Source organism: Sciurus carolinensis, chromosome 10 (genome assembly GCF_902686445.1).
Source record: "Sciurus carolinensis chromosome 10, mSciCar1.2, whole genome shotgun sequence".
Lineage (NCBI taxonomy): Eukaryota > Metazoa > Chordata > Mammalia > Rodentia > Sciuridae > Sciurus > Sciurus carolinensis.
In genome coordinates this window covers 19,936,657-20,155,247 of record NC_062222.1, presented here as the reverse complement: position 1 = coordinate 20,155,247, position 218,591 = coordinate 19,936,657, and the positions used below count along the sequence as shown (strand labels likewise).

The 218,591-nt window shown below is 40.3% G+C and overlaps 1 protein-coding gene and 1 non-coding gene across 6 annotated transcripts; one reads left to right on the top strand and one right to left on the bottom strand.

The window, feature by feature from the left end:
* Positions 1-42,291: 42,291 nt before the first annotated feature.
* Positions 42,292-160,107, bottom strand: Gab1 (GRB2 associated binding protein 1). 5 transcript variants are annotated; one of them, XM_047566213.1, is made up of 12 exons: positions 159,081-160,107; positions 85,824-86,118; positions 75,948-76,173; positions 75,495-75,575; positions 71,184-71,785; positions 69,926-70,011; positions 69,435-69,738; positions 57,192-57,281; positions 55,473-55,566; positions 54,243-54,366; positions 49,337-49,459; positions 42,292-46,677 (listed from the first exon to the last, which is right to left on the bottom strand). In XM_047566213.1, exons 1-12 carry the CDS (start codon positions 159,150-159,152, stop codon positions 46,519-46,521), a joined length of 2,256 nt encoding a protein of 751 aa, XP_047422169.1. In that variant the 5' UTR covers positions 159,153-160,107; the 3' UTR covers positions 42,292-46,518. The 5 variants fall into 5 exon arrangements, with proteins under 5 accessions (XP_047422169.1, XP_047422174.1, XP_047422172.1 ...); XM_047566218.1 differs by lacking the exon at positions 159,081-160,107 and adding an exon at positions 117,916-117,985; XM_047566216.1 differs by lacking the exon at positions 57,192-57,281 and having other exon boundaries at positions 159,081-160,105.
* On the top strand, positions 143,279-143,351 carry Trnav-uac (transfer RNA valine (anticodon UAC)). Its single transcript has one exon. It is a non-coding gene; the product is annotated as a tRNA-Val (tRNA).
* Positions 160,108-218,591: the final 58,484 nt, after the last annotated feature.

The window sequence follows — 218,591 nt, the reverse complement described above, 5'->3', positions numbered from 1 at the left end:
TACCGAGAGTTTCATGGAAATCCAGTCGTGCATTTGCTCAGAAAACGCTCTTCAGTAACATCCTAACTCTGCGGAAAAAAAAAAAAAAAGAAGTTAAAGTTTATCATAGGCAAGTATACACAGAACACATGCTCGCGTGCACGTGCGTGTGTGTGTGCGCGTGCACACACACACACACACACACACACAGAGTTTGATTCTATCTGCAGTCATCTATCAGGGGTCTTAGAATGTATTCCCCAATGGATAAGGAGGGACCACTGTAAATCCACTCTGAAATTGGATCTTCCCCACCTAATCTGCTTAGATTCACATGTTTATTGCTGCTAGAAAATACAGACACACCCCAAAATAATGATTTCTAGGTATCCTTTAATCCAATCAAATTAAATTATTATACTTCCATTTCACCAAAACCTGGAGGGTAGATATTGTGAACTGTATATCCTACACTGGCATTTCAGCAGAAGTAGAGCTCATGAATACATATGACAATTTTACAGCCACACACATACCACTTCTCAAAGTGAAGCACATTCACTCACAGACCCAAAGAAATAGCAAAAACATATAAACTGAAAATTGTACTTAGCAACAAATGTGTCCATGTTGTATCTTACTTAGAAATAACCCAGGATTAAAATGAATACCTAAAAATTAATTTAGTATAAATTCAAGGTCTTAAGTTCCCTACAGAAATTATCTTCAAGGTGACTTCCATAAAGTAAAAATACCATTGAAAATCAGAATAATGATTCAGTTCGACTAAATACAAATTTTTTTTTACAGTCTTAAACATAAACTAGTAGTAAAAGTAAAAGTAGAAGTAAAGCTAGTTTATCAATCAACCAACATAAATTTAGGAAAAACATTCCCCATCAGAATTAATGCAGGATCAAATTGTACTTAACACGGATAAATCAGAGAAAACATAGCTGGTTTAAGTAAATATTAAATTAGTCTTCTTTGTCAAAGATATACTTTTGTGAGCTTGACTTCTTAAAATGTTTCTTGCTAGTTTCAGTAAGAATAATTTTCTTTCCTTTTTGATTCTGCCACATTTAAAGTCTTACAAACTGGGCAGGGTGGCACATGACTGTGGCCAGGAGGACTGAAGAGGAGGCTCAAGTTCAAGGACAGTTCAGACAACCTATTAAGGAAGGTCCTAGGCAACTTAGAAAGACCCTGTCTCAAAATTAAAAAATAAATTAAAAGAACTGGGGATGAGAGTCAGTGGTTAAGTACCTGGGAAAGAAAGAAAGGAAAGTTTACTATTTTCTGGGAGTTTTAGGGTCATTTAATCCACTTAGGTTCGAGGAGGAGGACGAGGAGGGGGAGGAGAGGGGGAGGGGAGGGGGAGGAGAGGGGGAGGGGAGGGGGAGGGGGAGGAGGAGGGAGAATGGCGGGGGAGTTATTCTTAAGTAGTGGAATTTCCTGGGCTAGTAGCAATTGGACCAATGATTGCTGAGGAGGTTCCCGGCTAACAATCTGGACCAATGACGACTGACTAGGAAGTTCCCTGGCTAGCAATCTAGGTTGTAAAATGGTGCGGCAGGGGTAGAATACTGGCTGCAACAAAATAGCAGATCTGATGCCAATAATATCACTCTGCTCTCCAGTCCAGATACTAAAGAGCTGCTCTCCTTCCTGGGGGACAGTAATTGATTTGAGTTCTAAACAGATAAACAAATAGACTAACAAATCTAATACTTTGTTGCCTCTCAGCCAGTAGAGAAGAGACCTCTGTAAATCATGAATTCTTCAGTAGAGGTCACCAAATGGTCAGATCATAAAACCAAATTGCTTATCATCACTGCCACCAGCAGAAAATAGTTTATCACCTGTAAAAGAACCCAAAACAAAAGATCTAAAAATTAGTAGAGAAGAAAATTAAAAATAGAAAGACAGCATCAGCAAATTTCTATTGCTACTGAGGATTCACCTATAGGAGCAAAGATTACCTAATGGGTATAAATCACACAAGTGCACTTTTCTGGTGACCAAGTCTACCTGGTCCCGTTAAATGGAATCTGTTGGAAATCTTGCTGGAAGACCTCCAAAACTGTTAAAAGGAAATTTTTGAAAAGATAAAATCATGATTCTTATGTATATATATAAAAATAATATGTATTTGAGGTTTTATTTAAGTGTTGTATTGATAAGAAAATTAACTAGATTTTACAACCAGCTTAAAGGGGAAAAAAATTAAAAACAAATCTATAAGGAGTAGAGGAATGTGGAAATGAATGTGCACATTGAAGTAAGATTAGCTTCTTCCACAGTGGGAGAAGGAAGTTGCTTTACTTGCTTCTGAACAGAACAGCATTTGGATATCTATAGACAAGGATTATTTTGCACAAGAATCAGTTATTTACAATTTACAGAGTTCTGAAACAACTCCCACAGAGTCAGAAATGTCAGAAGGTTTTTCTCTAGAGTCAAGATAACTCATGGATTTCTACTAGATGTGAGCAGAGATTGGGACTGGATACAACATTACTACCTAGGTCCACTTCTCCAGCACAAGCTGGGAACCCAGGCAGGTTTTCTTAGAACAGTGGGTGGTTGCAAACCATTGACAGGAATCTCCAACATATGTTTATGGTCTATTTATGCCACAGAAAATAAATTATCTTTTACAGGAGAAACCTATTAATGCTGCCATTCAAACATTATGATCTTTTTAATTTTCACTCAAATTTTCATCAAAGGTGCCAATTCTAAGCTCAATTGCACTTGAAATTTAGTTATTCAGTTAAATTATTTGAACTATGTTTCTGTGAGAGCAGGAAATTAATTTGAGTCATTTGAAATTTTGATTCTTACACTTATGTGTGTAGTTATTCTATAATAATTTATCATAAAAGATATGTAATTGTGTCTTATAAATTAAAATTTTTTTTTTCAATTTCTGATTTATTGCTAAGTAGATGTTCTTCACAAGTGTTGAATTCAATCTTCTGTATATGGTAAATGTCCCAGACAATGAGGAATCTATTACAGGTCAGGAGATGCACTGAGTTGTATTCTATGAAAAGAGGATAACTTTTGGTTCAGCTGTACAAAATCAGGCAACATTCAGGTCTAGCTAGGAAGGAAGTAGAGATTTTTGTAAGTCTCATGTTCAGATATAAAAGGGAAGAACAGAAATATTAAAAGGTTGTCTTAGTCCATTTTGTATTGCTATAACAAAATACCTGAAGCTGGGTTATTTATAAGGTAAAAAGGTTTATTTAACTAATAGTTTTGAAGGCTGAAAGTCCATATCAGGCAGCCTAATCTGGTCTATCTCTCGTGAGGGCCTACTAGCTATACTGTAAATTAGAGATGGTATCACATGGCAGGAATGTGTGCATGAAGGACAGATCACATGGTCAGAGGGGAAGCAAGAGAGTAGGACGTGGCAAGCTTACTTTTATAAAGACTTACTCTAGTGGGAACTAATTCACTTGTATGAGACCCAGCCCACTCCATGCCATCAGCATTAATCCCTTCGAAAGGGCAGTCATGACCCAATCACTACTAGTCCATTTTTCTTTCTTTTTATGTGTGTATATATACATACATTTGCTTTTTTTTTTTTTTAATTAAGCTGGGGATCAAACCTAGAGCCTGTGAATGCTAGACAAGTCAAGTGCTCCACCACTGAAGTATACCCAAGCACCTAATACTACGTTTCTCTCTCTCTCTCTCTCTCTCTCTTTTTTTTTTTTTTTTTTTTGGTACTGAGAATTGAACCCAGGGGTGCTTAACCACTAAGCAACATCCCCAGTCATTTTTTATATTTTATTTTTGAGACAGAGTCTCCCCAAGTTGCTTAAGGTCTCACTAAGTTGCCCAGGCTAGCCTTGAACTTGCGATCCTCGATCCTCCGCATTCAACCTCCTGAGTCCCTGTGATTACAGGCATGCACCCCAAGACCAGCTAGTCCACATCTCTTAAAGGTCCCACCCCAGCTCAACACCTCTGCATTTGGAACTAAGCTTTCCATACATGAACCTTTGGTTGATGAACTATATCTAAACCATAGAAGAGGCTTCCATATACAATTTCTATAAGGAAATCAGGAATTATAGAATAGAGACCTTGAAAACTACAATTTTGTAGTCACAACTAGAGCAACAGCTTGTTCTTGCCTATTACTTTTGTAACTCCTTGGGTTGAGTATGTCAAACCAAAATTTTTCTATTATCCAATTTTCTTCTTTTACAGTACTTTCAAGAATAAGAAGTGGTGAACTATGATATTTGAAAGTAGATTGAATTTTAATTTGGATTGATAGTTAAACTTGGGTTGAAGTAGTTATTTATGAAGCTATAATTTCCTTTTTAAAACTAGCACATCTGAAGCATTTTGATTCCCAATCACAACCCTAAGATGGGAATTGAACTGACGGGTGTGTTATAGACATGTTGTGCTTATGTTCTCACAGAAGCAGACACTAAAACAGGGACAGGCATGCAGAAGATTTACTGGGAGCGATGCATGTTAAGGATAAAGAGAGAAAGTAGAGAGCGCTTTCACAAAAGGACTCAGGTCCAACACTCGTAAAGAAGAGGGAAAGATGGAGGACCAGGAAGGAACATTTCAGTTTACAGCAGAGCTCTCAGAAAGTTGTGATCAGGTTGCTGGGAACTCTCCAGTCAAGACTCCTATTAGATGAGTCCCAAGTCCCATAAGAATGTTCCTGCACTTGCCACGGCCTCCTGGAGCAGCCCAGATGTGTGCCCTGAACACAGCTGTGGAGAGAATCAGGGGTGGGGAGAAGGGAAAGCAGAGAAGCAGAGTAGAATCCAGAGCTGCAGCTCAGACTGCCACAGAAGACCTGAGGCTCATAGTGTCATGGTCACCACAAGCATACACAAGACTATCACAACAGAAAAGAAGGGTACATTTGGGGCTGGGGTTGTGGCTCATTAGTAGAGCACTTGCCTAGCACATGTGAGACACTGGGTTTGATTCTCAGTATCACATATAAATAAATGAATAAAATAAAGGTCTATCAACATCTAAAAACATTCTTTAAAAAAATATTATGTGGGCTGGGGAGGTAGCTCAGTTGGTAGAGTGCTTGTCTTGTATGCACAAGGCCCTGGGTTCAATCCCCAGCACCGCAAAAAAAAAAAAAAAAAAAAAATTATGTGATGTTCTTTAAAAAAAAAGATTTACTAAGTTTGTCTTATAATTTTGATTAACAAGTTTTTAGCTAATTTTACATCCATATGCATGCATGGTACACAATCCTTGAGGAAAAACAAGGTCCGCCCTATCACTGAACCCTGATTTTGGACTCACGACGACCCAAGGTGCAGGGTTAGAATGTAGATGAGAGAAGATTTTGACTTTGACGACGACAGTCATGATGATGACGACGATGACTAAGGTCTCTTAGTTGCACATAGTGTATCAAGTGCTGGTCCTGGTGTTGCACATATGTTGCATGTTTGTCCTTCCCTTTAGTCCTCGTGTGGTGGTGACATTTGTCCCCGGGAGGTGGTTTAACTAGAAGCTGGATGTCTTGGAGCATTTGTGGCTTTTTCCGGTTTGTCCTTAGTTGCAAGTCTGAGCAAAACATGGGAAGGAGGCAGGCATTGACCAAGTCCTGATCATTCTGGGCCAGTTGCTACAGAGTTGTGACTTAGCTTCTGCTAGGTTCTGAATCTTTTTGTCCCTCCCATCCCATCCATTGTGGGTGAAATGCTCACCGGCAAGGTGATAGTATTAGGAGCTGGGGGTCTTTTGAGAGCTGATTAGGTCATAACAGCTCTGCAGAATGGGATTAATGCCCTTATAAAATAGGTCCAAGGGAGCGCATTTGTCACATCTACCACATGAGGACGTAATGAGAAGACGTTATTTTTGAACAAGAAAGTGGGTCCTCGGGGGACTGCTGGCACCTTGACCTTGGACTTCCCAGCCTCCAAAACCATGAATGATACATTTCTGTTGCCTATGATCTACTTGGTTTACAGTATTTTGCCATAGCAGCCCAAAAGAACAGCTGCTTAGACTGGTTGCTACAGAGATGTGGGTCAGTTCTGTTGTCATATATGGTGGTTTGTCTATTTAGTCCCTCAAAAGGAAAAAAGAAATCACCCAATGTATCCTAATAATTCTACTAATCTTAGTTAAATTTAATCACATTGTCAATGACTAAGTTATCTTGCTGTGCTATGTGCAAATGCCACCAAGGTCTTTGTAGTAGAAAGTTGAACAAATACTGCAAGTGCACCTATGTGTGTGCATTTGGCCCTCCATAACCTCAGAGGATTGGTTCCAGGACTCCTGCAAGTACCAAAATCTGCAAATGCTCAAGTCTCTATATAAAATGACATAGTCCTTATACATAATCTATGCACATTCAACAGATACCTTAAATCATCTCTAGATTACTTTATAATACCTAATATAAACACTGTGCAAATAGTTCTTATACCATATTGTTTAGGAAATAAAGGAAAATAGGTCTGTACAGATTCAATACAGATGCAGTCATCACAATGTAACTTTTATGGAATATTTTCAATTTGAGGTTGGCTGGATCCTGGGATGTGGAACCCATGGATACAGAGAACTGATTATGTATGTACACACACACACACACACACACACACACACTCACACATGAAATTGTGAAACTAGGTGAAATCAAGAACACTCAAATGTTAATACCTCTGCTCATTCCTATTTTTTTTTAACCTGAGAAAAATCTAATTCAACATATGCAGTGACAGACAAGAGTAGTGTTCCAGCACTCCTTCAGTATGCTATCTCTTCAGCCCAGCATGTGGTCATCCTAGATAAAGACTTTATTTCCCATCTTCCCTTGTAGCCAGGTGTGGCCATGCAGGTAGAGGATGAGTGGGATTTTTCATGCTTCGCTTACATGAGAATAAACTTTTATCTTGTATAAGCCATAGTTAATCTGAGCCCCTGCTACACACCACTACACTACATTCAGTAATATGTTTCATTCTTGTACTTTGCACAATGCTGGACTAGAGATTGTGATTTTTCAAAACTAATCAAGAACAAGAAGGGAAACTCTTTAGAAACAGAGACTCAAAAATGTTTTCTAACCAGGCATGGTGGTGCATGCCTGTAATCCCAGCAGCTCAGGAGACTGAGGCAGGAGGATCACAAGTTCAAAGCCAGCCTCAGCAACTTAGTGAGACCTATCTTAACATAAAAAATAAAAAGGGCTGGGTTGTGGCTCAGTGGTTAAGTGCCCCTGGGTTCAGTCAGCAGTACCAACAAATGTTTTCTACATAGAGTAGGTGCCCTTCCATGGAAATCAAAAGCCAGCATGAGGCACAAAAATGAGTACTTCTCAAGTGTCCAAAAATCAATTTCTGCTGTATAGATAAATGTGTGCAGGTCCAGGCAAAATGGTAAATGTTTAAAATACACTCAATACATTCATAATGATAAGTTTTATCAGTTCCCAGGTGAGCCATAGTTGTTACACATACTAAAATATATCAAAATACTACATAACTTACTTTCTATTGTCTAAAGACAAAATCATAACAAATTTAGTTTAAAGATCTTAATTGGGCTTTATTTGTGATTCCAGAATTTTGCAACAACATCATTTGATAAAATAGAAGGAGTATTCCAATGAACCAGTCGGAGCAGGTTGATTTTACAGAGATGAGGACTGAGGAAATCAGTAACAGAAAACAGAAAGTGGATGGGCTATTTCAAAGTTACTTTACTTGTAAAGGTTAAAGCAGAGGGAACTTCCTTATCATGCCAGTTAAGGAAGCCCGTTCAGGGACTTGGCTATTATCTCTTTCTCCTGATTTCTTAAGAGATGAAATACAGAACTTGATGTGGGCTTGGTGAAGTGGAACCTCAGCACGAGTGACTCCATCTTGGTCTGGTCCACTGGGCTGGTGTAGGAGCTCAGTCCAAACCAAGGGCTTCTTCAGGTTTTATGTGCACTCTTCCTTACTTAGTCTTGTTTAAGTAAAGATTGCTTTGCTAGACCAAGGTGGGTAGAAGCTAAGCACATGGCTGGAAATCACCAACTTTTAAAGTCTGGGAACAGAAAAGTAAATAGCATGTGGCTAATTTTAGCTTGAGAACTTGCCCTGTGCTTAGTTTGTTTTGCTTCTGTGATTTTAGAGATGGAGAAGAGAAGGGATTAGAATTAGAGACTTTCCCCAGATGGAAGATGGAAGGATGTTAAATGACCAGTGGTAAGGACAGGGGAAGCTTCTTTTCCATTTGTTAAGAAGGTATCATTAGAGACTGGAGCTCGGCTGCCAGGGGCCTGAGGAGAACTGGGCTCTGGAGCACGTTTGTGCCTTCCCACTGAGGGCCGGAGCTCCAAGCAGGCTGAGGCTATGGTCCCAAGCTTAACGCCACATAATTAGAAAGGCCATTCAAGGGCTGGAGATATAGTTCAGTTGGTAGAGTGCTTGCCTCGTAAACACAAGGCCCTGGGTTCGAATCCCCTTTGCCCCCCCCCAAAAAAAGGACATTTAATTCCAACTATGTGCAGAGCTCTGTAGTAAGGTAGACATTCAAGCTGAGATGGGGTGGAAAATACAGATTCAGAAGAGAAATTACTGAAAATTAAGCACATCCATGGGGACATGTTAACTCTACTCCAAGGCAGAGTGAAGAGAAGACTCAGGCATCCAGACCTCACCCTGGAAGAAAGGCAGCCCCTTATGGAATGCCTGTTCAAAAGCAAGAAATGCAGAGATTCCAGGCGTGGAGTCTCCTTGGCCGAATGGGGCATGTTAATTGAGTGTACACCAAGGAATCTTCTAGTACTGCCATCCCTGAATTCTGGGGCATCCCCTGGGCCAGACACCCCACCAACCCAAGACAGTTAAGAATATCAATAACCCATTCAGTGCCAGAAGATAAGTCAAATGCCTAATGGTTCTAAATTTTGATTGATTGACTCCCCACAGTTGGAGATACTATTGAATGCTATGCACCTTGGCATAGAGAAGAACGTGACTTTGGGTTTCTTCTTTGTAATGACCTTACAATTATCACAGGATTAAAAATCTAGTGTGCTGATTTTAATCCCTTACAACCATGCAAATATTTTGGCTAAACATGATCATAGCTATAACTTGTTAACTTCTCATTGACTGTTTGATGGAGAAATGTAAAAAAAATAACTATGAGGATTTGAGGTACAACTCAATAAATATAATTGCAACTGAATTATGTTATAATAAGTGTGATTGACATATTATAGGTTAATCCTTATGGAACCTAAACAATGTTCCAAAATAGATCTAACCAATTTGTTCTACTTAGTTATTTTAGGTCAGTTTTTTTTTTTTTTTTTTGATGTCTTAATACTTATTTAGTTATATATAGTAATTAACTTCATTGGCTTTTAATAATTGAGTTAGTTGAATAATAAGATAATAAATATCTGGATTTAATAAAGATCTTTTTAAAATTCCGTGATTCAACAACAGTGCCAGTTGTAATAAAAGGTGAATAAGTTTACTATGTCCAATAAAAAGAGTTAAATGACAATTCAAGGTCTTGTGTTTGTTTTTTTGACTATTCCATTGCTGTCTTAGGTTATTTTATGGAATTCTAGCTTAAGTGTTGCTATCTGATTGTGCTACCCACCATCCCTCTTCACATGTTGAAACTTAATCCCCAGTGTAGTGATGCTGGGAGGTGTGTCATTTGGGAGTTGACCAGATCCTGAATGCTCCACCCTCATCAATGGGATTAATGGTCTTATAAACGACCTATCTACAGAGAGATCCCGTTTGCTCCTTCTTTCATCAAGGACACACAGAAGGTGCCAGGAGAAATAAGGTCAGACCTCCAATTTTCTGGCATCTTAATCTTGGAGGTCCCTACTTCAAGAACTGAGAGCAATAAATTTCTGTTGTTTACGAATTGCCCAGTATTGTGGTTTATATACTAGGTGTTCCCCAAAAGCTCATGTGTGAGACAATGCTAGAAATTTAGAGGTGAAATGATTGGTTTATGAGAGCCTTAACTTAATCAGTACATTATTCCACTGACAGGGATTAACTGGGTGGTAACCGTAGGCAGGTGGGTTGTGGGTTGAGGAGGTGGGACCCTGGGACCATGACTTTGGGGTACCTATTTTGTCTCTGGTGAAAGGAGCTCTCTGCTTCCTGATTGTCACGTCCTAAACTACTTTTCTTCCCCACACCCTTCTGCAATGTTCTGTAGGCACAGAGCAATGGAGTTGCCATCTGTGGACTGAAACTTTTCCTCCTCTAAAATTGTTCTTGTTAAGTCTTTTAGTCACAGCAGTGAAAAAGCTGACTAAAACACAAAACCTAAGGTATTTTGTTATAGAAGCCTGAACAGACCAAGACATTTTTTGTTTTTGAATTTTCCAGCATGTCCTGTGGGGGGATAAGATAAAAATATATTTCCTATTTTAAGATATAAGATATTGCCTTTAAATGTTAGAGGAATCTATACCTAATATGCCCTGGGCACAGTGGCACATGCCTGTAATCACAGTGACTCAGGAGACTGAGGCAGGAGGATCACAACTTCAAAGCCAGCCTCAGCAATTTAGCGAGGGTCCAAGACCCTGTCTCTAAATAAAATACAAAAGAGGGCTGGGGATGTGGCTCAGTGGTTAAGGGCCCCTGGATTCAATCCCTGGTACCAAAAAAAAAAAAAACAAAAAAAAAAACCACAAACAAATAAAAAAACGAATATGCTATAATTCCAGGATAATTTATTTTAAAAATAAGAAATGATGTACAAGACCTTGTTTGATTCGGAAGTTGAGGCAACAGCTCTTTCTTCCTATCTTCCAATTCCATTCCTTATTAAAAATCATAGCTCAAAAATAGGCGGTTGAGGGGCTGGGATCGTGATTCAGTGGTTAGAGCACTTGCCTAGCACAAATGAAGTACTGGGTTCCATCCTCAGCACCACATAAAAATAGATAAATAAAATAAAGGTACTGTGTCCATCTACAACTAAAAAATATTTTTAAAAGATTATTATTTTTTTAAAGGTGGTTGAAATAGTGGGACTGCATAGCAGGAAGGCCAAATATAGACTGGGCGTGGGAAGGGCTGGGAGACAGAGCCATTGATCTTGTTGATAGCCTTCTAAATTCCCTTGATTACATTTGCCTGTAAATATTTTTCTCTTCCCATGTCTCCCTAGATACAGAAGCTCCCAGCCAAGTGGTGTTGCTCTGACTGCAAACAACCCTGGGTCTTAAATATAGTACCACATCCCTTCTTGCTGCAAACAGAGCAAGTTCCTAACAAGTATTATTTTACACTCCATGTCTCCAGAGCTGGTTACTGCCTGGAAAATGTGCTACCCACCCTGTCATTAGAAGCCTTATTTTCTCTTATTTTCCTCTAGAGTGGGTGCCCCATTGCCTTATGAGGTGATCTTTCACAAGATAGACAACTCAGTTCTCTATGGGAAACAAATACTGCTTTGAACTAATAAGGTTGAATTTCACATCACAGATCATTTTGATCAAAATAGGTAAAACTCCAAACAGGAAATACACTGAAAGATAGAACTGCAACTGAATCATGACTTCATGTTAGTTTTCATGTTTTCTCTAACTCTGCTTTCAGCTCAAGGGACATGTGAAACAATTCTCAAATTTAAAAAAAAAAAATTCAAATCTAGCCACCATAACCTCAAAAAACTGAAGGAAATTTTGGGATTGTGCCCAGTGCATATCCCATATGGATCAACACTTGTTTCTTACCAAAATACTAGCCAGGTTTAAGTCTGGGCCCTAACTGACTGGATTTTCTAAGAGTTTGGGTTTGTACTAAGCCACCCTTCCCTAAACAGTTTAATGTGACTTATCATGGAAGATTCACTTTATAATATAAGCCCCTGAAAGATTTTTGTCTCTCAATTGTTTATATTGTAAATGGAATAAAAGGAAGGATGTAAGAGAATCCCACGAAAACCACGCTGGACATGGGAAATCACATAAGGGAGTTTATTAAGCAAACAGAGTGTCTCCCTGCAGGGTAAAAGAGAAAATGAGAGGAAAAGAAAGGGAAAAGAGAAAGGCGCATAAGAAAGAGTGGAAAAGCGAGGAGGAGAGAGAAAGCAAGTCAGGGGGAGAGAAAAGCACGAGAAAAGATGGTGGGGCAGCTACCGTGAAGCAGTTAAATTCCACCAAGCTAACAGGGGACCAATAACCGAGAAGGATACTTGCAAGCTGACTGATGAACCAATAGTTAGCTAGGATGTTCACGAACCGACAGCAGTTGGGAGGCGGGGAAATGGCTGCACCGGAAAGGGTGGGGAGAGCAGCTTTCAGACTGACAAGCTAGGTTGTGATGCAATGGAAAGGGCAGGGAGCAGCTTTGTACATTACAAAGGACACCATAGGAATATTCGGATTGCTCTTTAGCCAGACACAACAATGTTAGAACATGTAAGCTGACCCACTGGGTAAGGCACTGAGGCCTTCTGCCATCAACCTTGAGGGACAGCAGCCCTGGAAGCAGATCTCCAGTCCCAAGCAAGCCTTCAGAGGACTGCAGTCCAGGCTCTGCTGTGGCTGCAGTCTCAGGAGACTTCATGGGTCAATCACATCCCCTCCAAATTCCTCATCCCTACCAACTGCGACAGGGACTGATGGAGACCATGGCTTAAAATTGCTACGTTTTCAGATAATTTGATAGACAGTTAGATAAATAGCAAGAGATAACTCATACAGACATTCTTCATTATTTCAGGCAATTTGTCTAATTGTAGTGATAATTTTTTAACAGATGGTATTAATGCATCTCATTCCCACAAAATCGGTATAATTTTCTAGCACATTGCAGCAAGGATCAGTTTCTAACTTGATTGACATTTCTCATTCCATTTTGTGAATGAGGTGCAAATTTGATAATGGAAAGATTTCAATGATTTAATAGCAAAGATAATCTGTTTTTATAAACAAAGAGCTGTGTCTTCTGGTTGATGCAATAATTATCAAATGTTTTAAAAATTTTAAAAAGAAAGAAAATTTCTATTGGAATCAGTTCTCTTGGTTAAATTTGACATTTTATTTTGTAATTCAGATCTTCCACTTGTTTACTATACCAAAATGTTATTGCTGAGTCAGTGAGTATTAAAATACATAAGCATTAAACCCATAAGTATTTCCATTATAAAACAGGTCATCATTAATTAATTTTAAAGTACTATTATAAAATATTTACTTGTAATATAAATATTTAATTATAGTGAAATATTATATATCATATGTATGGATAATACATTTGTGTATAAACATGTATATAGCATGTATTTCTTCATAAATATAGACATATAAATATAAAATACATTATAAAGTATCTTAACATATTATATGTATTATATATATGGTTATGACAGATGTATGTCCTATAGTTTACATTAATCTATAAATATGTTTGTAAAATACATTACATTTCTTTACAACATAACTAACATTGTAAAAACATATTTCTAAATATACAATATTAATGTTTACTTTATATAAATATTTATAACTTAATTACTAACATAATAAGATATTCTTATAAATTTATTATACATAAATAGCCCTTACTATAAATCATAAGTGAGAAAAATATAAAGAACCCATTCAATAAATGGGTTAAGGAACTGGGCAGACACTTCACAGAAGAAGATACACAGGTGATCAACAAATATATGAAAAAGTGCTCATCATCTCTAGTAATTAGAGAAATGCAAATTAAAACCACCCTAAGATTTCATCCTACTCCAATTAGAATGGCTATTATCAAGAACACAAGCAATAATAAGTATTGGCGTGGATGTGGGGGAAAAGGTACACTCATGCATTGCTGGTGGAGTTGCAAATTGGTGCAGCCACTCTGGAAAGCAGTATGAAGATTCCTCAAAAAACTTGGAATGGACCTGCCATTTGACCCAGCTATCCCACTCCTTGGCCTATTCCCAAAGAACTTAAAATCAGCATATTACAGAGATACAGCCACATCAATGTTCATAGCTGCTCAGTTCACAATAACTAGATTGTGGAACCAACCTAGATGCCCTTCAACAGATGAATGGATAAATAAACTGGTATATATCTACTGTCCTGGCCTGCGGGACATCAATGCAGGACGGTGAACCTAAGAGAGAAGGAATGAAGGGACAAGAGACACAGGGAGTGACAGCAAGACAGGAATTCTGATCAAGCTGCAAATTTTTATTGTTCTCACGGGTATTTATGCTGAGGGAATGGGGGTATGACGAGGTGCAGGCTGGTTGGCTGTGTTCTTCTATTGGGCTCCTGATAGGCTGCAAGTTCGCGCTGGCGGGAAGGTGAAGTTCGCGCCAGCAGGAAGGTGAGGTTCGCGCCGGCGGGAAGGTGAAGTCCCGGAAGAGAAGCTGTGGGCACCATAGGCGCCATACTGTCAGAATTATCAGCCAGGTGTGGGGGAGGGGCGCTGCTGCTTATTGTAAAGGTCAGAATGTTCTCAGAATGAGAACTTCTTGGTCCCTGACATTTCCCCCTTTCTTATATAAAATTATTGACCATTTTTCGATAGCCATATTTTAAGGGGGTGATAGAGGCTATGTGGCGAGGCGGGGGCACGGCTTGCCCGAACAGGTACAGAGCTGGAGTGACAATCCCTCAGGAACTGCGCCTGTCTTAGGTTGTCTGTGGCAGAGCAACATCCTTACCCGTCATTGGATAATGAGGCTCTAGCCCTCATTTCCTGTCTTAGGTTGGTATGAGCTCTCACGAATCTTACCCGTCATTTGTTGTCCAGTTCAGCTCACAGGGGTGATGGTCTATTAAGATCACCATCGCGATCCATCATCTCCAGTCGATGGTAATGAACCTGAATAGGTTTCGCCTGTATAGCCTCAATTTGAGCTCTAAGAAAAGCCATGATCTTGTTGAATATCAAAGGACCTATAGATACGATAAGCAGCAAGCAAAGGAGGGGACCTAGGAAGGGAAGGAGACAGGGAAGGAGTCCACTGAATCCAGTCCATAGTGGATTATCAGCCAGTGCTCGTCGGTGTTTTTCTAAGTCTTCCTGCAGCTGTTTGATCTTGTCCTTAACAATTCCTGACTTGTTGGCATAGAAACAGCATTTTTCCTGCAAAGCCAGACAAATGCCTCCCTGTTCGGCAGTTAGAAGGTCTAAACCTCTCCTATTTTGTAGGACCACTTCCGCTAAGGAATCCACCTGATCTTGAAGATCTTGTATGGTGCTTGAGAGTATCTGTACATCAGAGATCAATTGTCTGGATATGATAGAAGCTACCTGAGCAGGATAGACAGCAATAACTTTAGAGGATGTGGCGGGTAAATGAACCCAAAGCAAGGGGCAACCTTTATTTTTAAAATATGGATCCCGCTGCCAGAATGGTCCCATGGGTGTATGAGGGGTGTGTAATATAACCAAAACCAAAGGAAGGTTATAAGATATTTGTGTAACAAATTGTTGAGCAATGGCTTCTGTGACTTGAATTAATGCTTGCCGCGCCTCAGGAGTAAGCTCTCGAGGAGAAGAAGGGTCAGAATCTCCCCTTAAAATATCATTAAGAGGCAAAAGCACATAGGTGGGTAGTTTTAAATATGGTCTTAGCCATTGGATATCCCCTAGTAATTTTTGGAAATCGTTGAGTGTGGGGATGGTCCACACGCAATTGTATATTAGGGATTTGAATTTGATTAGTTTGAAGTTTGAGGCCCAAGTAGGTGTAGGGGTCCTGTGTCTGAACCTTATCAGGGGCTATCTGAAGTCCCAAGGCAGTAAGGGCTTTATAGAGATCCAAATAACAATTGTTAAGATCATAGGTATTAGGTGCAGCAATTAACAAATCATCCATATAATGTAATATATAAACTTGTGGCCACCGCTCTCTCACAGGGTCTACTGCTTGAGCAAAATATTTTTGGCAAAGACTAGGGCTGCTAGCCATACTCTGGGGAAGGACCTTCCATTGAAATCTTTGCATAAGGCCCTGAAAATTGATGCGGGGGAGGCTGAAAGCAAAATAGGGTCTTTCCTCAGGATGTAAAGGAATAGTAAAAAAGCAATCTTTTAAGTCGATGATCATTTTATAATAGTCCCTAGGAATAGCTACCGGTGTAGGGATGCCTGGCTGTAGTGCCCCCATCGGGCGTATAACCTTATTGATAGCGCGCAAATCCTGTAAAAGGCGCCATTTGCCTGATTTCTTCTTAATAACAAAAATAGGAGTATTCCAGGGTGAGGTGGAGGGTTCCACATGGCCGGCTGTCAACTGTTCCTGTACTAACATGGAGGCAGCCTCTAATTTTTCTTGGGTAAGGGGCCACTGATCCACCCACACAGGAGTTTGAGTTTCCCAAATAATTTTGTCTGCATGGGGTACAGGAGGGTCAGGGACCGACACTAAAAATCCAAATACCCAAGTCCAAATTTGTCTGTTTTTTGTATGGGCTGTACAGGCTCAATCTGTCCTTGTCCTAGCCTCCCAAGGCCTGTACCAGGGATAAAGCCCATACGAAGCATTTGATGAGTGACTAAAGAGTTGGGACTAGCAAGAATAACTTTCATTTGGCTTAGAATGTCTCATCCCCAAAGGTTGACAGGGAGATCAGGAACAACGAAGGGGATTACAGTTCCTTTATTTCCCGTGTTATCTTTTGTGTCAGTCCAATTGAGCGCCCTGGAGCTAACTAAGGGGTTTTTTGATTGCCCTATTCCTTTAAGGTCAGTTAGTGATGAGGTGAGGGGCCATTCTGATGGCCAATATTTTTGAGAAATAACTGTGGTATCCGCACCAGTATCTAGGATCCCTTGGAATTTCTTCCCTTCAATAAATAAGGTAAGAGTGGGTCTTTTGTGGGAGATAGGTTGGACCCAATACACATCAGAGGAACCTAAAGAGACTGCGTTTCGTGGTGAATTTTGGGTGGCAGGAGTGTTTCCTGAATTGAGGGGAAGGAGTATTAATTGTGCAATTCTTGTTCCTGCAGGGATGGCTGCTATTCCGTTAATAGCTGTGGCCAGTATTTTAATTTCTCCAGTGTAATCATTATCAATGACGCCAGGGAAGACCTGAACACCTTGTAAGGTGGTAGAAGCTCTCCCAAGACTAAGAGCACACATATGAGGTGGAGGGGGGCCTACAACCCCAGTGGGTATTATTTTGGGTCCTAGCATAGAGTCTAATATTGTATCAGTGGAGGCCCAGAGGTCCAATCCTGCGCTGCCTGGGGTAGTGCGTTGGAGGGAGGTGGTTGTGGAGAAGGACAGGGGGCCTGGATTGGGTTGGGAGTCTGAGAGGGAACAAACCTTATTGCCCCTGGGTTTGTTCTGGGGGCGGTCGGGGCCAGGGGCTGGCCCTGAGAGGAGTTTCCCGAGAAGTTAGAGGGAATAGGCTGTCCAAGGGCATTGGTCTTGGATCTACACTCCTTGGCCCAGTGGCGACCTTTACCACATTTAGGGCAAAGGGTGAGCGGAGGTGGTTTAGCCCCTGTTTGAGGAGATATGGGTCCTTGACCCAGTCTCTCTGTTGGGCAGTCTCACGCAAAATGGCCAGGTTGTTTGCAAGTAAAGCAAGTACGTGGGCCAGGGTGGTGAAGGGCCTTGGTGAAGGCGGCACCAATGGCGAGACCCATGGCATGGGCTGTTCCTACCCCGGCACACAGCCTAATGAAGTCAGAAAGGTCCCCTTTATCTTTGTGGGGCCGAAGAACATCTTGACATATCGGGTTGGCATTTTCAAAGGCAAGATATTTTACAAAGGAGCTCTCGCTTTCACTTGGTCCAAGTAAGCGCTCCGCAGTTAGATTAAGCTGGGCAAAAAAGTCACTGTAAGGCTCGTCAGGACCCTGATGAATTTTTGCTAGGGAGGTGGTGGCCGAGCCCTTTTGAGGGAGCCGTCTCCAAGCGTGCAAACCAGCAGTTTGAACCTGTGCTAGGAGCCCAGTAGGAAAGCGTGCCTGTTTAGGGTTAGTATCAAGTGGCGCATTACCCACTAGTTTAACATAGGTCCAGGATTTAGAGGAAGCCTTGGTTGAATTTTTTTGAGCAGTTTCCCGATAGTATTCCCTAAAGTCTGCGTTCCACAACAGGAAGTCACCCGCACTGAGGGTGGCTCCGGCCAAAAATTTCCAATCATTAGGGGTGAGCCACTGAGTACTATGGTTCTCTAGCAAGGCCAGTGTCTAAGGTGCAGTGGGGCCATACTGAGCACAAACCTTTTTAAGTCTTTCAAGAAAGCGGAGGCTCAGCCTTTTATAAGAACCAAGGGCTCCACTCTGTCCAGAGGTGGGCTCCTCCTCATCCCCTGATTCCTGGTCCTCCTCTTGTTCTCCCTCTGGTTCTACCTCTTGTTCCTCCCCTGATTCCTTTTCCTGACCTCCTTCTAGACCCTCTGCCTCAGTCTGTGCGGGCTGATCTGCTTGACTGCAAGTGACTGGAAAGGCAAGAACAGGCTGACCACGTGGCTTCACCTTACGAGTATTAAGGGGTTTTGGGCCAGTTTGTGTTAACTCCGTGCCCAAGGCCAGTGAGCGAAGTTAGGCATCAAGGGCTTTTAGTTCTTTTAAAAGTTGAATTTGTTCCCACCTATGTTGAAGAGACTCGCGTAAAGGGGTTAGATTAGGCAAGGGAGGTGGGGAAAAATGTCTGGGGGGGCAGTAGGTCCCTGAAAGGCCAGAACACAAAAGGCAGGAGATATATAAGAGGGAGGTGGATTTTTAAGAGGTGGCAGGTCTGGAGAATGGTATCGAGTTGATGCCTCCTCCAGGGTAGCCTCATCCTCTGGGGTCAACTCATCATGGGGATTTAAAACCGGATAAATCTTAGGAGGATTTTTAGGGGACTCCTTTGGTAAGGTGGGGTCTGGGAGGTTCCCAGGGTCTGGGAGGGCCCCAGGGTCCTGAGAAGGCTGAGTAGGGGGCATTTGAATACTAACCGAAGGGCATGCCGAGGGGGGGAGTGAGAGGTGGATTGCATTGCCTGCTCCCCAATTTTTACAAGTCTTAAAGTACCACTGTCAAAGGGTGAACTTTTAAGAATCTCATTAATTAAATTCCAATAAGAAAAGGCAGTGACGGGCACTTTTGAGGACCAAGTCTCATAATAATCTTTGAGGCAGTCTCCTACTCTGAGCCACCTTTTACCATCAGTTGACCCCTCGAGGGGAAACCAAGGACACAAATCCTCTATGTATGAAAAGAATGATCTTAAATCCTTTTTCTTAACACGCGCTCCCCGAGTCTTGAGGGCCTCCTTGAGACCCGTCAGAAACAAATCATGTGACAAAACTGCTTGTCCCGTGGTGTGTCACTCACCTTGCGCCGGCCTCACTCTCCTCCTGGATCTGACTCCCAGTCGCGTTTACCGAGGCGATCCCGAATCCCGCTTGGCCAAGGCTTCCCCGGAGGGCGGTGTTCGCTTCTCAGACAAAGGCTCGAGTCAACCACGTTGGGCGCCAACTGTCTCGGCCTGTGGGACATCAACGCAGGACGGCGAACCTAAGAGAGAAGGAATGAAGGGACAAGAGACACAGGGAGTGACAGCAAGGCAGGAATTCTGATCAAGCTGCAAATTTTTATTGTTCTCACGGGTATTTATGCTGAGGGAATGGGGGTATGACGAGGTGCAGGCTGGTTGGCTGTGTTCTTCTATTGGGCTCCTGATAGGGTGCAAGTTCGCACTGGGGGGAAGGTGAGGTTCGCAACGGCGGGAAGGTGAAGTCCCGGAAGAGAAGCTGTGGGCGCCATAGGCACCATACTGTCAGAATTATCAGCCAGGAGTGGGGGAGGGGCGCTGCTGCTTATTGTAAAGGTCAGAATGTTCTCAGAATGAGAACTTCTTGGTCCCTGACAATCTACAATGGACTATTACTCAGTCGTAAAAAAGAATAAAATTTTGGCATCTGCTGGTAAATGGATGGAGTTGGAGAATATCATACTAAGTGAAGTAGGTCAAGCCCAAAACACCAAAGGCAGAATGTTTTCTCTGATAAGTGGATGAGAATACTTAATGAGGGGGGATGGCGTTGGGGGTGGGAGAAGAATGAAGGAACTTTGGATGATGTAGAGGAAAATGAGGTGGGAGGGGATGGGGGGAGAAAAGATAGCAGAATGAGACAGTATTACCCTATGTATATGTATGATTACACGAATGGTGTGAATCTATATTGTGTACAACCATAGAAATGAAAAGTTGTACCCCATTTGTATCAAAATGCAGTCTGTAAAAATAAAAATTTAAATTAAAAAAATGTTATAAGTGAGAGATTACTCTATAATTTCAGGAATTGTTTGTTTTTATAAGCATATCTTAGTACAAAATTTAATTGTTATTAAAATTTCACCTGCACATTATTTACATATTATATTAAAATGCTATAAATTCTAAATTATAATGCTTGGTTATCCATCAGTGAGTCTAAGATTGATGAACTATAATATTGGCATCATTTAATAAGCTTTCAGGAAAAGATGTGAAATGCTTTATAACAAGATTAATCTCAGTGGAATATATCACTGATACCTCACCAATGAGACAGGTTCAGTTTTTATCTTCTACCTGTATGTCATCTATAACTGAAGAACACCAAGAAAAACTCCAAGAGAGGGGAAAAACTCGGACAGATCTTTCTAGGTAATGTCCAACTAATTTGAATATTGAACAATGGTGTATTCTTGAAAATTATCCACCTTGTGTAAGAAATTTTAGCTTTTCAAAATGTAGTTCAGAATGGGATTTTTTTTTAGAAATGTCTTGTAGATCAATTCTCCTTAATGTTGAAGGAACTGAGCAAGGAAAAATCTGATCCTTATTAATTTATTTCACCTGTTATCGTTATTGCAACATTTTTGGGAAAGGGGGAAAAACACTTGAAGAGCAAAAATGGAGATAAAGATTAGTAGATTTTATATCACATTCCTAGAAACATGAAGTAAAGCAAACATTGCAATCAAAATTGCTACAAAATCCAGCGTCTGCAGCAGTAGCGAGATTCTTCTGGTGTGATATTGTCAAGGGCATAAGATGCAGGATGAAATTTTTGACAAGGCTGTTCAACATTCAAAGGATCAGGTAATAAGCCTTTGAGTGAGATAATGAGAGTTTTCTTCACATCACAGAAACCACGGCAAAAACTGTGCATGTCATGGCCTATATTATATAGACTACAAACACTGGCATCAAGTAATGTAGCACAATATAAAGGGAGAGAAATACAAAATTAATTTAAATTATAGTAACTGTGATTAATAAAATCATTTAAATAAAGTAAACCATTAAATACTATCCAATTAGTTTTCAGATTCAACCCTAAATGTAAATAACTAAAAATTGTTAGTATTGGTATCAGATCTGCCATTTTGCTGCCTCCAATGTTCTGTGCCCCAACCCCACCACCATTTTACAACTCAGAGTGACAATCTGCGAACTTCCTAGTCAGTCATTGGTCCAGACTGAGTTAGCCCAGGAACCTCCTCGCCAGCCATTGGTCTGTAGTTACTAGCCCGCGAAATTCCACTACTTAAGAATAGCTCCCCCGCCATTCTCTCTCTGTCTTCTCTCTCTCACTCTCTCTCATTTTCTCTCTCTGTCTCTCACCCTGTGGGCAGACACTCTGCCTGTCCTCTTAATAAAATCTCTTGGGTGAGTTCCCATATCCAGACTGGTTTTTCTGGGCCTTTTCACTTTTCAGTTACATTTATAAATTTTTTTAAAAATGCAGATATTTCTACATTGAATAGTTTGCACCAAAATAGAAGTCACCACTGAGGAAGGATTATACACAATTTTGGTAGACTAAACAAATTTGAATCTTGTCCAAAATATGCTGAGGGATCAAAATTACGACAATGTCATATAATTTGTAGCAAACAGATTGCAAATGAAGCCCTCAGAAAACATTCTAGAGCATTCTGTATTCTTTGTTCTATTTATTCTTTAAACTTAATCATGGTGAAGCAGCAAAAGAATCTCTTAACATACTGAATTTCTTTATAATACCCAATAATTACATATCTACCTTTTGGTTTCAACAGGTTGAAATGTATTAAAACTACATATGTTAAATACACATTGGAAACTACTATTAATATATCATTATAAAATTGAGATAATATTACCATGACATTACCAACTCAATTATAGGTAGTATGCAATCCTTCTTTAGAAAAAAAAAATTTTATTGGAGATTGAATTCAGTGGTGTTCTACCTCTGAGCTATATCCCCAGTCCTTTTTTTTTTTTCCCGTTCCATTTTTTTTTATTATTATTGTATACAAATGGGATACATGTTGTTTCTCTATTTGTACATGGAGTCAAGGCATACCATTTGTGTAATTATTTTTAAATTAAAAAGTACTTTTTTTTATTGTAAACAAATGGGATACATGTTGTTTCTCTGTCTGTACATGGCGTAAAGGCATACCATTTGTGTAATCATAAATTTACATAGGGTAATGTTGTTTCATTCATTCTGCCATTTTTTCCCTTCCCCCCCACCCCTCCCACCCCTCCCCTCCATCTATACAGTCCTTCCTTCCTCCATTCCTGCCCCCCTCCCTAAACCCAACTCCAACCCCAACACTAACCCTTCCCACCCCCCATTATTGTCATCATCCACTTATAAGCGATATCATTCTTCCTTTGGTTTTTTGAGATTGGCTTATCTCATTTAGCATGATATTCTCCAGTTTCATCCATTTGCCTGTAAATGCCATAATTTTATCATTCTTTATGGCTGAGTAATATTCCATTGTGTATATATATATATATATATATATATATATATATACCACATTTTCTTTATCCATTCATCAATTGAAGGACATCTAGGTTGGTTCCACAATCTGGCTATTGTGAACTGAGCAGCTGTGAACATTGATGTGGCTGTATCTCTGTAACATGCTGATTTTAAGTCCTTTGGGTATAGGCCAAGGAGTGGGATAGCTGGGTCAAATGGTGGTTCCATTCCAAGTTTTCTAAGGAATCTCCACACTGCTTTCCAGAGTGGCTGCACTAATTTGCAACCCCACCAGCAATGTAAGAGTGTACTTTTCTCCCCACATCCTCGCCAACACCTGTTGTTGCTTGTACTCTTGATAATTGCCATTCTAATTGGGGTGAGATGGAATCTTAGGGTGGTTTTGATTTGCATTTCTCTTATTACTAGAGATGTTGAACATTTTTCCATATGTTTGTTGATTGCTTGTATATCTTCTTCTGTGAAGTGTCTATTCATTTCTTTAGCCCATTTGTCAACTGGATTATTTACATTCTTGGTGTAGACTTTTTTGAGTTCTTTATAGATTCTGGAGATTAGTGCTCTATCTGAAGTATGATTGGCAAAGATTTTCTCCCACTCTGTAGGCTCTTTCTTCGCATTGCTGATAGTTTCCTTTGCTGAGAGAAAGCTTTTTAGTTTGAATCTATCCCAGTTATTAATTCTTGCTTTTATTTCTTGTGCTATGGGAGTCCTGTTGAGGAAGTCTGGTCCTAAGCCGACATGTTGAAGCTCTGGACCTACTTTTTCTTCTATAAGATGCAAGGTCTCTGGTCTGATTCCGAGATCCTTAATCCATTTTGAGTTTAGTTTCGTGCATGGTGAGAGATATGGGTTTAGTTTCATTCTATTGCATATGGTTTTCCAATTCTCCCAGCACCATTTGTTGAAGAGGCTATCTTTTCTCCATTGCATATTTTTGGCCCCTTTGTCTAGTATGAGAAAATTGTACTTATTTTAGTTTGTGTCCGTGTCCTCTATTCTGTACCATTGATCCACCTTTCTATTTTGGTACCAATACCATGCCGTTTTTGTTACTATTGCTTTGTAGTAGAGTTGAAGATCTGGTATTGCGATACCCCCTGCTTCACTCTTTCTGCCAAGGATTGCTTTAGCTATTCTGGGTTTTTTATTCTTCCAGATGAATTTCATAATTGCTTGCTCTATTTCTGTAAGGTACATCATTGGGATTTTAATTGGAATTGCATTGAATCTGTATAGCACTTTTGGTAGTATGGCCATTTTGACAATATTAATTCTTCCTATCCAAGAACATGGGAGATCTTTCCATCTTCTAAGGTTTTCTTTAATTTCTTTATTTAGTGTTCTGTAGTTCTCATTGTAGAGGTCTTTCACCTCTTTTGTGAGATTGATTCCCAAATACTTTTTTTTTGAAGGTATTGTGAATGGGGTAGTTTTCCTAATTTCTCTTTCTGAAGATTCATCGCTTATGTATAAAAATGCTTTAGATTTATGTGCATTGATCTTATATCCCGCTACTTTACTGAATTCACTTATGAGATCTAAAAGTTTTCTGGTGGAATTTCCTGGTTCCTCTAAGTATACAATCATATCATAAGCAAATAGGGATAGTTTGAGTTCTTCTTTTCCTATTTGTATCCCTTTAATTTCTTTGGTCTGTCTAATTGCTCTGGCTAGAGTTTCAAGGATGATGTTGAATAGAAGTGGTGACAGAAGGCATCCCTGCCTTGTTCCAGTTTTTAGAGGGAATGCTTTCAGTTTTTCACCATTTAGAATGATATTGGCCATGGGTTTAGCGTAGATGGCCTTTACAATGTTAAGGAATGTTCCCACTATCTCTATTTTTTCTAATGTTTTGAGCATGAAGGGGTGCTGTATTTTATCAAATGCTTTTTCTGCATCTATCGAAATAATCATGTGATTCTTGACTTTAAGTCTGTTGATATGGTGAATGACATTTATTGATTTCCTGATGTTGAACTAACCTTGCATCCCTGGGATGAAACCCACTTGATCATGGTGCACTATCTTTTTAATGTGTTTTTGTATGCGATTTGCTAAAATTTTGTTGAGAATTTTTGCGTCGATGTTCATTAAGGATATTGGTCTGAAATTTTCTTTCCTTGATGTGTCTCTGTCTGGTTTAGGAATCAGGGTAATATTGGCTTCATAGAATGAGTTTGGGAGAGTTCCCTCCTCTTCTATTTTCTGGAATACTTTGAGAAGTATTGGAATGAGCTCTTCTTTAAAAGTTTTGTAGAACTCGGCTGAGAACCCATCTGGTCCTGGACTTTTCTTTGTTGGAAGGCTTTTGATGACTTCTTCTATTTCATTACATGAAATTGGTCTATTTAAATTGTGTATGTCCTCCTCGTTCAGTTTAGGCAATTCATATGTCTCTAGAAACCTGTTGATGTCTTTGAAATTTTCTATTTTGTTGGAGTATAGATTTTCAAAATAGCTTCTAATTATGTTTTGTATTTCAGTCGTGTCTGTTGTGATATTTCCTTGTTCATTCCGAATTTTAGTGATTTGGGTTTTCTCTCGTCTTCTCTTTGTTAGTGTGGCTAAAGGTTTATCAATTTTGTTTATTTTTTCGAAGAACCAACTATTTATTTTGTCAATTTTTTGTATTGTTTCTTTCGTTTCAATTTCGTTGATTTCAGCTCTCAGTTTAACTATTTCCTGTCTTCTACTACTTTTGGTGTTGGTCTGTTCTTCTTTTTCTAGGGCTTTGAGCTGTAGTGTTAGGTCATTTATTTTTTGAGTTTTACTTTTTTTATTAAATGTGCTCCATGAAATAAATCTTCCTCTAAGTACTGCTTTCATAGTGTCCCAGAGATTTTGATATGATGTTTCTTTGTCCTCGTTTACCTCTAAGAATTTTTTAATTTCCTTCCTAATATCTTCTGTTATCCATTCATCATATAGTAGCATATTGTTTAATCTCCAGGTTTTGGAGTAGTTTCTGTTTTTTACTCTTTCATTAATTTGTAACTTCAATCCATTATGATCTGATAGAATACAAGTTAGTGTCTCTATCTTCTTGTATTTGCTGACATTAGCTTTGTGGCATAATATATGGTCTATTTTAGAGAAGGATCCATGTGCTGCTGAGAAGAAAGTGTATTCGCTCTTGGTTGGATGGTATATTCTATAAATGTCTGTTAAGTCTAAATTATTGATCGTGTTATTGAGATCTATGGTTTCTTTGTTCAATTTTTGTTTGGAAGATCTGTCTACTGGTGAAAGAGGCGTGTTAAAATCACCTAGTATTATTGTGTTATGGTCTATTTGGTTTCTAAAATTGAGAAGGATTTGTTTAACATACATGGATGAGCCACTGTTTGGGGCATAGATGTTTATGATTGTTATATCTTGCTGATTTATGCTTCCCTTAAGCAGTATGAAATGTCCTTCTTTATCCCTTCTGACTAACATTGGCTTGAAGTCCACATTATCTGAAATGAGGATGGATACTCCAGCTTTTTTGCTGAGTCCATGTGCATGGTATGTTTTTCCCCATCCTTTCACCTTTAGTCTATGGGTATCTCTTTCTATGAGGTGAGTCTCTTGCAGGCAACATATTGTTGGATCTTTCTTTTTAATCCAATCTGCCAGTCTATGTCTTTTGATTGATGAATTCAGGCCATTAACATTCAGGGTTATTATTGAGATATGACTTGTATTCCCCGTCATTTGGTTCATATTTAAAATTTTTGACACATCTTGGTTCCTCCTTTATTTGACAGTTCCTTTAGGATAATTCCTCCCTTTGCTGATTTGCTTCTTTGTTTTTTATCTCTTCCTCATGAAATATTTTGCTGAGAATGTTCTGTAATGCTGAATTTCTTTTTGTAAATTCTTTTAGCTTTTGTTTATCATGGAATGATTTTATTTCATCGTCAAATTTGAAGGTAAGTTTTGCTGGGTATAAGATTCTTGGTTGGCATCCATTTTCTTTCAGAGCTTGAAAAATGTTGTTCCAGGCCCTTCTAGCTTTTAGGGTCTGGATTGAAAAATCTGCTGATATCCGTATTGGCTTCCCCCTGAATGTAATTTGGTTCTTTTCTCTCACAGCCTTTAAGATTCTGTCTTTATTTTGTATGTTAGGTATTTTCATTATAATGTGCCTTGGTGTGGGTCTGTTTTAATTTTGTGTATTTGGAGTCCTATAAGCCTTTTGGACTTGATTTTCCATTTCATTCTTCAGATTTGGGAAATTTTCTGACGTTATTTCTTCAAATAGATGGTTCATTCCTTTGGTTTGTTTCTCTAAGCCTTCCTCAATCCCAATAATTCTCAAATTTGGCCTTTTCATGATATTCCATAGTTCTTAGAGATTCTGTTCATGATTTCTCACCATCTTCTCTGTTTGTTCAACTTTGTTTTCGAGGTTAAATATTTTGTCTTCAATATCTGAAGTTCTGTCTTCCAGCTGTTCTATCCTATTGGTTATGCTTTCTATGGAGTTCTTAATTTGGTTTATTGTTTCCTTCATTTCAAGGATTTCTGTTTGGTTTTTTTTCAATATCTCTAACTCTTTATTGAAATGATCTTTTGCTTCCTGAATTTGCTCTGTTAACTGTCGATTGGTGCGATCGTTCAATGCCTGCATTTGCTCTTTCATCTCATCGTTTGCTTCCCTAATCATTTTAATTATGTACATTCTGAACTCCCTTTCTGTCATTTCTTCTGCCATGCTGTCGTTGGATTTTATTGATGTAACATCTAGATTTGTTTGGGGCATTTTCTTCCCTTGTTTTCTCATATTGTTCAGGAATCAGTGGGTCATTAAGATATTGCAGATTTCCTCTATCAACTTATAATGTCCCTGAAGATTGCTAGTATATCCCCTCTTATCCTTCAGTAGCCTGAAGTCTTGGAGGAGGTTGATAATGCAGAGCTCCACGAAGAAGCTGCCTCTCTAGGGGTGGTGACCCTCAGGTGGCGTATATTCCTTGCTAGTGGGCAGAAGTGCCTCCACTTGTTGACCAATGGTCATCCAATGGGGAACTAGACTGCGGGCTGAGGCAAGGCCTGTTTGTGCCTGTGTCTCTGGTTTTACTGTCACTGTGGGAAACCTCTCCCGGCCGGGAAGACTCACTCGGTGGGGACGTCTCGCTGGTCAGTTCCCCTCCTAGAGGTTCCCCTCAATCTACAACTACCGCCTGGGCTGGGCTGTCTTCCTCTGCAACGTTCCCAGGGGCCCGGACCTACCTCCTGGGCCTGGGAGCCTCACCCTTCGCAGGCGAGTCTCCTTAGGCTGCCTCTCCCAGAGAATCTTCCTGCCACACTGGAAACTTCGATCCCCCCCTAGGCGTGTCTCTGTGCGGCTCTTCCAGCAAGAAGCCACCTAGCTCCTGGGACCCTGCTCTGCACCAATTGCCTGGCTATGCAGCCCCTCCCCTGAGCCACCACCTGGAGCCCCGTACAATAGCTCCGAGACCCAGAGACCCACCACACACCTCCTCCGGACAGCCGCCCAGTTTCTGACGCAGTCACTAGGAGTCCAAGCAACTCACTTCGGGTCTCCTCCTCCCGCCAACCACCCGTAGCCCTAGGCAGTCACTCCAAGTCCAAGTGACCCGCCCTGTTCCTCCTCCTCCTCCTTGGGGTAGCCCCCCGGGTATTCAGGAGCGGTGGCTCCGAGACCAGGTGACTCACCACGCTCCTCCTCCAGGCAGGCCACCGGTGTTCAGGAGCGGTCGCTTTTAGTCCAATCAACTCACCACTCGCCTCCTCCTCTGGCAACTGCCTGTGGTTCTGATGCAGTCACTCCTAGACCAAGCTTCCCACCGCTCTCCTCCTCCAGGCAGGCCACCAGTGTTCTGGAGCAGTTGTTCTGAGATCAAACAGCTCGTCACGCAGCTCCTCCTCAGGCAACTGCCTGTGGCTCTGATGCAGTCACTCCCAGACCAAGCGTCCCACCGCGCTCCTCCTCTTCCTCCGGGCAGTCCCCCGGTGTTCAGGAGCGCTCGCTCTGAGTTCAAACAGCTCGCAATGCAGCTCCTCCTCTGGCAACCACCTGTGGCTGTGATGTAGTCACTCCTAGACCAAGCGACCCGCCGGGCTTCTCCTCTTCCTCCGGGCAACCCCCCGGTGTTCAGAAGTGATTACTCTGAGTCTAAACAGCTCGCCATGCAGCTCCTCCCCAGGCAGCCACCCGGAGCCCCAGTGGTTGCTCCGAGTCCAAGCGCTGTGCTGAGCCGCCTCCTCTACAATGCTCCCAGTTGTCCGTGTTTACCGCTCCAGCGGGGGGAGGGGCGTCTCGCCGAGCAACTCCACTTCACAAATTCCCTGCATTCCGGGGCTACTGCCCCATCCGGGACGCCTCCCCAACAGGAGAGACTCACCCGGCGGCTTTGAGTTGGTCCCAAGTCTCTCACTATCTCCTCTTTTGAATCTTGCGTCCTGGAGCAACGTGAAATGCAGCCGCCCTCTAGTTCGCCATCTTGGCCCCCCTCCCCAGTCCTTTTTATGTTTTATTTTGAGACAGGGTCTAGCTAAGTGACTGGGGCCTTGCTAAGTTGCTGAGGCTGTCTTGAATTTGTGATCCTCCTGTCTCAGCCTCCTAAGCCCTTGGGATTACAGGTATTTTCCACTGCATCTAGTTTATTAAGCCCTTTTTGATCCAATTCAAATAACTCATTCATTTTATTTGTTTCTACATTAGATACAATATTATATTTAAAAGGAAGATTGTAATGGTGATTTCCCAGATGAATACATATGTCAAAACTCATCAATTTATACACTTTAAATACATGTAATTTTCTGTACATGAATTACACCTTGGCAAACCTGTTTTATTATTTTCAAAATAAGAGAAGTTTATGATACTGAAGTATTATGACTTTTATAGTTCAGTGCTTGTAAAACTTTGAAGTACACATGAATTTCCTGGGATATCACATTAAAAAGCAGATTCTCATTGTAAGTATGATAGCAATGGTTCATTAATGTATGATTATATGAAAACCTTAACTTCTTTTCTTTCTTTTGGTACCAGGGATTGAACTCAGGGGCACTCAACCACTGAGCCACATCCCCAGCCCTATTTTGTATTTTACTTAGAGACAGGGTCTCACTGAGTAGCTTAGCATCTTGTGGTTGCTGAGGCTGACTTTGAACTCTCCATCCTCCTGGCTCATCCTCCCAAGCTGCTGGAATTACAGGTGTGGGCCATTGTGCCAGGCTTAACTTATTTTCTACAGTCTAGCATGAGTCTTATTGAATTATTATAAGAAGTCAGGTCCCGTGGCATGTGCCTATAATCATAGTGACTCTGGAGGATGAGGCAGGAGGATCATAAGTTGGAGGCCAGCCTCAACAATTTAGCTAGACCCTATCTCAAAATAAAAAATAAAAAGAGACTGGATATCTTCAGAAAAAAAAAAGTTAGTGTAATATATTTAAGGAAATACTTAACTGAGCACATTTCCAAATATTTTTTGGAGCTCTTAAAGTTATTTACTTTTTCAGTATCATTTATTTGCCAATGAAAATGTAGCCTTTTAAAACTAAAAAAAAAAAAAAAAAAAATTAAAAATATTTTAAAGTCTAAAATTTTATAAGAAAGACACAACTCTTTCTGAAGAAAACAAGATATCAGAACGATTAAACACAGAAATAGTCCTAAAGAATTTTATTTATGAAAAAGAAAAAAGAATTCTATTTCTATAACTTTGGAAAGTGTATCAGTTAAAAGATTGACTACTTCACAGTGACTTTGCGTTTCTGATTATTATGATTAATTTTTAAAACTGCTCACGATGAGTTTGAGTTCCCATTATTTTAATTACAATGTTAAATTTTTATAATTTCATGTTGCCATTTGATATATATATATATATATATATAAAATTTGGAAGATTTTATATTGACTTTACATGACCCTTTTTTGTAATTTTATTATTGAGAAGTTACATCAACTTAAATTCCAATTTTCTCTGTGTCCAAGGGCAAGAGCTGCTCTTAGTGTAAGGTGGGCGGGGAAAGGTGGTGAGCGTATTGGATTTTACGCTGGAGGCTGTGGGAGCCTCACAGCCTATTAGGCAGTGAGACGTATGTTTGGTTTGTGATGGAGAAAGATTCACCTGGCAGCACTGGGGGTGAACAGAGATGGTGGGTCCAGAGAGCAGAGAGAGACTAGAAGTGGAACTGACAGGAGCCAGGGTGGCCAGGGGGCTCCTGGCAGTGGTCCAGGTGAGCAAAGTCCCAGAAGCAAACTAAGGTAGCGGCAGAAGAAAAGAGAGTGGATTTCAACACTGGTGGAGTATTCATTATCTGGGCAGAGAGAAAAGACAGAGGTCATGCACATCTATTAATAAGGATCCCTCCCAGTCGACATAGATGACAGAACACGCATTCCTAAGTAGAAGGGGCCATGAGTGTCAGAACAGGCCCGACTTACTGGGGGAAGACCTACAGTTTTTTGACTTTGCAATGGAATGGCAAGTGATATGCATTTAGTAGAAACTATACTTTGAATTTGGATCTTTGCCTGGGTTAGCAAAATGCTGATGACACTCTCCTGCAACACTAGGTAGGGGAAGCTGCTGCAGTTGGCAGTCAGCCATGCCACCATGAAGGTAAAGAACCCATACTCCATGTCGGGCCTGGTGGCTTGTGCCTGTCATCCCAGTGGCTCGGAGGCTGAGGCAGGGGTTTTGCAGGTTCGAAGCTAACCTCAGACTTAGCAAAGCCCTGTCTCAAAATAAAAATAAATAAGTATACAGGGCTGGGAGTGTGGCTCAGTGGTTAAGTGCCCTTGGGTTCAATCCCTAATACCCAAACAAAACAAAACCCATCTCTACACTGACACTGGCAGGCGCTGCCCTCCATAAATTGAATGAAATAATCACCATTTTACTATAAAATAGGCTTTGTGTAAAATGGTTTGCCAGTAGCAGCTAATGTGTTTTGAGCATGTGCAAGGCAGGGTAGGCTAAGTTATGACTGACACTTTGGGTGCATTAAATGAATCTTGACTCATATTTTCAACTTACAGTGTGTGTATTGGATGTGGCCCAATCGTAAGTCGAGGCGCACCTGTTTCTGTTCCTGAATGCGTTCCCTGTCTTCGCCCCTCCCTGCCACAGCCTGACCTCTCTCTGGAATCAGGAGCCGTGGTTGCTGTGAGCGGCACCCTTCTCCTCACTGACTTTTGACCGTTTTCTGCTTCTGCCAGCTTCCTTGAATTTCCAAACCAGAGAGTCAGATCAGAAGTGAAGCAAGCATTCCTGAAAAGCTCTGGTGAAGATGAAGTCAAATTATTCCTCTAAAATGTCACAGGAAATCATTACACACTGATAAATCTGTCCCATCCAATGTGGGCTACGGTTGGAGACTTTACTAGTAGGAATAAGAATGAAGTGAGTTCTCCAAATGTTCACTTGTCCAAGTGGCCTGATTCCACAGGCCCAGGGGAAACTCAAGGCTGAAGGTGGAAGAAAAGCTCATGGGAGATCAAGAAGCGCATGGTGAGAGGCTGGTGTGCTGTTTCATATCCCTGGGTGGATATTAAAGTTCCCCGACCCTGACGGTTGAAAGGAACATAGGAGTGGGAGGCACTGGGCCTGGGGCAGGAGAGTGGGTGACCTGAGGCCGTGCCTGGGGTAGGGCCGCAGGAGGGTGGGGTCTTAAGCTCCTCCAGCCTGGGTTTGGGAGGGGGAGGGGAACCTGCCTGAAGCAGTCTGGGAAGAGGAAGCAGGGGCCTCACAGGCCTGCTCTTCCCCAGGGTGTGACTGCAAGAGTTCCACCTGGAAGAGCTGGGAAGTGCCACCCTCAGGAGCCTTCCTGCAGTCAAGGCTGTTTGAGAGTAAAGTCGAGACAAAGCTTTTCAGGGAAGAAGAGGAAAGGCCTGAGGGAGGGAAGAGACGGGCATCTGTGGAAGCTGATGGCCTGATGGTTTAGGGGTGAAGATGGGGAGCCCATAGACGACAGGGCTCCGGGCAGATTTCAGATGGAGCCCTCAGGTGGTGATGGAGCCCTCAGGTGGTGATGGAGCGTTGGGTGGTGGCGTTGGCGGTGGAGCTGTGGAGGCTTCGTACGTTGTCAGCCTTTGATTATTTGAGCTCAGATTTCCATCTCCGCGGTCCGAGAAGGAGGACACTTGATTGTCCACAGCCTGGCAGCACTGACGCAGGTTTGGGGTGGAGGGTCTCCTGCCCCCCTGTTCGGTGAAAGCTCTTACCGGAGCCAGGCCATGCGTCGCATGATTCCATCTGTTAATTTTAGAAAAGGAACAGGGATAGTGCCAGAAAGTCGATTTTTAGTTGCTAGGACTGGGGGCAGGTGGGGGAAAGGATAGTGACTGCAGAGTTTCTTTCTGTGGTGACAATGACTAATTTTGGAGATGGTTGCACAACTCTGCAAATATATCAAAAACAAGTCCTGTATTTATTTATTTGTTTATTGATACTGGGGGTTGAACTCCACCACATCTCCAGTTCCTTTTATTTTTTATTTTGCGGCAGGGTCTCACTAGTTGCTTAGGGTCTCGCTAAGTTGCCGAGGCTGGTTTTGAGCTGTCACAGGTGTGTGCCACCACGCCGGCTCGGCTGTGCATTTTAAATGGGTGGATTGAATGGTATTTGAATTACATCTGTATAGAAAATGGACACAGTAACTCCAGTTCTCATAAAACAAAATATTATGGATGTGCATGAGAATGCTTTAGAAACCAAAAAGCACCAAACACATAAACCATTGCCAAGGCAAATGTGGGGACATATCCATTTGAGGGCTTAAAGAAAGGGACGAATACTTTCAAGCTGGTCATAGCTGACTTACTAAAAGCTCAGAGACAAAGCATTTGACTTCAAAAAACTTTGACAATTATATTTCCATGAAAGTATAGTCATACACATTTATTCCACTGGTCCGGCTTCCCGAAGATTCTGTTTCATGCACAAGAGGGCGCTGTCCACCCAGTAACGACCTGCTCATAGCAGCTGGAAACACACAAAATAACATTCTCAGGGAAAACCAAAAGCTTGTCCTTGGGTTATAATATCAAGTACAACCTAATCTCGAAAATATCATTAATATGTATGAATTTGCTTATTCGTGCAAAAGCTATCTTTAGCAGTACATATATGGGCATGGGGAAGACTTTTTGCTGTACAATGTTTTTTGTTTTGAATCATACAACTTTATTATTTATTCCAACCATGAGGTAGGAAAAAAATACCTTAAAAGGAAAATTATTCCGTGATCCTATTTAGATTAATATGTGAAATTTAGAACATGAATGTGAAAAATGTATGCAAAATATAAACTGATTTAAAATATCTTTTCAACAACAGTTGTCAATTCACATTAGCTTGCTTTTGTTTTGTTTTTATGGGCAGTTTGTTCCTTTGTTTTGACACTAGGAACTGAACCCTGTAGTGCTGTATCACTGAACTATGTACATCCCTAGTCCTTTTTATATTTTAGTTTGAGGCAGGGTCCTACTAAATTACTGAGGCTAGCCTTGAACCTGAGATCCTCCTGCCTCAGCCTCTCAAGTCGCTGGGATTACAGGCATACACCACAATACCCTGCATCAGTTTTTATGTTTTTAGTCATTCTGGTGGATATGCAGTAGCATATCATTATGGTTTTAATTTACCAGGAAGATCAAATCATTTCATGTTTATATGAGTCTTTGTATGTTTTTGTGAAAATTTTCCTTCATTTCTCTTTGGATTACTGTAATTCTCTTATTTATCTGTAGTTCTAAATATAATCGAGTTATGAATACTTTGTCAGCCATCTGGATTGCAAATATATCCCACAGTGTGTTTTGTCCTTGATTTTCTTAACACTATCTATTGGTAAACAGGTGTTCTTAATTTTTATATAATCCACTTTATCAGTCTATTATTTTTTGATTAATCTTTTTTTGTCCTTTTCAATAAACCTTTTAATTCCAAATCATAAAATAATCCTATATAACATTTCTTTTTCTCTTGCCTTTTGCAGTCATACCTACAGTTAGTGGGAATTGATACTTGTTTAGATGTAAGATAAAGTCAATTTTCTTCTTTCATTCATGTGACTATCCATTTGGTTCACCCCATTTATTGTAAAAAACATTTGTCCCCTGCTCTGCAGAACCACATTGTCATGAATTAAGTTCCATGTATTTGTGGTTCTATTTTTGTGCTCACAGGAGTTCTACTGATGTATTTTCCTTTCCTTGTGATGATATCACGCTGCATTAATTTTAATGTCTTTACAATACATTTTATGGAGTATCTTTCATATTGCTCCTTTTCAAGTGTTTTGACTATTCTTTGTCCTTTGAACTTGTATAAATATTTAAGAATCAACTTCTCAGGACCATTTTAAAGCAACAGAAATCTTCTGGGATTGTAAATGAGATTGCAATGAATTTAAAGATCAATTTTGGGTAAAAGTGATATCGTCCCAGCATTGCATCACCCTATCCAGGCACACTGTATGCTGTAGCTTGACTTGGAGTGTCACCCTCAGGCCCATGTCTTAAAGGCTATGGCACTATTATTGGAAGATTGAGGAAGCTTTGGGAAGTGTGGCCGGGTGGGAGAGGTTGGTTTGTGGAGGATGTCCTTCGAAGGGGATATTAGAACCCCAGCTCCCACTCTGCCACCAGCTCCCACAGGTTCAAAGCAACAGGGCCTAGGGACCATGGATGGAAACCTCTAGAACTGGGAGCCAAAATAAAAACTTTCTTCTTTTAAAATTTTTTTTGATTTTATTTTTAAATTATTTTCTTTAGTTGTCAGTGGACCTTATTTTATTCATTTATTTATATGCAGTGCTGAGAATCAACCCAGGGCCCTGCACATGCTAGCGAGTGCTCTACCTCTGAGACACAACCCCAGCCCTACTTTCCTCTTCTTAAGTTGTTTTTCTCAGGTATTTGTCACAGTGATGGGAATCTGACCACCACACTGTCCATATCCCTTCTTTATTGCTTTATTTTGTTTTTCTTGATTCTTCATAATGTTTTATAGAGGTATGCACATCCTATTTTAAATGTATTCCTAAGTACACGATTTTTTGATTCGATTATAATCTTTTTCAAAATTTCATATTCAAGTAGTGAATATATGAAAATGCAATCCATTTTTGCATCTCAACTTGTTCCCAACAATCTTTTGTCTGAAGATTCATTTTGCACATCATGTCGTCTGTGAACATTAGAAGTTTTATTTTGTCTAGTTCTTAACACTTTTCACTAGCAGGTTCCTTCAGTACAAAACTGAATGGAAATGGCAATGGTGGGAATACTTGTCCTGTTTCTGGTCTTCAAGATAAAGTTGTTATATAAGTTTTGCTGATAGAGTTTTAAGAATATGTATTATTTTCTTCATTTCATGATGTTGTTTTGTTTTTTCAATCATGAACAGATGTTGACGTTTTCTTCATTAATTGGGGTGTGCTGGGAGTTTTTGCATCAGGTGGGATAATTGTATAATTCCCATTTGTTTTATTGATATGGGCCTTATATTCCTGATATATTTATCAGGACTTACTCTCTCTGTTTGCATAAATATTTGATATTAAGACTGAGTACTTAAGATACTTGAATAACGACCATGTAGAAGATGATCATTCAGATATTTAACACCTAGGAAAATATTTATGACTGCAGTTAATGCAAAAAACAGAATAAAACTGCACATTCAAGTAAAGATAGGGAAGTAATATAGTTTGCATCTTACCCAATTTTCTTTAAATACACAGTTTTACAATGTGAGAGCAGAAAGTTTCAGAATGCAAATGGTTTGGTCTGTGTCAGTTTTCAATAAGCTTAAGACACACTAGTGATTTGAAACAAAGGAATTTAATAAAGAGAATTAAGAGTTTACACTGACTGGCAACCATGAAGCGTCTTTAGGAATGATCGTTAGAACAATGTCACAGGACTGCCAGACGTGGGAACCATCAGGAGTCTGGATGAGACGACCTCTGGACTGACCATTGAATCCATAGCAACATCAGGGTGCAGGGGCAGTCACTGTACCTCTTGGCACCAAGCATATGACCACCTAAACTGTGGACCAAAGATCAGGAATCCATTGCCCCATCTACAAAATGCAAACTGCTACATTTAGCACCATTGTCGCCTCACAGAGTTCTGCTCTCTCTCTCCACTGAACTCTTCTTCTGAGTTCAAGTGAGTCCAACTGGTAGAAAGTTGGACATGCAGAGCCCTGGCTGCAGGGAAATCTAGGAAATGTAGCTTTTACCTTTACAGCTTTTTAAGTATGAGAGGGCATTCTAAAAAGAGGTTGGACCAGCTGTTAAGCAGGTCAGTCTTCCACAGATCCTTTATTTCCTTGATGATGGTTAATAAGCATTCATTGATTTTTTAGTTTGACATGACGATCAATATGATGATCAATCTGATTTTCTGCTTTCCCTGTCCAATCTGTCCCTTGCCCCTCTGCCTTGTCATGTGCTCTGGCGGCTGAGCTCTATGTCTGATGCCTCCTGGGTTTCCAGTTCTCTGGCTGCTGGGTGGTTTTAGGCAATGGTAAGCCACAACAGGAACCTGGTCTCCTCCCTGGTGGGCACATGGGAGTGGCTGTGTCCTCCTACTGAAGACCAAAGTGTCTCTTGGACCTTCTCCCCCAGATACAGCCCTTGCTGGGTTTCAGTGACAGCTCCCCCTGCACCAGCCCTCTTAGGTCTAGAAGTGGTAATGGCTTCTTACGTTGCTCGCTATTTCCTATTGCTCAGGGTTTTTAACTGCTCCTTGCTGGTTCCTTGACTCTAACTATGTAATAGTCCACTTAACTCTCTTCAATGACCCTTTTGAGTGGCCACCTTTTCCTGCCAGGAATGTGAGTGTTATGCTTCTGGGTAAGACAGTTCTAATCTTAAGGCACATACAATACATCCTGGTAGAAGAAATACAGTCATCTGTTATGGGCTTGCATTGTAACCCCTCCCTGTTCATGTAGAGGTCGTAACTGCCAGCATCTCAGAATCTGACTGTCTTTGGATGTAGAATTTTAAGAGCTAATTAAGGTTAATTGAGTCATATGGGTGGACCCTGATCTAACCTGACTGGTGCCCTTAAAAGAGCAGAGATACTAGGGCTGCACCCAGAGAGAGAAAAAGACCGCGTGAAGATACAGTGAGAGGACAGCATCTGTAATCAAGACTCCAGGCCTCAGAAGCCAGACCTGCTGCCCAACACCTGGACCTTGGACCTGTAGCCTCCAGAACTGGGAGAACCAAAGTCTGCTGTGTGAGTCGCCCTGTCTGTACTGCTTCGTGTTGCTAGCCCTCGAGGATGATTGCCACAAAAGCCAAATGTGAAATACGTGGTAAGTTACCAATTCTGTGACTTTCAGAGAAAGGAGTTATTGTCTCTGCTTCATGGAACTGAGTTCTCTCCTGGTGGTTTTTAAAATTTGAAAGTTGAAGAAAACTATTCCTACCTTACTGTATTAGGAGGATTAAGAATCTCTGTGCGTCTCTAGAACTGTTGAAAGCTTCGTAATGTACAAGGACACACAGCTGAACTCATAGACCTGGTGTAGAACTGTCTCCTGACTTCTTGTGGGCTACTCTTTCCAAGCTTTGGATTATTTTATGACATTCTGAAGTTCTTTTGGGGGGGGCTGGGGGGACTGGGGATTGAACTTAGGGACACTCGACCACTGAGCCACATCCCCAGCCCTATTTTATATTTTATTCAGGGACAGAGTCTCACTGAGGTGCTCAGCACCTCACTTTTGCTAAGGCTGGCTTTGAACTCGAGATCCTCCTGCCTCAGCCTCCCGAGCTGCTGGGATTACAGGCGTGCGCCGACGCAACTGGCTCATTCTGAAGTTCTTAATGCTCAATCCACTTGAGTTACACTTGGTTGTCAAGGTCCTCCACCTTTGGTCTCATCTCTTGGCTCTTAACTCTGATGACATGATAGTTAGCCTCTGAGATGGCTCCTAGGGATCCTTACTTCCTGGTATTTATGACCTTGTAAGTCTCCTCCCACAATAAATCTACAACCCATTAAAGTACAGCAGAGATGATGGCCTATGACCTCCAAGGCTAGGTCATAAAAGGTTATTACTGTCTCTGCTTGGTTTCTTGGATCACTACCTTTGGGGGAAGCTAGTCACCATGTCATGAGGATACTGAGGCAGCTCTGTGAAGAAGCCCACAGGATGAAAAATGGGAGCAGCTACCAATGGGAAGTACCAACTTACCAGTCATGTGAGAACTGGAGCTGATCCTTCAACCCAGATAACAGTCTCAAGACAGTCTCAGCTGATTTGACTGCAGTTTCAATAGAGACTGAGCCAGAACTGTCCAGCCAAGATACTTCTGAATTTCTGATCATAGAAGCTGTGAGAATAGCTGGTGTTTTTAAAGTCACTACATTTTGGTTTGTTACACAGCATTAGATAATACAACCTTCTAACCCTCCACCAGCATACAATGCCAACACACAGTTCTCCATATTGTCTTTTTACTTCTGTCTTCTCTCAAAACAACTAGACAAACAGCAAACTAATAAATAAATTGTTGACCTTGTTTCCTCCTGGGATGCCCTCCATTGCATCTTAAAATCATCCATTTAGCTCAGTGTTCATGTCATGAAACTTGTCTTCATTACAACATTTTGACTTGTCTTCCTTTGGTACTTCAGGATTGGAAACAGAATTATTTACTTTCCGTACTGTATCATTTCATTTTAAATGTATTAATTTGTAAACATAAAGATGATGTAGATTTCTTGTGTATTCCATAGCACCTGGCTTATGCCACACAGAGAGCAGTACCTTAGCAAAATGATTGGGACTTTTAATAGGCCACTGTCCAGTAGGAAAAAAAAAATGGGACAAAGGTTATTTTCTTCTTCCTAGAAAACCAATATTATGGAATCTAGGAGTTAATCACCCAAAACAACCATGAGTAATAACATCCTCTCTGATATAGAAATACATCTCAGACACTTAAATTTTCCATAGTTGATCATTTATCTTACTAAAAAATTTTGTGTAGCTGGGCACAGTGGTGCACACCTGTAATCCCAGCTAGGAGATACAGGAAGATTGCAAGTTTGAGGCTAGCGTGGGCAACGTACCAGGATCCCATCTCAAATTTTAAAAAGAAGGAAAAAGAGAGGGCTAGAGATGCAGATCAGTGGTGGAATGCTTGCCTGGTATGCATGAGGTGCAGGGTTCAATCACCAAAACTGCCAAAAAAAGAAAATAAAGAATAAAAGAAAAAGAAAGCCAAAATTACTCCTTTGTCTAAGGATTGGAATAAACAACTTTCAGGCTCAATGTTTTTGCAAAGTTGACTAAAAATAGTTTTAGAGGTATGTAGGGCATTGTGTTTTATGTACAAAAGGAAAATTTAATGCAGAATAACTAAATATATATGCATTAGGGTCATAGTACATGACAAGTGTGGTCAAAACACGACCCTGAACTCCCAATGAACTTTTGTTCTTAATTGGATCCTGGACCCTGCTCAGCAAGAATCCAACGATCTTTGTGTTCTTAGCTTTCTGGTGTTCCTCACTGGAGTTGACAAGTTAGCAATTCCTGGAAGACAGTAGGCCAGAGTGGAAACATAGCTCAATGTCAGCATATGATTTTGGAAATTAATTCATGGAGACTTTAAGTTTAGGGAAGACATCTTGAAGCAAAGACTGCCAACATATTTCCAATTAAACTTCAAAATCATTGCTGGGTATTAAGAGGCACTCAGTTTAATTCATTGTCATGTGTAGCTCATTGCTAGAAACGGAATCATTTATTTGCTGTCCTGTATCACTTGTTATTATTTCACACATTAAACAGAATATGTATCTATTATATATGCATGGAAAGAGAGAGAGAAGGAAGAAAGGAAAGAAAGGAAAAAAAAGAGAAAGGGAGAGGTAGAGACAGGTGAGTTTCATGTTAAGCAAGGCTTCAAGGTGATGAGCACTGGCAAGTCTGAAATTTAGAGTAGGCCAGAGACCAGAAACTCAGGCAGGATTAATGTTAGAGTTGTTTAGTTTAATTCTGACCCCAGGGCCTTGCACATGCCAGGCAAGGGCTCTACCAATGAGTTTACATCCCCTATCCTAATGTTGTAGTCTTAAGGCAGAACTCCTTTGGGAAGCACCAGCTTCTGCTCTGAAGACCTTCAACTGACTAGATGAGGCCCACCCATGTTAGGGAGGGCGATCTGCTTTCCTTAAAATCAGTTGATTATAAACATGAATCACATCTACAAATATCTTTATGGCAACATCCTAGACTAGTTTTTGATCAAACACATGGGTGCCATAGCCCAGTTAGGTTGGCACAAAATTAACCACCACTATCCATATTTGACAAAATAAACTTATGCTTTTAAAAATTTCCATACTCCATTATGTCCTATACATAGAGTACTCCAGATGTTCTGGGCACCACATAGATTACAAAATCAAGAGAAGACACATTGATCTAAGAGTTAATCACCAAAAATAACTAGAGTAATAACAACCTCTCTAATGAGATATAGAAATACATCTCAGAGACTTAATTTTCTATGGATGATCATTTGTTTTATTAAAAAATTTGATGTAGCATGATATAGTGGCACACACCTGTAATCCTAGCTACTTGAGAGGCTAAGGCAGGAGGATCCCAAGTTCTAGGCCAAACTCAACAACTTGTTGAGACCCTGTTTCAAAATAAGAAATAGGTGCTAGGGATGTAGCTCCATGGTACAGTGCCCCTGGGTTCAATCCCCAGAACTGGGGAAAAAAATTAACATAACACTAAAGTGGGGGATCTAACCAATCACAAAATAATCAAATGCCTCCTTCTGCTGACTCAGCTTTGAAAGGTATAACAACATTCAGAGTTGCCAAGTTATTCTGTACAAAACTCGTAACAAAACTGAAATTCAAAAAGCATTTCTCTATCAGAGCATATACCTTTTTTCATAAAGAAGTTCCATGCTGATGTCAAGGTGACAGAAAAACAGACGAGGTGAGAATGACCTCAAAGACAGCCTCACCTCCCCAAGTATGATTTTAATGAGAAAGTTGCAAAATGCTGGGCTGAGCAGACAGAAGGCCTGACTTACCCCAATTCCTGGGGTTTTATAAAGTACTAGGGATGTTTGGAGACTCTCATAGAAATAAAATAAACATTATCACTGCCCAAGTCATATTTTATGTATAAGATGCAGTTTCTCATGGTTAAGTTTGCATACAGGCCCTTATATTTATTTGGTCTTTTACTCTATAAAACACTAACAGCACTGGCTAGATGGAGGGATCATGGCATATTAATGTGGCGACAGTCTTAGAAGCATTTCCTGTTTAGGGCAGGTCATGACACTTTAGCATGACTTAGTGAAATCTCTGTTGTAGAAAATGAGTGACCCTAAAGAAGTGGGTCTGGGAAGTATAATTAACAGCAGAACTGGGGTTCTGATCTGGGCACACTCTATGGAAGGGTGGGAAATAAACATTTATCCGTCCTAACATATTTATATATCCACATGTATAGTATGTCCTTAGTTCACAATCTCAGTATCCAAATCATCTATTTAAAGGTCCTGAAACCAAAATGTTTGAAAATTTTTATTTGGGTAGCAGAAAATGTCTACAATTGGATCTTTACAAAATAAGGGGAGAAGTAAATTTATACATAAGATTTGCTGCTGAAATGTGGGAAGACATCAACAATGAATTTAGGTTCCAGAGTTCACGCAGACTGCGTCTGAGAAGCAGCTCTGTTATGAGTTAAGTTCATAGAAACTTGGAGATTATACTGAAACTAAAGAAAAATAAATCTATGGGAAGAGCAGACAGACTGAATTATTTCAAATCCTAGTAGTACATAAACATATTTAGAAAGACTGAAAACAATTATCTCAATAATATGACATTGGCTTTCAAGTCCACGATGACACCAGTACTCATGGCGTTTCATCTCATGGCTTGGTATTTAAAATCACATAAAAAGTTACGTAGAACATCAAGTGTGACTGCAAGAAACTGTTGTCCTTGGATATACGTCTCTTTCTTGCTCTGTAAACCCAGCTGATTTGGCCACATGTACAGCCCTGTCACTGACCTGAACACCCAACAGCAGAGGGCAAGACCTACCAGAAAGACCCACAGACAGGGGCAGAAAGATCAGTCCACCTCACTGTAAAGCCTCAAAAGGTTTGCAGTCATTCATACTTGGAATGGGCCAAATGAAGGAGGCACTGCTGTTCGAGAACAGCAGAGAATCAGAGTCTATGGCACGGTACACAAGCATAATGTAGTTAACATTTTAACAAAATAGAAAATATACTGTTTTCTCTATAGGGGGGAAGAAAGCAGACAACTGTCCACTAGTATTAAAAACAACAACAAAAAAAAAAAACAACACTGGTATTCAGTTTCCAATTTGTGAATAGGTAGATGGTGAAGGTCCAGAAGAACTTATGACCTTAATGTACAAGAGTATTTCTATATCAAACTAAACTTAGTATCTGATTAAACATAATGCTAAGTATGTGTGTACACACACACAAAGACACACCCATAGTACCTTTATGAAATTCTCTAAAATGCTCACAGTAAAAATGTATAAAGTCTAGATTAAAACAGCTTGTATAGCTCGAGTGATACCTGCTGTGGGTTAAATAGCTCCAATTTTTAAAATATGAATTTTGAGTTTTGAAAGCAGAACTGTGCTTTGGCATTCAAACCTACAGAAGATCTTACAATCTTGTGCTGGGTGTGGTGTGCACGCCTGAAATCCCAGCAACTAGAAACTTGGTAAGTCCCTGTCTGGGGATGTGGTCCAGTGGTAAAGCACCTCTGGGTTCAATCTCCAGTACCAAAAAAATAAATAAAAATTTAAAAACAGTGACAAATAAGGAATACAAGACAGGGAACATCAAATGTGGGGGAAAAAGATTTCCGATCTCTAACATCACATGGGTAACCAGCAGTTTTCATTCCATGCCTGCCTGAAATCGAGCTTCTTGGAGTTGATTTAGGGGTGAGTTAAAAGGATGTCATTAAATTTAGTTTAAATATGTATTTTAAAACTTACTAAAAACACACATCCTAACACATACCTCATTTTACCACACTGGAGACTGCTTATTTATTAACTTCTACTACCAAGATAATTTATATCTTCATATAGTCTTTGAAAGATAATTTCAGCTACCTCTAATTAAAGACTCCTCCAGAGATGTGTTTTTAGACCGTTATTACATGCACTTACATTTGTGTTTTATTGGTAGCATGCAAACTGCTAAGATTTCCTTCATTATAACTCCACATTTGTGTTATTCAAAAATAATTCAGAAGTCTTGTTTTTCATAGTAATGAATTAAGAGAAGTTACTTGAAATACATTTATACAGATAAAATCAACTTTTGTAGGTATTTGAGTAATATATTAAACATTTTAAAATATTCTAGTCCTGAAAAATGTTTGGAAAACACTGATCTCTAAGAAACTATCTTTTAATTGAATTTGTTAATACAATGTTTAATGTGATTTAGTTTTGCAAAGCAACTTTTATAATATTTCAATTCTGTGTGTGTGTGTGCTGCAGATTGAACCCAGAGCCTCATTCATGCTAATAAGCATGTGATCTACCATTGAGCTACATACCCACCCCCTCAATTCTTCAGTGTAATGGTAAGAGTTCTAAAAAGCAGCGTGCTGTGAATCTACAAACATGGTAACCTGTAAAAAGTTAAGGAGAAACTACACTAAAAAACATTCATAATTACTTTGGGCCCTCCAGTTAGGGAGCTTTAAAAAAAGACTTTTATTTCTGAATTAATCACATATTTGTTATCGTGTTTTAAACCTCAAAACACATTCATCCTCCAGGTAACATATCAATAGTATACTGTTACACATCATCTGTGTTGTGTGTTTTGACAGTTTAGGCTAGGCACATTTTAATGATTTTAGATTTTTATTTTGTGGTTTTATTATAAAACAGCTTGTACACCAAACTCAAACAATCTTTTTTATTTAAAAATCCACCTCAAAATTCAGTTCTGGGTTTTAGTTTTAGTTTAAAATGAAGCAAACATTTAAAAGCATCAAATGTTACTAGTCTACATTTCATCTTGCAATGAGCACATAGTTTGTGGGCTGGGGAAGTAAACCCAGCACATGAATCAGGCACAGTACTAGGGCCAATGGGCCAGAAGGGCACATCTGTGTACTCAGGCAACAGTGAGAGGTCTGAACGGAGTGGGTTGGGTCTCAGTGGCAGGCACCCCATCATCTCTATGTCCCCCAAAAGCTGTTAGTAAGTCTGAAATCAATAGAGACTGTACGCGACTTAGGTAAATAGAAAAACAACCCAAACAACTATATTTGTTTTCTAAAGTATGTGGCAAAGCCAAGAAAGATGAATATAACTGTAGTCTCATTACAGTTGGTGGTCTTGGCACCCATGTCACAGGACCATGTTACAGGTGAGACAGAATTACACCATCCCTCTGGTGGTTTTAGAAATCTGGTTGGAAGGGATCCATGGGTATAAGATTTCACATTACAGCAAGGCTCTGATATTTCATGAACTGGGGCAGTGAAGACAAATCACAGTACAAAATCCTTAATTCTTTCACTGGAAAAACAATAGGTGCTACATATAAGAATCACTTATATAACATCTATTTTTTAAAATGAAGATATAAAACGTTAATTGCATAGGAATTTAAATATAAGGCCAAGAAGAATATTAAGTAAAATAAAATCATAGAAAGGGCACTATGGTGTCAAAAGATAGCATTTCATTCTCAAGAGTAATAAATCTCAATTACTGTCTAATTAAGAATCACAGTATGTTGCTATTACCAACAGTGAATGTCAACTGTTTCCTTAACTCCACACTGGAAACCATTATTAGGATGAAGAAAAACACAACTAAAGCTCATTGTCTAAACCTGATCAGTGTATTAGCACTTCAGTGCTGGTACGTACCTGATTTAATTATATTATCTACCTTCTGCAAGTAATGCTTAATACACGTTAACAAGCATAAGAGCATGTCATTACTGCACGCTGTCAATGATTTTCAGAGTTACTTGAGAGTGTAATTTATATTTAGTCTTTCAAAGGTGCAAGATCCCACCCGGCAGAATCTTCACACAATGAACCAAAAACACTGTAATTAACAAAATAGAGCAAAATCCCACCATTAAAAACTAAATGTACATGAACCAGAGAACTAGGTCCTGACACCAATATATACATTATCCTCAGCATATTGAAAGGCAATGGAGGGCGAGTCCAACTCCACTTGGTAGTTTGAGCTAATGGTTACTACCCTGTAACGTCAGGTAGAAGGCTAATTTGGGATTCTACTTTTCATTTTAATGTTGTTAGACTGTAGTTTCAACAGCGATTTCCAGATCTAAAAGTAGCTTAGTTAACTTAGTATTGTTATTGAGAGTAGTGTGAGGGAAAACCGAGAACTCCCAATGGAATTCCATTAAAGTTCACTGGGAATATACCCAAAGTAATGTTCTAAATGAAAAAGTGCATAAATACAGTAATACTACAAATGTGTTAACTACAGGACCAATGTCTCTCTGGGAGCTAAATGATACTATTTTTCCACATTATTTACATGTTACAAATTGTTCAGACACCACGAAGCACCGTTTATAGTCCTAATTGCTTGATGACATGTGACAGGTCCCTTGACTTCAAACTCTGCTCATTTGAGATCTAGCTAGCATAGAAGCGTCTCATCTTCAAACAGGATTTCTCTCTATATATTGGGTTCTCTTTTGTTCAGAAATGGCGAGGTGGTCTTTTCATTTCACACCCTTGGTTGGTGTTTCCGATTCTGTGGACTGTCTTCCGTCTGTCCAGGCTTCCCGGGTGCTCTTCAGAGCCAGGGTCTTCTGCTGGTCAACCACCACGTAATCCACTCTCTCGTCAGCCACACTGCTGCCTGAGCCGCTGCTCTTTTGCTAAAATGCGAAGAAAAAAAAAAAACAAAAATTCTACATCAAAAAGTAAAGCGGGACTGAGTGAAATTCAGTCTTAAAATAGACATATAGGCACTGCAGATATTCTTAAAATTCTATTGGGTCCCAATGAGTTAACATTAACTACCTCAATTTAACATTGCCATCCCTCCCCTAACTATGTATCATTTTCTCTTTGATTTAAAATTATGGAAGAATTCAGATTAACACTCCCACCAGAGATGTTATTCATAGGAAACAGCAAATACCTGGTTCATCTTTTATTTTATTTATTTTTTAATTATTTTTTATTTTTACAGACTGCATTTTGATCCATTGTACACAAATGGGGTACATCATTTCGTTTCTGTGGTTGTGCACAATGTAGATTCACACCATTCGTGTAGTTGTATGTGTACGTAGGGTAATGATGTCTGCCTCTTTCCTTCATTTTTTCTTTCTAGTTATACATGACAGTAGAATGTATTTTGACATATCCTGATTCATCTTAACATATGCAGTTTGACTGTCCCTTTAGCTTAAGCTTGACTTTTTTTCAAGTCTAGAGAACATGAATCAGTGTTTATGTTCAGAGCTAAGGAAATGTGTGGGTTTTTTGTCTGTTTGTTTTGTTTTTTGTTGATTTTTGCAAAATAATAGTTCAAGAACAGTCAACTACATGGGCTGATGCTCTTTGACTCCCAAATGCAACCTGATAGTAGATAACTTAAATATAATTCTGAATGCATTGGTGGGCTCACTAGAAAGAAAAGAGCTAAATGTAAGAAAAATGGAGGGACAGGTAAAGGCACTGAAAGGGAGCACTGTCTTCAGGATGGATGTCAATCTAGCAGGGCAACCAGGAGGCCGGGGGAAGGAGGTGATGCTGAAGCTGAGGCTATCCTGTTAAGCTGAGGCCCCTGAAGGGAACTGAACTATCATAGTAGGAGCTTCTGGTTCCTTGCAAAAGGAGATACAAATCTTTTCCGGAGGAAATTTAGATCCTCAGGATTCACTAATGAATTTGCAATAAGACAGTGTACAAACATGCAATCCATAAAGAATGTGAATTAGCAGAAAGAACAAATACAAATTTAGACCTCCAAGGGCTTCAGACTATCAAAATTACTATATCAACAGCATAAAACATGTATGCATAAAATGTCAAAAGGAACCAAAGCACAAAACTAAAAGGAATAAAACAAGTAAGAAATCAGAAGCTATTAAAATCAGTAAACTTAATTTTAGAAATGAAGTATAAACTAATTGAAAATAAAAACTCAACAAATAGGAAGAATCAAGAATTAGTGAACTTGGATGTAAAGAAACTATCCAATTTAGGCATGGAGAGATGACAAGAGATGTAAGAGATACAGAAAACAATGAGACATTCTAACATGTCTCATCAGAAATGTCAAAGGAGAGAATAAATAATATTTAGACAGATAATGACTGACAGTTTTCCAGAGTTGAGAAAAAGTGCAAATCCAGAAAAAGAAAAAGCAGCACTTCTACCGAGCAGTAGAAATAAAAAGCAATTCATGTGTAGACACTGTTGAGAAGCTGCAAAATGACAACAGCAAAGAGCTTAAAATCACCCAGATGGAAAGGACAGGGGACCCACACAGGAGCTACCATCCGACTACAGCACACTTTTCAACAGGAGCGACAGAAGCCAGGTGAAGGTGGAAGTATCTTCTATGTGGTGAGAAAGTTACTGTCAGTCAAGAGCTGACAGCTCGATACCACATGGTTTCCAAGATTGGGCAAAATCAAGACATCACATTGAACAAAAAAATGGAAAGAATTTACCACCCACAGAGCTCCTCTAAAGCAACTTCTAAAGGTTGCATTTGAGAGGGAAGGAAAATAATTACAAGGTCAGAGATACAAAAAGGAATGACAGACAAGTTGGTAAGCAGGGAGAAAAATGTAAGTAGATATTGTTACAGCATGTACTCCTCCTAATACTACTAACAAATTGGCGGGTTTAACAGAAGGAAAAAATTAAAATTTTGGACAGAAAGAGCAAATAATTTGAGATAACTTTCTAAAGAGAGTGAAAACATTGTTTAACTTATGAGACAGACATCATTACCCTATGTTCATGTATGATTACATGAATGGTATGAATCTACATGGTGCACAACCATAGAAACGAAATGACGTACCCCATTTGTGTACAATGAATCAAAATGCAGTCTGTAAAAAATAAAAAAAAAAAAGGATCTCTTAAGCAATCCTTTCAGTGGTAAGAACAGAAAATGTATAACTGCCATATCATCAGAAAGAAAAACGTGACTTTATTAGTCTCCATAATTTTTTTTCCTTTTTCTTTCTTTTTTTTTTTTGGTACTGGGGATTGAACCCAAGGGTGCTCTACCACTGAGCCACATCCCCAACCCCTTTTTACTCTTTGAGACAAGGTCTCACTAAGTTTCTGAGCTGGTCTTGAACATGTGATCCTCCTGGCCCAGCCTCCCAGGTCTCTGGGTTATAGGCATGCCTGGCTCAGACTCCATCATTTTGTTGCAGTTTTCAAAAGTGCATTAAATAACAGACTTTGCTAAATTTAAATTAAACATACTAAAGGCTTCCCCAAGGAGACAACTCTCATTTAAAGTGTACGCCAAATGCATTTGTGGAACAAGGTCTCACTCACCTTCCGCGGTGGTGTGGACTTCCCGGAATCTAAATCGAGATCGAGGTATTCCACCTGCTTGTCTCCTTTGGGCTTGATCATCGGACTACTTCCTCCATCGAGGCTATTACTGCCAAAAAGATTCTGAAAGCAAAACCCACCACCAGTGGTCAAACACTCGTGAGACATGCTACCTACCCTTTTTCATTTGAGTTGGGGGGGTCTCAAAGCTCCTGGGCTCAAGAGATCCTCCTGCCTCAGCCTCTTGAGTAGCTAGGACTACACGTGCACACCACCCCAGTTGGCACTTCAAAAGAACATTGCTAGAAAAATATCTGCTTAGAAAATTAGATAAACTTAGGCTTGAAAGAAAGTAATATTTTAAAACGTTTTTCAACTTAGAGCAAGCTAAAAGTAGTTTAAATTTGGTTAAACTAAGACTGGGACATCAAATAACAGCTGGTCATAAAAGTTCATTCTGAACCTTATTAAAATTATATTGTAACTGAATTACATTTTTATAGCATAAGGTCCTTATACTCATTGCTTTCAAATTACATTTAAAAAAACCTTCTACACTTAATTTAAAGACTTGCACACAAAAAATTAGTTTTGAGTTAAGTATGTTATCTCAAGGTTATAGATAATGACTTCAAAGTCTGTTTTATTTTAATCATCTGGATTTTTTTTTAAACCAATTCATTTCCTCTGTCTCTTCTTAGCTTGATCCCTTCCTTCCTAAAAGGAAGTGTATGATAGGACTACTCTCTCAAATAAAGAAAATGGGAAGGCACAAGATAGCAAGAAACAAAACCTAAAAGTTAGAGGCTTGAGAAAAATAAAAATGGAGCAAGTTAGCAGGTACTGCAACCCAGTGCTGAATAGGAGGGTGGCAGGCACTTACGCTTACGTCCCTACGTTCACCCTCTCCTTTCCTTACGGCAGTTTCTAAGTGCACAACACTGTTCCCCCATCTAGAAATGCTGCCTCCCATGCTCATTAGGGACTCGCACCCACACCCGCTACCATGTTGACACCAACGTCCCACTACAGAAGGGAAATAGAAACAAGGTAACAAACGTCAGGATTTTTTCCCACAACCTGAAAACTGCACCAATCTGGTTCTGTTGATCCTTTGATGTTGCTACTTGACCCCTGTCTCCTGCGACCCCCCAGTTCAAGTAGACAAAGTTGTGTTGAAAGGAAAGAATCTTTGCTAGAAAAATACTCAGTTTATTCCCTCGTGTGGGAGCAGGGATGCTGACAGGTGGTAAGATCCTTTTATAAATGAGAAAGAGGTGCTTCTTTCTCTGGGGTGACACACTCCGTGCCTGGGCCCACGTGAGGGGCACCACTTGGCCTAGATTTCAGGCAGCGGGGTGTACCCTGTGAGTGGAGTAAGAAACTGCACAGGTGAATGTAATGGCCTTGTTTGGAGAAAAAGAATATTAAATCAAATTTATGAATAACTACAAACAAAATATTGAAAAACATTGAAATTAACAAGTAGAGCTGAAAAATATAAGAAAATTTTGGTCAAGCTGAATTCCTAACGACAGTACCCCCTATTTTACTAATTCATGAAGAAGCTGAAATCAGTGACTTTCTTCTCTGAATAAGGCCATATTTCACTCTCAGGACAAGTCAGCTGTGAAAGTGAGCTATATTCCATGCTCAAAGGTGACGGATAACAACCCACACCCCGTGTTCCCCAGCCTGGAAACGCCTAGATGTGCTCACAGAGTTATAAAGCCATAAAGGGAATCCATAAAGCCATATGACCTGCTCACTTAAGCCCAGTGAGTTGTCCCCAAAGAGAACTTCTCAGAACTGCTAGTTAAGCTTTGTGCCTAATGACTACTGGAACTGGGAAAGTCTGAGTACTGTTAAAATCTGTGCCCACGAGGAAGTCTATTTGCTCTTGATCCAGTTTCAACAGGGAACAGTCTCCCTCTGTGTTCTAGCCTTTGACCCAGTGCGTTTCCAAGAGTGTTTAGAGAAACTCTGAAGACTCTTGAGGGAGTTATCCTAAGTGTTCTGTGGGTTAAATAACAGAACGGTAGTGCTAGATTTTCCTAAATCTTTAAAAAAATACATAGAATCATTTAGGAGAGACACGTTATTCTGTAACGATGTGTGCCTTTAGTAATAGTGCACCATCACTTAAATTTCAGGTGTTAAATTAAGGGTTCAAATGCAGGACATTGGCCTTCATACAAACTAGAGGACAGCATCACCAATTTAGTGTTTCATTATATATTGCCTATGACATGATTTCCTACGAAATAAGCTGGAAAACGTCAATTTATAGCATTTGGTCTTCACTGTATGTGTGAACCAGATGTGTCTGATCCTGTCTCAACTTAGAACTTCAAGATTATTTTATTACTGACTTCGTCAGCACACATTAGATCCCGTGGACTTCCATGGTGTTTGGTCTGTAGATTAAGTTCCTAATACTGCTACGATGATCCCATAATTCTCTAAGGGAGAGCTACAAGGACTACGAGGAGGCCTTACAGCTGGTGGCACGAGGAGATGGAAATGGTCCAGTTGACTTTTCTACTGCACATAGCAGACAGATATTTCCACCTGGATCATTTTTGCTCATTTCTTTGTTTTTTTTTTTCTTTCCATTTTTGCTCATTTCTAACACTTAAGCCCAAAATTCTTCAGAAATCCACCAGTGATTTAGACATCTCTCCTGACAAATAAATGCAGCTTTCGGGTTTAATGTCATAGGTACAAAAATACATATTTTTACTTCCTTTGACTTCTGACTGTAATGGTCTTTTTCTGGTCTTTTACCTTCACTTAAGACAAATCATACTTTCCAAGTTTCCTATTACATGGTCTTTGTAAGATTTTTATGGCTACTTACTATTTGGGGCAAAAGAGTAGTCTCTCCTCTACCTCAGAAAATACTCTAATTATTTTGCAACTAGGAAAAAAAAATTGGTTCAACTACCTAAAGATGAAAGTTGGCCACAACATTTACTTTGATGTAGTATTTAGGATTTATTTATTCTCTTACTTGAGTCTATTCACTATTGTAAGAAAACAAATTAAATTAATAAAAAATGATAGAATGACATAGAAGAACTACTCATCAAATCAAAAAACACTGAATACAAAATCAAGTCAGTAAAAGTTTCTCTGCCTTAAGTAATCTGTAAATCATTATTGGTCTAATTAGTTACAGTCTAATTCAATGTTGACCTAAATATTATAAATTATTTTTGAACACCTAACAAATTTGGTAATTTTTAAAGCTAACCAGTATAGCAGTGATATGAAAAGCTTATACATACATGATCCCTGACATACATGTGTGAGGGACCTATTTTGCTTAAAGTCTATGCAGAATGAAAAACAAATTCATTGATTGAGCTGGGCTTACAAAAAAGAAAGAAAATAAGACCTCCAAAAGGTGACTCAAAATTTTGATAGTCAATATTTGCTTATCCTGGTTGGATCCCAATGGCTCTTTCTCCCACGATGGATCTTTGACTTGAATCCAATGGTCTCTTTGAAAAAAGGTTGTTTCCTAGACCCTTCTGTGTCTGAAAGTGGCCAGACAGGCTAAGTTCTGGTTCCTTATTGGTCTATGGCAGTTTCCAGGAACCTTCTTTATGAGGCTGTTGGGTTGAGCCCTTTGCTCTGCTCCCTCTGCCCAATCCGCAGCTTGCATGTCAATCAGTTGGCTGGAACATTACCTTGCTCCATGAGCCTATGAGCTATGTGCAGAGGGCGGCACCTTGCACAGCTGGAGGAGGCCCGAATCCCAGAAGACTCTAGAGCACAGCTCTCAACTGACTCTGGGGTTTTAAGAAATAAACTTCTTTCTCAAGTCACTGTTATTTATTTTCTATTTCTCAGAGTAAACCTGAAAAACGGGTTAGTAGGTACTAAACGGGTTTAGTGGATACTCTTATTGACTAAAATATAAATAACAGAATAAGCATTAAATCTAAATTAAGAAAAAGCAAAAGCAAAATATTTTTAAAAATTAGAACTGTTTTTTTATTCTAAAACATCTGAAGTACTTTTTAGATTTCTGGGAAATAAAAATTTGCTGCCATTACAAAGTTCTCCTGCCTTGTGGCAATATAGCCAACCTGAAACAAATTATGTTCGTAACAGGTCTTCTTTAAGCTTTAATCGTAAGGGTATGTTCTTAAAGATTATCAAAGACCTCCCATATGAGACCTTCTCACCACGACAGTGCCATGAGATGGGCCTGAAGAACAACATCATCAAATGCTTCCAGTGTATCTTCTTGAAGAGTATCAAAAACCAAATACATCTTAAATGGAGTATTTTTAGAAAACTGCTATAGATGGATCAGGAATGTCCCCCAAAAGCCCACATGTTAAAGGCTCAGTCCTCATTGTGGTGCAACTAGAACGTGGTGGCACTTTTAAGAGGCAGGGCTTAGCAGGTCTTGAGGTCACTGTGGCATGCCTTTGAAGGGGCGGTTGAGATCCTGGTCTCCCTTCTTGTTTTCTTGTTTCCTGGCCATGAGGTGAGAGTTTTGCTCTGCCATGTACTCTTGTCAAGATGTACTACAACAGGCCCAGAGAAACAGGGCCAATTAATCCTGGACTGCAACCTCCAAAACTGTGACCCCAAATGAAGTTTTCCTCTTTGTAAGTTCCTAGTTTAAAACATTTGTTATAGTAACAGAAAGTTGATTTAACAGAAAGCTGATTTAACAGAACATTATTGTTTTTCAGTGGTTTATAGTTATGATGACATTATGATTTTTTTTCACAAAAACAATTAAAAAGTTGTCTTTGGTTGTTTTCCCTTAAGCAAAGGAAGAAAGACATGAGGTTCAAGTCTATAGACTGAGGAAGAATGATAGCTTGAATGATTGCAAAGGACGGCTCAGGAAGGGAGAAGTTAAGGCAAAGACTTTACGTACTGGGTCTTCGCTGGACAGGTTTGGGTTCATGGGCACGTAATTCTCCTCGCTGTCGTGCGAGTCACTGCTTGATGTTGTGCTATGCACTGAGTCCGGCCGTGGGGACATGGGAAACCTAGAGGAGCTGATCACAGAAATCATCATCATATACATAAACCTTGATGAAATTGCTCCCCAAAATAAAAATGATGGTGAGTATTTCTTCTGAAATATTCATTTATGTTGATTATACACATTAATTACAACAGAATTTATTATACACATTAAAACAACTAACACAGATGTATTATAAAAGGAGATTTGGACATCAAATTATGTTGTGCAATACAAACAAAAGATAAGGTATTACCAGTGATGTGTAGAGAAGAAGACTTTCAAATAAACATAAAAAGGTTTAAGAATTCCTATTTTTTAATAAACTTCCTCTGTGTATACATATAACAATAAACGCATGTTCATAAGTTTGTAAAATCATTCTCATTTCCCCACGTATATATTTAAATACATCTCAAGTAAGTAATCCTCCTAAGAAACTACTGTATCTTCCAGATCACTAGTTCTCAGAAATTTTTGGTCCTATGAACCCTTCATACTCTTAAAAATATTAAGAACCCCAAGATGCTTAATATGAATTATTCTATTGATATTTACCTTATTAGAAATGAAAATTGAAATATTTTTAAAATACAAGAGTACAGAAATACACATTCATTGTCGTGATGATATTCTCACATATCATGAAAACTCACATGATCTGGAAAGTTCCACAGAGAGAATAGAAAAGGCAAATGACATCTTAGTATTTTTTTTTTTTTTTTTTTTGTGGTGCTGGGGATTGAACTTAGGGCCTTGTGCATGCAAGGCAAGCACTCTACCAACTGAGCTATATCCCCAGCCCAGACATCTTGGCATCTTAATGAAGTAGTTTTTACTATACAGAATCCCCAAAAGGAGGGCGCCCCAGACCATCCTTTGACAATCATTGTTCTAGGTAAATTTCTTAATAATGAAAATTCTAGATGGTCATGTTATACCGTGCAGTTTTTAATATATTTTTTAGTTACAGATGGACACAGTACCTTCATTCATTCATTCATTTATTTATTTATTTATTTATTTATTTATGTGGGTCTGAGGATTGAACCCAGGACCTCACACATGTAGGCTAGTGCTCTACCATTGAGCTACAAGCCCAACCCCTGCACTATGTGTTTTAAATAAAGTACTTACTCTCGAGCAAAACTCCTGGTGATGGGAGATCTAACTGGAGCTTGTAATTCTTCCCATTCTGGCAAAGGTTTTATTTCTAAAGGTGCAGGTTTAGCTGAAAAGAAAGGGAGAAGAGACGATTTTGGTGTATAGAACTTTGGAAAGCAAACAGGATCCTCTCTCTGTATCTGTTTTTGTTTGATAGAATATACCCGAGACCAGCTAGTTTCACATATGAAACAAAGTTCATGTTACACAGCTAAAAGCTTAGAAAAAAATGTTTCATGATTGCTTAAGCTCTATCATGCAGGCCGTTTCTTAATTTAATATTTTGTGAGTGTAAACTAAATGTCAACAAAAAAAAGTAATGTGACCCAATTCCTTTATAGTTGTCTGATTTATACTTTTCATTATATCATTAACTTATTATTTTACTAATTTCATTTTCAATATGGAAATTAAATCACCTACATAAAAATGTTACTATTCTTCCATATTGAAGCATCAGTTATCCAACTACATAGGTAAGATGATGCATAGGAAGGATTAAAACCAAAACTTTGGTAAAATCCAAAACAAAATTATGCTAAAACCAAAAGGATTAATTATCAAATCTTTTAAAACAATTCACACACAGTCTGGAAACAAAACAAGAAAGTAAATAATATCTTTGGACTCAAATTTTGCTCTAAGAAAAGGTCATAATTATTTTAAACAATCACCCTTAATTTTTAGCTTAATTTAATGAATGAATCTTTTACCAAATTAAGTAAAACTAAGTAATGCTTATTTTTAGTTTTATTTAGAAGAGGACTTTACTTATTTACCTCATTATTGCAGTAGATAGTTATTAGAATGAATATGTACCAGAGTTCTCGGCCCTTTCCTTAAAGTCAAGACTGAGATGTTTTTCAGAAAGATACAGAGTGAGCAGAAAAACTATTTTTAAATATTATATTGTAGAAGACTGCTCAGACACATTGGGTAAATATCTTAGTTATGTTTCATCTTGCCACTCTAATGAAAAACATTCACTTTGCCATGTTTCCTTGGTCTTCAATGATGTATATACAATTTGAATCAACTATGTAACAGTTACCATCAAACTGCAAAACAGGCAGTCATTTCAAGACTACAGCTATTCTCTGGGGCTCACAGGTATTTTTGTCAACCTAAATATAATGCAGATTGATTTATTAAATTTGAGTTAAAACAATTCTGCTTGTCTAAAGTAGACATGTACAGAATGTTATGCTGACTGAAGATATTTCATAATTCTTAGTGTTTCATTTTTTTTGACACCCAAAGGCTAATAGTAATTTAACTGTCAGTTGCTAAGTAAAGGCATAATTAATACATGGAAATGATTTTTTATTCTGTCTCAGAACAGAATACGTATATATGTATATACATATAAAGATAAGAGATCACTGGAACTCACAAGCAGTTCATAAGCTTAACGAAAACAATGTTTCACTGCCTAAAACATAAAAAGAATAATGCCACAAGACAAGACTGAATATCACATATTATCTGATATTGAACATGCTGCTGTTAATGGCATACCAAGTAGAACCAGTGCATTATGGGAAGCATTCACTTTAGAAATAACGTGCTTTGGGAAGCTTATTTACAACAGCAGTAGTATTTAAGGCTCCTCTTTTTTTACTTTTTAAGAAAAAAACATGAAATAATAAAATTCCCAGCGCCCCAGAGAGCATGCGGTGCTAAAGTACATACCCTTTCTTCTTGTAGCAAAGTCACCTATGGTTTGTGAATCAGTTCGCTCTAAACCATGGGGTTTGGGTCTTAAAATTTTAGGACTTTGACCTAATTGGTAGAAAGAAGACTCTCTTAATATAATGTTATTTTTAAATTGGAAAAAAGGATTTGTTAAAAAAAAAAAAAAAAAAAAAAAAGCAGCAGAACCCTGTGCAGAAATGTTATATCTCAAAGGCATAAACAAAAGTTTGTTCGCGGGAAAATATTCCAACCTTGCTACACACCATTCACGATCAGCACAAGGGAAAGGAGGAAGCCACATGCAACAAGGTAAGGGGTCAAGGGTTATAAAGGGTGGCAGGGTTTAAGGGGGAAACCATCTGGGCTGGTTATCACTATTTAAAGGAAGAGAGGGAAAAACGTGTGCCCTGTTAGTTTTTCTTCTTACATGTCTTAGAAAACTGGATCCAATAAAAAATGGTAAAAGTTTGGTGTTCCATGAGAAAGCATGAAGCCTGCTTCCCTACAATACTACTTTTCTCATTTGGTACCGATGGCTTTCAAACTGAAATCTGACTATTCCCACTCCTCCTGACCAAGGCCCTCGTACAGAAGCAGGTGGCCACTATAATATTTGCTAACCTAAGACTAAAACCAAGACCAAGGTTGACTGTGTCCCCTGACTACACAGTAACTGCCCAGTGACTTCATCTTCCAAGAATGAGATATTTGGATTCTGGCACTAGTGACAGTCCAGCTTCAGCATAAGGTACTTGAAAGCAGAAATGCGGCTGCCTCTATTTTCCTGTCATTTTCTCTGTCACCTATAAATACTGCCAAAAAGGTCTGTGAAAAGTACCCAGTTCACAGCTGTTGGTTTCACACCTTTCCCCATTAGAAGCCTGGATGCCAGAGTCGCAAAATCACGGGAATCAGTAATTTAAGTTACCCTATTCTCAGTGGTACCACATTTCCTTTATTCTTGAAATTCACAAAGTTGAGGTGGCATTTACTGGATGGCAAGTTAGAATTTGCTGGCCCAAGGCTGATATCTAGCACCTTATTGGAATCAAAAAGTTTCTTAAGATATGATTCAGGTTATGGCTGGGGACACTTTCCTGGCATGCATAAGGTCCTGGGTTCAATTCCCGGTACCTTGAAAAAAAAAAAAAAAAAGAAAAAGAAAAAAAAAGCTTTAAAGATATGATTCAGGTTAAAAAATGACAATTCTTTAACCAACTTTCTAAGTTAGATAATTAATACATTGAGTTTATTCAGAAATGAGAAAGGTGTGTAGTTTAAAATGTGAGTAATCAAATTTGGGGCAAGAAATATTCCCTAACCCCTTACATTATCCAGGCCTACAAAATGACAGGACATCTTTCTAAAACAAAGGTAGATGTCTGCTCTTTAAAACCCCAACAGTGTACTACCCTTCCAAAAGCAAGAGGCAGAGGGTAAGTTAAGGAAAAAGGTTATTTTTGAGCCAAAAGGTCTTTAGATCCAATCCAGCTTCTTCATTTTATGGATGAGATGTCTCTGGAAAACCAGACGTTAAGCAACCCGCTCAGGACATATTACCCGCAGGCTCCCGCCAGCCTGCACCTCCTGGGGAGGTATTCCCATATGTGACCACAAGGGCCTCCACCTCTGTCCCTTTTAAAGATAGAGAACCCAGGGAAACAGTGTGGAGTTTACCTGTGGACTCTGCAGTTTAGCCCAAGGTCTCCTAGCACTACAGAGTCACAAGCTAGGCAACTCAAGTAGGGAAAAGCAGAACAGAAATGTGCTGATCGCACACTCCTGTGTGAGCTGACGTAACTCTGGATACGTGCTGTGGCTCGCGGTGCTACACGGCCCAAATGCCTCAGTTGACATGGATGATGTGATATTTGATAATTACCAAGTGCCTTCAGAATTACTTTCACTTTGCTGCTGTCTACCCCAGGGCTGTCCTCACTCCTCCTCTTCTGAAAGGCCCATTTTCACTAGTTTTGAAAGGCTGAGGCCTCTTCCTGATTTTCTTCACTGTGGTTCTCTCCCAATGGTCACTGTGCCATTTCTCAACTGAGTACCCTTGGTGTCCTATCTGGGCATGTGGTTAAATAATCAAGGTTGAATGACTGCCGGGTCCACCTAGCTGTGGTTTCTTGCATTTTCTTTAGTCCACACATTAGCTGCCTGTCAGGTCACTACCAACTGTCCTTTCATCTCCAAATCATGCCACTTTTCACCTCTAACAGCACTAGAAAGGGCACTGTTTATTGATCTTTGGATCCTTAGATGTAAAAATCTCAGGGCTGTATTTTAAGAGTTCATCTGCATTTGGTCTTAAAATGCTGATGATTTGCCAATATGTCACAACTTTTATTTTGGTACCAGGGATGGACAGCCACTGAGCCATATCACCTGCTGTTTTTTATTTTGAGACAGGGTCTCACCAAGTTGCTGAGGCTGGTTTTGAACTTGGGATCCTCCTACTTCAGCCTCCTGAGCTACTGAGATTATAGTCGTGCGCCACCATGCCCAGCCAATATATCAACTTTTAAAATAAGAGCCCTGTTAGCCTGGCGGGATTCTAAAAGATAGCATCACCGTCATCTTTAATCTTGCTTTTCTCTCCCCTACTCGATTTCTTTCTCCTCCTAGCTTTCCACTCTCTAGTGTGCGCCCTTTCTCTTTCCCTTTCTTTTCCTCTCATTTTCTCTTACCCTGTAGGGAGACACTGTTTGCTTAATAAACTCCCTTATGTGAAAAAAAAAAAAAAATAAGAAGCACAAAATGGTAGCTCACAGAGGTCAGTGAGAACGTTACCTAAGCTTGGATGAATGCTGTCTGATGACTGTGATTGAGAATGATCAGAGGCATGTGAAAAATAATCAGGAGCCTCTTTTAAAACCTATGCTCGGGGGAGAAAAATAAGGAAGGAAACAAGCTTCCTATTTGTAAAGGAAGAGAAAGTAATGTTCATAGATAAGAGAGAGACACTCAATGCCTATCTTGCATGGGTCTTCTCCTGCAAGGAGAAAGATCTTCAAATGAAGAGAAGAAACAATCAGAGCTACTAGTGGGAAGGGGGCGTGGTGGTACCAGGTATTTTCAAGTTTTATTTAATGAACTACATTTCAAGACACCAAGTGGGTTTAGAGGAAAGAAGACAGAATTCCTATCAGTAATCTCGGGAAATCATGGAGAATGTGGAAGGTGCCATGAGAACAAGTTACAGGTATCTTTAATGTCCTATTCGTCCCCTGAATTGTGTGTTGTTCGGGTTAAACGGTTTTTTTTTTTCTCTTTTTCGCATGGATGACTTAAAAATTTCAGTCCTCTTCCCCACTCTTTCACTGTCCATCTATCATTGTTTTATTTATTTATTTTAATTCTAATTGGTTCATTGCTTTATTAATCCAGTGTCTTTCATTTCTACGCAAAGATCGTATTATAATATGTTCTCTGAGACTGCCTTGAGAAATACCTCTGTACTTAATCATTAATAACAGCCAGTCATCAAGGGTTTCTTATACATTAGTTATTCTAAAAATTACTGAACCCTCCCAAAGACTTGGTAAGGAAGACAGGAGGAGAACAGATTTTCATATCATCTCGGAGAAGCTGGGGCCTACCAAGTCACCCAGACGCTGCCTGGTGGTGCCAGGACAGGATCTTTTGAATCCACATCGAGGGTTGGTGTTCTTATCTGTCTGTCCTTATTCCACCCTGGAACCCTTACTTCAGCTATTCTGTTTGTATTGTTTTGCTCAGGGACAGTGTCTTCTCAACTACATGTTAAGGACTTCACACATTAAACAGAGACATAAAACAATCACATGTCTCTGAAGGCCTTTTTACCTTCATGACTACTACATTCTTGTTGGCCACAAGAAAAACAAAAATATAAGTGACTGAGAGGATGCATGCCATGTGGAATAAGTACTTTACAAAGAAGCTACGTGATCCAAAGAGACGCAGATGAGGCAAAAGCAGACGCAAGGTATCAGAGGTATCAGGGAGCTTCGTCTTTCCTTTTTGCCACAGTACTAAAAAGGCACTCCTTGTCCAGGACATTCCTTCTTTCCTTCTCTCTTTCCTTCTGTGTGTGGGTGGTATGGGGATACTAGGGATTGAACCCACAGTCTTGCACATGCTAGACAAACACTCTACCACTGAGCTGCATCCTTGGCCCTCTTACGTTTTATTTTGAGACAGGATCTTGCTATGGTGCCCAGGTTGAACCCAAATCTGTGATCTCCTGCCTCATCCACCCAAGAAGCCAGGATTATAGGTATGTGCCACCATGCCCAGCTCATTGGTTTGCTCTTTAGAAAAATATAATAATTGTAGTTAGGTTTTAAGAGTGCACGCATTTATAAAACTTACACCTATGCCCTGCTATATAAAAAGCTTAAGTTTGATTTTCAGGTAAAAGTCACAACCCAGGAATGTTGCATGCAATGTCCTGGGTCACTTAGGCATTTTGGCAGCTTTATGTCCTTCCTAACTCAATTTAGCATTTATATTCCAAACAGAAAAGTCAGACCCCAATGGCAGCCTGATATGACTGATGAGGAAAGAAAGGAGAAAAAGAAGTCCAAGTATACATAAGCTGCCTCATCTCCTCTGCCTGTGTGCACATAATCTGAATGTTCTTTCTGATTGTTACAGAAAACCGTGAACACAGATGAGAAGAAATAAGAAGACTAAAGCAAAAGCAAAAATGAGCCAACTCTGGTGATATGTAACAGATTGATTCTCCCATTCTGAGAGTAAACAGAAATTCACTGGAGCCTCAACCTTTAAATCCAAGCCAGTTATGGCTTGGCTTTCACCAGAACAGGCCTAAACTAAGAAGGCAGCACAATCTGGCAAGCAGCACCAACCATGGGTGAGGTTCCTACCCAGGCTTTAACCCTCAGGGAGGCTGCCACTCTCTGGATCCTGCCATCTGACCTGGTAAATCTTACTCTCTGGTCCAGATCTTTTTCCCAAACTCCTCATCTAGGTATCTAAAGTCTACAGAACACCCCTGATGATGTTTCTCAGTCATTCAGACTATTTAAAACTGAATTCATCACTGACCCACCTCAAACCTTCTCTGATTCTTAGATGACCCGCTGCCATAGTAGATGTCTCATGTAGATTCTGGCTTCTCTCTTACCTCCCTGTATCTTTGACTTTGTAAAAATAAATAAATAAATAAATAAATAAATAAAAATTTTTGAAAATTTATATATATAGTAGTTTGTTTTCATTATAAAGGAAATCTCCAGGGAAGCAAATGCATCTTTAATCTTAGTAGTCTCATTATCTAACACCATGGCTCAAATACACAGACCAATACAAATTAAACTAGGCTTGTTTGAAATATTAAGTGAAACTTGGGGAAAAAAGTTCATATTTAAATTAGAGCTTTAGATGAATATTCTGAATCTATTCAACATTTAAAATGACACAAATGCTGAGCACAGTGGTACGTGCCTGTAATCCCAGCTATTCAGGAGGCTAAGGCAGGAAAACAGCAAGTTGGAGGCCAGTCTTAGTGAGAACATGTCTCTAATTAATTAATTAACAAATAAATAGATGAATAAATAGACACAAACAGAACTTGCACTTCATTTGGAAGTAACTAAGAAAAAATTCGAATGTGTGACTTAATAAATATAAGCTAAAGTTAGAATTTGATTTTACCAAATTTTCACTTTACTCTTAAAATAAAAAAGATATTTTACTAGTTCAAATTTTTCTTTTGTCACCTTTATCACCTGAAGGTATATGGTATACAGAATAATTTTGTTCATTTGATAAATTTTCACTAAGTGCATCTTACAGTCAAGGGTCAAGAAGCATCAACGTGAGGCGATCCCCACTGATTATGAAGCATAAATAAATGTTCACTGTGTTGGCCTGGCCAGCTGTTAAACAACACAGCTATCTATAGATTTGGCAATAATTTTATCTCTTTTATGAATTTGTGTTCTTTCTTTTTTTAAATATATATTTTAGTTGTAGATGGATACAATACCTTTATTTTATTTATTTTTATGTGGTGCTGAGGCTTGAACCCAGAGCCTCACATGTGCTAGGCAAGCGCTCTACCACTGAGCCATGAACTTGGGTCCCAATTTGTGTTCTTTCTATGAATCACAGAGTTGCTAAGGAACATCCTGTTTTAGAAATTATTTAATTTTACATTTTAAAATAAGAAAATTAATACACAGGTAAGTTAATTGATGTCTCTATTCCCATTTAATAGGAGGGAGTGGTTGTTAATGGTGGTTCTAGATGTTTGAATTCTTGGTCTTTTTTCTACTGTATTGCTCTTGAACCTTACCACTATAACCTACTTTAGTGACTTATTAAAAAAAATTAAAACACTATATTCCAGAAAATTTGCTATGCAGATGTAAAATTACTTAGTCCATAGTCCCCAAGCCTTCCCTTGATTTGCTCTTGACCATCTGTTTTCTTCTGGAGGAAGTAGGGTACTTTCATACTCCTAAAAGCTACTAGAGCCCATCAAAACAGTGAAGTGATTTTTATTCCAAGGAACTGCCTCCAAGAATGAGGGAACATCCTTGCAAAATCACAAATAACTTTTGCAAACGCTGACCCTGAGGGAGCAAGTCTCAAGGCAGCCCACCACTCTCGCCCCCTATGGGGCGAGCGGCATACTGCAGGGTGCTCTGGTAGAATGCAGGCCCCAGGGAAAAAAAAATCTGTGTGTTTGATGTCTGTTTTCCTTTCTTTCTTTCTTTTTTTTTAAATGACAGTTCACCAACCTGTTTTATTTCTCTAAAAGTGAGGAACTCGCCCCATATGGCTTCGTGGCCTCTACTACAGTCTCAGTGTCCTCAAACTTTCTAGAAAACCACTCTTAAGTCCTGCAAGTTGAGGGTGCCAGAAAGAGACTTGGGGCATGCCTTTCCCTTCTGATCCTGTCCCAACTGAGCTTCAAGAATCTTAGTCTTTGAAAACTGGGCAAAGTACTCTCTGAGGGAGAGGATGAAAGGGGGCGATACCTCTAACCTTTTACATCAAAGAGTACAATCATTTCTTCTATTGCATTCTTAAATCAGAATGAGCTTTCCAGAGCCAGCTTGCTTACCTGCATAAAATCCATTAAGGGTGCACACAGAATAAAGTCGAACCTCATTAGCATGGACATAGCACCCCTGGGACGGGGCACCCGCAAGGCATTTGGCAATAGCTCCTTCTTTTGGTTCTTGCCTATCTCCCTCTTAGCCACTCACCCACCCACAATTCTGAGCCAGTCTCTTCTCCCCTCTGAGGATGGATTGGAGGATGCTACTTATTCTAACCAGAAGCCCCTGTGCTGTCCGCCCTCCTTGACCACCTTCATTGCCACTCAGGCTCGCCAGCTTTGCTTGGGGGAGCATCCCTCAGCGTGCCAAGAGCTTACCTCAGCACAGCCCCTTCCCTGGTAGTTATGATAACATGTTTACTTTCCTGTCTCCTCCACTAGACTGAGTCTCTGCAGAGAGGGAAGCTTTTTGTTCCTTGTGTTTGGAGACATAATGCCCAGAAAAGGGGATCCATAATGGGTAAGCACTTTTTAAAATCTGTCACGAATGACTGTGAATAACTACCTGTGCTTACGCTGGTGGGGGTTCATCTGAGCAATCTCACACATTTTTGCTTGTCCTTTAGAAGGAAAAAGGGAACAACTGAATGTCATTTCAGAAGTGGGTCATCTCTAACATGGTCAAGGCTGTCATGTGAGTTCACATTTCTAACGAGCAGATGTAATCTTTTCCCGAAACTGCACACACCAAGCGTCCTTGGAGGTAATGCTTGCATATATTTGACTCAAGATGGAAATTTTATTTACTTTCTGTATTAGTACAGGTCTGATATAACTACAGTATTTATTTGTCCAAAAGTTTTATAGATTATGCTACTATTTCCAGAGGGCAGTTCCAAAATCAAGAAAGGAGAAGAGTAATTCACAAGATTATTATCCTCTGCTAATTCTAAAAAGTCAAGACACAGTTCTGAAAAATGTTTATACTTGTTTTAATGGTCTCACTGTATAAGGAGGAATATAATGATGTAACGATGGTAATCATACCTGTAGGCCGAGAATACTTAGGAAAAACCCTGCATGATATTAAGTATGGAGTACTTATGGAATAAAAAGGCACTCCATACTTATTCCTTTAAACTGCAATAAGTTTAACTCAAAGCACACACTTTAACACCTATTTATCAAAACCTGGTTACATTTACTGGTAACATTCATTCATCCTCAGAACATTTGTTAATTTTTAATTACAACTGATATCTTCTTTAGAGAACTCTTGGAGGAAAAAAATGTTTAAATACATCACTAGGCCAAAAAAGATGCACAGAAGGAAGGAGCTCCCTGGGATTAGTCTTCTGGATGCTCTCTTCACCAAGGTGAGGACCTAGACCTGAACATACTTTAACCAAACCAGGGTATAAAACACCCTAAGAAATCTTGGACTGCTTTTAAAAAACCAGTACCATAACTAGCATGAATGGACAAAATTGAATAAAACATAAAGACAGCATGTGGTGTTCAAACAGTGCTGTACTGCATTAGAAAGAGGCAGAATGGAGGTGATGGGGCTTAGGTTAATTTAGGGATTAAATATGGTAAACTTACACAATGACTTAATTTTGAAGAAAACATGATAGGTCATCTTACCCCACATTCCCAACCCTTACAAAATTACTTTTCCAGTAGAAAAATAAAGCTTTGAGTTGAAGTAGTCAAAACAATCTTTCCTGTCCTTGTGATGTATCTGCTTTCCCAGCGTTTTACACAATATGCTAAACACGTTCCTCTTCTATTAATATATGCAAAATTTGGTTCATAGCAAATGTTACAGTGACAGAAAGTCTGGTGCAAATGTGGCTGCCATGCACTGGGTGATAGCCAAGGGTCCCTGACAACACGTTAGATATCAGCACTCAGCATCTATGTATTTCTGCAGCTTCAGTTACTCAGAAGTATTTGAAAAACTCATAAGTACTCCAAACTACAGCAGCTGATGTCTAAAACTGGGCTAGTAAACAAGACCAGAATGTCACTCATTTATTGTAGGCCCTTCCTAAGAAGACAGTCACTAAACTCAGTTATCCTGGGTGTCAAACTCATATTACCGGGCTCCGAAACTAATAGAGCCATACTTGACAGAAAGATTTTCTTAGGAGTTTTACTTAAAAAGTCATACTAGAAAACAGATTAAGTCATTCATCTGATGTCACAGAATCTGAAATTAAAACACTCATCTGATGCTATGAATAATGAGAAGGATTTCATAACCAAATTAGAGAGCTGTTTTATAGTTTCTATTCAAGGATAAACTTGGTTCTGAGATCTGAATTTGGGTTTTAACCATGTTTTCTTTAATGGTTATAACTTTCTGAAGTGAGTTGACAAAGCTCTCCCTGTCACATTCACTATCTTCTCAACGCCTCCTTTCTTGTATTGTATTTATTTACAAAGTATAAAGGTATTGAAGAAAAGAAAAAGAACCACATTTTTAAATACTATGATTTTAGTAACCTCTTTACTGTTTTACTGAAACAGTTCCTGATTTTGCCTAAAACTACATGGATGGTTTAGTCTGGGCACACTTTACCAGTTCATTTTTTATCTAAGCAAATATATCAGATAAGTAATCTGACCAATGAGCTCAGGGTGGACTCTGAATGGTTCAGCTAATTTTAATTTAAATCAATTAATCAATCAACTGATTTCTGTGGTGCAGGGATGGAACCTAGGGCCTTGTACACGCTAGGCAAGGGCTCTAACGCTGAGTTACACTGGCAGCCCTTTCTCTTCCCCTCTCATTTCTGTTAAGTTTTAGAAGAATAAACACAATCTCTAGAAGTGACAGAGAACTGTGAATTTGAAGAAGTAGGACAACTGAACTCTTATGTACCAGAGTCATGGGACCTTCACTGCGTGCATCTGGAGATGTGATTGTGAAGCGCACTTAGGACATATCCGTAAAATAACGTGGGACACACAGGCTGTATAGTGCCTCGCACCCTTCCCCAGACGACCACCTCCACATTATGTGGGACCTCAAGATGGCGTTAAATGTCCACATTATGTGGGACCTCGAGATGGGGCTCTGGTGCCATCATGAACCAAGGCAAACATGGAAAGCCCCAAGTTAATGTTTATAAACATATTTCAATATTTCCATACATGTCCAGAAATGCTTTCTGTGTACGATCCGCAAAGAAGACTATGACTAGGGTCTATAATAAGACTTAGAGACAACTGAAGACCAAGAGAAACATAAGCAAACATGACTGAATAAAAAGCCCTGACACTCGCCCCCTAACTGCCCCTCATAGCCTCATGCTGCCTGCACAGCGCTGGGTCCCCAGGTGGACACCTGAGTCATCAGCAGCCAGTCTGCAGGCTGGCCGTAACCTATCATGTCAAAAGTCTGGTGTGAAAAGTCAAATTAGAACAACCCCATCATCTCTAAGCAATCCACGGGGACTAAATAACAAAGGAGGTGATTAGAAGCTGAAGTGGGAGCTATAAGTGTTCCTGAAAAGCCAGGAGGCAGAACAGAGGCCACAGAGGGGCGCTCCAGGCCAGAGCTTTCTGAAAGCCCTCTTCAAGGCAGGTGGAGGATACAGAGCAAGGAAAACAGAGAGAGAAGAAAGCCAGAGAGGACAATGCAGAGGAGGCCAAGACTTCCCATGAGCCTGAGCGCAGAGAGGGCAGGACACAGCAATGATTCCACAGAGCAGCCTCAGTTTCCCCTTACCGCCCTGTTCCAGCACGGTTACGTTCTTACTTCAAAATCAAACCAAAAACTTTTTCTTAAGCTAAGTATGATTGCCAGCCCCCAATTCCTCAACTCAACCAGACCTAGTACTGATAATCTAAGCCCAGGTTAATTGGAAATATACACAAACATCACATATTCTCAAAAAGTTGTGGACAGCACAAGGGACTCTTCAACGTGCCGACAACCCCCGCACTAAGCCAGAAACTGTATCACTCATCACATGTATGCTAATTTCTTGGGCTGTCAAGATTAAGTCACACTGACAGAATGCTGCAACAGAGCAGGTTGTTTGTGTTCAAATGACTTGTGCATAAATTTTTAAAACCTGAGTAGGTATTACCCAATTTGGCTGAAAAGTTTTCCACCAAGAGTTCTTAACAAAACCATGCTACTTTAGAATCTGATGTGACTTACCACATGCAGTAAAACGAGTAGACTAGAGGCATTTATTTATTCCCCAGCCGAAGCAGACTAATTTTTAAAAAGTTGTTACACAGGTAGATGGAAAGCTGATACAGGCATTCTCGTGGTTCTTCAGTAATTATGTCAAGCGTGTTAATAACCCTAAATCTGATTTGATTGTGTACACTCTGGAGAAGAGGTTACAAAACCGCAACGGAAGGCCATACATGCCTTGCAGAAGTGTTGGGTTTGGTCTGATCATCTCCGTATCATCAAGAGATAATACATTCCTAGATTCTTTGGCTTCTCGTGATACACCAGGAGATTTGCCTGTATGAGCCCACAGCTTCAGAAGTCAAAAAAGGACTTCAGGCCATCTTGGGACCTGTCTCCAGGCTCCCTCTCATCTGCTCCGATGGCTCACAAGTCTCTGCCATAGCATCTGTCACTTTGTCACCTGCAGTTGCCAGGAGATCCATGGGGGGGATGGCAGACACCCTGAAGCTAGAAATGATGCTGCCAAATTGACCTGAATCTGTATCAGTCAGAGCTCCCCCCCCAGGATCTGCTAATCAGTCAAGTTAAGAGCTACTTTAGGAAGCATCACAAGAACATGTCGAGATTTAAAACATATGATCTAAAAGATAACATTTTATGTATCAGAATGTTTATATAACATTTTACTTTTTCCCATTAAATGTAGGACATGAAAAAAAAAAAAAAAAAGATTGTAGCTGAGTTGGGGGGGGTTAGTCACCATATAGATGGGGCCAGGAAAATCCAGTTTCTCCTAATCCTCCCCTGTTGCCTGCTAATCCCTCTGGGTATTTTAGTTTGTAACCTCTACTCTAGAGATAAGAGACTAACAAATCTCACCTGGGCATCAACGCAAGTTGCTCATCCATAAACAGCCGTCCTGCTTTACTAAATTGAAGACCATGGTAAGAGGAAACATTTCAGGATTTCTAGTCCCAAGTCAGCCTTTTGCTTAAGGACCGCTAACTGTAGCTCTAACTTAGCACCACCCCAATCCCTTCACTTGGCATCTTCCCCTCACCTTTTCTGTCAGGCTTGAGGTTCCTGTCCACAGGGGGTGGCTCGCAGTCTGCAACAGGAACGGGCCTTCTGGGAGGGGTCTTGGGGCTGGACCTGAAGCCCATATGAGCAGGAGGAGGAACTTGCATTCCAAATGAAGAAAAATCAAACGTCCCTGGAGTCATTGGCACGTAATTCGCTTCCTGGATGGGTTCTGTGAAACTGCTGGAATGCTGTCGTGGAGGCGAGTTGGGATTCATTGGGACGTAGTTTTCATTCAGTTCGTCATTTGAAACACTTCCCACTGTCAACACATTTTTGATTTTCTAAAACACACATACATTTCTTTTAATAAACACAAACCATTGTCAAACATGAAAATACAACTGTCACATCCATTCACATGAATCTGAAGGTACTTTCATTTTGTGATCTCAGTTAGTCTCAGGGTACTGCGTAGAAAGAGTCTGACAATAAAATACACTCGACAATGCCAAGGTCATTTATACTTACAAAGTGATTGTGGAAGCCTTCAAGTGAACTAGATCTATCGCTGGGAAATGTTCGTGGAATATCGTAGCAGTCTTGAGAACTAGCATCTAGAATAAAGAACAACGATCAGCATTCTTTCCATTTTCGCCATGCTCAGGGTCATCAGGAATGATCTAGTCTCTTTCTCTCTCCGCACGCACACACACACACACACACACACACATGCATGCACATGCACACGCCCTGATTTAAAAGGGATGCTCACAGAATGTTATCTTGCACTGGCACATGAAACCACAGCAGAAAATGCAGACACACACTTATAGGATAAGTAATACCCATTTCTGATTATGAGATTGAACCTTGGGCCTAACTTCTATCTCACTAACTTAAAACTAGACTATCCAGTCGCTTTGAAAAGGGAGTTAGAAATGGGTATTGAATGGCTGAGTACTGACACAAATATTTCTTATGATACATTAAATCTTTTTCTTTTTTAAGATAGCCAGAAAAACTCTAACAGAAGATTTTACTACAAAGTTTTTAGAGTATATGCATTAAAAACTTGGGCTTTATATATTTAGGACTTGCAGACTCTCAGAGAATAATCCAGACCCATTTCGCCACCCACTTAAGGTCTTTAATTTCTGACTACAGGATCTTAGAGGAGGTGTAAGAAAAGTACAGCCACGAGCAGCAACTGCAGTGACTAAATGGTAAGAGGGGAGATCAGTGCTGTGGAAACAGATAAACATCAAAGAAACGAGATGCAAAAGGGCTTGATGGGAATAGAAGGATCACCTGCTAGACATGACATGAAAACATAGAGGAAGGAAGGAAACAGAGCCCAGATGTGACACAGAAGTGACCATAATGGCACACAAACACAGGAAAGGGTAAGCCTGGAGAGGCTTTGTGGCTGGCTCATTTCCTGCTCCTGTCTCAGCAAAGGGCCTATGCACCCAGGATGCAGGGAAAGTGGGAGAGAGGCACACACTGCCTTCCTCAGGCAGGAAGACATGGTGAGGGCCATCTTCTCCAGGAGCCAGAGCTCCAGCTTGCTCCTTTCCAGCAGAGCACAGACGCACTCATGCACACTCAGCATCCCCCGCGTCTACTGAGACTCTCACATCTTGGCTACATCAGCTCTTTCTGCAGAGCTGAAGGAAAAAAAACGGGCTTCCATTTAACACCATACTACACTGGGAAGAACAATCATTTGGGAAAACAGATTTTCTGTCATTAACCTCTAACAGAGTAAAAGCTGACTGAAGCTGACCTTTTCGCAGTTTGTTCAAATCCACGGTGGAAATGGTATTACTACGTGATGGCGGCATCCCTGTGGTAGGAACACAGTAACTACCGTCGGCGTCTGAGGCCGTGCGTGGCATGCTACAGGTTTCCACAGGAGATCGGTCATGAGCTGGGTGTGGTTTTGGTGGCCGGGGTGGAGGGGTATCTGGAATAGTGTCTAGCTTGGACGTCTGTCCCAAGGTTCCTTCTGGAAATGTCCGTGGAATCTGGTAAGTATTACCAGGTGTTGGAGGAATGTCATAACTAATAGAAACGTGCCTCATTTGAGTCTCTACACTCGACGTCCCCGATGGGGTATTAAAAACATAGAGTTCTCCATCTGCTTCAGGACTCGAAGGAGACTCCTTTGGCAAAACATCATGAGAGTAACTCCTAGGCAGATTGTAAAGACTGGAGTCCACAGAGACAGACGGAGCACGTGACGGTGGAGAGTCATACATCATTTGTTGCTGGAAAAAGCCATTCACTCCATGTTTGCTCTGGGAGGAAGCAGGATTTTTATGAGAAGGGACGTTATCATTGCAGTCTGTTTCAGAAGAGGTGGACTTTGCAGAATCGGCGTGGGTTCTGAATAAAAATTGTTAATGACAAAATATGACAAGGTCAAGAATAAGAATACAGTTTTGGTAAAACATATTCAGAGCTTAGCAATCAAAATATCTGTTTTTTTTTTTTCCCCATTAGATTGTTTCTGTGTGATCTATAGATTCGAAGCACAAATGTTCTTTAGTTTTTTTTTTTTTTTTTTTTTTTGTTTTTTTTTTTTATGATTACAAGACAAGAAAACCACCACCACAAACCACCAGGAGCATACTAATTCCCATCCTATACCTGCCGAGTCCCCAAGTCCCCCTATGAAATCCACACATAAAAGCCTCAGTCCCTGAAGCCCTGAATCAGACAGACATTAAGAGTGTCTGGGAAAGGGAAATGAAGAAGGCACAGAAACAAGAAGCAGCTTTCCTATGAAGAAGAGGCCAACACCTGGGGCCAGCCAGTTCATCAAGCTGATCCACTGCTCTGGAACCTGCCTGGGGCAAATCTCTGACTCCTCAAAACTGAACACCGAATGCCTGCCTGCTACTGAGGATATGCAGCATGACCCACAAGGAGCTGGCAACTTAATAGGTCTCGTGTACCTCCCCTACTCTTAACGTCCTTTCATAAATACACAGCCAACCCTCTAAGAGGATCAAAATACACAAGGTAGACTTCACCAACTCCAAACAAGCATTAACCTTGAGATTTCTCACTCGAGAATATTTCTGCTTTGGGTACATTTTTCCACCTCTGCATTCTGAGATATCACAAAATTGGTTTAAGCCATGAGCTCACCATACAAGCACGCTATCACCTAATGACAAACAAGACACCTCACTACCTATACATGTTGTCTAAAGTCCTGCAGGAATTTAAAATTTCTTTAGATAACTTGGGATTTTTAAAAAGTGCTTATCTTCCCTAATTTTTTAGTACCACTGGGCATTAGAGAGTGTATTTATTCACTGGAACTCTGGCCCCAGGGTATCAGAGAACCCATATTGTGCTAAACTGATTTTCCTTCTCCCTCGATGATCATTCCCCTTGTTTCAGTGACTGGCCCTTCCCCCATCTTTCCACACAGGCATGGCCAACGGAGTCCAGTCCTTTAGTCCTTTTCCACACATGCTGCCAGAGAAATCCTGTTTTTCAGACATTTATTTTCTTCTCTAAATGCTGACAATGGGGGCCAGGGTTGTGGCTCAGTGGTACAGCATTTGCCTAGCACATGTGAGACACAGGGTTTGATCCTTAGCACCACACACACAAAAAAAAGAATAAATAAAATAAAGATATTGTGTCCATCTACAACTAAAAATATATTTTAAAGAAATAAATAAACGCTGACAATGCCTATATTCTCCCCAAACCCCAAGTCCCATATTTTCAAACTGATATTTCTACTTGGTTATCCTTGGTATGCTCATGGGTCCCAAACCAAACTCAATTTATTTCTCAAATTAACTACCCTTCCTGACCTTACTGAAATAAGTGACTTTATCCAGATTCTCTAGGCTCAGAACCCAAGGAGCCTGATTCCCCTGTGACTCCCTCTAGCACCTGGTCACCGAGTCTTAAGTCCTTCTTCCCAGTCACATTATTTATGCCCTGTGCTGTTTCCGTTGCCACCACCCCACATCTAGGTTCAAATAATTCTGGTGACATCTACAGTACTGAACCTTCCTAACTGGATTTCCCTCTGGTGTCTCCCTCTTCCAATCCACCCATCAGACCATGCTGCTATGAGATCAATATTTTCAAAATATAGTTTTATATTATTCACTTCCTCAGTGGAAAACCTATTAGGTCCCTACAGGCTATGGAACTACAAGGTCACAAACAACTTGACTTCATGCTCTATGTCTTCCTAGTCCCCAAACCAAACCTCTCCCAAGCAGGCTCTCCTTCCATCTTCTTCTTCCCACCACGCTCACATCTCCTTTACCCCAAGAAATTTTTGCACCAATTGCTAATGATATGCTCCTTTTCTCATACCAGCTAGATACAGTTCAAACCCTACTCTTCCTAAGAAGCTTCTGTTTTCTTCATCTTAAAAACACTTGTACCATCCCTTGGTGGAATTTTTAATGCACCTATGCATATTTTGAAATTTGCATAATCTAAAATTTGCATTAATGCAGGAGCTAAGAGAAGTTAGGGGTATAATTAGTGGTAAGCAAAGCTTCCTACTCTGACTTGCTTATTGTTTAGTGGAGAATAAATAAAAGTACCAAGCTATTTCCAATACTATGATAAAACAGAGATAAGGCGAAACCATTTAAGCATTAAAAACTCAGAGAGACATTTAATCTAACCTCCAAGTTTGGGGAAAATACTTCCTGGAGGAGCACTTGTCTGAGCTGGGCACTGCAGGATGAACGTGAGTTTTCGCGTATAAATGCTTAATGCTTGTATTCTTGGATTTCTTTATAAGCCTCACTTGCAAACTCCAAAGGCAACTGTATCTGAGGGGACTGTGTCTTACACAATTGGTTTGCACCTTCACAGCACCTAGCATGATAGTGGGCACTATTGTTATTTAATTGACACTTTTGCAAAATACTGATGGCAAAATATATCTGGGTGATGATTGGAAGCATAATTTCTACTGCAACAGGAAAACCATGAAACCAGAGGAATCAATGAAAGACACTAATATAAGGGAAAAAAAGAGGTTCTGACACCTGTCAATTAGCTGTTGGCTTTAAAAAATGATATTGAAGAGCTGGGATTGGGGCTCAGAGGTGGAGCACGCACCTCGTGCATGTGAGACACTGGGTTTGATCCTCAGCACCACATACAAATAAATAAATAAAGATATATAAAAAAGTGCTATTGGAAAGTAACAGGGAATCTCCGGAAGTAAAATCTTCGTTAGTAACACAGGGAACAAAATCGCAAGTGTGTAATTTTAAATTCTCACAGCAAACAAGCACAATCAAGTTAGAATTTGATATTATTAACTAGTGTTGATTCATAAAATTTTCTTGCTCTTACAAGTAAAATCCCATTACAACAAATATACAGAAAACCATCTTTGGAACGTTTGTGAGAGGCTTACTGTCACCTCGGGAAATAGTTCACAGAAACTATTATGTGGATTTTAACAAATTCTACTTAAATTTTTTTTTGTTAACAAGTGCTTTGGTCCAGTAACAATTGCTTTTTATGTCATAAAAGTAATAAGGCTTAATAACTTACAACTCTGTTTGAAAAACACCTTCGCATTCATTATGCAAGTCACCCCACTTGATGGTGATATCACTAATGGCACATAGATGTTCATGGCAGAAGTCGTTTTCCTGCTTCTTTTTAAATAGTAAAACAATTGCCCTCCAACTCCCTCTTGCACTTCAAGCTTCCAACCACTTGACATCAAAGGTCAAGGAAGATCAAATTAAAATTATCTTATGGCTTGTAAGAGCAAAGGGGTGCAGGAGTAGGGAGGGAGATGGCCAGGTACCTAGGGCTTGGGCAAGAATTTACAGCCCCTTTGGTCAAGATGTGCACCCCATATACTTCTGTCTACTTAAAAATTTGACAGGTCAAGGTTTGGGGTAAGTGCTGCTTCCCTATGAGGTATAAAAATTTGAAAGTTTCGCTGCTTTAAGCAGTACATTTAATCTCATCAATATCTAAACCCCAATTTTTATAATTCCACAGAATCTGCCATATTGGGATTTTACCTGTATGATTAATTTCTCACACGGATCCAAAACAACTACAACACACTCACTGCAATGGAATCGTTTTGCTTTCAAAATCTTCTAGTAGTAGGTATTCCTCTCCTTCTTCAGAAACAAAAGATGACCCTTGGCTGGTTTATAATCACATAAGAAATGGAGCAAGATCACCATTTATAAATCAGTGCACTCTGTTAAGCAAGTAATACTGTGAGTCTCTAAAAAAGACTGAAACAGTAGCCTGATCTCCACAAGAGTCTCAGAGGTACAAGACTCCAAAGATGGCTCAGGTTGTGTCTCTTCAACAAAACCTCCTGAATATCAGAAATCATTAATAGAGGAATATAGGCCTGAAATATAAGGCTACCAGATAAGCCTATGGAGATGGCTTCTTTTAAGCCCTCAAGTCAAGGTTGAAAAGTTTAAAGATAAGATTTTAAAATGTATATATACACACACACACAGACACGCAGCCACGTACACGCACAGAGAAACAAACGACTTACCTGGTGGGTTCGGGCTTCTTGCTTTGACAGTTGATCAGCAAGAGGTAGTCTTGAGGATCCTCCTGGATGCCAAGAGTTTCCGGGTGTGGTGGAAGGCTGATTAGCTGATAGGAAGGAGGTAGAGCTGTGGAAGATGCATCCACTTGGGCGGATGGTGGTGCCGTATTTATAGCGAAAGGTGAATCAGCTGGTGCTTGTAGGGAGCCGCCGGGTGGCTTCACGGGATCTGCAATGCCAAAGTTTAACTCTCACTGTCCATCACATTTTAAGAATTTTTTTCTGCTGTTGTTAAGCAAAGCTACTTTAAAGTTTGGAGTGAAATCGTTTCAACACACCAATACAGAATAAACCGTGACACAGTCAGTTAAAACAAATGACTACTTACTGAATGGAAACATTTAGGAAGTGATTGGTTCACCTCCGAGATCGAAAATGTACCAGGGACTTTAAAAATAGGCACCGTTGACCTGGACTTAGACAATCTTTAGGTTTATGGCTGTTTTACAATCTTAGCAGAAGAGACAGATTACTTATTTATTTGGGGTGCCAGGGAACAAAACCCAGGGCCTTGTGCATGCCAGGTAAGTGTTTGGCACAGCCAAAACCCAGCCTGAGAGACAGGTTTTCCCCCCAATAGCCAACATGGTGCTTCCTAAGCTGGAGACCTGTTTGGTGACACAGCTTTCACAGGCCCCTGCTGCCGAGTACCAGGGCCTCTTCCTCCTACGTTTACTTTATTGCTCATTCTTTTCTTTCTATTGCTCACAAAACTAGGGAGAAGTAGTTTTAATTCTGAGATGGATGATGCTGTTCATGTCCAGGGAAAGGGCTTCTTTAAGGCCTCACCCTGTCCCTCAGCTCGGGGCCTCCTCTGCCAGTTGTGGACACCGGGAGCATTTTCAGGGAAGTGAAGAAGTACTTTATTAAACCCTTAACCATGTTCTGAAAAGACACATGAAAATAGCTAAGTTGTGTAGAAGGAGGTAATTTGAAAACAAGTTGAAAAACTAGAAATAAAATCCCTCTGTAATTACTGACATAACCAAGTATAATTTTAAGGACCCAGAAGGAATATGCTCTGTGAGTTTGGTTAGGAATACAAAGCTATAAATAGCCTTAAAAAAGGCAAATGTTCCAGACATAAATAAACAAATTTGTTTGTTGCCTGTGCATGTTTGAACAGAAAAGACTGAGTTAAAATTGACATTTTTCACAACAAAACATTAAGTACAAGATGCTAAAAGTGGTAAGGGGATAAACGTTCTATCAAATGGGATCAAAAGCAGGTCACTTGACCTGTGCATTCACCAGAGAAGGGCTCAACATCAACTGTCTTCTCTAGATACTTGCTTCTGATAATGTCTTTATGTATTTAACTGTAATATTCACATAAACACCACAGACATGTCTACGTAGCTCATTTTACAACTCTCTCTCTTAGGTGCTGAAGGTCAGATCCTAATTGTGAGGTGTGAAGTAACTGTGTCTCCAGTAGTGACTCCCAACAGCAAACAGAAGAGGTTCAGAAATAGATGCTGGAAAAAAAAATGTTTTCATCTCAGGTAGAAACTCTCTGAGTACCACTCTGTCAAACGGGAAAAGATTAGCACCAGGAGCACTTCCAACTCTGCAAGACCTGTTTGCCTGCACGTCCAGTTTAGAATCTGCTTCTGAAGAACTCTATAAGCCCTTCCGGATGCTCCCAAGATCTGAAAACTTTCAATTAGAGAATACGGCCTGAGTAAACAGGGGTTGAGCTAATTCCCAACTTTTTTTTTTTTTTTTAATCTTTATGATACTCCAGGTAAGATCAAGTCTTCCCACCAGGTTTACCTTACAAACTCTAACACCTTATGTCAGGAGTTAATTAATTCTTTCTTTTTATGAAAGATAAGAACAGAAATGGAAAGAATAAATTTTTGGACTCTTACATAATGACATAACGTCATAATTTCAGTGGGTACTCACAAACTCTTGTTGTCATGCCTGACAACCTAGGCTGATTACCAAGCAACGCATGTGACATACCTCCTGAGAGGTTTCACTCTTCTGATTCAGTTGTGAATACACAGATTTAATTTGAGGAGATTTAAAATGGCAGAGATTAAACAGTGACTCAGAGTAAATCCCCCTGGACTTAAGAGAGTCATGAAAAATACCTACCTTTTAAAGACAAGCTTAAGAAAAGATATACAACACTAGGAAGAAAGAGAGGTGAAGGCACTTAAATGTATCCTACAGGTTGTACCCGCAAGTGTATTTTACATGCTTCTCTTTTCCTGTACAGTAGAGGCATAGTAAAATTGATAAATCTAGCTCCATTTTTAGCTCTCACCAAAACAAAACTAAACACTGACAATACTTCACTCCATAAATATAATCATGTGAATTCTAGTGCCTGTTTTTATAGATACACTTTTCCTTTAATACTTTTTCTAAATTTGATGGCTAAACCCTAAATGAATTGAGTGATTCATCTTAAGTGGGAAAAGAAAATCACCCAGCTAGAAAATCACAATCTGACCTTGTTTTATTAACACAATGGGACCACCTCATTTCCAACCTTCCACGTCTCCTACCTGTGAATGATTAGAGCATTTTAACCTCTTAAGAGGCCTGTGATTCAAAGGTTCCTTTTTCAAAAGTTTCTTGTTTTACAATGCGTGAAGATTAAAAGAGGCAAGAGCTAGAGAAAAATTCCCAAGATGTTCACTAGCAAACTCATGAAACAAAAGATCCTTCAGGATCCATTAAAAGTGCTCTCCCAGGCCCTGGCACACACAGGACTTCAACAGGGCCTGGGGGCCACTCTGCCGCTTGGGCTCAGATAACATACCATCTTCAACATATTGGTCTCTGGGATCTTTTCACTCATGTTCATTGACTGTAGCTCAGCTCTGCATATTTTGATACAAGCAATGCACAGTATCTAAATATTCTCTAACTGAAAATTTCTGCCTGTGATTAATGACTGGTCTGGGAAAAAGAAACTTCTGTTCTCCTTATAAACATGCTGACTTGTACCTACCTCTCCACCACAGAAATGGAACAGGCCATTCTGCTTTCCTCCTTGCTCGCCTTCTGAATCACTGCTCTAAGTAAGGCAAATATCAAGCTTCTAAGAACCAAACATTGGTTTAGGGTTTGCTTAAGCGTGTAAAATAATTTCCCACTTCTTAATTCGGAAGACGTGAAGAGTATAATTAACATTCATTAAAGGCCTAATAAGCTACTGGAGCAAAGTCCTAATGGAAATTTACTTAGAAAGCTAATAAATATTGCTAAGGAAAGTCTTTCACTGAACAGATTTTCAGTGGAGAGAAGCAGACTGTGACCTGATGAGATCCAAAAAATAAGAAACTGGTTCACACAACTCCTCCCTCAGCCTCAGTTTTATCCTACTTGAAGCCATAATGTCTGCTGTTAGTGTCCCTCAAGCAGTTGGGGAACCTAGAGAATGCTTCTAAATATTCCAAAGAATGACTTATTTAACCAAATGAAATGACACAAGTAGGAAATAATTCTCTCTTTCGTGGTAAAGCACAATGTTGCAAAGTTGATGGCATCTGCTAATTTTTTTTAGCCACTAACTTATTGTACCTGAGTATGCAGTGGAGCTGCTAGTGTTCTTGTGAGGAGACCAGAGGAGAGTGTTTTCCCTGAAGGTGGGCTCTCTGCTGATATAATATTTGTTTTATTTCCACTGTAAAAGTTTTACTTTTATGATCACAATTAATAGGTCCAGGTTACTCTGTATCTATGGATTACTGATTGATCTGGTGTGCTGTAAAACTTTTCTGTTAGAAAAGTATTTTGAACAGATCTATATCTCACTTGGCAAATAAGAGTCTATAAAGAGTATTCATTATCACAGGACTAATATAACCATCTTCTCACTTCTGAATACATCGTTTTTATGGAAGAACATTTTATAAAGGTAAATCTGACAAATGGACAGCAAAAAGAAGCAGTAGTAGGAACCGTTGGTGAAGCCGACTGCTGTTTCTTCAGCTTATTTAATCAACTATTAAAGCTTTAGTTATTACACAATATATTTACTATGTCAAGTAGAAAAAAAAGGTCTTATTTGCCATGACTCTCTCTTTAATAGACTGCGAAAACATTCTTTGGGACTTCAAATCCTTAGGAAATGCTGACACGTGCCATAATTCTTATCCAGAGGTATGATGGCAACAGAATCGCTTGGGGGTATTTTAGAGATCTAGGTGCCTGGGCCCCAACACAGGACACCCAATGAACAAAGATCCCAGGGACAGAAGCTTGAAAGTGTGTAATAAAACAGAAAACAAACAAACAAACTCAAAAAAATAAACTCAAACTTTGGTTGAATTAGTCCTCAAGCACATGTGAATTAAAGCCATGGATATCATTGCATACCCACAGAATGGCTGAGATTAATGGCTGACTGAAACAAATGTTGTTGAGAATGTGCAATAATTGAGTTCTCATAGGCTGCTGGTAGGAAAGCAATCAGCACAATAACTTTGAAGAACTAATCTACTGGAGTTAAATATATAGCTATCCTAGGATGTAACATTTCCACTCATGGGCATATACCCAAAGAAATAACTAGATGTCAATGTCTATCAAAAGACATGCAATCTGGGCATGGTGTAACCCCAGTGACTCAAGAGGCAAATTCAAGATCAACTTCAGCAAGTTAGTGAGGCCGTAGGGACTTATTGAGACCCTGTCTCAAAATAAAAAAATTATAAAAGGGGACTGGAGATGTGGTTCAGTGGTTTAGCATCCCTGGGTTTAATTCCCAGGACAAAAAAAAAAAAAGACACATAGAAGAATTTTATCTGCAGCTATATTAATTAGAAACTGAAGATAACCCAAATGTTCTTCAGCATTCAAATAGGTCCATAAAGTGTGGTATTTGCACAACAGAATGCTGCAAGAGATGAAATGCATATATGCTATAACCTGGATGAGTTTCATGGACTTAATACTAGAAAAAAGAAGTCAAACTCAATGGTTCTGTTGCACAAAGTTCAAGAAATCAAAAAAAGGACTGGGGATGTGGTTCAGTGGTTCAGTGCCCCTGGTTCAATTCCTGGTACCAAAGGAAAAAAAGAAAAAAAAATAGGTAATAGTCAAGTATGGTGGTGCATGCAGGAGAATTCCAAGTTTGAGCAAAGTCTCACGACTTAGCAAGATCCTGTCTCAAAATAAAAAATAAGAAAAAGAGTTGGGGCAGTGGCAGGGAGCATGTGTGAGGCCCTGGGTTCAGTGCCCAGGAACACACACACACACACACAAAATGAAAGAATAGGCGAAAAGAATGGATGATGGTCAAAGCAAAAGAAAAAGAAATACATTTGGGTGGGGGCTCTACTGAGAAAAGACAGAAAGAAAACTTTCAGGGGCATGCAAATGTTCTATTTCTTAATACTGGGGCAGCTATACAGATATCTCTATGTGTAGACACAGATATATAAAACTATTTTGAACAGTACATTTAAGATCTATACCTATCATAGTGGTAATTTGAATCTTAATAAAAAGTAAATAAAAAGAAATGTAAAAGTCCCTGAAAACGACTGCTTCATAGGAAAGGAAGTGTATACATATTCTTAAATGTTTATGTCTATTCTATCAGGAAGTGTATCAAAACTGAGAATTGCACTTTAAAAAAAAAATTAAGCCATTATAATCTGGGCATTTTGAAAAAAGCAACTCATAGGCAACTTTCTAATCTTGCATCCTAAAATTAGCCTAGAGGCCTTTAGAGAAGCAAGTGAGCTTCCTATAGCCCTTGGGCTGTGCTTCCCAGGACTTGTTTAGCAGATTTAACAGCTTCCACCTTGGTGGTGTGGAAATAAAAATAAATCAGTACATTTCCAAGAAAAACAAAAGAAATTAGTTTCTACCCTCAAATCTACTGAAGAAAAGCATTCAGAGGCACCACACACAGTTCAATGAGCTAGAATTTAAAAACAGATACAGGCTGCCAGCACTTTGAGTATTCAATAATAGCAAGTGGTCACCTGGGGCAGCGGAAATAACATGGTAACGATATTTTGAGATATTTTGAGAGGTTCCTGGAATCAAAACACAGGTCAGATTTTTCCCCTTTCCTTTTGTTTTCAGGGGAAAACTAGTTATTCTCACAGGGATTGTGGATAGTTATTTTCTCAGACCGATATCCAGGCACAGTCTACTTTTTCCCACATCTGGTCTGAAACAAGCACAGTGAAGAAAATCATCTCATATTATTATCCACTTTTCGAGCCAAAAGTGGAGCACATTCAGCTCTCCAAAATGGGAAGAACACAGGGCTCAGGGGACAGATCAGGGTAAAAACAAAAATACCTACACTGTTCAGTGATGGGCAGAGAGGTCTAGCTGGAAAACAGAGACTATGAACCAGGTAATAAGGTTAATGGAAGAACAAAGGTATTTTTTATTCTTACCTTATACTAAACTGTATGAATACAATTACAAAAGACTATAGCAATTTGTTGCTATTTAGAATTTCAGACAAATATTTAGATCTTATTTTATTGATTAATTTTGTGTATGTGTGGTGTCAGGGATTGAACTCAAGGCCTTCCTCATGGTAGACTAATTTTTTTTTTTCAAAAGGTATTTAGTCTACTGCTACAAATGCATAAGGAAGTACAGTAGTTAATTTTAAAGCCTTTTTTGCAGTTTAGCTACTATGCATAAAAACCCAAGGTGTAGAGAACAATGAAATATACTTGGTTATGATGCTACATAATGAAGAACAGTTCACTTTTCACAGATTTATTCCAAGAAGTTCAACATATACTTCACTATAAAACATAAAGACAGGGGCTGGAGATATAGCTTAGTAGGTAGAGTGCTTGCCTCACAGGCACAAGGCCCTAGGTTCAAATCCCCAGCAACACACACACACACAAAATATATATATATATATATATATATATTCATATTCATATACATGTACATATATGAAGACAGTTCTAATTATGGCTATTTGGGGGAAATGGCCAAAATGAAGCTCAAAAAATTTAAATAATAGAATCTAAAACACAAATGCAGTTATATTTAGATATAGCTCGTGAAATAAATGTAGAAAGTATTGGCAAATTACAGTCCTTAGGGGCTTATCTTAATGAGCAGATAAAAATGATATGTGATTTGCACAGTTGCCCTTGGTAACTAAGTCACAACCACACATATCAAACCTGACTGATTACACCTTCTCACCCTTTATATATATTGTGAAAATAAAAGGTTCACAAATAAAGAGTTTCATTCAACCTAAATATACTTCTAATGTGTTTTGTAAGGACTAGGGAGTTTTGCCACCAAAAAGTTCACTGAAGCTCTTAATTTTAAAACTTCACCCCTCCCTCTACTGGTAGAAGGTTTATAAAGTGAAAACAGACATTGAGACCCAGTGATTCTGACTTTTAAAATCGATGAAATGTTTCACTAAATACAAAAACAAAGTTCTCAGTACATTATCAGTGATATTCACAGAGCAATTTAAAACTACCTCAGCTTCTCCTGACCCTCAGGACTAAATCAGGAGCTGCTACCATCAATGTTTATCTATTTCTTTCTTTGCAGGGCACTTACCAGTAGGTATTACAGTTCCTGGATCATCTACTAGATTGTTCACACACACACACACACACACACACACACACACACACACACACACAAACATGAACTTGCACATATCAATTACAATGCATTATTATGGACATTGCTTATAATGAATCCTTTCCCACTAGATGCTCAGTTTCATGTCAGTGAGGTTTACCATCTGTCCAGCTAACAAGTCACCTAATATGTGTGTGCTGAACAAACGCCTGGAGCCTAGTGGAGTGTTAGCAAACCCAAATAATTTGGTGAACTAATGAATCCATTTTCTAAAGTAAAAAAGTTCTACTTTAGAACTTCAGGAACTAAAGTTCTTCTTCCCAGATCTGGTAGCTTGTTCATTTACCTCCTGGATGGTAAGAAACATTTTAAGTTGGTCAAACAAATCAGACTCGGTGCCTTAAAACTTGCAAAATTAATCCCAGACACAAGCATTTAGAAATTCTTATCTTGGGAGTTCTCCACTCTACCCAATACTGAATAGGCTTCCAAAAACTAGATATTCACCTTCGTTGACAGAATGTACATCCTCTAAGACAGCATCTCCTTTCCTTTGTTAAATATATTTTGGAGGATTATAAAAAGAACAAAGAAACATGGAAGAACACTTCTATTCAGCCTTGCAGATAGCGCAATCTACACAGGCAACAATGGAGATGGAATTCTGCTCTTAGATCCCCCAAATTCCAAATTGAAAAGTAGCAGGGAAAAGGAACAATAGTAACAACGAAATGATTATAAGATGACAAATTATTTAAACAGAAAATCCATCACAATAAAACTAATGTGATGTCTAATGTGATGTAAGTAATGATTATTACTTACTAGCTGTTAAACAACCATTATAAAGAGACCTATCTTGTTTGTGAAATAAACTTTAAAATCCTCCATGCACTCAAATATAGACTCTATCTGTGAACAAGAAGGAAAAGACGCTTAACCAGAGGTAGAACTAACAGCCCATGCCCACTTACTCTTTTTTTTTTTTTTTTTTTTTGATACCAGAGATTGAACTCAGGGCTATTCAACCACTGAACATATTTAGTAACTTTGCAACATAATCAAAGCCTGAAAATTAAACTTCAACATACATATTCATGCACAGGAAGAAAACAATTATATGTAGGGTTGGATAGTATCCTCAGTAGTGTCCTGAACAAGTGCTTCAGGCATCCACTGGGGGATCTTGGAACGCACCCCCAGGGATACAGGGGGACAACTAGATAACCTTGAAGACACTAAGGTTGAAGACCTTAGGACACCTTCATTTCTGATTCTTGGCTTACAAAACTAAATCTGTATTGAAGTCCCCTACACAGGTTCTGAGTGCATGTTTAAAAAGGAAGAGAAGCAGACACGGAATCAGTGGTCAGATAGCTCTTCAAGTTCCTGAACAAGACTTCCACATGAGACCCCTACTCACTCAGCGTGGCTCTTTCCAGGAAAGTCAAGATCTGAAAGCAGCTATCCCTTTGCCTCTTTTACCCATGACCCTTCTGCTCAGTCACGTATGATCCTGTTTCACCTTGGAGTTCTTTCTTTCCCAGGTGCCTGAATCTAGAGGGCTGTGTGCTCCACTTCCACCCATATGGAGACACTACTGACTTCAAAGCCTACAGCTGGCAATTCTTCTCCCCCCGGGAAACTGTTTCTACTCTTGCCTACTCAAACCCTGAGCCCCCTCTTCCTTCCTCTGTGCTCTTAGTACCTGTAATAAGTAAACCCACTTATTTGGTATCTTTTTTCCACTGTGTTTTGTTCTTGATTCTCACTTGTTTTTTATAGGTATTTACAATCGCCTTGGCTATTTCATAACTTTAAAACCGAATATGGTTTTGAAAATAATGCCTAAAGAACTGGGTTGAAACACAAAACTTTTGACATTTTAATAGGACAAACATAGTCAAATATCAACACTGTTAAATGATCAACTTAAGACTCATGTCAAAACTCAAAAAATGCACTTAAGAATGTCCTCTTGACACCTTCTTCCTCAGGACAATTACTTATACACTGCCCCGCAATGATTGTTAAGTCTCTCCCTCTCTCAAACCTGTAAAAAAAAGTTTCTCTCCATATGGATTAAGGAAGAGTTCCATGATTTCCCCAAATGTCAGTTTCCTATGGTAAAATGAAACACTGTAGCACATAAATGAATTAACAAGGAGTTTTATGGCACCTCTAAATATGTAGCGCAAAAAAAAAAAAAAAAAAAAGGAGAACTGAAGTTGGATAATAAAATCTTGGACTTACCTTCTTCTGTAGGATTAAACCCACAGATATCACAAATACAGCGGACCCACTTATTCATCTCCTCCTCGCTGTCGGCTACCAGGTAGAAAATCCGGTCAATAGTGTTGATATCAAAAATGTAGCTGTTTTCAAACTCCTTTTTGTTAAATGTCAATCCAGCATCGACTTGCTGACATAAATTTAAATCAATGATACGGATGGGCTTCTTGGCGTGATCATTTTTGTAATACTCCAAGACATCTGGATCTCCAGTCAAACGGCCACTGCGTAACACAAACCACCTCCTCTTCCATGCCTAGGAAAAATCAAAATAGCCATTTAGTATTAATTGGAGAGAAAAATTTCAAGAAGATACACATTTATTAAACCAATTTTATACATACACCCTCTAAAAAACGTTTTTGGTTATCATAGGATGATCTTCTACTCTGACCAGCAAAGCTTACTGATGCCTCAAATGAACTTTTTGATGTATGCATTTAGTATCTGCTGTTAACTCTCCTATGATGCATCAAGTGAATAAAACAATGAAGGTTTGGTTTTTTACTACATACAAAAAAGTAATGTTTTCAGTAAATGATGCTGGAAAAATGAATATGAATGTGCAGAAGAATAAAGTTGGACACGACGCTCAGCGAAACATCCACCAAGGGACAAATATGGTACAATTCTACTTATATGAGGTACTTAGAGTAGTCAATTTCAGAGACAGAAAGCAGACAGTGGTGGCCAGTGTTCAGCTGGGAGGGAGAATGAAGAGTTTCAGTTGGGAAAGATGAAAAAATCCTGGAGATGGATGGTGGTCATGGTTACACAATAATGTGAATGTTTTTAATACATATGAATGTATTCTTAAAAATAGAATGGTAAATTGTATGTTGTATGTCTTTTACCAAATTTGTTTAAAAAGCAATGTTTTTTCACACCTTAATATGCTGTAAAGTATACACATAAAGGTGCTTCTTCATAAGAACCATACAGTCTCTAAACTATAGGATTCTTTCTTTCCTTTTTTGTAGGTGTAGGGAGGTGGGAAACGGGTTTAGAAGCATTCCGGGTTCTAACCTGGGAAACAAATAGTGGGCTATCTCCCTTTTGACCGGTCTGTCAGAGAAGATCTGTATTCTTGAGTGTGGTTACAACTATTTCTAGTCTGCCTTTCCCACTTCCCAACAGATGTATACTGGGAATCTGGATCATATTCTCTCCATCCTCCCTCCATGAGTTCTCAATTTTTAAAATTTTGAGCTTAGTACGATGCCTAAACAAGGCTAAAATTCTTTTACTTCACCCTCTAAGATTATATATTCATCATATAATAAAAGTAGAATCAAATGGCGGAGTCTTTTTTTTTTTTTTTTTTTTTTAAATCAGTCTTTAACCCCAACATCTGTGTCTAGAAAAAAAAACCCAGCTTGACTCCTCTCAGGCTCATCCTCTGGAGCAGTAGGCTGAACTTTCACAAAGGTAAGCCCCAGCCACCTATTAGGCAGCACTCTGTACTCTATCGACTAAGCATTCGAGGTAAGAACACCTAAAGGGGGCAGTCCGAAAAGTGAAGGACAGAGAACTGTGACATTTTATGACCCCCACTGGGGGCACACGTTCTCACTGTTCTTCCTACTCATGCATTGACTGTGAGCACCTGTTACGATATCTCGATCCTTTAATCTTGGAAAATGAGGACCAGCAAGAGCATGTCTCCTTTCCAGGGACACCTTGGTATGATGACAGTCTTGTGTCTACGGTATTTTCAGAAATTTTATTCATCATAGTATACGAGTTGGATGCTCTACAGTCTGATTAGATCAAGAGTGCTTCCGTTGGGGCCAATTTCCCCCAAACAGCATTTCCATGTCTTCATTAACATATGGGCCTATTTATAAGAAAATAGTGACTAAGTTTAAAATCACCAAAAGCAATAGGGTATGACGCAACAGGTTTTTAAGTTTCAAAAAATCGAGCAAATGTAACACAAAAGGCATTGTAGTGACAATTTCAAAAATAGCTTCGTTTTATTCCGAAAAAAAAATCAAAGGGAAAAAGGGGGATTGATAACTAAAATCTGCATACGCCTCTCAGGCAGATGTTTGGTCTTTGCCTCCATCTTCACTAAATTTTATAATAAATTCTGATACAAACTGATTTTGAGTTGTGGTTCCCTGATTGAGGGGCCAGGAAGCTACGTCAAAGATCCCAGCCAGAGACAGAAAATGAGAAGAAAGGGACCCTGAAAAATTCACAAACCAGTCATGTAAGCCTTCAGTAATGTGGACAACTGACAACCAAAATAATTTGGTGATAACTTTAGGGTTAATATTTTAAGAGGTTCTTGGGCTGCAGTGGTAGAACGCTTGCCTAGCATGTGTGGGGCACTGGTTCCAACCTCAGCCCCACATGAAAATAGAACTAAAAAATAAAAGCAAAAATAAAAATAAAGATTCATTGACAACTAAAAATGTTTTTTTTTTTAATTTAAGCATTATGAATTTTATTTTTTTATTTTTTTTATTCCTTGATTCACAAATGGGGCCAACTTTTTGTTTCTCTGGTTGTACATGAAGTAGAGTCACACTGTGTAATCATACATGTACATAGGGTAATGATTAAAAATGTTTTAAAAAATATCTTAAGAGGTTCTTTAAATTCTATCCATTAAAGAAAACTTAGATGCATTAAAATAAAATCAATGAATTAGTCAGTAAGTTACTGAACATTCTGAAGATACCATATAGTGTACTTGTGGGAAGAAAGACAAGTTTGAAATTCATGATTCCTACCTTCGATTGTGGAGAAAAAAAAAAAAAAAATTTAAAGAAAAGTAAGCCAAAAATAAATAAACAAAAAAATAAATAAAAGTCTTGTGTAAAATTTAAAAAGATGTGAAGAAAATATTTAACATACATGAAAGTAATTTAGAACACAGCAACCCTGGCAAAATATCTACAGAAATATTGCTAAGTGGACAAGCACTCCTTTACAGAAAACTTGTAATCCTTTAATAAGAAACTTACTAAAAAAAAATCACAAAGGCCCCAAAATGTTAAAACATCAATATTTTAAGTTAATTTCTTATTGCAGTTCAAAGGAAAAACTACAGAATTGGAGTCAGAAGAAGAAAACAGAGGTTCTATAGGTGTTTTATATAATGTTGAAAAGTCACATGTTATATTCACACAAATCTGGCACTGGGTTATAAAACTCCATTCATTCAACATACTCCCATTTATTTAAAAATAAACAGAAACCATCTCTGAGTAAAATTGGCTCTGTACAGACACTTCCCTATTGTTATGATTTGGATCTGGAATGTCTCTCAAAGGCTCACGTGTTCAAGGCTGGGTCCCCAGTGCAAAATGCTCAGAGGTGGGGCTTTGGGGAAGTGACTAGACCTTGAGTCCTTGAGGACTCTGACCTCATCAGTGGATTAATCCATTGATAGATTCATAAATGAACGGACCATTGGGAGGTGGTACAAACCGCAGGAGATGGGGTCCAGTTCCAGGAAGTAGGTCACTTGTGACATGCCCTAGAAGGGTATTTCTTGTCCCCCGTCCCTTTCTCTCCCTCTCCATCTCTCTGTCTCTCTTTCTCTCTCTTCCCAGTCACCATGAGGTAAGCAGCTTTGCTCTGCCATGTACTGCCTCACCACAGGCTGAGAAACAATGCAGCACACTGACCTCTGAAGCTGTGAGCAAAATACATCTTTCCTTCTTTCCCTTTTTCTCTCAGGTATTTTGTCACAGTAACAGCTGATTTTTTGACATATATATACTATATATGTATGTGTGTATATATATATATATATATATATATATATATACATATATTTTTTTAAAATGGTACCAGTAATTGAACGCAAGAGTGTTTAATCACTGAACCCCATCCCCAGTCCTTTCTATTTTTTATTTTGAGACAGGGTCTCTCTCGCTAAGCTGCTTCGGCTGGCTTTGAACATGTGATCCTCCTACCTCAGCCTCTTGAGTTGCTGGGATTACAGGTCTGCACCACCATGCCCAGCGGTAACAGCTGATTAACACACCTATTAAGCAGTAAGTTTGAAAGAGTAATGGAGAAATAAATGGAAAGGAAAAGAGAATATGTTATTTATCCAGGTCCATCAAGGAATCCTATCTTTTGGGTAGTGATTTCTCTAGATAATGGAGGTTCTGTCTTTAAATACAGAATTGACTTTTTAAAACTTCAATGTCTTATAAGGAAATCTTCTTAAAATGCCTTACTACATAATTGAGTGTGCATAATTCCTCCATTCCCTGCTGACTCAGGCTAGGTAGCACAGGCATCAGTTTCTATACTGCACTTTATGAGACTCTCAGAGGCTGTCGGGCCTCTCAGTAGTGCCTTCGGCTGTGCTTGTTAGTTCATTCATAGTCTTTTAAATGCAGCTTTCTGTCTTTTCTCTCTTAATTGTCACTTCTTTTTTTTTGCGGGGGGCACCCAAGATTGAACTCAGGGGCACTCTACCACTGAGTCACATCCCCAGCCCTATTCTGTATTTTATTTAGAGACAGGGTCTCGCTGAGTTGCTTAGTGCCTTGCTTTTGCTGAGGCTGGCTTTGAACTCACAATCCTCCTGCCTCAGCCTCAAGAGCTGCTAGGATTATAGGCCTGCGCCACCGCACCCAGTTGTCACTTCTCTTTTCTGATAACGTGAGACTAAAATCTTTTCTCCTTCAGGGATTTTGCACATGGCTGTTTTCTAAATGCACTATGTTCTTTCCCTTGGTCTTTACATAGTCAACTCCTATCTTCAGCCTCTCCTACCCGACCACCCTCAAACCAACCAACCCCAATGTAAAGCAGGGTATAGTTTTGGGGAACCCTATTACTTGCCTATGTTGTGATTTATATATGTCTGCAATTCAGTTTTTCTTTGTATTTATTTGTTTAGCATCTAACCCCCTAGCCAGGTGAGGAGTTACAAGAAGATAATGACCATGGCTGCTTTATGTGCCATTACATACCCCACACAAGGCCCAGGTCCTGGTGCACTGAAATATTTGTACAATAAACAAACAGAATTCCCCTAAGAGAACAAAGTTGTCAAACTTTTGAGAATATTAAATTTGGTGTACAGGCCACAATAAAAAGAAAGGAGTGCTTTCAAAACCTCTTCCACTGGAGAAAAGAAATCCAGAACTTGACAAAGATGTGACAACTAACAAGATAAGTGCATCAAAGCACATCCATGAACACCTCTGGAGAAAAACAAAAGAAGGTGTATGTTTGTTCTTTTGGTTTCTCTTATCCGTTCCTTTGCTTCCTGTTGAAATCCCATTGTTCAAATTCAACAAAGCCCTTAGAAACTAAAATAGCCAAGAAGTGAGTAGCAATGAATTGAGGAGCTGGAGATATAGGGCTAGCTACCGACTGCGGAGGCTGAGCAGACATCCTACTAGACGTGAACCCTTCCAGCAGGAAATGACAGCACTAAAACACAGAATTTCGCCAAGCAGCACCTGCCACTTATTTATTTATTTTTAACATGGTACAAATGTGAATGTTTGTCTCGGTCGCAAAATGAGTCACTCTCATTGAATCTGGCACCGACGAAACTGGAAAACAAAAGCAATTACATAAACTACACACTTAAATAAGGCAGATACAAAGGTTCTCTGGATTATGGTACAAAGCACAATTTAGCTACAGAATAAAGCTTGATGCTTGACAAGAGAACTGACATCAGCACCCTTGCTAATCGCAGCACAAAAGCGTCTCTATGTTTGGTCAGAGCACGAAGCGGGCCTGCATAAATCAGTCTTTGTTATCTGAAAATATCTGGGATTCTTAAAGTTTGTCCTATTTTTATCCTTGCTGCCTTGGTAGCCCCAGAGAAAGCGGTACACTGGCCTCGCCAATCCTGCCGAGCAGTAACGGACAAGAAGGACGAGTTTTCTAGAAGCCTTCAAAATCAAATACTCAAAGCAATTTTAGACAAGATTCACAAGAAAACCCATTTTAACTCTTAAGACATCCATTATGAGCAGGAGGTGAAGGTGAAATCAGCAGCAAGTTTGGCACAGTACAGAACAATGTAAAAACTTATTAAGTTGTCATTTCTTAGATGCAACAGTCACTCCAATTTTAAGTTGAATAAATGATGCTATAACATGACTTTATCGGTAAGTCTGCATTTTGATGTAGCCCCAAAGTACCACATTGTGCTATCAACTTCCTCTGCTTGGTGTCTGCCCAGTGCCTACAGGATCAAGCCCAAACTCTAGTAGGGCACACGGGACCTTCTCATTAATTCCTGTCCTGAACCCAATCTTTCTAGCCTCACTCCTTGCCCCTCTGCCTTCCAACCACACCTCAAGGGCTTGCACTCTCTCGGATGTTCTGCTCTGTCCTGCTGCTGGCCCTGACACATGCTGCCCCTCAGCATCCAACTACCCCCAGACTCAGCTCAGCCCCTCTGGGCACCATCCCTGGGCGGGTCTGAGCTCCCCCTTGCACCTCAGTCACGTGTTGGACATTCCTATGTTTGCATTTCTTGAGGGCTGGAGCCATGTCTTCCCACCTCTCCTCTCACTTCTCCCACTGCCTGGCCCCACGGAGGTGCTCTGTCAATGTCTGTTAAACGTGCAATTAACAACTCTTTGAAGCAAGGATAAAAATACTCATGTTCTCACCCTCTCTGTGCATTACAGGAATGTTGACATGACTACAATCTGGCCAGTCCTTTCAAGAACTGTCAGGCAAGGGTAGGGGTATCACTGAACAGATATTAGAGGTATTTTTGAACTTCACTTTTTAAAGTACTTTCTGTATTTAAGCAAACTGGATACACTAAACGGAAGACAGACCTGTCACACTGAATCTAAAACAGGCTCATCACACGCCACGGAGCACGGTACGTACATATTGACAAGTACAGACTGGAGTCCCCTTATTTAGTGGGATGGAAAAAAAAAAAAACCTAGATTAATCCCAAACCATTAGTTATTACAATATTATGAACAATTTTGTAAAATATGTCTCTTTAGCCTAAATGGTCAACGGGTTCAGTGTTAAAGAGAAACACTGTCTCTGCCGAGCACTGGTTGTCTGAGTTCTCTGTGGTTACGAATGACGGAGGACATGGCTGGACTAACGCTTGCCCAGACCCCTGTAACTTTCCTGGAAGAGCTAATTATTGAGGAATCCAATAACATGAGGACAGGCAAAGAACAGAGCTTCGGTACACACTTGTGCTCAACTCAGAAGACCACATATTAGAAACATCTAGAAAACCTAAAAAACAAAAGTGGAGACGCCTCACCTCAGACGGACTGCATCCTATTGGAGTGGGAGTGAGGGGCAGGGGGTTGTAATCCTGGGCATAGGTAGCTTTAAACCTTCAGCCAGGGATTCTGATGTGCCACCAAGATTAAGAACCACAGTCCTAACCAAAAGACAGAATCATGTTGCTCCTTAAAATAGAATTTTTTAAAAAATGTAATTCTCTTTTGTCACCTTCTGCTGTGCCAATGCTGCTTGGATCTTCCTATTTTCGCTCACAGTATTTATCCTACAGGCAGATATCTCTGTACATCTTTCAAAGTCAGTCCAGTCTTCAAGATGCTGCCTGAACCTCAGGTTCTCCTCCCGACTCCTGACCACCAATCAATCTCCGCCCTGCAATGGATCTTGCACTGCTGCTGGACTCCGTGGGCATGGCCTGGTGTTCTACCTTCTCAAACTTCCCAAATGCTTATGCATTATTTTCCCAGCTAGACATCAAGCTTGGGAAGCTGGGGCTATTCCTTAATCATCCCCTTTTTAAATACTTGAGATAGCATTTTATGCATCGTGAGAGTTCAAAGCCAGAATGACTGCAGAGAGCCAGTGAACTTCAAGGAAGAGATTTCAGGGGAAAAAATATTTAAATCTAAAGCTGTTACTAAGTCCAAACTCCTTTGACAGGATGGCATTCCAGGGTGCTCACCTGCCTCTCAGCCCCACAGATGGCCACTGAGCGCCTGAAGGCCTGTTCCTGCTCCGCAGCCTTACCTTCCATTTTGTCGGTTCTCTGAAGCACCTCATCACCCTCCCCCATGAGCTTCCACTCATCCTTCAAAACCCGTAGCTCGAGACCTCTTCTTTCAAGCTTTCCCTGACTTTCCCTGTGCTCTTGCTCTTCTGGGCTTTTGGCAGGCAGCACCCAGTAGCCTGCTCCCAAGCCGGCTCCCTCACACCTGAGAACAAACTCAGGTGACAGCATGAGGGTCCCTCAGTAGCTGCTGAAGCCTAACCAGGCTTCCCTGGACCTGAGAGCCGCACAACAGCACTTTGTATCTTCTTGAGCCAACTGCCCTTCTGAAGCCTCACCACTGCAATTTACTAACCCTGTAGTATCCTAAGAAGATGCGGAAGAGAAAAGTGCAGCAAAACTTCTCTATTTTGGCATCTCTCTCTTTCTCTTTTTTTGACAGTACCCAGTATCAAACTCAAGGCCTTGCACAAACGAGGCAAGCACTTGACCCCTAAGCTCCATCTCTAGTTCTCTTTGATTTTTATTTTGAGACAACTCTCATTAAGTTGATGAGGTTGGCCTTGAACTTGGGATCCCCCTGGCTCAGTCTTCCAAGTAATTGGGATTATATGTGTGTGCCCCTGAGCCTTGCTATTTAAAAATATCTTGAAAGGAACTTCACAACTAAATATTGAGGGAAGTGAGACCATTAACTGAGAGTTCTTTGGCAGAATTCAAATTTATGTTTAATCTCAGAAGTCTGTAGAATGTCAGGGGTAGAGTTATGTGTCTTACAAGATGAAAATGTCAGAAAGATAGGCAGATATAGATCTATAGATACAGATATAGATATATTTTCAGAGCTGGAATTGAACCCAGGGCCTTCCACACACTGGACAGTGAGCTCCACCCCCAGCCCCACAATGCTATTTTATATAATATAGGTTTTAATGTAAATTTCATCTGAAGGATAATGGGACATCTGTGCAAAAAATCTATGCAAAACACTTAAAAGTGAAATGGATCTCTCTATATAAAATGTCCACAAGGTAATTGTTAAATGAAAAAGGCAAATTGCAGAACTGTACACTGTATAACTCTAGTTGTCTGAAATAATGGTGTTACACACACAACAAACCATATTTAGAGGACAGGTCTGAAGAGATACATGCCAAATTGTTGACTGGGGTAACTCTACTTAAAAGGGATGGGAGGAACATTTTTATTTTACATACTTAGTCTGATAATTTTTCCAAGGAGCTTCCATTTACTACTTCTATAATTCGAAAAAATTTACATGTTTTAAAAGTTTATGTCTAAAAAGGTTCTAAGAAAGAAATTCAAGTAACTTTTTAAAATCTGGGAATGATGTACACAAAAAACTGAAATGCAAACGTTTATGTACGTATGGAAGTGCCATCTTGCTATCACTCTGCAGTTAGTGAATTTAACCTTTCTTTTGAACACAGAATTCCAGGATACGTCTGGAATGAGTCTTAGGAAAGAGCTTAGACAAATAAAATATACTGACTTTGTTTTAAAGATGGGGAGTTAGGGGTCAAAAACAAACAAAGAAGGAAAGCTGGGAACAACTTAAACAGGGGAACACATTTCTTGTTAAGTCCGGTGCTTTGAATATTCACATTGTTTTACTCTTCTTTAAAAGCCATGTCGGTTAATGGTCATATGTTCAGATATTTCAAAATCTAAAATAAGCACCTTGGGAATGACTGTACCTATTAAAAAATATTAAATTTCTATAATAATACCACTAGGGTAAATAAAATAAAGAAAAACAAATTAGCCATGAAGCAGAGACAAAAGAAAACCATGTGCTCGGGTTGTTTTCCAGGAAGCACTATCTTTTTCTACTAGAGCAAAATAAGGAAAAAAACAGGCTGGCTGGAAGTTTCCACTCCACTGGCTCTATCATGATGATCATCTGTCCCAAACACACACAAGCCTAAAATTTCCTGTTTTCCAACTATTGTCACCATTTTTCTAGCCTTGTGCTATCCGTGCTAACTTTAGCTTAGTAATATAAACAAAAGAATGTACTGAAAATAATGTTGAACAATGCCTAGATCCAGACTGCCACAACTCCATCAACTTTTTAAAATATGAAAGTTGACATATATTGCCTGGGCGAAAACAAATTAGCTGGAAACAAAACAATTTCAAAAGAGACCAAAAAAAAAAAAAAAAAAACCAGAAAAACAAAACAAAACAGAATTTAACTGGAATACTACAGCAGCGAGGAGAAAAATTCAAGGAGCTGTAAATTACCAATAATGGTGCGTATAATTCACTTGTCATCTTGCTAAACTGATGCCGACCTCAGGGCCTAGGCAAAAATTCTACATATGACAAACAAAAACAAAGCCATGATAAAAACTCCTGAGTATTTAATATAGTTCTCACATCTTTATTGAGGCAAGAACTGCTCTTATGAAAATCTGAAAAAAACTGCAAAAGTTTTTTCCTAGAAAAAGGATCACAGAAACTGCACGTTTCAGGGGTCCCGAGGACCCTGCAGCACAGGTTAAGAACGCCTGGACAGGACTTCACCTTAATACTCCTTTCTACCAAAACAGTTTGCTATGAGGCTGGTCTGCCTTGGGCCCCAACCAGGGAAATCTAGGTACCAACATTCCACAGGAAAGCGGGTCGCCTGGTGGCGTTAACTCTATACAACACTGTGAGGTAGGACCTGTGGATTTCTGCTTACACTATTTCACTTCTCCCAACAGGGTGCCCCCACTGTTGGGGCTGTGTTCATTCTGGCTGTGGGGTTTTCCAGGTTTCCTTACACTGACCAGGAGGAGGCTGGAGAGAGACAAGAGTCTGGCTGGGAGGTGATCCAAGGTAAGCATGCCACCTTCAGGGCAGGCGGGACAAAACCTGGGGTGACAGGGTGAGCTCAGCATGTACTAGGAAGAAAGCCAGCCTGCCTTGGGTTCATCAGGTCTCACCATGTGTACCAAGAGTTGGCGAGCTCAGGTCAAGACACAGGCATTGGGAAGTGGGGTCAGGGCATCCGCTCCATCTTTAGAGAGGGGCTTCGGACCTCACTCTGGTCTAGACAAAAGGTAGCTGGAGTTTATATATTATCTGGCCAGTTGAGATTTGGAATGAAAGCCACAGCTAGTGAAAAACAAGTATGTACCTGGCCGTACCTTCTGTTTCCCTATGAATCTATGAAGGCCAAGATGGTGCAAAGGTCCAGGAAGAGCCCTCCCAACCTAGCTGAACACAGCAGAAGTCAGGACAGAGCCATGCATCCTCGAGAGCTCCAGACACGCCCAGAGTCACTGAGTCATTAACTGCATTTCCAGGCATCTCTCCTATGGAATAGCATAGAATGAAGCTAAATATCAGGCACCAAAATATTCCACAGAGTGTTGTTTCTATTTGTAAATATGTGAAACAATCTAAATATGCGACTGAGGAGGGCAACCAACTATCCCTGTTTTCCTAGGACTGCCCGGGTTTAGAAGCCCTATTCCAGGGACCACCTCTCCTTCCCCCTCCTGGGTGAGCCAGGATGGCTGACTGCAGTAGGGAACAGAGTAAATAAATTATGACACATGCCCACAAAGGAGTCTTGCACAACCACTCAAGTGACGCTTAGGCATAGCATTTATTTGGAACATCTTTTCTCCCACGGCTTGCAAAATTTCCACAATTCTGAGACACGACAGCAAGGAACTCATTTTTCCACTTGCAATAAGTAGAATCTGGTATGAAGAAATACGGGCAACACCTTCCTTTTTGCATATTCTGGCTCCCGGGTCACCTGTGCCAGGTCAAGCCGCCTACTCCAGTGTGTCCCCAGCACCTTGGGCATATCACCATCACGGTGCTCTCCTCCTGCATTTCAGGTAGTCCTTGGAGAGTCGCTTTCTTCTCGCAAGACCCTGTATTATTCCTCTTAAAGGACCTGGCAGCAAATGGGCATGTGTGATAACTGTTACCTGAATAAAAGAACGAATGAGTGAATGCCCTCTGATACCAGGTCTTCGGGTATAATGGATAATCATTTGTCAAAATGATACAAATGGCCTTCTTATTGTAACAGTTTAGCCACAACCTCTATCAACTCTCTGCCTCCTCAAGGATCAGGAAACAAAAAGTGAAACCCACTTAAGGGACAAGTCAATATGAACTCCAGGGTTGACACCAGACCAATACCGTAATGTTAGAAGACCACAGCTTCCTACAGAATTAGGAGAAGGCCCACAGATTTGGAAGGACTTAACCTAAATGTTGCTATTCTATGTGACAGAAAGTGATACCACATTTCCAGGTCAAGGTCCCATATTTACCTGCACAGATACAAATTCTAAGTGCAGCTTCAGAGCAGTGCTGTCCAGCAGGACTTTCTGTGCTGGTGGCAATGGCTGTGCTGACCATCACAGGAGTCACTGCCAGGTGGCTACAGAGAACTTGAGAAATGACTGGTGCAAGCAAATAACTGGTTTCCAAATTTATTCGCTTCAGTTGAGCCACACGGTGCCAGGAGCTGTAATATGGACAGCACGGTTTTCAGGGACATTTCTTTAACTTAAGGAAGAGGCAACAACAATTGCCGAAGCGGTTGCAGCTCTCAATAAAAGAAACCCACGAGGAGTCCTTCGGTTGTGTAATGCTAGTGTCAGCACCGTGCCTGAGAACCCATTTCCTGACTCTGCTGTGTTCCACAAACTTACTCTATCCCACAGATGCACATCCCCTGTGTCACTGTTGTCATTATTTGGAAAAGAACATCCTTGCTTAAGTAACTTAGTGTTTTTAAAAAACCATGACACCAAGAGTCATCTTGATTTTTTAAAATCAAATTTTATCTTCCATAAAAATCAGCAGATTTCTAAGTTCTTTTACTTGTTTCTCTATCAATCCAAAATACTCATTTCTGAGATACAGCTAGTGTTTTGAATTTCCAGCAAAACACAAAAACATTCCCATTTTCTAAGAGTCTCACTGAACATTCACAAGGTTAAGATTTGGATCACGATTCAAACAACACTTTGACATTAGGAAGCAGAGGGAAAGCACTGCCGCGTCACTAAAACAAATTTCGAACTTCTACAATTACAAGGCTTTATAGTAAGCCAGAATAATGCATAGGATCACTTTCTCCTGAATATTAGAACTTGGTCTAAAGCTTCTAGGACAAAGACATGGCAATGAAAAGTTTCCTTGGGAAGAATTTATCTCCAAAGAGAGCAATTAGGAATCCTGGACTAACTGGCTAAAACACACTGAGTCCAAGATGCAAGATGCATAACCTTATCCAGAGAGGATGCAAACTCAGTATAAAGTTGCTCCATAGCCATGAAGTCAAGATCTCTGCTGTGAATGTGGGAGGTTCAGCCTTGCAGCCTGAGATGACACGGCCTCCACCCCAGCCCCACCCAGGGTTGGGGTATCACCTTTTGGTCAAACATGCTTCTTGGGGAAAATGAGTCTTCATTCATACAACATTCAGACAATGATCTCACTGTAGAAGAAAAGCTGAGGACTGTTTATCTCTTTGTTTGCAAAAGATCCAAGCTTACCCTTTCCATGGTGGGTCAGCCCTAAAACTGGGTCCGGTTTTTTCCCTGTCAACTTTGCATCTCCTTCCACACCCCCCAAGCTTCGTAACCTTTGGCTAGCAGGAAGTAGATACAGTGGACTGAAAATAAAAGCGACTGTAGGGATTTCTGTGCGTGTGAGTGTATGCACGTGTTTGACTTACAGCTTGAGCGCCAGGAGAAAATGTTAGGCGAAGAGAGCAGGGCCAGAGGAGTACCAGTGCCACCCGGCAGGCACAACTCACCTTCCACTCCTGGCAAAAACTGCTGCCCAGTTCATTAAAAAAAAAAAAAAAAAGACCGATATATAGTTACACCATAGGCAGTTGACACAAGATGACCTCTGCCCTCAACTGCTCTGAAGTGTCCGAAACCCTGGGAGACAATCAGGGCCATTCACAAAGTTCTGGCATCTGAGGCACAGATGACAACCAACTATGACTGAGTCGCCAACCTGGAAGTTCACTAAAGTCTGTAAAAGTTAAAAATAACCACATAAACATGTTTACAGCATTTTAAAAAGACAGGATCCACACTGTCTTCTAAATATAACCCTAGAGTTCCGATGGCTGGGATTGGCTCCGCGTGTTCAGGGGTGTCAGAGGACCGTCCCACACTGCACTGCACAAATTCACATTTCGGTATCTCACTTTAAATAGAGAGCTGCTGGTGTTTGACTAGAGCGAAGGAGGGGTGGGTTTGGGACCAGGAAGGCAAACAGGAAAGGAAAACGATGTTGCCTCTCCCCTACTTAATTAGAGGCTTCGGAGGACCACGAACCCTGAACTCTTGGTCACCGGTGGGACCTGACCTTCGTGAAGTTCTGAAGAGGATGTCCCGCCTGTATTTTTCCACTCTCCAAACCAGCACTCCCGTCTCCCTTCCTCACTCCTGAGACTATAGATGCTGCTGCGATAGATGAAGGCAGATAGGAAGTCATCTGGAACGCACCCACGCCAGCCAAGCCCCCATCCCGCCTGGCCCACGAGGGCAGGCATGCTCAACACGACAATTCTAATTCTTGTTCTGTTCCTGAAAAGTGAGATATTCTCATCAAACACAGGAAAATCTTCCAAATAAAAACCATGATGCTTCCATCAACAGGGACAGCCTACCGCAGCTATGTTAAGACCATCAAGGATTCTACAGGAGTATTTTATTAGTGTAGGAAAAAAGACTTGGTCTCTATAAATTAACTTCCATACTAATTTTTAGATAGGATTGGTTTAAATTTTATCCTGCCTTTAGTGTTAGGAAACCCTTTATGTTTAGTAGCTGTTAAAAAAAAATCAGAGAAGAAAAACCTGTACCAACTAGCTTAGCCCTGTGTTTGTATGCAATGAACTTTAAATGTCTGGACCTCTTCAAGTCCTGGGGTAGAATCTATATTTCTGAAGGTTGTCCAATAACTAAGAGAAGTGTGCTCTAGAGAATAAATGTATGAGTAGCATAGTTTATTTTTAATAAATTACTAGCAACAACAAAATCAACTGAAAAGTTAGAGGAAAATTATATATAATCCCATCCCTAACAAAAGGTGTATTTTCTTTTTGGACAAGGTATCACCTAAGCCATCCAGGCTGGTTTCAAACTTGTCATCCTCCTGCCTCAACCTCCAAAGTAGCTAGGATTATAGATGTGGCCACCAAACCCAGCTTCAGCTAGTTTATAAAGATGAATGCATCTTTGGTTTCACGAGTCACACTTCTAACTTTCTGAGGCAGGTTTGTCATTAATTTTTCACTTGTTGCAACTTTTCCCAAGACCTGACAGGAAAGGGAAGGCCCTCACTTAAGTGCTTTCTGAATCCCAATGAACAAAATGTACTTCATGATTGTAAAAACACAACCCAGTTATTTACTATAGTCTTTCTTAGTGGAGCATCCCAGATATATTTTAGCAATTAAGGTGTTTAATTATAACTCTCTTTGAGAGGACATTCTTCAAGTCCTGTTAGGCCTTGCCTAATTTAGTACAGCATGTAGTTGATGGTCTAGGCAAATAATGACTAAAGCAAATTATGCATAATCCTCTTGACTAAAAAGCTGTGACTGTGTTCACTAATTATTGCAATCTCGTACTGTACAGAATGACTTATTAAATCTAACAGATGAATTTATTCCAGAAAAAAGAGCTCTAAAATTTTTTTATTATTAATATCTAGCAAGCGTGCATATTAATGGGCTCCAGTGTAATATTTCCACACATACATACAGCATACACTGATCGAATCCAACCTCCCCAGAAAAAAACCCTCCTTTTTATTTTGGTAACTGGGGTTTGAAACCAGGGTCTCCCCCATGCTAGGCAAGTGCTCTACCACTGAGCTACATTCCCAGCCCTAAAAATGATCTCTGATGTGTCAACCTATGTTAGGTGTAATGAACACTTTCTCAGGATGCCTTTACTTCTCATTTATGTTTATACTTCAAAAATTTAAAAAAAAAAAAAAGAAAACTTAGTTTATCTAGAGTGAAGAAAAAAAGGTTTATTTGGTTTATTCCCCAGAGAAGCTGAAGAGAAACAAAACATTTCTAGTTAAAATTCAACTAAGCTTTAAAAAGAAATAAAAACAACAAAATATCACCGTATTATTTTGTTGAATAATTGACCATGAGAAGGCAAAGCAATGACATTTTCTCTTCAAGATTATGAAACACACGTTGCCTGACAGAAATCATGTTTTAGTAACTGGATTCAATTTTTGGTGGAGTAAAGAAAGAATAAACAACACACACACACACACACATCTTTAGCTAGCTGCCTAGACATATCAGCACAGAAGAAGAGGAAGGGCTTATTTATTCTCTCACAACTGAAGCCCCCAAACCACCTCCATAACGACATTCTAAAACTTATATAAGCATCTGGAAAGGAAGAAGCAGAAATAAAAACTACCCAGCATTGTAGCTGTGGAGAACCCCTTGCTTCCTCTCCGGCCTAGTCTTCTCACCAGGTGGCATCCAGAGCAGACCAGGTAAGTGCACTTGGTCTCCTCACTGCTCCATTCGGCACCAAACAGACAACACGGGACCAAAGGCAGAGACTCAAGCGTGAATGAGCGAATGAGTGAAGGAAGGTCTCCGTGCACTGCACAAAATGAACCCGACAGAGCTGACCGAGACAGTCATCAGTAAAGAACCACCAAGTGTTCTTTACTAAGTAGTGTGATGACAGGAATACCAGAGAGCAAAAGAAATACTATGATAATGAATCGAAGAATCATCACTAAGCTTGTATAAATATGTGTACATTTTAAATGCAGAAGAAAAGCAAACTAGAAACCACTTTGGATGCTTCTATATGAAACACAACTCAGTGGAAAAACTACCCTCCTCCCCAAGTGTCCAAAAGGAGCAGGAAACCTAGCTTAAAGGCAGTGTGCTTACGTGGTTCCCTTTCTTCTCTGTTCTTTTGTCTGCCCCCTAGTGGAAAGTTTATGAGCAGGGAAAGCTTAAAACAGGCAGGCCTTGCAAAAATCTGAAAAAAACAACAACAAAAACGAAAATACAGCAGAACAAAATAAAACAAAGCACAAAGATGTTACTCTCAACTTCCACAAGTCAGTCATTCAAGAATAGAAAGATAACCTGTGAGTTCCTATTCAACACCTTCAATCTAAACACAAAACTTTTTGTATCAACTTAGGTAGGCAGACTATTTCCTCGTGCATCTTTGGACTTTTGATCGCCGTCTTTTAAGGAAAAGCTGACATCTCTAGATTGTATCTAGGTACCATCTGGCTTTCTAACATAAGACAAATAATTCACAGGACCCCTTTATGTTCGGTTTTCTGACGTCCTACACGTGAATAACTATTTCCATAAAGACAGCTCTCTGAGAATCTAAGGATTCACTTCCACAGGACTTCAAGGAACAGGTAAAGCAAAACAGAGACAGCAGTTCGGGGATGCCAGGCGAGGCAGTGTGACTCCTCGAGGAAAGCACGCTTATCTCCACGGGATCTTTCTGTCTAGAGAGGGGCGTGGGTTTTGCTATGATCTCATCATCACAACAGCCAACTCACCTCTAAACTTTTTATACTAGTTTCCCACCAACCTTCACAGTTCCTGTAAGGTAGAGAGGACGGGCACTGCTACAGACTTATGTAAACAACCCGGCAGGGGCTCCGCCCTGTGACTAGTGCTACGTTTGCAAGACAATCAGCCAGGTTTATACAAATGGCACACACATGGGATCAAAACATCAGAAAATGAACCCCCAAGGGGAGACACGAGTACCAAACACAGTTTCTGGCCTTAAGTGATTCACTCGGTGGTTCGGTTTCTTAATTTCTAAAGCAACCAGAATGCATACTTGCTCAGGATTATAATGAAGAAAATGGTCCCTAGACGTGATTCTGGGTTTCCGCTCATGTTTAAGAATACATAACTCTTGCATCGGTAGGAATTCTGCTTCCCGTAACTGTAGAAGAATTACATGAGACAATCCATACAGAAATATCTGGAAGGAATAAAGTCACTAAAATAAACTGCAGTTACTTAATTACCATTTTAACACCCCTTGCAGTGATTCATAATAATCTTGGTGAGTTCTAAACGCGATCGGCTTCCAGGAATTTATGACTGCACCTTACCTGTGTGCAGTGTGGGCTTAAGAAACCCTCACCTGCTTTTCCACAGAGGAAACAGAGGAGGCAAAATGGGGGCAGATGAAGTACATACTCAAAGGTTTATTTTAATAAGCAAATGCCCTGGATATAAGAGGACAAAACCTGAACCCTTCTAATCTGAGACCATCGGGAATGCCATGGAAGATGAGCGGGAACTGAAGACAGCTGAAACCCGTCTTCTGTTGTACAGTTACCTTCTCCCTTTGAACAAAACCCTTCAGCAAAGGGAAATCTCAAAGAAGATGGAGGAAAACGCCCGAGTTGTAATGCATTTCCCAAGTCTCCATCACTGCTCACATCTCTACTAGAAAAGCGAATTTCAACCAAGGACTCCCAAAGGATTTACTCCAGTTACCACAGTTCATGTGTCAGGAGGAAGGAGGTGGGGGCATTTTCCCAGCTCTCTATACTTGGATACAGACCCCTGGGTTAATCTTTATCCCTTGTCTGTTTTACTGCCAAATTATTTATAGAGGGTAAAACAGCTCAAATAATTTAATTTCTTCAAACTTACTATATTTAGACAATGATATCACCACTAAGTTTTAAATATACCAACATTATGATATAATTCTTAAGGCATGCTTATACATCTAATTTAATATTTTGGAGTCTGTTCAAATTATTCATTAAAATGAGTAACAAAGAACCAAACAATGAAGTGGCAGCTGTTCCATCTGCCTAGCTGATTTGCAGCAAGCAGTGTATTCACAGTTAAACAGAGCAAACTGTGCTGTTAGGAAAGAACTGTTCGCATTCCCAAACAACTAATTATATTATCAAAATTAGTGGAGTGTCATTTATTAAAGAACTCAGTTTATACACAGCATTAACTTTTTAGTGTATGCTCTGAAATTAAATTTACAGGGTCAATCATAATCACAACCCATAATCATCCTTCTTGTGTTTTTTGCTAGTTTGTTTAGCATTTTATCTTTCCAAACAGACTATAAGCAACTTGAGGGCAGAGACTCTGAGTACTGTCCATTAGACTCCTATGTAGAACATTGGATGAAATAATAGGCAAATATTTACCTTCACTCATTCTATCAAGTTCATGCCCTACAGGAGGTTAAAACATCAGTTCCCAGAAGAGTTTATCAGGCAACACAGTAACCCCCATCCCCGGCATCCTGCCCCCACTTCTACTCTAAGAAAAGCCTGCCGGGTTTTGGTTTCTCTTGGTGGTCAACCACATCCCTTACTAGTTGTTCCTGGCGGACCTCCTCCCCAAACCACCTTACCCTACCTGTTCCCCGCCCCTCTGTGTGAGGAGGGTGATGTAGGGATCCTCCTCCTTTCCAGCAGTGGCTGCTGCATCCGTGACCACAGCGCCCCCAGGTGGCCACTCTTCCATTGTTCCCCTGCTCACTGGGCTTGTGTGCAGTTATTATTTCTTCCTGTCACTCAACTTCATTAGGAGTCATTATATTAACCTCTTAGAATAAAAGGAGTAACAAGACTTGAAAAGCTCTCCAAGCTCTCGCCTACACCCAGTTCATGGAATCATAGTTCCTTCATTAAAGTCTGTACCTGAGTCATCTGGGTTGGATTCAGTTTATCCTAAGGATTCTAAAAAACGACACCTCGTATTTCCAAATGATATATTTATATATGACCAATCGCTTTCAGACATTATGAAAGTCCTGTCTTGACAGCTGACCCTCCCCCTTTCTCCCAATGTAGTCATACCACCAGTTCCAAGAGTCCTTCAGCCAGAGAGGTTCCAACCACGCACTTAAGCCACTGCTTACTGCATGAACCTTAGCGCTCATCTTCTACCTTCCTTGGAATTTCATTCTCTCCATCTTCCCTCACGACCTTAGGCTGTCTGAGTTCATCTGCTGTATCTACACTTTCACATTGTCAAAGCTGACAACATCTACATTTTGTCCTATAACCAGCTCGATTTCCTATGCTTTTTCATTCTAAAGGTTGAGAGACAGAGTTTAAAATCAATAAACAGCATTTACACTATCATGCCATGGGTGCGTTTCCCCCTCCAGTCCCAAGTAGGGGCTAGGATTACACTGGCTTCTCAGCTTGGTCCAGTGTCAGTATCACTAACCCCATGCCACTCAAAGGAGACTGTTCCCAAGGTCAAGGTCTAACGGAGGCTCCTTTCTTCACCTCCCCAATTGCCTTTATCAGATCTTCCTCTTCTTAGCCTCCCATCATACTTCCTATGGTATCAATCCCTTCCTTTCCTGGGTCTGCTCTGCTGGAATCCACCCACCTCCCAGCTCCCTGAGTCCCTTCCACATCAGGGAAAGGGTGCCCACAAGCCTGGAAGGGGATCTCCTCCTGCCATTTCCTACGCTGTTCTTCTGGATGGGTCCACCAATCCCAGCACACCATCACACCATGCCCCCTTGTTGGCAGTATTCTCTACCAATATCCAAGTCCTAAGAAAGGGTATAAGGCATGCTAAAAAAAAAGGAGCACAGCCTAGTGGTTATAATAGGTTATTAATAGTGTTTTGTAATTTACTTTTATTTGAAAGAATGCCTTTTCAGAAATTAGTAGTTATTATATCAACCTCTTAGAATAAAGGGAGAAATGATACTTTAAAAGCTCTCAAACACTTTAACTGTCTGGGTTACTTGCATCTAACAATCCCGTTGTTCATCAGAGTGACAAAAATATGAATCCATGAAAGCATGGGTCTCAGGTTCAATTTGCCTTTCATGTAGTCAGCTGTGTATCTGTTAAACAGAAATCATTCAAAAATTAAAATCTTCTTAGCATAAAGTCATCTGAAAATCACATCCATGAGCGACCTACATGGGGATGACATTTTCTTGGGAATGATGATTAGCTGTGTTTAATCTATGCATTAATTTCCCTCATCCAGAAATACTTATCAAGCCACCATATATGTCACTACTCTAACTGCTGGAAGGACAGTGGTTCAAGGAACAAAAATTTGCCTCCTTCAGCAAACTGAACCCCCGTGGAGGGAGAGAAAACAGTAAAGAGAGTGCCATCTGCAATGGCTAGGAAGGAAAATTCAAGCTGATCAGAGAGTCCTGACCTTACCTAAGCAACTGGGATGTGCAGCAGGGAGCCACCACTATCCTTCACACAGTCCCTCTGGGCGATGACAATTAGCATGCTCTTAGCATCAGATCCTGGGAGCCACAGAGGTTTAAAAGCTCTGCAATCTTGCCCTCTTGAACATCTCCATCAGTAATAAGATGAGGTAATCAATGTGGGGCTCCACTGTGTGATCTCCACACAAGGCCATTACTTCAGTCCTCCGACATCATCAAATACCCATCCTTGAACACCCATCACTCTGGTCCGATATCCATCAAGAGGATACGCAACCAGAGTGAAAAATAAGGAAAACAGAATAGCCCACACATCATCACTTATTTATTTTTTTAAAGCATTTCCTAATTTTAAAGTCACTAAGTTTGTTCTTTCTCTATTTGAAATGGTATGTGAAGCAAGCAGAGCGGATAAAGAGATGTATCTTGAAATTCATCAAATGTTCAGTGATAATGATGGTGACTAAGGCAAGTGGCTAAAGGGAATAGGATTGCTTGTCTTAAGAAATAAATACACAAAACATGATGATTTTATATACACACGTGATAGGTTTTTCTGAGGGAATCTACCCTACTTATAATGTATGTTCAGTAAACATACTTGGTGCTAAAAATTTATTTCTACAATGGAAAGTGGTCAAACAGAAGGATTCATACATCCTGCAAATGGGAGCAATTAAACTGGACACAGAATAACCGTGGTGGAGTCCCGAAGGAAGAGAGGTATCCACACTGGACACCCCAAGAAACCTCCAGCCTCCTTTTGGTCTCAATCTTCCTCCCCATCTGCTGGTTACCTTCCTTATCCTTATTTGCTCTTCCTTCTCTAACATTATCTTCTCTTCTACATCCCTTCTGTCTACTTTGTTCTTCTTATGCTTGACCTAAGTACATCAAAGAACTTTTGTTTGCTCTTTTTTTTTTTTTAAACTAGTGCCATTTAATGAATAAGCTTTGACTATTCTTTTCTTAACTTAAAAAGTAGCTTATGGTAGTATTTCTTTTTATGTTTTCAAGCTTTTTTTTTTCTTTTCTTTTTCTACATTTTAGTACGGGTCCATCTTGACTTTTCTTTTTTTTCCCGCAAAGCAGACACCATTAAAAAAAAAAAAAAAAAAAAAAAAGGCCCTCCATTCTTGATTGCAGAAATCAGAAAATGATCACCGACAATGAGGATATTCACCATTTGAAAGTAAGAACTAGTTTAGATGCTCTTTCAAGACTTCTTTCCACCATAATAACAATTATTAACATTTATTGAGTACTCGTTAAGTACCAGACATTGTTCTAAGCGCTTTATGTTAACCTAATCCTCACCACAACCCCACAAGGTAGACCATAATTATTCCCATTTAGAGATGAGAAAACCAGTCAGAGAGATTGAGTAATTTACCCAAGTCATCCTGGAAATAGAGAAGCCAGCATCTGGCCCCAGAGCCATGCCCTTAATCTGTGTCCATCATAGTCCTTATCTATGACAGCAGGCAGCAGACTTTTTTGTAAAGGGCTGGACGGCACATATTTCAGCCCTTGTAGGCTACACATGGTGTGCTCATATTCTTCTTCTCCTTTTTCTTCCTTTACAACTTTTTAAAGAATGTGAGGAACCTTCTTAGACAAAATCATCCCCGCAGGCCACAGCTGGCTGACCGCTGGTCTATGATTTGATTATTTTGTCGGGGTTGTCCACTCCTTTTCATTCAAATTGGCAAAAACAAGAAGGTTTACATCCCTAGCCCATGAAAACCTAGGAAATATCTCAGTTGTGGTTAGACCTTGAAACCGTGCGGGTAGAGAAAATGCAAAAGTCAATCAAAGAATCGTAGCGGTTTGTGGACACACACAAGGATACACAGCTCACAGATAAGAACCAGGTGCAGTTACCACTAATGAGCAGCAATTCTTAAAAATCTTCAACAACCCTGTATTTCACAGTTTAAAAACTCAGAATACTCATGAGCTTTATCTGTTAGACCCAACCACTATTATTGTACACTATTCACAGGTGTAACAGTATCTGTGTACTAAAGAAATCTTTTTCTTCAAAATCCTTTATAAGCATTAATTCACTGTTGCATTATCAAAATATTCATCATCTTTAATGCCAGAAATGAAAGACAAGCAGTATATTAACTACTAGTCAAGACACCTGCAGAGTCTAGAAATCTTAAGGATACAAATATCATCATCCTGTATTCTTTCTTCCTGGTCATCTGGCAAAGAACAACTTAGATAAAATAACAACGTCACCACCATTTACTGTTCTCTGAAGATATAAAAAATTTGAAATCAGTTTTTGTAGGCTCCCTATATTTGACCATAATTTGTCTTTAAAAAAAAAATCAAAAGTTTTATTTCAGCAAAGCATCACTAATTTTGACAAATGCAATCAAGAGAGTAGAATTTAAGTAATTCATATTGACTTTGTCTCTACCAAACAGATCAATCTGCAAATCCCAGTTTTCAAAAGCTGCTCTTTACAAACATTTAGATAAAATTGGGTTCAAAGCATATTCTGTTCATTATTTTTGCCATTTAGGGGGGAATTAAAACTTAAGAAGCTGACTCACTTTTACTTTCTTCCCTATTAACTTAGAACCATCTGTTTAAAATAACTGCAGCTATTTTCAGCAGTTAGGCAATAGGTTGCTTATAAAATCAGAGGCAGATGCCTTCTCTAAGAGATCACCCCCTTATCAAACATATGAAGAACATTACTTTCATAGGAAAGCTCCTGTATGTGTTACTTGGCAAGCCTAAAACTGCAGATTTTTAAAAATACCCGGCAAGCAACTTAAGACATCACCTTATGCCTTCTAATTGTTTTTAGCCATTGCTAAATGTACATGAAAAAAGAATGTGAGGTCATTATTGTAAGCATTTAATAATATTTGCAGTAACCCGGGCTCTTTACTCACAATTTAGCTTAAGAATTCGGGCACTTCTTCTGCTGAAAAGAGTTGCTTACTTAATAGTTAATTTTTACCTGAAGTACTTTCTTCTAAATGCAGAAACCCGTGTATCTCGCCTGTGTTTTCTCTTGGGCAACAGTGACAGGTCAGAGATAATCTTGACGAGTGTGTGATTTTTTTTTCCCTTTCATAGAACAAAGCTGATCTTTCAAAGGGAAAAGTGGAGGTGCACATTTGCCCTGTGCAGTTCTCTTGTTCTCTGGCTTCTCTTTTGTGCTCTGAAGTAACTGCACTGCTCTCAGAAAGTTTCTTTAGAAGCCAGTGTACTTTGTCCTGCCAGGTCAGATAAGGGCTTAAGTTTAATTTACAGACCAGGCCTCTTTCTTTCTTGTTTTTATGTTTTTTTTTTTTTTTTAATTACTTTTACTGTACATATTTTTCTGGGGTAAAGTGCAATGCATATATATAAATAATAGGTAATGATTAAATCAGGGTGATTAATGGTTCCATCTTCCTGTTACTATCTGGTTTAAGGCTGCACTATTCAGAATAGCTAAGAACATGGAACGAAACTAGATGCCCATCAACAGACCAAGGGATAAAGAGAATGTGTTAGGCAGATAGGATGGAAGATTATTCAGTCATTAAAAAGAATGACATTGTATCATTTGTGGCTGAACAGATGGAACCGGAAGACATTGTGTTAAGTGAAATAAGTCAGACACAGGAAGACAAAAACCACGTTGTCCCTTATAGATGGATGCTAAAAAAAAGTCCATCCGCAGAGGCTGGGGAGGGGAGAGGAGGAGGCTACATAATTGGTACCGAAACACAGTGAGAAACAGTTAGTACTAGTGTTCTGTAGCGCAGCAGGATGATCATGGTTCACAAGAACCTGTTAAATATTTTATGAAAAGCTGGAAGAATGGAGCCAGAAGTCTCTGAACACACAGAAGTGATAAGCAGACCTTTCCTTTCTTGTCAGCCAGAGTGCTTAATCAGTCTTCACTCCTCTTCCACACTCCTTGCTTCCATTCCTTTCTATTTATCCTCTCTTTTCTCCCTCTAGGTTTACCTGGATTTGAGGTTCAAAACTTAAAGGAACCTTCCCGCCCCCCCCAAAAAACCTGACACCTTATGGGAGACACAAACTCTGTACTGCAAGAACTCTTTAATATCTCTTGCCCTAGAACAAGGATAGTTAGAGCTTTCTTTGAAGTATTACTTTTAATACATAAATAATGGTTACCTCTATTAAAGCACCTTGGTGCACAGCATTAGTTGCTCACCCAAATCCGTTCTTCCAGTGGATTATTAATGCAAAATAAGCTTGTTCTGGCTGTTTAATGTTATGTTTATTATGAAAGGGCCCTTGAAACACTATTACACAACACTGGGTTTTTCCTTTCAGTAATATGAGGCCACACACCTTCACTCCTCCCAAACTGCATGTGCCAGAGAGGTATGAACTAGAGGAGTTGGCAGGGGATGAGGAGGAGGGGGCTGGAAGATAAGCGTCTTTTGTCTTTACATCATAAAAAAATCATTTTGCTTAAGAAACCTTTCATCTTCCAGAAAGTTCTTACAATTATGTGCCAGAATCTACTTACTTATTCATTCAATAAATACATACAGAACATAGTTTGTTGAGTACTCTGCCAGACGCTGAATATAGTAAGTAAAAGAGTCAGAAGACAAAGCAGAGACTCCCTTATAACCATAATGATTTTTTATTCTAACTTAAGCTTAGAAAGACTCCAGAATAAATCGTCTTATTCTTCAGCAACCTCAAAATGCATAAAACCACAAGGAAAGAGAGACCTTTGCTTTCCCTCCTTACCTGACTGCCATCCCTCAGTGAGAGGGCACTGGAAAGCTTTGTGCATCCCTTCCTGAGCGCACAGGGGAAGCCCTACCACCCGGCGAGTGGCCTCTTTCCTACCCACCCCATGAGCAGGTCTCAGTAGATGGCGGAAACCCATGGTTATCCATGTGTTGCCCAACACCCTTGTCAACCCCACTAGATTTTAAATCCCAGATGAGTGAACGATGTGAGTTCTTAGCCAGCGTAAGCAAGTATTTCATCATTTATCTGGGTCTCCTCGTTGTAGGCTTGGTTAAAAAGACAGAGAAAGAAAAAGGGTAGGCAGTCAAGAATGAGAAAGCTCTTCTTATTCTTGATTGCCAACTGTGGAAAGATGAAGCTGTGAAAATACTACCCTCTGTGGGTATGATGTAAGTGGACCTACGTGAGGTCAGGTGCACCCCTGGCAGCCTGGGGGAGAAAATGTTCCAAACCTGCTCTGCCAAAGGGACTGGGTGGCTTTGCTGCAGGCAGCCCCTCTGGGAAACTCACAGGGGGTTCTGCCCATAAGTTCCTCCTTATGTCTAGCAAAAGCTCAGTCTGATTTCTGATTCAGCCGTGGCTTTTCAAGGAACTGTTTAACACTTCTCAGTAAGACTGCATCAAATACTTTGGAAAAGTTTTAAGAATGTAGTTTCTTTTGTTAAAAACTAGTGAAAGACCACTCAGGGTTTTTAAGATCTTAACCAACACTCATTTTCAAATTGTTTTCATTTTTCACTTAAGTCCTTCAGGTAGTAAAGAACATTTTTAGGAAGAGGCACCAGTTTGTAGATGGCCCTGGTTGTAGACCGCATCACTACAACACAGACCCATAAAGCAGGCACCAGGCACTTACTAAATGAAAGTGAAGAATTTGCAGTTCCACAGATCTGGACCTGCCTTCAGGTCCAGGTTATGCAAGATCAGAGATGCACAGGGAATCTGACGCAGGAAGTAGCAAGGACCTCACAGGACATTAAGAAAGCATGAAGCACACTCTAGGAGGAAGCGCTCAGCCTTAGTGTGGGAGAAGGGGCCAACTAGAAAGGGGAAGGACCTCCCACATCCTAGAAGTACCGACGTGAAGTCAGGCTCCTCAGCTCCAGCCAGGAATGTGCCTACCATGTGCCAAGGCCTTTAGGCAGGGGAGGCAGAAGATACAACAGGGACAAATACGTGTAGATGGCAAAGTCAGAATGGGCACGGGGTGCATCCACTAGGCTGGAGTCCAGAGTGCATGTGAGACTGTGAGGGAAAATGGAATTGGAAACAAAGATCGGGGCCAAGGAGCAGGAGGACCTTAAATGACAAACCATGCTTAGCCTCTAAGGAGGAGGCAATGGGGACTCACTGGAAATTCTTTACAAGGGAAAAACCAAAGGGCCAAGCTTCCAGAGGGGCTTTGGAGGAGGCTGAGACTCCAGGCATGGAGACCAGTAAAAGCAATGGGTGGAAAAGGTCTGACTTACACTAGTGGCAGTGGGAACAAAGCAAGAATCAAATGCATGACAGGGCAGAGGGCTGCAGAAAGGGGAAAGTCCTTAGGGTATGATCCTCTAAAGATGGAAACTCACAGGCGCACGCAAGCTTTTGCACTCTCTGCCTTCACTTCCACCAGATTACCTCATGTCTGGCTCCTTCTCCAACAATCATCTGCATACCAAGTCACCCCCTGCCAACCACCCATGGACCACTAGTATCCTTAAGTCCTAAGAATTACTAATTCTTAAGTCCTAACTCTGCATTTCCAGGGCAGTGACTCATGCTCACACCAAGTAGTAAACTGTTGCACAAATTATGAATTACTTCCCTCATATTCATTTCCCCATTTTCTAAAGTAGAGGTCAGCAAACGTCTGCTAAGGGCCAGAGAGTAAATCCTGTAGGTTTTGCACGCCATATGGCCTCTGTAAGGACTCAACTCTTCCATTGCAACATGAAGGCAGACAGGCGATTTGCAAACCAATGGGCGTGGCTGTGTTCCAATCCCACTTAATTACAAATACAGGTGGCAGGCTGATGTAGCACTTGGAATCGAATGTTTCCTCATTCCTGTTCTACGCGGAAGCTTCAGCAGCAGGATGTCTGGCTGCTTAAGGGTACATTTCCCAGCCTCCCTTGCAGCTAGCTGGGTCATGTGACTGCCCAGTAGGCAAGATGTTGAGTGAAAATGACCTATACAACTTCTAGGTCATCCCTCTTTTCTTTGGTTGAAATGAGTTCGTGATGAGCACTAACTGAAGCTGGGGCCAGCACTGTTAGGATGGCAGTGAAACAATAGGAAGGAATTCGTCTACTGAGGTACCAAATTGTTATGGACCAGTAACTGGTTCTGATAGAGATAAATACCAAGACCTTTTTATTTAAGTTATTGTACTTTGGGAGCTGATGGGGTTTGGATCCAGAATGACCCCAAAATGTCCCCCATGTACATGGTCCCCCATGCAGCAAGATTCCGAGGTGGGACAAAGTTTTAGGCAATGATTGGGTCATGAAGGTTCTGACCTGATCAGTGGATTAATCCACTGGATTAAACTGCAGATAGCTGAGTGGGCTTGGGAGGCAGTGGGGCATGGCTGGAGGAAGTAGGTACTGAGGTGTACCCTGGAAGGGTATTTCTTATCCCTGGCCCCTTTCTCTCTATCTCTTCTTCTACTTCCCAGCTGCCATGCCCTGAGTAGGCTTCCTCCATCAAACCCATCTGCCATGATGTTCTGCCTCAACTCGGGCCCAAAACAATGGAGTTGGCCAACCATGGACTAAATCATCTGAAACCATGAGCCAAAATAAAACTTCCCTACTCTAACTTGTTCCTGTCGGGTATTCTGTTCACAGTGATGAAAAGCTGACTAACAGGTATCTTTTAATAAAGATTTGCATTTTCAAGTTCAGTTCAGGGTACAAGGCTGTAATTAAATCAGAAAGGAAAACAACTTTGTTCCAGGACTACAGAACCCCAATGATCAATCGCAAACCTACACAGCAGGGTCAGATGACTTGGCATAAATCTATCATTATTACAGTAACTAATATCTAGTAAGGGTTTACTCTGTGCTACTCTTATAAAATACAAGCTCTCACTTGTCTTTAAGGCAATAGTTATTGTGGTCACTTTTACAGAAGAAGTTCAGAGAGGTTATGAAAGAAGCCCAGAGTGGTTCTGTTCCTAAACAGTTGCACAGATATGTAAATTCAGGGATATATGACTCTCGGGAACATCCTTTTCCCAGATCAATTCCCTCAAATCAAGAACAAACCACAGATGTGATAGTGATATTTAGGAGAGGGTTCTGCGATCCTAGGTTTCAATTTTCAAACTGAAAACTGCACTAAGATCCACTGACTGGTGGCTTTAGTTTAATTATTAGTCCCCTTTAAGAGCCAAGTAAACCAATGACACAAGGTTACAGGACTTACCCAGATTCCTCTGAAAGACTTGGAGAATGCCAAAAGTGGATTTCATCAGACGGCCCCCGTGGCTGCCAGCAAGCCCCAGCACGAGCCATCGCCTCCTGCCTCCCTGCCCACTGGGAGCTAGCAGCCTGGACATGTGCTACACCAGACCGGGCAGAGTCTGCGAGGGCAGTGGCAAAATCCACCAGCAGAAGGCCGGAGCTTTTCTCTCCAGGAAAGGGTGGATCACTGACACTGGCCATTGCCCCTCGTCTGTCGGATGTGGCGTCCATCTCTGCCGGGGGCTTGGCACCCTCCATGGGGACCATCTGGCTCCACTTCCCTGACCACAATGGCCTTTCCTGGCCTATACAGACTGGAGGTGCAAGAAAAATCAAATTCACCCTGAAATTACAGCAGAGCCAATGCGACCTGCTGGTCATGGTGGATGAACCCGGAATTTAGTTGCAAAAAAATTTAACCTTATTTCAAATTTTAAGGAAAAAACGTGTTTCAAGATTAGCTTGATTTATTTTCCAATGGGATAAAATCTGACTTTTTGAAAACATCACAAATAACAGCTATGAATAATAACCTGTTGAAATTATTATAATTGTTGCTATACTAAGGATTATAGGAAGAAAATGTTCATTTGTTACAGAAATGTAGCAAAGAATTTTAGTCTATGTTGAGTAAAGCATGAAATATACATGTTCTCAATTATTCTTTTAAACCAATTGTTTATAAACTTAGGAAAGGAGACATCTCCAAAATGGTCATTTTTACTTTACAGCATATCTTTATCTTTTTCCCAAGCAAATTATCATGGATGCAAAACTAGGCAGCTATTTAAAATCACATTTTCAAAGAAAATTTTAGGATGTGGAAAATGTGATCACATATATTGTTTAAAAACTAGGTGTCAAAACATAAGTACCTCTTACAAAATGAATGATTATATATCAATATACATATGCATAGAAAATTAATCTGGAAGTAAATATCTCAACGTTTTAATAGTTTTTCTCTTGAGTGGTAAAATAGCAAGATATTTTCATTTTCTTCTTTACACTTACAGAATTTTAATTTTTTTATAATATATCATATATCACAGGTATTTATTTATTTTGCAACACAGGAGATTTAACCCAGGGCCTTACACATACGAGGCAAGCCCTCTGCCACTGAGTTATATTCCCTGCTTTTCTCTTTGAGACAGGGTCTCACAAAGTTACCCAGCCTGGCCTCAAATGCGGGAATCCTCCTGCCTCAGCCTCCTGGGTGGCTGGGATTGCAGCCACGTCACTGCAAGCAGCCCCAGTATATACTTTTAAGAGAGCCAGAAGTAAAGAACACACAGCCCTCTCCCTTCGATGTGTTTAAGAGGATGCAGAAATGATTTAGAGACTAGGACAAGCTATTCTATGTCCAGATCACATAGAAATCTCAGAGACTCACACACTAAACAGCTTGCCAAGTCTTAATAATTTGATGGTGAATGTTTTGGAAAGATCAGAGGAGCACCGTAGCATATGGAAATAAGGGTCTCTGGGGAGAGGGTCCGGTCCATTACAACACAGCTATTATCCATATTTTACCTCCATGCAACCGACATAAAAATGGAGAGGGGAGTGTGTGTAGCACTCAAACATCTGTGGCATATCATTACAGAAGAATATTTCTAGGAATTATGATTCACAATTACTGCTCTCCAATTGAGAAAACAGGAGAAAACAATGTTAAATTAACAAGAAGTACATGCATGCCCCGATTCAGCAGCAGCTAAAATTCACCAGAAACAGCTTTTATTTCACAATGGGAGTTATTACGACCACAGAAATTAGGAAACAGTTTAAATCTGGTGAACGTTATCTTGCCTCCACCCTTACCCGTCACAAGGCAAAACTGGATCTGAGGCCTCATGTTTATTTGCAGATATTGAAAAAAAAAAAAAATCTTAACTGCTCGAGCTAACAAATCACTGCCCCACGCTTCACACTAACGGTCATATGATCCTCAAGTGCCGTTTCTCAGACTCTATCTTCCCCTGACAAACAATACCTCCTTTCATGGAGCCAGCAGATCATCCAAACAGGGCTCAAACGGCCAGGCTGTGGAGCTTTCTAAATGAGGGAACCTGTTCACAGAGTAGCACAGGACTTTGAAATATTTCAGAAAAAGAGAAGGTAGGGAGTTTCAGGGTAACGCCTGATAAAATTCCATTGCTTTTTCCAAAACAACAAAAACACAGTTCCCACGCCCCAAATTCAAAAGCAGAGCAGAAAATAAGAGTACGTTCTTCAATTACACTGCTCCCAGGGGGGAACACACTCTCACTTGGTATTTACAGAAGTACTTTTTCTCCACAGCATGATTTCATTTATAGAGAGAAAAAGAGAAAACAAAAAAAAGCAACATAGAAAAATCCCCCAAAGTCTCAGTATGTTATATAGTACCTACAGACACCTACAGTTCCATTGAGAAATTCCGCCAGCCTTAAAGAGATAATAACTTAACAAAGAGAAGATTTTCAACAATGGAACAACAATAGAGAAAGATGCTCAACAAAAGGAACATTAGTCTGTCTAATCAGAGAGTAAGCAGAACAGCAGCCCAAGAGCATAAAGATCGCAGAGTAAGAAAAAAATACCACTAAGCTACTGAGTGATCTAGTCACATAAGCATGATGAAGAAAACAAACACACCTTTCATGTGGGCTGCCTAAAGGGGCAGCTTCCCCGCACCTCTGGCTTCCAGCATCCTGCTCATGACCAGAGTCTAGGAAAGTAATATATGACCTCAGTAATGCTGTCTGGCTTGCACCCAAGGCAGTGACTTCAACCGCTCCACATTAATAACAAAAGCCATCCTGAGTGGACACGCGGGGCCAGTGCAGGAGATGAAAGACTGGGGAGCAGGCTTCTAAGAGCAGAGTTACCTCCTGTGCAAGCAGAGGGTCAAGGACCTTTGAGAGCAAGAGTTTCCCCGGCTGAAGGGAGGGCTGTCATTAGAAAGGCTGCAGTCCATGCAATTTTAAAAAGCAGCGTGCTCTGAACTCTTAGCAACAAGACAATCCCCACCATAAGAGAATGGAGTGAATACCAAGCTGCGCTAGTGCCAGCCAGGGACTGTTCCAAGCACTTTGCACAACTTAAAGGTCTCTCAACCGCCAACAACCCAGGTAAGTAAATGCTATTAGCCTCAGTTTACAAATTGGGAAACTGAAGCACTAACAGAAAGAGCTTTTTCAAGATCATAGAGCTGGCTGACTTGAGCACGGGATTCTAGCTCCAGAGGCCGAGGGCTGAGCCACTGCCCCAGGCTATCCCACACTGACCGATCTTAGCATCCACAGCCTGAACACCCCAAGGGGCCTCAGACACTGCAGCTCCCAGGGCTATGCTTCTGTGGCTGCCTGTGGCTGCTCTTGGATTTAAGAACAAGAAGGCAACTTCCTTGGAATAATTGCTTTGTTCAGAGACAGTGCATCTGGGAAGACTCGACCAAAGTGTTAGCTGTCTTTACAGAGCCTCCGGTCATCCCGTGCAAGGGCATCTTCACCTCTTCTACCTCAGCTGTTACACCTTCAGAAAGGACAAACGCTTCACCTGCCATGTGATATGAACAATACCATGATTATTTCCTGTTACTGATGGAAAATAGATTCTGAGGGACTAGGTAACCTCATGACACCAGTGAAAGGCAGTGCTGGTGTTTGAACCTACGTCGCTTTGTACAGGGCCTGTCTTCCTGTCACTCCAGAAAGCATCCTGCCTCCTCGGTCACAGGCTCATCCCCCAAATGGGGGCTGATCCAACAGCTAGAAATGGTCTGCCATATTTTAGCTGAACATTTAATAAATGAATGCTGCTTGGACTATAGGGAGGAATGTGAGGAGGGAGCAAAGGCAGGTCAGTAAAATTCCAACAGACAGACAAAAAACTCTCAAACCATCGAAAACCTTCCAATTAGCTGACAGAAAGCACATTTGGTGTGCACACACACGGCCCTGCTGCAGAGAACTATGAACTATAAATACACAGAACTGCATATCTCTGGTTTATATACACCAAACATCTGCAAGACACATCACATTTTAAATGCACTAGCAAAAATCACGATTTAAAAAACAATTCTGCAGTTAAATCCCTTTGTAGAATCAAAAGTTCTTTTATAATCATCATCTTCTAACTTATTTTCTTAGTTTTCGAATTTTCTTTTTTTTTTTTTTCTTTTTTCTTTTTTGGTACCAGTGACTGACCCAGGGTACTTAACCACTGAGTCACATCCCCAGTCCTTTTTATTTTTTATTTTCTCACTAAGTTGCTTAGGGTCTTGCTAAATTGCTGAAGCTGACTTTGAACTTATGATCCTCCTGCCTCAGACTCTGAATCTGCTGGAATTACAGGTGTGCACCAACACGACTAACTAGTCTTTGAATTTCCAAAAGCAGTTATATTCTATTTTAGGCAGACCTACTGGGGCATATAATGATCCAAATTATTTTATATACACTTGGGATATAGTTTTGCCCTAAAATAGAAGAAATGTCTCTCTCTAGTCAATCGGTCTATGAGTTGCGAAGTTGCCCATCACGTCAGCCCATCATTTAATTTGCATTTACAACTTGGCTAGGAATATCTTGAAATAAAAGGAGTAGTAGGGATCAAAAGCAGGATGATCAAAATGTTAAAAGAATAATGAGACTGTGACTCACAGAATGTAGAGATAAGAGGGATTCCAGACTCAATCGACTCATTTTATGGAGAAGAAAACTGAGGCCCAGGAGTTAGATGATCTTTTCTAAGTCCTAACTAGAATCAGTGGAAGAAATTCAATGAAAGAGACAGAACTAGAACTAACACCCAATTCAATGTACCGTCCAGAACAGGCTCCCTCTAACGATATCACATAATACTGTACTGTCAGCTACAAAAGGGCGGGAACTATGTCACATTTCTTGTTTCCACAGCTCCAACCAAATGCCCTGTTTAATATATGCTACTAATGTCCCCTGTGGTAGGAGAAAGCAATAGAGGTGGTATCGGAGGCTGTCTCCCACTTCATTTCTCATCTTTGTAGACTATCAGATTCCAGGGTCTCAGTGCACCATTGTGGAAAATCAGTGCCAACCTTACAGACACCAGAGGGTGTGACAAGACACTGATGCACTGTCTTCAGGATATCCTGTGAAAGGACTCAGAATTGGCAGGCGGGGAACAACTACAAAACAATTAACCTATCCAGCCTAAAGATCCTCTACTCCAACATGGAAAAAATTCTACTTCCTGACCTCTGAGTCCTCTTCCAACATTAGTTATTATTCTATCTGTTCCCTGAACTTTATAACGTTGACACATAAAGTAATCCTTCAATAAAATCTTTTTAATTTGCCTCTTTGTTTGGTGGGTTGTAATACAAGTAGACCCACCTCCCACCTTAGTGAATAAGGCAGGAAAGGAGAAGCTCTGGTCTACAGTGGCCAACGGGGCCCCTTTCTTTTCCTAACACTCTTTCTACCCTTAAAGCTCCTCAGGCTTGGGGGACAAGGCCCAGAGCACTTGTAGTTTTAGTCCAGCATCAGGGCTTAAAGCTAGGCCAAATCACATAAAAATACTGTCTGAAGGCCTGGGCCCCTTCAGACAGGCAGCCTAATTGGTCTCTCATAAGACCTTGAGCTTTAAGAGCTGGTCATCTGCAAGGTCCGGCAGTGTGTAGCTGATCTGAGGCCAGAGACTCAAGGTCAGAGGGAGGCAAGGACTTCAAGTCTGAGCCCTAGCATGTAACTTGAAACTGAAGAAGCTGATGAAGAAAGACATACTCAGACAAGCAAAGAACAAGAGAGATTAGAAAAATAAGAGGAAAAGAGAAGGAGGAGAGAGAAGACTTTGGAAGTTCCAATCTACTGTACCTCAAATGCAAATGTTTCTGTCACCTACGTGAGTCACAATAGCATGCATTTATTAAATTTGTGAGCTGCATTGGACCTTATGAGTTATTAAGCATAAAGAGTTCTGCTACTAATGTAAGGAGTGTCAAAAAAAAAACAAAACAAAACACAAAAGACATAGGATTTGCATGATTAAGAATAGAACCAGAACATATACGGTGCATTTACACAGGACTTTACAGTTCACAGATCACTTCATTTATAAACTCTGCTCTCATCCTCACAATAACCCCATGGCGTGTGCAGAAACTGAGGCTCAAGAGACTGGCATACTAGGGCAAGGTGCCCAAACTGCTAAGTAGCACATCTTCAGATCTGCTTTGTGGGGGCTCTTCTACCATGCCATCAAGTCTCTTTAAAACTGTTTTTCCTAAAAAGCCACCTTTTAAGAGAAATAAAATATATTGTTTATTCATTTTTAAAACTTTTTCATTTTAATTCCTAGCACTGAAAAGTGGCTGCAGGTTGAACATCACTGAACAGTGTTTATATACTACGTACATCACTGCCCTTTGCCGCCAAGCAAGCAGGTACACCATGGGTTAAATCCTCTTGGAGGACTGGTCTGGAAACTTCACCACCACATATACTATACCATTGTTTCTACCGGGGGCTCTGGTCCAAGTTCCAATCAACTGACTTAAAGGGGATAGTTTGGAACACAGGAACTCGACTAAAAATAATCACCACTGCAAACTTAAGAAATTGCTTGAATTTCACTTTTTTTTTCATTTCAGTTCAACACATACAGACACACACACAGAGCCTGTTTTCATGAAGAGGCGCGTACGGCATGAAAAGCCAAGCATTTTAGTACAACAGAAGAAATGTCACAGAAGTCCCGCATACGATGATGGTGGATTACATAAAGAAGTGGGAAAGTCCCCTCCGCCCCAAGTCTGTGCCAAGACATCTGACATGCTCGTGTGTCTGCCAGGGTCCTACAGTTATTCAACTCAGAATCCATTTTTTAGAAAAATCAGCATAGTACTGCAATATTCCAAAAAGCTCAAAAAAGATGTCTTGCCAGAATAATTAACTTCTTGAGGTTCTCCAAAATATTTGTTTTGAGAAAAAAAAAAATGTCTCTCTGCTAAGGGATTTCAAAGACTTAAAGCAGAGTGGCAGGTTTTCTGTTATTAATTTTCAACAAATCACCAACATAAAAGGTCATAAACTTTCACTGCTAATTTTGTCCAGTTTAATATTTAAAAAGCAGTTTATAAACGGAGGTTAATCAAAGCATGGTTGTAAGCACTGTGTCTATGAAGCAATGAGATAAATTCAAATAACAGATTTTCCTGATGCTTTTCATATTATTTGACTAAAAATGGATTTATCTACAACTTTTCGGTAGCATTTTTTATGTAACTGTATGACGCTTAAACGAAATCAAATGAGAAAAGAAAGAATCAGCTAACTAAATCTACATATTACACTATTCACCCAAAGTCATGAAGAAACATCTGTCAGGTTTCACTCTACCTCAAATAGCAGGTATTGTGTGGACCTGTGGTTCAGTCTCCTGCCATTTTCTCTTGTTCCCTAAGGCCAGTCCTTCCAGCAGAATCTTTGAAAAGACAGACTAAGAACGATAGGGATCAAAACAAAAAGAGCTTACATGCATGAGAAACTCTGAACTGCCTAATTTCAGTCCAGTCTGCCGATCCTCTATAATTTTTGATGAAGTACAACATAAACCTGTTTAAAGCTGTTTGTAATCAAAAGGTACAAAGTGTGAGAACCAAATTCCCTTGGTTATTGAGATGAGTCTTAAAATAACCACAAGCAGCTAATATTTAATTTGGTGTTCTTACCTTTCTGTGAGAAATCTTGGTAAGGTACAAAATGCCCTTATAAAACATAACAACTTACTGTAGAAATAGCTCAGCTCAGATTTCTCTATTATCATTATCTCTATTTTCTAGAAATAGAAAGCAAGTCATTTTTTTCTTTTTTTTTGAAACAGGCAGATTACTGTTACTTTAAATACTCTTCTCTGTCACTTTCTTGATACATGTACTTAAAATAGGCTAACATGAAGACCATACAGCTCCACAGGCTGTGCCAGGAACCCAGTTACCTTCTGGGGAGTTTGCCTTATTCTTTGAAATCTGAAAAATGTTCACCGTACATCCTAAATTCTTTGTTGGTGGTGCTGGACATTTGCTCCTCTGGGATACTGATAATTACCCACTCATTTACCTACATCTCTAAGCTTATATTTTCTTATTTTGAGTTAAATGAAATCAGATACATGTTTGCAATCTGTAAACAAATGTGAAAAAACAAAAACAAAATTCTATAGTTCCCAAACAGGATCTCCTAAGGTTCTTGTATTTTTTTCTTCTCTCTGAGTCACTAATCCCTCTGGGCCACAGTTTTTTCAAACCATGGTGTGTTTTGGAGTGGGCATGAGGTGAAGAGTGCCACAGGACATAATCCACGAGGTGGATGCTGATTCCCGTCCAGAGCCGAATTGCTACTGCTTGATTTCTCTGGTCTGCATTTATCCCAGTCAGGAGCACCTGCCCAGCAGTAGTTCTTGTCTGGGGCTGGTGATTTGCTTCCCCCAGGACATCTGGCAATGTGTGGTGACACTGACATGGTGTATGAGGTGGGGGCCACTACTGGCATCTGTGGGTACAGACCAAGGATGCTGCTAACTAAACATCTGACAATGGCCGGAGGAACCGTCCACCGCAAAGATTCACCCAAGACAAAAATGTCAAAGGTGCTGAAGTTGAGAAGTCACAGCATCGAGTTAGAGACAATCTGCCACGTTCAAAAAGCCACAGAGGCCATTCATTGCTCATAAATGCTTTCATCAGGGTCAACCTAAGGGTCTCCAAGGGCCAAAAGGGAAGCAGAGAGCAACAGGGCTTAATCTCAGCTCCTTTTCTTCACCTACCTCCTATCACTGAATGATCGCCGCTCGGAAGCAAAAGCAACAAGCACCGGTTCCTGCCTTCCAGGTACTTCCATCTAGCACAGGAGACAAGATGGTCTCCTGCACACCAGAGTACAGGTGCTCAGAGAGCCAGAAGCAGTGGAGCTTACAGAAGTCCATCGGTTTGTCTTTTTTTTTTTTTTTAAGGAATCAAAATTGCATTTAATCAGCAGATATTACTAAGGAGTCTTCATTGGCAAGTTTTTAAATAGATCAATTCTGTTGAAAAGTCTGGTTACATTAAAATGTGTTTTCAACCTGCCAAAATGACGATGTTCCTCTGCCACGAACGTCACCTCCATCCTTCACGAGAGGATTTCATCAAACAGGGGTTCTTTTCGTAGGGAAAGGTGGGTAAGGATGGTCTAGCGGTCAAAACAACAACTGCACAGAGGGAGCCGCTTGCTTTCTAGGATACGCTGGGACACATCCAGGGGAGACATACAATTTTTCCTCCACACTGAGACATTTCTGAAAGTGAGTTCCCCCAGGAGAACAGTAAAAACCAAGACAAGCGTTCACCAGAGCCATGAAGACTGCGTAGTACTTAGGAAGCAACCTCGGTTGGACAATGATACCCACACAAACCCTGTGACAGCCACAGAGAGTAAACATAAGCATGGCTGCTACTACTTGTTTTGTTTTTTGCGGCGCTGGGGATGGAGCCCAAGGCCTCACGCATGCCAGGCAAGCTCTACCACTGAGCTACACCCCCAGCCCTAACTGCTATATTTTTAGTCAACTAAAAAGCAGTTATATTCAAAAGCAAAGAAATGAGGCACTTGGTATGAAATCCACAAAAAACACATTTAAGCAAACGGCAGATCTAGAAAACCCGAACATACTCTGTTTATGCATCGAAAGTCTAAGATTCCCACAATAGTGTACACCAGATGGGATTTAGCCTTTTCTCTGCAGCACACAAAAAGCAAGAGAAATCGTTAAACAGCTTCTCTTTTAGAAACTTGGCTAATGCAGGGATCCTCCAATCAGCATAAGCACGTGCCTGGTACTCGCAGCCAATACACACCCCCAGCGAGAGTCACGGACTTCAGAGGTCTGCCATGATCAACCCATGCACAAGGCAAGAGGCTGCTTCCAGAAGTCTCCCTATGAATGTCACACTCCCAGCAAAGGCTATGGGCTCTTGGGCCTTTGGGCAGAGTTAAGACGTTATATATTTAATCTAGAAAATCCTATAAAACAGGATGCCAACCCAGGTAGAATAAGGTCAACACTCTCCCTATCTTGATTCTGGCCCATAAACCAGGAGCGCATAAAAGAAAACACTGCAGTCTTACAGGGAGCTCACAGATTAAACTCCAAACCAAAAACATGTGCTGAAGCTTGGGGTCCATCACTAAGTGCAAGAGTTCACTCCCTGCAGCAACGTCAGGAAGGCCAGATGGAGCCCAGGACTAGCCAAGAGCAGCAATGGTCGCCATGACACATGGTTCCACTCGCCCACTCTCTTAAGCTTTTCAGAAGCAAGATAAAGAAGACTGGGAAGAAGGTGATCTTTCAGAGAAACCAGAAGGCAGAACTAACTATTCAACTTTACCTCTATGTTCCAGGTTTGATCAGAACTGAAGCAGTGGCCCATCCTGAAAGGAGGGAACAAAGACCTCTAGAAACTGTGGCCACACTGCAACCTTAGCCCCAGTCTCTACGTGTAAGGCAGAGGTGCCAGAAAAGATGGAAGATAAACCACTGACGGGCAAGCTTGGAAACAGGTCAAACAAAATTCAACCTTGTTTTTTTAAGGAGACAGATTGTGAGGACTTAGGTTTGGGAGGGATGACAGCTGCCTATTATACTTCAAATGTCCTATTATCCTGCTATGGCTTTTGATAGGCCTGGTAGCAGATGGAAATGCCATGAACAGAATGCATTTATATTTCTGGATACTATCTGGATAAAACGAAGACATGTGGACTGGATGACACAGATAGGTGATCACCCTTCTTTGCCAGTATCTTTCTAAGAGAGGCTGTATTATTGAGCTGCTGTCATCTGAAGGAATGGTCTAGTGTCATTTTTCTTTTTTAATTAAGCAATTATATTAATCACGTGGATGAAGTTCAAGAATGTGCTTATTAATATGGCAGGTGACACAAAGTGAGACGGAGACAATAGCAACAAGACTTTGGTGCAGAATGCAAGCTGGCAGTGAGGTGATGTTTTAACAGAGACGTTGGGCGCTAAATTTAAGTTTAGCAGGAAGTCATACAAACAGAAATGCTGGAAACCTCGCTTAGTGGTACTTCTACAGCGAAGATCAGAAGTGACACAGCTGTTTGGGTTTTTGTTTTGTTTCAATTCTCAACTGCATTACTAAAATGAAATAACCAGATCAAGGGAACCAACAGGCCAGCAGGCTTTACCCACGTGGAAACCACATCTGGAAAAACGACTTAAACCCTGGGAGCAGCATTTTAAGAGGAAATTAATTATCTGGAGAAAGACTGGGACGGTTATGAGTATTAAAATCATGCCATGTGAGAAACTGTTGACAAAACCGGGAAGAGTTAGCCTAGAGAATGTTCTGTGAGGAAAGGAGGGCTTTCTCCAACTATTTAAATGGCTATCCTGGAGACATTCCCTAAACAAGTTCCAGTTTGTCAATGTCTCTCCAAAATGTAAATGCAGTCAGTACTCCGGGTCTGGCTTGGTGGTAAGAAAGCAGCCGACCTGTGAGGTTGGGCACGCCATGCAGCCAGCGTGAGATGGAATCAGGCTTTTTGGCAACTACATCACATGGTTGACTCACAATGAATTTAAACCCAACTTAAACCACAGTTTTCTCTTGTGACCACAGTGAGATGCCATTGGTTTCAGCAGTTATCACCAGCAGACATCACATTACATATCTGGTTGCTCAATGGCAGTCTTCATCTACGAGGATGCAAATTTCACCAGGGCAGGGGTTTGGTCTTGTTCATGGCTCAAGACCCAGCACTGAGAACAGGTCCTGGTCAGTATGGAAGAGACGGCAGTTGCCTATTATACTTCAAACGTGGGTCACTTCACATATTTTTGAGTCTTAACGTGGGTCACTTCAAAAATTTTTAAGTTAATGATTCTTCAGAGAAATGAGTTCTGTAATATCGACGGGGCTGACAGGGATGTCCCATTCCATAGGACATCTGTGCTGGACAGTTTCCACTTTCCCCTCCAGATTTACTTGGCCCCGATTCCTATGCTGTTCTGAGCCTGGGGAGATTGAACTTGAAGGACTGCATCCATCCTGGTTCTCTGGGTTTCAGGTGGGCTTGGCCAACAGCAGATCATCAGGAGAGGAGCCTGCGGTCAGGAGACCGATTCCCTGGTGTGACCCTGTATGCTCTCAATGGATGTCCTTATGCCATGATGGAGACCTCAGCTTCCACAGGCAGCCATTTCTTCATGGCCATCTCTCACTTGTGTCTCATGACATGCCTTCCTCTTCTCTTCAGCAGAGTTGCTGGCCCTCGCCAGCCATGCCTACTTGCCCTTGTATTCTCACCATGTCCTCCATTTGTGTAGTCTTTTTATGAATCATTCCTCACCTATCTGTTACAGTTTGGATCTGGTATGTTCCTGGAGGATATGTGCTAAAGCCTTAGGTTTGGTCACCAGCCTGTGGTGCAATCGGGTAAGGAATTTTAGGAGACAGGGCCTAGTTGGAGGAAGGAGATCACCAGGGACATGTCTTTGAAGGGTATATTTTCTCCCCTTCCTCTCTGTGCTCCATGACTGCCCTGAGGTGAGCTGCTCTCCACCACACCCTTCCTGCCATGATGTTCTGCCTCCCTAATGGCCCATAGTGATGGGGCCAAACAACCACGGACTACAACCTCTGACACTGTGAGTCAAAATAAATCTTTCCTACTTTAAGTTGATTTCCTCAGGTATTTTGTCACCGTGAAAAAAAGCCGACTAACACATTATCTAACTTGAGGATTCTATCTGTCTCCCTAGAGGCCACAGATCAGTGCCCCTGATCAACACCTGAGTTGTTGTTCAACCAGTTTAGTGTCTATGTGAACACTTACATGCAAAGGGAGGGGGCACACTTGGTTTTGGAAAATTCTGTTGCACAGCTCTGTCATGACAATGGAGAGACACAAGGCATGCCCGGGTCCCAACTTATGAGTCTTGTCTCAGCACAACTGCATCAGCAGTTGGATATCCTGTGATCCCATAGCGATTCCCAGGTGAAGCAGCATCTGGCTTCCCATCCACTCATTCCTGAGAAACAGGAAGCAGCAACAGGCTACCCAGCAACAATATCAGACTCTGGGCACCGAGAGCCCAGAGGAAATCATGAACGTATGTTATGAATCAGGAAATCACGTGGGTACGATGCTCCTCCTTCAGAAATGAGTTCATGAAAGAGTAAACACCACCGAGCTTCTCTTTTTCATCTTTATTATGAAGGCTGTACCTTCTGTGGGAATTAGTAGAACAACAGGATATTTTCCATCCTGCTTTGATTTTTAGCTCACTAGCGTACCAACTGGGAAAACATTGTCTTTTATAGTATAGACAGAGTGGCCTACAATGAATTAAGATATTTGGTAAGGGTTCGTATTTCTTTATATGGCCTCGTGTCACAGCAAGCATCAAGCAAACAAAAGATCAGGCACACAAAAAGTACACACAAAACTGGATGACTTTAGACAAAGGAAAATAAACATAATGTTAAAGTTATCATAAACAAAGAGAAAAAATTTTAAGAACTGTGCAAAATACACAGAAGACTATCCATAGCGATTTACTGCCAAGAACAACTATTTCCACATAATTAAAATATCTTAAATTGTAGGCATTTATAGAAATTAAGCATATCTGTAGTAACGCAGGGTGGGAATGTGGAAGATAAAAATGAAAGTTATAGGGCTGGGGAGATAGCTCAGTTGGTAGAGTGCTTGTCTTGCATGCACAAGGCCCTGGGTTCAATCCCCAGCACCGCAAAAAAAAAAAAAAAAAAAAGAAAAAAAAAAGAAAGCTATAAAACTGGTATAATTTCTACTAGGATATGTTTATAAACTGTTCAAATATCTAAGTTTCAGACACTCACAATCAGCATCAATGACTCCCAAAACAGCACATCCAAGAAGAGTACACCTACTATGAGGAAAACAGAAACCAGAACCCCAAGAATCTGGTTGCTCACCTCTCCCAACACTGGGCTGTGGTCCTACCCAAGGTGCCCTTTCTCTGATGTTTGACTACAGAAAGGACTCAGCATTAGAACAGACAAAATTCTCCGCCATGTTCACAAGAACCAGTATACTATTTCCCCCCCTTCAAATCTAGGGCCTACCAATAATACCTTTCTTTGTTTTCAAAAAAACCCAAGTATATAACTAAAAACACCAGCTCAGATTCAAAGCCCTTCCACACTGTCCCTAAGACTGCTGGGAACTTCATTAAAGACCCTCCTCCAGATCTGCAACTCCACCTGACTCAAGGTGGTCCAGATATGGCTTCGGTAGAGAAAGAAGATGAACCCACAGCCCTTGAACTCAGAGGAGAACTTACTAAGGCTTCAGTGGTCACTGGAATTGCCTCCTCTGGAAGCAAAAGGAAAAAAAACACAAACATTTGCCGACCATATCCAAATGGTCGCATCTAAATATGACATCTCTTAAGAAAGTAAAAAGCAACTGCTCTGGGGCTCTGCATGTTTTCCTCATTTGACCAACATATGTTTTCACTCTCTTCCTTTTAAACTTGGCATTCTATTTATTTAAAAAAAAAAAAAATCAAAAATTTCCTTTCCAAAGACATTGAAAATTTCCCCAGTCCTGCTACCAAATACTGGGTCCAGTTCAACCAGCATTTACTGAATTCCAACCCTGTGCCGCACACGAGACCACTACACGAACAACAAAAACATTAGTTTTCCCCATAGTGTAATTATCTTTCTCAATTCCTGAGACAAGAGTTTTGTGGCATCCCAACTAGAAATTATAACCATCAATTTGTCTATGTGTTTCAAACCTCATCTTGTGTAACCCAGGTGATCTCCAATCATCTCATTCATTAACGTACAAACAACTGACTGCTGGTTGTTCACAAAGCTATTTCTGACAGCAACAGAAATGTTTCTGTCTTACGGATTAGAATCTGGAATGAGGGACAAGTATATAAAGAAGCAAAAGTCCACACTGAAACTGTGGCATGTGGGAATCTAAAAGGAGACTACTCATTACTAATGGATCAAGGGCAAAACATTCACAAAAAGTAGCATTTGAGATAGTCCTCGAAGAAGGGAATATAGCACAGTGAAGACTAAGCCACGCAAGACATGAGACACAGGCAGCGGGAGGCAAGAGAAACAAGGTTGGGAAAACGACAGGGGATCGTGAAACTTTCAATCCAAAATCCAGTTGAATTCACTCAGAACAGATAAATTGTGATATATTTATATACAATGGGATATTAATTAGTAATGATAAGGAATGAAACTGATACCACACGCATGAATTGTAAAAATATTACATGGCTGGGGGGGGACTGGGGTGTGGCTGCAATCACAATAGGGTTTCTTTTTTGGGTGACGACAATGTTCTGGAATTATGGACAGTCATGATGGTAATTCCATAAGTACAGGAAAATTTTTTAAAAATGAAGATCAAAAGTCATTTTCTTTCCTCTTCTGGGTCATATTTACTATGTACCTGTATCTATACCTGGGTCATATTTACTATTTATCTATTTATGTAGCTGAGGATGGGACCCAGAGTCTCCCACATGCCAAACACACATTCAATCACTGAGCCACCCTCCTAGCCCTCGCTGTAAATTTCTAATTTTCTTCTTTGATACACACAATGAACTCAGGGGAAAAAACAAATAAGCACTAGAGTATAACAAAACTTGACCCACTGCAAGCATTAAAAATCTAGCTTGGCCGGGTGCAGCGGTGTACACCTGTAATTCTAGCAGCTCAGGAGCTGAGGCAGGAGGATCACGAGTTCAAAGCCAGCCTCAGCAACAGCGAGGCACTAAACAACTCAGTGAGACCTAGCCTCTAACTACAAAACAGGGCTGCGGATGTGGCTCAGTGGCCGAGTGCCCCTGAGTTTAGTTCCCAGAACCAAAAAAAAAAAAAAAGTAAAATAAAATAAAATTTAAAAAAAAATCTAGCTCAATTAAATGTTCATTTTGTAAAGCAAATGAAAGTGAAAAAGATTGGACAAACTGTGTTTAAAGAACAAAAATCTTATCAACTACGTACCATCTGAACATAACTGAGGGACAAACAGAAGGAAAGTGCCTTGCAATGTACAAACCAGACTGTCACATAGTCTCAACTTTTTAAATCTGTTAGGCTTCTTTGCCATAAATGAAATTGTCATTTATTGTGTAGAAATTATATGCTAGTTATAAAGAAAAGCATTCATTTTAAATTTGATTCATTACTTTGTAATAATGTGATTTTTCCCCTAAATCAGAAATTTTACTTAAATACAATCTTCTAATGCACTTGTGAAAATCTCTCTACTTTTAATTTCTATAATTACAAAATAGTAAATACCAGTTAAACCAAGCTAATATGCATCCAGTTACAAATTCAAGATTCTTGCCAACCTTAATGATCTCTTTTTTGGTAAACAGAAATACTGCTATATACATATGCATGAGATATCATTCTGTATTAAATAAAACAGCAAAGAATACAGGAGCAAATTACTAAATACTTTCTGGATTGTTCTTTTACTAAAACTGACGTTCTCCTTGTGTAAGTTTGCGATTTCCCATAATTATGGGCACCAGATTCCAACTACAGACTGGAATGTTTACATTAAAAGAAATTGCCAAAATTATAAGAAACTCACAAGGTAATAAAACATGAAGTTTATTAGTATTTATTGTAGAGAAGGAAAAAGAACACTCTGAAGTATATTTACAAATTCAAGTTTAAGTACTGATTCAGGGACTACGTACGACGTGCAGAAACTGATCACTATAAGAAATCCTCCAAATTGGAAACAGTGACTATTTTTCTCCAGGTCCTGCCAGAAATAGTTAATAAATTACTTGAATTACAGACATTAATTAAAAATAAAAGAGATCCACCAGTTGGATGTGTGGTTCAAACCAGATTTAAAATTAACCACCTGATAACTTGTTCCAGTTTGAAGATAGACAATGACTTCCACACAACCCAAGACAATTTAGAAAACTCAGAAAAGGCTTATGTTTTACTCCAGGGAGTTCTGAGTAATTTTTTAAGTACCTGCAGAACTTCCTACATAAATATCCAAATTGCCCACATTTGGGTTGGGAGAATGCTTGCCTAGCATGTGAGAGACCTTAAGTTTAATCCCAGGCATTGCAAAAACAACAAAAATCAAATTTCCCACATTCTAGCTCCCAGGTACTAAGTTAAGATACGCTGGGGAAGAGAGGGATTGTGGGTCACCGATCTTGAGAAAGAAACATGTTACTGAAATATTTGTACTTATTTGAAAAAACACTGCCTACGTGCATGTACATTATGGTGGTAATGGGGTAATAACACATTACCACTACAAAAAGTTTGAAAATTACAGGCAAGTATTTACAAAAAAATAAACAAAAATATGTACATTCTCAACACCCATACATGTTATCCTTGCAGGATACTTAAGACTTTTAGAGTCAAATCTCTACTGTTTTATTTTTATGTTAAATTTTTGATGTTTGTAGCTCTCCTCTTTTTATGATAAAAAGAGTAAAAATAAATTGTTTGCTTCTGTATTTTACATCCTTAATAATGACACATTTAAAACTACATAAAAGCTACAACGGTCTTGGTACTATGAATTGTTCCTGGTGCATCATGTCAAGGTGCTTTCTCCATTCTCATCTAAAAATAAATTGATAACAGAACCATATGACAAAGAAAACAAGCAAACGAATACAGCAATTCAAAAATCACAGTACTCCCGAATTTCAGAGCGGGGAAGTGACCTTGTGGGCTATATGAGTTCAATTCTTATTTAAAGGGAAATCTGACTGTGACCTCCCCAGGATAAAGTCTCTATTTTATTCACGTGCAAATCTTTCCCTACAAAGCCCAGCGTGTGTGCTCTATAAATGCATTTAAAATGAACCACCCATGTTTGTTGGATGAATAAAATCCATTTTAATGTAATAATTTATAATCTCAGAAGAAAAGACTTCTGGCTCTGGTCCTTCTCTATAAAGAAATGGCTCATTGTTCATTATTAGTAATGAGTAACAGCCTGCACAGGACAACACGTAATGGCAGTCCTCAACTAATGGATCGGTTGTCATCCCAAAGTGTGCCTGCACGTGGATTCATCTGAACTCAATGCATTTTCCCATTGAAGCAATGTTACCCATTACGGTTCACTTCTCTGGTCAGCCCACAAAGCTTCCATAAGTATAGAGTCCTGGCAGACACTAACCACCATGTGGAAAAATGCTCCATGCAAGCATGCACTCAGTACCCACTGTGGGAACTGTCTTCTTGCTGCTGCCCCGGAGAGAGGCCCCTCAAGATTAGAGATGGAAGGATACCTGGGTGAGAGGTCAGTCCAGGATAAAAGCTGCTAAGAAGGATGCAGAGGGAAATCATGGCTTATTCCCTCCAGTCCTTATGCACCAAGCAAGAATTTTTTTGGGGGGGGCGGGGGCTGCAGGTGGTGGTACTGGGGATAAAAGCCAAGACCTTGCACACGCTAAACACACTGCCCCTGGGCCACGATCTCAGCCCAGCAAGCCTGTTCTGAATGCTCTGCATGTGAGGCCCTGTGCTCAATACTGGGGAACCCAGGGGATGAACCCTTCCTTCATCGACACAGCCCTGGTCCTTCCGGAGCTTACGATCTAACAGGAAGGAAAAGGCTGAATGATTAGAAGGGAGAGAGGATGAGGGTGAACAAGAGAAGACAGGGGTATGATGAGCAGAAAAGGAAAAGAATATGATCAAAGTTAGGTATCATGTCCCCCTCCCTCCTCCTCCGTCTGCACCTGTTTCTTCTCAGGGTGCAGAGGGGGGAATAAGGAACAGAAACGATTAAAAAGTAGACCCAGGGAGAGTTTTCATTCTGGTCTGCTCTTCTTTCACACCTTTCTACAGCTCTTGATGCCAACCAGTACGGGAAATAACGAACCAGCACTGATTGGGGTCGGGGGAAGAGGAGGAACCCACACGGGACTGGGGCGGCGATGACAAAGGCCTAGAGGAGGGAAATCTTCATCACCTGGGAACCAAGGAGAAGTAGGTTGTGATCCAGATTCGCTCGAGGCTGCTCAGGGCCACCCAAGGCGGACCCCACTGCAGACATTGACGGTTAACACCCAGGAAGATAAGTCCCAATGAAGATCCGACTTTCTCCACAGTTTTCAATAACCCTTCAGAAATCCTCTCAATCTTGCTTGTGACTCCCATCATTCCTCAGTATCCTGGGTGGATTGGTTCCAAGACCCTCCGTGATTCCCAAAATTGTGGATGCTCAAGTCCCTTATATGAAATGGTACAGTATTTATATAGAACTATATATACCTGCACACTTTAAATCTTCTTTAGATCACTTGGAATACCTATTATAATGTGAATGTCTTGCAAATAACATTGTTAAGTTTAAAATGACAGGGAAAAAAAAAGTTCATCCATGATCAGTGTAGGTGAGAATCTGCCCGCCATACTTATTAGCTGATTCTAAGAGGGACCAACTGACTATTTTTATGCCCAAAGAGGTTCTCTCAAAGGGAGGAATTAGCAAACTGTAAATAGCTAAATTTTAATCACTACCCTTTCTGAAGTTTAATTACAATGATGCTTTAAGGTAACATTAAGCTCTTTTGATTTGCAAAAAAAAAAAAAAAAAAAAAAAAAAAGACAAACAAATAGCATAAATGGCTGGAAGATTTCACAAGGCCATGTGCGTAGGAAGGAAAGTGGCAGACTGGCTTCCATGTGGGCAGATATAAAATAACAGATCTGTTATTCTTGAGGGATGGTGGCCTCTAAAGCACAGATGTGACTCTAGAACGGGATACAGGAAACACCCTAGTTCATGTAAACGGTTCATGACAGAGGTGTGGCCCAAAGACCAAAACCAGAGCACCATAAAAAGGGAATTAAAAGTTACATTAAAAAAAGAACTCAAAATTTAAACACAAAATAGCATGTGTCCACTGAGTATAGGAACCCAGAATAGTGTGGGATTTCTATCGCTGAACCTCTTGGCAGAAGTAGAGAAGGGAAAGGGCCAGAGAACACAATTTTGAATTACACAAGGCCGCACCAACTTCCTGCTTGGCTGGTCCCTTCCAATGGCCTGTGAGCCACCTTTCCAGAGCACCTGGCTCCTGTCCACACTTCCCCTCTTGAACTATGCTTTTCAGCTCCCCTGAACAGTTTCCTATTCTGGTTCTCCTTCTTTTTTTTTTGCGGTACTGGGGATCGAACTCAGGGCCTTGTGCTTGCGAGGCAAGCACTCTACCAGCTGAGCTATCTCCCCAGCCCTCTGGTTCTCCTTCTACCAAGTCAAAAACACTCAATCTTTTGCTGGTTCCTCCCTTTCTGACTTAAACCCCAAAGCAGTGTTCTGTTAAGTCTCATCATCTCTTGCTCTACAAACTCCTTCCAGACAACCTCACTGATGTCCAAAGCACTGGGTGACTCTTCCATTCTATGATGCCACAATCTGCAGTGCTGGTCCTAAGTCATCTTCCTGGGCTTAGCAGGGACTCACAACTCATGGTAAACAGTAAGCAATGATGCATTAAGGGACATGATGCGGAAGCACCCTCAAAAGTTTCTGATTTAGCTGGGTTCAGTGGCACACACCTGTAATCCCCAGTGGCTCAGGAGGCTGAGACAGGAGGATCCCGATTTCAAAGCTAGCCTCACAATGGTGAGGTCTTAAGCAACACAGTGAGAACCTGTCTCTAAATAAAATACAAAAAATAGGGCTGAGGATGGGGCTCAGTGGTTGAGTGCCCCTGAGTTCAACCCCCAGTACCAAAAAAAAAAAAAAGAGTTTCTGATTTAAATCAGGGAGGTTATCGGTGCTCTTTCACAAGATTTCTGTGAGGAGGAACCTGGTTTGATAGCAAGAGCAGAGGTTTCTGAAGCGCGGATTGAATCTCGGTGACACCATATTTTAGCTGTGTAATTTTCGGAAGCTACTCTCAGCATCAGTTTCTTTACCTATAAAAATGAGGACGATAACATCTACTTTTCAAGATGGATGCATTTATTAAAACAAAACAACAAAAATCCAGCAAATAACAGCTGTTTAATAAAAAGAGCATCTGCTCCATTATATCTGTGGATGCAGCTATTATGAGAATACTAAAAAAGTATGGATTCTGTCACAACATTTTTTCTCATTACCATTATTAACAGACAATTAATTTTCCGTGTTATAAGATGCTCTTGTTCTAATTTTTTGTTCTACCTCTAACTCCAATATGCCACATATAGAGGAATTACCTGATTCTTGTGAGTTGCCTAACATCTGAATTCCCCCTTCCTATGTTTGGAAAATCATTAACTCCAATAATACAAAAGCGGAGAATTCCAGATAACTGCTTTCTCGGCCACCCTTGCTAGCAGAGTGCGGGCACTATATCAGGTACCACTGGCTCCACTAAACAAATCCATCCCAGATTTTCAATCTCAAGCAGTTAAAAGAAGCGAGATCTTGATAGAAACCTGGGTCAGAGGTTGGGGCAGAGAATGCAGTTTCCAGGGGCAGCCTGTCACTGGTGTTGGTAAGGAAAATGTGGGGGCCTATGTTCACGACCCGTGAGGCAACTGTGGTACATTCCCTGGACCAGTTCAGCAGCATTGTTCCTAGTTGACAAGCTTCCAAGACAGATTCTCACCTTTCCCAGAGAGACTGGGAGCTACCTAGGATACTGAATAAACTCCTTTTCTGGTTAAACTAGTCAGAGTTTCTGTTGCCTACAACCAAGAATCCTGACTGATAATGCCAAGTCAGGTAACACTTTATTGCTTTTGGTCAAAGTCCATCGTTGAGATTTACAGAGTAAACAAACACAGTGAAATCTTCCCAGGAAGTCAGAGACTCAGTAAGCCACTGAGCAAGATGTTATTGGTATTTCTGAAATAATGTCTTAAAAAGAATGAGGATGAATACATCACCATGCTGTTTAAAGAGCAAAAACCTAAAATATACTTTACTTTGGCCTATCAGACCAATAGATCCAGCAGCACTCCCCTACAAAAGAATCCAGTTACTTCCTTGTGTATTGGACACAGCTTCTTATTAAACAGAGATCCCTAGAAAAAACGTGAATTTTTATCTCTCTGCCTAACTATTCCCCAAGGAAGAGTGGTACCATCCATCCCTCTAAGTGGGCTCGGTCAGGAGCATCACTTTATGTTAGTTGGATTGAGAAATCTTAAATCCATACGTCCTTGGGGCTGAGACCATTTGGGAATTGAAAAATGAAACTTGGGAAGCTGGAAATAAGCTCTCAGGCTTTATCTTTGATTAGAACTGATATTTCTTCTAGAGTCATTAACTTCAGTCACCTCAGAAGATTCGTTTAGTTTCTTCTAGTCGTCATAAACTGTACCGAAGTCCATATTAAATTTTCTTTTCAGAAGAACCGACAATGTTTACCAATGTACTCTGTCAAAAATCTTTTCAGTTAAGACCCAAATTGCTGCAGAAGTCACATGAAAAATAAAAATCTGGCCTATGGGGAAAAAAAATTCTTATTCACAGTAAGCAGGATTCTGAGAAACAGCAACGCATAAGAAAACTTTTTTTAGCATGAGCACAAGGGTTGGGGGAAAGGGAACTTACAGGAAAAAGAGTTTGTGTTGCCAGTTTTTCCTTCACTTTTTTTTTTTTTGGTGGTGTTGACACTATTTTTAAAATGCCCCAAGTAAAATTCCTTATCCTAAGCCTAATTTTATTTCCCACTTTGCCCTCTAAAGGTCTCTGTAAAGTTCAACAGTCAACCACTGAAAAGATGGTAATTCCATGAATACAGGTACTTTAACCTTTAGTTCAAAAATAAAACGTTACCACAGAAAAAAGTAGTTTTGATCTCCAACAATAAAAAGAAACTCAAAACAGGAAAAGCAATGTTTAAAAATCATAATCATAAGAATGTAAACTGAAAATTTTCCCCAATTCCTGAGTCATGATTTTTAAAAAACTGGTGTGATCTATACACAATTATTCTCTCCCTCGTTACCTCAGAGCAGAACAAAGAGTGGTGGACAGACAAAGGAATCTTCTGTTTCTAAGCCAGTATTTATACAAAGTTAGATTGCTTGCATGAGGCCATATAGATTTAGCCATTTCCTCTTGTGCTCTGTAAAAATCATTAAAAACCAAAGATGCTAAAAAGTCAAGCAGGCTGCAACCTGTCTGACCGACAGAAATAAGAGGCTCTTTTAGTATATTTCAAACCAGTGTGACTCATGGGAAAAAAGTAGGCTGCTGTTAAAATGAGATCTTCTACGTTAGGGTTCCTCCGTCTGTGAGTCTTGGGGACTGGGGCGGGCAGGGAGTCCCCAGAGCACAGCAAGGCTAGGAAACTCAGACCCATGACTTGTTTAACAAACACCTTTGGCACCGGAAACCCCTGTCAATCTGAGAGAGGCCCAATATGGAGGACTGAGGTATCCAGGAAAGGCTTCCCCATCCACCACTGGATCTGGGCTCTGGGTGACCCAATGATAAACAGGACATGCCCAACACTGATGGGGCTCACAGTCCTGCGGAAGACAGGGAGACGAGACACCCCCTTCCTCAAGCTTAATAGACAAAGCAAGTTTAGGGAAACCCAGTCACCCTAAAACTGGGGAAGAGTCCCATGCAGCCATTAGAAATGGTCATCAAATGTTCCCTTGTCATTACACACTGAGGGAGGAGGACAGCAGGACACCAACAGCCTTCACTGCTTTCACAGTGAGCCCAGAGAGATGAACGTGGTTCTACCGGTTTTGTTGGTTGGTTCTGCCTGTGGTCAGAGCCCAGGAATGGCCACAGTCGTTAACATCTACTTTTAGTGTGGGACATTCTCGGTATCAGACCTGCACACTGCACTCATCTGTGCAGGTGTTACTACAGCTTCGCTTATTTCCTGTCACTCAGAGAAAAGGAGGCAGTGCGGGGGCACCTGACGAGGGGACCCTTGGCACATCACTCCAGGACTGTTTAACTTCTAATGCCATTTCAAATGCTATCACACATTTACTTAGCTCTGCAGTTTATAACAGACCTACCAAACGGGACAAGCCGGTCTGGATTATACAATATGTAAATAAGCCAGGGAGCCAGGCGAAGCTGAAGCAGGAGCTGGGACCATGGCTCAGAGAGTAACCTCGCCACACCTGAAGGCAGCCTCTGCACGCCCTGGTCTCCTTACGGTGCTTCATAATAAAACGCGGATAATGCCAAAGCCAACAGGAAAGTCCTGTGTCCCCACAAATGCCATCTCGTACGTCACTGAAAATAATTAAAAGGGACACAAAAGTATTTAAATTTCATTTAGTTTTTTTTTTTTTTTTTAAATCTGGTGGACCTCCTGAATAATTCATATTTAGGCCTGATAATATGAACAAATGCTAGAGAGATTATCAGTAATTAGTATCTTCTTTCCCCACGCATGCTGTCAGCTTAAATGTGAGCCCGGGGCCAGGGTTCAAGTTTCACTAGTGTGTGAACAAACTGTTTTAGTTTCATCAATGTACTTATTGAAAAGTAGATCTTATATCTAACACCTTGGTAAATGCTGAAGATACCATACGCAGTGAAGCTGGTACTGTTCTCAAGTATCCCTGCAATACAACAAAGTGACACAAAAGAAAAGCTCCGCAAATGACAGATGGAACATTTTATAACAGAAAAGGAAAAATACTGAAATGGTAACCAGAGGTGTTGATTAATTCACAATGCTTCATGAAGCTCACGATGGCCTGTAAGTCCTTTTAAATGGTCTGTTATGAATCAACTTTTAAAAAAAGTTAATCAAAGTGGTATTTATACAATTAGTTAAGAGTAGATGGTGATCGTGTAAATACGTGAATCACACAATATTGACAAAATTAAAAGGAAATCATTGCAGCTCAACAAAAGAGAGCTGACATTTAATAACTTCAATCTAGAAATTTAAAAGTTTATTACACACAAACACCACTGACATATAAATATATATGGCTCATTAAAATATCTATTAAAAATGTTGGGCTTGGTTTACTGTGCCAGAGTCTTTTCCTAGGTTCTAGTTTTTAAAAAGTGGTTTTAAAAAGTAAGAATGATCAAGTTTATTGTTTTCTGTTTCTGATAATGTATATATGTAACTTAAAGTTAAGTCTTATGAACCACCTTTGAAGAGAGAAAGGAAAAAATTAAATGCCCTAAAGGGGTAAGTGGACCCTCTTTTGGCAATTTTATTAAATGCACATTTAATATATTATTTCACAGTCCTTTGATAGGAGGGTGAGAGTTGGAATTATCAAGCTGGATCTTTTCATCCCAAGGAGTAGGCTAGAGGCAGGATTACAAACTGATACTAACTATGGAAGCCACCACACTGGTGTAGATTCAAATGACACTGTCATCCTACCCACCCTTTATCACAATAGGTAAACAGGAAAAAAAAAAAAAAAAAAAATCAGTGTGAGTAGTTTTTAAAGCGGCTCTCTGGTAACTGGGACTGCTGTACCTGTCTTCCAAAATGAGAACTAGAGAATCAAGCATTTGCTACATGGCCTTCTTACCTTGAAAACCCTGTGGATGGAAACGATGAGAGCCCTCCTTTCAATGGACTTCTCCCCTGCCTAGTTTTAGAAGCCAAAGTTGTGGTTTCAGCCAGTTATCGGCCAATGACAAGTCAAAAAAGCATCTCTGGACAGAGAGAGATCCCAGGGCACAAAGCTAGCAATGCTGAAGATCTGAGCTTCCAGGAGGAAGGGGCTCCTCTGCAGGGCTCTGGTTTCTGTGACAGGCCTGCAGAGGAGGGTCTCCAGCTGCTCTCCCAGAAAGAGCTTTGGGGACTCATTCCCCAGAAAGGAAAAACAGACGGAGTAAGACCTCAAACTCACCCAGGACAGATCATCAAGGTGTTTCTGAGATATCTCCTATGTATATATTTATATATTTTGAATGTACACATCTTCTTTGTATATATATTTTAAAATATATACAAAGGAGGCAGAAAGAAAAGACCCAGAATTAAAAAATAACTTTTTTTTTTTTTTTAATTAAAAAAACAACCAAACCAACTAGGTTGTTTTGTCGTGAGAATTAAGGGGAGTCTCCTAAGTAGCATCTTCTAAACTTCTCCTGAGGCCTCAGTCCTGGATCAGGAGTTCGCTGAAGTAGATCCTGACACTAAGGCAATGCTGAAGCTTGGGGCGGGCTCTCCAAGTTGCAGGTCACTCAGCCTACTGCCAGGATGCATTTCAAAAACCACGTGGAGCCATTTGGATCTTTCTGCTATGCTGTAATATTTTCAATAAACCTGAGACAACAATAACACACACACGAAAATTCTTCTCTTCCAAGAAGAAAAGGTATAATAAACACAACAGGCTCAAATCCCTCCACTCCTCTCAGAAATTCCCACTGCTATGTAGGCAGGCTGCCAAAAAGCTGAGCTTAGCTGGCAAACATTCAAATACAGTTATTCAAAATATGTTAATGAGGCTAACATGGGGGCCTGCACCATGTAACCCCACCCTTCCTTTCTTCGTGTGAATTGAACCTGTGCAGGTTAAAACAGGCGTGCCAAACACTTGCTAAGTGAGATTACTGACTGCTGGCTGAACAACTGCCAATTTAAAATAAGCATTTAGGGAGAATAGCTTTGCTCAAATGTATGCTGCATTTAAAAATGGACACAGGTTTTCATCTTGATGTTCAAATCACTCCCACTAACATAGTCCTCTAGTGGTATAAAAACAAGCATTAATGATTTACAGTCTTTTAAAAGTGTTCTAAGGATTCCAAGGCCCTTTCCAAGTACTGTGCACTTTTCTAAAATAATTTCCCAGTGAAATATTTCTCATTCCACAAAACTGGATGGGAAATAGTGGTCATACACTGTACAGCTAATGATAACAGAAATCAAAAGCAGAACTCACTTATTTTATCAGTCAATACACAGATTCAACATCTCTTTAGCCCAATATCAAGTGTGTCTTTTGGGTGCACGGGAAGTCACAGAGTGCGAGGTTGCTCATCTTTGGCTTGGATGAATTCTAAAAATCTCAATATGCCCCCCATAAAAATCCTACCATCTCAAAATTTTCACTCCTTTCTCCCTGCCTCCCCCAAAAAAGCAGTTGCTCATTCTTTTTCCACACAGACATTCCACACATAGTCTGAATTTCAGAACTCAGGCCATGCGGTGTCATTTGCAGCATAACAGAAAGCACCGATGATTCCAAAAACATCAACACCTCCCGGTCCCTACGTTAGTCCCCAAATCACCAGACCCTATGCAAGAAATCAGGATCTAGCATCTTAAATCTAAAAAATTAAAGGGGAATCGGAAGGAAGGTATAAATGGATTACACACTTACCCATGGTGATGACTCATTCTCATATGCTCAAGATTAAACAGAGCCACTGAATCAAGGACCAGGAAAGAATTTTTCCTCGGGCAGAAAGGGGTGTGGGATTTCCAAAGGTACACTCAAGTAAGATCATCTGTGTGGATCAGGTGAGCAAATCCCACATAATTAACTTCCTACTACTGCAACTCCCTACTACCTGGGAGCAGACCTGGGTGAGGTGCATACCCTCCTGACAGGCTGGAGAAAGCCCCTTCCCTTCCAAGGGTGCACCAATGTGAACATCTCAACAGGGCTGAAGGGTACACTGAAAAAACGGTTAGGATGGTCAATTTGATGTTATGCAGTTGCTTTCTTGGTTTTCCCAAGAAAAAATTGGTTAAAACCACAATTGAAATGACAAATTTGGGAGGATGAATTTACGGTATTGCCACTGCTCTGAGATGCACCTAAAAGGTTCCTGCAAATGTGCAAGCATTTGACTCAGAATCGTAGTCACCCACGGGAGATGAGGGGATAGCTCCAGTGGGCCCTGGAGGTGGTCCTTCCGCTGCCTGCTGGAACCAGCTGGTCTTGGGACTCAGAGGACTCCTTAGGCTTACGTTCCCTACAGGTCTTATTTTTCTCATTAAGATTAGGAAATAGTGGTCTGGGGATATAGCTCAGTTGGTAGAGTGCTTGCCTTACAAGCACAAGGCCCTGGGTTCAATCCCCAGCACCACCAAAAAAAAAAAAAAAAAAAAAAAAGGATTAGGAAATACACTAAAATTTTTTCTCCGATTGATACTGCCAGAAAAACTGGCCTTTAATTTCCTTGAGTCATTTTCTTCTGTGTTTTAAGACATACCCCATCGTTAAGAATATTTCTTCTGCTTTGGAAATAATAGGGTTTAAAAACACAAGGGATTCTATGTGAAAACAAACAGGAATGTTTGCAAGATTAGAACTTATTTGAAAGATGAAAAATATTTCAATAACCATGTTTCAGTTTCCCTTAATAAGAGTATGAGTTTCTCAATACAGAAATAATTTTCCAAATGGGAGCAAAAACACCTTTGCTTAAAAATGTTAAAGAGTACCTTTTAGTTGTTTAAAAATCACTGGAATAAGCAGATAGATGTTAAAGATTTAAGTATATTGGAAATATGAAAAATTAGGACCTGAAACAAAGACATAAAGACCCAAAACACTATGAAATTTAAGGCAATCTCTATACATTTGCTATTCAGAAATAAGTAAATATTAGAACACTATAAGACTAAACATGTATATTACAGTTCAATGACAAACTTAGTATAGAAGCTACACTGAATTACTAAAGAAGCACTCCCTTTTAGTAACTTGGCAAAGGGTGATAAATCTGCTTACCTAATATTTAATAACCCTTTATTTTATATGTTAAACCCAGACAAGAAAACTGTGAGTTAAAATACTTCCACTGACAATTTACAAGCAGTATTCTTTTTATGTTGCAGCTGGATGACTATGTGATGTTATGCTTCTCCTTAAAAGCACTCATACTTATTTTTAGCAAATACAAATATTCACTGATAATCCATATATTTATGGATTAGAACAGATTCCAGAAAAAAAAATCTGAAAAAAAAAATTAGGAATATCATGAGGTTAATAAGAAAGACATCCACCAAGTATAAGGTTTAAAATACCCAAGAGAGCAAGGGAAAAAAGGTCACCTGGAGAAAACAGCTCGTCCTGCACCCAGCCCTCAATCCCTCGTGCAGGGTCCAAGCCACCGGCGCCACCTCTCCTTGGTCACCAGGGTCAATGGCAGAGGCCAGCTCTGGGTCTGCACCAGCGCCCGGCAACAGCCCTTCTATTCTCTTCAGGAGCAAAGTGATCTACTAACCGAACTTACCTGGACTGTCAGAGCAACGAGGGTGTGGTGGCCACTTCACGTAATGACAATAATGATCCTCAACACTGACAAAGCAGATGTGAAGATCTTGTGGGCAGATGGGCAGGGTACCTGAGCGACCGGAGTGTTCTTGAGCAAATACATGAGGAAGAAATAAGTGAGGGAGCCCAAAGGATGGCAAGAAGGAAGAGGGGAAGGGAGGAGGGAGGCCCTGCAAGCCAGCTAACCACGTTCCACCACGGTAAGAAGTTCTGAAGTGTGATCCGGGTGTCCAGCAGGTGTTTCAAGGAAAAGAGGACATTTAATGCAGAGATGGCTGGAGTAAGGAGGTCCATGAATAACAGAGGCTAACACCATCCATCATTTTGTAACAAACTCCTATTTTTTTTTTTTTTTGTCAAGATCTCTCTGCAAGGTAACTGAATAGAATAATAAAGTTCCCCTAAAGAAAAATTATAGCTAAAAAAAAGAGAGAAGCAGGGGGCAGAGAGAGAAGGCAGGTGCGTGAGCACTTTCTAGAAGCACAATGAGTTCAGCAGGTCCAGTCAGGAATAAATTCCTCTATTTTATTCCTCTGCCAGGGCTAAGTAACCATTCCTACCTGGTCTATTTCTTGACTGATTTTCCTAAAAGAGAGTCTGTCCATCTGTTTGTCTGTCTGTCTCTCTTGCTCTTTTTCTCTAGCGTGGACTTTAGATTAAGCACATATTCACAAAGAGTGAGAGATGAAAAACGAGGACTTAACTTCCTTTAGTTAAGAAGAACCACTATGGTATTCGTCTACCAATCAACCACATCACAAAACTAATCAAAAACCAGCACAAGCCAGAAAGATACTCTAAAGATGATGGGAAAAAATAAGGATATCTGAATTTTGAACTATTCCAGGCAATCTGGACTCTTAATAACATGCTTTCAGATCCAATAACCGGAATAACCAGAACTTCTGGTGGAGAACTAATCCTCCTTCATCTCTCCTCTTCATCTTTAAGTCATTCACAAACTCTTGATTTAGAACGCACCTTCTTTTTTAAATCAATACCTGCTTCGTACCTTCTTGGATTTGACAACGTCTTTTGAGTATCTCGGTGATGCTTGGGTACTTTCTCATAGTCCAAGTTTTCTAAAAACTGTCATTTTTATCATCCCCTAAGTGTGTCCTCTCTGGGGGACAGTTGATGTTAACCATTGCCAGGAGAAGCTAAAAACTTACCTTCTTCAAACATGATAATGTGTTCCCTCCTCTCACAGAAGAGAAGGCAAAGTTACTTTCTAAAGTTTGATTTTTGTTTTTTTATTCCACCCTTTATAAGTATTTACTTCTACTGAATTTTCTTTTCTTTTTCCTTCTATGGGCAATTTGGGATTTCCCCCAGTGTAATCTGAGGACCACCTACATCAGAATCAGTGGGGGATTCACACTAGAAAACGCAGGTTTCTGGACCCCTATGTAGACTTACTAAGACTATCAGATGGGGAAGAAAACAAAAAAGTGAAGAAGCTTCACTTTAAACATGACCCTGGGGGCTGGGGAGATAGCTCAGTCGGTAGAGTGCTTGACTTGCAAGCACAAGGCCCTGGGTTCGATCCCCAGCACCGCCAAAAAAAAAAAAAAAAAAAAAAAAAAAAGTTTAAACATGACCCTGATGATGTTCTGCACACTCAGGTTAGAGGACCACTACCCCAAACCCCTAACCTTTCCCAAACCAAAAGACAAGGATTCTCCCAAGCTGGAAGTTTTCAGATTATCAGACTGGAGAGGCACAGTGTCAGTTCTCTCTACCTTCTTTTGAAATACAGATGGAAGAGGCAAGAAAGCTTGGACAGTGGAAGATGAACCGAATGTGAGACATCAGCATAAATACAGCCTCGTCAGCCTGGCTCTGTGGCTACTGCCAATTATAGTAGCCAGACCGGCAAGAGGACTTGATTACATGTAATTTATAAAAAGTAAACAAGCTGGGCGGCTTATGAACAATGAATGGTGATATTCCAGCCAAGAGGTAATAAAAAGCATGAATAAATGACTCAGCACCCCCTCCCCCAGCACCAGACAACAATAGGTGGTGCTCTAGCTAGGGGAGCGAGGGGAAAGTAAGGATTTTGGCAATGCCTCCAACAGCAGCAGATCTTTGGAGAGGGCTTTGCCTATCGCATACCTTCCTCACAACCTCTGATATTTAAAAGCTTGGCCATCCCCATGACTCAGGATTCCTGAGGTCAGAAAAATAAGTGTTTGATTCCTGTGCAACAATACAGTCCTTGATCTGAATCATGGTTTTAAGTGGAAACACTGGGAAATCAACTAAATAGATAACATGGATGTAGAAGCCAAGCTTCACAAAGGACTGCTCTGCCTAGGGGTTTCTTGACTGCGATATTTTGGACCAAACAGTTCTTTGCTGTGGGGCTGTCCTGTGCGACACAGGGTTTTTAGGAGCATCCTTCATTCTACCCACTAGAGCCCAGAAATACACCCTCCTCCAGCTGTGGCAACCAAAAACGTCTCCAAACATGACCAAGCATCCCTTGGAGAAGACAAAAATCACCTCCTACCCACCCGAAGACCACTGTTCTACACAGAAACATCAGGAAGAAATGCACATATTGGTAGACGTACATACTGGTAGAACAGCTCATGGAACATATTTTTGACATCAAAAAACCCTCATGATTTTTGGTCTTAAGTGTGTGTGTGTGTGTGTGTGTGTGTGTCCATCCATATGTATCCTTTTAAGTATGTCATCCTATTTCTCTATTCCCAGGGACTAAACTACAAAATCTAAAAATTGCTTTAGTGAGCTATCTAGACCATGGCAGAAGTAACACAGAACAAAATAATTGAGTGTCTCCTTCCCTTTCCTAGCCCCAGTCGACCAGGTGACGTACACTCGTCAACTTCATCTCCAAAGTATCTCTGTTCACTTAACAGAGCCCAAGGACTCAGCCGGAAAAGACACAATGCCGGGGCCCATAGTACTTTTAGGAGCACAAAAATGTGTTTTAATATCAATTTCTCTTAAAATGAGAATTAAAAACGAACAATAATAAATACATAATAACAAGTCCAGCTCAGAATACATTTATCTTTATATGGACAGAGCTGCAAAATAAATTTTTTTTATTTTTCTAATGGAGGAAGAAGAGCCCAAGAATCACAAAAGTCACACTGAGGCCTCACCAGCTAAGGAGAAATGAGCGAGTAAATAGCAAACAGAATCAAGTGGACAGTGTGCTGCTGGGGAATAGCAGCACCTCACAGGAGCGAGAACAGATCCTCCTTATACTGTGGTGGTGACAGTGGCAGCAGATTCTGGGAGGGCCAAGAATTCCTAGAAGAGACAAGAGCATTTGCAAAGGCCTGGAGCGACAGACCTTGGGGCCACTCTAGATGGAGAGTTTGGCACTGCTGAAGCGCAGAGTCTGAGCAGAGACGCAGCAACCGATACTCCTGGGTGGTGCTGATTCTCCGTGAAGCCAAGGGAAGAGGTCCCGGCATTCCTAAAAGCCAAGGAATACACACAAAGGCTTCAAACTAGGAAATGGCATTATCAGACTTGTCTCTTAGCTGCCTCAATGAAGAGAGAGGTTGCAGGGTCCCAAGAATGGATGCAGACCCTCTGCTATTGCAGCAGTCTAGAAGAAGCGCAGTGGTGATTCAGGCAGAATGGGGGCCAAGAGTCAAGAGATACTGGGGAGGTAATACCCACAGGGTTTGCTCATCAAGGGTGCAGCCAAAGGAAACCTGTCAACTCAATCACCAAAGGAGTATGGTGGTGTCTTTGTTGGGAGGGAACAGCAAGAGGAGCTGGTCAGGGGAGCAGATAAAAAGACCTGCTATGGGCATGTGGACTTAAGAGTCTGTTAGGCATCTAAGTAATTAGATCCCTAGATCTGGAATAAGAAATGAGCTGAGGATATTCAAATTATCAGCATATAATGCAGGGGCATTTCATAGGGCATTAAGATCCACAAATGAGCTTTTTAAATTTTTTTTAAATAGTTATAGAGGGATACAATGCCTTTTTTAGTTTTATGTGGTGCTGAGGATCAAACTCAGTGCTTCACACATGCTAGCCAAGCCCTCTACCACTAAGTCACAACCCCAGCCCCAGAGATGAGCTTTAAAGGTTAGAATGCATGCAAGTTATGATAATGTTTCCAAATTTGCAAGAATTATAGAAAATGAGAGCCCAGGGATTTATCAAATTCTCAGAGGCGTTCACAACCTCACAAAAGATGAAGAGCCACTAACAGAGATGGGAGAAGTCAGGGACTGACCGGCACTAGCGCTGGAACCCTTAGAAACTCCAACGCTTAAGGAAACCAGAGCTAGTGTCAGGAAGCAAGAGTAAAGCACGAGATTTGGGAAGAAGGATTGGTCATCTCCATCCATGTTCTCAAGAGCTCCATGAAAAATAAAAATTAAAATGTGTCCATAAGATTTGGCCACAAGGAGATCACTGGGGGAAGTTAGTTAAAGGGAATTGCTCAGGTAAGAATGGTGGGGAAAGGACCCAGGCTGTGTTCTATTATGAAATGAGTGGCAGGTGAGGAAAAGGTACAGCTACAGCTACATAACCAACTCAAGAGTCTGGCTGGGAAAGGGAGAAGTGGACATTGGATCTCACTCCAGCACCATCTTTGAAAACAGAATCCATCTTTAAGGTCTAATGAAATGTCTCTGGCCACCCTGGTTAAGCCTTCAGAGTCCCTGAGTTAACCTCTCTCTGCTGAATCCTTCTAGAGCTCCATCTCACACATCCTTGGTCATGATACAGTTTGCGGAATGATTGCATCCCATTCCCCCAACGGCAAAAACACATTTGCAGGGGACGAAAGCGTCCTCCTGGCCCTCTTTTTTTGAATCCTTCCTAGGTCCTCGTTCACGGCGGCATTCACTCAGTGGTAAAAGGACTTGCCCAGAGAGGTGAGAGACCTGACCCTGACACAGCAGCTGGTGAAGTTGTATGACCTTGGACAAATCAATTAGATTCCCCAAGGCTAATTTTCATTCCCTGTAAAATGAGGAGGCTTGACTCTTCTGAGCAAGTGGAGAGGGAGATGTGTACAACTGAAAACAAAAAGGATATTTAATATAGCTATTGTTTTTCTAATGCAAATCATAGAAAGCAAGACTGGATGAAAAGTCAAAGGGCACTCCAACGACATATGAGAGGAGAATGGATTAGAAAAGACTGAAGAACACTGGACAAGATGATTTATAACTTTTGGCTCAACATTCTACAATTATTTGGTCATGCTGCTTGACAGACTGTGCAGGATACCACACTGTACACTTTAGGCAAAGTACAAATGCCATTTTTGTCCTTTGGAAAGTATATCCTGTTACGAACACCAAAGAATGAAGTCGTAATTTTGGAGTAAACAGTTCATGTGTTTAGACCTTTTACTGTGTACACTGTGGGTCATTTGAAATTCATCTAGAAACATGTTAGGTTTGCATTTCCTGTTTGAAGTTCTGCACATTGATAAATTTGAGCCCCAACTATTTGATTGCTTACGGAAAAAGAAAAAAAGGACACTGTTCGATAGCACTAGTTTAATTTTGTGCCCCTTTCTTTGGAGACAAGTGACCTAAATACCCAGTGAAAATGACTCCAAAGACTTTGGTTTTATGTAACAGCATCACTAATGAACAAATTACCTGCCCAAATATTTTGCATTCTTACTAGTTCAGTGTTTCCTTCTACCTTTTCTCAACCCTTCAAATATTCAAACATGAAACTGTCAGGGAGAATTTGCAAAGTACAAAAACTCCTACCTAACTTTGGGTCAATTATAACTTTGCCAGAGGGTAGGGGCTTCAATTAATACCTCCCTCACTGAACAAGGCCAAGGTTCCTTACCAAGCTGTTCCTCACCAAGCTCTACGTTAACACCACTGTAATTCAAAACGAGGAAGGTAGCATTTTACCAAGTGTTTCTCTTCCAAAGTCAAAGATTAAAGTGCTTCTCTACCAAATATCAAGGGGTCGTCCCTTGAGCCAGAAGCACTTTAATTTTGGCCACCTCAACTTTGGTCAAGACACTTATGGGAATGTGCTATGGATCAGAGCTGAGAAATCACACCAGGCGTTTAATTCTTTAATCAGGTAGTCATCTCAGGGAGGGGTTCTGCCAGTCAGAAAGTGGCTCGACCACATTTCCCAATACACTAGTAACTAAAAACTGCATTTCAGGAGAGAAAAACAATCTACATGCTAAGTGGAACATCATCATTCCTAATCCTCATTACCATACAACAGTGACACAAATAAAACCAAGAGGGCAGGGGACAGTGGGACAGAACGCTTCGCTTTTCTCTTACTTGAAAAAAATTAGCACATACGATTTCATAGCAAACCAATGCATTAAACACAATAAAAACAACAACAAAAATAGGTTGAGTTCTCAATGTTCTCTTGATGCTACCGGCCTGCAGAGAAAACAGGCCTCCTGACTAAAATTACATTTCCCTGCTTATTTCATGCATAACAGTCAAATCTCTCTATGTAATGATGATAAATTCAATCTAAGCAGTCATCATGAAAGTAAATTACAAAAGTTGGTGCTGTCTGACATCTGACCTGTTCTTCAGACCATGGGATGGCCTCTCACTTTTCTCTTGAAATGTAAAATGGAATTGGGACGTTTTATTCCACAAGTGTTGTTGTTAAAGAAAAGTGCACAAAACTATTTAAAAAATAATAATAATAATGAGTTAAACTGCACAAGTCAAAGCAAAAGAAAATAAATAAAAAGGGGAAAGGAAAAACAATGAACGGGATAGCTAAAGCAAAGCTTGGTATTTTTCTTCCTTTAAAAAAAATAAAAGACCCAAGATTTTTTTTACATTGAAAAGAAATGTTTGGACTCTCAGTATATTGTTTTTAATTCACAGAACAATGTAGCCATTTGGATTTTTTTCCTTTTAGGACATTGTTTTTTAAGAACACAACTTAGGGAATTACCTAGGCCAAGTATGAATTCAAAGTAAAAAGCTGGGAAGAAAGAAAAAAAGAAAAAAGAAAAACTCTTGGTAAATTTGGCATTCTTTCCAATACGTAAAAATGAAAAGAAAACTCATTTAAGAAATATGATAAACATTTCTGAAATATACACAAAGAGGTAAGGAAAGAACAATTAAATGGCAAAAAAATATATGATAACTCACATTTGAAGTTCTGCTCCTTATAACTTACACCTTTACGTACAGTTTGCATATAGCAGCTCTGTAAAAACAGCCACATGGAAAATTTTTGCTCCAGATAATACTGCAGGACAGGGCTTGGCAGCTACAAGTTGTAATCAGAATGCTTCAAGAGCTAATGTAACAGAGATAACAACCAAATATGCGTTACAGTGCAGTCTTAACTCCTTTCTATAAAGCAGGCTGTAAGAGGGTCAAAAGCCCATTAGGTTATACTCTCTATGCACTTTTCAACTGGTGAAATTTTTGCTCTGGATAAATTAAAGAATTGTTTAAAATATAAAAGGTTCTTTCAGTGAGGACACTATATATTATTTAAGGTGCTCATACTACAAGCCTGGCATGGTCAAGTTCCTAAGATGACTTTTCCCCGCAATTCTTATAGGCCTAAATTGCCACCCACAATTCAGCAAGTCTCCTGGAGCCAGCAGGTTGAAGAGGCTACTTATTTAATAGATGTGGAAATCCACAGTATAATGAGCCACTTTCCCCCAGAGCCATCTAAAGAAGAATGCTAATTTTATTTGTGCTGTGGTCCAAGAGAAGAAAACAATGAGACTTGTGACTCGATACGTTTTCCGTACTTAGTCCACAGACGGACTGAGATAAAAGGAGTCTCAGAAATGTTGTGACTTCAATCCAAGTTCAAATGGCAAATTCAGATGGAGCTCTAACTTGGTGGAAATTAGCCACCATGTTAATGTGAGGAATGTGAAATGAGAGAAAGCCCTCCATCAACAGTCAGAAGGAGTTTAATGTGATCCAATGGCATTATTCTCTTCCCTCCAACACGGCCTGGCACTCACACAGCTGGGCTAAGATGGCTTCCAAAGTCCAAAATAAGACACTAGCCCAAGGCAGCGCTGGCCCTCCTGCTGGAACTCAGAAGCAAATGAATCAAAGGCTCTTTTATTCTTCCTCCCACCAGAACATGCTCCTTCTCTGTTGTAAACTAAATGCTTGCCAGAATGAATTATTTCGCTCAAAACAGACATAAAGAAATCTTCAATAACACATGTCCCTTGGAATTTCAATAAGTTCAGGTGACCAAACAGGTTGCTCTGTTTGTTTCTAGTCTGATGCAGAAAATGCACTGGTGGTTTAGGAATCCACCAAGAGCATTAGGTCATGCAAAAACAAAAGCCTCTCAAACTTGAATTCCAGCTGAAATCCAAACTCCAGGCATGGAACGGAAGGGTTCAGAGCACTTCTCTTCACTGGGACACCCTCTCTTGCTTTACAACCAGCCTTCCCTCAAGAATCTGCTTTTGCTCTAGGTAGCACCTCAGTTCTTCCAAGAACAGAGCTTGAAATTCATTTGGGAAGTCTTCTCTGGCAGCTCTCTTCCCCCCTCTGTTCTCACTCTGAACTCTTGGGCAATTATAATCCCAATCCCTCATTTGGCAATTAATCATATATGGTCCTATAACATATCTCTTGTAAAATGATTTAAATGTTCATGTCTTTACAGCTTGTCTGAACAAATAGATCAGAAACTCCTTAAGGGCAGGAAGGGGTCCAGTCCCTTCACTGCATTCCAAACATGGCACATTACAAGAGCTCCTGAAATACCTGTTTATTTATTCAGTCCACAGACACTTGTTGAACTTCTACTGAGCCAAGCACTGCTCTGGGCGCTGGACAGACAATACCAGGCACAGGAACAGAGCAGCCGAAGGCTCTGTGCTCTGATTGTCTACAATCTGCTCAAACACTGGATAGAGTCTGCAAAGAATTCTGCTCCAGCAATTTCTAATACATTCACTAAACTATGTGAGATGAACAATAACTGAGATTTTTACCCAAAAGACAGCCTATGGAGCATTAACTCATCTGCCCAATCACCCAAGGAAATGTCTAAGAAGAGGAATGTTACTTGTAAAAAAAAAAAAAAAGGCTGTAGATCTATTGCCCTTCCCCAAAATGTACAGGTAAGAAATGGAGGATGGAACGGTCAAAAGTCACATGGGTGGGGAGAGGCAAAGTCAAGGAGAATCTAGTCCCAACACATGAACTGAATTCCCTTCCACAGAAGCTCAGTGTGCCCCCTAAAAGCATCAGTGGTTGCATCAAATTACTTTTTTAAAAAATTCTTCTAAAGGAAAGTAGTAGTCCACCTACTACAATGTCCCTTCTGTACACCAGTCTGTATAAGAAAATTAGGAGTGCTGGTACCTAATGTTTTGAATCTACCACTTCTTAAGCTTTCTCATTTTCTAAGTTATCAAGACCTGATCTACATATTTTTACGTTGACTTTAAAATATGGAGTTTTATATAGTTCCTTACATATGTCTTAAGAAGATTTAGTGTGGCAAAACACACCAAATAACCAATTCCCAGATTATTCAAGGATAATTCTTGCCATATCATATTTTATTAAAACATTATCTTTACAAAAAATAATTTTTAAAAAAGTCTGTAGAATTGTAAAACTACCCTCCAAATGGATACACCTTCCAAATGGTAATTTTGAATTCCCAAAAGACAACAACTGAATTTAGGGATTCAACAAGTTTTACATGGACAGTTTTGTTCTTATCATTAAACCCAGGCACAACAAAGAATTAACTATCATTAACTATTAAAAAGGCTTAATGTAATTGCTAGTTGAAGATCTTTGTTAATGGAAACAATGGTCCTGTCACACTTGAAAAGATAAAAAGAAAACATTAGTGATTTGAATTGAATGTTTACCAACATGAAGAGAGCAAGAAAAAAATTTCCTTCAAGCTTCAGAATCTGTTGGTTGCTGCTGGCAATAAATAAATATTTAAAAAAAAAACAAAAAAGAACAGAAGGAGCTTCCAGACGTTTCAGTCCTCTTTGCTGCAGTGACACTGTTGAGCAGGCACCTCATGCTTAGCAAGGTCTTCAGTTGTCCTTGAACCAAGGAGATGCTGAGCTTCCACCTGCCCAGCATCCCCTCCTCCATGTCAGATGTCAGGTGCCCACCCAGTGGGAGAGGCTATTTCTGTTTCTAGGCCCATTTCCAGAACCAGGATTGTGTTCTCGAAGTCCAGACAAGAACTGGCCTATTAATTGACAGCTGCAAAGCAGACAGAGCTCCAGCTGGGTACAGATTACCCACCCAAGAACTTGCTCCCAGGCTGGTTGTCAGCTAACAGGACACCTTGCTGTGGCCTCAGAAGCAGGTTCTCCTGCTGAGACTGCACACCTGCCCAAGGCTGACAGCCAGGCTATGGGTCATGGAGGAACCCCAGCTTGGTGTCCAGGTTTGTGGCAGGCCACAGGGAAGCTCCTCCTGCAGAGCCAGGGTGGTAGCCAGCTGGCTTGAGGCAATCCTTTGTTTACAGCCTCTCATTTAATTTCAGCTAAAATTTCAACTCCTGATTAAAATTTACTAGTACTTTTTTTCAACAACTGTTTAAAAATCTGAATACGTACAAGAATTTTTTTTTTTTAATTTTATGAAGAACTACAAGACAGGAGTTCAAAGGTTGCCAACAGAAAAAAATGACAAATATTTAAACATATGAAAATGCTAATTATGCTGATTTGATCATCACTCATCATACACATGAATCAAATTATCTTGCTATACCCCATAAATAATGTATGGTTATTATGTGTCAGTAACAAAAATTGAAATTGAAATTAAAAACAAAAACTAAGCACCAGTGCTGAGTGCAGAGTAGCAGGAGTTTACTTGTTGTGTGTAACCCTAGTGACAATGCTCTTACATGATTCCACTCAGGCCCTTAACCAAGTAAAAAAGCAGCTGTTTAATATACGATACAGAATGCAGACGGCAACATGGGAATAGCAAAAGAAAACAAGAAAAAAGCACGGAAAATCTCACATGCATTTTAAGCACTTTACAAACCTCACAGAGAAATACATATAAAGAGGTTCTTGCTCTTTTGAAAATACAGGAAAAATAAGGACAAGAAAAGATGGGGGAGAGGCAGAGGTGCTCCCAAGTCTTTCTCCCTTTCTTTTATCTTATGTCACTTTCACTCTCTTTAGGAAATCCAAGAAAGTTTCCATGTAAGATGAGCAAGCTACTATTTGAAGAAAATAGTGTTGCTGGAGGTGAACGAAACAGCAGACCAACCAGGGAATTTCAAATGGAATTCACTGGGGGCCATAGTTTGAGATGGCTTTAAAGATAAACCTAAAACAATTTTTTTGTCACTAACAAGCCTTTAACGATCATCTGAATCAGTGTTTGGATTACCCTATAAATATTGTAAACAGTGAAACAACTGTCAAAGTCCCACAGGTGACATATTTCCCAGCAGAATCATGATGCTCAAACTCCCTAAAGTCTCATTGAATAATTACAGTACCATGCATCCAAGATAGCTTTTCACAGTGAATCTGCTCATTAAAAATCATTATCAAGGACTTAGCGTATGGCTCAACAATAAAGCACTTGTCCAGCATGTGCAAGGCACTGGGTTTGATCACCAGCACCCCAGAAATAAAATTTAAAAATTAAAACCATGATTGAACAACATTTTGCCTATTGGATGGCCTACAATGTTTCTTTTCATCCAGAAAATAAAGATTCCACATGAAAGAAAGCAAACACAGAAAATGCATTTATTTCTGTCTCTATTTTCCACAGTCAATGCTGCTTTAGCAAAAACTACCCAAACTGGATACAGAAATCAAAATATCAATAATTTGAGAATGTCAAATTCTTCTATGTAACTAACTTGATAGATAAAATCTAAGGTGAGCCTCCTTTAACTTAAAATAATACTCCATTGTCATCCTTCTGGTCCCTTAACTCCTAATAGCCACATCCCCATTGTCTTTCTGGATCATCTTCCTGGACACCTATTTCTCTAATTTATAATGATGACTGTAGTGTCCCACCAAGCAAGATACCACCCCCAGCTGGTTCCCCCAGCTGTTAGCAATATTTCTTCCCCTGCTGAAACACAATGTAGGTATCTCTCCTCTAAGTATTCCACGGTTTCGGCTGGGAATGGTGGCACATGCCACCCAGTGGGTCAGGAGGCTGCAACAGAAGGATCACAAGTTCAAAGCCAACCTCAGCAATTTAGCAAGGCCCTGAGCAACTTAGCGAGACCCTGTCTCAAAGTAAAAAATAAAAAATGGGCTAGGGATATGGCTCAGTGGTTAAGTGCCCCTGGGTTCAAGCCTTGGAACAAAGAAAATGTATTTTCACGGTTTCAGACTACACTGAGCTTGTTCCTCAAAACACTGATAAAATATCCACACCACTCAACTCGGACACAGACAGAAAACACTCTGCACTCATGGTTACTTTATCACACATGCTTATCTCACTGTTCCAAAGATTCCTAAACCTGCTTGAAGGCAAATGCTGGGACATGTGTTTCTTCAGCACCGTGCATCTGATCCCCACCTCTTTCCTGCATTCTCAACTTCTGTTCATGGGTTCCCAGCAAGTTATAATCTCCAAGAACCTTTAAGCTGACCTAGTCAGAGCTCCACATTTGAAATGAACTAGATGAGACTCGTTAACCTTTTATAGCCCAATCAAGCAGATCTGAGTTCAAATCCCACCTCTGGCATGTCTTGGTTATTGAGCCTATTTTCTCTGTTGTAGAACATACACTGCCTAGCTAAGAAAACTGCTGTAATCATCAAATAATATACACATACACATATCTATATATATATTTAGACTTTTCCTTTTTTTGGTTCTCGTTAAGACAATCTTTTTCCTGGTTAATATTATAATAATTGAATGCCCAAGGGGGGATGAGGGGGGGCAGGGCTTTTTTTCTACTGTATTTTGTAAACTTTAGTAGGTGCCCCATAGGTTGATGCCCCTAAAAAGTGTCTTTGGGTGAGCCATAAGCCATGAAAGAATGCATTAAATTTCTATTATCACTATCTAGTTCAGCAAATGTTATTTAGTTCTTCCAAGAACCCCACTGTGCCTTCTCAAAACAAATATATCTATCTCCCTACCCACTTCTCTTCTCTCTCACACACACACACATTGTCTTTAAAACTAAGAGCTGGACAAACTGCTGCCATACTCAAATTTTTAAAGTTAGCATCTTTACCAGGATACTCAGGCAAACTGATAGATGGGGAGACAGAATTTGGAAGGATTCAACAGTTCTCTGGAGAGCTTTATGATGTGTGTGACATGGAGTTCTTCAGTGAAATTACTTGTCTAAAAAAAATTCTAGTAGAAAGTAAACCAGAAACTCACAGTTGAGTTGTTAGTAAAATTAACTATTGCACTTCACTGTTTTATGCAAGCAAACAGTGACTAATAAGATTAACCTGAGCTCAGTACTGGGCGTAGATACCCTTCAACAGAAACAGGTTCAATTAGTACAGTTAGTGAACTTACATTTAAGGGAGTAAATATCTTGCTTTTGGAAGTGCATTTCACTAGAAAAATATGTACTGCAGACGCCAAGGACAAAAATGTCATTTTTTTCCTTTGAAGGAACAACGACAAAAGAACTGATGGGGAGGATGAATAAGGTTCCAGATTCCTGAAGACTCAGATCCCCATTTAAATGAGTTTGGTTCTTTCAAGGAATATTTTCCTAACAACTAAAACGATTTAACACACAATCAACATCTTGTATCAATTTCACAAATACCATTTAAGCCATTCTGGTGCCTGGGAAAGAATCACAACACACAGAAATCCCTGCTGGTTTCAGCTGTCCCCTCCCGCGGGACTTAACAACGCGTCCAGAGCTCCCAAAACCAGCCACTAGGCTCCCCCCAGCGCCCTCCTCTTGCATCAAACCTGCAGGGATCACCGGCCAAACTCCAATGTCCCTGAATTCAAAACCGCGAAAATGTAAACGTGTTAACTTTCCTTTCTTTCCCTGGTGCGCACATTTGAGATGCTTGCCTCTACGGTCCATTTCTCAGGCCCATCGAGTCCTTCCCTTCAACCCACCTCAAGGGGCTGGAGTGAGGGAGTGCGGACCGAAAGGAAGACTAATTCGTTTTAAAAATCTCAGCGGTTTACCTAGTGCGGGAAATTTAGTGCCCATCAGTCCCATAATTACATGGAGATATAATGGGAAAGGCTCCTCTCCACAATGCACCCGCTCCCTGCTAAAAGGAATAACAAAAATATGCAGAAGGCAGCGAGCTAGAGATCTGGGCCCTCCCGTGGGGCGGTGGGGCGGTGGGGCGATGGGGCGATGCGGCCGGGAAGCGGGCCGTCTGTAATCTGGAGGAAGAAAGTTGCCCGGCCAACTGGACGCCAGGGCGTGAGTGAAAAGCAGCTGGTCCACAGCCTGCCCGGAAAGGGGTCGTGGGCAAAGAGACCGGGATGCGAAGCAGCCCCGGCCGCCAGCGAGCGGGCCGAGGAGGGGTGTGGGCGCCGAGGCCGCGGAGCGGGGCCGGGGCTCTACTTACATAACGCTTCAACTTTTTCTCCGGGGGGGACTTGCGGAGCCACCCGGAGCAGACCACTTCGCCGCCGCTCATGGTGCGCGCCTGTCCCGCTCGGGCCCGGCAGCTGGGGGTCGGTGGGCGCGCTCCCGACACAGCAGGCGCCTGCAGGGCGCGCAGCGAACAGGACCTCGCTCTGTCCTCGACGGGGCGGCGGGGCTCCGCGGCGCGCTGCTCGGCGCTTTCGAGCCTCGGGTCCGCAGGTCCGCCGACGTGAGCAGAACGCGCGCGGGGCCGCGCTGGGCCGAGGGCTGGCTGGCCTTCCTTCAGTGCGCCCGCCTCGCCGCCAGGCGCGCCGTCCCGCCGGCCGCCTCGGCAGCGCTGGCGCTCCGCGGGACTCTGCCCCGACACGGAGCGGGAGCCTCGGTCCCCTGCGCTCCGCCCCCTAGGGACAGGACCTCCCCGGAGCGCTTTCCGAAGCAGACACAACACTACACACCACACACACACACACGCACACACAATGCCCCGCGCGCTGCCCACTCCGGTTCGTCCGCTCTCGGTTTCGGTGCGCCTGGCGCGATCCTCGCCTTCCCTCTCCTCCGGGAAGGGTGGGTCGCTTCTCCCCGGCGCCTGGGCAGCCCAGAGGAAAAGGGAAGCCGCGAAGCTCCCCGGGGCAGGGGACGCAGGGCAGGTCCCGGGCTACCGAGGGAGCCGCCGAGTCGGCAGCGAAGCGCTGGGCGTCGCGGGGAGCTGCGGAGGTCGCAGGTCCGGCGGGAGGGTGGGTCCGCGCTCGCGGCCGCCGAGGAGGGCGGGGAGCGGCGGAGGAACGAGGCGCTGGGCGGCTCTGCTCCTGGGAGGGATCCCACTGTCCCGTCCCCTCGCGCTCCTCCCCGCCGCCTCCCCCACCCCGGGGCGCGCGGCTGGTTCTGAGCGGCGCGGTCCTGGGTCCCGCTCCCGCCTCCTCCCGGGCTGCGGACCCCTCTTCCTCCTTGCCCTCCTCCCCTCCCCACGCTCGGGCCAGGCTCTGGTTTCTGCCCAGACTTTCTCTGAAACTCCGCCGGAGCGCTTCCAGCCAAAACAACAAGGGCCGGGGGAGGAGGGGACGGGCGGAGGGAGGGAGCAGCGAGGCTGGGCGCGAGCCCCAGAGGCACCCTGGGATCTGTAGTCCGGGAAGCGGGCGCAGGGTCCTCGGCCGCCCGCGGCCCCCGGCCCGCTCCGCGCGCGTGGAGGCGACCGAGGCCTCGGGAGGGCAGCCAGCGGGGCTCCGGAGCCGGGAGGAGCGAGGGACGTTGGCACGTTCAGTACGGGTTTGCCATCTTAGCTCTGCCCGGGTATCAGTTCGGAGTTTGTTCTGTGCACGGGATCGGGAGTTTCGGGGGCTTTCTCCACTTGACAGCCTGAAAGGGGAAACGGCCGGGTGGGACACGCGATCCCGTAGGTCTCCACCGCTTGAGACTGAAAGGCTACGACCAGGAGGACAAGGCATCACGCCATGGCGACCAGCCTGGAGAGAACCCAGGGGAACACCAGGAATGCCGCGGTCTGGTCCCGGAGCAATCCTGCCGGAGTGGTGGGAGAGCTCAATGGGGCTCAAGGCCTTGATTGGGTCTCTGCACCCCTCCGTTTGTTGCCTGTTTTTTCCATTTGGCTTTGTATTTGCTTTCAATCTGCCCTGGAGATGTTGGATAGAAAAGGGAACCTTTGCTGAGTGTCCTAGTTCTATTTGCCTACTCGTCCGTGTTTTACAATCACTATACATGGTCCTGAGTTTAGCAGAGCCTGTAATACAAACTTACTTACCAATTTCGTTGTAAAAAAAAAAAAAACAAATTTTAGAAGAATTTTCAGATCAAAGTAATAAGAATAAGAATATAAAGAGCTAAAGGAGCATTTCTGGGGGAAAAAAATCCTCTGGTATTTCCTTATTGACACAACATTCATATTCAGCAGTCTTCTGTACTTAAACCTTGTAGATTTGTAGTAAAAGGTTAGATGCTGTGTTGGTGACAAGACCTTTAAGAAAGCAGGTGCTGAGTCAGTGAGAAGGTAGATGTATGCAGGTGGTGGCACAGGATAGCAAACCAAAGGGTCGACAGAACTACAGATTGTCATTAACGTGTGCCATGAGAGAAAGTTTGAGGTGAGAGAATAATGGGTGTGGGACTAAGGATGAGAAGGGAGTCTTGGTCAAGGAAGCATTTAGCCAGAATCATAGTTGAAAAAATAAAATAAAAAAGAGAATCAGATTTGTTGGGTGAACTAATAAGAGGAAAAATTCTAAGCAGCAGCAAGAGGGTTAGTTCTTAGGGAGCCCAATTAGAGACCCCAGAAGAGCTCCAAGCAGGGAAGAAGGAGACCAATGGTGGAAACTGCAGTCCCCTAAGCTGGGACCGTGGTAAGAGACCCCCCATGACACATCCTGAGTAGACTTCATCATTCAGTCATTCTCCATTGAATTAATATTCTACTAGTGTTATTACCAGAAATATCCATTATAATGCTATCTTCAGCTTTTCTTAAAAATATATTTAATAGACAACACAAACTGGGCAAGGGGGCACATGCCTGTAATCCAAATGGCTTGGGAGGCTGAGGCAGGAGGATTACAAGTTCAAAACCAGTCTCAGCAATTTAGCGAGGCCCTAAGCAACTCAGCAAGACCCTGTCTCTAAATAAAATACAGAATAGGGCTGGGGATGTGGCTCAGTGGTCCAGGGCCTGTGAGTTCAATCCCGTTACCTGCCTCCTCTCCAAAAAATAGACAACACAACCTGCAGAGGCATGGTTCATTGGGGTTAGATACCTTCATCATTTGGGAGATACACAGATATTATAGGGGCTTGAGCTTCTTCCACATCTGGATTCATTTCCTCACATCACCACTAGGTCAAACTGCACCATATCTCTGAGCTTTGTTTTTCTAACAGGTGGAATAGAAAGTGATTTAATACCAATTTTGCAGAATTTTAATGAAAATTAAAAACAATAGAATGTTAAATGCTAGGCACAAAGTAGATGATGTTGAGGCTTTCTATGTTGGTCGTCTTTTTTTTTTTTTTCCTTACTTTAAGGCTTTTTAGAACATAAGTGGATGAAAATTTTGTGGCAACTAATAAACCAACGTGACTCTTTTTTAAGTATATGAACACATCATGTGTAACTCCTCCAAAAGAAAATAAATGATCTTATTTATGTTCCACTTCTCCCACAGGCAGTATGTATATACTCTTTGAGTCAAAGTAATAATAATCAGCATTGTTAAGACTAGTCCATTCTTGAGCAACTAACTCTTGGATTTAGCAAATTTATTACACCCAGTCCTGAAATTAACGTGATCCTGTAATAGAGCTACATTTCCCAATATATTTGAAACAAAACCTCAACATAAATTTTAGAGGACAACAGAAATAGACAAAAGTGCTAAAAACATGAGGCCATGAAAGTCCATTTCTGGAAAAAAATAACCATAGGCATTTCCTTATTAGCAGAGCATTCACTCACACTCAGGGGTTCCTCTCTGGTTGAAAATACTACACACTATAGCAAGAAATTAGGCTCTGGAATGGTGACAAGACAAAGGTCATTATATACATCATGGATCATACCTACTCCTTCCACTCGTACCCTAAAGTCCTTTTCCCCCCCAAAGCCCTTTTTAAATGGAAAATTGTAATATATCTTATATTATTTTGCCTTTGGAATTTCCAGTATATTTTTTCTTTATTTCAAATAAGGCATTGGTTTTCTCATTTCTATATAAGATCTCTGCATAAGTACTTTTCCTATCTTCAGTGTGGTTGTAGACTGGTATTTCTAGAGATTCTCAATGAGGTAAGGATGAAGATAGAGTATCTGCATTTGCTGGTAAATGGATGGAGTTGGAGACTATCATACTAAGTGAAATAAGTCAAGCCCAAAAAAACCAAAGGCCAAATGTTTTCCCTGAGAATCAGATGATGATACATACCGGGGGTGGGACAGTGGGCAAGAGAAGAATGGAGGAACTTTGGAACCTATAGAGGAAAATGGGGGGGGGGGGAGGGGGTGAGGGAAGGAAAGATAGTAGAATGAGACAGACAGTATTACCCTATGTATATGTATGATTACATGAATGGTGTGAATCTACATTGTGCACAACTATAGAAATGAAAAGTTATTACCCCACTTGTGTACAATGAATCAAAATGCAGTCTGTAAAAATAAAAATTAAAAAGAAAAAACAAGTCTAATAAATACAGCAATAAGAACTTAAAAAAGATAAGTGTGTCTATGTGTAGTATTTTTAGAAAGGAAATATGTATTATTTTTTACATTATATGCCAATTTTAGATAATCTGTTATTTCACATTTTATATCTTTGTGCATTAAATGGCCTGCTGGGGAAAACTATTACACCTAAGTATCTTAAATTTTATTCATACAACAAATATTTATGGAATGTCTAGTATTTGCAAGTCCCTAAGAATCTGAGATACAATTGAGAGGAAAGCCAGACTTGTTCCTGCCCTCATCTGGTGGAAAAAAAAGAAAGCACATTTTCATAAATAATTAATCCCATAATGTCTATAATTTAGTTGATAATGCTGTGGAAGAAAAATATGAAGTCTTGTTTGGGCATGTAATAGAGGATCTACCTCCCTGAAAGTAGGGATGGGGTATGATGGGAAAGATTCCCCTAAGGAAAAGATTTTAAAATGAAATCCTGAAGACAAGCAGAAGTTGGTCTGGTCTGGAGAAGCTAGACAAAAGAGAAACATCTAGATGTACAGGTAGTTAGTCTGGATGGAGCTTCTAAAGAACTGAATGAAGATACCCGCCAAGTGAGAGAATTAGCTCTAGGTGAGATTACAGAGGAGGCATAGGGCACACTGTGCAGAATCTTGGAGATCTTTGAGTTCAAACTTTTCCTTAAAGCAAATGACCACGACTGTATTATCTCTTGTGACCTTAAAATCGCCTCACTCATCTCCAGCATCCTGGTTTCACCATGTATCATCCAACTTGATTTTTTTCAATTTCTTCCTATACCATCATTCTTTCTTCTCAACAGCTTGTTCTACTCTATCAACATCTCTGCTCTTTCATGATCTATCAGAATTCTCCTTCCTGGCCCACTCTCTCCCCCTTTTCCAGTTTAAGTTCTACAGCCCACATTTCCAATAACACACTGCCATCTCGAAAAGCCCCTGCTCTGGATGAGCCGTTTGTTCTGTCTTCTGCACCTAAGCAGCCATGTACTGTTGGAGTAAGTCACAGACAGATGAGTGGCATCACTGTGGATTTAGGATCCTTGACTTCAAATAGATCCTCCACTGTCTTCAGGAGCAAGTCTTGGTTTGCTGGGACCTGAAATATTCACAGTTTGGGGAGTTCTTTTAACAAAAAGAATATGCAATTACAAATGCAAAATTAAGATGAATATGCATTTAGAATGAGGAAATAAATCACCAACAGATCGCTGAAGCCTTGGAAGAACAGATGCCTTTCTTCTAAGATCTATAGGTGATGCTCAGAATCGTGCCATGCATACGCATCCTGAGTATACCTTGGCCTCTCTTCCCAGCTGGGACACTCTACCTCTCCCCACTGTCTTCTCTATACTTTCAGGGCCTGTGCAATAAGAGGACCACCCTGAAGCTTCCACGGCATCACGCATGTCTCCACTACTTGGTGTCTTAGTCGGTTCAGGCTGCTATAACAAAATACATTAAGCTTGGTAATTTATAGACACTCAAAGTTCTGAAGACTGAGAAATCCAAGATCAAGGCACCAGCAGATAGGTGGCTGAGGAGGGCTTGTTCTTCATAGGTGGCACCTTCTTGCTGTGTCCTCACGTGGCAGAAGGAATGAGCAAACTCCTTCAGGTCACTTTCAGAAGGGTACTAATCCCAACATTCTTCCTCTTAATAGCAATATATATAGGTTACAGGGTCACAGACATTATGACCTTAGCACCTGGCAATCCCACTTTATCTGGAAAGTTCACTTGCCTACTCTCTTATTTTACTTTTTCTTTTTCCTTTTTAAACCATTAGGGAAATGGAGATATACTCCATATGCCAAAAAAGAAAAAAAAAATCTTTTTTTTTTTTTCTTTCTGTACTAGGGATTGAAAAAGAACCTTGCCATTCTGGTGGCAGAGTGCTACATCCCTAGCTCTTTCTGGTTTTTTAGACAGGGTCTCACTACGTTGCTCAGTGTGACCTATTACCTGCCCTAGAACTTGTAATCTTCCTGCCTCAGCCTCCTGAGTAGCTGGGGTAACAGGCATGTGTTATCATATCCAGCCCAAGTTCACCTTTTTCAAAGGTTGAATAGTTTTTAGTGTATTCACAAAACTGTTCAACCTTACCACTATCCAATTTCAGAAAATTCTCATCACCCCCAAAAGAAACTCCATTCTCATTAGCAATCACTTCCCATTTCCTCTTCCTCCTGGTTCTGACAGCCACTCATATTTCTGTTTCTGTGTATTTGCTTCTTTCAGACCTTTCATATAAATGGAATCATAAAATTTGTGACCTTTTGTGACTGTTTTCTTTTTCTCACTTAGCATGCTGTTTTCAAGGTTCATCCATGCAGAATTAGTATTTCATTCCTTTTAATGACTAAACCATCATCCATCATAACATATGCTACATTTTGTTTATTTGTCAGTTGATGGACAGCTGGTTTGTTTCCACTTTTTTGCTACTATGAATAATTCTTGCAATCACTCTTAGAACTTCTTAGTTATCAAATTTTCAAATCCTCCACCATTCCAATCAACTGGGATCTTTTCTTCTTGCTTCCCTAAGAAACTGAAGGGCTCAGATGGAATATCCTTCAACCTCTGACCATCACACATGCAAACCTACCTCCCATCTCCACTCCTCCTACTCCCCCTCCTTCCTGGGGCAGACAGAGGGAATTGCCTTTTTGCTATCAAGGTCAATCCCTGCACTCAGGCTTTTAGGTTCCATCCCATTACACCCTCTTAAGAATCTCAGTATGAATGACCTCTCTGTAGCTACTCTTGGTGTCATTCTTTCAGTAATTTCTTGTGTGTGTTGCAACAACATTTTATTTAGAAAAACAAGTGCTAAGCCAGATTTGGCCAGAGTCATAGTTCCAAAATTTTGACTTATACTACCATGATCTAATTGGGGACTTCTGAGGAAGAGGTCGTAATTCTGATTTTACTAGTTTTGTGAATGGAAGCATGCACAGACATACATGCACACACATACATGCACACACACATATACTCCTTACGCGTTTTTTTTTTTTTTGGGGGGGGGGGTTCTGTGGATTGAACCCAGGGCCTTGTGCTTACAAGGCAAGCACTCTACCGACTGAGCTATCTCCCCAGCCCTTACGTGTTTTTTTAGGGAAGTGAACTATTACTGTGGTGACTTTTAATTTTTAATGAATTAACTAATTTACTTGTTGTGGCTTGAGGTACGATCTTACTTGTTCCTCTTAAAAATTATTACTTTCGCCTGGATTCAGATTTAGAAATAGTGTCAAAGAAGAGAGACCGCATCTCTTGGCAATCTGTTCCTAATGTTTTGCTTTGGTTTCCTTCATCCTCCTAACCAAAAATTTAGAATATTCTGAGGCCCATTCTTTATTGTTCTTGGTGTGCTATTTCTTCAGAGCAATATGTTGCTGACATTTGTGTTGCAGGACATGTTAGGTAACAAGATGCTGAATCTTGTTTGCTTTGGTTCTAGATTTCTCGCTTTCTTTGCCTAAGGGCTCTCTGACAATGTATTGACTGACATCATTTCTTTAAAGAGTTTGAAATGTTTGCATATCCTGCTCTTTTGAGTCCCAAGCAATGGGGTACAAGTAGTATCCATTGGTCCTGAAATACCCTTCTCTCTTTTTTCACAATAAGCAAGTTGAGATTATTCAGATTGGCATCCACACTGCAAGCTGAGTGAATCTGCACTTTTTTTTAATTGATTCTTTTTGGTTATCCACAACAATGGAATCCGTTTTGATAAAATTATACATGCCCAGATTATGTCTTATTCTAGTTAGGACCCCATTCCTGTGGATGTACATGAGAGTAGGATTCACTTACATTTTTTCAAATATGTACAAAGTAAATAATCTGAGATTCATTCTGCCATCTTTCCTATTTCTCTCTCCGCTCCCTTCCCTTCATTGCCCTTTGTCTAATCTACTTAATGAAAGATGGTTGCATTGAATTTCAGAAAGGGCTTGTAGACAATAGTTTAGTGTTGACTTCAACTTTAATTGAAAACTGAGTTAAATTATCTAACACCTTTTATTTAAAAATTTTTTTATAGTAAAAGGACTCTAATACTTTTTAAATATAGAAAATTCCTCTTCAAAACCAAAACAATGAGGAAAACTCTCTGCCTTTCATAATTCTTTTTAGCTATGGTCTTTTCTCTCTTCTTTCATATCTAGGCTTCTATTAATGTTAGTCTCCAACTTTATCTCCTTATTTTCTACCTTCTGCTTAACCTGCTTTATTCAGGCTACATCCCTATTGCTCTGATTCTGGCCAGCTTTGCCAATGACCCCCACATCAGTCAATCACACATGAATGTGTCAGTCTTCACATTTCTCAGGGTCTCTGTCTGAAAATTACTAATACGCTTGGACCCTGAAATATCACAGTGTTGAATCTTTTTATCTGCTTGCCCCTTCTCAGATTTCTTTGCAAGATCTTCTTTTACTGGTCCAGGAGCCTCCTCTGTTCTCATTCTGTACTTTCTCATTTGTGGTGACATCAGTTACTATTTACATACAGACACTGCACAAGTTCCTGTCCCTAAGCCAGTTCTCTTCTGAACAACCAACCTGTAAATCCAACTGCTTTCTTTTTATCTCCGCTTAGTCCCCAAAATAAACAAAACCAGAATCATAACCTCTTTCCCAGACCTCACCAAATCTTGTGTCCTCCTCCAGTGTTTTGCTCTCTGTCTGGCTCTGAGGAATCATCCTCACATCTTCCTCTGTCGTCGTCCATCACTAACTCACAACCAAACACAGGTGAGCTGACCTACAAAATGCTTTCCATGCCATTTATTCCTCTGCATTACTATTGTTTTTCTAGCAAATTCATCTTCCACCTGGTCACATACTGAGTGTATCTACATCCTTTTTTCCCTAATCAATAAACTTTCCCCTTTTTAGCCAGAGCAATGCTTATAAAACACACATATGATCACGTCAATGACTGTCCATTGGTCATAAGATAAAGACCAAAATCCTGATCATGGGCGGACAATGTGTGTACAGCCCCTCCCTCTGCAGATACCCAGCCTCCTTGGGCTCCGCTATCCCATTGCCTCCTGAGCTCGGGCCTTCTAACCCTTGAACACACTGTTCTCTCTTCCCACCAGACCACTGTTCTTGCTGTTTCTGTGCTTGGAAAGCTGCCATCCCCCTTGATTTTATTGAGACTGGTTTATTTCTGCCCAGCCTTCAGATTCCAGGCCACCCTTCTCTCCCACAGGAAAACTCTTCCCCATTCCACGGGTTGAGTCATTGTCCCTTCTCTCCTACCATTCTATGTACTTCTCCTTCAGAATATGTACCATGGGCATTTTTTTTTTTTTTTTTTTTTTTTTTTTTTTTTTTTTTTGTGGTGCTGGGGATTGAATCCAGCACTCTACCAACTGAGCTATATCCCCAGCCCACTATGGTCATCTTGTATCTCTTTGTGAGATTATTTTATTGACAATACTTCTCTCCCTTGGTGATGAATTCTATGGAGAGTACCAATTTTGCTTATTTTGTTCATCTGTATCCCTAAGGCTTAGCAGAGTGCCTGGCATATAATAACTACTTTATACATATTTGCTGAATGAGAGAAAGAATGAATTTAGTAAAGGGGTTGGACTCAGTGGTTGGTTGACCTGGGGTTATGTAGCCACAGAGGGTGCCAGAGTCAAAATGTTTGAGTAGGAAATAATCTCAGAAAAATCAGACTCCAAAAGGCAACAAGTTGCTTTGTATAATTACCTAAAGGTAGGGTTGTTTTCTTTAAATTTTTTTTCCATTTGACTTGTGTTTATTTGATAATTTATCCATAGCAAAATACATTACTTTTGTAATAGGATTTTTTTTTAATTTTAAGTCTTAAGAAACTAAAGTCAATATCTTTCCATTGACAAATTTATTCAAACCTAAATATTTTAAGTTGAAATTTTCACCCATCTAAACATTTGTATGGAAGCTGTGCTTACATTTTGGCATGAAAGTATTCTTGGAATAAGATTTATATGTAATGCAAAATGATCTTTTGACATGGGACTAAAACACTGCTTGTTTTTAGAATTTTTCAATTACAATTATCTGGTGGCATGATAAATTTAATTGTGGCATCACTGCCTATGTTGCATACATTCATTTCTAAACTAATATGTAGCCAAGAAACTGGTCTACGTACTTACAGTCACTAAATTGATGACAAAGTTGACATTAAAGTACACAGTAGGGAAATGATAGACTTGTCAATAATTGGTGGTAGGTCCAAGGGTTATTCATATGGAAACTGAGTCTTGACCCCTACCTCACAACATACACAAAAACAAAAGCCAGACAGACCACAGATTTAAAAGTTAAAGTGACAGATTTGTAAGCAAAAACTTGGAAAACTGTCTTCTTAACTTTGTGAAGGTAAACAGATGCAGAAATTATTAACCCTAAAATTAAAAAGTGATGTTTTGGGCAACATTAAAATTGAGAGAAACTTTTCAGTAAAAACCATGTTTAACAGAGTCACAGAATGGAGGAAGATATTTTAATATATATAATTATCAAAGAGCTTGTGATTGGAAAATATAAACTCCTCCTAGAAACAATAAGAAGATGTAGTAGCTTCCAACAAAATGGAGTAGGAGAGACTAGACTTACCTGCCCGACTGAAACAACTTCTAAAGAAAGAGCCAAATATATGAAACAACAATGAACATCAGGCAATTGAACATCAGGCAATGAAGGACAGGAATACGTGGAGACAGAAATCAAGCAAGGAAAGTTCCACAGTTCTCCCAGCTTAGTGCCTGGAGAGACTTTCTAGGCCATAGCACAGAGGGCTTGGAGGTCTCTCTGAGCTAAGAAAATGGAACTGGGTGTTTGGGATGCTAATGCCCTCAGAGATGGCAGCATAGATTACAGACAGAAAAGAGCTACAGAGAGAGGGCTCTGGAAGATCACCACTCAAGTGGTCCCTGCAAGCCTTCAGCTGAATAATGATCAGCAGATGCAGGTGAAAAAACTACCTGATGCTAGAGGGAAAACACCAGAAAGCATGAGACGGGTCAAAATCACCAGGGTCACCTACGTTGGAAATAGTTCCTCTTCTCCCCAGCCAGAGCGGAAAACATCATACTTTACAGGGCACTGCTAAGTTCTCTGAACGATTTTGTCTTAGTAGCGTGTAAAAATATCCCTAGACTAAATGTTGCTGGAGTCTCACCCAGGAAAACTTAATAGCAAGACCTCATCGGTTCAAACAACTTCCAAGTAACTCCGTCCCAGAACACAGCTGAATATATTTATAGGAAAACAAAAATATCCAACAGTCAACAAGATAAAATTTATAATGTCTAACTTCCAATCACAAATTCCAAAGAAGCAAGTAAATGTGACCAGAAATGAGGATAAAAATTAATCAATTAAAGCCAACCCAGAAATGAAACAGATGATGACATTAGTCGACAAAAACATTGAACAGTTGTTAAAACTGTATCCCATACCTAGCATGCATAAGGTCCTAGGTTTGATCTGCAGCTCTGCAAAACAAACAAACAAAAAGCCCCACTACATCCCACATGTTCAGGAAACTAGAGGAATGACTTCACATGTCATGGAGGAACATGTAGGATAATATACAGACCTAAGTCAGACCTGTAGAGATGAAAACTACAATGACTGACATAAAAATAAAGTGCATGCAATTGGCAGTAGATTAAACAACACGGATTAGTGACTTTGAATACAGAGCAAGATAAAACAGAGAGAGGGAAAGATTGGGAAAAAAATGAATAGCACAATAATGAAAACATGACCACCAATAATAACCTAATATATGTGTAATTGGATTCTCCAAAGGGCAAGGGTGCATTGAAAATATTTTAAGAGATAATAATCAAAAGTTATCCAAATGTATTAACAACTGTAAGTCCATATATGTAAGAGATAACAGTGCTGAGAGAAATTAAAGACCCGAGTAAGATATATATGAGTATGTGAATCAAAAGACAATATCATTAAGTTGTCAATTTTCCCTCAGATCAATCTATAAATCCAAGACATTCCCAATCAAAATCCCAATATCCCAGTCAGAAACCTTTTTTTCCTTCAAAATTGTCAAGTTGATTCTAAAATTCATGTGGAAATGTATAGTAGCCAGCTTTTCACTGCTGTGACCAGCTGTCACCAAAATACCTGACAAGGACAACTTACAGAAGAAAAGTTTATTTTTGGTTCACAGTTTTAGAGGTTTAGTCAATGATGAACCCACTCCATTGCTCTGGGCCTAAGGTGAGGCAGAACATGGTAGCAGAAGGGCATGGTAGATGAATGATTCTCTTTTCCTAGTAGTCAGGAAGCAGAGAGAGAGAGAGAGAGAGAGAGAGAGAGAGAGAGAGAGAGAGAGAGAAAGAGAGAGAGAGAGAGAGATGGGGTAGGGGCAGAAGTAACCCCAGGAAGAGCAAGTGTTCCAGGGCAAACCCCCAGTGACCCACTTCCTTTAGCCACACCCTACCTGCCTAGAGTTACCACTCAGTCCATTAAAACCAGAATGAACCCATTAGGTTACAGTTCTCATAATCTAATCATTTGACCTCTAAATATTTCTGCATTAACACAGGAACTTTTAGGGGACAGCTCATAACTAAACCATAACACCTACCATATGACCTAGACTTTTAATTCTCAAATATTTACCCAAGATATACCCATACAAAGACTTATTCATGACAGCTTTATTTCATGTAGCCCCAAACTGGAAACAACCTAAATGTCCATCAACAGATTAAGAGATAATGCATGGCATAGCCGTATAATGTAATACTATTTGATGATAAAATGAAATGAACTAGTGATACATGCAATGACATGAATGAATCTCCAAATTATTATGTTTAATAAAAGAAATTGGAGAAAAATAAAGACATTCCATGTGATTCCATTTATGTGAAATTCTGGAAAATATAAACTAATCAATGACAGAAGGTGCACATGGTTGTCTGGGTAGGAGGAATATATATGCACTATCTTGATTGTGGTAGTTGTGGTTTGGGTCTGAAATGTCCCCCCAAAAAGCTCATGTGTTGAGAGCATGGTTCCCAGTGCAGCAGGGTTCAGGTGTGGGCTTTTTCAGTCAATGAATGGATCATGAGGGGTCTGACCTTTTGGGGGAATTGATCCATTTGATTAGTGGATTAATCCATTGATAGCCACATGGACTACAGGGAGGTGAGACCTAGTTGGAGGAAGTAGGTCATTGGGGTGTGCCCTGGAAGGGTTTATCTTGTGCCAGGTCCTCAGTTCCATTCCTCTTTCCCTTTGCTTTCTGGCTGCCATGATTGGGGTACTTTTCCTCTGCCACACCCTTCCGCCATGTTTCTGCTTTGGAGCCTGCTGACGTTGGACTCCTCTGAAACCATAAGCCAAATAAACCTTTCCTTTATGCATTGTTCCTGTCAGGCATTTTGATCATAGCAATGAAAATCTGACTAAAAGGGTGGTAATGATTTTGTGGTGTGTACATATGCCAATATCTACCAAATTGTACATTTCAAATTTATGTACTTTGTTGTATGTCAATTATACCTCAATTAAATTGTTTTTAAAAATTAAAAGACAGTCAACCCAATAGGGAAAAAAGGGCAAAAGATTTAAATGTAATTTTAGGCAAAGCTGATCTGTGGAAGTCAGGAGACTGGTTACCTTGGCAGTACGTGGGTTGGGCGGGGAGGGCACTGCATTTAGTTGTGATGATGTTGAAAACTTGATCTGGATGCTGGTTACATGTCTGTGTTTACTTTTGGAAATTCATCCAGTTGAACTCTCATTATTTGTACACATTTCTGTATTCATTTTAAACTTTAATGTTAAGACTTATTTATAATAAATCAATTACATCCTACATCTGCAATCATGATATAGAATTCTGCAACGTGTTATGAGCTCTGTTTCAGGGTAAAGTCTCTGCCATTCCTATTCTGGGAGATGAATCCTCTTACTGTGCTTTCCAGGTGGTATAAAAATTTCCTCAGAAGTTTCTCAGAAAGCTGTTTATTATTTTTATAAGTGAGGGATGTGCCTATTTTAGCTTCAAAGAAATCAGCAACCTCCACCAGACAGGAAATTGCTTAGGAAATGCAATTACATTGTTCAGAATGTTAATGCAGTTAGATTCCAGTGGGGCGGTGCCTCGACAAGTTAGCCAATTTACTGGCTCTGTCCATATGCCTCTTCCCTGAGAACTGCCTCCTTTCCCAAGCCCACCAGGATGGAATCTTTGGTCATGGTTTCACTCTCTGACACTGTTGCCTCTGGTGGCAGCTGATGGAAAACAATTAACTGTGCCAAATCAGTCAGATTTGTCGTTGAAGAATTTGGAATCAGAACACTCTAGTTGGTGATGGACTCTGGAGCTGGGAGGTCTTGTAGATCTCCAGTAATTAGTAGTGAAGGAAAGAGAGGAAAGCCCATGAAGCGCCAGAAGGACTGAGACAATCTGGTTTCTTCTTCTTGAAGAACCACGTGGAAATTCTTACCCTTGGAGTCCATGAGGTTTCATGTGTTAAACAAAACTATGTCTTTTGTTTAATGTAACTGGAGAGGTTTCTCTTCTTTGTATTGACCAATTTACTGGCTCTGTCCATATGTGTCTTCCCTGAGAACAGCCTCCCTTCCCAATGCTTCCTGTCTAAGTCATTTGGCAAGTCGTAGATTGAAGTAGAACTGGGTGCAAAGGCTCATTCAAGTCTGTGTTGCCTGCTGCTTGGGAGACTGAGGTAGAAGGATTCCTTGAGCTCAGGAGTTCAAGGCCAGCCTGGGCAAGATAAGACCCCATCTCAAAATAAATGGGTTATGGTAGCAGAAGGAAAAGTCCTGACATTGTAGCATCTTAAATTTGTGATATAACTTCAAAGATATCCAAACTTCTCCCTCATTTCAGGAATCTCTTGGCTGTGAAAGCCATCTATCTTCTCTGCAAGACCATTTCAAGTCTTCTTTCCTATCCTCCTTCCTTTCTTTTATTCCCCCTCCTCACTCTACCTGTCTCCCTCCCTTCATCAAATGTCCATTAGTTGTCACTAGCCAGGTACTATTCTGAGTGCTTGACACTAGGCAAATCAAGCAAAAATTAGAAACACAAATCCTCTGCCTTCAAGGAGCTTCCTTTCCAGTGAGGAGAAACAATAAACAAGAGCATAATAAGGTAATTTACATCAATATGTTAGAAGGTAAGAAATCCTATGGGAAAAAGAAAGCCTCGGAGTTCAGAGCAGAGAGTAACAGTGGTGATTAGAGAGGGCATTTCAAAACAGGGTGGACCTCACTGACAGAGAGCCATTTGGAGGTGATGGAATTTAAGGAACATAGAGGCATCAGAATGAGCTGAAGGAGAGTTGTAGGAGATGAGGTTGGAGGTCTAACAGAGACTAGGTCCTGTGGAGCCTTGTAGGCAAATGCCAGGACTTTGGCTGTTTCTCTAAGTGACCTGAGGAGCTTTTGCAAGGTTCTGAACAGAGAAACACTCTGACTTATGTTCTATCACACCTGGCTTCTGTTTTGAGGTCAGAGATGCAGGGACCATGTGATTATTCCTAAGGCAGGCAACACCATGGAGTCAAAATCTTTGTTCTTGTTCTGAACTCTGAAGCACTTGAAAATTTAATTACTTTTCTTTTAAAAATATGTTTTATACAATTGATCAACAAATATATGAAAAAATATTCAACATCGCTAGCAATTAGAGAAACACAAATCAAAACTACTCTAAGATTTCATCTTGCTCTAATCAGAATGGCAATTATCAAGAATACAAACAACAATAAACGTTGGTGAGGATGTGGGGGAAAAGGTACACTCATACATTGCTGGTGGGAATGCAAAATGCTGCAATCATTATGGAAAGCAATATAGAGATTCCTCAGAAAACTTGGAATGGAACCACCATTTAATCCAGTTATCCCACTCCTACAATTATACCCACAGGACTTAAAATCAGTATACTACAGTGATGCAGCCACATCAATGTTTATAGCAGCTGAACTCACAATAGCTAAACTGTAGAGCCAACCTAGGTGCCCTTCAACAGATGAATGGATAAAGAAAATGTGGTAAATATATATATATATATATACATATATATATATATATATATGTATGTATGTATACACACATATATGATGGACTATTACTCAGTTTTAAAGTAGAATGAAATTTTGGCATTTGCTGGTAAATGGATGGAGTTGGAGAATATCATGCTAAGCAAAATAAGCCAAACTCCCAAAAATCAAAGGCCACATGTTTTCTCTGGTGTGCAAATGCTAGTTCACACTAAGGCAGGGTGGCTAGGGAAAAAGAGTTACTTTAGATTAGGTAGAGGGGCGTGAAGGGAGGGAAAGGAGTTATGGGGGTAGGAAGAGTAATAGAGGGAAACAGACATTATTACCTTACGTACATATATGACTGCATGACCAATGTGATCCTACAATATGTACAATCAGAAAAATGAGAAATTACACTCCATTTATGTATGATTTATCAAAATGTATAAATGCATTCTACTGTCATGTATGACTAATTAGAACAAATTTTTTAAATTTATTTTAGATTTAAAAATGTTTTATCTGGTTATAAAAGTGACCATATATATTCCTAGTAGGATCATTGGAAAACGCACACACACAAAGGGGGAATCATTGGTTACGCTACCTCCAGAGAGAACTGTATTTTCATTTTTACATCACATTCTAATCTTCATACTATGCATACATTTTACAATTTTGAATTCCTTTCCTCAACAATTCTTCAGCAATTTGATGGCAGATGATTATATTTTCTCCCATAAACACGTCATCGAGATTTCTTATTCTGGGGTTCATGGGTACATTCTAAGGTTCTAGGAAGCTCTTGAAAGCATAAACAAAATTGCATGTGTATTTGTGTAGAGGAAAACATAAGTTTCCTCAGCTTCCCAAAGGGAACGTTTTAATCCAAGAAGATTAAAAAAATACTAGTATAAAAAGATTTGGGGTATTTACCTGTCACCAAATGATCTCGTTAATCATCCCCTCTCCACTCACAGAGGTGGATTCAAGCAGCCATGTTTGTGTAGGATACTCTAACCACTTGGCCACAGTTGAAGGAGACAGTGTAGTCACTTGACCCATGCTACACCAAGCAGAATCCCTTCTATTTGGAATTCAGAGCTGGGACAAGGAGAAAGCTAGCTTCTGTGGAGTGGACTAGAGTCTGCAGAAAGCTGTCTCACACAGACAAAGAAGAATGAAGCAGAGGGGAGAAGCAGAGAGGCTATACTGCCAGCTTTCCCAGTGACATTCCATTTCCTGGCTCTAGCCCTTACTCAGCTCATTCAGCTGTATTCCTAACCTTGGATCCTATGAAACATTCCTGTTTCCAGGGGTGATCGCCAAAATATTTAAAGCCAGCACTCTATGGGAACCAAAGAATCAGAGTAGATGCCAGAGATAAACAACTAGTTCAAGATGCACCTCATCTCACTGGCATCCCTGTCTATTCCATTAGGATTCACACCTCCCTTTTGGTTGCCTAAACCAAGTTATCTATTGAACCTAAAGTGGTTTAATTGATATTGAATCACTGCTCCGGTTAAACAGCTGTCCCAGCAATTCCTGGTGCTGTGGAGAACCCAGAGCCTCTTCATCTTTTTCTGTTTCCCCTGAGTGGTCTCTGGTTCTTAATGACCATTTGTAGGATGGAGGTTAACACCTGGTAGTCAGCTGCTGCCTGACCAGTTGAGGGTTCCTACGCTGGGACTGTTGCCTTGCGTGATTTGGACACAGTCCTACTAATGCGGCCCACAGAGGATTAGCTTTTAGAGCAACTAGGTCACATCATCCTGAACTTAAGATCAACAAAAACACCCAGGTCTTTTCACATAAAATAGTCAAGCCATTTTTTCCATCATCTGTATTTATGAGATGATGTTTGGAACCCAAACTCAGGGCTTGTTAAATTTCATTCTGTTGTTCTTGAATCAGACTACCACACTCTCAAAAGCTTTCAGAGTCTCCATCCTATTAGCCATCTCTTCTATTTTTGATTCATCCACGCCCTTGAAGCTTTCCTCTGTTGCACCCTGGCAAGAGTAGGCTTGTTTGAAACCCAGTCTGGGGTTACGCTCAGTCAATTACTAGAGTTCCAGTTGGGTATCAGATTGTGTCCAATATCTGGAAAGCTCAATTGTGGTCAGACAGCTGAGTTGCCAACAGGTATTCTTGTGAAAGGCACCGAGAGGGGTTATAGGACGTGTCAAAAACCTGTAGACAGAGGATTGGGGATATAGCTCAGTTGGTAGAGTGCTTGCCTAGCAAGCACAAGGGCCTGGATCCAATTCCCCAGCAACCAAAAAAAAAAAAAAAAAAAAAAAAAAAAAAAAAAAATCTGTAAATAGGAGCAAAGATAAATTGTAAAACAAATGGAATAACACAGGCTGCAAGGATGGGGAGTCCTTTCATACTGATAGAAGACTCAGCCCAGAACTGCTTTTCTACTTGACTTCATTGACCTGATCCCTATGGAGAACCATCTCCCAAAGCATGGGGTTCACCTCCCACTGACTTCTCTCCAAATGGTTTGGTAGTCGCTGATCATGACAGCACCAAAGGCAAAACCACCCACAACTTGGATATTGTTGGACCTATATTCAATAAAGAGACAAAACTTGGATATTGTTAGACCTATAAATCAATAAAGAGACAAGGTCAGGAAGTGTGAGAGAAAATGGGACACTAAGCCTACATAGTAATGAGAATCCAAGGTGTGGAATGAGAATCCGTAAGTGCCTGAAAAGGATCCTGACAGTGTTTTCCTGCAATGGAGACACTGTGAGTACCAGTTCTTTTACCCTGATTTCCAAACCCTCCTGGTTTAAAAGTGTGGTTTCCTGAACACCAAATCTATGTTTGTTATAAAACTTATTTTGCACAAATTATAGGTGAGTGGCTTAGTCACATGTTTCACTGTAAGTTTCCTTTTTTTTTTTTTTTTCTTTCTTTTAATGTAAAGTTAAGATCTGAGATTTCCTCATGGAATAAGTAACAAATAATTTTCAGGTTGTTAGTTGCATGACAAACATTGAAGTTGGCAATGAACAGAGAATAAAACAAAAACCATACTCATTATCTTATTATAATCATGAGGTACTTCAGGGTCAGTAAAAAAGAAATTAACATGCTTAAAATTTGTACACTAATGTGATTTCCAAAAATGGCACTACTACCTTTTAGTCAAGTCTATATTACTCTATTATTTCATACCTTAACATTTTTTGGCAATAATTGCAAATATATGCTATTTGGTAGTGGAATATAAAACTATTGTAAGTTGTCTATAATTTCTCAGAATTTCTTTAAAATAATGCTAAGGTCATTTAAACAAGTACTAGTATTTTCTAACCAGATTCTTTCTTTTTTAAAAAATGTATTTATTTGTTTATTAGCTTTTCTTTTAACCCTGCATTTAGACACTAACATAAAAATGTTCAGTAATTTGAGGGACACTTACACAGTACTAACAGCATGGAGAGAGAAATTTCAGGAAAGGGACAGGTTCAGGTCTTTTAGTCCCTGCAAGAAAAGTAGGAACTTTGAGGTCTGCTTGAGATGCCTTGAATCTACAAAGAGCTGCTGTCCAGGAAGAAGGCACAATTATGATCATGTGAGGTGGGACACCAGACACCCATTCACCATTTCTGTCCCACAGAGAAACAAGTTGCCTTCTCAGTGCTAACACTTCCTTTTCATCCTACCATAAGATGAAATTGTTTTCCCCTGAGTTCCTAGATTCAATGAGTAGTTACTTACACTTCAGGATGTGATTGGGTTGACTTAGAGGAATACATTTCTCTTAGAGACTCCAATTTAAGATCTGGAATTTCCTTCTAGGAAACATGATTTCTTTAGTTATTCATTTACTTTCCTGTAAAAGACACTGTCCTAGGCACCTTGTGAGATACCAAGGGGGGGATTTCATAGAAATCTCACAGTCTATTAGAAAAACTCCAGGTTGTCTAAGTTCTAGGGAGGATAAGCAGCACCTATAGGTTGCAAAAGGGCCCATCTGTTGCATGAATGATTTGTTCCAGTGGTTGCATACAGATTGCTACCAAAATGTCCTTCTTTCCTAAAATGTCTTCAGGGCCCCTTTAGGTCCTGCAAATCTCTTGGACATTCCCATACTACACCTGAATGTCCCAGGAATTATTCTGCTGCTTTCTGGCCAAGCTGAGGTTTAGAATATTTGTGATATTCAAGTCCTTATTTGCTCAGATACATCCTGTGGACAACATCTCTGGGACCTGAAAGTCTCCCTGGAGCTCTGTCCCATAGGCACCAGGCAACTGCTTATTCCTTTCCATCCCCAATCTCCCAGAATTCCACACTGAAAAAAGTGGAGAAACACTCTGATGTCTCCGGCTGAGCTCCTGTTCTTCTTTACTTCTCCCTCCATCCAGTCTGGGAGAATTTTTTTGTTAGTTTCTTTCTCTCTTTGATCTAATTTTTTAAATCTAGAAATTCAGATTTCTGAAACACATAGAATTTTTTTTTCCCTGTTCCTTCTCTGGGCCAGAGCTCAGGTCTGACTCTGTGCTTAAATGAGGCGAGGAAAGGAAAGAAGCAATGAAGCCCAAGGAGAAAATGGGGGCTAATATTTGAGAAAGTTTTCCACAACGATAGTACAAGAAGACCATGAACACTAAATTCAGTATTACCGGTACGAATTGTAGTGGTTTACAAAGTATTCAGAAAAGGGAGAAATTAATTTTTCTGTAGAGACAGAGTAGGTTCCATGGAGAAGGGTGAATCCGACCTGGACTTGGATGGGGGGTTATGTTTTGGTCAGATAAGAAGTCAGAATTTTATGTTCTCCATATATACTTATATATATGGAGAGAATAATATTTTCAAGGCTGAAGTATAGAAAGGTGAAACTAGAGACTATTGACTAGGAAGGACAGAAAGATTTTGGAGAGCCCTGAATTCCAGATAAGGAAATTGGTCATTAACAGGTGAAATAATATTTTTTCACATGAGTTGCATTAATATATAGAGATACATACACACATACATACTTCCATGGTCAAATTAATTTTAAAAATTTATGAACTCTTACAAATGTTTTTTAAGAGCCAGAATATACAGAACTTTTTGTTGGATGTAGAGACTTCAGCAGCAAGTGAGGGCTATGTGTCCTGCTCTAGTGTAGAGGCAGCTATTTTTATTGGACCAGAGTTCAATCCAAACCAATGGCTTCCTGTAGTTTTTTTTTTTTTTTTTTTTTAACAAGGCATTTCCAGTCATGAATGCTATGAGAAAGTTCAAGGGGATGTGTGGAAAGTTTGTAGTCAGGGGACACAATCTGGTCTTGGTCTTCACTTCGGGTTAGTGGGAAGGGAATTTTCAACTGAGACCTGAAGGACATGTTGGACTTGGCCAGGTGAAGAGATGGAAGAAGACAGTGCCAAGCAGGGTGAATGGCATACGCTGTCAAAAGACAGAAATACAACAAATTAAGTTTAAAGATCTTAATTAGTTTTTATTTGCAAATTTAGAGTCAGACAACTCCACAGTTCATAAAACAGAAAGAATTTTCCAGTGAACCAAGCAGAAGAGGTTGGTTTATAGAGAGAAAAGGATTGAGGAAAGAAAAAACACAGAATAAAAAGTAGATTGGATGTTTCAAAGTTACTTTCTTTTCTTATAAAGTTTAAAGCAAAGGGTCCTTCCTTATCAAGGCAGCTAAAACTGGCCTGTTGGATGATTTGGCTATGTGTTAGTTCACTTTTTGTTGCTGTGACCAAAATACCTGACAAGAACAACTCAGAGGAGGAAAGATTTATTTTGGCTCATGGTTCCAGAGTCTTTAGTCCATGACTGACTGACTCCAAAGTGGAAACATCTAGAAGAAGGACTGGTGGAGGAAAGCTGCTCAGCTAAAGGCTGCCAGGAGGCAAAGGGGGCAGAGCAGAACAGGCCAGGGACAAAATACAGTGCCCCAGGGCATTCTCCCAGTGACTTACTTTCTTCAATCATGCCCTACCTGCCTACAGTTGCCACCCCACAATCCTGGTAGCCCATTCAGCTATCAATGAATTAATCCACTGATCCGGATTAATTCATGATCTGATCATTTCCGATAGCCTCGCCTCTGAATATGGCTACACTGGGGACAAAGCCTTCAACACATGAGCTTTGGGGGGACATTCCAGATACAAACTGTAACAGCTATTATTCCTTTTTCCTGATTTCTCAGAATATCAGAGAAAGAGCTTAGTTTTGACTTGGTGATGTGGAACTTCAGCATGACTGGCTCCATTTTGGTTTGGTGTGTGGACCCAGTGCAGGAACTGAGTCCAAACCAATGACCTCCTGTAAGTTTTATTTAACAATGAAAAGGCAAGGAGGGATGGTATAGAATATTGGAAGAATTTAAAAAGAGTTTTTGTGTGACTGAAGTGTATTATCAAGAATTTTAGGCCAGAGAAAAATCTGGGGTTAGCCAAGGTTGTAGACCTTCCTGGGTCTCAGTTCCTCCACCCAGTGGGTCAGGCTCATGTTTTCCTTAGACACCCAACTGAGGGGAAGAGAGCGTGCAGTGATCAGAGCTGAGGCCACAGAATAAATCTGCCTAAGCTTCTGTGGCCCTGGTAAGTTATCAAGCCACTTCTCTGATTCTCAGTTTACTCATCTATATGCTCATTGTTGCTAGGATAGAATGATATAAAGAATCCAAAGTTGAAGCAGAGAGTGGCAGTGACACAGACTGTTCAAATACTGTCTCTAAAACTAAAACTTAGTACAGAAAAAATTGGTTAATCAAGAGCCTTGCCTCCTTGGTGCTACAAGGTCTGACAATACACCTATTCCATGATCCTTGCCTGATTTCAACCCTATAAGCTCTTTCTTTTTCAATATGAGGAAGAGAGGTGAACTCAGTGGGTAAAGACCAGGGGGCAAGGGTATGTTTGCTCAAAAGGGCCTAACTGCTAAGACATCTTAAGCAAAACCCTGCACAAACAACACTGACCAGACTGTGACCTAAGATAAGCACAAGAAACAGAACTTGGAATTGTCACAAGACCCTGAGTCCCTGGGAAAACAAGATCCAGGCTTTACTTAGGTGGTTGTGGGGAAGAACATGTGCAGATGGAAAAATGAGTTGTGTAAGATAAACAACTGTCAATCAAATGGAGTAGGTGGAGACTGTGGGAGCTTTCCCTTACATCCAGATCAAGCTGAGCTCACCAAGAGAGCAGGGGTGGATCTCTTCTTCTCCAGACTTCTCCAGTCTGAGAGTGTACTTTCTCTTTCCTAACAAAAGCTCAGTTTCATGCTACTTAAATTCATATTTCTTGTCTGAATTCTTCCCAGTGAAGACCTAAGAACCCAGGATAGGACAGCTTCCCCCTCAGAATACCTATTGGTTATGCAGTCTCTGTTCTTAGTAGCCCTGAGTAGTAAAGTCAGGGGAGGTTGGTGTTATGGTTTGGAACTCAAATGTCCCCCAAAGGTATAAATGCTAAAATCTTGGTCACCAGCTCATGGCAATATTGGGAGGTTGTGGAACTTTTAAGAGGTAGGATTAGTAGAAGGAGCTTAGTCATTGGGGATGTGCCCCTTGAAGGGATATTGGGATTTAGGCTCTTTTCCCTCTTGTTTTTGCTTCCCAGTTGCCATGAGATGAGCAGCTTTGCTCCATCACGTGCTCCCACCATGATGTACTGCCTCACCACAGGCCCAAAGCAATGGTGCCAAATGACCATGAACTAAAACCTCTGAAACTGTGAGCCAAAATAAATCTTTTTATTTTTCTTTCTTTCTTCCTTCCTTCCTTCCTTTCTTTTTTTTTTTTTTTTTTTTTTTTTTTTTTTTTGAGGTAATTATCTCAGGTATTTTGTACCAACAACAAAAGCTGACTAACATACCTGGCATGAGCAGATTTGTTGGCACCCCATAAACAAGGCTCAGAGCTGTGAGTCCAGGGCAGTTCGGCATGTGTATTAGTTTCCTAGGGCTGCTATAAAAAATTCCAGAAGTTAGGTGGCTTAGAACAGTGGAAACATCTTGTCCCACAGTTCTGGAGGCTAAAAGGCTGAGGTCTCAAGGTATTAGCAGAACCATTCTCCCTCTGAAGACTCTAGGGATGGTTATTTCTTTGCTGGTGGCCTCAGGTATTCTTTGTGTTAGAGATGGTCATTTCCCCCCACGTCGCTTCACTTTATCTTCCCTCCATGTGTCTGTCTTTGTCCAAATTTCCCTTTTTTATGAAGACATCAGTCATGTTGGATTAGGGCCCAACCTAATGACTTCATCTTACCTTGACTGCATCCTGACTTGACTACCTCCAAATAAGGCCACATTCTGAGGTGCTCAGGGTTAGAATTTCAACATATCTTTCTTGAGGGGAGAAATGCAATCCTCAAGACAAAGTCCAGATTACAGAAGCAGATGTAAGAGACTATGTAGAGGAAATATGAACTTGAAAGGAAACATGTTAAGGGGTACACAGCCACTCTGGGAATTCAAACCAAGTTTACCTAATTCTCCCAGGGTCAGGGAAGCTTTCATATGAGATCTGGGCTGCAGAAGAACAGGAAGAGGCAAGGACACTGCCTCCTGGAAGGGAACACTCTCTTTGATGGAATTTAGGAAACTTCACCCTGTGGGGTGAACTCAGGGTCCACAGGAAGCCTATCTCACTAAGCAATTTCAAAGTAATTGTAATATTGATATTAAGGGACCTTTCCAGCTGCCACTAGGAAACATTAACCTAAAATATAATCTTACATCATATTACAATGACATCATTGAAGTACAGAATAGAGAAGGGGACAGAGTTGATATATTGGTACTTACACAAATAGAATCTTGAAAACAGAGAGTTGGAATATAATTGGTTTTTCTTTAATATAATCAAAGGTAGGGGGTAGTGATTCTACCTCTAGATTCTAGATTCTAGTTTGGTTTCTTAAGTATCCTTGTTTAGGTGTGCATTCCTTAACTCTGCTGAACCCAGTGACTCTGGATTAGCTGCTGATCTCTCCCTATGAGGTTCAGTTCTGGTCACTTGCCAAAGCAATTCTACCTTGAGGTATGACTCTCTTCAACAGCTCCAGGTTCCCCTCAAACCATTGAAGCATTATTATTTAACTTCTTTTAATATAATATTAACTGAATTTTATTTATCCTTAATATAATATCCAAACTCTACCTCTCTGCAAAAATCTGTGCTGACCACTGAGTTGCTCTGATTTGTAGTTTGCTCATCTGTGGTACTTTCACCTTAATCATAGGGTCTTGTCTTCAGTTTTTGAATTTATGTTCATGCATACTCACTGTTCATTCCTCTGGGATCTTCCCTTGACTTGAGAATGGAGATTGTCATCTTCTAATATTTGCTTGGTGGGTTGGCCCAGTTTAGGAATCAGCAAAGTTTTTTCTTTGAAGAGCAAGGTGGAGAATGTGTAAAACAACAAGCATCACTATGTACTAATAAATCTTTATTTATAAAAATAGGCAACAGATTAGATTTGGTCCCAGGGCCATAATTTGCTGAAACCCCAGTCTAAATCATAACTTGTCTCTTTACTGCCTCGTTTTCCACTCTTGTACTTGTACTTCCTTCACTTCTATCCTCTTCCCTTATATTGCTGAAAGTAAAGCACCATGCTTTAATAGAAAAATTCCAAGAGGAAACACTAATCACCACTGGATATGAGAATAAAAATTGGTCTGTATGTCTCAGCAACAGCTCAAAGTTTGAACATCCATGGGGGCTTCTTGAAGGAAAATTAGGGAGATTAGAATCCCAGATGGTTCATATTTTATTGGGTGCAATTAGGCAGTTTCTGCTATTTCCTTTTTAAGATATAGGACCTGCCTTTACACTCTGATACAATGTGGGTCTTAGTCATCATGAGTTGCTTTTTCAAATGCTATTCCTTCTTTATTCGGTGCTTAAGGACCCTAGCTTTTGTATGGTAGCAGGAAACGCTGAGAAGATGCCCCCCTCCTAAGTGGAGGGAATGAAATTTGCCTGGAATTCACACTGGATTATGTTTGGGCCCCAGTTCTGGGAAACAGTTTCTGGGGGAAATCTCCTTGGAACTTCTAGGAAAGAGCTTTTCTCCACCATGAGAAAGAGACTTAAGGAGAAACCCTGTCCCCTCTCTCCTTGCTATTTATTGTCACTATATGAGAACAATATTCATGCACTTTCTGTACTCATCCCCATCTTGGAACCCTGAGGGAAGATGTGATCAACACTCTAATAGAAGGAGAGAAAGGAAAGAGCATTTGATCCTCTCATAGGTGTGTAATAGATGCCCCATATTAACATAAAATTGGAAAAACTCCAAATTCTGAAACATACCTGGCTTCAAGTATTTTGGATAACGGATCCTGTACTGTATCATAATTCTTATCCTGCACTGGATGATAGAATCTCATTTCTAGGGTAAATAGTCTCCTCATGTTCCAGGAAAGCAATTTTCCAGATACTAACAAGGAGTCTTCCTCTATCCAGTTCCTCCCCAGAGTCTCTGCCTCACCAAATTCAAGGCTACAAATGAGAAGCGATGACAGGATCCCATGAGAATCTGGAGGTAGCTTCTCCTCTGGGACACATGCTTTTGTGAGGAACACCTCGTGCAGGGGTACAACTATCCTGAAGCCTCCTTCCCTCTTCAAGATACTGCGGTGAGGGCTAGGGATATAGCTCAGTGGCAGAGCATTTGCATAGCATGCATGAAGCCACAGTTTCCGTCCCCAACACACACACACACACACACACACACACACACACACACATGAAGATATTGTGGTGGAATGTGGTGAAGTAATGTGGGGACAGAGATCAGTTCTCTGTCTTGACCCTGTGCGCAATTGAAATACACAACAATAAAGGGGGATTTATCATTTCTTACTGGCACTTTTCATTTCATCCATTTTCCCCATTTTGTAATAAAAAAAATCAGTACATTTGCTTGGCTGATAAAATCTGTTTTAATAAGGCATATGTGCTTTGGGTGGCTTACAAGCAACCTTTAAGGGCAGTAAATTGCATCTTGGAAATGCAGGCTTTTTGGAAATGTGTCTGCCTCAGGACTCTGGGGGATTTAAATGCAGAGGGATTTGCAAGGTTTGCATTTTTCATTCATTAAGGCAGTGTTGCTGCCAAACTTCTCTTCCTGTTAGTCATACAGGGAGGAGAACTCAACACAACGGCCAGTCATAAATTACCATGTGGCTCAGAGCAGCCCAAGTGTAATACCAAGGGAAACGTGGATCTTGGCACAAGCCTTGTGAACAACTTGTGAGAACCCCAAATGTTTTGAAAAATCACGTTTACAGAGGAATGAAAGATTGAGTCTGTCTTTAAATTCATCAGGACAAGAATGATGCTTTTTTTTTTTTTTTTCCTCATTTAAACCAGTGTGAGAAACCCAGAGTTAACTGACTGTAAATATTCTATTTTTGTAGCATCTCTTTACTATAACGAAAGGGTACTTTATTCTTTTGATTTGTGGGTCTTAGTCTTTTTTTTTTTTTTTTTTTAATCCTTTTGAGAATTTGAAGAAAGCTCTCTGGACCTTCTGATCAGAAATTGCCCACAAATACAAACATAACCATGTGTATAATTTCTGGAGGTTTGTAGATTCTCCAAAGTATATCCATAATTGTAAGGTAAGAATCCCTGTACTTTATACTAAAAGCTCCTTGATGGTAACGATTATGTCTAATTGTTGCTCTAATTATATCTAATCTGCATAGCAACCCTCCTATGATCTTGCTGCATACTCTACCACCTATTTAGAAATTCTAGTTAATGTTTCCTGACATAATCTTTTGGTGATAAAGTTCCCTCTTCCTTCCCATCTTCTTCTTCTCTACCCACTGCCCCCTGCCCCCCTTTTCTTTGGTACCAGGAATTGAACCCAGGAGCACTTAACCACGAGTCGCATCCCCATCCCTTTTTATATTTTATATGAAGACAGAGTCTCCCTAAGTTGCTTAGAGTCTTGCTAAGTAGCTGAGACTGGTATTGAACTTGTGATCCTCCTACCTCAGCCTCCTGAGCCTCTGGGATTAAGGTGTGCACCACCACACCTGGCTCCTTCCTTCCTTCCTTCCTTCCTTCCTTCCTTCCTTCCTTCCTTCCTTCCACTCTTTCTCTATTTCTTTTGTGGTCCTGGGATTCTCTACTACTGAGTTACATTCCCAGTCCTTTTTATTTTTTGAGACAGGGTCTTACTAAGTTATACAGTCTGACCTCAGACTTGCAATACTTCTGCCTCATTCTCATTCTGAGTAGCTGACATTACAGGTATGTACCACCATGTCTAGCTCCTTTCTATTTTGATAGTGTTCTTTTAAAAAGTTTAAGATATTTATTTGCTCATAAATACAAGTAAGTTCTACAATGTATCATTATATACCCTTGATATAGGAAAAGAGAATAAAAAAAAAAAAAAAAAACAGTTTCTTCCTCTCTAGTTCCAGAATCACCCTGAACTGAATCTGTATTTAGATAAAATTGCACATGTAATTGCTGCTACCGGGAATTGCCCATTAGTTGTCTAACTTCTGATTCACATGGATTTTAAAACGTCCTCATCTTGGAAATGCAGAATGAATTTGATGAAATTAAGCTATGTGCTTGTATAAATGTACCACAGTGAATTCCACCTTTATGTGTACCAATGCAGTAGAGGTAAACCAGTAGAGCCGAAGAGAAATAGGGAGAGGGAAGAGGGGAGAGGAAGAGAGGGCATTGAGGACTGAAATGGAGAAAATGAAATTCCATGCAGGAATGATTATGTCAGAATGAACTCAACTAGTATGGGCAACTGTAATGCACCAATACAAGTCATCTTACATCTTCCCAGAGCTGTAGAGTAAAAGGTCCCTGCAGGCTGTGGCACAGAGCAAATCCAGGGAGCAACATTGACATACAAATGCAAGTAAGAGGGTCTGGACCTGAGTCTTCACCCAAGAAGGATAACTGCCATCACTGAGGCCCTCCTGTGCTAGGGACATGCATTACCTTCCCAGCATGAAGTAGGTGGATCATTGCCTCCAATTCTCACTTGAGGATACAGAAGGCCAAGAAAACTAAAGTGATGTGCTGACACTTAGTAAGTCACAGAGCTATAATTTGAACTCTGACTTTTCCAACTTTTAAACCCTGCACTTACCCATGATATTTACTCTCTTGGTCTTGGATTGCAGATTTGTCAAATAAAATAAGTTTAGAGCAATGAACAGAGAAGAGATTTATTCTTCTTTCTATTATTCCTGGGAAAACTTGCCAGGAGAGGTATCTGAGGAGCTCCCGGGAGTTGACACTGGCTAATGTTCCCGCTGAGGAGCACGGACAGCCCCTCTGAGCACAGCCTTTCCTATGAAGGGGAATTGAAGATAAGCAGCTGAGGCAAACATAGTGTGGCCCAGGACATACTGTAACGCGGGTGGGCGTGGTCTTGGGCTCCCCCCCATCCCCGGCTTCTCTTTCATCTTTCCCACCCAGAGTGCCACTGACATAGGGAACCCGGCTGTTTTCTCAATGATCTGTGAGGAAGTAACAGCAGCTTGCTGTTCTGGCTTTCACGGCCAGATGACAAAGGGAGAAAGTACTGAGGCTGGGAAACTTGGATGTGCGCACATGCCTGGTGGAGTTAGGGTATGCTGAGGAGGTACACGTACCAGCTAGCTCGAAAGAACCTCTTTGTCTTTTCTGGGATCCAGTTCATCCAGCAGGTGCCACTGGGAACTCCAGTTTGGAGAATTCATTCTCTTAGCCTGAGAGCACCAATCAGGGCATCTAGGCCTCTGGACTCTGATCCGCGAGCATCTTTTTCTTTTTGGTGCTGATGATTGAATCCTGGGCCTCGCACATGCTGAGTATGTACTTACTCCACCACTGAGCTAGCCCCAGCCTCTCCTTGAGTTTTCAACTGGCCTTTTCCTGGGAAAACCAACAGGTCGTAGGCAATGACAGAACCTGAATTATTTAGCAAAGTAACTGAAGAAGAAATAGGTTCTATTCAGCACTATACTTCCTAACTAGATCTTCAATAATGAAAATGGATTACTAAGATCACACTGGAGTTTATGCCCTAACGAATGGGACTACAAGAGCGTTACCTGGCTGGAGACATGGTTGGCAGGGTGCACCCTATGGTGGGAAAGGAAGAAGGAGGCTGCGTGGGAACATACTGTCTGGCAGCGTCCAGGACAAAAGCTCAGGAGCCAAGGACAAGCTTTCCTCCAACCTCACATCACCCCGGAGGAAGAGCCAAAGTCTCCTGGAAACTGCCCAGATGAACTTCTTGTCAGCAGTTCTGGGCACCCAGGAATATTGTCCTTCTGTGCACAGAAGTTTGAGTCCTGGCCTCCCATGAGTTGTGTAATGCAGAAAGAAACTTGCAATAGCAGTACTTGGACAAGGCTGGGTAATGGGGGAAACACCCCATGTAATACAAACTGCTAAATAACTTAGTAAAATTAAGATACCCCAAGGGTAATTGGGAAACATTTAAAAATTTAGCATAGAGAATTTTTCCTAATTGCTACCTAAACCCACATTTTGATTGAGGTTAAAAAAAAAAAAAAAAAAAAAGGCTATTCTACACCCCTACCCAGAAAGGATTTTGAACATCCAGAACATTAGACCCTGTTGTTGGAAGTCTCCAGCGGTGAAAAGAGTCACAACCTAATGATAATTTTTTGAGACTTGATATAAAGCCTTAAATACAGAGATTGACCTACAAGGCCCCCAAGCAAATCAGTATGGGAGTCAAACAAAAAGTCCTGATTATCTAATTTCTCATCTCCTATTACTATTTTTTTTTCTGCATGGTGAGCAATAGTCCGTGCTCACTCTCACCCCTCTGGTTGGTTTTCCCATCTCTGGGCAGGATCACAATTCACTGAAGGGAAAGCACAAGAACAAGACTTTGAGGATTATATTCAAAGCAGGACATGAAAAGTTTTGAAGATGGTGAGAGTTCAAAAATTACCTGTTCCTGGGTGTGGTGGCGCATTCCTGTCATCCCAGTGGCTCGGGAGGCTGAGACAAGAGGATCAAGAGTTCAAAGCCAGCCTCAGCAACAGCAAGGCACTAAGCAACTCAGTAAGACCCTATCTATAAATAAAATACAAAATAGGGCTGGGGATGTGACTCAGTGGACAAGTGCCCCTGAGTTCAATGCCTGGTACCCAACCCTCATGATAAAGAGCAGAGGGAGGGCTTTAAAAACTGTCACTTATTTTCCTCCTCTTCTTGTTATTCGTGTTTCACCTTCTTTCCATTTCTAACTGTTGTAGGAAGCAAGCTTGGCCCTTCACACCGGAAAGGGGTCCTCCATTCATTTTGCTTTGGGAAATGTAGCATTGAGTGTTTAAAGACACAGACAATTTTTTTCCTTAATGATAAGTAAAGTTCACGTTAATGTTTGTTTTGAAAATAAATATCAAGTTTAACATTGTGGTTTCTCAAAATTGCATTGGTATGTCTAGTTATGTGTATCCCAGTGCTAAAAAAGACAGGATCCATCAGCTGTTCAACAATCCTAAGCAATGTGTCATGTCTAAACAAAGAATGTTTAATGACATTAAAAATTACAACAACTTTATGATATATAATATTTAATGACATATTTTGAGGGAAACTACTCCATTCAGTCCTTCTAGAATTTGGGAAAGTCACATGAGTCCTTGAACTCTGTGGGTTTTCTTGGCATAATTCCATTTGTAGGCAGAAGATTATTCAGGGCAATATGAAATCTCTTTCATTCAGAAGAAACCACAGTAACAAGGCTCTCCAACTCAAAACCTGGCCATGTTAGCTCAGACATTGGTAAATTTTCGTACTGGAGACACCCAGTCCCTGACTGCCTGTGACCAATTGGCAAATGACAGGTGATTGAGAGAGTCAGGAGTAAGTGTAGACAAACCTCCCAGCTCATACGACTCGCCACATAGTGTTTGAAATTGGTTATAAGTTCTTTGAAAATATAGACATCGACTGGGAAAGTCTGAGACAGGATGAGTGCTAGTTCAAGGCTAATCTTGTTGCAGAAACAGACTGGTCGAGAAGCAGCCAGCAGCACTCAGAGGAGAACTCCAAACTTTATTATCTCCTGGGAAAACAAAAACTCCAAATTCTGGGCCCAGATGTACAGTTTCTCACAATATTTATGGGTTATTTGATGTCATCTTAGACCCATCCTTTCATTGGGGCTTTTTCCTCTTTTTTAAAAAATTCCTAACCTATGGGGCTGAAGGCCTCGTGCAGGTCTCTAACTAAACATGCTCACAGAAACAGATAAGAAGGAAGGGCTCTTTTCACAGCATCTGTTACATTTCAAGAGGGAGTAGTCAGACTCTTAGGGCGGTTATTGACAATCCAGAAGGTAGGGACCCATGGTTAACTAGGCTTCCGAAGAAAGGCTGAGGGAGGGAGGGCAACTGACCCCTTCCCCAGGCATTGGTTTCTTACCATAACATTTTCATAATTTCATTTCACAACCAGGTCTGGTTTTGTCATCACAGCCTCAGCAATTTAGTGAGGCCCTAAGTAATTTAGTGAAACACTATCTCAAACTAAAAGAAAAAAAAAAAAAAAAAGAAAGAAAGACTAGGGTCATGTTTCAGTGGTTAAGAATCCCTGGGTTCAATCCCCAGTACAAAAAAAAAAAAAAGATATCTCTTTGAATAGTTGAACCCATTTGTCATTTAAATGGTTCAAATTATGCAGATAAGATAACACTTTAATTTTCTCGCAAATTGGGCCCAGGTAAATGGAAGCCTTGGAAGTCTTGATAAAGGATTGGTGGTAAGAAGGGAAGGGTTAATTTTTCAAAAAAGGGTGTGTTTACCTCCAGTCCTCTAATGATGTGGACTTCTTGTACAGAGGAGAGGACACCAGTGCAACTAACTACGTGATCTTTGTGACATTGGACGGGGGGCCACATTAAGATTCTCAAAAACTCAGGAGCCGGGAGGCTCTAATAGCTGGACAATGTAAGTAGTGGGTGGAAGAAGAGGAATTGGAGAGGAGGCTGGGAGATTGGAAAGCTGCAAGTCACTCTCACCAGCTTCACAACGTTGCTCCAAGACCTGGTGCCGGGAATCACCCTTTGACACTGAGAAAACCTGCAAACTACTTTTTCCCCACTCAGTGTCTGAAGAGCTTAAAATAAATTGGCAAGTGTGGAGCTGATTTGAGTTTCCCTCTTCCTGTAATTAGAGAGATCTGGTGGAGAAGATGGTTGCTTTGGAGTGAAACAGGCTCTGTTCCCTATCCTGGTTCTGTCACTAATGTGCTACGCGATGTCGGACACGTGACTTAGCCTCCCTATAACAACCCTTTATTCCTCAGGTAGGGTTCATGCAAAAACTAAATAAAATGCTGTAGTTTTAATGAGCTCAGCAGAGTTCTTTCAATATGTACTGTATTTCCTTCCCAGAATGTCTCATTCCATTTTTGAATTCTGGAAGGACAGTGCAGAGCAGGACATCGGGGCCATTCTTGATGGGTCTCCTCAGCTGCAAGCCCACACCTCCAGGACTCTACAGCTGATTCATTTGCTCGGGGAACTGGGAGCAGAAGGAGAAATGGACTTTGATTTACTGCCAAGTAGAGCAGAGCCTTTCCAGAACTCTTCCAAACCCAAGGCGTTCCCCTGGAACCCTACCAGCCATGAGTGGATCAGGCCCGGTTTTCTGGGTCTGGCTTGCGTTGGACTTTCCAAAGAACTCTGCCAGCGTCCTGACAGACATGAGGTGCTGTTCTCTTTTTCCTCAAAACCATTTGTGTTAATCAGTCAAGGCATTTTGGAACAGGAATTCTTCACGTAACGGACATTTCCCACAAACATTCCAGCCTGTAACACATCTTTGAAGTGAAAAATATTTTGTGTTCCAACCCATAAAACGTTATAAGTTCAAACTGGAAGCAGTGACGGTTTGTATGTGTTCCCTTAATTGAATGTCATTCGAGGTGAAAAAAATCAATCGTTATCTCGGTAACCATCTAATGTATTATGAAATTAACTCCAGCCTTTCTAATCTGTATGGGGAAAAGCACTTTCAAAAACCATGCTCTAAAGAAAAAAAAAAAAAATTGGGAGTCACTGGGTGTCAATGTGTTTGTTAATTTTTTGCATGATTATCCAGGGTGATCAAAAATTTCTGTTACAATATTATTAAATCAATGCATCAAGTCCTTTATTTAATGGTAAATGGTTTTGTAAAGTGCACTTCATCTGGCAAAGCATGAGACTAAACCTCAGGTATGGCACATCTGAGCTTAATCCTACTCCTCCACAACAAGGAAGATGAATAACTGGGTCATCAAGATAGATATGAGAGCGTCTTGGGAAGGAGCAGGAGGTCAACTTCTTTTTTTTTTTTTTTTTTTCCTACTGCTTGGAATGTACTTTGGAGGGGAGCAGAACTTATTTTTCTTTTCAGAGTATTCTCTCAGTTTTTTTCGTTTTGTTCCCCCATGGCTGGTACAGGAAGAAAGTCTCAAGTTAGCCTGTCATTGGAAGAGGCCCCTGGACCTTTGCAAGCCATAGGAAGTCCTAAGAAAGAGTCTGGTGAAAGGAGGTGTTGGTCAGTTGTGCTTGTCCTGTGCAGAAGTGCTCTTTCTTGGAACTTCTTTCTGCTTCTGAAGAGGGAGGACCTGGGGCCAAGTTTTGGGTGTGGGTCTATAACAGGGATTTTCAAAGTGCATTAAGAATGCATTTGTAAGAATGCAAATTCTCAGGCTCCACCCTGGAATCAAATGCTTTGTGGTTGGGGCCCAGCAGTCCAAACTTTAACAAATCTTCAAGGTGACTCAACTGGAGTGCCTAGGTACTACAGTTGGGTTGGTCTTTGGTGCTGAGGTCATTTTCTGTTTCTCCTGGGTATCCAATGCCTTCCTGTTACTATTGCTATACTGAGAACTATTTCGAGTGTCTCTCAGAACTTTTTCCCCCAAGTTAATTAATTATTGTGCTGTTTATCCTAGCTTTTAAGTAGTTCTGGTTAGCTGAGTGGAAGAGTGAAAGTTTTGAATGCTCAGTATAGTAGTGAAGGTTTCTGAGCACTGGATCCATTCATATTTCTGTCTTGTGACTCCAAATCTATTACTTTTAGGGGCTGAGGAGCTTCAGATGAACTTACCAACTGCTCTTTGTTATGGATGTTACTGCAGGAGGAAGATTGCAGTCTTGTGAGTGAGATAGACCTGGGCTTGAATCCAGGTTCTAGCACTTACTAGGCCAGGGGCCTTGAGCAAGTTGCTTAGCTTAAATCTTCATAACTTGATAAAAGAATAATATGCTACACTCTCTAAATTAAAACTAATGAAATCAAAGCTTAATGATAACCTTTATTAATTTGTTTTTGTTGTTGTTGTTGTTGTTGTTTTTAAAAGTTTTTTTAGGTCATTATAGTTACACTTAGTAGTGGGGTTCATTTTGACATATTTATAAATGCATTTACCATAGCTTTCTCATAAGTTTCATCATTGATATTAATAAAGGGATAGAGCCAAACTTGGATCCAAAGTGAAATGTCTTTTCTGTTTGATTTGGAATGAATCATAAAACTTGATGTTGTTTTCCCACTACAGTTTTGGCTCTGCAATGTCATGTTGCCTGAGCTAATATTAATATTATTCTTTGATCAATGGGCACATGCATTGACAGGGGCCCGAAAGATGCTGGACGTGAAGAAAAGGTAAAACAAATTGCAACATTGTCCATAGGGAGGGGACGCTGTGTAAGCCAGGATGATCGAACTAAATGTTTTAGCTGTTTTGAATCCTGCTTTTCGAGGGGAGAGTTTTCCCTTCCTTTTGCTCCGCTCTTTGTTTTACTGGGAAGGGAGTGTCTTTCGGAAGGTGAGCAAGGTTGAAGAGCTTCATTCTGGCACCTGCTAGCTGTATGGCTTGGAGCAAGTTGCCTAACCTCTGAGACTCATTTTCATCATCTATAAAAATCAGCTTATGCCCAGCTTTTGGCCGAGTTGTAAGGTTAGAGATTCAGATAACCTCAATTAACTACCTTAAAGGAGAAGCAATAGATAATCTAAAGAACATGAATTTCTCTTTGACTTTGGAGGTTACAATGGTTCCTTTTTTTTTTAACCCCCTACAGATTCATCTTTCTAATTCTTTACTTAGGCCAAGACAAAAATCCCCCTGTATGGTGGGAATTATTCCCTTGGATTGGGGGGACACACTTATGTGGCAGGATTTTTCCAAGGGGATGTGCAAACCTTTTGCAGATGATTAACAGTTGACTGAAATGCTAGTCAATGCCCAGATGCATGATGGGCAGAAAATGTAGAGCAGGCTGGGTGGGAGGTGAGCTTGTGCTCAGGGAACAGGGCAGGTCAGGGGCCAGAGAGGACACCTCCCAGGTTGAAGTGGCCAGCCCTCACAAAGGCACACAAATGGCCACTCCAGAGATAGCTTGGGAAAAATAAAAGGTCCATTGCACCTATATGTTCTCATCTGCAAAACGGTGATAATAGCATATACTTTATATTACTGTCCTAAGAATCAGATAAGATAGCAGAATACAACCAGCCCAGAATAGCATACTTGATGAAGAGGTCCCTTAAAATCTTAATTAACCTCGAATTCTTGTCGTGACTCCCTGTCTCCATCTTCTTTCCCAGAAAAGCAACATTTACAATCTGTGAAATATAAATATGGATTATTTCCATCTGATATGTTGTTATCACCACCACACAGAAAATGTCTTCATTTCTTGAGAAGAGTTAGCTCATTCTTTCTCTTCATACATGGAGGGTTGCTGTATGTAGCCTGAGGGTTTCTTTCTTCTTGAGAGAGGTGCCACTTGGTTCTGAGCTCAAACGTGAACTCAGAGAGGCTCATGAGGTTTTTCAGGTTGTCATTCTGCTTAAGTGTTGAATCTGCCCGTGCAAAGAAAGGGAAGGATCTCTGTAAACATCATCATACCTGTTTGTTTTATTTTATTTTTTTGTCTCGAATTCTAAGTTAATTGCCTCATTTTCTTCAGAATCCTACTGAGGATAACATACAATTATTTTTCTTGTGATACTGGGGTGCTTTGCCACTGAGCTACATCCCCAGCCCCCTTTTTAAAAAAATTTTTATTAGTTGTTGATGACTATTTATTTATTTTTTTATTTATATGCAGTGCTGAGAATCAAACCCAGTGCCTCACCACTGAGCCACAACCCCAGCTCCCTCCCACCCCTTTTTCATTTTTATTTTGAGACTAGGTCTGGATAAGTTACCCAGGCTTGCTTTTTACCTGCAATCCTCCTGTCCCAGCCTCCCCAGTCTCTGGGATTACAGGCATGCACCAACATGCCTGGGTCAGACAGTAACTTGAATTTGTTCTATTTCTTGTTTTTTTTTTTTTTTTTAATACAGTAAATCAATAATATTTTTCTTGATGGTTGTTTTTATCAGTTCCTATATTTCAACAGCTACCAAGTTAACTTTTTGGTTCTTTTATGTAAGGTAGGAACTTTGGTGAAATGGTGGCATGGTGAAGTGGAAATTATATAATCTTTTGAGTTCAGTTGGCTCAATAGAGTCTGTTGAATGCTAGCTGTGCAACTTCAGACAAATCACTTACATTGGTTAAAGGTAGTACATTAAATGACTTTGCAGAAAGGGAGTATTCAATAACTATAGCTGTAATTGATTTATAACACTAGAAACTTATAACATTTGTCTGAAGAGTCAACAAAAGTTATGCTCTTCATAATTCTTCTTTGAGGTACTGTTGGTCTCTTTCTGTGGACAAGGAAAGGAGACTCAGGGAAGTCAGATAACATGCTGAAAGATACGCAGCTAAAAAATGGAAGAACCAGGTTTCAGCCTTAATTTTTTGACCCTTAATTTAAGGCACCTTCGATTAGATACCACCTTCCTCCTCATGATGGAAACCTAATTTGCAGTATTGTGGAGCCCAAAATTGAAAATGCCAAAAAAAGAAAAATGCTTTGCCTTTTCCCCACTGATCATCTTCTGTGCCATGGTATAATTATTTATGCATATGTATTAATTTTTCTGTTCACCTATGCAAAAAAAAAAATAGAAAAGAATTTTTTTTTACACCTGTCTCTATTCCCAAAATGCTTGAGGCGGCTCATTGCTCAAGTTAATCTGTACGTGCCTTCAGTGACTCATTTGGAGGGATCAACAAGTTCACATGCTGATGTGAATTTAGAAGAAGGAGGGGACAGGCATTTTATAATTTATGGAGAGACAAGCACTAACATATCAAAAATTTGTATGCAAACAAAATGTCCTGTTTAAATAAATCAATTAACAAAATGTAGATGTTGCAACCATTTCCAAGAAATGCTCTGCAAAATAATTAATGTCGTCCAAGGACTTACCAGATAAAAAAAGATTCTGCAAGTGTTCTTCTGTTTGGTCGTCATCCCGTAGGCTCCATGTCACACCACATTCTTTCCCACCAAGCTGCTCTGCACTTAATAAAGGCGGTGGTGGGTGTCTGTAATCCCAGGTCCTCAGGAAACTGAGGCAGGAGAATCACAAGCTTAACGCCATCTTGGGGAACTTAATGAGACCCTGTCTCAAAATAAAATAAAAAGGACTGGGTATGGAGCTCTGTGGCATAGAGCCTGCCTCGCATGCAAAAGACCTGGTTTAATTCCTAGTCCCTTTAAAAAGAAAAATCTTTGAAAAGGCCTTAAGTTATAAATGATTCTGCATAAATAATTACAGAATGACTTCTGGTTCGTTTCATACTATACAGACTTGCCCCCTTTAAGAGACAAGTTAGGCTCAGGATTCAATTAGTGATCCTCAGGAGAATAACACAAATCAGATAGACTCAACACAGCCGACTGTTCAGTGCCGGTGTGTGGGAAAGTTTAGACTGACCACTAAGTCCTAGTGGATGTGCTTTCAGAGCTAACTAACTTCTGGACTAATCCAGGGACCCAGGGGTGGTCTGAGAGATGAATTTCCACAAAGATAAGGAGTAGCAGTGACATGGGTCTCCTGCTTGGAACTCAGGAGGTCATCATTTTCTTCTTCCAGTATTTCAACTGCTTTTAGGCTGGGTGCTATTGTAGAAGTCTCTTCACTGTTTGAGCCCAGCTATATTCATGTAGAGCAGTGTTGATCAACTGGGGGTTATTTTATAGTATTTCTCAGCAGGGAGGTATTTTTACCCTTCAAAGGATAGTTGGCAATATTTGGAGACACTTTTTTTTATCAAGGCCCCCAGTTTATTTAGTTTAAAGCAATTATTAAGTACAGTGCTGCTTGGTGGGCAGGATGCAGAGGGACATGGAACTCACTGGCTGACAACCAAACAGATGGACACTTTCAGATTTTGTCCTCTGGTAAGTCCTTGGACTACATTAAATTTTTTGCAGAGCATTTCTTAGAAATAGTTGCAACATGAACACTTTGTTCATTGATTTATTTAAACAGAACATTTCATTTGTGTGCAACTCTCTTGATATGTCAGTGTTTGTTATAAAATATATTATAAATTATAAAATAATGTCTGTTCCCTCTCTCTTCTTTTTTTGTCTATGCTGGCATCTAGTGGGTAGAAGTCAGGGATGCTGCCAAATATCCTACATTACACAGGATGGTCCTTATGACCAAAAAAAAAAAAAAAAAAAAAAAAAAAAATATCCAGTTCAGCTGGGCACAGTGGCACACACCTATAATCTCAGCAACTCCAGAGACTGAGGTAGAAGGATCACAAGTTTGAGGCCATCTTGGACAACCTGTCTCAAAATAAAGGAAATAAAATTTTTCAAATGGGGCTGAAGCAGTGGTAGCTCAGTGGTAGAGCACCTCTGGAGTCAACCCCCAGTTTAAAAAATAATTTATCCAGTTCAAAATGTGAATGTTGCTGAGGATGAGAAACCCTGACTTAAAGAGACAATGGTACTATCCTGAACCAACTCCCTCCAATGGAATGTTAGACAATATTACTTTTGCAGAATACTTTGAAATATTTGGATAAAAGTTACTGTATAGCCTTAAAAAAAAAGAAAAGAAAAAAAAAAAAAAAAAAAAGAACAAAAATCATGTTGCGACAAGTCGCCAGGTCCCAGTGAAGTTTGCTGGCAGTGTCTGACTCAGCTTCTTCCCGTATTTTAAAAGGTTATCATTCCTTTTGTTGGGGTTTGTCTTCTTTTAAAAGCTTAAGGTATCTTTTCCTCTTAAAGTTGTTTGAATTTTAAAGGTTTGATCCTATACCTTCTAGTTAGTTGTCTAAGTCAATTCTGGAATATTATTAAGAACCTCAGAAATTTTCAGACTAGTCTTGGTTCTGGACTGAAGGGTACTTATTTTCTTTCAGAGGCCAGGGAACCAGCTAAGGCTTTCACGACCTGCCCATTGATGGCTGATTTGACAGCTCACTCCCATGTGAAAAAGAGTTAAGTTAGTAAGAGCAGCCAGGGTTTTTCTCGACTCTTCTGTTCCTTTTGCTACAGGAAAATTCTCTTCAGTAGCCCCTTGGGATCACATAGAGAATGACAAAGAAGGGAAAAAACAATTTCCAAAGTAGACACTCTCAAGAATCATATTTATTTTTTCTGGAACCATCTAGGAAAAAAAAAAAAAAAAAACCAAAAACAAAACAACCACACAGACTAGACAGTTTTAAACCAAGCCTGCTACTGATTTAAGTCATTTCCTTTCAGCCGACTTGTCCAAATTCAAGTGCATCGTATCAAGTGGGTCTGAAAACCAGATTGGTGCAAGATGTAGTTTAGGAATTACTTAGGTGGATACTCAAAAATATTAAATGTGTTGGAAATCTGAGAGGCCAGGAAAATGGAGAAAGAGAGCTTATTTTCATGGAACGTGAGTTGTGTACTTAGGCTTCTGGGAATATTTTCCCTATGAAAAATGATTTGACTAAAGGCTGAAGACTAGGAAAGAAAAACAAAACCATTGAAGATCAGACATAGACATAGAATTGCTACCTATGAAAATTTATTCTAGCATAGAAACCTCTACCTCATTATCTATGGAAGAGCATTCTTCCAGTCTGCTAATAATGCTTTACATTAATTCAACAGATTCCTTACCAGGTGGTAAAAGTCATAAAAACATGGCATGTTAGAGGGCACCACTGGAAGTATATCCAAGGAGCTGCTCTAAAGAGTCAGGAAGCAAGAGCTCCAGAAACAGGTTACCCACAGGCATTGCTCTCAGTCTTAACTTTGATGTTTCTGGGACAGACATTTCTCTAGAGTTTTCATCCTTTCACCATTTGAAGGGGATTATGGGAAGGCAGTTGGCTCATGGTGACGACATTAGCATTATGCATAATGCTTGGGGGGTAGGCCTAGGATGCTGGGAACTGACTGTTGGATTCCCAGAACATTTTACATAATGATGGCTGGGTTGCCAGGTCAGCAGAGTGACTGTCAAAGAAAATGCAGGAAGCAGAAATTCATTGGAAGTAGATGCTAAGAAACTAGATATTTAAACAGCATTTTGCAATTGTGTCTTTATTTTGTTCGCAGTGTGGTGTGGTTCTGTTTACTTTACCATAATTTGTTTATTCTTTATTCATAAAAGCATATAACTTGAAAAGTATTCATTTGCTGCTTCTTAAGTGCTACTCTCTCTTGGCTTCTTATGGTTGCTATAATCAGTCATGGCAGAAATCCATGACTTATCAACAAACCAGCAATCACATCTAAGTTTTCGTTTAGATTTTTCTTTGCCATGTTGTTAAATGTAAGGGTGGAACTAAGCTAAAGAAGAACATCGCATGTTCTCGTTGCTGGAACAGTAAGATAGGAAAGAGATTTCTCATGCAGATTTGAGGTAAAAGCAGGGAGGTTTAACTTTTGTAGGAGAACAAAGAGATGTTTTTGAGTATTAACTGTACCTAGAGTAGGGGAAAGTGCCTGCTAAACGTGGGTTGATTTTTTTAATGATATTTTAAAAATTACTACCATCAAATTAGGAAGCAAGGTGGTAAAGAGCAGAAAATGGCAGACTTTAAAGGCTCAAGTAGTGTTTCCAGGCTGGCGGGCCTTTTGATCCCTGTAGCAACTACTCAATCCTCATGTAGTATGAAAGCAGCCAGAGATTGCACCAATGTGTTGTGTTCCAATAAAACTTTATTTATGGACACTAAATTTGAAGGTCATGGAAGTTTCACATGTCACAAAATAGAATTCTTCTTTTTATTGACCATTTAAATAATGTAAACCCATTCTTAGTTTGCAGATCATGGGGTGTCATGGTAGATTTGGCATGTGAGCTACAGTTTGCTGTCCCTTGGTATAGAGGAAATCACAATGATTTTGAAATCATTACAGACTTGTGTTCAAAATTGTGGCCTCACCCAGATTTTGGCTGGGGGCAAATTGCTTTGCCAAGCTTCAGTTCACATGCATGGAAAATGAGGATCCTAAAATCTCCCATTCACAGTTATTATGGGGATTAAAAAGATACTGTAAGTGAAGTGACTAGTTCTATGTTTATTCTCCCTTAAAAAATGGTAACAAGATAGAGTTCATAGATCCAGACATAAAATGAACCCAGATCTGTATATCCTTTCCCATGTGAACAGATCAATTAACACTCAAAACATGTTTTTCCTGAAACTTCTTATATTGCTCCAGGGAGAAGCTTGTCAGGTTCAAATTGCAATTTATACCTGGGAGTTGCTGTGTTCCTGGCTGGCCCTTCTCATCAGAGCTGGCAGGACAAGAAAGAATCTTCCGTTTCATTTCAGGGCTTTATATCTGGGACAGAGCAAGAGACCATCATAAGAACTCTGTCTCTGTGGCTTTGGCTAGATAATGTAAATGAGCACCCAGAAAAAAACTTTGTTCTGAAAAAGTCTCCACATCTAACTCTTCAAGGTACAAGCAGTTCTCTAACCCCATAATTTGCGAACATAGCCTTCCAAGGGTGTGTCCAGCATCAAAATCTTGCTCACTTGAACCCAGATGCTTAGTTGAACTTCTCCTTTAAAAGTAGTACCTTTGTTTCTCTATCACATATTTTGATCATACCAGAATTAATTTTTATGTATGCTGAGGATCTAACCCAGGGGTGCTTTACCATTGAATTACTTCCCCAGCCTTTTCACTTTTTATTTTGAGACACGGTCTCACTAAGTTTCTTAGGGTCTTGGTAAGTTGCTGAGGCTGGCCTTGAACCTTCAATCCTCCTGTCTCAGCCTCCTGGGTTGCTGAGATTGCAGGCATATGCCACTGTACTTGGCACCAAATCAAAGTGTGAAGATAAGTTTGACCCATGGACCAGGACTAGGGTAAGGTCAGTGAGGCATTCACACTGAGTGCAAAATTTAAGGGATGACAAACAAATGAACAACTCAGTAATCAAAATAAATGAAATAATTGAATACTTTTAAATCAAAGTTAATGCAAGAAAATACAAAATTACCAAAATTTCAAAGTTTTAAGTCAAGAGAGGATCAATAACAGTGCTGGCCAAGCCATACTGGATCCAAGGCAAATGGAAAATTCAGCAATACTGATCCAATGGATCTTATTTAGACTCCTTCCTAACTATTTCTCCCTTGGGGGCTGCACCTAAAATTATTGCTGTAATTAAAAACATTGACTTACTCAGCGATTTAGTGAGACCCTGTCTCAAAATAAAACATTTTTTAAAAAGGGGTCGGGAGGAGGCTTAGCGGTAAAGCACCCCTGGGTTCAAACCCTAGTACAAACAAAAATAAAAACAAACGAACAAAAAATTATTGACTTAGAAACCCAGCTGGTTCTGTCTCATTCTTCCCCTCTCTTTACTTACTCTTTCTTTCTACATTCTCTTCTTTGACTGTTCTGCTCTCTTCTCTTTCTTCTGATACTTCCTCACATTTCTTTCTGCTACTGACAGCTTTGACCCATTTACTCTTCTTCAAATTTTGCAAGAAAAATGATCAAAGAGCTCTTTTATTTACAGTAACCCAGTGGTTTTCTGTAAGTCAATGCAAACTCTGAGATCTCTTGCTGACGGTGGTTTATGTCCTCTTGGCTTGAAGCCCACACGGTGACCTCTAACGATTCTCATGATCTTCCTCATTGTGGAAGTCTCCAATCTTCTCTATGTGAAAGCTGATAAACCACAATAAGGTCTCGTTATTTCCCTTTAATCTCTCAGTGGCAATCTTAGAGTAGGTGCTGGTGAATGCAGCGGGCCACTCCTCCGTGACTCCTGACTTTTACCAGCACATTCTTTGGAGAGGAGGGTTTGAAGACCAAATGTTTGAAGTAAGCACCCTGGGATCTGTAGGGCTATTAATGTGGCAGCATCTGGCATTGATAATCTGAACAAAAGCTCTCTTCCTCTTTCTTAATCTTTATCCCAGATGGGAGTATGGCTCAGTACCAAGAAAGTTTTCAGATTTTCTTCCCAGGGAAAGCTAAGCCAGAAGCACAGAATGCCACAAGGAAGTGACCATGGGAAAAGGGGTCAGAGCTTTCATGTAGTCCATGTAGTATCTCAAGAACCATGGGGACACAACCTCTGATAAATAATGTTTAAAAGGCAAACAATTATATTAACATTGATCAAATCAAACTCTTGCAATGCCATAGCAGGTAATCAGGAAGAATCATGGTGTGGGAGAATTTTTTATTATTATTTTTCCAGCATTTAAAACTGTTCAGCTTCTTTGTTGCCAGACTGTATATGTGTTATAGTTTCCTTAGTGCAGAATTGAAGCCCTAAACCAGTAAAATAAACATGTCACATGTTTATGCACATATTGTCCAAACACACACCAAGTGTTTTTGTGGTTGGTTTGAAGCTTTGATTTTGGTTTTCTGTATTTATTTTTCTTTTAAGAAACAATGTGAATATCCTGTGCTGGGATAGGATGGGAGCTGGGGGAGGTGGCTTTTTCCAGATGATGGGAGAAACCCAAGTTAGTTCTTTCAGGCTTGGAAAACTTCCTGCATTAAGTGGAATTAGAGATGAATTTGAACAAGAAAAAAAAAAAAAAAAGGAAGCTCTCTGAGGAGATGAGGGGAAGTCTTTTTCAGGCAGATGAAAACTACCAGCTCTCTGGGGTAGATTGACCCCCATTCTACCGCAGTGGTTCTCAAAGTCAAGTGTGCCTGGGAATCACTTTCAGAGCTTGTCAGATACACTGGGCCCCAGCCCAGGGCTTCTGATTTAGTGAGTCAAGATGACACTTGAGCATTTACATTTTTAACAATCCCTGGAGATGCTGCTGCTGGTCCAGAGATCATACTTTGAGAACCACTGATTTTTTTTTTTTTTAATTTACAACATTTTAATGAAAAATTTTTAGACATACAGAAAAGCAGTAAGACTTTATAGTGAGCATTTGTTTAAAACTACCACCTAGATTCTAATTCATTTTTTCCATTATAGTAAGAACATTTCACTTGAGACCTACCCTCCAACACATTTTAAGGGTACAGTATAGTATTGTTCACTGTAGGCCTGATGTTGTCTAGCAGATCTCTAGAATTTTCATCTTGTGTAACTGAAACTTTCTGAAACTCCCCATTCTCCAGCCCCCAAACAGTGATCACCTTCTACTCCCTCATTCTGAGCTGACTATTTTAGATATCCAATACAAGTGGAATCCTGCAGTATCTGTCTTTCTGTGACTGGCTTATTTCACTTAGCACAGTGTTCTCAAGGTTTATCCATGTCATTGAAGATTGTAGATTTCCTTCTTTTTAAAAAGGTCAAATATTATTTCATGGTACAGACCTATCACATTTTCTTTATTCATTCATCTGTCAATGGACATTTAGGTTGTTTCTGCATCTTGTCTGTGATGAATAAGAATGACATAAATATGGTAGTACAAATATCTTGTCAAGATGCTGATTTTAATTCTTTGGGAGATATACTCAGAAGTGGGGAGACTGAAGCATATGTAATTCTATTTAATTTTTGAGGTGCCTCTGTATTGTTTTCCACCATAGTTGCCCCATCTAACATTTCCTGCCAACAGTGTACAAGGGTTCCAATTTCTTCATATTCTCACCCACACTTGTTATCTTTCGTTTTTTGATAATGGTCATCCCATTAGGTGTGGGGTGATAGCCCAAGATGGTTTTGAATTGCATATCTCAATAATTACTGATGTTGAGCATCTTTCATGCACCTATTGGCTATTTGTATGTCTTCTTTGGAGAAATGCCTATTCCAGATCTTGCCAATTTTTAAATATGTTTTTTTGTTTTGTTTTGTTCTTTTGCTATTGAGTGATAGGATTTCCTCATGTGTTTTGGACACTAAGCCCTTATCAGATATAGGTTTGCAAATGTTTTCTCCAAAGCTTGTCTTCCCATTCAGTTAATTATTTCCTTTTCTGTGTAGAAGTGTTTAGTCTGATAAAATCCACTGTGCCTAGTTTTTGCTTTTGTAGTCTGTTGGAGTTATATTTAAGAAATCATTGCCCAGGCCAATGTCATGGAGCTTCCTTCCTGTTTTCTTCTAAGAGTTTTAGCGTTTTAGGTCATGTGTTTACATCTTTAATCCATTTTGGGGGTGATTTTTGTGTGGTGTAAGAAAATGGTTTCATTTCATTCTTTTGCCTGGGGTCACCTGGTGTTCCCAACAGCATTTGTTGAAGAAGTCATCTTTTCCCTGTTCTGGGTACTTGCTCACAGATCAATTAATTCTATGTCTGAGTTTATTTCTGGGTCTTCTATTCTACCCCGTTGTTCTATATGTTTGTTCATATGCCAGTACCTTTTGTTTTAACCACTGTAATTTCATATGTAATATATTTTGAAATCAGGGAGTGTTAGATCTCCAGCTTTATTTTTATTTCTCAAGATTATTTTACCTTTTGGGATCCTTGGTAACTTATGAATTCTAGGATTTTTTTTTTTCTATTTCTTTGGAAAAAATGCTGTTAGAATATTGATAGAGACTCTGTTGAATCTGTAGGTTGCTTTGAGTAGTATGGGCATTTTAATAACATTAAGTCTTCCAGCTTATTTACATGGAAAGGTTTTTCTATTTATTTTTAATCTTTAATTGCTTTCATTAATGTTTTATAGTTTTCGGTGTGCAAATATTTTACCTCCTTTGTTAGGTTTACTTGTAAATATTTTATTCCTTCTGAGGTGATTTTAAATGGGATTCTTTTTTTAATTTCTTTTTTGAATAGGGTATTATTAGTGCATAGCAATGCAGCTGATTCTTGAGTGTGGATTTTGTATCCTGAAACTTTACCAAATTTAGTTATTAGTTTAACACCTCTGGCAGGGCCTTTAGCTTTTTTAAGTTTTTGTGGGTTTTTTGGTACTAGGGATTGTACCCAAGGGTATTTACCACTGAACTACATTCCCAGTCCTTTTTATTTTATTTTAAGATAGGCCCTCACTAAGTTGCTGAGGTTGACCTTGAACTCATGACTCTCCTATCTCAGCCTTCTGAGTCACTAGGATTATGGCATGTGCCACAGCACCTGGAACCTTTAGGAGTTTATACATGTAAGTTGTTAGGTGTTGTACCCTTCAGGTATAATTTATTAGAAATTATTATTACATTCAGCTATTTATTTATTAAGACACCTAAATTCTACCAACTTAGGTGATAGAAAAGATTTTGTTGAAAAAAATCATTTAAAAAATCCAAATATTTCAAACTCTTCATAATGTTTTTACAAAGTTTGCTTTGGTACACCAAGGGCACTCAGATAACTATTGAATGAAGTAAAATCATAACCCTTCTCTAAAGAAAGTTGACTTTTCAAAGGATGAAGAAAAGCCACAACATGTAGAAGATGTATTAATGACACAGATTTTGTGTTGGATGGAAGTTTCAAACAATTGTTTGAGGAAGGAAGCAGATCCCTAGCAAGTATTTTAAGAAAAAAAAAAGTGAATCCTCTTTGGATTTTGTCAATTACAGAAGAGAGAGTTCAGTCATCTGCAGGACACTTGCCTTTTGCTTAGAAGACTTAATTCTGAATCCAGATGTTGGCATTTACCAGTGGTGTAATCCTGGAAAAGCTGTCACTGTCTGGGGCCCCAGCTTCCTCTTCTGTAAAATGAAGATATTATCTATCATTCAGGGAATTGTGGAGGCAAGATGCATGTGCTAGCTTGCCTGGCATGTAGGAGTCACTCAATAAATATCATCATGTGGTATAACTTTCCCCTGGCCCAGGACTGTTCCCTCCGATTTTTCTGGTAGTTCTTTCCTCTTGTACAAGTTGCTCAGAACTCTAATGTATCTAGATGGGGACTCTGCACATCCCTGGAGTTCTGTCACCATGAGCTCCACTCCGCTCTCTCTGATACTCTGTCCTGGGAATTCTAGTTGCATTGGTCTCTTGGAACATTTTTTACATCTTTGGGATCATTATTCTTTATCATCTCATGTTCAGGGTTTGGAAATATTATTTCACATCTTTAGTCTTTTTTTCCCCCATTTGTTTCAGGCAGTAGAACAAATATAGTCTATGTTACTCCATCTTGGCTGGAAGTAAAGATAATTATTTTTAACTTGTTTTTGCTTTTATATTGTGAAATATGTCATACATATATAGGAGCATTTTAAATAGATATGTACTTTTTTTTTTTTTTGGTACCAGGGATTGAACCCAGGGCTGCTTAACCACTGAGCTACATTTCCAGACCTTTTTTAGTATTTTATTTAGACAGGGTCTTGCTGAGTTGCTTAGTGTCTTGCTGAGTTGCTGAGAGTGGCTTTCAGCTCTAGAACCTGCCTCAGCCTCCTGAGCTGCTGATGGGATTCCAGGTATGGACCGCCACTCCCAGCTTATAAGTATATTTTTAATGATAAAATGAACACTCTTCTGCACATCAGTCGAGTTATAAACTTTCCCTCGGGGACTCTCCCCAGGTCCATTCTCTTTCTTTCTCCCCAGAGAATGCAATTCTCTTGAAATTCATTTTCATCCTGATTTTTTTCTTTATAGCTTTACCACCAATGTGTGCCTGCTTAGATAACATTTTCTAGTCTTGCCTGTTTCTGTATTTTACATGAGTGAAGCCCTAGTTTATGTATCCTTTTCTAAATCGCTTTATTTGACATTATTTTTGTGTTATTCATTCACATAGATGTTGCTAAATTTATCAACTTTTCCTATAAATTTTTTTTTTAAACTTTCAAAAAATTCTTCATTACCCTCAGGATGATGGAGATTTTCTCCTTTGTATATTCCCACAGCTTTAGTTTTTTGCCTCTCTTTTTGAATCTTTATTCACTTAGAAGTGGTTCCATGAGGTATTGAACTGTGTGATTATTTGGTATAATTATGTTGTACTGAGGAGCAATACCAAGTCTATCATCTATCAACTGGAGGTATGTGCATAGATTCCCATTCTCTTCCATGGTTCATTTGTTTATTCCTGTGCCAACACCACAATCGTTAATTACAATAACTTTACAATACATTTGATAACTGGTAAGGCAAGTTTCTGCCTTCTTTCTCAAGAGTGTCTTGGTTCTTTTTGACCCTTTGCACTTTCATTTACAACTTAGGAAAGGATTGTCAAATCCCATCAAAACATTTTAGAATTTTTATTTGCACTTTACTAAATTTTTAGATAATTTTGAGGAGAAATAACACTTTTACAATATAATATCCTCTAACCCAGGAGCATGCTATTGATGTCCGTTTATTTAGGCCTTCTTAAATATATTTCTAAATCCTTTGATTTTCTTCATAAAAAATTCTATATCTTTTGTTAGATTTATTTTAGGTATATAATTTTATATTTTTGGAAATGGAATCTTTTAAGGTTCATTTTACAAATTTGTGACTGGTCTACAAAAATACAGCTAATATTATAAATTAACTTTAAGTCTAGCTTTACCACTAAACATATTAATTTTAATAATTTATCCATAGACACTTTTGTATTTTCTGTATATACTGTCATGCCATCAGTAATACTGATAGTTTTCTTTCTTTTGAATTGCTATACTTTTATTTTACTTCTTGTATTACAGCACTGACTAGAATTGTCAGTATAATATTGAGTCTAAGTGATTATAACGGGAATCCTTATTTCAATTCTAATCTCAAAGGAGGTACTTTTAACATTTCACTGTGAAATACATTAACAATTTCCCATTTTTTGGTTGAAATTCCCCATATATTCAAGGATATAATCTACTTTCCCCCTATAGCCTTTAATAGTTCTAGTTATTTTGAAGTCCCTGATGGATATTTCTAACATCTAGATCATCTGAATTTGCTTCTATTGATTCCTTTATCTCTTGACAGTTGTTTTGGTTTTTCTTCTTCTTTCCACTTTCTGTGACTTGAATATCAGATGGAATGTCAGATATGTGTTGAAGAACAGTAGATACTGAGGTGAAAGGTATTTATGCCGGGGAGTGGGTATGTCTCTTCTCTCAGGATAGTAGGGTGGGGCAGAGTCAATCCCATTGTAGAGATGGAACTAGATTTTAGTTTTGTTGTTATTGCAAAATAAGATTGAAATTCCTTCAGCAGTGGGATGCAGTTACCTTGTGCTTAATGTGCGACTTGGTATTATTCCTGTCTTATCCCTAGCTTTTAGCAATTCCTTCACATTACACCAAAAAAGGAGAGATTGTCTTCCAGTAGCACACTGCCATGGCTCATTTCTAATGGTAGGCTCTTGGTGGGCAGGCAGAAATGGTTGTTAGTAGCAAGGTGGGGTGGCACATGCCTGCGATCCCGGCATCTCCAGAGGCTGAGGCAGGAGGATTGTGAGTTCAAGGCCAGCCTCAGCAAGAGTGAGGCGCTAAGCAACTAAGTGAGATACTGTCTCTAAATAAAACACAAAAAGGGCTGGAGATGTGGCTCAGTGGTTAAGTATCCCTGAGTTCAGTCCCCAGTATCAAAAAAAAAAAAGGACATGGTTCTTAGTTTTCCTGGTCCAGTCTTGGTCTTGGGCAAGTGTGTGAACCTGGAACTCACAGAGTGGGAATTTGGGGTATTTCTGCTGACATCCCTCCATGTTAGCCATAGTCTCCATGGGATTTTAGTGGCTTACCACTCTTCCAGTCAGCAGACCTCTGATTTGTATAGTGGCAGGAATCTGAGCCCAAGACATGTCCTGCGCTTTGCCCAAGAGCAGGGGCTTTTTGTTTCTATCCTTCCTTCGGCCAGTGGGTCTTTGCACAGGGCAGCAGGCGGTGTTTCTTGCCTTTCCCCTGACATCTGTCAGTTACCATCTGTTCCACCAACAGGGACTTCCTGGAGTCTTCTTCCTTGGACTTAATTCTTTCTGTGAACACCTAGGAGAAGCATGCAGAAAAGAAGGTGCGAGTGAGTGCCAATTCTCTTTCTGTCCCAGTGATTCCAAACTGATAGGCTAGCCTCTACTTTAAGAAGATAGTGAATGATCTTAGCTGATTTCTTCGTAGCCACCTCTTCTTGCATTTGTTCTTTCAGAAGTGAAACAGTGCATGTTCCCATTTCCCTATGAAATTCACTCTTTAGAATTCAGTTTACTGGGTTGTCTTATTATTCTAGCTCTGACGAGTTCAGTAAAAGTTAAAATTTCATTGACTCTCCATGTTTTTCTTGTTGGTAGAGTGCAAGCAATCTTCTCTTGCAGCTTTTTACATCCTAAGCACAAACGTACACTCTCATGAGTCTTTAAACAAGGTCATTTTGTAATCTGTGTCTATAAATCTATCAACTAGGTTTAAGACAATAAACCTAAGTCCCCTACTTGGAAGCATATACACACACACAAAATCACACACTGGTTTATTACAGGGAATTACCTTATCCAATTTGGGTAAGGCTATTGTCTTTGCTTCTGAGTCTGGAGTTGAAGTCTATAGGGTAGAGAGGGAAGGTTGGAACACACTAGCATGAGCTGGAATCCTGTGAAAGTAGAGTGAATTCTGTGTCCAAAGTTGTTGCCTCTGTAGTTTGGTGATGGGGGTATTCTGCAGGACCTGAAACTCTTTGTTACAAAACTCTACACACCACCTCACCCAGGAGTCAGAAAAGCTAAAGAAGGAGGAAGGGGAAGGGAGAGCCATTGCAGATTCAGCTGATGCTTCACTAGTGATGTGACTCAGGAAAGCAAAAACGTCTACTATGTTATGTCAGTAAAGCATTTTGTCTACTGCAAAATGGTTATTGCTGCTTTCCTTACTTCCAACCCACCAGATGTCCCACATAGACTACCCTGACAGGAAAAGTACTTCAGCCTAGCCATGTTGACACATTACAAAGTCACCAAAAATAATTCCACAATCTGAATTTATCATGGGACTGCTTTATAGACCCTATTGTTCCACTAGTTCTCATTCATCATGACTTCTTGCTAATGTGTTCTATTATTTTTGATTGTGAACAGTTCATTTTCCTTAGAAATGGGAATTCTTGTAGGCTTGGTTTGGAGTTGGAGTTTTACGGAACATATTTTTTATTAGCTTCTCAAGGAAACTGGAACACTTACCTATAAGAGATGACAACAAATTCTTGGCTTGATATTTTTGGGCTATACAAGTTAAATAATTTTGGGAGCAAATCCACAGTAAGAAAAGAATTGTGGATCCAAATTCTTAGCATTGTTTTTTTTCCTCTTCCTTTCTTTTCTGTGCCATTTTAAAGTTTTTTGTTTTGGGGTGTGTGTGTGTGTGTGTGTGTGTTTGCAATGCCTTGGAGACTGGGGACAGATTTACTTCTAGTTCACCTTTACACTAAGAGTATACCCATTAGGGCCTGGAGTCATGTTGGGGAGGGGAGAAAATACATTTTGCTAGATTCCTACATTAGCATATTCCTGGGTTTATTTTAGGTCCTCATTTTGGAAGAAAAACCCTGAAGGAAATGTATTTAAAAGCATAATTGAATATATAAAGAACTCAAAAAACTCTACATGAAGAATACAAATAACCCAATCAACAAATGGGCTAAGGATATGAACAGACACTTCACAGAAGAAGATCTATAAGTAATCAACAAACATATGAAAAAATGTTCACCATCTTACTAGTAATAAGAGAAATGCAAATCAAAACTACACTAAGATTCCATCTCAACCCAATTAGAATGGCGATTATCAAGAACAAAAACAACAATAGGTGTTGGAGAGGATGTGGGGAAAAAGGAACACTCATACATTGCTGGTGGGGCTGCAAATTAGTGCAGCCACTCTGGAAAGCAGTGTGTAGATTCCTTAGAAAACTTGGAATGGACCCAGCTATCCCACTCCTCGGCCTATACCCAAAGGACTTAAAATCAGCATACTACAGAGATACAGCCACATCAATGTTCATAGCTGCTCAATTCATAATAGCCAGACTATGGAACCAACCTATATGCCCTTCAATTGATGAATGGATAAAGAAACTGTGGTATATATACACAATGGAATATTACTCAGCTATAAAGAATAATAAAATTATGGTATTTGCAGGCAAATGGATGAAATTGGAGAATATCATGTTAAGTGAGATAAGCCAATCTCAAAAATCCAAAAGACGAATGATCTCACTGATAAGCGGATGATGACACATAATGGGGGTTGGGAGGGGGGCACGAATGGAGGAAGGAGGGACTGTATAGAGGGAAAAGAGGGGTGGGAGGGGTGGGGGGAAGGAAAAAAATAACAGAATGAATCAAACATCATTACTCTATGTAAATGTATGAATATGCAAATGGTATGCTGTTACTCCATGTACAAACAGAAACAACATGTATCCCATTTGTTTACAATAAAAATAAATTAAAAAAAAAAAAGAAAAGATTTACCACCTCTGTTTTAGATTAAAGCAGGTAAAAGAGCTGTGGCAATTAGAACCAATACCTAGACTAGATCTTGTACTGGAGGGGGAAATTTATATAAAGTACATTTTGGGTCTGCTGACAAAGTGTAATAAAAGCAGTAGGTTGAACTGTTGTACAATGTTAAAATTTTTGAAGATGAAAACTGTGCCTTAAGACTTAAGCCTTGGGCTGGGGTTATGGCTCAGTGGTAAAGCCCTTGCTTACCACGTGTGAGGCACTGGGTTTAATCCTGAGCACCACATAAAAATAAATAAATGAAATTTAAAAAAACATAATTGAGAAAATATATACTATTTAGAGCTATACAGATCTGAGCAAATGAACGATTTGATAAAAATCTTTGTTTTGGATATTTAAGGTAAACTTAGAATTTAAACTTAAATTTTGAGCTATTTTAAAGGAAAATGTTTCTAAAATAGTTCTATACCATCTTTAATAGAAAATACCAAACATAATTTAAGGTTTTTTTCTTACTCAGAATAATCACTATGTAGATGCTTAAATATCTGGTCATAACAATAATCTTACAAGGTGATATTATTAAAAATATTCATTTAAAAACCCATAAAGCATGAAATCAAAGTTTTTAGAGCATAGGGAATAAAAAAATAATTAATATGTTATCAGGTGCTAATTGTGATTGTGGTGAGATCCACCATGATTACACGTTAGAAGAAATGTCCTCTTCTTGGTATCTTCTGAGAATGTTCAACCTTACCTTTAATAACACTGAAACGAAATACCAAATTTTTTTTTTTTTTTGCATTGCTGAGTCTCCTGCATGCAGGACAAGTCCTCTACCACTGAGCTACATCCTCAGCCCCTGGCAGCTTACATTTATTAAGTGCTTACTGTTTGCTAGTATCAAATCTCATATGGTTGCTGCTATTTTTATTCCCACTTTATAGTTGGAGAATGGAAGTGCAGGAAGTTAAGTAACTTGTTCAAGGTCACATAGCTAATATGTAAAAACTTGAAATCTGAGTGCAGGAGGTTTGGCTCCAGGGCCTGTGGTTCAGTACTGGATTATGCTGTCTTTCCAGGGTTTTCTGCCCAAGTAAAGAGACAGAGGTGTTCTGCAGTTCTAAGACAGGACACTTATATTGTTTTCATTTTACCACCTTCCTATTTGGAATGATCGCACACCTACAGAAAATTTGCAAGATGAGGACACTGAGCACTCTTTGTCTAGACTTTGATTATCGTTTCTTCTCCATTTCTCTTTTTGAGTCCTTTGCAAACTTCACCATCATTCAAGCCTAAATATTTATTCTCATATTTCCTAAGAAAAAGGGTCTTCACTTATCTTATTGTGGCCCATCATTAAGTTTCTGCCATTATTTCATTATCCTTTCTGGATTTTTTTTTTTAATCCAGGATCTAATAAAGGGTGATTCAATACTTTTTAGTTGTTGACCTCTTTTGTCCCAATCAGCTTCTGATCCTTTATCCCCTACTTTTTTTCATGACATCACCTTTGAAAAGAGTCCAGATCAGTTATTTTTGCAGAATGTCCCTCCATTTTATTTGTCTGACTGCATCCCCAGGATTGGATCTGCACAGGAGTACACAGAGGGGATGTGGGTCCTCATGGACATGCAGTGTCAATGTGTCTCACTACTGATGTCAAGTTCAGTCACTGGGGTACTTTCTGCCAGGTTTCTGGATGGCAAAATCACCCATCCCTCTCAAATTCATAATTGATAAATGGGGTGAAATCTTGTGACATGTAGACATTTCTTCCTAAATAATCTTTCCCCTGATTCGCTTTAGCACCCACTTAGGGTTTGGTTGAAACAGTTATTGCTGTGGTGATTGTAAAATGGGGACTTTCTGTTTCTGTCAAGCCCCTGCCTTTATTGGTTGGCAATTTTCTGTAAAAAAATAACTCCTTGTCACCTGGCTTTCTAAATTATTTTTTAATAAGTGTCAATGCGAACTACATGGATACTTTGTCCGTTACAGTCAGTGTTCACGGTGAGGAATGCAGAGTGGTGGCCTCTTGCTGTTGACGCCTGCAGGCTCCTGGCATGTCCTCCTCAGCTTTGAGCACTTTCTGGCACTGCTTCCTTTTCCACAAGACAGTCCACCTCCTGGAAATCCCATTCAGGGCCTTCCTTCTCCCCTGCATGGACTCAGGCCTCTCCTGGGTTCTTCCCTGGTCTTCCTTGGTTTGCCTGCTTACCCCAGCCATGGAGTTGTCAAAACTCAACCATTCAGAATATTTCTGATTCTTTTCTCTCTACTGAGATAATTAAAAAAGAATCAATTGCCTAAAAATAAATAAGAATAAGCTAAAAAAAACTGTCAGATTAAAAAAACTAGCAAAGACAAAATATAATCTAGATGTGGGTATATGTGCATTTGATTCAAAATTAAGCTTTTTGAAAACACGACAATTTTTTTTTTTTGCGGTGCTGGGGATTGAACCCAGGGCCTTGTGCTTGCGAGGCAGGCACTCTACCAACTGAGTTATCTCCCCAGCCCAAAATTAAGCTTTTTTTCACTTAAGAATCTGGAGATTTGTTTTCTCCAGCTTTTAGTTTGGGGAGATAGGAAAAGGAGACCACACCTCGTTTTTACTTTGTAAGTTTTTTTAAGTCATGTATTTCACAACGGGAATTCTTTTTTTTTTTTTTTTTTTTTTTTTTGTGGTACTGGGGATATTGAACCCAGGGCCTCACACATACTAAGATATCTCTAGCTCCTGGGGATATGTTGCTTTTAAAACTAAAAATCTAACAAAGATTTTAAACTTTGGTCATATCAAAATAAGTTATATGTTCTATCAAAATTATTCCAGAAAAGTTAGAGGGATAAATGTAAAAGTTTGATCTTTGAAAGAAAAGAGATATGAATTATTTGTCAATTAAAATTAAAGGGAAAACTGAAACTTTTAAGAATTTTATATTTCCATGTGTGAATCAATAGACACCCTAATTAAAAACAAACAAACAACTGCTTATTTAACTGAGTGAGGTGGTGTACATCCATAATCCCAGAGATTCTGGAGGCCGAGGCAGGAGGATCACAAGTGCAAGGCCAGCCTTGGCAGCTGAGCCAAACCCTGTGTCAAAATAAAACATAAAAAGGGCTGGGACGAAGCTCAGTGGTAAAGGGCCCCTGGGTGCAATCCCCAGTACTTTTCCCCACCCAAACAAACAAACAAAAGAAACCTGTGTTTATTTAAATACAGATTTTAGGTTAGGAAGTTTTGCCATAAGGACATTAAATCAATAATTGGTTTTTGAAAGTTTCAGAAACAAGTTGAAAAACTGCTTGTGGTCTGTTACACTGTAACAACATCTTTGCTTATGTTTTCCAAAGTCAGGAAGAGGGAAAGGGGCTCCTGGTCAATTGTTCTCCAACTAGGACCCAGCATAGCCTGAAAGGGTTAGAGAGGCAGCCAGCAGGGAGACTGGGAGGTGTGGGGGAAGGCAGAGGAAAACGTCTGGGACATTGGTTAAGTGCTGCCAGGAGACGCTTCACTTTTCTAACTGCCCACAGGCAAGAGCCCCAGAGCCCATGGGAACAGAGCAATCTTTGGGCGAAGGGCTATTTGGGCAGCCAATCACCTTCTCCGGCCATCGGCCTGCATCACAGGAAGGCCGCTGTGGCAATGTAACCAGCCTTGCATTTTGGATCCAAGGGTGAAGAAATGAACTCTGGGCAGGAGGAATGCAGGCACGGGCAAGGCCTTACTTATGAAGGGATTTCTGCTCCAGCCAGAAGAGACAGTAGTACCCCGGGGACAGAGCTCGCAGGCTGGTTCAAGGGAAGTGAAGGGGAGTAGCTTTTAGGGCATCTCTGGGATAGGCGGGAGCTGGTCTCCTGATGTCCTCACACGCAGAGGTGACACTTCTTCGTGTGTTGTGTGTCCCATTGCCATCTCACTCCCGGAGCCTTGTCACGATGCTCTTGTCACCTATTTGTCTAGGATGGCTGTTAACCCCATGAGAGAGAGAGCTGGCTTGGACGTCCTACTTCCCTCCATCCCTTAGTCTTAAGGGGTCCTGTTTTTCTGGGGGGTTCCTGACTGTGTCAGCAAGTGGGGAAACACTTTGGCTTTTGACACCAACCTGGCATGAAAAGCCTGGGTAGGGCTTAGCATTGAAGGAAGACTCAGAATGGGCTGGGCAGAAACCAAGCTCAGAGAAACCCACCAGATGTCAACCAATCAGTCGTTATTATTATTTTTTAATTTGTTCTAATTAGTTATACAAGACAGTAGAATGCATTTTGACACATCATACACAAATGGAGTATAACTTCTTATTCTTCTGTTTGTATATGATGTAGAATCACACTGGTCGTATAGTCATACATGCACATGGGGTAATAATGTCCCATTCATTCTACTATCCTTCCTACCACCATGCCCCCTCCCCTCCCTTCACTCCCCTTTGTCTAATCCAAAATACTTCTATTCTTCCCTAGTCCCCACCTTATTGTGAATTAGTATCTGCATATCACAGAAAACATTTGGCTTTTGGTTCTTTTGGATTGGCTTATTTCCCTTAGTATGATATTCTCCAGTTCTATCCACTTACTGATAAATGCCATAATTTCATTCTTCTTAAAGGCTGAGTAATATTCCACTGTGTGTATATGCCACAGTTTCTTTATCCACTCATCTGTTGAAGGGCACCTAGGTTGGCCCCATAGTTTAGCTATTGTGAGTTGAGCTGCTATAAATACTGATGTGGCTGAGTCACTGTAGTATGCTGATATTAAAGTCCTTTGTGTATAATCCTAGAAGTGGGATAACTGGGTCAAATGGTGGTTCCATTCCAAGTTTTCTGAGAAATCTCCATACTCCAAGCAGTCTTTATTAACATATTTCTTTAGCTGTTGTGCTAATTTGAATTCCAATTTTTAAAACTGTATTTGAAATTACCAGTTAATTTTTATGCTTAGTTTTTTTTCTTCTTCTTCTTAGATGAAGACCTCTATTTTGTCATGGGTTGGTTTTTAGAAGCAAACTTGAATGGAATAAGGCACAAACATCCTTGTCCTAATAAACTACCCCTGTGAATGACCTCAGCTTGAAAGGTCACAATCTGATCTGGGTTAAGGACACTCCCCTTGACTTCTCATTTTCTCTTTAAATTGGACGAGGCTGCTCAAACTAATCAGTCAACAGCCACACCACTGTGATCACACCTGTAATTGGGGCATTAAGAAGTGCGGATTTCCCTCCCCTCTTATTTCTCCCAGTTCTCTTGGGTTCCAGGTGGGGTACAGACATAATCAGGACTCTCCTGTGATGAGGTAGCCTGAGATGAAATGATTGGGAGCTTCTCTGAATCAATGCCCAGCACAGTGGGGTCCAGTCTGGTTGCTATTTACATGAGGGATAAGGAGTAAAGTTAATTCTAGGCATTGCCCTAAGTGGGCGGGGTTGCCAGGCATAGAACCTGGTATGTCACAGTCAGCCTGTAACTTGCCTGGCTACCACGACGTGAATTAATTAGCTGTGTGTCCGTGTGTGCACACAATGACTTTTA

Coding starts and splice junctions, on each gene's coding strand:
- Gab1 (XM_047566213.1), bottom strand. CDS start 159,152: ATGAGCGGCGGCGAAGTGGTCTGCTCCGGGTGGCTCCGCAAGTCCCCC. Junction 55,567..57,191: donor CTTTGCTACAAGAAGAAAGG/GTATGTACTTTA, acceptor CTTTCTTTTCAG/CTAAACCTGCACCTTTAGAA. Junction 54,367..55,472: donor ACCAGGAGTTTTGCTCGAGA/GTAAGTACTTTA, acceptor TTCTGTGATCAG/CTCCTCTAGGTTTCCCATGT.